At 43.2% G+C, this 237,539-nt stretch overlaps 7 protein-coding genes and 1 non-coding gene across 27 annotated transcripts; 4 read left to right on the top strand and 4 right to left on the bottom strand.

Moving 5' to 3' along the window:
• Positions 1-29,068: 29,068 nt before the first annotated feature.
• On the top strand, positions 29,069-63,547 carry EIF2AK1 (eukaryotic translation initiation factor 2 alpha kinase 1). 2 transcript variants are annotated; one of them, XM_069486592.1, is made up of 15 exons: positions 29,069-29,256; positions 35,550-35,708; positions 38,883-39,016; positions 40,483-40,520; positions 40,988-41,087; positions 41,634-41,714; positions 42,672-42,771; positions 43,788-43,845; positions 44,192-44,519; positions 46,731-46,842; positions 50,988-51,088; positions 56,869-56,983; positions 57,207-57,289; positions 59,047-59,280; positions 62,539-63,547. In XM_069486592.1, the coding sequence occupies exons 1-15, from the start codon at positions 29,139-29,141 to the stop codon at positions 62,668-62,670; spliced, it is 1,893 nt and encodes a 630-aa protein (XP_069342693.1). In that variant the 5' UTR covers positions 29,069-29,138; the 3' UTR covers positions 62,671-63,547. The 2 variants fall into 2 exon arrangements, with proteins under 2 accessions (XP_069342693.1, XP_069342692.1); XM_069486591.1 differs by having other exon boundaries at positions 43,785-43,845.
• Positions 51,640-55,864, bottom strand: ANKRD61 (ankyrin repeat domain 61). Its single transcript, XM_069486920.1, has 3 exons — positions 55,649-55,864; positions 54,606-54,703; positions 51,640-52,747 (listed from the first exon to the last, which is right to left on the bottom strand). Exons 1-3 carry the CDS (start codon positions 55,862-55,864, stop codon positions 51,802-51,804), a joined length of 1,260 nt encoding a protein of 419 aa, XP_069343021.1. The 3' UTR covers positions 51,640-51,801.
• Positions 63,548-63,549: 2 nt separating the features above from the next.
• AIMP2 (aminoacyl tRNA synthetase complex interacting multifunctional protein 2) lies at positions 63,550-85,776 on the bottom strand. Of its 5 annotated transcripts, XM_069486595.1 has the most exons (5): positions 85,676-85,776; positions 85,214-85,215; positions 69,832-70,038; positions 68,016-68,247; positions 63,550-64,130 (listed from the first exon to the last, which is right to left on the bottom strand). In XM_069486595.1, coding segments are annotated over exons 1-5 (831 nt in total). In that variant the 5' UTR covers positions 85,677-85,776; the 3' UTR covers positions 63,550-63,741. The 5 variants fall into 5 exon arrangements, with proteins under 5 accessions (XP_069342696.1, XP_069342694.1, XP_069342695.1 ...); XM_069486593.1 differs by lacking the exons at positions 85,214-85,215; positions 85,676-85,776 and adding an exon at positions 73,489-73,717; XM_069486594.1 differs by lacking the exons at positions 85,214-85,215; positions 85,676-85,776 and adding an exon at positions 73,609-73,716.
• PMS2 (PMS1 homolog 2, mismatch repair system component) lies at positions 73,808-97,569 on the top strand. Of its 15 annotated transcripts, none has more exons than XM_069486570.1 (15): positions 73,808-73,989; positions 75,758-75,892; positions 76,500-76,586; positions 76,766-76,868; positions 77,911-78,094; positions 79,612-79,779; positions 80,273-80,370; positions 81,401-81,500; positions 82,925-83,009; positions 84,053-84,208; positions 87,210-88,074; positions 90,044-90,211; positions 93,038-93,138; positions 93,353-93,522; positions 96,195-97,569. In XM_069486570.1, exons 1-15 carry the CDS (start codon positions 73,884-73,886, stop codon positions 96,336-96,338), a joined length of 2,670 nt encoding a protein of 889 aa, XP_069342671.1. In that variant the 5' UTR covers positions 73,808-73,883; the 3' UTR covers positions 96,339-97,569. The 15 variants fall into 15 exon arrangements, with proteins under 15 accessions (XP_069342671.1, XP_069342676.1, XP_069342675.1 ...); XM_069486575.1 differs by having other exon boundaries at positions 73,910-73,989; positions 75,753-75,892; positions 79,612-79,670; positions 80,272-80,370; XM_069486574.1 differs by having other exon boundaries at positions 73,910-73,989; positions 75,753-75,892.
• Positions 97,570-98,187: 618 nt separating this feature from the next.
• RSPH10B (radial spoke head 10 homolog B) lies at positions 98,188-144,146 on the top strand. The gene is made up of 20 exons (XM_069485855.1): positions 98,188-98,243; positions 99,164-99,510; positions 104,288-104,363; positions 109,060-109,128; positions 110,805-110,978; positions 112,388-112,473; positions 113,490-113,610; positions 114,917-115,093; positions 116,000-116,159; positions 116,386-116,507; positions 120,201-120,390; positions 121,361-121,475; positions 122,426-122,505; positions 122,594-122,742; positions 125,015-125,122; positions 125,358-125,501; positions 131,860-131,980; positions 133,137-133,232; positions 140,482-140,680; positions 143,922-144,146. The coding sequence occupies exons 2-20, from the start codon at positions 99,254-99,256 to the stop codon at positions 144,091-144,093; spliced, it is 2,616 nt and encodes an 871-aa protein (XP_069341956.1). The 5' UTR covers positions 98,188-98,243; positions 99,164-99,253; the 3' UTR covers positions 144,094-144,146.
• Positions 112,565-112,671, top strand: LOC138394904 (U6 spliceosomal RNA). Its single transcript, XR_011235422.1, has one exon. It is a non-coding gene; the product is annotated as a U6 spliceosomal RNA (small nuclear RNA).
• A 2,499-nt stretch (positions 144,147-146,645) lies between the features above and the next one.
• On the bottom strand, positions 146,646-176,120 carry CCZ1 (CCZ1 homolog, vacuolar protein trafficking and biogenesis associated). Its single transcript, XM_069485789.1, has 15 exons — positions 175,926-176,120; positions 174,899-174,996; positions 174,712-174,805; positions 174,345-174,422; positions 173,902-173,949; positions 171,415-171,498; positions 170,116-170,291; positions 164,568-164,649; positions 162,731-162,792; positions 162,321-162,432; positions 156,409-156,442; positions 155,621-155,738; positions 148,808-148,966; positions 148,394-148,521; positions 146,646-147,022 (listed from the first exon to the last, which is right to left on the bottom strand). Exons 1-15 carry the CDS (start codon positions 176,043-176,045, stop codon positions 146,967-146,969), a joined length of 1,449 nt encoding a protein of 482 aa, XP_069341890.1. The 5' UTR covers positions 176,046-176,120; the 3' UTR covers positions 146,646-146,966.
• Positions 176,121-182,143: 6,023 nt separating this feature from the next.
• On the bottom strand, positions 182,144-185,239 carry OCM2 (oncomodulin 2). Its single transcript, XM_069486607.1, has 4 exons — positions 185,129-185,239; positions 184,422-184,554; positions 183,864-183,973; positions 182,144-182,433 (listed from the first exon to the last, which is right to left on the bottom strand). The coding sequence occupies exons 1-4, from the start codon at positions 185,187-185,189 to the stop codon at positions 182,408-182,410; spliced, it is 330 nt and encodes a 109-aa protein (XP_069342708.1). The 5' UTR covers positions 185,190-185,239; the 3' UTR covers positions 182,144-182,407.
• Positions 185,240-237,539: the final 52,300 nt, after the last annotated feature.

Raw genomic sequence — 237,539 nt, 5'->3', positions numbered from 1 at the left:
GTCATACTTAGCAGTCGGTTCCTTGACTTGTAGACTAAGAGCTATCATCGCAGAGAAAGCCAAGTGGAAGCCCCTGAAATTGCACTCTCTGGCCAAGAAAGTAACTCCGCGGGGACGGGGGGCGGGGGGGGGGGGATGGCAGAGAATAGTGTGGAGGATGTAGGGCTAGTGGTCTCCGTCATAGCCCATTTAATTAACCAGTCTGGCCCCTGAAAAAACTGGATGGATCACGAAAGATGACAATGAACTGCTGCAAACTGAATCATCAAGGACTCATCTGGTACCAGCTTAATTCCACCACCACACACTCCATCCCTTGGAGTTCTCCTACACCCACAACAGAACAGAGTAGTATCTAGAAGCTGTTAGTCAATCCTCATTCTGAGCCCCTCAGAGCAAACATGAACCAAGCCCTTTACCTCTTATAGATTTTACTCATAATCACTATGAACAAACAACGAAGAAATAATATAAACACCAAAAAGTATATTAGTCACAAAATATGTTCAAAAGAAGTACTCACCATATTTTGGCACAAAAAAGAAAAGGAAGGAAGGAGGGGAGGGAGGAAGGGACAGAGAGAAGAGAAAGAGAAAGAGAAGGAAAGAATGAAGGGGAAAGAGAACGAATGCCTTACCTTCCTTTTACTGTTAGAGGGCTCAGATAACACTGTCAATACACTTGTCCCAGCAGCGGCAGCCCATGCAGAGACTCAGTTATCAGAGGGTGCTGTTTGGAAACAAACTGTAAATTCCAGCTCCAGCTTTTATGTATCACTTGAGTTCTCTGAGTCTTGCTTTGGACTCTTATGAAATGAGAGTCTGGTTTATTGTGTCAAAGCCAATTTTACCCTAGTAGATTAACACCTGTTCCCCCCAAACCAACATAAGTCATTAAAGTCCAAAACTTTTCAAGGAGGAATATATTTTGATCTTCAGAGGACTAGTGTTTCCTGTGAAGGAAATCTGAGACTGTAGCTGGTCCAATCTTAGACCTAGCTTGTTTTTAGATGGCAGATCTGAAGTCACTCCTTCCTGGAGTGACAAAATATTAATTTAGAACCCAGAATGGGTCATTGAAGATGCTGTGCCCACTTTCCAGAGACTATTTCATTTGGAATCCAGAGGTACGCATCATCAGTTACTCTGTTGTCGCAATGCCTCAACTGAGGAAGGTAATACTTAGGGGGTGTGGGCGGGTTTAACCCAGAAGTGGATGCCGTTTAGGAAAAGTTTTACAAAGGAGGTGACACTTGAAATGGGTCCTTGAGGATTAAGCAGAATTATTTCCTGGACCAATAACAGATAGAAAAATGATGCCAGCATTTTAGGAGCAAATGCCAACTGGAAGCAAATAAAACCTGTCCCTTTCTTAGAACTCCATTGCCCTTGGATGTTATGAAATGTGCAAAAATGAGGACTGATAATACAGTTGATAACAAGGAGAAGGTTCCAGAGGTAGTCTGATTCAGTAGACTTGGGGTTTCAAAGGAAAGGAGAAATAGGTATGAAACTCTAAGATGTATTTATCTAACTGGCTAATTGAGCCTATAAGGAAACATATCACTTCCTAGATTTAAATAAAGGAATCCATTCCTGTTTAATTCAGGAGCAAGAATGCATGCTATCCTAAGGGATTAAACATGGTTCTAGAAGTTTGTCTCCACCACCACCACTGAAACAAGGTATTTCTATCAGAATGGAGACAAACTTATCTTCATTTGCATAGTACATGTCTATTTGTGAAAAAGAGAAAACAAAAAGACCCATTTATTGAACACTTGAAAAATGTGGCTTGGTGTGCCTAAAGACGTAGATTTTTTTATTTTATTTAATTTTTTCAGGAAAGTGGCTGTTGAAAGCTGAATATTAAAAAGTCAATTGAGGCCGGGCGCGGTGGCTCACACCTGTAATCCTGGCACTTGGGAGGCCGAGGCGGGCAGATCCTTTGAGCTCAGGAGTTCGAGACCAGCCTGAGCAAGAGTGAGACCCCGTCTCTACTAAAAAAATAGAAAGAAATTATATGGACAACTAAAAATATATAGAAAAAATTAGCCAGGCATGGTGGCGCATGCCTGTAGTCCCAGCTACTCGGGAGGCTGAGGCAGAAGGATCGCTTGAGCCCAGGAGTTTGAGGTTGCTGTGAGCTAGGCTGATGCCACGGCATTCACTCTAGCCCGGGCAACAGAGCGAGACTCTGTTTCAAAAAAAAAAAAAAAAAAGTCAATTGAATGTAAATGTACTTAAAGCCACTGAACCATACACTTAAAATGGTTAAAATAATGAGCCATATAATTTTTACCACAATAAAAAATTTCAGCTGAAATCCATATACCAGTAGTATCTAATTAGAAAAATTACAAAAATAGTCTTAATCACAAGAGCTCAAAATACTAAGGAATAAATAATAAACTTGAAAAACATGCAGGACCTAAAACTCACAGCCAAGAGAACTAAACAAATACTTTCAGAATGAGAAGTTCTACTTCAGTTTGTAAAGAGTTAAAGTATAAGGTAATTGATCCCAAAGAGATTCTTTCTGGAACTTAATAAAATGCTTACAGTATGAAGATTAAAATTAATTTACAAATGCAATGCAGTTAGTCCTAAAAGGACTCCTTGTGGCACTTACTAAAATGTTCTGAATGTTCATCAGGGCAATAAAGGTATTTACTCATTCTTTTAACACTTAGCTATGTAGGGCTCCTTTCTCTTGAAACAGTTCACACTTGCATTCAATCAGCAAACATCCACCTAGCATCTCCTCCAGAAGTCACGGAGAGAAATGTGGCATTAGTCCCTCCCAAAGAGACTCCGCCCTCAGTGAGCTTTCAGGATATTTATATAAAACAGTTATATAGTTAATGACAATATACTGGGGGGAAGAGAGGGAGAAAATAACATAATGGTGGGGGGAAGTATAATTACCTGGGAGAGGGGTTCACAGTGGGTTTCCCTGCAAGAAGGAACGTCGAGATTAAACCCTGAGGATTGAGTTGCATGCAATGCGCTACGTGAACTGGCGAGTGGGACTACTTGGAGAGGAGAGACCCAGACAGATGAGTAGAGAAAATCAAGGGATGAAAGAGCACTTAATGTCTAATACACCTTAACAACTATGGGAAGGAAACTTTTTTTTTTTTAGTACAGATGGGGTATCACTCTTGCTCAGGCTGGTCTCGAACTCCTGACCTCAAGGGATCCTCCCACCTCAGCCTCCCAGAGTGCTAGAATTACAGGTGTGAGCCACCATGCCAGCCACGAGGAAACAACTGACACAACTTTATGTGGAACAATTTCTCAAACAGAACAAATTAAAGGATGCCAAAAGAAGGGCCTCTACCACCAGGCTCAGCATTTGTGTCACTGATCTGCAGAATGACGATCAGCATCTGATAGATGGACTCAAGTATCTCAGGAGCGAAGTGCAAAGTGAGAGAGTTGACAAAGGATAATATTAAAAATTAACAGTTATATAGAGGTTATGTGCTAGACGTTACTTGTAAAGATTTAAACATGTTAACTCATTTAATTCTTGCAACTGACCATGTGAGGTTGATATTATAAATAAGTATTTCCATTTCATAGATGAGTTAACTGAAGCCAGGGGAGGGTAAGTAGCTTGTTCAAGATCACACAAGCCAGTCAGTGGCAAAATCCGTGTTGTTAAAGCTGTAAGCCAGCACTGTCCAGTAGAACTTTCTGCAACAATGATGCAGGCCTGTGCTGTCTAACAGGGTAGCCACAGGCAAGTACAGCTATTGAGCACTTGAAATGTGGCTTCATGTGCCTGAGAAACTGAATTTTTAATTTTATTTAATTATAACTAATTTAGGCCAAGCTCAGTGGTTCACTCCTGTAATCCCAGCACTTTGGGAGGCTAAGGAAGGAGGGTCGCTTAAGGCCAGGAACTCAAGACAAGCCTGGGCAACATAGTGAGACCCCATCTCTAAAAATAATAATATTTTAAATGTCCAGATGTGGTTACTGTATTAATGGATCTTTAAGTTATTCTGATTAGAGTATGTTCACTGTAGCATTGTTTAATAATATTGAAATTTTAGAAATACCTTAAAGGGAGGAATGGCTAAATAAACTATGAAATATATACAGGTCCAATAAGGTGAGTGGAGAAAGCTGTTAAGAATTACAAAATTCTGGACATCAGGAAAGGGGGGCTGGGGCGAATAACACTGCAAACAATTCAAATCCACTCTTTCTAGGATCTCTGATTTTTTCTGGTCCCCAGCTGATTCTCGTGGCCCTGAATAAGCAGTCTATACCTTCGCCGTCCAATAGAAATACAATGTGAGCTACTTATGTAATTTAAATCCTAGCACTCTGGGAGACCAAGCCGGGAGGATCGCTCCAGGTCAGGAGTTCGAGACCAGCCTGAGCAAGAGTGAGACCCCCGTCTTTACTAAAAATAGAAAGAAATTAGCCTGACAACTAAAAATATATAGAAAATATTAGCTGGGCATGGTGGCGCATGCCTGTAGTCCCAGCTACTAGGGAGGCTGAGGCAGGAGGATTGCTTGAGCCCAGGAGTTTGAGGTTGCTGTGAGCTAGGCTGATGCCACGGCACTCACTCTAGCCTGGGCAACAAAGCGAGACTTTGCCTCAATAAATAAATAAAAATAAAAAATAAAACTACTTACGTAATTTAAACAATTGACAGTGAGATTAATCTTAGTAATATATTTCATTTAATCCAAAACACCAAAAATATAATCATTTAAACACATGGCACCAACCACATCTCAGATGCTCAATAGCCACAATTGGTGGGCAGCTACCGTATGGGATAGTGAAGATCTAAAGAATGCTAAACATCAATTAAAGAAAGAAACTTCTATATCTACTAAAGGTGAAAGTTTTGTAAGGCATATTATCAAGTGATAAAAAGCAAGCTAGACAACTATACATATATCATAAGAAACCCCAAAACTCTTTCAGAGTGATATCTTGAGTTTCTATTATATTTAATAACTTACATCAGAGAAATTCTTTAGAGATCCTTCCACTGAAGATTATCATTATTTTTATATTTATTAATATACATCTTTCATTTTTTTCTTTTTTTGTAGATATGGGGTCTCACTCTGTCACCCAGGCGGGAGGACAGTGGTGAGATCAGAGCTCACTGCAGCCTCGAACTCCTGAACTCAAGCAATCCTCCCGCCTCTGCCTCTCGAGTAGCTGAGACTACCGACATGTGCCACCGCACCCGGCTCAGGATTTTGATAGGGAGGCACTGACACAGTGGGGTGAGGAAGTGGGAAAGTGGTAAGAGCAGTATTAAGGGTTGAATTGTATCTGCAAAGAGAGATATGATGGTGTCCTAACCTTCAGGACCTCAGAATGTAACCTTAGGTGGAGACAGGATCCTTACAAGCTGATCAGGTTAAAGGATCTTAATCCAATGACTGGTGTCCATATCAAAAAAGAGAAATTTGGACACACACACAAACATATACACATGGGAAAACACCATGTGAAGATGAAGGCAGAGGTCAGGGTGATACATCCTCAACACCATCCACAGGACACCATAGATTGTCAGCAGCCACTAGAAGCTAGGGGAGAGGCCTGGAGCAGATTCTCCCTCAGAAGGAACCAACTCTGTCACCCCTTCATGTTGGTGTTCTGGCCTCCAGAGCTGTGAGACAATTCATTTCTACTGTATCAGCCACGCAGTGCATGGTGCTTTGCTATGGAAGCCCAGGGACACTAATACCAGGAGGCAGTTCAGGGTCCTTCCAACAAGCCACATTTCAATACAGACTTAAGGGATAAGAAACCGAAAGTCAGGGGAAGCAGGGGCCAGGGCATGGGAATGTTCTGGGCAGAGGGAACAGAATCTTCATGTATTGATCAGGTTTTTATTTTTTACTGTTATGTATTGTATGATGTACGGATATGTTACTAAGCTCCCTAGCCAGGGAGACACTCCCCTTCCCAGGGGTATCCAATGCTTCATGTTACCACAAGGCTCAACCAGGAGCATGTCTTTCATATATAAACCAATGAACCCCCCCAAGTGTAAACCCACAAATACTTCCCTCTCGAACTCTTACATAAGCAGCAATTTACCCTCCCCTAGATAAGCCATGGCCAGGTACCTGCAACTCCAGACACCCTACAAGCCAGTGGCCAACAGAATTATAAAAATTGGTCAATGCCCCCCCATTTCCTCTACCCAGCTTGGCTGTCCTTCAGAAACCCCACCAGAGGCCCTGGCTCAGGCTGTCCCCTGGCTCCTCACTTCTGCCACCTGACCAAAATCTAGAGCTTCCCCTGTGGCCCTGTATGGCATTTGGTGACCCTTCTGTCTACTCCTGTAAGGGCATGAATGTCTTTCTTCTGACCCTGGTTCTCTTCTTCTCCTGTGGCTGCAGGTTTCAAGGACAGGGACAAGGGCAGAAGAGGAGACAAGGGAAGCTCATGTCTAACTCACCTCGATTAGTTGGTGACGGTGGACAAACACAACAACTCAGATGAAATAATCTGCGTGGGCAGATTCTAATGGAGAAGGGGCAATGAAGACACTGCCACCCGGGTCAGAAGACCTGAGTGAGGTCGGGCCTGCCTTCCTAGGAGGAGCAAAAAGGAAGGATGGTCAAAAGAGCATAAATTACTACCAGTTAAATGTTGAGAGGTTGCTATGTCCCCATACCTGTCCAGATCATTTCGATATCTGAACTTGTTTACTATTCACAAGACAGTGAAGCAGGTACAAATGTTACTTGCATCTGACCCATGAGACTTTAAGTACCTTGCTCACCAGATTACCCATGGCCAGGTACCAGCAACTGGAGACCACCCCTACAATCAAAAGGCCACCAGAATTATTCCAATTGACCAATCCCCAGGTATTTCTTCTGCCCTGCTTGCCTGTCCCTCAGAAACCCCACTAAAGGCCCTGGCACAGGCTGTCCCCTGGCTCCTGACTTCTGCAGCCTGACCAAAATCTGGAGCTTCCCCTTTGGACCTGCATGGCATTTTGTGTCCCCCTCTGTCTGTACCTGTGAGCATACAAACATCTTTTTTCCAACCCTGGCTCTCGTGCCCTCCTGTGGCTGCAACAACTTAAGCAGGCCAAATACAACATGTGCATTCCCAGAACACTGCAGGTTTCAAGGACAGGGGCAAGGGCAAAAGAGGAGACAAGGGAACCTCAAGTCCAACTCACTTTGATTAGTTGGTGATGGTGGGCAAAAGCAACAACTCAGGTGAAACAACTCAGGTCTGGCTAAGCAGATTCTAATGGAGAAGGGGCAATGAAGACACTGCCACCGGGGTCAGAGTACCCGAGTGAGGTCGGGACTGCCTTCCTAGGAGGAGCAAAGCGGAACGACGGTCAAAACAGCAGACATTAATACCAGCTAACCGTTGAGAGGTTTCTATGTCCCCATACTTGTCCTAAATGATTTGGAGATATTAACTCTTTAGTATTCACAAGACAGTGAAGCAGGTACCATTAGTACTTGCATCTTCTGACCCATGAGATGTTAAGTGCCTTGCTCACTAGATCAGCCATGGCCAGGTACCAGGCAACTCGAGACCACTCCTACAACCCAAAGGGCATCAGCATTATTGCAATTTGCCAATTCCCAGCTATTTCTTCTGCTCTGCTTGTAGATCCCTCAGAAACCCCACTACAGGCTCAGGATGTCCCCTACCTCGTGAATTCTGTCGCCTGACCAAAATCTGGAGCTTCCCCTCTGGACCTGCATGACATATTGTGTCCCCCTCTGGCCACACCTGTGAGCACATAAACATCTTTATTCCAACCCTGGTTCTTCTCCCCTCCTGTGGCTGCAACTACTTACCCAGGCCAAGTGCAACATGTCCATTCCTAGAACACTGGAGTTTTGAAGGACAGGGGCAAGGGCAGAAGTGGAGACAGGGGAAGCTCATGTGTAACTCACCTCGATAGGTTGGTGACGGTGGACAAACACAACAAATCAGAAGATATAATCTGTGGAGGCAGATTCTAATGGAGAAGGGGCAATGAAGACACTGCCACCCAGGTCAGAGGACCCGAGTGAGGTCAAACTTGCCCTCCTAGGAGGAGAAAAGAGAAAGGACAGTCAAAAGAGCACACATTAACACCAGCTAAGCGTTAAGAGGTTGCCATGTCCCCATACCTGTCCTAAATGATTTAGAGATGTTAACTCATTTACTATTCACAACAAGACAGTGAAGCAGGTACCATTAGTACTTGCATCTTCTGACCCATGAGACTTTAAGTACATTGCTCACTAGATCAGCCACAGCCAGGTACCAGGCAACTAGAGACCACCCCTACAACCCAAAGGCCATCAGAATTATTCCAATTGGCCAATTCCCAGCTATTTCTTCTGCCCTGCTTGCCTGTCCCTCAGAAACCCCACCAAAGGCCCTGGCTGATGGTGTCCCCTGGCTCCTTCTGTTGCCTGACCAAAATCTCGAGCTTCCCGTATTGCCCTGAGTTGCATTTGGTGACCCGCTGTGTCTGCACCTGTGAGTGCATAAGTGTCTTCCTTCCCACCCTCGTTCTCTTCCCTTCCTGTGGCTGCAACAACTTACCCAGGCCAAGTGCAACATGTCCATTCCTAGAACACTGCAGGTTTCAAGGACAGGGGCAAGGGCAAAAGAGGAAACAAGGGAAGCTCATGTCTAACTCACCTCAATTAGTTGGTGACTGCCAACAAACACAACAAACTCAGATGAAATACTCTGCGTAGGCAGATTATAATGTAGAAGGGGCAATGAAGACACTGCCACCCAGGTCAGAAGACCTGAGTGAGGTCGGGCCTGCCTTCCTAGGAGAAAAGAGGAAGGACAGTCAAAAGAGCACACATTAACACCAGCTAACCATTGAGAGGTTGCTACGTACCATACCTGTCCTAAATCATTTGTATATGTCAACTCCTTTACTATTCACAACACATCAGTGAATCAGGTACAATTAGTACTTTCGTCTTACTGATGAGACCGTACATACATTGTTCACTAGATTAGCCATAGCCAGGTACTAGGCAACTGGAGACCATCCCTACAACCCAAAGGCCATCAGAATTATTCCAGTTACCAATTTCCAGCTATTTCTTCTGCCCTGCTTGCCTGTCCCTCAGAAACCCCACCAAAGCCCCTGGCTGATGGTGTCCCCTGGCTCCTTCTGTCGAACAAAATCTCGAGCTTCCTGCATTGCCCTGGGTTGCATTTGGTGACCCGCTGTGTCTGCACCTGTGAGTGCATAAATGTCTTCCTTCCCACCCTTGTTCTCTTCCCTTCCTGTGGCTGCAACAACTTAAGCAGGCCACGTGAAACATGTCCATTCCTAGAACACTATTGGTTTTAAGGACAGGGTAAGGGCACAAGAGGAGACAAGGGAAGCTCATGTCTAACTCACCTCGATTAGTTGGTGATGGTGGACAAACACAACAACTCAGATGTAATATGTGTGCCTAGGCAGATTATAATCAAGAAAGGGCTGAAGACACTGCCACTCGGTCAGAAGACCTGAGTGAGATCGGGCCTGCCTTCCTAGGAGGAGCAGAAAGGAGGGATTATCAAAAGAGTAGGCATTAATACCAGCTAAACGTTGAGAAGTTGCTATGTCCCCAAACCTGTCCTAAATCATTTGGATATGTAAACTTGGTTACTATTCACAACACGACCATGAAGTATGTACAGTTAGGTCTTCCATCTACAGATTTGAGGTTAATTACTTTGCTCACCATCTCAGGGTTAGTGTTCAAACACATGTTCTTCAATGGCCTTGGGCCTCGGGATTTACTACATATATGGGACAGCACATGCCAAGGCAGGTAAAATCTCATGGTGCAACTTTTTCATAGAGTTGCTGGGGAAATGTCATAACTCTCTGTAATTTTTGACTTCATATAAAAAATAAGAATTAAAGTTGTGTGGCTACCACCTTGGTGGTTTCCCTGATCTCCATGTTGTCATCCAGTGTCTGTGGTGGCAAGAGGTCTCTTGGAGAGAGTTCTTTATAGGGTATTAATTCAATAAGCACATCAGAGTCAAAAATAGAATATACTAATATTTGTTTGGGGCCATTATTATGTACTATGTTTCTCTTGTACATGATGTGTACAAATTATACATGTTAACTCATGGATGATTTTCAAGACTTCAAGGAAGGTTTAATTAGGTTTTCATTTTACTGGTTCCAACTTCTAAGAGGGAATGGATAAAATAGTAAGGCAAATGAAGGTATGAAACATCCAGCACGTACGCAAATGACGTGGGTGGGTCACTGGTATAAGAGGGTGCTGAAGGGGGAAAGAATATGGAATAGAGTATAATGGTCAAATGGAACTTGATTCTGAAACAAAATTTGTTAATTTTTCCCAGAACAGTTTACCTATTCCTTGCATAGTAATATTAATCATAATTTTTTTGCCAAAAATACTACCTCATTTTAGCTCTCATTCTATTCCTATGGACCAGCCTTTTGAAGGCATATGTTTGATTCGAGAAAAGAAATGTACTATTAAGGTAGTGGTGAGCATAATAAAGAAAATGCTTTGAGGTGATTTCAAAAGATGATTTACACAAAATGATTATAGTCATGCAAAATTTTATGGGTTGATTCTAGGTTTCCTGGGGAAGAAATTTGGTGTGTTAGGTCCCAGAGGGGCTACTTTATACAGCTACTGGGAGTAGTGAGATACTGAATAATAATGAAGTTCCTTTTCACAAATATGTCTTTACACTTTCATGTTAAGAATTTTTACTTATTGAATGGAGTGATTTCAGACTTATTAAAATGTTTTATGTGCTCATATGAGGAATAAACACATTTGTTCACTCATTTCACTGCAGGGTCTTCCTTAAAAGGCACTGTTCATGCCAGGGAGAGAAGTAGGATGCATCAGTTAGACTTAAAGAGTCCTTGCACTATCAGGTTAGGAGTGGAGGGGGTGTTAAGGAGCCATGAGAAACGTGAGCAGCAAAGAGCCAGGTGCATTGGGGAATGGGGTGGGTGTGGAACACAGATCCAACAACAAATGTAGTGGAGCAGGAGCTGGGAGAGGGCCAGGGAGTTGGGAGTGCCCAGTGGCTAACTCAGCCTAGAAAAATATAACCCTGAGTAAGGCTGGACAAAAGAGGAAGATCAAAGGAAAGACCCCGCCTTAGGCTCAGAGTGATGGCCTTTAGTGTCAGGCAGAATCAAGCACCCTTGGGACAAAGATGAAAACATCAGTGTTAGCAAGACAAAATACCAACAAGGACTAAAAGTTACTGGAAGCATACAATGGACCAAGGACCTCTGTCATGTGATTCATGTACCTTAACTCACTGATGACCTACTACCAGCTTGGGAGTTATATACAGTTAATAATCCCACTTTAAAGCTGGAAAAAAGAGGCAGTTGGTTAACTATGTTATGCATCCACAGAAATCCACCCTTGCTGGAGACCACAGAATATTTCTGACTGGTTTCTAACTTCTCCAACAGCTCTGAATACATGGATTCAGGGGAAATAACGAAGAGGAAGGTATGTGCCCTAAGGTAGACAGCTCTCAGAGAGCAAGAGAAAAAAGCAAGTCGCAGAACAACGCGTAAAACAACATACTGTAAGACAATAAAAACACAAACCCCAAGAGATAATATGTATTTTCTGTGGGGACATGTGCATATATATCTCAGTATGTTATATATTTACATACACTAGGGTGTTATATATATTTATTGGGATTTGTGCATGATAAGGATGTATTTATATGTATAGATGTATAAATATGTATAATATATACTTTATGCATATGTACATGTATATTTCATATATTACACATATGTATATGCATACATATATGTGTATATTTATATACACATGTCCCCACATTAAATACTTACTTGGAGTTTGTGTTTTTATTGTCTGAGGGTATGCTATTTTACGTATTTTTCTGCAATTTGCTTAGACAGTATACTGTATACTAATATACGTGAGTGTTAAGGAATATAAAAGTCAGGAGGACATTCAGCTGATAAACTGCTTCTGGGGAGGGGAGAAAGACCAAGACTGGGTGTGGCAGTCAACAGAGACTTCCTCGTGGACAGTCCAGAGGGGTGGCCGGGAGCGAGGCCGGGATCACCGTGATGCAGAAGCCACCACTCTGGGGAGCCACCCCCGCCCACCGTGCGCCGCGGGCCGGCACCTGAGGACGAGCTCAGCACGGCGCATGCGCTGAAGGTGTGTCCGCCACGACTCCCCCGCCTTCCCTCCAACGATGGGGGTGGAGCCTGCTACAGGCCACGCCCCATCCCGTGCCGCGCGCGGGGAGCGGCGGGGCTTCCGCTTGGCAAGGCACTGCTTCCGGATCCGGCGACGGTTGCTGCGGGTATGCGGTGCTATGGCGCCGGTTGGCCTGGCGGGCAGGGCTGCGGCCCGGGAGCGCGAAGCAGTGGACGACCGGGCGGGCGCTGTGGCCTTGCCGCCCACCATGGACTGCCCCGCTGAGCGCCCGGACCCCAAGTGTGACAGTGGGGGACCGGGCTGGGGAATCTGTGTAGCGGAACAGCTTTTGGATCAACAGAACGGTGTTGGGAGAATGTGTATCCGGCTCACCTCCGTTAGCTTTGAAAATAAAAGACACCACCAACCGACAGAAGAATCTCTCTCCGTAAAAGCGGGAGAAAAAGCGATGAAAAGGGAGCACTATCGCCAGGCTCAGAGTCACTCTGATGTGAAAGATAACATCACTGCAGGTCAGCTAGAATCAAGTCTTAAAAGGAACCAAGACTAAGGGATCAGAGCTAACCAAGGAAAGTTAACCGTATTAGGTAACAGTTACTAGAGCTTGCCGTTAATCCTGATCCTCAGTACAATCCTGTAAATTGGATTAGAATATCTTTTACAAATGAAGAACCGAGGCACAGGTTAAATTTCTTTTTTTGAGACTTGTCCAAGTTCATAAATAATTTCTTTGAAATCATAGCTAGTAGTGGCAGAATTACCTGTAAACGTTAAACTGAGGTACGTTTTTTTTTCGAGTTGTTTGAAATGTTGGAAACACCAAACTCCCATTCAGCTGAGGAAATAGTTACATTTATAATAGTGTATATACAATTGTGGAATACTATGCTATACTGACATGGAAAGTTCCCCCAAGACATTTTGGAGTGTATCAAAAAATTCAAGTTGCAAAAAATATGTAGTTATTCTTTTATACAAAAACAAACCTCTCAAAACAATACCTGGTTTTACTGTAGTATATACTTACGTAAATGATAGAAAAAAGAATGGATGTATGCAAATTAATACACAAAGAGCTAGAATAACACACTAAACTGACAGCAGTGAATAGGGGAGGGAAGGGAGTCATAGAGATTTATGAGTGTTAGGGTAAAATAGAACTTTTTAAATGACAGTTTCCTTGGGGGTGTGGTCAGGAAAAATGTATATATACTGTATGTTCTCTGTATAATAAAAATTATTTTAAAAACTTGACATGGCATTTTTATCTTTTGAGCACTCACCCTGCTATAAATGGCTTTAAATAATTCCAGGAACAAAATCTACCATTAAGGGGTGAAGATTTGAGGGTTATGAGGCTATGAACATAAAAATAAATCATATTCAGGGACTCCCAAAAGAGAAATTTAAAAGTAATTTCAAGCAGTGCAATATTTCATTGTTTAATTCCAGGAAGCTTTAAAAAAATAGATGTTACGTAAAACTCCTCCAGGTCTACATTACATAGTTCATATTTGATGGAAATTTAGAGGGACTAATATTAAGTACTTTTTCAAATATGGCTCTGGATGTTTTCAGTTGAAATATTTTAGAAGTTTATAAAATATTGATTATTACTCATAAAGTTTTTAGTTTTTAATAAATTATTAAAAGATTTGCCAAAATCTTATACCTGACAGCTTTGTGACCCTATATAAAAATTGTTAAAAACAAACAAGCAGACCAAAAACCCAGGGATTAAAATGGGAGCAACCCACTCTAATTGTCAGTTACCACTGGAAATTAGCATTTAAAATATGTCAGTTGACCTAAGGATTATCAAGAACCAAATTTGCTTGGAGGACCCCTTAGTCACCTTATTTGGGGAAGTAAAGAAGAAAGCATAAGTAGGTCTGCTCACCTGACAAGTACCTTCTCATCTGAGGCTTACCATTAGGTGGTTGGCAAGATCACAAAATGAAAGTTCTAATCCTGATGACATCACACCTGTTGCTTGGTAGCGAGCCAGATGGGCAGTTTTCACATAGCTTTGGCTTAGGCCATTGCTCACTCCATCAAGGTGCCTGAAATGTAGTTTAATGTGTATTAATTTTTGCTGTGTAACAAATCACCCCCAAATAAACATTTATTTTCCTCCAGTTTCTGAAGATTAGGAATCAGAGCAGAGTGGCTTGGTGGTTCTGGCTTAGTCTTTCTTGAGGTTGCAGTCAAACAGTGTCTAGGGCTGCAAATCATTTCAAGGTTCTTGAAATGGGGATTAAAAAACCCACTCCAAACTCACTTCTTTGTTGTAGGCCTCAGTTCCTCATGATGAGGGCCTCCCTATAGGGCTGCTCATGACATGGTAGCTTGCTTCCTCTAGAGTGAGAGATGAGAGAGGGAGGGAGAGCAAGATAGAAGCCACGATGTCTTTTGAGCTGATCTTGGAAGTCATACTATCAATTCTCTGTATGCTAATGGTCACACAGACCATACAGTACAATGTGAGTGGGATCTTGACAAGGGTGTGAAGACCAGGAAATGGAGATATAGAGATCGTTGGGGGCCATCTTGAAGGCTAGCTTCCCCTGCGTACCATTTCCCAAATGCTCCTTCTCATGGATAATTATCAATACTAGAGACCTACAGGTTACCTAGAGCTACTATAGAAATTAAGGTACTGTATAAACAAGATTGGGTCCCAGAACTACACATGTATAGTTTCCTTAACACCAGATGAATATGTACTTGGGGAAGATGATAAAATGTATACAACTATAGTTACATACCTAAACACATTAGTTACCCTTATATAATATGCTTAAGTGTCCGTTTATTGATTCATCCAATTGAGACAGTAACTTTTAACTCCCTGCTATTTTGGAAGTTAAACATTTTTGGCCAGGCAAGGTGGCTCATGCCTGTAATCCCAGCACTTTGGGAGGCTGAGATGGGAGGATTGCTTGAGACCAGGAGTTAGAGACCAACCTGGGCAACAAAGTGAGACCCCCATCTCTAAAAAAAAATTTAAAAATTAGCCGGATGCAGTGACACACACCTGTAATCCTGGCTACTCCAGAGCCTGAGGCAGGAGGATTGCTTGTGCTTAGAAGTTCAATATTACAATGAGCTGTGAGTGTGCCACTGTACTCCAGCCTGGGCAATGGAGTGAGACCCTGCATCTAAAAAAAAAAAAAATTTCTACTTCTTCCCATCTCATTACTTCCAAGCGTATATGTGTGGAACACTAATTTCATACTGTTAAGGTTTATAGTACTTATCTTCTATTGAGTAATTATAATTAAGTATTCATGAAATCAAGATGATTAAGAAAGGTAGCTAGTGGGGGTTTCTTTGATGTTACTGGCCTCTCCTCTAATTGGGAAAGCTGACTTTGAAGTTCATGTGGATGTTAATGGGAAAGCCTCACATTAGGGGGTTTGGTGATGGAGGTAGAGGAGATAGCGGGTAGGCAATTCGTGCACAAACACACACAGACACACACAGAGACAGGGAAATACACACACGTGTGGACACACACAGATATATGCAGACACAGGCCTACACTGCTTTAGAAAGTTCGTCTTTGCTTCACCGTGAGGGAAAAGCTATACTGTACATGTGACTGATAGAGGTGGAGAAGGTGGGTGGGGGCCATCTATGAAGCCAATGGCCACGAATTATTCAGTCAGTCTCCTAGATTTTTGTCCTACTTCTGGGCAACTCTCTATTCCTGCTCTAGAGGCTGTGACCTCAAGAACAAGTGGGGACTCTGCTCTGGCCCTCTCTCATGAATGCTTAAGTCATGAGTCTTACTCTTCTTTCTGTTCATTTCTCAGGGTGATCTCATAGACCAGCGTGCACGTGGCACAAGCAGAGACTGGCAAGAAAGGCAGAGGCAGCTCTCGAAAGGCCCCGGAGGCCATGGGGAAAGATTCTGTGTTTTGTTCTAAGTGCGGTGGAAAAGCTGACACACCACGAGGCCTAACTGGTCTTCCTGATTCCAGTCCTGCTTTTTTTCTTCTCTCCTGGCCTCTTTCTTTGAAACATACTAAGTTCATTCCTACCCCAGGGTCTTTACGCTTTCTTTCTAATTGAGACACCTTCCCCCAGGCCTTAGCATGGATGACGTCTTCTCATAATTCAAGTGACCACTCAAACAGGTTTTCTCTGGTCATGCAACCCGACGTGCCTCGTCACCCCCTCCCCTCCCCACTCCCTTTGTCAGTATCTCTCTGTGATGGTGAATTTTATGTGTCAACTTGGGTGGGCCCAAATACCCAGATATTTGGTCAAACATTATTCTGGATGTTTCTGGGAAGGTGTTTTTGGGTGAGATCAACATTTAAATTGGTGGACTTTGAGTAAAACAGATTGCCTCCCCAATGAGGGGAACCTCATCCCATCAGTTGAAGGTCCGAATAGAGTGAAAAGACTGAGCCCCTAAATTCTGAGGTGTCCTCTTTGCCAGTAGACGTAGCGTCTATGCCCCATCTGAGGAAATTAACCCTGCATTGCCTGCAGAGATGGGAACAGCCTCATCTGAGGCAGCTGCCTTGAAAGACCCTGCTGATTCTACTCAGGCCCCACCCCACCACCCACTTTGCTTCTAGACCTATAACTAGACTCAAGTCCCTGCAGTCCCCTATAGGTGAATCACAGTGCAGACCCTTAGAATTTTGGAGCCATCTTCTGTAGATAACTACTCTCATTTTGAAAAATGGCTTCTGGCTTGTGTATGGCCTTAATAGAAATTGGATGCTTAACTATGGGCCACGAAATTACCACTCGACCTGGGTTGCCCATGATAAACAGGGTGTTACCTGACTGCCCCCCAAGCCAGAAAGTTGGGCGTGTATAGCAGCACTCCATCAAATGCAAGTAGTATTTTTGAGATGGAGCCCAAGCAGGCCCTGAAGGTGCAAGTAGGTTGCATGAGGAAGTGGCCCAAAGATCGGTGACACTCACTCCTGCTACACTACATTCTCTCTCCCTGCCTGCACCCATGGCCACATTCGGAGTTCCCTGTGATAAGTTCACAGAAGAAGAGAAGACTCAGGCCTGTTTCACAGGTGGTTCTGCACAATATGCAGGCAACACCAAAAGGGGACAGCCACAGCACTACAGCTCCTCTCTGGGACATCCCTGACAGGTATGGAAGGAAATCCTCCCAGTGGGCAGAACTTTGAGCAGTGCACCTGCTTGCTTATTTTGTTTGGAAGGAGAATGGCCGGACCTGAGATTGGTTATATACCAAGTCATGGGATATGGCTGATGGTTTGGCTGGATGGTCAGAGACTTGGAAGGAATGTGATTGGAAAATTGGTAGCAAAGAAGTATGGGGAGGAGGTATGTGGATAGACCTCTCTGAATGGGCAAAAAATGTGAAGACATTTGTGTCCCATGTGAATGCTCACCAAAGGGGGACCTTAAAGGCAGAGGAGGATTTTAATAATCAAAGGAATAGGATGGGCCGGGCGCGGTGGCTCACGCCTGTAATCCTAGCACTCTGGGAGGCCGAGGTGGGCGGATCGTTTGAGCTCAGGAGTTCGAGACCAGCCTGAGCAAGAGCGAGACCCCACCTCTACTAAAAATAGAAAGAAATTATATGGACAGCTAAAAATATATATAGAAAAAATTAGCCGGGCATGGTGGCGCATGCCTGTAGTCCCAGCTACTCGGGAGGCTGAGACAGGAGGATCGCTTGAGCTCAGGAGTTTGAGGTTGCTGTGAGCTAGGCTGACGCCACGGCACTCACTCTAGCCTGGGCAACAGAGTGAGACTCTGTCTCAAAAAAAAAAAAAAAAAAACAAAGGAATAGGATGACCCATTCTGTAGATACCAGTCAGTCTCTTTCCCCAGCCGCCTCTGCTATTGCCCATTGGGTTCATGAACAAAGTAGCCTTGGTGTCAGGGGTGGACATTAATGCATGGGTTCAGCACCATGGACTTCCACTCACCATAGCTGACCCGGCTACAGCCACTGCTGAGTGCCCGATCTGCCAGCAGCAGGGACCAACACTGAGTCCCTGCTATGGCACCATTCTCTGGGGGGATCATCCAGCTAGTTGGTGGCCGGTTGATTATATGGGACCACGTCCATTATGGAAGAGGGAGTAGACACACTCTGGATGTGGATTTGCCTTCCCTGAATGCAATACTTCTGCAAAAATGACCATCCGTGGACTTATAGAATACCTTATCTACTATCATGACATTCCACATAGCATTGCTTCTGATCAAGGAACTTGCTTCACAGCAAAAAAAGCGTGGCTGCCCATGCTCATGGAATCTGTGGGCATTACATGTTCTTCACTGTCCTGAAGCAGCTGGCTTGCCTGAATGGTGGAATAGCCTCTTGAGGACTCAGCTACAGTGCCAGCTAGGTGTCATCAGTGTCCAGTATATGATGCTGTTTCTTTATAGCAAAGATTCATAGGTCCAGGAACCAAGTTGTGGAAATGGGAGTGGCACACCTTAGTATTACCCCTAGTGACCCAAATTTTTACTTCCTGTTCCCATGACCTTATGCTCTGCTAGCCTAGAGGTTTTAGTTTCAAAGGGAATAATGCTCTACCGGGAGATATGCTATGGTTTGAATATTTGTCCTCTGAAAAACTCATTTTGAAATTTACCCAGCTACTCAGAAGGCTGAGGCAGGAGGATTGCTTGAGTGCGGAGTCACCAACAGCTGTGATGATGCCACTGCACTCTAGCGCCAGAAAACAGAGCAAGACCCTGTCTCCCCAAGGTGGAAGTATTGAGAGGTGGGGCTTTTAAGAGGTGATTGGGGCATGAGAGCTCTGCCCTAATGAATGGATTAATCCACTCATGGATTGATGGAATATTAGGTTAATAGATTAATGGCTTACCATGGGAGTAGGATTGGTGGCTATAAATCTCTATAGATAAGAGGAAGAGGCCAGGCAAGGTGGCTCACACCTGTAATCCCAACACTTTGGGAGGCTGAGGTGGGAGGGTCACTTGAGGCCAGGAATTCAAGACCAGCCTGGGCAATACGGCAAGACCCTGTTTCTACAAACAAATTTTTAAAATTAGCTGGTCATGGTGGTGCATGCCTGTAGTCCCAGCCACCTGGGAGGCTGTGGTGGGAGGATTGTTTGAGACCAAGAGTTCGAGGTTACAGTGAGTTATGATCACACTACTGCACCCTAGTCTGGTAACAGTGAGACCTTGTCTCTAAAAAATAAAAAAATTTAAAAATAAGAGGAAGAGACACCTGAGCTAGCAAGCTCAGCCCCCTCACCAAGGGATACCCTGCACTACCTCAGGATTCTCAGAGGGTCCCCACCAGCAATAAGACCCTCACCAGATGCAGCCCCCTTGACCTTGGATGGACTTCTCAGCCTCTATAATGGTAAGAAATAAATTCTTTTTCTTTATAAATTACACAGTCTTTGTTATAAGCAACAGAGAAAACAGACTAAGACAGAAAATTGGTACCAAGAGTGGGGTGGTGCTGATAATACCTGAAAATGTGGAAGCAGCTTTGGAACTGGATAATGGACAGAGCCTGGAAGAATTTGGAGGAGAAGACTAGAAAAAGCCTAGATTCTGTTGAGGGCTTGGAAGCCAAGAAGACTAGGGAAAGTTTGGAACTGCTTAGAGGTTGGTTAAGTGGTCGTGACCAGAATGCTGATAGAAATGTGGACAGTAAAGGCCATTCAGATGAGGTTTCAGATGGAACTGAAGATGGAGGTCTTAGAAACTGGAGTCAAGGTCATCCTTGTTGTAATTGGCAAAGAACTTGGCCGCATTGTGTCTGTGCCCTGGGGCTTTATGGAATGCAGAATTTAAGAGCAATGAATTGGGCTATCTGGTGGAAGAAATGTCTGAGCAGCAAAGCATTCAGACTGCTGTATGGTTACTTTTCACTGCTTACATTAAGCTTTGAAAAAGAAAAACATGACTTAAAGACAAAATTTGTAATAAAAAGAGAAACATTTGGAAAACTCTCAGCCTGGCCATGTGAAGAGTGAGAAAGCACATTTGGGAAAGGAGACCAAAGGTGTAGCCCAGTAACAGTTTGCCATAGAGATTAGCACCAGTAGAAGGGAGCCACCAGGTTCTCCTCACAACAATGGAAGAAAGACCCTGAAGACATTTCAGAGATCTTTGAGGCTACCCCTCCCATCATGGGCCCAGAATGGTTTCCAGGAGGGAATGGGTCCAAAACACCCTTCACAGGCTCTCTGCCCAGGGCTGCCTTGGGACTCTGCTCCCTGAAATTCCAGCACAGAGCTTCTCAGCCACCCCAGCTGTGGCTCAAGGAGCCCTAGGTGTGGATCCACCCTTCACTCAAAAAGATACAAGTTGTAAGCCTTGGCAGCCTCCGTGTGGTTGTAGGCCACTTGTCATGGGACGCCCTACACCACGTGTTGCAGAGAGCAAGAGCTATGGGCAGCCTCCACCCAGATTTCAAAGGATGTTGCAGAAAGGCTGGGGGCCCAGGCAGAGACTTGTTGAATGGGCAGGACCACCACAGAGAGCAATGTCCAGCAGCAGTGTGGGGTCAGAACTGCCGCAGTGTCCCTGCCAGGGCAACGCCCAGTGGGGCCATGGGAGAGGGACTACCACCAGGACCCCAGAACTGGGAGTCACCAGGAGTGAGATGGAGCAGGGACCTCTCTTTGGGGCTTGCCAGGCCCCCTAAGCATGGAAATAAAGACAAAACCTTGTGTCCTTTCAAAAGAAATCCCAGGCATCTACCTGGCCTTGGAAAGTAAATGAGCAACCTGATAAAAAAGAAGATAGTAACAGTAGTCTCCCAAGCAAGCCAGAGTCCCTACAGAAACTAAAAGATAACATCTTAACATATATTCTTGAGATGTTCTGCAGAAACCCCCACAAATGGAAAATGCTGACAGCTGTTGTGTAACCTCAGATAAGGGGGAACTGAGGCCTGGACTCTGACCACCATTCTTTGTTCTAATTTTTTCCTGAGGGGCCTGGAAAGAGTCACACCCACAGGAACCAAAGAATCTCTGAATCTACCTATGACCCCATTCCCCTCACTTCGAGGTATCCCACCTTTTTGGGCCAAACCAACGTATTAATATAACCTCCAGTTATTGGCTTATGATTTTGCCTACATCGTCCACTTTCCTGAAATGTAGCTCTGTGTTTAAAAACCCTTGCTTATCTTATAAGCCATCAGGGAGTTCGGTTCTTAACTGTTAGCTGCCCATTCTCCTTGCTTGGCACCACGCAATAAATGCCCTTTTGTCCTACTGCAAATCTCAGGGTTAGTGTCTGGCTCTGCTGCATTCAGTTCAGTTCCGTAACAGCAGCATGCAACACCTGCCTGGGAAAGCTTCAGGCGCTGGACTCCAACCCCTACAGCAGCCACATGGGCTGCACCCTGCAAAGCCATAGGGGTGGGGCTACCTGAAGCCTTGGTGGCCCAACCCCCACCCTTGCATGTCCAGGAGGTGGCACATGGAGTCAAAAGAGATAATTCCCCAGCTTTAAGGTTTAATGCCTGCCCTGCTGGGTTTTGGAGTTGCTTGGGGCCAGTTACCCCTTTATTTTTGCCTAATTTTTTCTCTTGGAATGGGAATGTCTATTCTATGCCTGTGTTTCCATTGTGAGACAGTATAGGGACGGGACCTGGGCCTCACTTCTGACCAAGGGAGGCAACACGGGGCAGCATGACCCAGCCTAATTAACTGTAAAAGAACAAAAAACAAACCATCTCCTAGCTGCTGAAATTCATACAAAGTGGGGGCCACACTGTCTGTCTCTTGAGTGATGTTTTCCAGGACCACTGAAGCAAGATGCTGACACCAGCTGATAAGGAACCTGGCTTCAAAGAAACCAGACCTGTCTGGATCTAACTGCCTCCAGCCATAATAGACCCCCATACGGACCTTACCCTGATGTTTCCCTCATTATAATCTCATTTTAATGCTAAAAATCATGCCCAGGGGTGAAAATTTAAAATGCTAACGATACCTGGGATGCATGAAGAAGCATGACCACCAAGTGTGCTGGTGTCAACAGAACCCTGTCTCTACATGGATGACTTCAAAGCTGACACCTGCTTCCCTCTGTACAGCCCCATAAAAGTTCACCAGCCCTTTGGAGAGCCAGTCTGGTTGCTCCTTAATCAGGACTGCCTCCCTTTTGTTTGAGCAATACCCTGAATAAAGCTTCACCTGCCTAAATCTTTCTGGTCTTGTGCCAATTTCTATTGACTCAGGGACCAAGGACCTGAAGTCCGGTATCAATCGTGTCTTGGAAGTAGATAACTTGTTTTGATATCATAGCCCTCTGGACTTTGAACTTTTGAGTTGGTGCTCGAACAAGTTAAGACTTTAAGGCTACGGGGTTGGAATGAATATGTTTGTATGGGAAAAGGACATAAGTTTGGGGGAGTGGAGAGCTGGAATGCTATGGTTTGAATATTTGTCCCCTCCAAAACTCATGTTGAAATTTAATCCTCAGTGTGGCAGTATTGAGAGGTGGGGACTGAGTCATGAGGTCTCTTTTTTCATGAATAGATGAATCCATTCATGCATTAATAAATTAATAGTTTAATGAATTAATGGGTTATCACAGGAGTGGGACTGGTGACTATTTAAAGCAGAGGAGGAGAGACCTGAGCTAGCACGCTCAGCCCCCTCACCATGTGATGCACTACGCCACCTCAGGACTCTGCAAAGAGTCCCTGCCAGCAAGAAGGCCCTCACCAAATGCAGCCTCTTAACCTTGGACTTATTAGCATCCATAGCTGTAAGTGGTAAATTCCTTTTCTTTATAAATTACCCAGTTTCAGGTATTCTGTTATGAGCAACAGAAAATGGACTAAGACTAGACACAACAGTGATTTCATTGAACTGGAAGACTGTCACCTGGCCACATTCTTGTCTCTGAATCAATAGGCAAGGAAAGGAATTACCATCCTGGCTTGAGTGATTGATTAATCCTGAGTGGCAAAGAGAAACTGGACTGGTACTCAGAAGGTCAGAAAGAGTTTATCTGGAATACAGTAGCTCCCTAGGGCATCTCTCAGTATTGCCACGCCCTCTGATTAAAGTCCCTGGAAAACTGCAACAACCCATCCAGGAAGAACTACGAATGGCCCAGACCTTCCAGGAAAGAAGGTTTGGGCCACCCCACCAGGTGATCCATGGCCAGCTGAGGTGCTTGCTGAGGGCAAACTGAGTATGGAATGGGTAGTAGAAGGAGGTGGTTATAAATATTACCTACGTGCACATGACCAGCTGCAGAACTTAGGACTATAATGGATTTTGTTTTATAGTGGATATGTGTGTGTATCTCAAATGTCTTTGTTTTCTTCCCTCTATTATCCCCTTATCATGTAACAAAAGATATAGTGACCTTATAATATTAAAGTATTGTTAACTTAAATGATAGTATTTGAGTTAGGAGATATTAAAGAGAAGTGTAGACATCACCCAAGAACTTTACATCCTCTTCTGGGGAAGGGATTAGTGCATTTTTGGTTGTACACAGGATAGTTGTATCACGTTAGGTGGAAGAATGACCTTGTCATTGTCTTTGTTTGGAGATTAAGTGTGGTTTAAAGCGATGTGTATGGGTGCCACTGACAAGGGGTGGACTTGTGATTATTAATTTTATGTGTCAACTTGGATGGGCCACAGTGCACAGGTATTTGGTCAAATATTATTCTGGATGTTTCCAGGAAGGTGTTTTTGGACAAGATTAACATTTAAATTGGTGGATTTTGAGTAAAGCAGATTGCCCCCATAATGTGGTGGTGGTGGTGGGGTCTCATCCAATCAGTTGAAGGTCTGAATAGAGCCAAAAGACTGATCTCCCTTGAAGAAGAAGAAATTTTGCCTGCAGACGCCTTTGACTTAAAGTGCAACACTGGTTCTTCCATGGGTCTCCAGCCTGCCTGCCCCACCCTCTGCAGATTTTGGACTTGCCAGCCTCTGTGATCCTATGAGCCAATTCCTTAAAATAAATCTCTCTAGACATATACACATCCCATTGGTTCTCTTTCTCAGGAAATCCCTAATATGCCCACTTTCTTGAAAAAAGAAAAGAAAATGAAGTACTTTAAACACATAAAATGGCACAAGCCAGGTGTGATGGCACACACCTGTAGTCCCAGCTATGCCTGAAAGCTGAGAGGGCAGCATCGCTTACGCCCAGGAGTTCGGGGCTGCAGTGAGCTATGATCTTGGCACCACACTCCAGCCTGGACAACAGAGCCAGACCCTGTCTCTTAAAAAAAAAAAGGACAAAGAATAATATAAAGAAATACCAATGTTTCCACACCCAAGTTTAACAATCTCTGATGTTAAGCTATGTTTGAGAATTGTTTTTCTTAAGAAATAACATTTACAGATATGCCTACATCCCAATTATAACGCTTCCTGATCCCACTGTTCATTCTCCCTCTCTAGAGGTGATCACTCTCGTAAAGTCAGGTATCATTCCCATCTGTATTTTAACATTTTTACTACAAAGGTATTCGTCCACAAATAGTATACGTAAAATTTTTTTACACACGTGGCATCATTCTGTACTTTTTGAGTCTGAATTTAGAGCCAAAGTGCCTGGATTTAAATTCTGCCTGCCAGGGATATCTTTTCGAGGGGATGAAAGTGGCTAAAATTAGGTCGTGGTGATAGTTGCGCAATTCTCTGAATATGCTAAAAACCACTGAATTCTACACTTTAAAACAGTGAATTTTATGGTACATAAATTATATCTCAATAAAGCTATCATAGAAAATAAAGATAACAATGAAAGGTGATATGTGGGAAAAAATCCTGGCTGCACTGAGTCGTGTGACCTTGGGGAAGGTATTTAAAAAGCTTTCTTTGCCTCCATGTGCTTATCTATAAAATGAGATAATTACGTATCTAGCCAGTAAGTTTGCTATGAGGATTGAATAAGATAATACGTGTAAAAACACTTCCAACAGGGTGGAGAACTCAGGCTGACACAGTGCTCAGTAAACATTAGCAATCATTTTTATTATTGCCTTCTGTAATTTAGGGTTTTTACCATGTTGACTTCAATATCCCTAATGATATATGTGGAGTAGTTGATTTATCCTAACTGTTCCACAGCATTTGCTTGCATATAAGTTTATTTATTTCTGTATTGATGGATATTAGGGCATTTCCAAATTTATTATAAATAATTTTGCCATAAACATCCTTATGCACATATCCTTGGGCACATAGCGGTTGTCCAAAAGGAATCTAGGAGTTAATTACTGGATCTTGAGGATGCACATGTTAAAGAAAAAAGTATTCATGACACTTGTTAAAGATTTTTTTTTTTTTTTTTTTTTTGAGACAGAGTCTCACTCTATTGCCCAGGCTAGAGTGAGTGCCGTGGCATCAGCCTAGCTCACAGCAACCTCAAACTCCTGAGCTCAAGCCATCCTCCTGTCTCAGCCTCCCAAGTAGCTGGGACTACAGGCATGTGCCACCATGCCCGGCTAATTTTTTCTATATATATTTTTAGCTGTCCATATAATTTCTTTCTATTTTTAGTAGAGGTGGGGTCTCGCTCTTGCTCAGGCTGGTCTCGAACTCCTGAGCTCAAACGATCCGCCCACCTCGGCCTCCCAGATTGCTAGGATTACAGGCGTGAGCCACCGCGCCCGGCCAAGATGTTAAAGATGGTAGGGCTGACTTTATTCAAGGAGGATTACTACAAGCATGTTCTGTAGTAGGAGAGAAGGTTTGAATTCTGAATACAAGGAAAAGTGGGAATTTATAGCCAAGGAGAAGTGTGTGTATGTGTGTTTGGCAGGGGGGATGTCAGTGTATGGAAAATTACTACAAGGAAACATTAGGGGTAAGGGGGATTTCTGGCTAATCTGACCTAACAGGATTCTTGCCGAAGGCAGGCCAGGGGGATTGGACCATCACCTGGGGGATGTTAGGGAAGGAAGATTCCAAACAGTTATAGAGGGTGATCAGATATTGAGAACGGGGGATTCTGGCTAAAGTGACATACCAGGATTCTCGATAAAATTGGATGATGCAGAAATGAACATGGAAACTAAAAAATCAGGGCCTAGTTGAGAAAACAATTCAGAGGAACCAGACTAGAATTAGGTCAAGGAGAGAATCTTTGTCAACCATTTGACTTTATTCAATGTGGCTAAATTACTCTATAGCAAGGTGGGGTAGTTCCTCTTTTTCTCATATCCTCACCAACATTTGGCATGAGAAGCTTCAGTTTTCCAAATATGATATTTTGAAATATTTCATTGTTTAACTTGCATTTACTTGTAAGTAGTAAAATTTGTACAGCTTTTCCTATGTTTACTAGTCATTTGGGGTTCCTCTTAGGTTAACAGTGTGTTTAATATTGCATGTTTATATGCTGTATTATGTTTCCTTTTTTTTTTTAAAGACTAGTCAACTGCAGTAGTGAGAAGGGGGAAAGAGTAGAACAAGGAGTTTGATCTGTAACTAACTGTGAACCATCAATTGAGATAACTCACTAACTTCAGACCAGCCTATGTTTTTTTTTTTTTAATTGATTTTTGGGCAGCCTAGATATATTCCGGTTATGGAATAAAAGTTGACTCCCAGGTTTTAGGCTTGGACAGATGGGTTGATTGTGTGCCATTTACATGGATGAAGCGGGGTAATGGCAAATAAGTTTTAGGAGGAAGACCAAAAGTTCTTTCTTTTAGACATATTTGAGATGCTTTTGAGTCATCCAAGAGAACAAGTCTGTGCTATAGATATACATTTGGGGGTTGTCAGTTTATAGATGGCATTTAAAATGATAGCAATGCACACGGCTATCTCCTGAATTTAGAGAGCGATGACAAGAGCCCTACAGGATTTATACATTTGGAGAAGGATTCAGTAAGGGATACTGAAATGGAAGACGAGTAAAATAGAGAAAAACCAGAAGAGTGTGATATTATGGAAGCCCAGAGAGAAATGTGCTGCTTTTTCAATTTTTGTAATGGCTACATAAGGCTTCACGGTATGAATGTACCCTCACTACTCTTCTATTCGGAATTTGGATTTATTTTATTGCTTTTCTATTATAAACTATACTTTAATGAACATTCTTTACTTTCTGAACCTGTTTCATAAAAATAAATAAATAAATAAAAATGAACATTCTTATAGATTCATCTTTTTTTGCCACTCTGATTATTTCCTTTGGATAGAATTTTTTTTTGAGACAGGGTCTGGCTCTGTTGCCTTGAGACAGGGTCTGACACAGTGGTGTCACTACAGCTCACTGCAACCTCCTGGGCTCAAGCGATCCTCCTACCTCAGCCTCCTGAGTAGCTGGTACTACTGGTGCACGCCCACATCCGCCTAATTGTTCTATTTTTGTAGAGAGGGAGGTCTTGCTCTTGCTCAGGCTGATCTTGAACTGCTGACCTCAAGCGATCTCCTGCCTTGGCCTCCCAAAGTGCTAGGATTACAGGTGTCAGCCACTGCACCCAGCTGGATATGCTCTTATATGCAGGTCAAAGGTAACGCCTATTTCAAAACTTTTACTATAAGTTGCACATGGTCTTTTAGAAAGGTTGCTTCTATTTACCATATATACTCATCAGAATAAGTTGTCTTATTTTCTCCAAACCCTCAGTAATACTGGGCATTTCCAGTGATGGTGAGAACCAGATATTACATATCAGACATTTTTAATGCCTGTAAAGCATGCCATTGTATGGATGTTCCCAATTGATTTAGTCAATTATATTGCCTTCTTGTTTTAATGGGTAATCAGTGTTGCAATCAATAGTTTTTGTAACTATATTTTTGCTCATTCTTACCTTTTTCCTTAGGATAAATTCCTGAACGTGGAATTGCTGAGAAAAAAAATGAAGCCTTCGCATTTTTAAATTTTAAAGCTGTGAATGCATACAGATAAATCACTCCCCAGAAAGGCTGTGCTCTACCAGAACATCAACAAGGCACGGTTGGGACACTCCTAATCTTTGCAAGTCATCTGGAGAAGAGAACTACATCCTTAATTGCCTATGCCAGGCTGAATGCATATGGAAAATATGTTCAAATAAAATTCTTTAAAAATGCCACTTTTGCACATTGAAATCTGGTTGAGGTCCAAAATCTGAAAGATTTTTATTCCAGTGGCATTTAATCCGAGATCTCCTAGTGATAATTTTCACACAGCATTGTGTTGGCGATCAAGTCATCTGGGACACCTCCAGAGGGCAAAGAGGGTGGATTTTTGAACCTGAGGGTTTCAAACCATAGTCAATCCAGTGAGGCCAGAAGATTTCCTGGAAAAGGCTCTCAGATTTGAAAGCATTTCAATTGTGAATTCAGTCTCAAGCCAGCAGAATTTCGATTCACTTTGCACTTTGGAATCTAGTTGGCATTTACCGTTTGTGGTTTAACGCTTGACCAAAATAGGCTTAGGTCTCACTGACGCAGGTCTTGCAGATGCTTTTGATTTTTTTTTTGTTTTGTTTTTTTTGAAAATAAACGACAAAAAGTCACTGTTGTATCCACAAACGGTAAACATTTCGATTAGTCTTTGCAGACACCTGATTCTTAGACTGATACCCGAGTCTTCGCGTGAGATGTGAGCGTTATGACTTGTCTGCAGATATCCAGGACAGCTCGGAGGGGCGGCCCGGGTCCCCCCGGGCGCAGCAGCGACCCCAACTCACCGCCGCCGCCCTCGCCCCTAAAGCCCCGTAGACCGCCGCCCAAAGACGAGCCCATCAGGGAGCATGCGCCATGGTGCGCTCGCACCAGACCGGCCCGACCTTCCTTCTCGGACAGGGGAAGGAAGGCGGGGCCGGCGGCAGACCACGCCCTCTACGGCGGCGCGCGCGCGGCGGGGATGAGTCTTCCGCCTCTCCAAGGGTTACTTCCGGATTGAGAGGCGATCCCTGCGGGCGCTGAGTGTGGCCGCGCTGGGCGGGCAGGCGGGCTGGGCTGCGGCCCGCGCGCTGCGGGCGATGCTCGGAGGCAGCTCCGGGGCTCGGGAGCGCGAAGCAGAGGGCGACGGGGCGGGGGCTGTGGCTGCACCACCCGCCATCGACTTCCCCGCCGAGGGCCCTGACCTCAAGTATGATGGTGAGGGACCTAAATGCCGCGGCGCCGCTTCGCAGTCCCCTGTCCACATGCGTTTCCGGGCGGTCCGGGCTTTGCCTCATACCTGGGCAAATTCTGCTGACTCCGGGCTTGAACCCGGGGCCAGCCGTGCAGTGCGGGGGGCGGTAAATAGTTACTGAAACTAGCGTTTGCGACCCGCTCATTTGTTTACATTTCTGTTCCTTGGCTTCTTTTCTGCGGACTGAGGCCTTCGGACGAATAAGAACTTCCTTGAGGCTACTTTCCAGCTCCCGAGCCTTGTGATTTTTGTCAGTCGTTGAGAATGATCTTTGTACACTCCTAGAATGAGACTTTGCAGATTGTGTGCTGAACAGTGTGGGTTAAGAGTTTTAATTTGTAGCTATTCTTCTGCTTCACTGATAGGATATCTAAAGCATTCTCATAGGGAGGCTATGTGGAAATAAACCATCCTCTTCAGCTTAAAGGAAAAAAATTCTCAAGTTTTCTTAAGGTTTTCTTAGGAGATACGATATAGCTAAGTCAAGTTATTCAGCATAAAGTGTGAGATCCTTAAACATAGACTCTAACCGGGTCAAAGTGTCCAATATTTTAATGAAAGTGAAATAGTCTCTAGTTACTACTAGTTGTTTTGGCAATTTTAAAAGTTCAATTGCGCTGTCAAGAATGCGCACATTGATGGAGGTTTTAACTATACGGTAGTTCCAATAGAACGATTACAGAGAATACACATTCAAGTTGAAGCATGAAACAAATATTGTGTTGCAGTGGATTTAAAGGTGGAAACCAAGTTGCAAAGGTTTTGATTTATTCAAATGGAATAAATAAATGAAAAAGTACTTCCATTTCCATCCTTACACACTACCTATAATTCTTGACCATAATGGGAAACAAAAGCAGAGTGTGGTGGTAATTCAGGTAGGCTATTGCAGAGGAATATCGTATGATAACTATTTTTTAATGGACAAATGGATATTTTGTACATGTAAGATGGCATATTAGTAGCAGCTCAATAGTATGGAAAGTGGTATGTCATAGGAAAAGTCCCAGCTGTAAACATGCAAGTCTGTCGTTTCTGTGACATTTTGATAAGGGTTTCTGCAAACTACAGATTATTCTTGAAGGGAGTGATCTTAGATAATGCTTTTAACATTTTTCTTCTCTGGGTTACTTATGATACTGTTGTGCTTACATACCACCTTTTCTTCCAAAGAGGCCCAGAATGTCCAGACACAATTTATCGTTTTACATGAAAAATAAGGGCTGTGAAAAATGTAATTTTATTTTAAGTAGATGTAAAAACGGAATAGTTAAATGATTTCTCACAGATGGTCCCTCTGTATGATCTGAGATCATTCTGCCAGTTCGTGGTAGAGTCAGAAAATTCAAAACCTAGATGTGACTTTAACACCTGTGTAGGAATTCACCTAGCTGTGTAGGGATTCTCCTAGAGTCACCATCAGCCTTCGAGCACAGTTACTGCATACTTTCTTTCTGTGGAACACCATGCCTTAGAAGGAGAGCCAGCAGTAAGCCCATTGTCAGACTCATTAATTTTCTTCTTTCATCTCACAACAGTTTTTCAAAAATTTTACCTCATTAATTCCCCAGGCTACTCTTTCACTTAATAATGAACCATTTGGATTATACTTTTTCTGAAGAGATTGAATTAGGTTATCCCTTTCCTGTCTGTCTGCTCCCATCCTATTTGGTAGAAGTCTAGAACTCTAATTCAGGTAGGATCTATATTTACTTTCTTACTATTTTGTAAGAGAACTCGACCTCCTCTTTCTTTTTCACCACTTTCCTTTTACTCGTCTACTCTTGACCAGTTCTGTGTAATGGAAAGCTTTCAACTTCAGCCTTCATTTTCTTTACATTTTACTGTATTTGAGTAATCTGTCCATTGGTCTTTTAAAAGTTGTCATTTTCTTGATTTATTAAAGATTCAACTCATGCCTGTAATCCTAGCACTCTGGGAGGCTGAGGCGGGTGGATCATTTGAGCTCAGGAGTTCGAGACCAGCCTGAGCAAAAGCGAGACCCATCTCTACTAAAAAATAGAAAGAAATTAGCTGGACAACTAAAAGTATATAGAAAGAAAATTAGCCGGGCATGGTGGCGCATGCCTGTAGTCCCAGCTACTCGGGAGTCTGAGGCAGAAGGATTGCTTGAGCCCAGGAGTTTGAGGTTGCCGCGAGCTAGGCAGACGCCACGGCACTCTAGCTAGGGTGACAGAGCAGGACTCAGCCTCAAAAAAAAAAAAAAAAAGATTCATTTGACTCCACTGACCAACCATTCTGTTTTGTTTTTTCTTATTAAAAGGTAGAATTTTGCCATTGTAGAAACAGGAACCTGTTTAAGTATAAAGAAGCAGAAAAGCCTCCTAACCATAGTCTCACCACTGTTAACACTTCAGCATATGTATTTAAAATTTCACGTTACAGAATATGTTGAGAATCTAGAAAAGCATGAAGAAGATTTTTTTTTTTTTTTTTGAAAGTGGATCTCGCTTTGTTGCTCAGGCAGACACAGCGACCCAATCATAGCTCACTGCAGCCTCGAACTCCTGGGCTCAAGGGATCCTCTCGAGTAGCTGGGACTATAGGTGCTTGCCATCACACCTGGCTGTGATAAAGAAAACTATAATCTCATCACCCAGAGTTTATAGTTTACATTTTGGTGTAACTAGAGACAATTAATTTGATGATTTTGTGTTTAGAACTATTTGTCAAAGAAAGGTATAGTGAATGGATTAAAGATTTGATTTTTTTCAAGTACAATAAAAATATACAGGTATCATTCACAAAGATGTTTACAACAGTAAAAAGTGGAGGGAAGTCACCAATACTCACATACTAGAGGAAAACTCACTGTTAACAATTTGAAGTATTCATTTGCAAATATTTACTGAGAACTGCTGTATTCCAGGCACTGTCCTAGGTACTGAGGATAGAATAGGCATATATAATGTAATTCCATTTCTTTTACAAATTCTGTAGGTATATGATTGAGAATAGAGAGGGCAGAGGTTTACTTTTTTCCAGCTTTTAAAAAGTTTGTATATTTATGTAGCTATAAAATATATTTTAAAATTGTGATCATGGTAGTATGATAAAATAATCATTTTATATTCTGCTCTTTAAGTGACTGTGTTAGCATCTCATTTGTAATAAATTAGTCTTTTTTTTTTCTTTGAGACAGAGTCTCACTCTGTTGCCCAGGCTAGAGTGAGTGCCATGGAGTCAGCCTAGCTCACAGCAACCTCAAACTCCTGAGCTCAAGCGATCCTCCTGTCTCAGCCTCCCGAGTAGCTGGGACTACAGGCATGCGCCACCATGCCCGGCTAATTTTTTCTATATATATTTTTAGCTGTCCATATAATTTCCTTCTATTTTTGGTAGAGGTGGGGTCTCGCTCTTGCTCAGGCTGGTCTCGAACTCCTGAGCTCAAACGATCCGCCCACCTCGGCCTCCCAGAGTGCTAGGATTACAGGCGTGAGCCACCGCGCCCGGCCATAAATTAGTCTTAAAAACATTATTTTAAGACTGTATAATATTCCGTACCACCCTTTTTTTTTTTTTTTTTCTTTTTTTTAGAGACAGAGTCTCGCTCTTTTGCCCTGGCTAGAGTGCTGTGGCATCAGCCTAGTTCACAGCAACCTCAAACTCCTGAGCTTAAGCAATCCTTCTGCCTCTGCCTCCCGAGTAGCTGGGACTACAGGCATACGCCACCATGCCCGGCTAATTTTTTCTATATATTTTTAGTTGTCCAGATAATTTCTTTCTATTTTTTAGGAGACGGGGGTCTCACTCTTGCTCAGGCTGGTCTTGAACTCCTGACCTCGAGCGATCCTCCCACCTCGGCCTCCCTGAGTGCTAGGATTACAGGAATGAGCCACCACGCCTGGCCTGTGCTATCCTTTATTTAGTCTTTGCTCTATGGTTGAAAAATAGGTTTGAGTCTGTTTATCATTAGAAGTTATAATGGGTTGTACATCTATATACATAAATCTTATAAATCTTTGCCAATATCCCAGTATTTCTTTGGAATAAATCCATGGAAGTAGGATTGTGGGGTCAAAGAAATAAGTTTTTTTTCTTTTTTAAAGATTTTTGATAGATTGCTAAAATGATGACCAGAAAGGTTATTGGTTTACATTCCCACATATGAAACTATCTCACCTCACCTTTGTTAGTATTACTGGTTGTTTTTTTGTTGTTTTGTTTTTGAGACAGGGTCAGTCTCTGTTGTCCTGGCTAGAGTGCGATGACATCATCATAGCCCACTACAACCTTGAACCTGGGTTCAAGCCATCCTCCTGCCTCTGCCTATGGAGTAACTGGGACTACAGGCATGTGCTATGGTGTCCGGCTAATTTTTTAAATTTTTTATACAAATGAGGTCTCACTATTGCCCAGGCTGGTTGATCCTCCTGCCTCAGCCTCCCAAAGTGCTAAGATTATAAGTGTCAGCTACTGCACCTGGCCTAGTATTACTGTTTTATAGCCTGCTTCTTTGACTTGATGATAGACTTTATGATTATCTCTGTATACACTGTCATTTCTAACAGCTACGTAGTATTCTATTTTCTGTATATAAACAATTTTTCAGTATTCTAAACTGTTATGCTGAGCATTTTGTACATACTTATCTGTTGTACTTTAATTATTTCCTTGGTATATATTTCCAAAAGTGGAATTGCTGGGTCAAAGGTTTGCAGATTGTAAGTTCTACAATTTATTGCCAAAGGTTGCGAACACTTTTGTACCCCCTGTGTTTGAAAATGTCTGCTTTTCCAAACCCTTGACAGTACCAGGTATTCTAGGCTTTCAATCTGATGAGGAAACTCTGGTACTTTAGTTATTTTAATATAAATGTCGTTAATTACTAGTTATGTTAAACCTATTTGAATTTTAATTGTGCTTCCTTTTCTTACTAGCTTGTAAGAACTCCATATTTCATTTCCTTTTTTTTTTCTTGTCATGTATAGTACAGACATATGTACTATGTCTGAATTTGTGACTCATATTTTCACTTCTAATATGTTTTTACACAGAGAAGTTTTTACATGGCCACATTTCATTCTTTTTCTTTCCCATACTCAAACAATTAAGTATTTATTTAAAATGAATAGCTTATTTGCATACATGTAAATCTTTTTGTTTTTTCTTGGCCACCTGTAGGTCGGAGAGGAAATCGATGGATAAAGCCTGGATTTAAACTTTGGCTCTCAGGGACTTCAGTAGTTGATAAGGAAGAGTGGATTAGAATATTTGAAATGAGGCTGATTTTATTAAATAGAAGGTGTAAGATATACAGTTCCTGTATCTGCAGAATGTTTCTAATTGAATGGGTCAACAGCTCTTGAGATAATGTGTCTCATCTTACTGATTTGCACACTCATGAACACCTCCACCCTCCCATTCCTAGTGTTTTAAATCCTGGCCAGCCCATTTCTTTCTTAATGTATCTCCGGGATGTATTGTTTCCTCCACCTTTCTGTGACTTAGCTCCATTACTAAGCTCATCCTAACCTCTTCTGTTGACCTCATGCCTCTTTCCAGGTTACCTATGACATGTTTCCAGAATGGTTTTCCCAAACATTTTTCATTCTTTGTGTTTTTTTTTTTTAACCTGTTCAATAATGTCTTAAATAAACAGTGAGAATTTATGACCTTTGTCTTTAACTCTCTGTTTGGTCTTGCATAGTGGAAAGAGGACGGGCTTAGGAGTCAGTCTGATCTGCCTGATTGACTAGTTCTTTAACGTCTCTGAGATCAGTGTCCTGATTTGTACAATGGGAGTGGTAACACCTTATATTGTTTCAAGGTTAAAGGAGATTGTGTATATAAAACACCAAGTACACATGTATCACATGCTCATTGAGTAAAGTTTCTCCACCCTTCTTCCCTTTTCCTCTTCTCTGCCGAACTTCTTTCTTTATGTCTGCATCTTGACTATTTCTTCAAAGGAAACAGGAAGCCATACTCTTCCCACTTGCTTACCTGTTTGCTTGCATATTTATTTGTTTATTTATTTCTACCATTGCTACCAAAACTGTTTCTGCTCTGCCTTGTGGCATCTTTCTGCTGGTCCTCCAGCTTCTAGAATTCAACTCAAAACTCACTTCCAGAAAGCCTTTCCCGATTAAGCCATCTCAACATAACTACTCTTTCGTTTTTTATTTCCTTAAACGTTTAAATAGTTTGTATTTCATTACTTAGAATATACTCTTTTGTTGTTATGAGACAGGTTTACCATTAATTTAAATTTTTTTTCTTTTTTAATTTTTAGAGTCTGATGTTCCAGCAGAACTCCAGGTGTTAAAAGGACCCCTACAACAGCCAACTTTTCCTTTTGCAGTTGCAAACCAACTATTGCTTGTTTCTTTGCTGGAGCACTTGAGCCATGTGCATGAATCCAACCCAGTTCGTTCAAGACAGGTGTTTAAGTGTAAGTAATAATAAATTAATCTTGCTAAATAAAGCTTGTAGTGAGATTCTTGAATGCTCTGGGTCTGAGAAGCAGCTGGTATATAAAATAGGGTGTGAGCCTGGTGTAGAAGTTCAAAGCCTATAATCCCAGCTACTCAGGAGGCTGAGGCAGGAGGATCACTTAAGCTCAGGAGTTCAAGACCAGCCTGAGTAATGTAGCAAAACCCCGTCTCTAAAAAAATAAAAAAAAATAATTAGCCAGGCATGGTAGCATCTGCCTGTAGTCCTAGCTACTCAGGAGGCTGAGACAGGAAGATCCCTGAGCCCAAAAATAAGAGGCTGCAGTGAGCTGTGATTGGGCTTCTGCACTCCAGCCTGGGCAACAAAGTGAGACCTTGTCTCAGAGAAAAGTAAAAAAATTAAAAAAATAAAAATTGGATGTGAAAATGAATAATTTACATCCCTTAAGTTCACTTTTACATTTTCCTTTGAGTAATTTCTTATGAATATAATCACTGGGGACCCAAAAATTGTGTGAAATTTAAAAAATAAAAGATTAAAAAAGGAAAATCACATGGCTCATTCTGAACCAGTTCTTGGCCAGAGGGCTGGAACCAGCTGCATTTTATGTTGTTGAAAATGAAAAAGGCCAGGCGCGGTGGCTCACGCCTGTAATCCTGGCACTCTGGGAGGCCGAGGTGGGTGCATCGTTTGAGCTCAGGAGTTCGAGACCAGCCTGAGCAAGAGCGAGACCCCGTCTCTACTAAAAAAAAAAAAAAAATAGAAATTATCTGGACAACTAAAATTATATATAGAAAAAATTAGCCAGGCATGGTGGCACGTGCCTGTAGTCCCAGCTACTCAGGAGGCTGAGGCTGGATTGCTTAAGCCCAGGAGTTTGAGGTTGCTGTGAGCTAGGCTGACACCACGACACTCTAGTCAGGGCAACAGAATGAGACTCTGTCTCAAAAAAAAAAAAAAAGAAAATGAAAGTGTTTGTTTATTTTTTTGTAGACCAGGTCTTGCTTTGTTGCCCAGATATGAGGGTAGTGGCATGATCATAGCTCACTTCAACCTCAAACTCCTGGGCCCAAGTGATCATCCTTGTAGCTGGGACTCCAGGCATGTGCCATCATGCTGGGCTAATTTTTCTATTTTTTGTAGAAATGGGGTCTCGCTATGTTGCTCAGGTTAGTCTTGAACTCCTGACCTCAAATGATCCTCCCGCTTTGACCTCCCAAAGTGCTAGGACTATAGGCGGGAGTCATTGCGCTTGGCCAAAAATGTTTGTTTGTAATCCTGCCGTAAGATACTCGTATGAGAAATGTGAACACAAAAATGAGCAGAATTATAGCTTCTAATGTTTCTGGTTTAGCTTATTGACTGAGACCATTGTGGCCTCTATAATACCTCCAGCCACAGATTCTGAGAGCCTTTTCTCCCAAAAAAGTCTTTCTGGCTGTTTGGTGTTAGAAATCCTTGAACTTATAGATAGCTTTATGTGGTCTTAGAACTTAATGTGTTTTTACATGGTGGCCCATGCCTGTAATTCCAGCACTTTGGGAGGCCAAGGCAGGAGGATCACTGGAGCCCAAGAGTTTGAGGCTGCAGTGAGCTATGATCTTGCCACTGTACTCCAGCCTAGGTGACAGAGCAAGACCCTGTCTCTAATAAAAAAAAATAATAATAACGTGTTTTTAAAGATATATTATCATTTTGATAAACTTGGTGGAATAAGAAAAGTGGTAAAAATATTTGTACAGTGTACACTTATTTTCTTGAATAAAGCAAATATTAATACTCCACATTCTAAGCAGTAGCATATATGGTGGGGGAGGTGGGTTGTACAAAAGGGGGTGTTCCTTAGGTTCCAAAGCTTTGGTACCTGGGGATTGTTGTGTTAGGCTCATAGTAAAGAAAAGTAGATTATAATAATTTTAATACAGTAATCTTGTGCATAATTAAAACAAATATGTGACTCTTAGTGATTTTAGGATAATTTAAAATTTCTTGTATACATTTTAGATGGCTGGCCTTTAAAACAAAGTATATTTAAATAAATGTTTTGATGGTTTATTTAGTTAGTTGATAATCTAAATGTAGAGTTTTCAATGTGGAAAGAATGTCCTTTATGGTGTCCCTATTTCTTGGGTGAGTAAAAGCCAAGGCACCTCTGTAGAAGCTTCTTTTTCTGAGGAGCCTGTTGTCTGGGCTATACACACATCTAGTATGTGTTCTTCATATGTTGATTAAAGATATCCCATGATAGAAAAGAACAGTTAATATTCACATTTATTTTTGATTCTAATCATATGTTTCACTCCTGTCTTTATTCCTTTTTTTTTTTTTTTGAGAGACAAGAGTCTCGCTCTCTTGCCCAGGCTAGAGTGCCGTGGCGTCAGCCTAGCTGACAGCAACCTCAAACTCCTGGGCTCAAGCAATCCTTCTGCCTCAGCCTCCTGAGTAGCTGGGACTACAGGCATGTGCCACCATGCCCAGCTAATTTTTTCTATATATTTTTAGTTGTTCAGCTAATTCCTTTCTATTTTTAGTAGAGACAGGGTCTCGCTTTTGCTCAGGCTGGTCTCGAACTCCTGAGCTCAAACGATCTGCCCACCTCGGCCTCCCAGAGTGCTAGGATTACAGGCGTGAGCCACCGCGCCTGGCCCCTGTCTTTATTCTTACTCCTTGTTTGCAAAGTATAATGTGTGGAATACAGAAGACTATGTTTATACTTTTTTTGCCCTTATTAAAAATTTTCAAAATATTAAGGGGCTACAAATGTTTTTGTTACATGGATACATTTTATAATACTTAAGTTGGGGCTGTTAGTATGCCCATCACCCAGATAGCGTTCATTGTACCTGATAGGTAGGTTTTTACCCCTCCCCTCCACCTCCCCCACCCTTTTTTTAAACAGGGCTTAGTACTTTACTGACTAGGCGTGGTAAGCAAATGACTGTGTGGTATAAGATAAGTAATTATAGATGTGCTCCTAATCAGTGAATATACCAATTGCTCCTTCTCTTTAAGATCAAGCTACAAGTTTAATGTGTGTTATAAACATAAGTTTTTTTCTTCTAGAATTTTTTGTGTGTGTTGTAACTATTACTTTTTATTCTGTATGTACTCTTTAAAATTGCCATTTTATCGATGGTCTTTCTAATAGTAGTTTTCCATTTTGTTTTTATAGTACTTTGTCAGACCTTTATCAAAATGGGGCTTCTGTCTTCCTTCACCTGTAGTGATGAGTTTAGCTCATTGAGACTCCATCACAACAGAGCTATTACTCATTTAATGAGATCTGCTAAGGAGAGAGTTCGTCAGGTAAGCCCTAAAAAATGTGCTTTCTGTATGACAAAAATAGATTTTGATTTCAAGAGAGGTATATTTTAAAGCATTATGAAATCCTAATTATAAAACTTGTTTTTAAAAATATAATCTTTGTTGACCCAACAATATTTATTGACTGATTAATATGTGTCTGGCTCTTTTGTAGGTGCCTAGGTTAAAGCAGTTAACAAAATCGACAAAAATTTCTGCCCTTGTGGAGCTTATGTTCTGATGAGGGGACAATAAACAACAAAAAAAAATATATAGGGGGTGCTAGATGATGATGACATAAAGGGGAAACGTAAAGCAGTGAAGGGACTGAGACCATGTTGGGAGGGGCTGTGTGAATTTTGTACAGGGTAGCCAGGGCGGGCCTCACGGAGACAACGGTGACATCTGTGAGAAAAGCATTCTAGGCAGAGGAACAGTAAAGCTGACCTGGGAGAAACATGGGGTTAGGGGCACCAACCCCCACACAGTCAAAAATCTGTGTATAACTTTGACTCCCCCAAAACTTAACTGCTAATAGCCTACTGTTGACCAGAAGCCTTACCAACAACATAAACAGTTGGTTAACACATCATATGTATTATATACTGTATTCTTACAATAAAGTGAACTAGAGAAAAGAAAAGAAAATGTATTTAGTGAGTGGAAATGGATCATCATAAAGGTCTTCATCCTCCTGGTCTTTACATTGAGTAGGCTGAGGAGGAGGAGGAAGAGTAGGGTGGGAAGGCAGAGGTGGAGGAGGTGGAAGGGGAGGCAGGCACACTCTGAGTAACTTTTATTGAAAAAAAAAATCTGTGTATAAGTGAACTCTCAAAATTGAAATCTGTGTTGTTCAAGGGTCAACTGCAATGGCAAGGGCCCTGAGGTGGCCGTGTGCTGGCATGTTTGGGGAGCTGCAAGGCAGCTGTGTGGCTGGAGTGGAGTAAGCAAAAGAGGCTGGGGGTGGGGGTGGGAAGAGAGGGGACATTTGAAGCAGGATCTTGAAGCCATTTTATTGTCTTTGCTTTTTACTCAGAGTAAGATGGGAAGCAGATTTTGCAGGATTTTGAGCAGAATTGCAGGAGTTTGCAGGATTTTGTGCAGAGGAGTGACATAATCTGACTTGGATTTTAATGGGGTCGCTCCAGCTACCGTGTTGAGAGTGGACTGAGGGGCACAGGCCGAAGCAGGGAGACAGGTACATTATACAAGCAAGAGAAGGTGGGGCAGTTTCTGCATGTATATTGAAGGTGACGTCAACATTGTTTGCTCATGGAGCTCTTTGGTAAAGTCTCAGCTTTGAAATATTTTCAGTTGTAAACTCTTAAGTAGTATCAAAGAAGCTAGTGGTTTGTTTTTTAAATATTGTTTGTGCATTTGGGGCTGTTAACGTGACATTGAATTTTGATAGATTGCTTATTCCATGAAAGTTTTCAAAATATTTTTTCAAAATATGTTTTTGGTTTTAGGATCCTTGTGAGGATATTTCCCATATCCAGAAAATCAGGTATGTGTTGTACTTTTTTTTGATTATGCAAAGACTAACCTATTCAAAAGAAATCACAGCCTGGTGGGGTGGCTCGTGCCTGTGGTTCTAGCGTTTTGGGAGGCCGAGGTGGGAGGACTGCTTGAGGCCAGGAGTTTGGGACCAGCCTGGGCAATATAGTAAGACCCCATCTCTAACCAAAAGGAACAGAAATTTAAGTAAATTTATTACTGAGTTCAGCTAATTACTAGTAAAACACTGGAAATTAGCTTAATGACTTCCTTGCTATTTTTATTACACTGTTGATTTGCTTAGCCAGTGTTTTCTTCTTAGAGGGGAAACATTTCATTTTAGCTCATCCTTTCCACACTGTCACAGTTTAGTGGTACAGGAGGTTTGTCACATTAGTGATACAGTGAGTGTGAACTATCCTAGAACATTCTGATTCAATTTTTAATGTCAATTAATTGTTTTTACTTAACTTTTAGATCAAAGGAAGTAGCCTTTGAAGCACAGACTTCACGTTACTTAAATGAATTTGAAGAGCTTGCCATCTTAGGAAAAGGTGGATATGGAAGAGTGTACAAGGTTGTTTTCCACATACTTGTTTTGACCTTCTGCTCTGTAAATAAGTGTACTTTGAGAGGTTGTTTTCATTATTTTTATCTGAAGTGTTCAAAGGAAGATTCCTGGAAATCATGTATACTTACTTTTCATTAAGGTTTATCATTTACAGGGAAGTGGGCAGATTCTGATTTTTTCCCAACCACATTGATATTTTAGGTAGATTCTGGAAACTTTCAATTTTTGTTCTGTAGTTAATTTTTATTAAAAATATGTTACTAAAAAAGGTTGTACTACTGTGTTTTGAGCCTTGCATAGCCCTTTTGCTAACATCCCAGTCATTCAGCCCTGGGGTTTCTATTAATAGGGGTTGGACTGTCAATACGGTTTGACAAGCTTATAGTCTGGCTGACTAGGGCTGGCTTCTGTGGACATCGTAAGGAAACATGTCTTTAGCTTAATTTTATCTTTTTGGCTAGTTTGTATTATCTAAACTCAGATTAAAAGAACTTCTTTATTTATTTAGAATTTAATGACACAATTTGCTTTGTCTTGTCTTCTACTTTTTAGGTCAGGAATAAATTAGATGGTCAGTATTATGCAATTAAAAAAATCCTGATCAAGGGTGCAACTAAAACAGATTGCATGAAGGTATGATTTTTAAAAATTATTTATTTTGAACGATTGTGTATTTAGTTCCTTTTGGAAGAGTTGTATGTGTGTGTTTGTATGTTTGGCAAATGGACTGCCAGTTTACTAAGAATAGGGTTACAATAAAGTATAGTAAACATCAAAACTAAATTTTTATTTGATATAATTTTTTATAGGCTCTCCAGACTGACCACATTTCAGAGTCATGGCTGTGGAAATTAATTTTTAAAATAAATGATTAATATATAAGATAGTTGTGAAAAAACATGAGCCCAGTTCAAGTAACATTCTGCTCCCTGACATGCTATGTGGTCCTGGGCAAATTGCCTAGTCCTCTTGGCCGCTCTGTCTCCCGCCCTGAAGTAGTCGTGACAGCAGTGGTTTTACTTACCTTGGAAGACTGTGTGGGAATCGAATAAGAGAATGATGACAAGTGAGCTATAAAAAGTATAAAGTGCTATATAAGTGTAAATTATTTAGTTTCTTTAACAATTGCCATTTGTCTCTCACAAAGAATATTTCATTATTTTAACATAGTTTGGATTCCCTGTAAAGAGGGATTTTTATTATATATCTTCCTCATCTTATGATGGGGCTATGTTGAAAATATCATTATTTGAAGATGCATTTAACATACCTAACCTACTGAACACCGTAGCTTGCCCTAGCCTACTTTAAATGTGTTTAGAACTTACATTAGCCAACAGTTGGACAAAATCAACTAGCACAAAGTCTATTTTATAATAAAGTGTTGAGTATCTCATGTACTGCATATTGCAAGCCTGGGTAAAAAATCAAAATTCAAAGTACGTTGAAAATTCTGACAGTTTTGCACCATTGTTAAGTCATGGGTGGTCTGTGTTTTGCTCTGTAACAAGGAGTATTTGATTCCATGAGCATTTAACAAATTGTCAGCAAAAGCCAAATCTAATTATATTTCTTATATTTCTTTTTTAGGTACTAAGGGAAGTGAAGGTACTGGCAGGTCTTCAGCACCCTAACATCGTAGGCTATCACACTGCATGGATAGAACATGTTCATGTGGTCCAGCCACAAAGTAAGCAGTTTTTGATGATGTATGCAGTAGTTGAAGGGTTGGCAAACTTTACCCCGGGGACCAAATCTGGCCTACCCTTGTTTTTGTACATACTACAAGCTGAGAATGCTTTTTATATTTTTTAGTAGTTATAAGAAATAATAAGAAGAATATTTTGTGAAAATGATATGAAATCCACAATTTCAGTGTCAATAAAGTTTATTAGAACACAGGCTCATTCATTTATATATTGTCTGTGGCTGCTTTTATATTATAACAGAATTGAGTAGTCACAGCAGTCCCATAGGGCTCCCAAAACCTGAAATATTTGTAGTCAGGTCCTCTAGAGCTGCGGTCCCCAACCCAAGACTGGTCCATGGCCTCTTAGGAACCGGGCGGCACAGCAGGATGTGAGTGGTGGGCAAGTAAGCTAAGCTTCGTCTGTATTTACAGCCGCTCCCCATGCTCCCCATTGCTGGTATCACCGCATAAGCTCTGCCTCCTGTCAGATCAGTGCTGCATAAGATTCTCATAGGAACTCAAACTCTACTAAAAACTGTGCGTGTAAGGGACCAAGTTGTGCACTCCTTATGAGAATCTAATGCCTGATGATCTGAGGTGGAGCTGAAACAGTGATGCTAGTGCAGGGGAGCAGCTGCAAATACAGATTATCATTAGCAGGGAGGTTTGACTGCACAATAAATGTAATGTGCTTTAATCATCCTGAAACCACCCCTGCCCCTGCCATCCGTAGAAAAATTGTCTTCCACGAAATGGGTCCCTGGTGCCAAAAAGGTTGGGGACCACTGCTCTAGAGAAAGTTTGTTGACTCGTCTTATAGTTGAACAGCTCTGTTTTTATAGTTTCTAAAATGTGTCAGTCATTTGAATAAACTTGTATGTATTTTGTCAGAAAGTCATGATGTTTTTAGACATACAGTTTCATTTGTGCTATTTATATATTTTAACTCTGCCTTTTACTATAAATTGGAAAACTGGGCTGTTTGAAGATTTTTGGTTTTTGTTTTTACTCAGCAGACAGAGTTTCCATTCAGTTGCCATCTCTGGAAATGCTCTCCGACCAGGCAGAGGACAGGTATGTGGACTGGTGTGTACATCTACACACATTAGGACATTACCCATTGGCAACTGCATTGGGCTATCTTTGTCTTTGGCTACAAGGAGGAGTGTTTTAGATTTTCTTTTTGCATATTTTGATTACAAAATGTTAAATTATTTCCTCCTGTCAGATATTTCAATATTTTAAATAAATGTTGCTGCTAGACAGATTTGATGCCATTTTTTCCAGAAGCGTACCTGTAAGATGCGTACCTGTAAGATTCATACCTTGAAGAAACAGTTGAGTTACTTGTGATCTCTTTTTACACTGACTTTTTTTTTTTTTTTACATTGACTCTTGTCTTTATTGTTTTCTTCTCCAGAGATGAATATGGTGTTAAAAATGATGAAAGTAGTAGCTCATCCATTATCTTTGCTGAGTTTACCTCAGAAAAAGAAAAACCCTTCGGAGAATCTGATGTTGAAAATCAGAATAATAAATTGGTGAACTACACCACCAATTTAGTCGTAAGAGACAGCAGTGAATTTGAATCGTCCATTGAGCTCCAAAAAAATGGCCTGGCTGATTTGTCTACCAGATCGATCATTCAGCAGCCGCTGCCACTTAGGCATAACTCAAACCTAGAAGAGGATTTCACATCCACCGAGGAGTCTTCTGAAGAAAACTTCAACTTGTTGGGGCAGACAGAGGTAGATTACTTTCCGAGAACCTACCAAGTTGATGTTTACCCCTGTAATTATAAGAGGGGCTGTGATTATGTATGGCCTTCTGTCTTCCTCAGCGGACTTCCCGCCTCGTGCTCCCGCCTCGTGCCTCTCTCAGCTCCGGCTTTTCTGCCCTGTGTTCAGTCACTTGTACTTGCCGCATTCCCTTCCCAAACAGCCTTTGTATTTGGTTTTCCCTCCTTCACTTAGTTAACTCCTACTAATCCTTTCTGACCTCCCTGACTGGGTCATTTGCACCTCTAGATAGATATTCTTGTATATATACTGTGGAGTTGGAAACCTCATTCATGCTCTATTTCTATTGTATGTTAGCATCATGCTATAAAAATATATTTATGCAGAGAAGGCCGAGCTCTGCCACTCATGGCTGTAATCCTAGTACTTTAGGGAGGCCAAGGCAAGAGGAATCACTCGAGGCCAGGAGTTTGAGGCCAGGAGTTTGAGACCAGCCTGGGCAACATTACAAGACCCTATCTCTACAAAAAATTTAAAAAAATGAGCTGGGCGTGGTGGCATGCCCCTGTAGTTCCACCTACTTAGGAGGCTGAGGTGGGAATATCACTTGAGGCCAGGATTTCGAGGCTGCAGTGAGCTATGATTGCCTCACTACACTCTAGCCTAGGCAACAGAGTGAGACCCTGTCTTTGGGAAAAAAAAAAAAATTACACAAAATCATTTTTGAGCATGGCTTTTGGTGAGTCCCAGTAGGATTACCAGGTCAGTTTTCAGAATATTCTTTTTTATTTTTTTAATTAATTTTATAGTTTTAATTTTCAGGATACTCTTGTTGAGGTTATACTGATAGGCTGGTCAGACTCTCACAAACCAGTATTACTGAATATTAGTATTAAAAAACTTGAACATTAACAGGGTCTACACATAATCTATCTTGTTAGGATTCTAAAACTGTGTATACCATCTGTATGTACACAACGCAGAATTAATTCTTGTCAAGAAATAGATGTTTGAGGGTGGACGTAGTGGCTCACACCTGTAATCCTAGCACTTTGGGAGGCCTAGGCAGAAGTATTGCTTGAGGCCAGGAGTTTAAGACCAGCCTGAGCAAGAGAGAGACCCCTACAAAAAACAGAAAAATTATCCAGGCATGGTGGCATGTGCCTGTAGTCTCAGCTCCTTGGAAGGCTGAGGCAGGAGGATCGTTTGAGCCCAGGGATTTGAGGTTGCAGTGAGCTATTATGATGCCACTGTGCTGTAACCCAGGTGACAGAGTGAGACCCTATCTTAAAAAAAAATAAGAAAAAATATGTTTCTGTGCATACTTTTTTAATGAAAAGAACTTTGAACTGGTTCACCTGAGCCCAAAGGAGTTGAGTTTGAGGGATTTTTAATCAGAATCATTTTATTTCTCTGCATTAGATTTGGAAAAGTCTCTTGGATGCCTAAATAAGTGGCTATAGTGAACTTAATGTTTGCTTACCTTTTTCTTGAATAAGTTATTAGTTATGTACATTGTGAAGCCAGGCACAGTATATCTATGTTGGTGAATACATAGAGTAGAGTGCCATACAGCCATTCTTTGCTGCTTTATCTTAGCTTTTAAAACTTTATGTACTCTGGGAGGCCGAGGCGGGTGGATCGTTTGAGCTCAGGAGTTCGAGACCAACCTGAGCAAGAGTGAGACCCCGTCTCTACTAAAAATAGAAAGAAATTATATGGACAACTAAAAATACATACAGAAAAAATTAGCCGGGCATGGTGGCGCATGCCTGTAGTCCCAGCTACTCGGGAGGCTGAGGCAGAAGGATTGCTTGAGCCCAGGAGTTTGAGGTTGCTGTGAGCTAGGCTGACGCCACGGCACTCTACTACCCTGGACAGAGTGAGACTCTGTCTCAAAAAAAAAAAAAAAAAAAAAACCTTTATGTAGTGAGCAGAAGAGTTTCAGGACCGGTTGCTCTGTGTCACATTGGAGAGCTTCTGTCATTGGACCCCTGCCTGACTTCAGCCTGGGCTACTTCTTCCCCTTTGTATTATGACACTTTTAATTATCACTTTATTTATCTATTTCCTTCATTAGACTCTACACTTCTTGGGCAGGCCTGTGTCCTCAGCAGGTAGTCATGGCGCTTGGTCTAGAGTAGGCAGGTATTTGTTGGCTAAATGAATAATGTGAGTGAATCTTGCAAAGATGGAGACAGCAGTGTGTCCTCTTCCTAGGTGCAGTATCACCTGATGCTGCACATCCAGATGCAGCTTTGTGAGCTCTCCCTGTGGGATTGGATAGCTGAGAGGAACAAGCGGGGCCGAGAGTGCGTGGACGAATCTGCCTGTAAGTACCATCTGGGTCTGTACCTACTAGGGTGGGAAATAAAGACAAAATCAATTCTTCTCCATCAGATGTAGGGATTGCCTCCAGGTGCCTTAGATTAAAAACAAACAAAAAAAACCCCAGTGAACCCAAAGAAACAATTTTGCTTATTTCAACATTTTTCAAAAACAATTAGGTATTTGGGAATTGACTTTTCTCTGATAGAGACATAATTTGTTGATAATTAAGCAGTAATAGACTGGAATTTAGGTTAATGTTTATAGAGAGAAAATTTTTTTTTTTTTTTTTTTTTTTTGAGACAGAGTCTCACTCTGTTGCCCAGGCTAGAGTGAGTGCCGTGGCGTTAGCCTAGCTCACAGCAACCTCAAACTCCTGGGCTCAAGCGATCCTCCTGCCTCAGCCTCCCGAGTAGCTGGGACTACAGGCATGTGCCACCATGCCCGGCTAATTTTTTCTATATATAGTTAGCTGTCTATATAATTTCTTTCTATTTTTAGTAGAGATGGAGCAAGCCTCGCTCTTGCTCAGGCTGGTCTCAAACTCCTGAACTCAAACGATCCGCCCACCTCGGCCTCCCAGAGTGCTAGGATTACAGGCGTGAGCCACCGCGCCAGGCCGAGAGAGAAAATTTTTTTTAACACAATAGAAGTTTATTTCTTGTTCACTTAGGGGGTCCGAGGTCTCTTTTTAATTTTTTAAGAGACAAAATTAAATACTTGTTTTTATTTTTTTTAACCTGAAGGTGTGATACTGTTATAAAAAGAAATTCGTTATAGAGGGTATATGGTGAAAAGTTTGTTTCCCTTAAGATCCAGCCTCCCCCTCCCCACAGACCCCACAGTTATGTATCCTTCTCGGAGTACTCTGTTGGCTGATACTTTAAAATATTGTAACACTGGTTCTCAACTTCCGCTGCACATTAGAATCACTTGGGGGAACTTTTAAAAGATGTTGTCAATAAAAAAAGAGCAGCTTTGCAGTGGAGAACTATAACTTTATAGTGGAGAAACCTGACAGATGCCAGCTTAGCCATGGTCCAGGTGAGCATCAACTGTGACAAGTCACATGGGGAGTATATGCCCCTTGATGCGATGTAGTGAGAGGGACACTTTATCTCTGTGGTCCTCCTCTCCAAAATCCATAATCCTAGTCTAATCATGAGAAAAACATCAGACAAATCCCAGTTGAAGAACATTCTACAAAATACAGTATCTAACCAATACTCCTCAAAACTGTCAAGGTCATCAAAAGCAAGGAAAGTCTGAGATACTGTCACAGGCCACAGGTACCTGAACAGACATGACAACTCAGTGTAATGTGGTATATCTTGAATGGGGTCCTGGGACAGAAAAAGGAAACTGGTAAAAACTAAGGAAATCGGAATAAACTCCAGCCTTCAGTTAGTAATATAATGTATCAGTATCGGTCCATTGATTGTGACAAATGTACCGTACTAATGTAAGGTGTTGATAACAGGGGAAACAGGGTATGAGTTCTATGGGAAAACTGCAGTGTCTTCTCAGTTTCTCTATAAACCTAAGACTATTCTAAAAAATAAAATCAGTTTTTTAAAAAGCTGTTGTCTGGGACCACACCAGTTATTTTTATACAATTGGTTTGGGATAGGTCTTGGCTTTTGGTATTTTTTTGAAAATTCTCTTTTTGATTCTTATGTGTAGCTGAAGTTTAAAATGACTGTATTTTACACTGCAAGGTCAGACATAAGTGAAGAAAGAAAAAAAAAAATGACTATTAGATTATCGAAAAAGCAGATGAGAGTGACCTGATTTTGAGTAAAGACTCAACTAAATACCAGTCATTAATCATTTGGCATCCACTCCTTTATTTGGTCTAAAACATAGATCAGTTAACCTACTCAGAATCTTAGACTAGCTGCCAGTGGGAAGACAGAAATATAATGTCTTCCTCCAGCAGCTGCTGGACACACCCCAGTGCTGCTTCTATGTTTGCCATGTAACTAGAAGGACATGCCAGAACTTTGTCCTTTTCAGTCGTGGCAAGTATCGTGTTGGGTATTTTCATTTCCCTGTAAACCCGTATCCTTTGCTTGCTGTGTGAGCATTGTAGTTTATGTGCAAATGTCTTTATGAGCAGGAAAATGGTTTATTAAAGCCCTGTATGCAATTGTTGATCTTTAAACTTCCATTTGAAAAAAAGTAATGAGTACAGGATGAGAACCGTATACCATCCAGTACAGTAAAACTATCAAAACAACAAAGGCGAAATATGTTTGATGCTGCTAGCATGGTGTATATTTTTCTTTTAAAAATAGTTTAAAATAAAGAGTTTTAACTTTGTAGTAGTCTAGCACTGTGTTTATAGCTTTCCATCAATTCTATTTGTACATTTCACCATTTCCAACAATCCCATGAGCAACAGACCTGGGTTTGAATCCTGGTGCTTGTACTCACCAGCTGCAAGGTTTTGGGCAAGTCAGGTAACTGCTCTGGGTTTGTTTCCTCATCTGTAAAATGGGATTACCCCTATTTTATAGGGTTGTTGTGAGGGTCAAGGAACTGAGTGGGAAGGATTGCCAGGCATAGAGAAGGCACTGAGTCAGAGGAGACTGTGACCACTGGGTCAGGTCTGTGTATGGTTACTGAATCCTCTAACTGTTGCCTGCTGTTTGGATATGTAAGGTGGGTTACAATGACAACCATGTGTTTTAAAGACAGACCAAAGGAAGGAAGTTTTCTGAATAGTTGTAGAAGTCAAAAGCCTTCTTTGCACTTCTACCCAGATAGGAGGTATGGGTCACTTCACTGTGAGGTTGAGTCATAACAGGGTATTACAAGTTGAACCATTGGTTTTACACACAGTTTTCTGTCTTCTAAGATACTTGCCCAAGTATATGTTAGATACTGTAAAAGGGCACACTTGTTCTTTGTGTGGAATCGATATGAGTTATGAAACCAACTAGGCTCATTTAAGGAGATGGGAGCATGTAACGTTCTTGTTCTTGAGGGTAAACAATAGGTTTGTGATTTTTTTTTTTTTTTAATTGATATGAAGTCTCACTTTGTTGCCCAGGCTGGTCTTGAACTGCGAGCTCAAGCAATTCTCCCATTTCAGCCTCCTAAGTTTTATGATTTAAAATAACTGAGCTTGGCTGGGCGCGGCGGCTCACACCTGTAATCCTAGCACTGTGGGAGGCCGAGGCGGGTGGATCGCTCGAGGTCAGGAGTTCAAGACCAGCCTGAGCAAGAGCGAGACCCTGTCTCTACTAAAAATAGAAAGAAATTATATGGACAACTAAAATATATATGGAAAAAATTAGCCGGGCATGGTGGTGCATGCCTGTAGTCCCAGCTACTCGGGAGGCTGAGGCAGTAGGATCACTTAAGCCCAGGAGTTTGAGGTTGCTGTGAGCTAGGCTGACACCACGGCACTCACTCTAGCCAGGGCAACAAAGCGACACTCTGTCTCAAAAAAAAAAAATAAAATAAAATAACTGAGCTATTAAGCTTTTATTATAATATTATTAACTTGGTGGGAAAACTCCAGGATTTTATCAATTTTTGTTTGCTTTTGTCCTATAAAATCTTTCCACTCTCTAAATTCACTTATTATATCATCATATTAATAGATGAATTAATTCATTTACCTTTTTTTGCCATATGCTTTATATGTCAGTCATTTTTGGAAATGAGGCCTTCTGGATAATGGAAGCTTACCCCTTGAGCTTATATAATTTATCTTTTTTCTTATTCCATTATTTGTAATAATGTCTTTAATCCACTTGTGGGCTAGGACACTGGGTTTATTAGCATTAAACCCCAGGATGTCAAGGGTTGAAGGGACTTAATCTTCATCTAATCTAGTCACTTGATGCCTGAGAATTATTTAAAAGTAATACAGGGGCACTGAGTGAAATTAGAGGTATTCTCTTTTTGGTGGCAAAGTCTGTCGACTGTTGGGCGCTAGTTTGTGGTGGTTTCTTTGCTAGCTGAGGAGCTCTTTCTGCTTATTTCTAGGTTTTAGACCATTTTGGAGTGTTTACTGTTGAAAATCTGAATGTTGCTGAGTTAGATTTTAATGTATTCAGAACCACATCAATATTTAGATGTTAATATGATAAGTAAAAATAAAAAATAAGAGAAAACTTTTTTTTTTTCCATTTCAAGGTCCTTATGTTATGGCCAGTGTTGCAACGAAAATTTTTCAAGAATTGGTGGAAGGTGTGTTTTACATACATAACATGGGAATTGTACACAGAGATCTGAAGGTAAGTGGGGGTGACAAAGTCATTGAAATCAGTGCTAGCTTCTTATCAGGGGTGACTTGATGTTGGTTCATTGAATTAAATGAGATTATGTGCCCTAATCCATTTATGTAGGAGGTTATCATTACTGTTATATAAATCATCATTCCATAGGTCCAGACATGAAAACCTTACATTGAATTTAAAGCAATAATTTTTGGGCATTTGAAAATTCTCTGTGGAGTATGAGTACTGTTTTTCAGGTGGTGTGCCCTGAGTACTAATATAACGTACTTAGTGCTGACAGAAATGCTTGTATATTACTGCAGCCCTAGAGGTGAATTCTGTTTCTGTAATTATCCATCTTAAGGGAAAATGAACATGGGAAATTTTTTTTGCTTTTTAAGAAAAATCTGTAATGACTGTTCCAGTTTTTACCCATAGAAGACTGTTAAGAAAAGAGGAAATATGTTTATTTCTTTGGTGCTGAAGAGTTTTCAATTAATTTGTTTACTTTTCAGGCAAAAATTAAATCCTAGAAAAGGCATTTAAAAGAAAATTTAGGAATAAAAAGGTTACTATGCAAATCACTTTATTTTTTGAAAAAGGTTTAAGAACCAGAGTTTGTACATTTGGGATGTAAAAAGGTGATGGGTTAAGTATTTTCTGGTACATGTCTAGCCAGAAAATGCAATTTGAATTACTGAAATTCTCTGGCACTGTGAAACTTTGAGAGCTTATTTCAAGAGGTAAGCTACGTCATAATAACAGTATATAGAATTCCATATCTTCACTGGGAGAAGTTGCTTCAAGAGTTGTTTATATTTCTCACCATAAATATTTCTGATGCTTCTTTTACAGATATCCTCTAGGGATAAAGGGTTTTGAGATAGCTTTATTAGGGTTTCCCTTAAGAGGTGGAATTCTGGTAGCATGATTCCTGCAGGTAGAATCCCTTGCTTATTGGTCAGCCTCAAAGGATAAGTGTGATGAAGTAGCCTGGCAAGAAGTGTCCTATCTCTTATATTGGAACTGCGCTGAAGGTACATATAAATCGGAGATTCCCCATTTCTTGTTAAAATATTAACATTTGCTTCAAATTCGAGCAAGAGATTGATTATTGTCCCCCTGCCTCCAAAACAAGCCTCGTGGATAGCTGTTTGACCTTCGTGGTCCTGGGCATTGACTTTGGCTCCGTGCATTAGCAGCAGACGGATGCAGCTCATCCCCACTCCCAGCAGCCGGCCCGCTTTGCTTGATGCAGTGCACACCGCCAGCTTCAGGGCTGTGTTCCCTGTGGAAGAGATAGCACAGTTCACGTTTGCTCCACAGGCAATGAGCGTTTCCATCATCTCCCTGTTCAGGATGTCTGCAGCCATGTGAAGGGGTGTCATGCTGGATTCATTAACAGCATTGACATGGGCGCCATTCTGGGCCAAAATGGAGAGAACCGGATAGGTCCCATATGTTATGGCCAGGTGGAGTGGTGAATGATTGTTGCTGTTGTCTACTCGAGCGTTAACTTGAGCTCCGTGTTCACATAAGATGTGGAGACACATCACAGCATTATTCTGAATGTCTGTCAGGATCCTTTGGATTCTGTTGCCCGGTTTTGTCCAGGTGTTAGAAGTGATTGGCCAGTGCAGCAGCATCAAGTGGAGTGTGGTGAGGCCTCTCGTGTCCCTAGAACAGATATTGGTCACACATTACATTAAATTCGCAGTGGGAATGGCTCTATGTGAAGAATTAGTGCTTAAGAAGACAACGTTTATTTAAAGTAACACACTTTAATTTCTTTAAAGCAGTGTTTCAAAATCTGCATTGTTGAGTAATTTCTGAGGCTATCCCAGGGTTTTTTGGATACGTGGTGAGATGCATCACTGCATGGCGGGGCCCAGCTTCTTTGAGCAGCCTATTTCAACTTTGATGTTCCTGCTAGGACTGTGGCCCCTTTGAGGCTAGATCTTAGTTATTTCCTTGCACAGGGCTGAGCTGAGTTAGTAGGCATTCAGTGAAATTGCGTGGACTTGAGTGTGATCTGTTATTACCATAGAAGTGAGCCATGAAGGGCCAGAACTCCCGTTTACTGAGTTCTTAGCAGCTCTGTATCTGCCTGACATTTTCACTCGAGTGTGTAGGTCGTGGAATAGATGGTAAGAGTTGACCTGAAGACCTAGGGTCATTTTCAAATTAGTGAAGCCATTTCATCGTCCTTCCCTGCTCCAACCCAGCTGGATGAGCATATTATAACTTGGCCCTCATCTTTCAGGATTGCTTCCAAAATTCCTTTGTTTGGGCAGAGAAAAGGGAAGGTTTTTTATGAAAATCTGCTTCACAGAAATTAGAAAATGATTGTAGTTCACATATTTATTTATTGTGAAGCCCTAAGTTGGAGGTATGGTGAAACAGTAAGTGGTCCCTACCTCGGTAGGGCTGATAGTCTAGTATAGAACAGTATGGAAGACAGACATGAAACATAGTCAAACAACTAAATATTGGAAGTAGGCAAAGTTCCAGGGAGGTGTAGAGGCCTCACATACTGTACATGGTGTGAAAGGTAGGAAAGGGTGCCCTGAGGAAGATGGGGTGAGTCTGTGATGGTCTAGATTCTACATGTAGAAGGACTTTCAGAAACTTGTAGAGCTGGGGTGGGGTGTTTAGGGAGAGATTGAGAGCAAGACAGATCAGGTGGGTTCTTGTGGGGCATGACAAGGATTTGGGGCAAGAAGTTCTAATTTTTTTTGCAACAGAGTCTTGCTCTGTTGCCCAGGCTGGAGTGCAGTGGCGTCATCATAGCTAAGTGCAACCTCAAACTCCTGGGCTCAAGCGATTCTCCCACCTCAGCCTTGCAGGTAACTGGGCCTACAGGTGTGCACCACCATGCCAGGCTAGTCTTTTTTTTTTTTTTTTTTTGGTAGAAACAGGGTCTTGCTATGTTGCCTAGGCTGGTCTTGAACTCCTGGCCTTAAGCTATCCTCCTACCTCGGCCTTCCAAAGTGCTGGGATTACAGGTGTGAACCACCATGACCAACCTATTATTTTTATACTGTATAATTCTTTTATTCATTCAAATAGTATTTATTGGGTACTAAGCGTCAGGCCTTTGGTTTAGGTGGTGGACATAGAGTGGTGAGCAAGATAAACTTCTCTTTCACTAAGCTTACCTTCTAGTGGAGGATAATAAACAAGAAAATCCATTGTCTATTTTTATTTTCTAATTTTTCTTACCTAACTTAGGTTGTTAAACTTCTTGAGGGCCATGACCGGGACATAGTGCATTTTCTACAACACCACTGTTGAGTACTTAATACTCACTGTGCACTAATTTGGCCGACTGGCTTGTGTTATTGCATTATTTCCAACATTTCAGAGTATCTCCTCTAATTACTAAAGAAATTGGTTCATTCAAAAGAGGATAATTTGTAGTCCATAACCCATGAAGAATGAACAAGTCCAGACATAACTGGAAAATGTTATGAACTGAAAAAACTAAGTCAGGTATATCCTTATTTAGAAATGATTGCCTGCTGCGTTAACTTACCTTACTTCTGGGTCAGCACCGTGTTCTAACAAACAAAGCAAACTTTGTGCCTTGCGGTATTCGGCAGCCAGATGAATGGGGATGATAGATTGTGTCTGCTTCAGGGGGAAAGCAAAATATGTTACAATTAGCCCTGTGTAGTTAAAAATAGTATTTGTGTTAGCTTGCCATTTCAAAGGAAATACACATTTATTTAGGATCTCATGGGTTCGATATTTTTCTTGTATGTGCATTGAAATCTTCCTTTCTGTTGCCTGTTTTATATGCCAAAACTCAGTGAATTTCACATTAATAAAGTCTGTGTTTTACAGAAAGGCAAATTTACTGGGGAAACAGAAAAGACACTCAAAAGTCTGAAAGTTTTTAGAAGCTGATTCTTGTGAAGAGCCCTAGTATAATATTAATGGTAATTGCTATGAAGTCAGTTCTTAAATTAACCCATAGGGTGATTGACAAATAGGTGTTATATTTTTTAAGGCTTTGCCAAAGTCACATTATCAGCAGTAAAACCTGCATCTTCAGGGTTTTGAAAGATAATGCAGCATATGTTCTGTCTGTGATTAGCAGAGCTGTTTATGCCAGTTCTTAAAATATATACATATAAGTAGTGGTTCTATACTATGACTGCAAGGTAAGAGGAGAGGGTGGGATGAAGGGGAGGGTGACTTCCTTTTTGAAAAAAAATTTTAATTATAAAGGGAGTAATCATTGTATAAACATTTAGGAAATGAAGAATTATATATTAAAAAGGAAAAAATAATTCCATCATACCGACATAATCACTATGGGTATATTTGAGAGGATGACATTAATTTTCTTCCAACCAGGCAGGTTCTAGTCTTTCCTCGCTTCAGTTTATGTGTATTAAGTGGAAGGGAGGGGTTGCAGACTTCGGGGAGCACTGTTCTAAATGTGGAGTAAGCTGGAGATGTGCCGTCTATTATAAGGGCAGCGAAGAGTTTAGTGAGTTCGTGAGGATTAGATCATGCTCCTTCCTAAGCATCCTGTCTTTTCTAAAAATGCCTGACCAGAAAAGCGTGTACCTGGTTCAGCAATAATCTGTAACTGGTGGAGTTGGCCAGAATGGTCATGGGCTGGTTGACAGGGTGACTTCTTAGGAGTGCCTTGATCGTAGGGCAGTCTTCTCTCATTATGGCCTCATAGAGTTTCATGTGAAGTGCTACGGATGGGCCATCTTCCAGGGACTTGGCACTGTCTACAACTGGGTCTCTACTTTGTCTCTTGATTATATTTCCCATGAGAAAAACTTAACAGTGATGACTTAAGAGTTCAGAGGAAAATGTTACGGAGTTGGTCAGTTTCAGCCTCTTTGTGATGATTCTTTCAGTGCAGTTCTGGAACTGTTCTAGAATTGTTGAGAATTGTTTCTGTGAACACAATTGATTTTTATATTGGAGCCAGACTTTTTCAGACCTTGTTCCTTGATCATAGAGTGTCAAATGTCAGCACAGTTTTTAGGCTCTTCCACTCACTCACAAAAACATATCCAGACTATCATCTTACACCTTTATTTCTGTTTTTTCTTCCAGTTCAACCGTCGTTCAGACACTGACAAAGCTAAAATGGGAGAATTTATACATTAAAATAAAAAACTAAAATTATTACATAAAGTAAGAAAGTAACTTTAAACCTAAGTATTTTTTAATTTTTGGTAGAATCTTCCCCCCCCTGATTATGGGTGCAATTTTTCACTGGCGTGGGAATGCTTCTATTGGGGATGTTTTGGATCTGCAACAGCTGCTTCAGTAGAGCCATCGAGGGTGACCTAGTCATTCCCAACCCTGGCTAATATATGAATCATCTGGGAGCTTTTAAAAAATATCAAAGTTCTTTCATAAAAAATACCAATGTCTTTGACTTTGGAGAGGACAGTAGTTTTTAAAAGCATCTCAGGTGATGATGTACAGCCAGGGTCAAGAAGCCCTTGTATATTAAGTATGCTCTACATTAATGGTTCTCAAATTTGAAATCATCTTGAGACTTTTAAATAAAATGATGCTTCCATCCACCTCCAGGAGTTCTGATCTAGTTGGTCTGGGGAAAGGCTTGGATATTGAGATTTTTTTTTTTTTTTTAACTCTCCCCAGCAATTCTAATGTACAGCCGAATTTGAGAACCGTTGCTCAAATTTTTGACTTTTAAGGAGGCTGCTTGCTCCTGAGTTGGAAACTCTTAACATTCACAAGTTTTTACTATTTGTTTTAAGAAAGCCAATGAGTTGATTTGTTCTGTTTGTTTGTAGCCTAGAAATATTTTTCTTCATGGCCCCGATCAGCAAGTAAAAATAGGAGACTTTGGTCTGGCCTGCACGGACATCATACACAAGAACACAGACTGGACCAACGGAAATGGGAAGAGTAAGTTTTGTGGGTTTTTTTTTTTTTTTTTGCATTAAAAAAAGATATGGTTGAACATTTCAGTATTTAAAGAGAACCATAAAGATTTAATAGCAAAGGTAAGATGAAGACAAAGAGCAACCATTGTTCCCTTAGCAGCTAAAATGCCCTGCTCTAGTAAATGTTCTTTAGTGTTGACAGTGTTAACATGGCAATGTTTAACATGTGGATTTTGAAATTACAGGTATACCAATACATACTTCTAGAGTGGGTACTTGTCTGTATGCTTCACCTGAACAGTTGGAAGGATCTGAGTATGATGCCAAGGTAGTATTTGTTGCTTTTCCCTCTTTTATTTTGCAATTGTAAATAACAGACAGTACAATTAAATGGAGAAGTTCTATTGTAGAGATGTGTTTGGAGATAAGAGTACTGTAGGTTATCTATTGCATCAAACTGCCCAAAGGATGAGCCTCACTTTTCAATTGGATCTGACTGCTTTTTTTTTTTTTTTTTTTTTTTTTTTTGAGACAGAGTCTCATTCTGTTGCCCAGGCTAGAGTGAGTGCCGTGGCGTCAGCCTAGCTCACAGCAACCTCAAACTCCTGAGCTCAAGGGATCCTCCTGTCTCAGCCTCCCGAGTAGCTGGGACTACAGGCATGCACCACCATGCCCGGCTAATTTTTTCTATATATATTTTTAGCTGTCCATATAATTTCTTTCTATTTTTAGTAGAGATGGGGTCTCGCTCTTGCTCAGGCTGGTCTCGAACTCCTGAGCTCAAATGATCCGCCCACCTCGGCCTCCCAGAGTGCTAGGATTACAGGCGTGAGCCACCGCGCCCAGCCCTGACTGCATTTTTAAGGCAACTTTACTGTTTCTAAATCCATGGGTGTCACACATTGTTTTTGAAATGAGCTTTCCCTTTCAAATGTCTCCGTTCACCTCCTGGAGCTGGGATTCAGGAAACCTCTTTTCAGCCTTGCATTCTTCTGTTTTCAAGCTTAGGTAAATAAGTCTGCCACTTGACTCCCTTGAAATAGGATGAAGATATTTTGAAGTTTTAAACCCTATTGTTCCTTGAAGAAATGCCAAAGTAAATCCTTTCTTCACAATAACAGCCTAGTGAATTTTCTTCCTTTTCATGGATCATTTAGCTTTTTAGATTGGGAAAGAGCTGCCAGAAAAAACCATGGTTGCCCCTAAAATCCTATTTAGTAAAGACCTTCGTAAAAAAAACTATTTTTAGGAAAAGCAGCACAGATTTGATGCCAAGTTTGTTAAATGTTACTAAGAATGCTTAATTATGAGTGGGGGCCGAGGTGAGACTGGAGTACGACTTGGGACATTCTGTGGCATTCCTGTAGCTGGCACTAGCAGGAGTGAGCTCACAGCACTCTGTCTGGGTCAGGCCTGATGGTCAAGGCATAGTGAAGACAGTTGTGTGGTCGTAACTGCTGTGGGTGGTAGAGATTATCCCTGCCCTTCACCTGACCGTTGAGCCCACAGATGCCCCTGTTCGTGGTAAAGAGACAGGGTTGTGAAAGTCTCGGTCACCTTTTGCTCAGGGCAGACACCTGCCTCTGTGAGGGACGAACATCCTGCTCTGTTGCCTGCATTGTAGGTGACTATACATCCTCATTCTTAGAAATCCTCTCCCATTAGAGATGATGGTAGGTGGCTCACGCCTATAATCCTAGCACTCTGGGAGGCCGAAGCGGGAGGATCGTTTGAGCTCAGGAGTTCGAGACCAGCCTGAGCAAGAGCGAGACCCTGTCTCTACTAAAAAAACAAAATAGAAAGAAATTATATGGACAACTAAAAATATAGAGAAAAAATTAGCTGGGCATGATGGCACATGCCTGTAGTCCCAGCTACTTGGAAGGCTGAGGCAGGAGGATTGCTCGAGCCCAGGAGTTTGAGGTTACTGTGAGCTAGGCTGATGCCACAGTACTCTAGCCTAGGCAACAGAGTGAGACTCTGTCTCAAAAAAAAAAAAAAGAAGAGATGATGGTACATTACAATGGAAATGTTATCCTGACTTTATATTTTACTAGTGAATTCCCCTTATTGTTCTTTTTCCAGTCAGATATGTACAGCTTGGGTGTGATCCTGCTGGAACTCTTTCAGCCGTTTGGAACAGAGATGGAGCGAGCAGAAGTTTTAACTGGTTTGAGAACTGGTCAGATACCTGAATCCCTCAGTAAAAGGTGTCCGGTACAAGCCAAGTATATCCAGCTTTTAACTAGAAGGAACTCATCCCAGAGACCCTCTGCTATTCAGCTGCTGCAAAGTGAACTTTTCCAAAATTCTGGAAATGTATGTTTTGTTTTTTGGCCCTACGTGGTTTTTATTTCCTCTCTTGGGGAAGGAAGGGGAGGGGAGCTTCCCCAGGCACATCGACCTACGGAAGGGGTGAGTGTGCCCAGAGGGTAGGGCTGGAAGAGCCAGATGATCCTTCAGAAGGGCCTTGTCCTTGTCTACCTGCAGGGTGTGCTTGTGGGAGTCACTTCCCTTGGGGCAGCAGCTCTTGCATCAGCAGAGACACAAGGAGGTATCTGCTGGTGTTTACAAAGAGGAAGGGAGGCAGGTGCCCTGACTGAGGAAGTAGAGGGCAGGAGTGACTGACCCCACACCTGACACTTGCCCAGTATAACTTTCATAAGGCTTGGCAGGTGTGACTTGTCTCAGACAGTGCCAGAGGGACCCATAGGCAATGCTCCATCCTGTGACTGTTCCTTCAAATGTCTGTCTCAAACTCTGACTCTTCACCACCCACCCACTTATCTTCCGGGCCATGGTACAAGTGGCTCTGGCTGGCTTCTGTGTGTGTACAGAGGGGTCATCCCTGGCAGGGCTGGTGACCCTGGAGTAGTTGACAGGTCCCTAAGGGGTGTTTTGATCACAGGTGAGGTCTGACACTCCGTCAGGAATTTCCAGTCATAGATGATCCTGGTACCTGTGAGGGTAGTGCTGAAGAGTGTGCTGCTGGGGATGGTGCTCTAGTCCCTCGGCGGTAGCTGCATGCTGTCGCTGAGGACCACCAGGTGAGCAGCAGTGATGGCCTGGCTTGGGTCTGCAGCTGATGCCCGCAGATACAGTCTCTAAATTTTTTTTAATGCTGGGGAAAATAGGAAGCTTAAAATAAAATTTGTTTAAATTATGAATCCTGTTTCATGAAGAATAGTTGAGCTTAGACTAAGGTTTGTGGAAACTAGATATTTAAACCCATCCTTAGAGTTCCCCAACAGTGCATCAAGTACTAAGTTTAATGCCAACAGCACACCTGTATTCATAGTCCACGTAAGCAGTGATTCACAGCCAGCTTTCTACCCTAAAAATTAGGAGCTTCAGTTTCTAGCCTCATCTTGCTAAGTCAGTGAAAGGTTTTATTTTTCCTTTCCAAGTATGGTTATAATTTTTTATAAATTTTATACAAGTACCTACTTGTAAAGAGACACATACCAAAGGGTCAAGGATGGCAGAAATTCTAAGGGGGAGTTGGAACAACGATGGCAGAGACAGCCTTGGCCAGTGTAAGAGCTTTCCGCATTCAACTTCGTGATTGTGGTTTTCAGCCCTGTGATGCGGCATTGCCCCGGGGCGACCATTCCCTTCATCCTTCCTGTCATGTTGTTACAGTGCCAGGTATAGTCTCTAGTCTGCATATGCTGGAAATAATAGATGATTCATCCATTCTATTCCTCTAGAAACTTTTTAAGATTTAATAAAAGCTTAATTCAAAGATATATTCACAGATCCTCTAGTGCTTTGTGACTCAAAGTATGGTCCTCATACCAGCCACATCAGTATTACCCGGGAGCTGCACCCCTGACACCCTGAGTCAGAATCTGAGTTTTAAGCAGAAAGTGATTTACACACACAGTATTTGAGCAGCATTGCCTGAATGCAGTGGTTTGCAAAGTGTAGTCTCCAGATCAGCAGCATACATTGACCTGGGAACTTGATAGAATTCTCAGGCCTTCTCTGGTCCCCCAAGCTACTAAAAAGAGAATTTTGGGGAGGAGAAGGGGCAGCAGTCTGTATTCTAACAAACCTTTGAAGTGATTCTGACATACACTAGTTGGGAACCACTTGTAGTGACTGTTTAGAAGAATCAGATAGCTGACTTACTATTTAAGGCTTGTCAAGTGAAATAGTGAATTTTATTAGCCTAAATGGTAAACAGGTAGGTGTAGTACTTTTCTCTTTTTTGGAAGTGTTTGAAAATAACAGATGTGGTTCTTAAAACCAAGCATAAGCATTTATCTTCACATATGGAGGGGATTTTCTAACACTCAGTTAAGATAGCTGTTAGAGACCATAGTTATTTATGACAAGAATTTCTCCTATTTTATAAAATTTTATTATAAATAAAGTAACCTACATGCACCTACACAGATAAGGACTTGTATATACAGGCAGTCCTTGCTTTGCATGGTAGTGTGGTACTGTTAAAAAATGACCTAGCAAAGATAGCCAGGCATGGTGGTGCACACCTGTAGTCCCAGCTACTCGGGAGGTTGAGGCATGAGGATCACTTGAGCCAAGGAGTTTGAGGCTGCAGTGAGCTATGATCACACCTCTGCACTCCAGCCTGAATGACAGAGCTAGACCCCATCCCTAAAAAAATAAATAAATAAAAATAAAAAAAGCTTAAGCCATGCAAAGGGATCTTAATCAATAGGGAAAGTTATGATTGTTTTGTGACCTTTAAAATTTGGCAAAACATTAAACTCTCTTATTGTCAGTTATAAATGTATGTTGAGATGAAAAAATCATAATAATGTTGATTTAGTGTTTTGTATCTTAAAATGTTAGAAACATTGAAAAGTCAAGTGTCTCAGGAGCAGTTTGAACAGTGACTGCGTTCATCTTGTATATGACAGTGTGTACCTTTTCTTGCCTTGGCAAATTGTCATACTCCTGAAGTTTGGATCGGCTTCCAGCATTTTATCCTTTGTATACTTTCAGTGTTGTGAAACATCTCTGAGAATTCTTTTAATGTGAAGCTTTTTTGCTGGTGTCACTTTCTCTGGGACATCTTTATCCCTTTCCTCATTTGTGTTGAGAAGCTGCTCTCACTCAGTGCCTGTGGCTGCAACATGAGAATGTTGACTCTCTTGTAGAGGCAAAGTTCCTACTTCTGCCTGCTATTCTAGAACACCGTTTACGTTTGATCCTCATTTCAATTCCAGCATTGTCACTTTTCATTACTTCACTGCACTTTCATCTTTGTTGGCCAGTTCCCTTTTTATCCATTTAAAAAAAAATGTCATGTGGGCTCCTCACTGGAAGAAGAAGAGGCAACACAACTACACACTTTGCTGTGAACTAACAGATGTATAGTGACCAATCTCTGACAGACCTTGAAGGTGGTATGTTATTTAACATAGTGTTTGGGGAACCACTGACTGTGGTCACTGACACTTGAACCATGCCGTTGGGTGACTAGTGTTATTTAAGTTAACTGTGATAACAAACTCATGCATACTGGAACCATGCAAAGCATGGGCTTGCTGTATATTTAAAAGGGAAGTAGCCATTTTAATGGAGCTTAAAATTTTCTCTTTACAGGTTAATCTCACCCTACAGATGAAGATAATAGAGCAAGAAAAAGAAATTGAAGAACTAAAGAGGCAGCTAAACCTCCTTTCTCAGGACAAAGGGGTAAAGGATAGCATGAAAGACGGAGGTGTACCTATCTAGCCTTATTTAGGCTATGTCGGTAATATGCAAGTGAACTTAAAACTCTTAAAATTGTTAACTGGAGTGTAAATTTTCAATCTTTATTAGGGTATAAATGGTATAATTCTTAATTATATTTAGTAAGACTGTGCAAGACTTACTAACGATGTAAAAGTGTCCCAAACTGCTTTTTCCTTAGGTAGCTTTTTCATGACTCAGCATCTCAAACTTAAGACTGCTCTGAATTAAACCTGTTCTTTCCCTTTCCTATTGCACAAGCTCCTATTCCTGAATTTCCTACTTAAATATTACCATCCACCCAGTCCCTGAAACTAAAAAGACATCATCCTCAACTGTTCTTTCTCCTTTAAACTCTGCCCGTTGACCCTAGTCCCCCTTTAGAAGGTTCTGCAGAAATCCATGTGTGCTCCCCACCCTCACTGCCTGAGCCCAGGCCTGCACACTGACTGGGCTGTTCCAGTGTGGACAGCTGCCAGTCTTCCCGCCCTCTCACACTGCTGCTGAGGTTAATTACCAGAAAGACACCTGATCAGTTCATTTCTGGGCTCAAAACCTTTTGCTGGCTCTCTGCTGCCTCCAAGATAAAAGCTCAACTCCTTAGCAGTGTGCACCTCCAGCTTTTGTCTGTTCTGCCCACCGTCAGCTCAGCATCATTCCAAAGCCATACGCCTAGCAAAGCTTTGTACTCTTTGCCCCCAGTGATCTCAGAGCAGCTCAGACAGGCTCTTTCCTGCCTTTGCCCTGTTCCTGTGATCCTCTTTCCTTTAATACAGCACTCAACTCCCCCACCAATCTGTACATCCCTCATAGGTGGATGTACAATCTGATATATTCATTTTTGAATCCCAGAAAGTGCCTGCCACATAGTGGGCAGCTGTCATGGTATGTTGCATATGATTTTGCTGAATTTTAAATAAAATGAAAACCACAAATTACATGATGCTTTTATTGATACTTGACAACTGGCATAAATAAAAAGACTTTGATTCTAATACAAGTCTCTTTACTGACAACAGGCATGAAACAGCACCATTCTTAAAATCTAAACCCTTTAAAATCCATTGCTGAAATTCACTTAAGGAGCTTGAGGGCAGTGTTAAAAGGGGCCAGGTTTTCACAAGACCGCATCCACCTCTGCACATTGGCCGGCACCGTTGCACTGCAGCCTCCGGTCTGCTGGAGCACAGACCATAGCACGACGTCTGCCACGGTGAGTTCATTCCCAGCGAGCCAAGGGCTCTTCCCAAGAGCAGAGTTCATGGAACGGAAAACAGCGGCTTTTTCTTTACTGCTTCCCTCTTTTAACTGAAAAATAGCAATGTCTACCCAGCTATCTATGAGGGTTGCATTTACAGCATTATGCTTCTGGCCAAACAGAGAGAACAAGAAACGTGCGATGTTCCCTTCTCCTTCAATGGGGCACATCGTCTGGACACTGAATTTCATCTGAGTCTTTGGCACTGAAAAGAAAAAAAAAAATACTGTGTAGCATCAACAACAGCCCTGAAGGAAGTACTTGTACAATGTGGAAAGGGGAAGTCACTAAAAATCATGAACTAATGATAAGGGAAAGTATATTTTCAAGAACGTCACATCACATTTTTAGTTTGTCTCCAAAAGGTTTAATATTCAAAAGGGTTTGAGTGCAAACTATATGTTAAAAAAGTAACCAAGTAACCATTTCTGGTATTTGATCATGACAGTTCCAAGCTAGAAGGGACTGCAGACCGTCTACTCCAATCCCTGGCCTAAAGGATGTGGAGACACAGGTGTTCCAGAGAGGCTGGGAGCTCTCTGCCTTCATAATCACTTTTGTGGAGCTGAGAGCAGTTAAGGTATCCCTGATGAATGACATTAACTCACTTCCCTCTGTATCAGCTTAACCAGGACAGTACTCTGTCTTTTTATGGCCATATGAAAGGATAACTTCGGTGTCCCTGTAATGGTAAGTTTTAGAACGTGAAGGCAAGATGGCTGCAACAGCCATTGCTCCCGTGCTCAGACAGGACTCCCTTCCTCCAATGCTCACAACCCTCCTGCGCCTGACCTGTGTCTCACTCAGAGACCCCAACCTTCCCAGGGGAATGAGGGCATCTTTGCATCAAGAATCATTTCTGCTCCTCTTCTATAACTACCCCACAAGCTTTCCAGACTTTTAGATGATTTGACCTGAGAGCAAACAGCTGTATGCTGTGTATGCCATATAATATCCTATCTCGCTGCCTCTTATCAAAACCATGACGCATGTTTCATCATATAGTATAGCTGACCCTTGAAAATCACCGTGGTTAGCAGCCGCGGCCCCCTTCCCCTGTGCAGTCAAAAATCCACATATATAAGCTGGGCACAGTGGCTCATGCATATAATCTCAGCACTTCAGGAGGCTGAGGTGGGAGGGTCGACTGGGCAACATAGGACTGGGCAACATAGCGAGACCTTGTCTCTTAAAAAAAAAAAAAAACAACAACAAAAAAAACAAACCCACATGTAACTTTTGCCTCCCCCTAAAACTTAACAAGTAACAACCAGAAGCCTTACTGATGACATTAACAGTCAACACATTTTATGTGTCATATGTATTATATACTGTATTCTTACAATAAAGGAAGCTAGGGAGGCTGGGCATGGTTAACACATGCTTATAGTCCCAGCTACTTAGGAGGCTGAGGCAGGAGGATCACTTGAATCCAGGAGTTCGAGACTGTAGTACACTATGATCATGACTGTGAATAGCCACTGCATTCCAGCCTGGGCAATGTAGTGAGACCCTGTCTTAAAAAATAATAAGGAATAGGAAATATATTTACTATTCATTAAGTGAAAGTGGATCATCATAAAGGTCTTCATCCTCATCTTTATGCTGATCGGTGGAAGAGGAGAGGTTGCTGTTTTCAGGGGTGGCAGAGGTGGAAGACGTGGAGGAGGCGGAAGGGGAGGCAGGAGAGGCAGGTACACTCTATAACTTTATGGAAATATAATTTGTCTGACTTTTGCTTTTTCATTTCTCTAAAAATGTTCCTATACAGTTCCAATCCTTTTTCCACTGTGTGCTTTAGTTCCAGTGCCTGTATCATAGAAGTCTTCATGTCATAAAAAGAAATCAAAAGCAGTCTGGAATAATCGAACCCTTCTGTTAGACTGTCTAATGTCAATTTATTTTCTGGTGCGGCTTCCACATTTTCTTCAACATCTGCCACTGGTTCGGAAGGACTCATCTCCATCAAAGTCTTCTGTTAGTTCCTCTGATGTGGTGTTTATTAGCTCTTGAACTTCTCCAAGATCATTTTTACCCCCTTTTAGGAGACGGGGGTCTTGCTACATTGCCCAGGTGGGTCTTGAACTCCAGGGCTCAAGTGATCCTCCCACCTCAACCTCCTGAGTAGCTGGGACTACAGGCACATGCCTAAGCGCCTGGCTCCCAAGATCCATATTTTGAAACCCTTCACCCTCGCCACACCTTCTTTGCTGTATCCATAATCTCTTTATTTCATTGATTGGCCCTGTCATACATCCAGTGAAGTCACGCACAATATCTGGACACAGTTTTCTCCAGCAGGAATCTGTTTTGGGCTTGATGGCTTTCCCGGCTTTTTCTGTAACAATGATGGCATCTTCAATGGTGTAATTCTTCCAGGCTTCCATTATGTTCTATTGGGGTTCTCCTCCATGGTACTGACAATTCTTTCCATACAGTACTGTATGTAATGAGCCTAAAAGATCCTTATGACTTCCTGATATAGAGGCTGAATTAGAGACATCGTGTTTGGGAGCAAGCAGACCACTTGGACACCTTTGATGTTAACTCATAGGGTTCTGGCTGGCCAGGGGCACTATCCTGTATCAAAAGAACTTTAAAAGGCAGACCCTTACTGGTGAGGTACTTCCTGACTTCAGACAAAGCATCGATGGAACTAATCCAGAAAAAGGGTTCTCGTCCAGGCCTCCTTGTACAACCAAAAGACTAGCAGCTGTGTTTATCCTTTCTCCAAGGCTTAGGAGTTAGCAGCTTTACAGATAAGGGCAGGCCTGACCATAAACCTGATTGCATTTGCACAAAACAGCAGAGTTAGCTTAGCCATTCCTGCCTCAAATCCTGGTGCTTGCTTGTCTTCTTAATAAATGTTCTTTGTGGCATTTTTTCCTAGAATAGGGCACTTTTGTCTGCATTAAAAACCTATTCAGGCAGCAATTCTTTCTTCTCAATGATTTTCTTCATGGCGTCTGGGAACTTGCCTACTGTTTTTTGGTTGGCAGAAGCTGTTTTTCCTGTTACCTTGATATTTTTTAAGGCAAAACTCTCTAAAATTATCAAACCATCCTTTGCTGAGCTGGCATCAATGGTCCAGCTTTAGATCATTCACCTTCCTTTTGCTTTACATCGTCATATGACGACTTCACTTTTTCTCGAATCATGTTAGAATCTATAGGTATGCCTTTCTTACAGCAAGCCTACATCTACATAAAGAGTGCGTTTTTAATACAAGATAAAACAATTATTTCATTAAAAGTACAAAGTTTTTGTGCCTGCTGGCATAGCTGCAGCTACAGCTTCAAGAATTTCCTTTCCTTTTTTATTTTTTAACATGAGTCCTTAAGCTGGATTTATTTATCTTGAAACGGTGGGCAAGCACAGGGGCAGACCTCTATCTAAAGTACATATCAAGCAATTTAACTTTTTCTTGTAATATCATGATTTTGCTTCTTGAAAGCACTTCCAGCATCACTAGTGGCTCTCAGTCTGTGTCCCATGGTATTATCTGAGGTTTATATTATTGCACTAAACATGATGAAAAATACTCAAGGACCTCAAAAGATCACTTTTTACTGAGATACGCAATTTATCGGAGAGATGAACTGCTCATACGGAGATGATGAGCGTCACATGACGTCTTAAGCCAATACTTGCAACACTTGAACTCACCACAACAGCAACAGGAGGTGCTATTACAGTATGTACTACAGTTAATTTTATGCAGTTACGATTTAACACTGTATTTTTACATTTGTTTATATTTCTTTTGACTACAAATGGTGCCATGTATGGTAATTGTGTAAGTTTTGATAAATTTTACTTTTTATAATAGATTTGTGTATATTTTATGGAAGCAAATGATAAAACAGACTAGTATCTACATATATTTTATGTATTCATAACTTTTTAACTTTTTCGATATTTCTAGCCTATGCAGTTTTTCTGCAAGTTTTTTCCAATTGTTGCAAATCTCCAAAAATTTTTCCAATCTATTTATTTTTAAAAATCTGCACATAAGTGGACCCCTGCAGTTCAAACCCACATTGTTCAAGGATCAACTGTATATAAGTTCAACTCAGTTCTCTCTACTTACCATTCTTCCAAATTAGAGTAAAACCCAGCTGATATTCATGACGGGGCTGTTTTTTATTCTGTTCTCCAAAGCACTTCAGAAGGTTTTCAGGCACGCTCTTGACTGATGAATGCGTGTGCACAGTGGACAGGACCCTGTAGTGGTCACAGAGCAGCCTGTGCAGCACGAGCAGGGAAAGCGGAGGGGAGGCTGGGTTTGCATTGATCACGATGTCTTTCAGCGCCCCATAATCCTGGGGAAAGAGCAAAACAATGTAGCAAATAAAGGCAATCTGAGTGTGCATAACTGTACCAGGTCCTGCTAGTCTAAGAACTTAACCAGGGCTATTTAATTGAATCACCCACTCCCATGAAGAAGGCACTATGACATCTCTACAGCTGAGAAAAGTAATTCATCCAAAGGTCACTCAGCTCAGTAAGAAATGGAGCTGGGATGTGAGCTGACTCCGCCCCCTTAGCCCCCTACACTGCTGGCTTCCTACAAATAAAAAGTTGACTTTACTGTCAATAAAACAAGACATCAGGAATGACACTTCTATTTGTCTCTTTTATCTCTGAGATAAAACTATGTTCAAAAAAATCACACATGCAAGTATTCCAGCTACCAAATCTTTTTAAAACCTGACTACCTGACAGGATATAGGTTCTACATCAATTTGTGCTGTGGGGAAATTCTAAAACACAAAGTGTTAACTAAAGTGCCAAAACTGATAAGCTTTTTGGATGAAGACTTTATTTCTATACTATCAGTCTTAATAATAAATGCAACTTATGTAAACAATCGCAGCCAAATTCCTAGCCTTTCCAAGCCTGCCACTCCTGACTAATGTCCTACACATCAAGGTATGCAGAGTGCTCTGCAGTTTCCTGAACATATTGTATTACATGACTGTGCCTTCTGAAGCATCAAATATCATCTTGAGCACTATGTGCTCTGAGAAGCCTTCCCAGCACCCTGAGAAATCCCGTCACTGCTGTGTGCTCACCAACCCATCCAGTAGACTCTGGCTCCCCGGAGGCCTGCTAGGGTCTCCCCAGAGTCCTCAGTGCATGCAAACAAGTATTGAATGAATGTGTGAGCAGGAGAAGGAATACACAAATGTAGAGGTACAGAGGTTACCAAAAACTGACCCCTGAATGAGATACTGAAACATTGTTTCTACTTTTTAAGTCTTTGGGAACATTCTATCACCCATTCTTGAGGGAGGCGAGTAGGGATTCTTGCCACAAACCCTTTTGAACTCTCAAATAAGCCTATAAACTTCAATCATGACAGCTGGCTGATGCAACCTACTTTTAATACAGCAAACTGAATTTAAGCAAAATGCATTTGAAATATGAGACTGTGGCAGACGGTAGCAATATATTTTAAAAGGATTAGTGGGACTTCGGTGCTTGGGCAGCCAAGGTTCTGAAAGTTCGGCTATTCTCAAAAAGATGAAGGTTGCCTCTGCTGAAGAATCTGAGCAGCACTGAGCACACAAGCTGAGATCTGCTGCTCCAGGCTTGGGGGCTGCTGGAACCCCCAGAATGGCAGAGGCCGTAACTCTTCTTGACCCCTTTCTCTGCCTGCAGATCCTCCCTGTTCTCCACTTAGCCTGAGAAGTCAAGAGGAGGCTTTAGAGCTTGTTTTGGCTTCACTCACACCTCGTGAATCTGTTGTGTGCAAAGGCACAATCATTTAGAGAAAAAAAGAACATGCTCTTTGCTCTACCTCTGAAAAACGGAAAGCCAAGGCTTTAATCACACTAGCACAATTTTCTTGCACTAACAACCCAACACACACTGACATTTCTCAACTTTCAAAACAAACTTACCTTTCCAAGCACTGAATTCAAGTCCAGTGAATTGGTCATTAAAGCAGTGGGCTCATCTGCTTGAATTATGTTCGTTACATCCAAGTCTGCATCTGGTGTTTGAATCATCTTGGAGAGACCATCAACTGCAGCTTTCAACTCATATAAACGCTTTAAAATATCATCTTGGCGGGACTCAAGAGCTTGCAGAGATGGGTCAGATTCTTCCTAAAGAAACCAACATCCAAGTGTTCATTTCTTCTCACATCAAAGCAGTCAGTCTGTTTAAATTTGATCACTTGTCTTACTTGTTCCATGCACTGACCAAACCTCCCACCCTTTAAAAGAAGACATTAAAATAAAGTAGCAGAATCACCGTATTTTCCCCATAGTCCAATAGATCCCTGCAAATCCATCCACAAATGCTTTAAAACAAACAAACAAACAAACAAACAAACATTGTGACTAAAAGCCACTTTGAAATTGTATGATTCCTATTTCAGGTAATTTAGTCTCAGAAGAGGGAAGGGTAGAAAATGAACACAAATTATCCCTTATTCTTAATAACAAACTAATTCAAAATACTTTGCTTGAACAAGTAGTGAAGATGGGGGGATGAGGATGTAACTCAGTAATTTATACAAATAGAAGGGAAAAGGGAGCACAGAACTGAATCTGTGCATCCTTCTTGCCTAGTGTAGTGTCTGGTACACAGTAAAGAATCAACATTTGATGATGAATAAATCTCAAACTCCATAGATTTACTTTAAAAGGCAATAACAAGCCTAAAATGGCAATTCAAAGTATATGTGTGTGTGTGTGTGTGTGTGTGTATCAATAACAAGAAACTTCCCAATAAAGTCACATTGTACAACCAGATTCATGAGCTCACAGGAGAGAACAAAGAATACATTAAGCATGTGGAAAATGCTGATGACAATAGGCAGTGACCTCAACGAGTTTATTGTAAGTGTGCGCTCATGATATTCATGGGAGTGCAGAAGGGTTACTTGCTCACATTTGTGTGTGGCAAGTTCAATGTTCCCAGAACATCTGTTCCTCCACTATTCACTCAGTACACCTCCCTCTCTCACATATCCAATTTATCTTCAGGTAGTGTTTGTCAGTTTTACCTCCCAAATATATTTGGAGTCCACTGGCTTCTAAGTGTGCTTCCAACTGTCACTGCCCAAGGCCAAGCCACCGTTTTTCACATGGCCTATTTTCTAACTGGCCACCCTGCATACATTCTGGTCCACCCCTCCAATCTATCCCTTAAGATGGCAGCTACAGAGAGTTTAAAAAACAAACTCAGATCTGTGATCACCCCTTCCCCCCCAACCCCCGCCTTTGCTAACCTCTCAGGCTCTTAGCATATTAAGTTAAACCTTTAACATGGCTTAATATCTCATATGATTTGGCCCCTGGCTGCCTCACCTCACCTAATTCCCTCCCCTAGCTCTGCGCTCTAACCACACTGTATTGTGAATTCCTAAAAATAACCACACTCCCGCCTACCACAGGAACTTTACACATGCTATTCCTTCCCTCTGTCTGCAATACTCTTCCCACTTCTCATGTCTGGTTAACTCCTATTTACACTAGAGCGTAATCAACACTTTCTCAACTCTCCTAGTCTGCTGCTCTTGCTTAAGATCGAACAGCAAAGAATTGTTAAGTTCACTGACTTCTGAGTGGAACAAGGAAGAATAGAGTTCACTATGCCAATGAAATAATTAGGGGCCAAGTGGAAAGAAGTTGGAACGCAAGATGTGTGACGAGTGGGGCTACTATCTGTTTAATATCCTGTTATTCAATGACAGCCCTCCTGAGGAATATTTCCCATCTTTTAACCAACCTGTATTTGTGCATTCTTTGTGCACAATCTTGCTCATTTCTACAAATGGCAGTACGGTGCCTGCCCCACTAGGCCCAAAAAGGCACCTACTGGATTCAAAACTCAGTCAACACTGAACAATGTCTGAAGTACTGCATATGCAACGTGGCCTGTGATTTATGAGCCCTGAGTTTAGTCCCTTGTGATCTTCGTAACACCAACATGCTCAAGATCTGCTCTACCTCATCAGCCTGCTGTTTTCCTTGCTGAGACTAGATTGTGACTCGGTATATTGTGTTTATGCATTTGTTTTAATTTACATGTATTTAGAAACAGATTATTTGTGTTGCTGTCATATACTCTGGATATGCCTGATTTCTAATTGTCTATCCACATTATTCTTCTCTGCTAGAGAAACTGCTAGAGGAGTGGGATTGTGTGTCTTCTAAGTTAGAAGTTCACACATAAAAGCTCAAAGGAAGTGAGGCAACAGACTTATAACAAACAAAACAAACCCAAAACTAGATCTTAAATGAGAAGTGACAGTCTCCATTCTGGGTTTTCTTTTTGGTTCCATGGGACTGTGCAGTTGAAGAGGCATTGGGCCAAGTCTCCATGGCAGTCTGTAGTTGAAGGGACCATTGAACAATGACTGCTATTTTTGTCTTAGCTCTGTAGTGAGATAACAGCTGTCATTTGGTTTCAAACTAACCTTCCTTCCTTCCTTCCAATGTAGGCAGAAAGTCTAATGGCTTAATAGGCAAACTGAAGGATAACACACAGTGGGAAAACAGATCTCAAAAGTTATCTATCTATTCACTCATCTTCTGTCAGAATGGGCAGACCTTTCTACGGCTGGAAACCTAAGATGTATATTTGTAATTGATAAAAGAGCGAAAGACTTGAGTAGGTAAGCTACAAAACAGCAATCAAAATGGCCAGTAAATATGAAAAGGTCTTCAACTTACTGAAACTACATTAGGATACCACTTTACACACACCAGCTTTGGGAAGGGTGCAAGTATCAGGAATTCTTGTACACTGCTGGTGAGAGCACAAACCAGTATAACCACTTTGGAAAATAATTTATCTAGTAAAGTGGAAGACAGACCTGCCCATTGAGCCAGCAATCTCATTCCTTAGTATATACCCTATGCCTGCTCTAGTATAATACTCATTGCAGAATAATTCATAACAGCAGAAAAGGGCAAACAATCCGGTGTCTATGAGCATAGGATGGATAAGTAATGATGGCAGAGTCATGCAATGGAACAGTATATTACAGAGAAAATGAACATTGTTACTCTCAACAAAATGACTCTTAAAATCATGTCTTCAAAAAAGAAGCCAGACACAATAGAACACATATCGAATGCTTCCACTTATATCAAGACTATGTTGTTTTAGGGATGCATATGTAGTTGACAAAATAATTTAAAAAGCAGGACATAATTACCATAAAAGTCAGGACCTCTGGGGGAAAGTTATAAGCGAGAAGGGTAGGGCGGTGACAACATGTGTCAACCAACCTGGGTGGTGGTGATCCTGGGGTTCGTTCTGTAATTCCTCTAAGCGAGCATTTATGTGCTATTCGCTTTTCGGAGGGTAAAATTTTCTAATAAAAAAGTTTAAGCGGCCACATGCGAAAAAAAGAAAAGAGAAGAGATAGATATTTTAACTGACAAAAGTTAGCGTGACTTGTTAGCCGGCCGGCACAGAGGCCGGCGTGGGACTGGCGGCCAACCCCGAACCAGGTGAGATCCACTCGCCCCAGCCTCGCAGGACACGGCCACTGGCCCGCCGTCGCGCCTGCGCACTGGGCGGGGGCCGCGCGCTCCTACCTGCACATGGCCCGAGTCGGGCATGCCGCCGCCGGTTCTGCCGTGCACGTTGGGGAGCCGGTACATGCAGGTGGGAAGCTCTACACGGAGGGGCGCGCTGCCCCCGTGATAGGGCTTTACCTGGTACATCGGCATCGCGGAACCAAAGGAAAGAAGGTGGCGCCTGACGGACGCGAAAGCTCAGAAACCGTCCAAGGCCGCGACAGATTACAGCCACCTCCCTGCTGACCCTGCTGCGGACGTTTGGGAAATCGCAGTCCGTGTACTCTAATTGGCCATGGCTCTCTAAACGTCACGGACTCGACTTTTGACGGAGCCAATAAGCGAGACGGAGATATGGGAAGTATTTGCCGCCCCCGCACGGAAGAGGCGGGGCACAGTGTGGAAAGCAGCCAATGGACGGCCGGGAGGCGGGGCCCCTGTGGGAGCCGCAGGGGGAGCTCTCGGTAATCCCGAAGGCGGGTCGGGTTCTGCATCCATGGAGCGAGCTGAGGGCTCGAGGTGAGCGGGGCTTGCGGTCTATCCTGACGGTCGCCCTTTGTAAGGCTCACGGCGTTCCAGCCCCCTGGAAAGGAGGGGAAAGTGGCCGAGGCGCGTAGCGAGCCCGCGGCGTGGAGTCTCCGGAGCGGCGTGTGCAGCGCTCCTCTGACTCGGTGCCCTTTGGGTGCGCTTTGAGGCTAGGGTCGATCCCCTCTTCGCGTCCTGGGCTGGTGGCGGGATTCGGCCCGCTCCCGGGCAGCCCCTGCCTAGACGCCATCACGAGGCCGTGGACTTGAAGCCAGAACATGAAATACCCGTAGACTGAATTCATTTCCGTTTTACCTGGTGTCTCTCTCTCTCTTTTAAAAAACTGAGGTTATTTTGGGAAGGAGGGAGCTTCAAGGCCCATCCTAATTTGCATAGCTGAACGGTTTTTTTAAACTGCAGTGCTTATATATCTGCTCGAGTATGTGATTTTTGGCCGGCAAGCTACTGTCTTCGGGGTACTGAATCTTCGGCCCGCACTGTTGTGTTCAATGTCAGATTCGTAAACGCAGATTTGCTGCCTGTATTTAAAGGTTGTAGCATCCCCCTCCTCAAAATGAATATCAGAAGTGAACCTGTAGGCCACGGCATGTTGCCACATACACACATTTTTAGAGATACTTTCCATTTTATGTGCAGTTTCCCGTTGTAGAAAACAAGTGAGATTCATTGCAAGGTAGAATGGAGAGTAAAAATGGTTGCTCCTTTATTTCAGAAGGGTTGATGAAAGGTCTACTATGCCTTAGATGCTGTGGGAAATACCTAAAGATTTCTCTTCCAGGGAGGCTCTTGCATTCTATTATACCCAAGTTATCAATTAAACCGTTTACTAGAAATTGCTGGATTATTGAACATACGGAATTGGCCGGGCAGACGAGGAAGAAGGCAGTTTAGACAGGGACCTGCTTAGACACAGCTCAGTGTCTAAAAGAGCTTGTGATATTCAAGAAACAGTTGTTCACTGTGACTAAAATGTGGGGAACTTGGTGAAGGGAAAAGGATTAGAGGGAATGAGTAAATGGGTAGATTGGGGCCTGATTTTGACTAGATTTAAACTTCATATAGTAGGCAGTAGGGCACTAATAAATTTCTAAGCAGAAGAATCATTTAACCAGATTTGTGATTTCAAAAATAACTCTGGTGGTAGCATGGAGGATAAATTGGTGTAGGGAGAAAGTAGAGACAAAACAGTTGTAAAATTCTTAAAACTGGTACAGCAAGAACTTTGAGGGCCTTTATTAAGGCAGCAGCTGGCAGCTGGGATTTGGAGAGAGGTTTCCAAGGCAACCGTTAATATTAGTATGTATGGGAATAGTTATCGTACAGCTGGTACCCAGTTTCTGACATGGTTTTGACGTAAACACTATTTCCCAGAATACTCTCGGTTTTTCAAATTATGCAAGAAATGTTGCTTTCACTTTTCAAGAAAGAAGATCCTATTGTTGCAAAAGATTATGGTAGCTTGAGAGATACAATGTGTCTCCATGTAGGTGCCAGTATAACTAGATTTTAAATATCTGTTGAATTTGAAGTGTGTATTCAGAAGTATTTTTGACAGATATTTAAGGATTGTAAAACAATGTTTATATTTATGAATAATAAAGAAGTATGTTAATATAATAAATGAATAGATTAAACTCATAAGTTATTAACAGTGATGAGTCATTTCCCACATTCAAAATCAGGATGAAAACGCATAACTGAGTACTTGCTTTGTGTCTTGTAAACGATTTCTTTAGTACAGAACTTGCTAAGGCCATCAAACCTATCGATCGGAAGTCAGTCCATCAAATTTGTTCCGGGCAGGTGGTTCTCAGTCTAAGCACTGCTGTGAAGGAGTTGGTGGAAAATAGCGTGGATGCTGGTGCCACTAATATTGGTAAGTTTGGGAGAGTTTAACACCATAGGAACTAATCCATTATTTTATTCAAGAAACATTTGTTACTGTAATAAGACAATGAAGTGTTGATATACCAATAAGTTATTAAAGGTAGTGCCTATTATGTGCCTACTATTTAGGTAGTAATAATCATAATAGCAGCTAACTTCTATTGTGTTCTTACTTAGCAGGCATTGTGCTAAGAATTATACATGGAATATCTCATTTAATCTGCAGAATAACTTTATGAGATAGGAGTTATTATCTTCATTTTACAGATGAGGAAATTAAAGGACAGGGAATTTACTTTTCTTGAGGTTATAAAGCTAGTAAAATATGATCCAGAAAGTCTGATTCCAGAGCTTGTTCTTGTTAATGACTGTGTTAAAATTATTCCTTTCAAAAGAAAGAAAAAACAAAACTGTTTAATCTTGGCTAGTAAATATGCAAAAAGGACTTCAAAATATAAAAAATGACAATAGTACATTTAACTTGAAGTGTAGTTATGGCTCTTAGATTTGCATTATATGTTATAAATAATGTCAATATAAAAGCTTTTAGCATGGACCAGTCTTTGAGAAATACATAAATGTATTAAATTTTTTAGATCTAAGGCTTAAAGACTATGGGGTGGATCTCATTGAAGTTTCAGACAATGGATGCGGGGTAGAAGAAGAAAACTTTGAAGGCTTAAGTAAGTTGAATTTTTCTAATCTTATTATAAGATAGTTGGGCCAAATGTCTCAGTTTTGAGTAACATTATCTTAGGAAACAAAGACAGTTTTTTAAAACCAGTTACTTTGGTAGATATTGTGTGTATTCGTTGCTATGTCACTTGAGATATCTTGGGCTTTACTTTGCACTCTCTTTCAGCTCTGAAACATCACACTTCTAAGATTCAAGAGTTTGCTGACCTAACTCAGGTTGAAACTTTTGGCTTTCGGGGGGAAGCACTGAGCTCACTTTGTGCACTGAGGTGATACAATATTTTTATCCATTAACTTGACCCCTTATAAAAAAATTGAAAAGCATAACTAGAATCATTATTGTTTACACTTTCCTATCTCAATGTCTCAACTTCTGGCTTGTTTTATCTAACTACCAATCTAAGTGATAATACTTCTGAAATTTGAGCAATAAATGAATGAAATGAAGCAAATAGTATTGTAAAAAAATTGTTGCCCTTATTAAACCAGTAATTTCTGAATTATAATATAACATATAAATAATAAATTATAGGTACCATTTTTTTTTATTTTTTTTTTGAGACAGAGTCTTCTCTGTCGCCCTGGGTAGAGTGCAGTGGCATCATCACTGCAACCTCAAACTCCTGGGCTTAAGTGATCCTCCTGCCTCAGCCTTCCAAGTAGCTGGGACTACAGGCACAAGACATGATGCCCAGCTAATTTTTCTATTTTTAGTAGAGACAAGGTCTTGGTCTTGCTCAGGCTGGTCCTGAACTCCTGGCCTCAAGCTGTCCTCCCTCCGCAGCCTCCCAGAGTGTTAGGATTACAGGCGTGAGCCACTGTGCTTGGCCAATACCATTGGTTTTAATTTATTTTCAATTTTTTAGGAAAAAAATTTAACCAAAGCACTTATTTAATTTTAGCGCAGATTCTAATTTTTATAAATAATTACTTATACATTTGAATTATTATATCTTTTGGATTCTTTTAAAAATTTTGTTAGAATGATAGTAACAAAACTGATAAATAAATATTTTTGTGAATAAATAAATTTTAAGATTCTTTATTGTTTTGTAATTCAACCTAAAAAACTAAATCAAAACTTTTATCAAAACAAAGCATTTATAGAACTCTTTGTGTCACTGTCTTTTAGGTACAGGCCTTAGGTTTTATCATGACTCCTTACCCATTTAAATCTTCTTGATTACCTCAGTGAGATCATCATCTTTTTAAAGAAAATTTTGAGAGACGGGAAAGTGAGAAAAAGAGTATTTAGTGTACAGCATTTGTGTGTCTCTAACTGAACATACGACGCCTCGCATTTTCTTACAGTGATGTAAGTATTTCTACCTGCCACACGTCTGCAAAGGTTGGGACTCGACTGGTGTTTGATCACAATGGGAAAATCATCCAAAAAACCCCCTACCCACGACCCAAGGGGACGACAGTCAGCGTGCAGCAGCTCTTCTATACGCTACCTGTGCGCCATAAGGAATTTCAAAGGAATATTAAAAAGGTACAGGAAATTTATAATCCTAGTTTTTAAGGGTATTGATAATATACGTATGACTAAAAGATTTACTAAAAATGTATACTCTTCAGTTGATTCTTTTCTCTTAATTTTTTGAGAAATGCTTCTTCCCATCAAAGACTTAACTTTAGGATGATGTACGCTTTTCTATTCTCAAGAAGAGTATCAACTAGTATTTATTAGTATTATAATAGAGAAAATGGGTCCTTTAAGAAATAAAATTATTTTTGATTCTGTCTTTATTTTTTGATAAGATGATTTCTCTTGTTTCCCTGAGAAATGAATTGTTACAACTTTTATGGATTTGCGTGCAGGTGAAACAGCTAAATGTTGTATAATTGTGTTTAAAAAGCAGACCATAAAACTATCTATATTATATGATTATGGTTTTGTAAAACAAAACAGCTGGCCTAAATATGCATAGAAAAAGGCTGGAAGAGTAGATGCTTTAATGTCATCGGTGGTTTTCCTGGGATATGTGATCTCATGTGCTTTTTGCTGTCTTCCTTATGTTTTTGTATTTTGTACATATATTTTTTATATATGTACATAGATTTCTTATAATCCAAAATGTTACTTACACTTATGCAGCTAAAAACTTCTACTTGTAGAGCAATTTGTGATAATTTTAACATTATTAAACTTTACAAAAATAGAGAAGACTTATTTTTTTGCATCTTATGGTAGAAAATTAGTGTCTTAGAAAAACATAAGAATATAAAGTTTGCACTTTTCGGAGATGACCATTATTAACAGTTTGCATATCTTTTCAGGCCCCTTTTAATTTCATGTGTTTATAAGTATTGAAATAATTTTTAAGATAAATTCATAAGATAATGAAAGCAAGTAGTATAGAACATACAGCATTCAAGTCATACAGAATTGTGTATGATTGGAAGTTGAAATTGTCTCTGCCTACCCCCAAGTTTGGTTTATATCCTTTAGATTTTAAATGTGTATGGGTATAGGCAATCGTTACACATATGTTTATATATTTTTTAAACAACTAGGATCATATTATCCACACTGCTGTATAACTGACTTTTTGCTTAGCATATTATAATTATCCTCTTTGGTCCATGCCTACTACATTATTGTTTGTCATTCCACTATGATATGGACATATAATTAATTTAATTAACTCTGTGCTGATGGTTGCTTAGATTGTTTCAGTGAACATACTTTTATATATCTTTGTATGCTAGTGCCAGTCTTTCTACAAGGATACATTTCTAGGGGAGGGATTACAAGGTCAAAGGGAATGTACTTTTTGATTTTTATAGCAGTGGACGTAGAGCATCTGGAAGTGAGAGGAGTGTGGCTAGGAACCAAAGGGTTGGAGTTTTTCTTTATAGTATATAGGAAGATGCCTCTTCATAGGTTATTCTGTCAGTGATATTTGTGAGGTGGTATGAGAACCTTGAGTTGAATGTTATAACTTACCATGTAATTCCTGTAAGAGTAAAGTAATATTGAGTCTTGTGTTTGTGTTTTTTAAACAGGAGTATGCTAGAATGGTCCAGGTCTTACATGCATACTGTATCATTTCAGCAGGCATCCGTATAAGCTGCACCAATCAGCTTGGACAAGGAAAACGACAGCCTGTGGTATGCACAGGTGGAAGCTCCAGCATAAAGGAGAATATTGGATCTGTGTTTGGACAGAAGCAGGTAGTGATAACGGTTACTGAAATACATTTTATTGCTCTAGTGATTGTGGCAGGTTTCTATTGCCCTTCCCAACAGAACAGAGAACAAAATCCAAGAATTGAATTTTTAAGTACCTATCACAAAAATTGTTTGATAGCTGGCAGTTTTTTATTTTATTCTTCCAGAGAATGAAATGCTGCATTTTTAAACTCTCTGTCTGAAAAAATATAAATTATTGTGGGCAGTGTGTTGATTATGCTTTAGTTAGAGCTCAAGTGTTTCATCTTTCTAGTCTAAAATCCAAGTCATTATAACACTTTAAAGCATTTGTCAAGATTCTTTTAATTTCTTTGTGCTCTTAACATTGGATAGGTTGACTAGGAAAGAAAAGAAATAAAACCCCTCATTTTATCTTCTTTTCTTTTTTTTTCCTCCCCCACCCCATATCTTTTTTAAAATTAGGTTCCTTCTGTCTTCATTAGGAAATAACTGTGATTCTTGGTTTCTGTTTTAGTTGCAAAGCCTCATTCCTTTTGTTCAGCTGCCCCCTAGTGACTCCGTCTGTGAAGAGTATGGTCTGAGCTGTTCTGATGCTCTGCATAATCTGTTTTAGTAAGTAGATTGCTTCCAGGAAAACTACAGTCAGTCATTTTTTGCCTGAGGGTTTTATTTATTTATTTATTTTTTCTTTACTAAAAGTAGAAAAAACCTGAGGGTTTCTTTTTTTTTTTAAAGATAGTGATTTTAGGGCTTGCAGTTTTTTGTTCTTTATAAAAAACCTTCAGCAGTATTACTGCTGAGAGAGGATTTATACAAAGGACTCAGTTACTTAATTCAAACAGTATTCTGGGTAACCAATCATTTCAGGGAGTTTCCTGTTGAGTTAGTCTTTGTTAAGCCTCTGTTTAGTTAGAGTAACTTTTAAATTATGTTATGTATGATTGACTTTTTTTTTTAGATCTGATGAAGGCAGTTCAGAATCATTACTTGTAATGTAAGAAAATAGACACTTCTGTAAGCAGGATTGGCCCTGTAAAGAACCATATTGTTTGTTCTTCCTCCACTTGCTTTTGGCTTATGCCTGAAATTGCAAAGACGGAGATGCATTTCTTCATGTTAAGCTGTTCTGATGGAAATGCAAATATCCATGGGGTGGATCTCATGTAGAACAAACACTTTGCCAATGTGTTAGTAGATGTAAGTTTGCTAATTAGGAGCAGATTTTAAAACGGAAGGGAATGTGGGCAAAGGTCCTGAATATAAGGGTTAGACTCCGTTGACAAACTGATGGGGACAATACAAAGGTTCTGAGAACATGTTTGAAATGAGACCTACTGCCTACATGAAGGCCAAGGGCTCGGTAGGGAAGGTGAAAGGAAAGCTGAAACAAATCAGTTCTGAACCCACTGCATTAATGCCAGTGGTGGGTTTGCTGACTGTCGGGGCTTTGGAGCATTCTAGAAGGTCTGGGCTCTTTCATGATTTGTCAGGATGGAGCACAGATACAAATGAACTGGAATAGTGATACTTACCAGCATGTCACCAGGTGTTTTGTTTTTCATTTTAAGAATGTGCCATGTGATATGTGTTTCTAATCCTTTTCATTCTGGAATCCTGCCCTCACTGTGTTAACATTGAATAGTGTCTCAGGTTTCATTTCACAATGTGCTCACGGAGTTGGAAGGAGTTCAACCGACAGACAATTTTTCTTTATCAATCGGAGGCCTTGTGACCCAGCAAAGGTATTTAAAACTTTTTTGTATTAGTTTATTATTTATGCTTTTGACTTTTAATCTTCTTTAGTATTTAATAACTTTTTCTGATATCACAATTTATTTGGAACTTGAGACTTTGGCTTAGAAATATGGCTTTAAAATTATCTAATTTTAGGCATTTAAAAATGTCTACTACAGATGGTTCCTGACTTCTGATGGTTCAACTTAAGATTTTTCTACTTTGTGGTGGTGCAAAAGTGATATTCGTTCAGTAGAAACCATACTTCAAGTACCCATACCATCATTCTGTTTTTTACTTTCAGTACAGTATTCAATAAATTACATGAGATATTCAATACTTTATTATAAAATAGGCTTTATGTTTGATGATTTTGCCTAATGGGCGAATGTAAGTGTTCTGAGCATGTTTAAATTAGGCTAGGCTAAGTTATGATGTTTGGTAGGTTAGGTGCATTAAATGCATTTTTGACTTCCAGTACTTTCAACTTATGATGGATTTATCGGAAAGTAACCCCATCATAAGTCAAGGAGCATATGTGTACAGTTGTTTCAATCGTGTCCGTGTTTGTGTATATATACATATTATACAAGTGTGTGAGTATGTACACACATAAATCTATAAACACATATTAATTACCACTATATTTATCATAAAAACTATTACTATTTGAAGAAAGTAAACATTTCAAAACATTCACTGTCATCTTTCAGTATAGACTGACCACATGCATATGTTTTTTTATTTTCTGTCAATTTTCCAGAAAAATAAAGGTACAGATTACTTATGCCTCAAATTTAAACTTAACATCGTAATATGGCTACATGGGCTTTTAGTGCTTTTAGTGGTTCAGTTTTGACTTTGCATCACCAGCAACATTGTACCTTAGTGATATTTTCTGTTTTCTAGTGACACTTTAAACTTCACTTGTATCTACTAGATGTGGTTCAACTTCTAAATTTTCAACCTATATTGTAATTAATGTGAGTTTATGGTTTATCTCTAATGCCATTTGGTAATCTCATTATAATGTCATATAAATGTTTCTATGTACATTGGAATACTCTTTATGAACAGTTAAACTGCACCTGCATTTTATTAAAATTTCTTCGAGAGCATCTGTACATTGGCAAAAGATTCAGTTTTAGGAGTCTATGATTAGAAATATTCCTTTGGGGGGGCATGAGGAAACTTTTTGGGTGATGGATATGTTCATTATCTTGATTGTGGGGATAGTTTCACAGGTGTGTGTATATATGTAAAAACCTATGAAATCATATGCTTTAAATATGTGCAGTTTATTGCATGTCAATCATACCTCAATAAACCTATTAAAAAATATATTCCTTTGGTGGTTAGTTAGAATAGCATGTTGTCAGAACATTGAGGGAAGGGAACACTTATTCTTTTCTAATCTTTGTATTCTGTACAGGTCTCCAGGCTTGTGAATGAGGTCTATCACATGTATAATCGACATCAATATCCATTTGTCATTCTTAACATTTCTGTTGATTCAGGTAAGTTTCACTGAGATTTTAATAAAACTAGTGACTTACTCCTAAAAGAGTAAGATGAAATTATAAACCTCTGGTATGACTGGACAGAGATAACAGTTTATGGCAGTGTAATTTTGGTTTTTATACAGAAAAACTACTTTCTAGCTGAAACTATTATATTAATTGTATTAGGAAAATGTGACTTTTTAATGTCAACCATGGGGGAAAGTAGACTAAAATGTTCTCCCCAATTTTAAAAATAATTTATTTTATATAGATTTTTTTCTGATTATTAAAATTCTGTTTTATTATCATTCAGTATTTTTTCTACATATTTAGAAATACATATATGCATACCTTAAAAATATGTATATATACACACACACCCCCACCTGTATCTTTTGGGGTGAGAAAATAATTTTGTGTCCTACTCTGTGAACATTTTTCTTCATGTTATTAAAACTTAGAAACATGATTTTAATAGTTGTATTATAGTTCAATGCATGGTTATACTTTGATTTTTTAATTCTTTTATTTTTTTATTTGTTTTCAGCTTTTGGAAATTATAAGTACTATCCTTATAATTAAATCATTATCTACATCTTTAATTATTTCCTTAAGATAAATTCCTAGGAATAGAATTACTGAGTCAGTGAACATGATCATTTTAAGGCTTTTTCTATGTTGCATTCTAGACATGTTGTATCATGTCTACACATCTACCAGCAATGTAGTAGGTATTATAATTTTTAAATTAAATTTAATATAGGATAAAATATTTAAGTTTGCTTTTTTCTTTTGTTATACATTTTCATGTATTTATTTTCTCTTTTTCTTTTACAATTGACCCATTCAAATCCTTGTATATTTTGTATGTTTAAAAAGTTGTTCATTTTTTCCTTATTTACTTGAAAAAGCTAATTTTATAATTTATGAATATTAATCTAGACACTAATGTTTTCAGTAGTACTTTTGGTAGGTAAAAGTGAATGAAATAGTAGATGGGAAAATTTGTATTGTTAAAAGTGAATTTAAACATAAGTGTGTTTTCTTTTTTGCCTTAGAATGTGTTGATATCAATGTTACTCCAGACAAAAGGCAAATTTTACTACAAGAGGAGAAGCTTTTGTTGGCAGTTTTAAAGACCTCTTTGATAGGAATGTTTGATAATGATGTCAATAAACTTAATGTCAGTCAGCAGCCACTATTGGATATTGAAGGTAAGAAAAATACTGTGTATAAGCAGCTTCTAAAACTTTTAGCTGTTGTGATACTTTCCTTATTTTCTCCAAAGTAAAGTTTTTTGACATGAAACAAAATCTTTAGATAGAGAGGATGTGTCACACCAGAAAGTGTGTAGCTAATCTATTTAAAAAGAGGCATGCGTGGTCACACATAGGAGTATGCAGTGACGTCTTTCTTGGATTATAATAGTCTCTAGTTTTTCCAGATTGGAAACAGATGACATAATACAAGATACAAGATGAGACTTGGTGCAGTGGCTCATGCCTGTAATCCCAACACTTTGGGAGGCAAGAGGATCGCTAGAAGCCAGGAGTTCAAGACCAGCCTGAGCAACATAGTGAGACCCCCCCATCTCTACAAAAAATAGAAAAGTTAGCCAGATGTGGTGGTGCACACCTGTAGTCACTGCTACTGGAAAGGCTGAAGCAGGAGGATCATTTGAGCTCAGGAGTTTGAGGTTATGGAGAGCTATAGTGATGCCACTGCACTCTATCCTGGGCGACAGAGCAAGACCTTGTCTCAAAAAAAAAAAAAAAGATTTAAAATTCTTGTCTAAAGTACACCATATGGGCTTCTTCAGGGATAATTTCCACTGACTGCTTTTTTTCCTGTGTAGGGGCTACACTTTCTTGTTTCTTTGTATGTTTCATAATTTTTTTGTGTGTGGAAAACTGGACATTTTAAATAATAGAATGTGGCAACGCTGGAGATAAGATTCTTTCTCTCCCCAGGGTTATTTGTTATTGCTATTTGTTTACTGACTTTTCTGAAAAAATTCTGTTAAATCCTCTATTCTTTATCGTGTGTGGTCACTGAAGTTTCTGTTTCGTTAGCTTCTTGATAGCTAATGAGTGGACAGAGATAACCTTAAATGCCTGAACCCAGTGAGTCTCCCAGTCTTTGCTGAGGGGCTCTGTGTGCCTGTCGGGGCTCTGTGTGCCTGTCGGGGCACACCTCCTACACCCGAGCTGGCAGTTGACCACTCTGCTTTAAGAGTTGCTATTTCTTGATCTCAGTGCTGAATGTTTCCTGCTTTCATAGAGCCTCAAGGTCAGCCAGAAGTGAGAGCCGAGGGCCGTCTCAGGTCTTTCCTGGGGATGCAAGTGGCCTTCTAGGCTCCCAGGTTTAAGTTGGAGCTTTTCAAAGCCCCTATGGACATCTCATTCCCAAGCTTTTCCTTTTAAGCTTTTTCTTTTTCTTTCTTTCTTTTTTTTTTTTTTTTTGAGACAGAGTCTCACTCTGTTGCCCTGGCTAGAGTGCCATGGAGTCAGCCTAGCTTACAGCAACCTCAAACTCCTGGGCTCAAGCAATCCTCCTGCCTCAGCCTCCCTAGTAGCTGGGACTACAGGCATATGCCACCATGCCCGGCTAATTTTTTCTATATATGTATTTTTAGCTGTTCATATAATTTCTTTCTATTTTTAGTAGAGACGGGGTCTTACTCTTGCTCAGGCTGGTCTCAAACTCCTGAGCTCAAACGATCCGCCCACCTCGGCCTCCCAGAGTGCTAGGATTACAGGCGTGAGCCACCGCGCCCGGCCTGACACAGGCCCTTGAGGGGTTGGTTGGGGCTGCTGGGTTGGGGAAGAGGAGCACAGAAGCACCGATACTTGTGTGGCACAGCTACTGACTTATATGTGGAAAGGCCACACTCTCCTGGCTGTTCTCTGTGCGGCACGTGGTGAAGGACGGTGGGCAGCACACACGTCTGTGTGGAAGGGGCTAGTGGTGGCATCTCTGCACTTGCTCCAGGACACGTAGCTGGAGAGGCTGCCCCATAAAGAGAAACTGCTCAGAACATCTGTGCATCTTGAAGTATAGTTGAATCAATGCCTGTCTTTTAGCCATTTTATTGAAGTACAGCAATCACAGAGGAACAGACATGTCCTAAGGGGATGGCTAATAAGTGTATCAGCCCTGAGACCAGTAGCACCCACAGAACCACCCTTGTGTGCCTCTTCAGAACTAACCCCCAGTGGAACCACTTTCCTGACTTCTAACAGCATAGTTTAATCTGTTTTTACTTTGAAGTTTTTAATTTGAAGTTATTCAGTCTGTACTTTTTTGTGATATGCTTCTTTTTTCAGTATTTTGTTTGTGAGATTCATCCAAGTCATGTATGACCATTCATTCATTTATTTGCTGTATAGTCTTCCACTGTATATTCAAATATCACAATTTTGTTTGTGGGTATTTGGGTGTTTCTAGTTTGGGGCTGTAATGAAGAAAGCTGTCCGGAGCGCCCTGACGTGTATCTTTGGGCGAGCACAGGTAGGCACTGCTGGTAGGTGTGCATCCAATTAGATTTAGGAGGTGCTCCCAGAGAGTTTTACAAAGCAGTTGTACCAGTTTCACTACCAGCAGTATTTAAGCATTCCAAACTTGATCCTGATCTTTGTGAACATTTGTTTCTTTAATTTTACCCATTCTGGTGAGTATATTGCCACATCTTCTTGTGACTTTAATTGTATCTCCTTTATGATTAACATTCAACAGTGTTCCTGTGTCTAATTAGCTATTTGGATCTCCTCTTTTGTGAAGTACCTGTTCACGTAAAAATATCCTGTAATTAGGCCGGGCGCGGTGGCTTACACTGTAATCCTAGCACTCTGGGAAGCCGAGGCAGGAGGATCACTTGAGGTCAGGAGTTGGAGACAGCCTCAGCAAGAGCGGGATCCCATCTCTACTAAAAAAATAAAATAAAAAGGAAAATAAATTAGCCGGGCAACTAAAAATAGAAAAAAAATTAGCCCGGCATGGTGGCACATGCGTGTAGTCCCAGCTACTCGGGAGGCTGAGGCAGGAGGAGGATCGCTTGAGCCCAGGAGTTTGAGGTTGCTGTGAGCTAGGCTGATGCCACGGCACTCTAGCCTGGGCAACAGAGTGAGACTCTGTCTCAAAAAAGAAAAAAAAAAAAATCCTGTAATCCCATTTTAATACAGTCCATGATATTCTTCTCTGTTTGTATTTACTTAGGTAACTTAATAAAAATGCATGCAGCAGAAATGGAAAAGCCTCTGTCAGAGAAGCAGGAGAATTCCCTTTCATTAGGGACTCAAGGAGAAGAAAAAAGGGCGATATCCGTCTCCAGACTGAGAGAGGCCTTTTCTCTTCGTCACACAACGGAGAACAAGTCTCAGGACACGGAGATTCCTGAACCGAGACGGAGCTCTCCGAGGCAGAAGAGGAGTGTGCCATTTTCTAGGGCTTCGGATCCCGTCTCTGGCAGAGGCTGGCCGGGCCCTCCGGAAGAGGTGGTGAGTTCCGGCAAGGGCCCCGGTGACCACATGGACAGAGCAGAAGTGGAGAGGGACTCGGGGCACGGCAGCACTTCAGCTGGCTCAGAGGGAGGGTTCAGCACCCCAGACATGGACAGTCACTGCAGCAGTGACTGTGCAGCCAGCTCCCAAGAGGACAGGTTTTCACAGGAAAACGTGGAAGCCTGCGAGAAATTATCTGAAACTGACCATCATTTTTCCGACGTGGAAAGGCATTTAAACCAAGAAGATATTGGACGTAAACTGAGAGATTTGCCTCAGCCAACTAATCTCTCATCCTCAAATACAAAGCGTTTTAAAAAAGAAATTCCTTCACATTCCGACATTCCTGAAAAGTTAGTTAATACTCAGAACATGTCAGCATCTCAGGTTGATGTAGCTGTTAAAATTAATAAGAAAATAGTGCCCCTTGACTTTTCTCTGAGTTCTTTAGCTAAACGAATAAAGCAGTTACATCGCCAAGAACAGCAAAGTGCCAGTGAACAGAATTATAGGAAATTTAGGGCCAAGATTTGCCCTGGAGAAAATCAAGCAGCAGAAGATGAACTAAGAAAAGAGATAAGGTAAGGTTTTTTCTTACGGGTGTTTTTGTCATGTTAGTGATTGGTCATTTTGAGTGAACCATGGGCCAATCCTATAGAGTCAGCATCTGCTCCTCTGGGTGTCTTTTGCTGTCTTCATTCTCACTCTACTCTGACGGCATTGCTGCTTGAGGCTTGGGTGTGGCCCTGCCTTGGCACCAGGATCCGTGCCTGGTTCCCATTGCCTATCAAGACAGTCCTACCTGGGGGCTTCCCTGCACCAAACTCAATGCATCCCACATGGACTTGCCCTCCCTTCTCATTGCTGGGCTACTCTTGAACTCCTGGCCTCAAGGGATCCTCCCGCCTCAGCCTCGGGAGTAGCTGGGTTTGAGGCATGAGCCACCATGCCCAGCTCAGATGCTGTTTTTTATAATAGGAGATAGACCTGCCAAAGACCCTCAAGACTTGGGTCTTTAGGCCAGCACAGGCTCTTCCCAAAGGCAATCTGCCTGGGAAACCAGAGCATATTCACATAGTTCTGGGAGAGCCTGGAATCAGAGCCAGGGGAGGAGTATTGGTGCCAGTTACCAGTTTATTGACTGTCAACTCCAAATCCACCCTTCTTTGCCCAGCTTTGCCATCCTGGAGGCTGGACCATGTAAGCATTTCTCCTAGCGCACTGCTAGAATTTATCAGTAGAGGGCACTCAAGAGACACGGCAAGTCAAAGCAGAGGAGGCATCTCTCCTTGTTTCTAGGGTGCCCTTTTCTTTTTCCTCCTGGAGTCCCTGTGTTGCTCACTCAGGCAAATTCTCTCCATCCAGCAAGCTGCAGCCACTCCTGCTCCAGCAAGTTCTGAAGCTTAGCCTCAGCAGGTGGGGGCCACTTTTTGGGCACTCTCCCTCACCCCTAGAGGTGGCAGCTATTTCCTGTCCTCTTTGGGCACTTCCCCTCATCCCTAGAGGTAGTAGCATTTGCTGTTGCTGTATTTTTTAGTTTAGTAGTTAGCTACCTTTTACTAGTTCATAATATTGTATTATAAATTTTCCTTGTTCAAATGACTGGTGTGGTTTTTGTCTCTTGATTGGACTCTGACTGATAGGGAATTGGTACCAGGAATGGTCCCAGGAGACAGACCTGCAAAGATAGGATTGTGGGAATGGGTTGGTCATGACTTGGGCTTAAGCTCCGTGCTGAGCTCCTTGCCAGTAGGAAATAGGGGGGTTAATACTGTCACCTGTGGTTGATTGTGATGAAGCACCAACTGAAGCAAGTGCTTTGGGTGCCCCGGTGCTGCTGGAGTGACGGGTACCAGCACTGTGGTGTGGGGTGGATCTCCCGCAGGGCACTGGGGCACTTACCAAAAGAAATGACAGTCTCAGCTCAAGCCACCATCTGAGAACCAGGGCACTCTTATTCTTACACACTGTTGGTGAGAGTGTAACCTTTTACAGATTTCCTATTAAAATGAAAAACGTACATATGGAATTCTACTTCTAGGGATTTATCTCACAGAAATATGCCTACAAGTGAGTAGGTTTATGTACAGAAATGTTTGTTGCAGCTCTGTGTGCATTACTGAAATTGGAAACAACTGAAATGTCCTTCAGTAGAAAATTTATCAAATTGTGGTACATCCACTCAGTGGAGTCCTATATGGCCATTGAAAGGAATGAAGTAGATACATGTATGGACCTGAAAAAAATATCTCAGATGCATTAAGTGATGAAAGTAGAGCAATATGAAGAATTAAGATTCCATTTTTATATTTTAAAATTTTTTAAAAATTCGTATGTAGACAAAGGTCTAGAAGGATATATACCAAATTGTTAATAGTAGTAATGTCATTTCTGGAGAGTTGGATGAATGAATAATTAATGTTATCTTTAGAAAGTGGGATTGTTAGAGACTTTCTCTATTTTATGTTTTTGTAGTATTTGATTTTTTTATTATAGTGTTCTGTTATGCAAATCAGAAAAATGTCTTATAATTGACATTTTTATATGCAGTAAAACGATGTTTGCAGAAATGGAAATCATTGGTCAGTTTAACTTGGGATTTATAATAACCAAACTGAATGAGGATATCTTCATAGTGGACCAGCATGCTACCGATGAGAAATACAACTTCGAGATGCTGCAGCAGCACACTGTTCTCCAGGGTCAGCGGCTTATAGCGTAAGTTCATTTCAGTGTTCAGAATCTTCAGTGTTGATTCCCAAATCCCTCCCCCCCAAATTTAGGATCTAATGGCTTATGTATGTGTCTGTATAATGTGTGGGGTTTTTTGCCATAGGTATTCATACAGCAGATTTTTTAACTTTTTACATCATAATATTCATAGTTACCATTTATTATTGCTTCAACAGTGCCTGGTCTATTATGTGCCAGGCACTGTTGAAGCAATTTATGTATATTAATTCATTTAATCCTTGCAAACTGGCCAGGCGAGGTGGCTCATGCCTGTAATCCTAGCACTCTGGGAGTCCGAGGCAGGATGATTGCTCAAGGTTAGGAGTTTGAGACCAGCCTTAGCAAGAGCCAGACCCTGTCTCTGCTAAAAAATAGAAAGAAATTAGCTGGACAACTAAAAATATATAGGAAAAATTAGCCGGGCATGGTGGCCCATGCCTATAGTCCCAGCTCCTAGGGAGGCTGAGGCAGGAGGATCACTTGAGCCCAGGAGTTTGAAGTTGCTGTGAGTGAGGCTGGCGCCATAGCACTCTATCTAGCCCGGGCAAGAGTGAGACTCTGTCTCAAAAAAAAAAAAATTCTTGCAAACCTGTGAAGTAGTTAATCTTATCGTCACCATTTTACAGGTGATAAAACTGAGGCAAACACAGGTTAAATAACTTGTCCCAGGTCATAGAGCTAATGTGTATCAAACCTTTTTAGTCTTAAAAAATGTTGATCACTGATGGGCCAGAAAATCCTTTTGATAAAGGGTAATTTCTAGTATGTAGCATTTACGTAGAATTTATGTGTTCTGAAAGACAGCACAGCCCGTGTGTCAGTCTTTATCTATAGCAGAGCAATTTCAGTGGCTAGTCACTGCAGAATTTGGTATTACACTTTCCTTTGCCAAATTGCATGTTTCACACTGACAATTTGACAAGGTGGTATGATAATACGTCATGTAAACCAGAAGTATATTCTTAAGTAAAGTTATAAGAAGAGGTCATGGATTTTCATTTGGGAAATTAAACTACATGGAGAAGTAAACTCAGATCCCAACAGAAGTAGATTGGCACGGAGAAATGTACTGCCAAGCAATCATTCTATATGACTGTTATGAACAAAAATATATAAAAAATTTTATATAATGAAAACAAATATAAACACAAAATGTATTTTCCAGCTGGGAAAATATATCTGGCATACTAAGTACTCTATTTCCTGTAGAATGCATTAATTGTTTTTTTTTTTAATTTTCAGTAGGGGTAAATGGTAATAGTAGAGACAGTAGTAAGCTACTTTGTAACACTGAAATATTCCTGCTCCACTTACAGAGGTCTTTTATTTTTTAGCCATCTGGCGCAAGTAATGTCTCATCTGTGGCATTTCAAGTTGACCCAGGTAATCACAGGCCACTTTGGGTCCCAGATGGACCATACTTCAAGATTAAATGATAAAGATTCAAATTCCGTCCAGCTCTACCATGCCCTTCATAGTTTGATGCTGTTGACCTCTTTAGCTTTTCCTGACCTCTCTTTTTGTTCCCTGTACTTGAACCACTCGCAATCTTTCCCTCTTGGCAGGCCTGATGAATTTTGGTATGGCCATTAGGAAGAATGAAGTAGATCTTCATGTGTGTCCCTAGAAACATCATAGGTCCGTCACAGGGCTTGGCACAGATTGTTTGTCTGGAATACTTGTCCCACACCTACCTACTCCCCTCCAAGGACACTTCCTCAGAGGACCCTCCCTGATCCCAGGGTCAAGTCTCACTTGCCGTATACTCGTATGGCACTGGGTGTCTTTTCTTCCTGATTCTTGCTGTTGTTCATAGTCATAATTGATTTGCTTCACTGTGTGATCAATGTCTTTATTCCCCACTAATCTGTTAGTTCCAGGAGGGCAGAGACCGGGTCTGTGTTTGCTCACCGTGGTGTCTCCTACCTTTAGCAGTGTTTGTCTTACTAAGCACTTGGTAAATCCAGTAGGAGAGATGGATGGAGAAATAAAGCAGGTAGAGGAAGCAGAAGGAAAGCAAATAAATGCTGTCTGGTCATTCCATTCTGTTCATTTTCAAGTGCTGGTAATGACCTAATCCAGCTTTTCAAATTATCTTTATTGTGAGGAGGAAAAATAGCATCTTTTTTTTTTTTTTTTTTTTTTTTTTTTTTTGAGACAGAGTCTCACTTTGTTGCCCAGGCTAGAGTGAGTGCCGTGGCGTCAGCCTAGCTCACAGCAACCTCAAACTCCTGGGCTCAAGCGATCCTCCTGCCTCAGCCTCCCGAGTAGCTGGGACTACAGGCATGCGCCACTATGCCCGGCTAATTTTTCTATATATATATTTTTAGTTGTCCATATAATTTCTTTCTATTTTTAGTAGAGACGGGGTCTCGCTCTTGCTCAGGCTGGTCTCGAACTCCTGACCTTGAGCGATCCACCCACCTCGGCCTCCCAGAGTGCTAGGATTACAGGTGTGAGCCACCGCGCCCGACCAGCATCTTTTTAATATTGTCATCCTTCAGGAGAAGGTCCAAAAACAGACCAGGTTATTGGAGTAAGATGGAAGATGGAGGAAAAAGCAAACTACTTTTGTAGCTACTTTAACTTTTGAAAAGAACTTTAAGAAAAAGAAAATTGAAAGGATCTCTTCAGGAAGTTTTGTGACACTTAGCTGAATCGTGGAAAGGCACATAGCTGAATGGTGTTGGTTTTCACGTTTTTGTGAAATGAGTTCAGAGTATCACAGTATTCCTGTTTTGGTTTCATTTCTGCTTTATAGCTAAATGTTTGACTTCAAGATATGGTTTGAATTTCTTCTCTGTTTTTCAGACCTCAGACTCTCAACTTAACTGCTGTCAATGAAGCTATTCTAATAGAAAATCTGGAAATATTCAGAAAGAATGGCTTTGATTTTGTTATTGATGAAAGCGGTAAGTTTATTAATTAGGACTGTAGAATCATGTCTTTTTAGAGCTGAGAACAATCTTTGAGGTCATATAGATCAATTCTTTTGTAAGAGATAAAAAAGGTTCCCCCAAAAAGCATTCTGTGTCTGCCCTCTCTTTCAAATGTACGTTATAAGTAGCACTCAAATGAAATGCATTTCTCAAATAATGAGTTTTTCTCAAAATTTTATTCTTTTAGCTCCAGTGACTGAAAGGGCTAAATTGATTTCCTTGCCAACTAGTAAAAACTGGACCTTTGGACCCCAGGATATAGATGAACTGATCTTCATGCTAAGTGACAGCCCTGGGGTCATGTGCCGGCCTTCCCGAGTCAGGCAGATGTTTGCCTCCAGAGCCTGCCGAAAGTCTGTAAGTAAAGAAAGCTCATCTGCTCAAGCACATGGTCCGAGGAATTTCTTGATTTATCTCCTGATTCAGTCAAGGGTTGTTAAATGCCTTTATGATTGCTGTGGGTCATTTTACATAAAGAGCCACGTTGTTCTCTGTCAGCATCACATACCAGCTCAGCGTGTCTGTGTTATCTGGGGCCTCTAACTCATACCATTGCTCTTTCTCTGCTTCTGTTAAGCAGTGTTGTATCTTAGAGCTTTCGTTGATTCCCTGCACAGTTAGCTATTCGTGCACCTTGTTTCGTGACCCTGTGGGTAATAGCAACTTGCGTCGATAGAGCTTTGCTGCTGCTAGGCCTGGGTGACACTGTGCAGGATTCTGCAGAGTCATTGAGTTGGCGAGTGTCTCACAGGATGTGTGGTCACTCACTGCATGTTGTATCACTGCTGCCGCTGGGATTGGTGTTGGAAAGTGGTAGCAATGGGTGGGGATCAGCCTGATGTCCAAGGAAAGTAAGTGACTTTGTTTTGCCTACCATTAGCAAAGGGCGGGACGCCCTTCCTTTATTTATTCAGCAGATATTCCTTGAGCCCCTGCTGTGTGGCCTGCCCTGCTCCAAGTGCTAGAGACACAGAGGTTAACAAGGCAGCCGAGGTCCTTGCCCTTGTGGAGCATATAGTTTGGTGGGGAGAAATAGACAACAAACACAAATGACACCCTCAGATACCAGTAAGTGCAGTCAAGAAATTGAAACAGTATGTTGAGACAGGGAGTGACCACAGAAAAACAAGGTAACCAGGTGAGGTGGTTAGGGAAGAGCATCTGAGGAGGTGGCATCTGAGTTGCTACTTGAAAGGTAGGATCAAGTAAGAACTTGCCAAGTGGAGGAAATAGCAAATGTAAAGGCTCAAGGCGTTTGAGCCAAGCCAGGGCTGACCATGTGCCTGGAGAGGGGACTGCAGTGGGCAGAGCAGAGGACAGAGGACAGCCGTGTAGCATCTTGCATGTCATGGTCAAAACCTGGGAGTCTGTGCTGCATGTGGCGGGAGCTCCTGGGGAGGGAACAGACAGCAAGAGGTGCTGAGACTATAGGAGGGAGAGGGCAGCAGCAGGGTGACATTTGGGGATTGGCTGGACCAAGAGTGCTGTGTGGGACATGGTCTATTTGGGATCCCATTAGACTTTAAGTGGGGATCTCTGAAAACAGTCGTGTGAATGAGTCTAGAGTTCAGGGAAAATGTCAGGACTAGAGATAAAATTTTAGGTGTCATTTGCAGCCATGAAATTGGATAAAATTATGCCAGGGCAGAGCTTAATTAGAAGAGAGCCCAGAATCTGACTTCCAGCTGCCGATATTTCTTTGATAAAGACCTACTATTAACCTTCTAATCCTGAAGTCTGTGGAGCTGGCCTGGACTAGTAGCCGGGCATTTCGAAATTCTGGGTCCCAACATGATTCAGAGGCCTGTGCAGCCACAGGCTGCTCCTTCCTCCTGCCCTGGCAGATGCCAGGTGTCTCTTGTGCATCGCACCTTCCAGTTCCACAGTCGCTCTGGACCCTTCCCGCCTCTGCCCTGTCTGCTTGCCGTCCCCTCCGCTGGATTCACCACCTCTGCTCTGCACACACCTGGCTCTCCCGGCGTGCAGGCCTCCCCACACCAACTGAAGTAGCCTCTCCTGGGCCCTCCTGGGTGCCATGGTCTTCGTCCTCTGTTAATTTGTTTATTGTCTGTCTCCCTCCAAGCTGGCAGAGCCGTGCTCTTACCCTGCCCCTCAGCCTGTGACTGGCACATGGTGGGCACTCAGTGTGCTGCAGGAAGAAGCAGGGTGACAGATGGGTTCAGGCTTGTCTCCTCTCCCCATTGCTCCTTGTCTCTCAGGGTCTCAGATTCCCTGGCTCGCTGTGGAGTCTGTCCCTGTCCCTCTCCCTGCCAGAGAGGGATCCACGCCGTGGAGCCAGCAGGGCCAGGGCTGGAGAGGGAGAGGCAGGAGTGCTGTTGTGTGGAGGGCAGGCCAGAGCCTGAGGAGAGGGAAGTGACACAGTGACACATGTGCGCATCTAGGGAAAGAGGGTCCCAGGAGTGCTGTGGTCCTGAGGCAGGTGCTTGCTTGATGGACTTGTGCAAGAGGAGGGGGGTGGTAGTGCGGCTCAAGTGGGGGAGGGAGGGATGCATGCCTGGAGGTACAGGCAGGCCAGTGAGGGCGAAATCAGGTGACAGACAGGGGTCTTTTATTCAGGTGAGAGGGGAGAGCTGTGAAGAGGAGTGATGTGACCTGACAGACCTTCTAAAATAATCCTTGGCTGCTGAGCAGGGAGCAGCTTGTAGAGGGTGGGAGCAGCAGGGAGGCCTGTGAGGAGGCTGCTGCCGCTGCCCCGGGGAGAAGTCAGCGCAGCTGGGATGGAGGTCGTGGCGGAGCAGCTGAGAGTGGTTGGGTGTGGACAGGTGTAGTCAGTGTCTTGAATAGAGGTGGTGCCGCCATGAAGGAGCCAAGGGGGGCCTGGATGTCACATAAAGGTGGGGGGCTGAGGTACTAGATAGAAGGTAGGGTTCTTGGGGGAAGATTTTTCAGGGCATGTGGTTTTGAGTTGTAATCTTGTCCAGCCTTATTTTAGAGAGGGATGCCTCTGAAGAGTTGCTTTTCTAACCAAAAAACCAATAAAACTTTAAATTGTCGTGTCTCATACTCAGGTGATGATCGGAACTGCTCTTAACACAAGTGAGATGAAGAAACTCATTGCCCACATGGGTGAGATGGACCATCCCTGGAACTGTCCCCATGGAAGGCCAACCATGAGACACATTGCCAATCTGGATATCATTTCTCAAAACTGACATTTCTAACTGTATGGAATTATGTGTGTATATATATATTTTTGGGGTTTAACCTGCTGCTTAAAAATAATGTACCAGATCCATTTAAAAATGATCTTGAGAACCTTTTCAAACCATGTGGAGCATTGCTTGTAACACTTTTTGTTCTGCATTTGTGTGTGTGTGCATGTGTGTGTATAGGCAAGAACATGTTTTACAAAAATAAGAAGAGCACTTTGGAAGTTACCCAGGCCTCTGCTCTGGCTGAATATATTTTAGTCTGTGACTTTTAGCCCTTAATGATAATTAAATTCATGTGGGTTTAATTTCATAAATGTAAAATTATGGTCCTTTTGAGTTAGTGGTTCTCAACCCTAATACACATTAAATTTTAAGAAATAAATAATCCAAAAAACCCAAGGGGCATTCTCTGCCCAGCTTGAAGAAAATGACTGGATGGGGCTGAGGTCACTATTTTTAAATGTTCCTCTGTGCGGCCCAGGTGGCAAAGTGCTGTTCTAGGCAGGGAGAAAGAAAAGATTTTGTTTTTTTCTGTAATGTAATGCTGTGATCCGATTTCCCCGGTAACATTCTAGTTACCGACCCTGACCGGTACTGGAGATAAACAAATCTCTGTCCATCTTGTCAAATAGTGTTTCATGGACTCTTGTCCTATTTGAACTGTGCCAAAAAAATGGAAGTAAAGATGCCCCGCGTGGAGTACAAACGGAGGTTGGTGCACAGCGATGACAAGTGTGGGCCTCCCCACTGCCCTCTGGGGAGCGAGGGCTTCCTCGGATGGAAGCAGACGGTAAAGTAGTGACTATTGCCATGTGTTGTGTCGAGGGCCACGCTGGTGTGCGTCTGCAGGAGCTCATGTGAGAATCACGAGAACTGTGCAATTGGGAATTGGAGGCAGGATAATGGCTCCCAAAGACAGCTGTAGCTTAATCTCCAGAACCTGTGAATACATCACCTTACGCAGTTAAAGGGTCCCTGCAGATGTGACCGAGTTACTGGTCTTGGGATGGGGAGAGTATCTGGACTGTCTCATGAGTTCTTCGGAGTGGAGGACCTTTCCCAGCTGGCCGGAGAGATGACATTTGTTGGTTTTGAAGGTGGAGGGAGGCGCAGAGCCAAGGAACGCAGGCGGCCTCTGCAAGCAGAAGCGGAACCGGACTATCTCCTGGTGGCTCCAGGAGGAGCCAGCCCTGTCAGACTGACTGCCTGGCTGTAAGATAATAAATGTGTGTTGCTTCAAGCCACTAACTTCGTGGTACAATTTGTTTACGGCAGCAGTGGAAAACTAATGCCTGAGTAATTACAATTTTATGGAGAAGCAGTTAGCAGAGCTGGGAAAGGCCAGGCCGAGCGCCACAGGTGCCGCAAGAGCTGAGACCCGCCCCGTGGCCTCGCGGCGGTGGCGCGGCCGCCCCTTTAAGAGCGAGGGGCGGGGCGGGCGCGGTTGCCTAGACGGTCGGGACGCGCGCGGCCCTGCGCCCCCTGCGCCCCCTGCGCCCCCTGCGCCCCCTGCGCCCCCTGCGCCCCCTGCGCCCCCTGCGCCCCCTGCGCCCCCTGCGCCCCCTGCGCCCCCTGCGCCCCCTGCGCCCCCTGCGCCCGGCGGAGTCCGGGGCCCGGTGAGCGCTCGCCTAGGCCCGCTGTCCTGCGTGCAGGCGGCCTCCCTGGCGACCATCCCGCTCCTCGCTGGGCTGAACCGACGCGACCTCCCAGGACCCGGGTACCTGCGTGCTGCGCGGGGAGGACCGCGCTGGGCGTCCGACCAGAGCTGTGTACAGTAAATAGCCGGGCAGAGCTCGAAAGAAATTAGGAAACACGCAGTGGGAAGTGAAATCTGCTTTATTTGCAGTTCCTGTTTCACGGAGAGAGGACTAGGAAGCCTCTAGAAAGGCCCGTCTGAATTGAGAGGTGAGCACAGCTGGGGCTAGATTACCCTGCGATGGCTTCGCGGAGACGGTGGTGGGGGCCTGAGAGGAGCAACGGGGGTTTTCAAAGGAAGACGGAAGCCTGGAGGTGGGGTTGAGCTGGGAGTGGGGTGTCCCGGCAGAGGAGGGCGAGGGGCGCTCCCTGCACCCCTGGGGCACAAGAAGAGGGAACAGACCTTGCCTTGCGCCCCAGGACTGGGATGCTTTCAGTGGGGCCCAGTTTTGGAGAACGGTGAAAACTGTGGCCGTGGTGCCTCAGCTGTGGGGCATGGGACGATTTATTGACACATCCTTTCTTGTCTGTCCCATCAGAGGTAATCAATCAATAATAGTGCTACAGGGAGTAGCAGCCAATGATTTCAAGTTCGGAAACAGGAAAGGGACAAAATAATCACTCCACTTGTTGAGTTTGCTCTGTATCCTGTATCAGGGATTTCTCTGTGTGTCACCTCATTTAATCCTTAGGATGAGACAAAGTACTGGAACTCCTATTTGATATCCCAGGCAGAGGAGATTAAGCAACTTGCTTAAGAGCACAGAACTAACTGGTAATGGGCGGTGCTGAGCACTTTATGGCGGTGACATATCAAGGGAGGGGCTTTTAAAGTGTGACTTGGCAGCGTGGGAGACCTTAAAGGTTAAGTAGCCCTTTTTTGTGTATAGTGTTACCCTTCTTATGGCAACCCTATTTGAAAAGAAATAATATTGGACAGTGGTTCTAATTTAAAACGTTTTAGGAACAACCAATGGAATATTGAGATATTATTTTCATAAACCGATGATACTTGTAATTAATTTTTCAGGTTTAAGGAGGAAACTGATAATGGCACTGTGTTGTAAAGCTGAAATTCTAACCGCGAGTGAAACCCCCGAATATTTAGAGACATAATGTTTATTTTTCAGATAAAATTCATCAACGCTTTGAAACAAACAGCTCTCAACCAAAGGAGTCATTTGGTATTTCTAAAGTAAACTTTGGGTCTTCCAAAGACCATGGTGAAAGAAAAGAAAAAATCAGACAAAAAAGGAGATAAGTCTGCCCGCTCTCACTCGTCTTTCTCTGACTATCCAGAGTTTTCCAAACAAGATGGCAGCGCCATCAGGCAGGAAATGTCCCCAGGTGGTGTCCCACCATTGGAAATGCAGCACAACGAAACGGAACCCCAAAAAGAACCCGAAAACGTTCAGCAGGAGGAAGATGCCACTCAACAATATGAAGAGCCCATTCTAACCAAACTCATAGTGGAAAGGTGATTTTAAGGGAGTGCAATGGGATTTAACACTGAATCAGGCATTTTTGGAAAGTTTGCTTTGCTTCAAGCATATGAATCCTCATGCATTTTTCTCGTCATCACACAATTTCCCCACCTCAAAAGCCACCCCCCTTTTAAGCTGTGTCTTACGCTGGCACAAGGCCTGCAGCCCCAGGGCTTTCCCTGCTGAGGTCTCTGGGTGCTGCATCTTCCACGTTTCCCCCTCTCCCACTTTGTTCTCTCTCTCTCTCTCTCTCAGCAATCTCTTCTCGTATTGGATTATAGCTTTACCTACCATCTCCCTAGGTGACTGTAAAAATCTATTTTTTTTAAGCACTATTCTAGAATTTCAGATTCAAAATTTTAGCAGCGGTCCCCAACCTTTTTGGCACCAGGGACAGGTTTCATGAAAGACAATTTTTCCACGGAGTGGGGATGGAGGACGGGGTGTCACAGGTGGCAGGGGTGTGGTGCGGAGCTCAGGTGGTGATGTGTGGCCCGTTTCCTAACAGGACCAGTAATGGGCCACAGCCCGGGGGGTTGGGGACCTCAGCTCTACTGGACTCAAACTCCTTGTATCCAAAACTGGAGACTGCTGGCCTTGAAGTAAGGTCTGGATTTGTCTTAGCTCTATGACATTAACACCATCCCTGAAACTTTACGAGCTTCAGGTTCTTAATCAGGGGAAAACAAATGAGAGTATGCACCTGAGAAGGTTATTCTGAATGTTACTATTTCTCTCCTAGCTTATTAGCTTCTCCCTTGTTCCCTATTCCTGTACAACACCACCATCTTCTTACACATCAGGCCTTGAAACCTTAGAAGTATCCTGCTCCTTCCCCTTGCCTTTCATATTTCTCTTCCCTCTATGGTTCTCTCATCAGTACTTTTCTCTTCATTAGCTTTCGACAAGACTATTGGACTTGTCTCCTAACGATTTTGCTGCTTCCAGGCTGTCTCCTGAGGCCTCCTGTGTAGATTTACCTTCCTAATGCATGGCTCTGTCTACATCGCTGCCTGTATTAGTTGTCTATTGCTGTGTAGCACGTTACCCCCAAGCCCAGCAGTTGCAACATTAAATAGTATCTTGCACGGTTTCTGGGGTTCAGGACCCCCACAGCTTGGTGTGTGGGTCAGGCGCGCTCATGAGGTTGCAGTCAAGGTGTTGGCCCTGGCTGCTGTCATCTGCAGGCTTGACTGGCTGGTGCCAACCAAGGCTGTTGTCCAGAGGCCTCACCTCATGTCTTCATCACATGGACCTCTCTCAGGCTGCCTCGAGTCCATGCCGTGGTAGCTGCCTTTCCCCAGAATGAGCGATCTAAGGAGCAAGCAGGGGCAGAAGCCACGATGTCTTTTATCACATGTCCTGGGACCTCATCTCAGAAGTCACCCTTGCCCTTTCCACAATATCCTAGCGGTCACACAGGTCAGCCCTATTTCGTGGGAAGGGACTACACGGAGTATGAACACCAGGTGAGAATCACTGGGAACCATTCAGAGGCTGGCCACCACACTCCCTCTTTAATAACTTCCAGTTTCTTCACAGTGTCTACAGAATAAAACTTAGCTGGGGCTGGGTGCGGTGGCTCACACCTCTAATCTTAGCACTCTGGGAGGCCGAGGTGGGAGGATCACTTGAGCTCAGGAGGTCAAGACCAGCCTGAGCAACAGTGAGACCCATCTCTACCAAAGATAGAAAAATTAGCTGGGCACAGTGGCATGTACCTGTAGTCTCAGCTACTCTTGAGGCTGAATCAGGAGGATCACTTGCGCCCAGGAGTTTGAGGTTGCAGTGAGCTATGATGACACCACTGCACTCTACCCAGGGCAACAGAGTGAGACTGTCTCAAAAACAAACAAACAAACAAAAAAAACACCAAAAACCTCCCTCGCCGGACACTCTGACCCTCCCAAACACAAAAGCCCAGCGGGACTTCTTCCCGTGGACTCTGTTCGTTTCTGTCTTTGCTTACACAGACTGCCCTGCCTGGCGTGCTTTCCCCTTGTTTCTGTAGACCAAATCCCACCTGCTCTTTCAAGGTCAACCTTTTCCATTAATTCTTCCTAATAAGAGGACCTTTCCTAAGAACTCCTTTAAACTTTTTTTTTTTTTTTCCGATAGGGTCTTGCTCTGTCGCCCAGGCTAGAGTACAATGGTGCTAGCACAGCTCACCGCAGCCTCGAATTCCTGGCCTCAAACTTTAACTGAACACCTGGCCTTTAAACTTTAAAGCCTTTCAGTCATACTTACCATTTTCTGTTATGTACCACTATACTTATTACTTTCTATTACATACGTACGTATCATGTATGTATCACTGAAACTTGTTTATGAGTCTCAGCTTCTCTGCCTGGCTGAGAATTTCTCAATAGCAGAGATACGCCCAGAGCATCAATCACCAGACCTTAGACTGGTAAGGTGTCCAGTCGAGATTTATAGTTTGAATGATATCTGCAGCTAATTATTAATTATCTACTGTGTGCCAGCCCACAGCTCTAGCTGAGCACTGTAGGTGGATATTAAAAAGTATGAAATATGAAATATAGGCAGTGCGTAATTATGTTCTGTGTTGTGCTATATTTGGGAAACTCAGAGCATAGTGTCATCAGTCTGTGCCGAGTCAGTTTAGGGAAGGTGGGGCCTGCGATTACCTTGAGGCAGGAGCCCTAGGAATTGAATGTTGTGACAGAGCCGGGGAGGATGGAGGCCGAGAGCATCTGGAAACATACGTGTGTTTTTAGGCAGGTGGGGGAGGTATCATTGACACCATCATATGGAGCTATTATGAATTCTTTTAAAAATCCCATATGTTTCTTTATTCGTTGTTTTTAGTTACCGGAGTAATATATATGCATCGTGACAAATGAAATGATGCAAAGATGTCTTAAAGAAGAGCTAAGTACCCTTCCACCCCATTCTAATTTTACTCTCCCTGCCCCTCCCCAACTCTCATTAATTATAAAGTCTTTTGGGTTTTATAGGTAGATAATTACATAATCTTCAAATTGAAATAATTTCAGCTCTCTTTTCAATATTTGTGCCAACTGTTTAAATTTCTTGACTTCTGCATTAACTAGCGGCCTCTAGAACAATATCGAGTAATTGGCGGTAAAGGCAGGCATCCCACGCACGTTCCTGATTTTAATGGAATTGATTTCAGCATTTCACCCATAAAAATCAGGGTTGCTATTGTGTTTTCATATATAGTCTATTGTGTTTATGTAGTTTCCTCATATTAGAAATTAAGTTTATTTTTTTAGAAATGATTGCTGAACTTTATCAAATACTTTTCTGGCATTGTGATATACCTGTATGGTTTTTCTTCTTTAATTTGCTGATGTATGAATTATGTTTATAGATTTTTCTAATGTTTAATCATCTTTAGGTTCTTGGAATAAGCCCAGTTTGGTCACAGCTGCTACAGGTTCATTGGTTTGTCACCTCGCTTCCTTAGAGCCTAGAGAAGAGCCCTGTGGCAAATCCCATGTTAACCATTTGGTTCTGGACTGGAAATCTGGGCGCTGTTCTTGGCAGCTCTTTCCCCAAAGCTGACACATCACAGAGCCCTGTTGGATCTATGTCCAGCATATATCTTTTAAAAAAAAAAAAATTAAAACTTTTTATCATGGTAAAATAGACATAACATAAAATTTACTATTCTAACCATTTAAAGTATAAAATTCAGTGGCATTAAGTACATTCACATTGTTTTGCAACTGTCACCATTATCCATTTCCAGACCTTTCTCATCATCCCACACAGAAACTTTCCAGAATATACCGTTACTGTCCATCTCTCTCCCCGTCACTGCCCTCTCCTGGCAGTTGTCTGCCACTCTTAGCTCTCCAGACCATCTGGTCACACCCCAGCCACTGTGGTCTTTTTAAGATAGAAATCTGATCTTGTCCCTGTCTTGGTTCCTCCCAGAGCTCTGGATTTTATAGCAGGGCTTTATCCCAGCCCACCGAGCCAGCCTGCATGGCCTCTGCCTCCCTCTCACCTTCCTCCTGACCCGCTCCCTCCCTGGCTTCGTGTGCTCTCCTTTCCATTTGCTGCACTGCAGATGGCAAGCTCTTGCCTGCCTCAGGGCCTTTGCACTGCTGTTTTCACTCTTCCCTGGGTTCTTCTCATGGCTGTTTGTCTTACATCCTTCAGGCCTCAGTACAAATCTTGTGTCTTCAGAAAGGTCTTCATGCTGACTGACTGTATGCAGTAGCCTCTCCCTGATCATTGCTTTCACAAAAATTGAGCGTGATCTGGAATTATCTTGTTGGTTTGTTTCCTGTTTATTGTCTGTCTCGCCCGAGTGGACTGTAAGCTCCTGCGGTTAGGAACTTCCCAGTCTTGTCCACAGCTCTGTCCCTCAGACAGGCACTCAGAGACAGGCACTCAGGGGGAATGTTTATTGAGTGAATGAATGAGCATGAGATACTACATGCACCTCTTCATTGATGTTAATTTTATATATTTTTATCATGGTAAAATATATATGTTAATATAACAATGTTAGTGTACCATTTTAAGTGTACGATTCAGTGGCATTAAATACACCCACAGTGGTGTACATCTATCACCACTACCTATTGCCAGAACTTATTCATCATCCCAAACAGAAACTCTGTGCCTATTAAACAGTAGCCTCCCCCCCCCCCGACCTCTGCTCTCCCTTAAAACCCCTGGGAACCTCTATTCTACTCTCTAATTATATAATTTAACCCACTGTCACTTAGGTTTACCCGCATCATTCATTACTGTGGATTTATTTCTTTGCAGCTATGAAGGGGAAAAGGTTCGTGGGCTGTACGAGGGAGAAGGTTTCGCAGTCTTTCAGGGAGGCAGCACCTACCACGTGAGTTATGTGCTTGGGAACATGCAGGGCAGGGAGGAAAGTGCGGGGCGACGGTTTTCGATTTGCAAATCTTCAGTAAGGTCCACTGATGCTTCTAAAGAACTCGAAAGTACTTCATTGCTGATTGTGTTTTGAACCATGATTACATATTGAAGGTGAAAATATGGCTCAGCATAACTGAAGTAGTCATTTTAGATTTCTTTCCCTGGCTCTTGTTGCACAAATAACAGGTCACTAAAGTAAATAACGAAGAGTAAAATCCCAATGTCACCATCCTTGTGCCATAAATGTGTTCCATTGGCTACGTTCCTTTTATTTTAGATGGGCAAATTCATTTCGTAGATGACATTTTGAATCTGTCTCTGTTGCTGCATGGTTTTAATAATGATTTTTTAAAAAATTTTTTATTTCGGTAAATTATACATAACATTTACCATTTGTTTTAGACAGGGTCTCACTCTGTCACCCAGGCTGGAGTGCAGTGGTGCCATCATAGCTCACCACAACCTCAAACTCCTGGGCTCAAGTGATCCTTCTGCCTCAGTCTCCCAAGTAGCTAGGAAAACAGGTGTGCACCACCATGCCCAGCTAATTTTTAAAATTTTTATTATTTATTTATTTGAGACAGAGTCTCACTCTGTTGCCCGACCTAGAGTGCCGTGGCATCAGCCTAACTCACAGCAACCTCAAACTCCTGGGCTCAAGCGATCCTCCTGCCTCAGCCTCCCGAGTAGCTGGGACTACAGGCATGCGCCACCATGCCCAGCTAATTTTTTCTATATATTTTTAGTTGTCCAGCTAACTTCTTTCTATTTTTAGTAGAGATGGGATCTTGCTCTTGCTCAGGCTGGTCTCAAACTCCTGAGCTCAAACGATTCCCCCACCTCAGCCTCCCAGAATGCTAGGATTACAGGCGTGAGCCACCGCGCCAGGCCAAAATTTTTAAATTTTTTGTAGAGATGGGGTCTCACTATGTTGCCCAGGCTGGTCTCGAACTCCTGGCTTCAAGCAATACTCCTGCCTTGGCCTCCCAATGTGCTAGGATTTCAGGTGTGAGTCAGCATGCCTGGCTTCCGTTTTAATCATTTTAAAGTATACAGTTCAGTGGCATCAAGCACATTCACATTGTTCTGCAACCATCATGACCATCCATCTCCAGAACTTTTTCATTATCCCAAACTGAAACTCTGTCCCCATGAAACAATAACTCCCTATCCCACTCTCCATTAATTATTTTTGATGTTGCATTGTGTTCTAATTTGCTATTCATAACTGTTCCATAGTTGTTGTATACTTTTGGGGTGATTCATTTTTTGCCTTTATTACCAATGCCACCATGAAGACATTAATTTATACATTCATTCAGTTTATCAAAGAAAGATGTGCTTATTATGGGAGAATGAATTTTTGTAGCTGAGGTCACCAGCCATGAGTTTTAGTACCGATTTTTCCCTTGAGCATACAACGTGTTCTTTTTCCTGTGTCATAAAAACTCTTCAAAACACCATTCACTATTGCTGAATACTGGTCATTAAAATGACCGCCCCACCTGGCCTTTGCTCTGACCTCTGGCATGAAGGTGTCCCATTGATCCTGATCAGGGTCTCCTCTCAGCACTGAGCGCTTATACGCAGCACTGGCCTATGACCCATGAAAATGCCACCTGGGTTTGTTACTGCTTTTGCTCACCGCTCTCACATGGCACAAACTCTTCGCAGGCTGCTGAGGACCGCCCCAGAGGAGCTCACCTCGGCGCTCTCAGGTGTGCAGTTACCTGACTGCTCGAGCTGGGCCAGCCCATCCTGTTGAAGGCCAGGCGGCCCTGCCCTTCCCCGAAGTGGGTGAGGGTCACCTCCCTACCCACGGCCAGCTACTTGCTCTGTAAACTCCCCATATTTTCCTAAGACTCGAATGATTTTGATGAAAAACAATCATCAGTTGAATCTCTTTTAAATTGTTTTCTGGGTTTTTTAAAAAACAATTTAAGGGCCGGGCGCGGTGGCTCACACCTGTAATCCTAGCACTCTGGGAGGCCGAGGCGGGTGGATCGCTCAAGGTCAGGAGTTCGAGACCAGCCTGAGCAAGAGCGAGACCCCGTCTCTACTAAAAATAGAAAGAAATTATATGGACAACTAAAAATATATATATAGAAAAATTAGCCGGGCATAGTGGCGCATGCCTGTAGTCCCAGCTACTCGGGAGGCTGAGGCAGGAGGATCGCTTGAGCCCAGGAGTTTGAGGTTGCTGTGAGCTAGGCTGACGCCACGGCACTCACTCACTCTAGCCTGGGCAACAAAGTGAGACTCTGTCTCAAAAAAAAAAAAAAAAACAATTTAAGTTTCTGCTTAAGTCTTTGTGTTTGTTTTGGCTTAGGCCACACCCGAAACACCTCTGAGAGCAGGAGCAGTCATTTGCCCCCCTTGTGTTGCTGGACATTCGGTGACTGGTGTTGTCTGTGTTAATACAGATTTGCAGTTCCTAGAACACTGAGTGCCTGGGGGCCTCGGAGGGGACATCACCACGAGGCCATAGCACAGATGAGGAGGCAGGCCCGGCAGGATGAGTCGGGAGCCCCAAGCCCCAGGCAGGTCCAACCAGGGTTGGGCACAGTTTTTAGATCACAGTCCCCGGTATACACTCATGTGTTTAAAGACAGACGGTAAAAACAACACCCTTACTGTGTGGGTGCATGCTGGTATTTTCTTTTTTTTTTTTTTTTTTGTTGAGACAGAGTCTCACTTTGTTGCCCAGGCTAGAGTGAGTGCCGTGGCGTCAGCTTAGCTCACAGCAACCTCAAACTCCTGGGCTTAAGCGATCCTACTGCCTCAGCCTCCCGAGTAGCTGGGACTACAGGCATGCGCCACTATGCCCGGCTAATTTTTTCTATATAGATTTTTAGGTGTCCATATAATGTCTTTCTATTTTTAGTAGAGACGGGGTCTCGCTCAGGCTGGTCTCGAACTCCTGACCTTGAGCAATCCACCCGCCTCGGCCTCCCAGAGTGCTAGGATTACAGGCGTGAGCCACCGCGCCCGGCCTGGTATTTTCTATTCTAATGTTAAAATAACACAGTTTTCCTGAGTGCCAGCCCTGTCTGTCATGAGTCCACGCTAATCTGAATTGACTGTGTAATGTATCTTCTTGCTAGTGAGGTTAGGGCAGTGGTTCTCAAAGTGTGGTCCCTGGGACCAGGAGCATCTGCTGGGAATTTTTTAGAAATGCAGATTCCTCTCCATCACCCACTAGATGATTCTAAGGAAGAACTGGATGTAATTTTATCATTGTTTACTCTGATTGCATTTAGACATCCAGGTATGTTTTTTACGACTAGTTCCTATACATTAACAATAGACACTTTCAATGTAAATTAGCTACACTGACAACTGTATATCGTATACATGTTACCAAAAACTCGGCACTTGTCCTCAAGGCCGCATCAGAAGAATGAGAACAAGTGTTTTGGGGAGGAGGAAAGAGAATTTTTATTACTTTGCCGGCAAAGGAGGAAAAATGGTAGACCTCCTCTGCTCAAAATCCAAATTTCCCAAACATAGGCAGAAATACAGAGCTTTTAAAGGGAGGGCCCCTCAGTTCTAGGCTGTTGAACTAGGCCATAGTGGTTAACCATTCTAATCATCACATCTCTGCCAAAGACAAAGCCTGTGAACTCTGCCAGCCACCCACCTGGGGCCTGGCACCACCTGGATGGCTAAGTTATCTTTTAACAAAGGACTTAACCTGCCTCAGGGATGCAGGCCAGGCTGCAGGTCCCAAAAAGAGTGGGGGAAGTTTTAAAGAGACAGACAATCTTTTTTTTTCCCTTCGGGTCTTTCCCTCTGTTACATACATCTATGTGAATGTCAGTACACAGGCATGTACACACACACGTGTATGCATGCTCTGATGATTCCCAGTAAGGAAAAACAGACAGCATGATATTTACAAATATAATAATTTCTGATATTTTAATCAGGTCTATCTAGTTTGAACAATGTTTTTTGAAATCCTTAAGCTTTGAAATACAAAATCAAAAGTATTTGAATTCTTTTGAACTACAGAGTTCTCCAATAGCTTAATTAGGAAAAGAAAACTCAGATTGAATTTACAGCTAATTTTTAACAACTGCACAGGACTGTCTGGAGTAAGTTTTAGGGACGTGGATATTTTGGGACCCCTCCTTAGATCTTTTTGAGGGCAGGATGGACCCCAGTGCGGTGCCAGGTCACAGTAGGGCTCTACCGCTGCTGCCGCGCCCTCAGGCAGGTGTTTTCCTGCACATGGAGCTGGGATAAGGCTCCATCTGAAGAACTGAAGCCGTGGCCGGCAGTCGTGGTGTAGTCAATAGCTGTGCCGGGAGTGGTGGCTCATGCCTGCAGTCCCAGTGCTTTGGGAGGCCAATGTGGGAGGATCGCTTGAGGCCAGGAGTTGGAGACCAGCCTGGGCAACATAGCAAGACCCTGTCTCCACAAAAAATAGAAAAATTAGCTGGGCGTTGTGCTGTGCACCTGTAGTCCCAGCAACTTGGGAGGCTGAGGCAGGAGGATCGCTTGAGCCCAGGAGTGTGAGGCTACAATGAGCTATCATGATGCCACTGCACTCTACCCTGGACAGCAGAGCAAGACCCTTTCTCAAAAAAAAAAAAAGAAAAAAATCAGCAGCTGCACTATAAGAGTTTATGTTTTGTTTTGTTTTGAAGGGTATGTTTTCAGAAGGACTCATGCATGGACAAGGGACTTATATTTGGGCCAATGGATTAAAATATGAGGTAAAGCATATATAAGTTATAGTGGTAAGTTGTAACTATGAAATTGAAGGTCAGGTTCCCACAATTAAACAAATTATTATCATAAAAGTAACTCAGCACATGGATTTAAAAAAAATTCACAGAACCAAAGGATATAGTAACTCGTGATCGCGTGAGACCCGCTGGTAATTGTTGTTGCTGGTTTCATTTGTACGTTCTAGAGGTATTCTACATGTTCCAAGTGTACATAGCACCCGTACAGGTACTTAGCCCCTCCTGCTTTTCTACAAACACAAATAGTTAATGATACACTATCTTTGGTACCTTTATTTTTTAGAGATTGAACCATATCCATTCATCCAGATCTATTTCTACTGGCTGTGTGTATTCCATAATGTGGCTTGCACTTAACACATCTTGCTGGGTTGAGGGGAATGTGTATTTTTAAACTGATTGCTAGGATCAAATTGCTCCCAAGAGATTGTACCAGTTTCAAATCCCTCCCACAAAGTGTGTGAGGGCCTGAAATGCTATTCTAAAAATCTCGATTGCAGAGTTACTAACAGATGGTGTTTATAAAGGGTAATGAAGACATTTAAAACACACGCACGTAATGCACTTACTCAGATAACAGCCAGGCAGTGAGGGAAACAGGCAAGTTTGGGCCAGGAAGGCAGCTGACAGGAGCTGGACAGCGGGAGGTGTGTGGCAGAGGGGCAGGGAGAGCGAGGGAGGGGCTGGCCCTCACCGTGCGGGTGGCGGGGGAGGGGATAGAACCGCTAAGGTGCAGGGAGCCTGAGGAGGGGGTCCCAGCCGTTCTGGGGGAACTCCCTTCCTGCTCGACATCCCGCCTTCTAGCCGGTGGTCAAAATTCAAGGTTTCTGGTCCCTAAATGGCAATTTGCCAGGAGTCCTTTCTGCTCCGCTGTGTCTGGAAACTCTCAGAGAGGGTCATTTTTGCATGCACAGACCCCTGTACCAGCCCCGTCAGGAGGGTTTATGGGCAGGACTCTGGGGACTCCCCCAGAAGCATCACATGACCTGGCCAGCAGCCAAGCCAGGTGGCACTGTGTCCTGTCTCTCTCTGCTGACCGCTGCCTCCCAGAGTTCAGATTCCTGCAGAATCCGACAGCTCTGGGCCATGGTACACCGTATGGTGCGCGGCCCACTCGGTAGATGTCCTGAGCCGGCGCCGAGTGGGTTCTCTAGAAGGTGCCCACAGGGCGGGCTGTTGCCTGCCATGTCTGCAGACCATTTTGATGACCCCCAGGCGGGAAGAAGGGTTTCCCACGGTGATCACTAACCCTGGCTAATCGTCAGGATCTCCTGGAGGGTACCGCGAATTAGCCTTCTGGGAGGCGGGTTCCAAGAGCCTGAAGTTCCCAAGGTCAGGACTGGAAGCCACCACTTTACCGTGTCCCCTGCTTGCTTCTTGGAGCTTAGTCTACAGGCGACTTCAGATGTTTTATTCTTCCTGGGCTCCCCCCCAGTGGAGGGCTCAGGCAAGAGAGGAAGGGAGAGGCAGAGGAGGGGAGAGATGCAGAGGAGGGGACGGAGAGCGGGGAGCGAGGGGGGCTCTGCTGTTTCCTCAGAGGAGAGACAGGAATAGTGTCGGGGTCGTGAGGTGTGTCTCGAGCAGCCCCAGGATTAGGGCTCCCTCCACTGCCTTCTTTCTGTCACCCTCTGGCCATTCCCCAGGGGGAATTTGTGAAGAACATCCCCATGAACCACGGCATGTACACGTGGCCGGATGGCAGCATGTACGAAGGCGAAGTGATAAACGGCATGAGGAACGGCTTCGGCATGTTCAAGTGCAGCACCCAGCCTGTGTCCTACATCGGCCACTGGTGCCACGGCAAGAGACACGGGAAGGTAGGAAAGGCGGCCACGAGGCAGGGTCCCACCCGTGCATGGAGGAGCAGACACGGAGGGCAGGGAGCGGGGCGCTGTTGAGGGTGTATTGGCTGTTCATTGAGGCGAAATTTACATCAGACGGAATTTACCATTTTAAAGCATACAATTCAGTGGTCTTTAGTACATTCACGGTGTTGTGTGGCCATCACCGCTATCCCCCAAAATGTTCATCACTTCAAAATACAACCCCGTATCCATTAGGCAGTTACCCACATTCCCTGCAACCACGGGTCTGCTTTCTGTCTCTATGGGTTTACCTATTCTGGACATTTTATATAAATGGAATCATATAATATGTGATCTTTTGTGTCTGTGATCTTTCACTTCGAGGAGTATTTTAGAGGTTCATGCATGAAATCAAATGAAGTTGTCAGCACGTCCTTCCTTTATATGGCTGCATAACACTCCACTGTTACTATTGACCGTAGTTTATCCATTCATCTGTCGATGGACATTGGGGCTGTTCCCATCTATTGACTATTACGAATAGTGCTGGTGTGAATAGGTACGCAAGGATTTATTTGAGCACTTGTTTTCAGTTCTTTGGGGTGGATACCCAGAAGTGGGATTGCTGGGTCACGGGGCAACATTATGTTTTAACTCTTGGAGGAACCACTAAACTGTCTTCCATGGCAGCTGCACCATTTTACATCCCTGCCAGCAATGCAGGGTGTGTTCACTTTTAACCAAGGTGGCTATTTTTGGTAATTTCGTTTTGCTTTTGTATAGGATGATAAAATACTGTGGCAACTTTTGGAATTTTTAAAATATGTGGTTTTTAGAAAATGTCATGAGCAAAGTCTCCATTATGATCATCACTGGTTGAACATTCACAGGCTGGAACGTGTCACTTGGTGTTGTCACCAAGTCTGCTGCTGTTACCTCCAGGATGGCGCAGTATCACATATGGATTTTTAAACAACTGGGGACTCCTCTTTTCTATTTTTAAATAATTTGTGATTGCCTACTAAGATGAGATAAATGCCCTAGTTTATTTTCAAACCCACAAGAGTATTAATAAATGGGTGGCGTCCGATGCAGTGTTCAGAAGCTCCGCAGAAATCGGTGCCTCTAACTCAAGTAGTGCTTAGGAAGAAGCAACGGACAAGGAGAGACAGATCTGTGACCAACCCCGAGAAATCTCTGAGGTTCTGGCTCTGGAAGTCTTTTCATCTGAGCAGCACTGACAGTTCAATCCCAGCTCCTGTCTGCTGATCTAAAACATAATGGATTACATGCGTTGCCTAAGTGTGACATTGACTTCTGCACAGTCAATACTTATTAAATTCATATATTTTTATCTTTACAATTAACAAAGCATTTGTGTCGTGAGGCTTGATTTTTAAAAATAATATTATTTGTTTTAGGGCTCCATTTATTATAACCAAGAGGGCACCTCTTGGTACGAGGGAGACTGGGTTCTCAACATCAGAAGCGGCTGGGGAATAAGATGGTAGGTGTGAGCACTGCCGCCTTTGGGTCGGGTGAGAAAGTGTCGGTGCGCCCAAGTAATGTTCACTTCGGCTGTTTAAAGATACAGTGCAGTGCTCGCTTTGGCAGCACATGTACTAAAATTGGAATGATACAGAGAAGATCAGCATGGCCCCTGCACAAGGATGACACGCAAATTCATGAAGCGTTCCATATTTTAATAAAAAACAAAAAAAGGTACGGTGCAGAAATTGCAGAGAACACATTTTTTCTTGAAGCAGAGTAGAATATTTAAATTAATCCCAATATAATCTCCATAATGATTATATTCTATGGAACATTTAGAAAAACACCCTATTAAGTGATATCTAAGCATACTTTCAATTTATTTATTTTATTGTATTTATTATTTATTTATTTAGAGACAGAGTCTCGCTCTGTCACCCGGCTAGAGTGCAGTGGCATCGCCATAGCTCTCTGCAACTTTAAACTCCTGGCTTGAAGCCATCCTCCCACCTTGGCCTTGAAAAATGCTAGGATTACAGGCAAGAGCCACCGCACCTGGCCTGACTTTATTATGTGTAGAAGTCGCCTTTCTTTGTTATCTATATTAATCACAGATCCTCCAGTGTTGTATGCTTTCTGAAGAATGTTGACACATTTGCTTGATTTTTAGATTGAACTGATAGAGTCAAATATTTTAAGGACTAAGACATTTTGGCGCAAAATATTAACTCATCATCATATGATAGGGAATTATTTTTAAAAGATCTTAAAACCCCAGTCTTATCCACTTTGTCGCCTTACTAAATAATCAGAAGGTTTAATCAAGTGATTTATTCTGCTCCCTACGATGGTTATTTTTACCTACCACAGGACTACCCATTGAATTTAAATCCAGGGCAGAATGTATGGGTGCAAGGGTTGGATTTCTTCAAAGGTGGGGGCGGGGGGGGTGCAGAGTTTAAAAGAAAGTCTTGAAGGTAAATGTTGTATATGACGTAACCGATTGCTTTCCATTGCTTTATTTTGTCCTAGTTACAAATCTGGAAATATATACGAAGGCCAGTGGGAAGACAATGTACGCCATGGGGAAGGGAGGATGAGGTGGCTGACAACCAATGAGGAGTACACCGGCCAGTGGGAGAGGGGGCTCCAGGTGCGTGCCGGCCAGTTTCAGCTGCTCATACCCGGATGGGGATGCTCCGCTATCCTCAGCACATGTGTTACTGGGAATGATTCCGTACAGCAATCTGAAATCTATGCTCTGCTAAATTTAGAAACTGAAATTGCTATGCACTGGTCTCAACCGTACTGTTACATCATGGTCTTAGTCTTCTCTAATGGTCTCACACACAAGCTAGATCACTCATATAAGTGGAATCCTACAGTATTTATCCTTTTGTGACTGGCGTATTTCACTCAGCATGATGTCCTCAAGATCCATCTATGTTGTAGCACGTGTCAGGACTTCTTTCCATTTTAAGGCTGAATTATGCTCTATTGCATGGATATACCACATTTTGTGTATCCATTCATCTGCCCACGGACACCGTGGTTGCTGCTACCTTTTGGCTCTTGGGAATGATGCTATGAACATGGGGTACCGATACCTGTTTGAGCCCCTGCTTTCAATTCTTTTGGGAATAACATTCCAAGTTACAGATACTATCTTATTGTTGAAAAAACTGTATATGTATTTTTATATCCCTATAATGTTTATGTATTTATTTATTAGAGTAAGGTCTTGCCCTGTCCCCCAGAGTGGAGTGCAGTGGCATGATCATACCTCACCGTAACCTTGAACTCCTGGGCTCAAGTGATCCTCCCACCTCAGCCTCCTGCATAGCTGAGACTATAGGCACACATCATCACGCCCAGCTAATTTTTAAATTTTTTTGTAGAAATGGGGTCTCACTGCGTTGCTCAGGCTGGTCTTGAACTCCCAGCCTCAAGCAATGCTCCTGCCTCAGCCTCCCAAAGTGCTGGGATTACAAGCATAAGCCACCTTACCTAACCAACATGTTGATTTAATATGTACACTGTATGTGCTTAGGGAAAATACAGGTGAATTCTCAAACCTAATTCGTGGTTACCTCTGGAAAGTGGGATTGAGGAGGGAGGTACTTTTTATCAGTCTGTGTATTAAAAAATTAAAACTTAAAATAATCATTATCAAGTCAAGCAAGTTGTATATACTATCTTCAGTCTTTATATCCAAGCTTCAGAATAGGTGTTATTTCTGTTTTATAATTGAAGAATTTAGGGGGCTTAAGTAATCTGCCTTAGATTAAAAGACTGGTTAGTAAGTATCTGAGCTGAGATCGAAGCCAAGTCTGTGTGACTCCAAAATCTATGTTCTTTGCCTCTTCAAATGATCATCGTATTTGTACTAATTTTAGGTGGATTCAGGTAAAAAGAAGAAGTATTTTGAGCATTTCTGATGGCAATTTGCTTCTTTTCAGAATGGCTTTGGAACACACACATGGTTTCTAAAGAGAATCCCCAACTCCCAGTATCCTTTGAGAAATGAATACGTAGGAGAGTTTGTAAATGGCTATCGTCATGGACACGGAAGGTTTTACTATGCCAGTGGAGCCATGTACGAGGGAGAGTGGGTTTCCAATAAAAAACATGGCATGGTGAGTATAAACCTGTGAAGATTACATTTTAAAGATTATGTAAAGCAGTTGAAATATATCATTATCTAGTAAATTGCATTATCCACTGTGCATAGGCTAACTTACTGTCTTGTTTAGGTGATTACATGAATTTTAAAATATTTCCAACATATCACTGATTTCCTGTACATTTAGTGGTTATTTAATATGTTTTTGTTATGTGTATGTGTGAGGGTGGTTTTGGTTGCATGTAACAGACGATCTAACCTAATCTGCCATTTATAATAAAGAATAATGTGGGCTTCAGGATTGGTTTGATTCAGTGATGTCACGATTTCTCTTCCATCTACACAATATCTCCCACCATGTCAGTTTCACCCTTGTACTGCCCCTCCCTCATGACTGCAAAACGGCAGCTGTGGTTCCAGGTTTCACATCCACGTACCACACTAACTAGAAGAAGAGAAAAAACGCTTTGCCCCAGAAGCTCTCTACAAATGTCTTTTGTCTCGGAGCTGAATTGAGTCATTTGTCCACCTCTAAATCAGTAACTGACAATTGTCCTGGCTTTGACAAATATTAATAATACCAGGAGAGTCCCTATTGTGTGATGGGCACTCCACTGGTCACTATCAAAGTTTAATAGGACACATTCTATGATCTAGAGGTGCTTAAAGTTGAGGAGAGGTTGTGGGGCAGGTAGAGAGGAGATAGAGGAGGAGGAGGAGGAGGAGGAGGAGGAGCAGGAGGAGAGAGGATTTACACAGCAATGTGAGACTCTAGGTGCCTGAATATATGTGGCCTGTGTATCTGCAAAACAAACAAAAAGCTCCAAACCCTTGAAAAAGCTATTGATGTATATTTACCAATATTTTTCTATAATAAGAACACTTCTTAAACTGCAAAAAGTTATTTTTCTGTCTGCAGGGCCGATTAACTTTTAAGAACGGGCGTGTGTACGAAGGTCCATTTTCCAATGACCACATAGCAGAGTTTCCAGATCTCAAAGTTGAATTCATAAGTTACCTGGACCTGTGCTCGGAAGATTCCCAAAGGGGAAGGCCACACAGATCCTCCGCGAGTGCTGGTAGGGAGCGTTCCCCCGTCAGCTGAAAACAAGTTAGTCTGTTTTTACCTATGGAGTCCACGCATGAAAATACTTCTGAAAACAGAATGCTAATACTTCAGAAAATACAAGTTTCCTGTAAACAGTTGCTTTCTTGGCAGGTTTTTTGAATATTCTTATATCACACTTTGGTGGAAAACCATTTTGATAATAACATTAACAATTTTAACATTGTTTCATTTGCTAGAAATCATCAGGAAGCTCGATGGCAGTGAGAGCCATTCTGTGCTGGGCTCGAGCATCGAGCTGGATCTAAACCTGTTGCTGGACATGTACCCCAGGGCAGACCAACCAGAAGAAAAGAAGCAGGTAAAAACCTTTCCGTTGTTAACAATGTAGTCTTGGGAAAATACAGCCGGCGACGGCTACCACGTACTGAGTGTCTGTTATGTGCCTGATGGATGCTTTACATGTAGTATGCTGTTTACAAGCAAGCAGGCTTTATGAGAAAACAGAAGCCAGGGCAGAGGGACGCGGTGAACGATCCAGAGCCTCAGAGCCCACCCAGGTCCTGCCAGCCGCACACCCAGATGGGTCTGCGGGCCCAGGCTGTGGCCACCTCCTGTGGGACATTCGTTTTCCTTTGCATTATGTGGACTGCTAGGGTTCAAAAGAACTTCAGCCATGCCCTTAGAAATCATTAGAAATCTAGAAATTCTTACAGAAAATCACGTGTCCTTGAACTTCATTTGATTAGCATCTGGCAAATTACAACCACCAAACTACATTTTAGTACGATGGCTCCTGCTTTTCCCGGGGGTTGGAATGGTTCTTTGGTGAAACTGTTGCTGAAGGTGGTGGTTCCTGGAAGACAACCGTGGGGACCTGAAACTGCGAAGCATCCTTGCCCCCTTCTGCTCCTAGTCACTGCCTCGCCTGCGCCCAGGCTGGCCCCACTCTGTGGTCCTCAAGATGACCTTCTCCACCCCCATCCTCCTGTTTCCTGCCTCTGGGCCAATGCTGTAATTCCGGCTCTTACTATCCCTCACCTCTGCTGCAAGACTCTTGTTAAAAATAGGAATCTTTATTACTTTCTCTAATCAAAAAAGTAGTACATGATACTTGCAGAAAATACCGATAAGGAAAAGTAAAAGAGAATCTCCATCAGACAGAATCTTGTGATTGTCTTTCTAGATTTTTACTCTGCAGACGTATATAGAAGTGGGATCACGGTATTCATATAATCTCCATTTTCATGTAGGATTTAATGATAGCTATTCAGTGCTATTAAGTATTCTCCTACAACATAATTTTATTTATTTATTTATTTTGAGACAGAGTCTCACTCTCTTGCCCAGGCCAGAGTGCTGTGGCATCAGCCTAGCTCACAGCAACCTCAAACTCCTGGGCTCAAGCAATCCTCAGCCTCCCAAGTAGCTGGGACTACAGGCATGCGCCACCATGCCCGGCTAATTTTTTGTATATATATTTTTAGTTGTCCATATGATTTCTATTTTTTTTAGTAGAGACGGGGTCTCGCTCTTGCCTGGGCTGGTCTCGAACTCCTGAGCTCAAACAATCTGCCCGCCTCGGCCTCCCAGAGTGCTAGGATTACAGGCGTGAGCCACCGCGCCCAGCTTGCAATATAATTTTAGATGAATAAACTAACATACTCATTTACCAAAAAAGGAGGGAAGGAGGGCTCATGTTGTTTCTGTTATTTCCCTGCCATCCCCCTAAATTGTATGTATCATTCATTTTCTAGTTTGGAGTTCTTTCTGTCAAAGCATGTGGGTCTTATAAAAATTATGTATTTTAAAAATACATCTTGACTGTTTTATAATTACAAAAGTAACACATGCTCTTACAAAAAAAATCCAAACATTATAGAAGTATGTGACACAGAAAGTGAAAGAATTCTCTAATTCCACACTTTGCAAATACTTTTAAACATTTGAAATGACTGTACAATAGTTCATTATATGGACATATGGCAATTTAGTTAGCAAATATTCCGTAGTGATTTTTTTTTTACTTTTTGAGATGATTTCAGACTTACAAAAGGATGACAAAAATCATTGTTTCCATCTACCTTTCACCCAGCTTCCCCTAATGTTACCGTTGTATATAACCGTGGTACACTTATCAGACCCTAGCAGTTAACCTTGCTACACTAGTAACTAAACCACAGACTTTGCTTGAATTTGGCCATTTTTTCTCCTAATGCCCTTTTTGGTGCCAGGATCCCACTTTTGCATTTGGTGTCTGTCTCCTTAGCCTCCCTACGTCCGGAACAGCTTTTCCACCTTTCACTGCCTTTCATGACCGGAAACTTTTGAAGAGCACTGGTCAGCTATTTTGTAGAATGTCCCTCCATTTGGGTTTATTTGATGTTTTCTCATGATTATTTGTATTTATTATCTGTTGTTGGCATCGTTTTGACAAAACGTGGGTGTCTTTTTTTGAGCAGGGGCTCTGGACTATTCTAGTTTCAGCCACAACAAGCTCAAGCAAGCACACAGTGGTCCTCTAAGCCTCCGAGCTCTCCTTTCTCATTCACACCGTTGCCTCTGCTGTCAGTTCCATGTACCTCGTTGGTATTCAGGGCCTGCTGTGATCCAGCGCCAGCTCATCTTGCCAGCCTTCATCAGTTCTCTCCTCACCATGAGCTCACATGGTACCAACACGAACATGGTGACACTTTGCTCTGGGCATGGTTCCAGATGCCTTTAATTCACTGAATCCTTCCAGCAGCCTCTGGGGCAGGTGCTGTGGGTGTCCCACATTGCACATGAGGGACTGAGGCAGAGAGAGATGACAGCCTTGCTCCAGGACATGCAGCCCTACTACATTCTGGGAGCACCCACCCTGGCCGCCCCCAGCCCAGCCTCCCCTCGGTGCCTGCTCTCCACGGAGTCCTGCGCATTTTCCCACTCTCCCAGGCTCAGTTCAAGTGCAATGTCCTCCAGGAAGCTGCTGATTTAGAATCCATCTCTCCTTTCCTCCTGGCTCTGTCCTAGTGATGATACTTCCTTATTGTGCGTGTATATCTTGTCGTCTTTACTGTATCTTAAGCTCATGAAGACAACTTCCATGTTGTGCTCTTAGAACAGTGCTTTAGATAGGGAAGACTAAATGTTTGTACAATTGAATTTTAAAATGCAGGAATTAATACTGAGAGCATCATATGACTGATGCTGCTGCCTAGCTAGGGCTTTTCTGCCTCCCTGGGGACCCCATATACTGTTCTTTGCAGTCTCTGAATGTTTCATTTATGCGGGTGAGGCATGGGGTGAGACATTTTGGAGCCCAGGACACTATTCAGGCTGCAGGGCTGCATGTGTGGGGAATCTGGGGCAGCGTAAGGGCTCCAGGGTCCTGGAGAAAACACGAGAAAGTGAAAGGGACAGAGAGGGAAGTGAGAAAGCAATCAGTGTGAGTATCGAGTATTTCAGACTTTCAGCCTCAGGTATGATGTTAGCTGCGTGGTTTCTGTACATGCCATTGACCAGGGTAAGGAGCTTCTTTCGGTTCCTATTTGCTGAGGGTGTTAATCATGAATGGATGTTAAATTCTGTCAAATGTATCAATTGCTATGATCATGCAGTTCTCTTTTGGTTTATCAATATGGTGGATTACACTGATTGATTTTTCAAATGTCAAACCAGCTTTGCAATCCCAGGACAAACCGCACTTGGTGTTCACGTAGTATTCTTTTTATGTATTGCTGGATTCAGTTTATTTTGTCGAGGATTTTTGCATATATGTTTACGAGGGATATTGATCTGTAGGCAGCACAGTTTTATTGCGGCCCTCGAGACAGGCTGCCATCCCATGGCAGTATCAGAAGAATTCCATTTTCTTTCCAGATAACCACATATTTGTTTACTGTTGGTCAGAAATTGCATTTTATTGACCTGGCAGAAGGAAATATCTATTGAGCTCACAGGTAAGAGGTAAATGCCGTTACTTTACATGTGTTATTTAATTTCAAAAACAGGTGTTGTCTTACATTTGTGCTTATTAAGTAGGATTAAGATATGCATAATCACTTCTTTTCAGGCAGAGTATGCTGTCTTAAGAAATATTACAGAATTAAGAAGAATCTATAGCTTTTATAGCAGCCTAGGATGTGATAACTCTCTGGATAACACCTTTCTGATGACAAAGCTTCACTTCTGGAGATTTCTAAAAGATTGCAAATTTCATCACCACAAAATAACTCTTGCTGATATGGACAGGATATTAAATGGTGAGTATTCTAGGTCCTTCACCTCTTATGGCTTAAAGGACAGTATAACATCGTATGACCTGGAAACCAGTAAAGTAAGAGATGTTGAGGGACTGGGAAGGCCAATGTTGGGAGAAGTGTTCCGGAAATCAGCATATGGTCTTGTTCTCAAGGTGCTTGCGTTGTACGTAAAGAGACAATCTTGTAAAGTAACAGCAACAGTTCAAGACCGGGTATAGCAGGGGTCAGCAAGGTATGGCCTGTGGGCCAGGTCCAGCCCAGGTCAACCTGTTCTTGTAAACAGAGCTTTACTGGAACACACCACCATGCCTGTTTGTTATGTATCATCTGTGGCTGCTTTTGCCTCACGACACCAGCGCTGAGCATGGCGACAGAGACTGTCTGGACCGCCAAGCCTAATATAGTTAACAGCCGGCTCTTCACAGAAAAGTTTGCCTACCTCCTCCCACCGCTGTCTATAGCAAAAAAGCACTAAATTTTCAGGCCAGAAGCAGGGAGGATCAGCGAGGGCTTGGAATAGTCTAGAAAAGGCTCTAGGTAGTCTTAGGATCGGTGTTGATTTCAAGTTAGAAAGTTCATGTGATAAATGCAACAATTTTGAAGGTTTTACTCCTTTCAGCTGAATTCTGAGAGGTAGAACTGAAAGCCTTAAATTATCTACATGAAAAATAAAATATTAAGTGTTTGAAAAGTACATAAGATCCACTTAGAATCAGCAGCACGAATCAAATTGTGGCTCAGACTACTCTGGAAAACATTGGGACAAGGTATCTGACAAGTTTCTTGTATAGTAACCAGATAGAGATCTTTCACCTGGGACTTAATTTTTACCAGGATGTTTACATATGTTCGCATGTTCTCTGGGAAGTAAGTACTCTATCACATTCAGTTCTTTGAATTGTGTACCAGGAGCAAATCAAATAGAAGGCTCTAGAAAATACTAGGCCTCCTCCCCATTTTTTCATTTTAGCCAATAAGGACATACCAGCTGAGGACATTCATTCTCCATTTACAACCATACTTCTGAGAACGTTTCTGAACTATCTCCTGCAGTTGGCTTACCACATTCACCACAAAGAGTTCCAGTAAGTACCACCGTAAGGAAGGAGACGGGCAGAGTTAACCTGGAGTGTAGTTATCACGTTGTCCCCTTTTCTTCAGCAGTCATTGTTTTTTACATAGTCTTGAAATAAAGGAAGAAAAACAAAACTTTCCCACAAATATTAACCACCAACCTATGAGATACCAGATCAAAACTCTGAAAACCCTTCACATCTGAGTTGTTTCAATATTGCAAATACCTCTTGGGGTTTAATTCAGAAATAAGCCTACTCTTCCTTTTTAGGTCAGAATTTCCTGTTTGTCTTAGAGCAAAAGTAATATTATGTCTTTTTTTTTTTTTTTTTTTTAAAACAAAAAGCTTTTTGTTTTGAAGTAATTTTAGATTTATGGAAGTGTTGCCAAGTGAGTTAGTACCTTCACTCAAATCCCCCGAATGTTAACCTCTTACATAACCATGGAATGTTCATCAAAAGTGAAGAGGAGACACGGCTATAACTGCACTGACTAAATTACAGACGCTATTAGGGTCTCCCCAGGCTTTCGCTGATGTCCTGTTCCCAGATCCAGGGTGCTACACTTTGCTGTCACGTCCTCTCAGTCTCCTCCAATATGTGACACTTTCTCAGACTTCAAAAAATACTGGCCAGTTATTTTGTAAAATGTCCCCTTATCTTGGCTTGCTGATGTTTTCTCATGGCGACACTGAGGTTGTGGGTTTCGGGGAAGAATGCTGTGGAGGTGAGCTGGCCTTCTCATCATATCGTGTAGGGTGCCCGATGTCACTATGTCTTACTACTAGTGATGTTGACCTTGATCACTCAGCTAGAGTGGTGTCGGTCAGGTTTTTCTACTGTAAACATACTATTTTTATTTGTTAGAAGCAAATTATTAAGTGTAGCCCACACGCAAGGGGCGGGGTATTAAGACCCAACTCCTGGAGAGAGGGGTAATTATGATCTCTTTTTAATCACAGGAATAGAAGCCCATCGCTTTTTTTGTGTTTTACAAAACTGATGACTGAGAACATTCATCCAAATGCCTGCCACGTCAAAGGTAAATACCAAAACAATAGGATTCATATTTACCACCATTTTTTTCAAAATATAAATGTGTAATCATTTTTTGAATGTTGTATTTTTAGGCCGTTTATTCCGTGAGCAACAGCGGACGCTCTACTCGATGAATTACGTCGATAAATGCTGGGAGATCTATCTCGCTTACTGCAGACCACACACGGCTCCGCCCCACGAGCTAACAATGAAGACGAGACACTTCCTCTGGATGTTGAAAGTAATCACTTAAGTTTGATACTGGTTTTATATTTATAGGCATTTTGATTTTAAAGAAAGGCAAGATATTCCAGCTATGATATACAAATAATGAGGTGGAAATTTGGGGTGCATTTTCATGGGCATTGAATCTCTTTTGGCAGAAGAGAGTGACTCAAATGGTCTGCAATGGTGGAAGGAACAGAAATGGGTCACCTGGCTAATGTGCTCACACACAAGGGGAAGGGGACGGCCCGTTACCTACGGTATCGTTACTCCTGCACACTCGGGCATTTAAAGGAAGATGAGGGAACGTTTATTCTATTTTATGGAATGAAGTGTTTCCCAATCCTAAAATCACAGTAAAGCCCATTGAAATCTTTAAAAAAAAAAGATAAGGAAAGGAAGGAAGGAAGATGGAAGGCTGAATGTCATTTAAAAAAAATTATTCATTGAAAAAGTAATTTTTAAAAGTTATTCATTTGGAAAATAGTAACATTTTATTTTTACAGTGGTCTCATACCAATTATTGATAGTTTTTTGTTCCATGATACTTTTGATCAATGCTTGTAGGAATACAAATGATGAAACTAGAAGAAACGAATAGTAATGATAGAGTGCTTTAAAAAATTTAACACTGTTGTTACATATGAAAAAGTGACAAAAACCTAGTGTCTAACTATAGGAAAATAGTTGGTTAAAAGCATGCGATTGGGGCCGGGCGTGGTGGCTCACGCCTGTAATCCTAGCACTCTGGGAGGCCGAGGTGGGCGGATCGTTTGAGCTCAGGAGTTCGAGACCAGGCTGAGCAAGAGCGAGACCCCCGTCTCTACTAAAAATAGAAAGAAATTATATGGGCAGCTAAAAATATATATAGAAAAAATTAGCCAGGCATGGTGGTGCATGCCTGTAGTCCCAGCTACTCGGGAGGCTGAGGCAGTAGGATCGCTTAAGCCGAGGAGTCTGAGGTTGCTGTGAGCTAAGCTGACGCCACGGCACTCACTCTAGCCTGGGCAACAGAGTGAGACTCTGTCTCAAAAAAAAAAAAGGCATGCGATTGGGGTGATGGAATATTATACAGCTGTTTATTTGTTCACCTTCATGGTCATTTATCATGGAAGAAACTAGGGTCATCTGTCCCTTCAGGGTAGGTCAGGCACCTTGAGTTTGCTGACTGCATCCTCGTGGTGGTGTTTAACATGCTCTTCTTCCTCCCACATTTCCAGTGAGTGGTAGGTAGTCAGAGTTAGGGGCTTGACTAGAATCAAGTGTTTTGTTTCCGACGCAGCCACAGGTGGCGCTGTGTCCGTCTTACTTCCCTTTCCCTGATGCTGAGGCTGATCAGTGGGTTCGCATGGTGTCAGCATGATCCTCCCATTAGAATGGTTTCCATAAACCTTTGCCTGGTAGCTTTAGCAACCCCCAGAGGTCATTGCTAATGACCATTATTTCACTAGGAGTTGTACAATGGTAATTTTCTAATCCTGTTATTTCTTCTGCATTTATTCGCTGTGAATCTTAAAGATAGAACTTTACTTGTATTCATCAGATATTTGAGTACTCTGAAATACAGTCCATACAGGAGAGATAAATGTTTTGTTTCCATTTATTTTCAGAATAAGTTGATATCCTAGCAATTCAAAAGTGACTAATGAGCTTTAAAAAATATTATTAATGCCTGGATGTATATAATTTAATGTGTTTCAATCCATTACAGTCATTTTTATTATTTTTCTTTGAGACAAGGTCTCACTCTGTTGCCTGGGCTAGATACAGTACAGTGATGTCATCATAGCTCACTGTAACCTCAAACTCCTGGGCTCAAGTGAGCCTCCTAAAGAACTGGGACTGTAAGTGCATGCTATCACACCCAGCTAATTTTTCTAATTTTTGTAGGGTTGGGGGTCTCGCTGTGTTCCTCAGGCTGGTCTTGAACTCTTGGCCTCCCAGCCTATAGAGTTGTGTTAATATTTCACACCTGGATCAACTACTCCCCATTTTCTATGTCCTGTGCTTATGCCAAAAAAATGCTTTACTAATAGAGGGACTAGGTGACGGATAGAGGTAAATACCAATATAAATTCAGGATGCTTTTCAAAATTATCAGTTCTTAAGATATTAATTTCTGGTACATTTTCTTAAATTATTGTACTGATATAAATTGATGTTAAAATATAAAGGCTGGGTGTGGTGGCTCACACTTGTAACTGAGGTGGGAGGCTCGCTTGAGCCAGGTATATAGAGGTGTTTGTAATTATAGACAGTTATGGTTTGGTTGGTTCTTTCTTTTACAGGATTTTAAAATGATAAATAAAGAATTAACACCAACCAAATTTGTGGAGGTAATGGCAGAGGATAGTCCGTTCATGTCTGATGGCATTGACAGCAACTTTGAACTTGAGGTTTGTACAGAGTCCTCAAATGGTACAGATTCGATTTGCCAATGAAAATAATCTGAACTCAGATTCATAAAACTATATATTCTTGATTGCATTAGAAAGTAGAGGTTACTGTTAAAAAGAAGGATGTTTCAGATGTCAGGAAGTAATGATGAATAAGAAATGAACACCCCCATGACTCGTCCACCCCCAGGTGTGTCACGGTGAATGAGACCCTCTGTGTTTTCTTGTATTTCAGTTGGTTTTCCTGGAATTCTTTGAAGCCCTCTTAAGCTTCGCACTCATCTGTGTTACTGACCAAATGACCAAATCGTTTATGAATGTTCCAAATGATGATTTGTCTGGAAACAAATATTCGAATGTTTATACAGCAGCAAATCAGGTAACAAATATCTTAGAATTTACAGAGCAAGAAATGGTTTTATTCTTGAATGGTTATGATATCATCAAAACTATCTTGGGCTTTTGTAACCTTCCAGGAAGTAATTTAAAACTTAAGAAATAATTTGTCATTTCACATTTTGAAAGGGAATGTACTGGTGTTTTTTCAAGTTAGGGAAAATGTGTTTTGTGGCCATGGCCCAGGAAGTAGAGTCCTGGCCACAGCAGTAGAGATACCATGATGAAGGCAGGGGTCTAGGTGGACCACTACACCAGATTAGATAACCCGAGGTATTTTATTACGAAATGTTTTCTGTATCTAGCATTTGTGAGAGTGGAAAGCCTGTCCCAGAGCAAATTTCTCAAGGAACAGTTTTGGAATGCACACGAGATGCTAAACAAGTCCCCGAGGACAGGGCTTGCTCACAAGGATGGACGCTCCAGGCTTCACTGTGAGACCCTGGCAGAGCAGGGATGCTGTTGGCAATTTATGAAGGATCCAGCCACTGGGTCGAATTGAGACAAATCAACTTTTGGTGGGGGTTTCAGTTTGGTGGGCTCCAAGGATTTCTGGTTTTTGAGACGTGCACTTGGAGCCACAAGGGAGAGTCTTGGGGGCCTAGTGAGCCCCACTGCTGGGGACCTCTTCAAAGCTGTGCATGTGAGCAACTTTCTCACTGTTGTCCAAGGGGCATCTCTTACTGCAGATACCGTGGATATGCCTTGGATTCCCTGTGGGGAAGCCAGGGACTTCCTGTTCAGTCCCAGCACCTCACTGCCCACCCCACCAGCCTGATATGCCTCCTCTAGGTTGAGGAAATGACTGATGGCTTCTCCATGTCACCTGGGAGCCTGGCTATGGGCCACAGGCTGGGTCTGGGGCTCTGCTCTGAGGGAAATGAATCATCCGTGAGTTCATGGATGGCGTCACCGTGGGTTTCAATGACAGGAGTGTGAATGTGCTGGTCCCAGGAACATCCTCAGAAACTGTCCAGGTTTACTCTTGCTCTTTCACATGGCATTCTGGTGGCTTCTGTGTTCTTTTTGTAGCCTGTAATAGTAATTTGGTCCAAGGGTCAGTTCCTGTCATCTTGCGTTGGAAAATGGATGCTCATGTCATGCTCCAAGTGGACCACTGCTCCCTTCTGGCCAGTTTTTTTTTGGTGTAGTATTTAGAGTTCGCAGAGATGCTCAGCTCACAGCAATTTCACATATTCCAGTGATCCGGGGAAATAAAGGTGGAAGGATTTTTTCCAGAGAGGCAAGAGCTGGATGGAGGAGGAGAGCACCCGGGGACATGCAGAAGGGTCCTCGAGTTGTCAGCTGCATGCACTGACGTGTGCACGCTCGTGAGAGAACCACTGGAGGCAAGAAAAGACCCACCGGAAAGAAGTGGAATAATCCTTAGGACTCGCACAGGGCTGGGACTAGTTTACATTCCCAAGGGCCGGAATGGAGAATCCTTACAGTGAGTAACGGGCATCGGGGCGAGCACTGGCAGGGCACTGCTGCAGCACGCAGGTCCTAGGGCAAAGGCTGCTCTGGGTCCCCTGACAACGCTTAAAAAGCAAGACTCGAAAGGATCAAACTATTTCCAAGTAACTTAGAACAAAGCAAAAAAAAAAAAAAATATTTAAAGGAATGCTAAACATTTGCAGCACTCAACAATGTCAAATTCAAAATTACAGCATCTAATGATAACAGCAGGCATGTAAGGAAGCAGCAAGTCTGACCTGTAATGAGAAGACGGGGTCGGCAAAAGCACACCCAGAAGCGACACAAATACTAGAACTCTAGGACAAGTACGTTCAAGGACGCAGAGGAAAGCACGAACATGCTAGGGAGAGCCGTTACTGATGAAAATCACTCTGGATGGAATAAACAACAGATTAGACTCCACAAAGGAAAAGATGAAACTTTGAAGACACAGCAGTAGAAACTAAAGCACACAGGAAAAAAAACGCTGGGAAAAAATAATCAGTATCCGCAGGCTGTGACACTTTAAGCAGCCCTAATATATGTGTGTAATTCACATCCCAGAAGAGAGGAAACAAAATTATTTGAAGAAATAATGGCTGAAAAATTTCCAAAGTTGATGAAGACTATGGATCCACAGATCCCAGAAGCTCAACAAATCCCAACAGAAGCAATATGAAGAAGACTATATCGAGGAAATTAGAACCAAAATTGCTCTAAACTAGTCATAAGGAGAAGATCTTACAAGCAAGCAGCCAGAGGTAAAAGACACGTAATGCACAGAGGTACAGAGAGGCACAGAGACGGGAATGACAACAGACTTCTCGTTCTAGTGGAAGAACATCTTGAAAGTGCTCAAAGAAAAAAAAAAAAAATCCTGTCTGCCTAGAATTTTTGCCTTTCAAAAGTAAAGGTGAAGAGAGAGAATTCTGGAGGGATGGCAGCCTGAAGCACCAGGAGTCTGGCTCCCCACCTAGGCAACAGTCACACTGGCAGAATCTGTCTTGTGTAAGTCTTTGGAACTTTGGAGTTTGTTGGAGGCTTGTAACTTCCAGGGGGAAGCCTCAGAGGTCAATTGTGGTTAATTTTGGTCAACTTCAGCTCCTAGCAGCTACACACCCCACACCCTCAGCACTGTGTCGGGCAGCTGTGCACCTGTCCCTGGGGCAGCCTGCAGGCTGTTTGTGGGGGCCAGGATAGGCACCAGGGACCTTGCCCTCCAAATATTTGGACCTGTGTTCTGATTGCTGGTTTTCTGCTTCTGATCACAGAGCTGCAGACACAGAGCAGGCAGCCATCGTTGTACCCACTGTGTTTGCAAGCTCCTCTCCCCGACTCGAGTGACTTCCAGGGGATTTAAAGGGCCAGAATTCACCCCCCCCCTTCATTTTTTCATTTTTTTCCCCTTTGGGAGCCAGACATTGAAGTCTAAGACTTTCAAAAGCAACTACCCTTAGGGGGGAAGTTAGGAAGTCACTGTATGCCCAGAGAAAGGTGAGGCTTGTAAAAGACCTGAGAAGATCTTAAGTTTACACCTCAGGCTGATCCTTGGCATAGAGATAGCCTATGTTCACTCAATTAATTGTTATAAAAAAATCTGATTCCCAGAGTTACCACATTATTAGATTCATTTCGCCAAAAAGCAGAAGGCCTATAAAGAAACAGGGACATGTGCTCCATTCAAAGGAAAAGGTAAACCAACAGAAACTGTCCCTGAGAAAGACCAGACAGCAGACCTGTAGGACAAAGACTTTAAAACAACTGCTTTAAAGATGCACAAAGTTGGCCAGGCATGGTGGCTCACGCCTGTAATCCTAAAACTCTGGGAGGCCGAGGTGGGTGGATCGCTCGAGGTCAGGAGTTCGAGACCAGCCTGAGCAAGAGCGAGACCCCCATCTCTACTGAAAATAGAAAGAAATTATCTGGACAACTAAAGATATATACAGAAAAAATTAGCTGGGCATGGTGGCACATGCCTGTAGTCCCAGCAACTTGGGAGGCTGAGGCAGGAGGATTGCTTGAGCCCAGGAGTTTGAGGTTGCTGTCAGCTAGGCTGACGCCACGGCACTCTAGCCTGGGCAACAGACTGAGACTCTGTCTCAAAAAAAAAAAAAAAAAAAAAAAAAAAAATGCACAAAGTTCTAAAGAAAGGTGTAGAGAAAGTCAAGAAAATGATATATGAACAAAGTACAAATATCAACAAAGACATGGAATACCTATAAAGAAAAAAATTCTTGAGCTGGAAAGTATAACAATAAAGGAAAAATTCACTTGCAGGATTCAAAGGCAGACTTGAGCAGGCTGAGGAAGGAATTGGGGAACTTGAAGACAGGGCAATTGAAATTATTGAGTCTGAGGAACAGAAAGAAAAAAGACTGAAGAGTGAACAGAGCCTAAAGGATGCACCATCAAGTGGACCCACATAAGGATTGTGGGAGTTCCAGGGAAATACAAATAAAAACCACTTCACGCCCAGTAGGTTGACTGCTCTCAAAAGGATATGGAGAAATTGGAACCCTTGTGCACAGTTGGTGGAAATGTAAAATGGCACAACCACTGTGAAAAATGGCAATTCACTTCTGGGTATCTACCCAAAAGAACTGAAAGCTGGGTCTCGAAGGGGTGTTTGCACACCCGTGCTCCCAGCAGCACTACTCACAATGTCTACAGTGTGGAAGCAAGACAAATGTCCATCGACGGATGGATGGATAAGCAAAAATGTGGTTTATCCATACAATGGACTATTATTCAGCCTTAAAAAGGAAGGAATTCTGACATATCCTGCAAGATAGATGAGTCTAAGACATTACTCTAAGTGAAATAAGCCCGTCACAAAAGGGCAAACATTATAAGATTCTACTTATATGAGGTACCTAGTGTTGTCAACCTCAGAGACAGAAAATGTGGAATGATAGTTGCCAGGGGCTGAGGGGAGGTGGAAATGGGGAGTTATTATTTGATAGGTAGAGTTTCGGTTCCGCAAGACGAAAAGAGCTCTGCAGATGGACGGTGGTGATGGTTGCACAACAATACGAATGTGCTTAGTGCCACTCAACCGTGCACTTAAAAATGGTTTAGATGGTGATTTTTGTTATGTATATTTTACCATAATTAGAGAATTAAAAAAGTGAAGGGAAATAAAGACTCCTCAGACATACAAATGCTGAAAGAATTCATTACCAGAAGACCAGCCACTAAAGAAAGGTTAAAGTAAGTCCTTCAAGCAAAAGGAAAATGTTATCAGACAGAAATCTAGATCTATACAAAGGCAAAGACAACTGGAAATAGTAACTTTGTAAATAAATACAATTTTTTCTTTGTTTTGAAATCTCTCGAGAATTGTTTAAAGCGACGATAATAACAGTGTTTGTGAGGTTTATAACATAAGTACGACAACCATAGTGCAAAGACTAAGAGAGGAGAAATGGGCGTTTAGCATTTTAAGATTCTTATGCTAGATGTGATGTGGTATAATATCACCCGAAGGTAGACGGTGCTGAGTCAAAGAAGTATACTATACATGTCGGGAGTAGTGCTGCACGTACCTGTAGTCGAAGCTACTTGGGAGGCTGAGGTGTGAGGATCGCTTGAGCCCTGGAGTTCAAGGCTGCAGTGAGCTGTGATGCACCACTGCTCCAGCCTGGGTGACAGAGTGAGACTCGTCTCTTAAAAACAAAAAGTATACTATAAATCATTAAAATACTAATAAGGTATGATTAAAAACAAAGAGTTATAGTCAATAAGTCAGTAAAGGTGATAAAGTAGAATTATAAAAAATGCTAAATTAATCCAAAAGAAGGAAACAAATTGCAAGCAAACAGCAACACGGTAGATAATTGCTTTAAATGTAAATGACCTACACAACCCAAATAAAAAGCATAGATTGTCATATCAATTAAAAAGTCAAAATCTACACACTGTCTACAGTAAAACCATTTCAAGTATAAAGACACAAGAGGTAAAAGTATGGAAAACACACTATTCAGTGAAAGCTTAGGTGGCTACATCAATATCGAGCAAATTAGATTTCAGATTAAAGGGTATTACCAAGGACAGAGTGTCACGTCATAGTGACAAAGGGGTCAGGGAAGTAAAAGGACATAATAATCCCAAAGGGGTATGTATACTATAGCAGAGCTTCAAAGTACATGTGAAAACTGACAGAATAAAAAGAGAAAATAGACCAATCTACGATGATAGATTCAGCCCTGCTCTTAATAATCAGCAGCATATAGAAGCTTTGAATAACACTACTGACCAACTTGGTCTAAATGCCAACAGCAGCAGAACCCATGCTCTTTTCCAGTGTACATGAAACATTTACCAAGACACATTATACCCTGAGTCATAAAACAAGTCCAGTAGTCAAAGTCTGCAGACAGCCCACCGAGATAAGCAGATCATTATCATATCCATACAATGGAGTATGACTATACAAGACAATAACTCATGCTACCTGCAGCAACATGGATGAACCACAAAATAATTATGAAAGAATCCAGGCAGAAAGGGTATATAATGTACTATGTGATTCCATTTATATAAAATTCTAGAAAGTGCAAAGTAATCTGTAGTGATGGGAAGCAAATCGGTGTTTGCCTGGCAATAGGGGAGAAGGATGGATTTCGAGGGGTGCAAGGAAACTTGGGGGTGGTGGACAGGTTCACTGTCGTGACCAAAGGTGATGGTCTCACAGGTGTAGACGTGTCAGAACTCATCAAATAGTATCCTACATGTGTAGTTTATTATATATCAGTTATACCTCATTAAAATCATGTATGTGTATATATGTACACACACACACACACACACACACACACACACACACACATATATATCCTTATGGAAACCAGAAATCCTTTGATGTGTTTGTCTCTGCTTAGGGCACCCAGAACCGGAGTCCAAGTGCAGTTACAAGCCACGAATCTGATCGCGGTGGCAGTGCCAAGTCATCTTCCAGCAAGTTGGGACTCTTGCCTGATATTAACAAAAGAAAGAAATCAGAGGTTTGTATTTACAGCTAACCATGTGACAGTTGTGGTGTCGCCCACGACTGAGTGCCGACTATGTGGACCTGGCCAGGAACCAAAGGCCCATTCCCTTACCGATTTTTAGTGAAAAAGGGAGAGGACAGCAAGCAAATGATAGTAGCAGCTAACATTATGGGGTGTTTACCAGGTGCCAGGCAGTTCCTAGGTATTAGCTCATCGAACGCCCCCCAGCAACCTTCAGGTACGTTTGCTATCTCTAGGAGGGGAGTGAGACACAGAAAGGTTAAGAAACTTGCCCGTGGTCACAGAACCAGTAAGCAGTGGAGCTGGGGGTTTGTACCCAGGCAGTTTGACTCCAGAGTTTGCACCTGTTACCACAAGCTGCACTTCACACTTACGAGGTCTACGTGCTGGAAGGGCATCTGGCCGAGGTGGGGCCCTGGCTTTTACTTTGGGTGGGACAGGAGCTCTCTGAGCAGAGGCGTCAGTAGGCTCTCTGTGGTGTCGCTGTTGACAAACCAGTGAGGTAGCTCTTGGCACCATCCCGGCTGGAGGTGACGGTGTCTTGGACTAAGGTGGGCTCTGGTCCAAGGTGTTCTGAAGGGTGTGGGGTCTGCAAGGGAAAGAGAAGGCAAAGATGATTCTAAGGTTTTGGGCCTGAGCAATTAGAACAGAGCTGCCATTTATTATGGGAAGACTGGGACAGTTTTGGGGGCAAAACTAAGGAGTTGATCTTGGACATGTGAGGCTTAAGGTGCGTGATTAGAGCGGTGACAGTGAGTGGTGTGTGGCTGGAGACAAGACTGGAGACAAGAGTTCAAGGACAAACTCTGGCTGGAGGTAGAAGCGTGGGAGTTCAGGCACAAGCGTACGTGAATTTAAGCACAGTTAATTCTACACAATAAATCCTTTCCCAACAGACCCAGGGGATGTGTTTCAGGTCTTTGAGGTTTTGAGGGGAAGCCTTTCAGTACATGTAATAACTCTGTTATTAATTTAATAGTATAAATATTAGTATTTTATGTAAGTTAAAAAGCTAAATTAGCTCAAAGAGAATGTCCTCATGAATAATTTTCTAATTATTTACAATGTAAAAATTTAAACTAGTTTTAGTCCATAATGATGCAGAAGTAATATTTTACTTTCTGATTTTTTTTTTTTTAATGTAAAACCCAAGCTCAAGAAGTCTCTAAGTGAGGAGAAAGTTTCCAAAATGAGTTTTAAATCTGCAGCAAAAGGGCTAACCTTTTTCCTACTTCAAAACGGTGAGTATTTTAGCTATAAAACTTTAATATTTATAAACTGTTGCTTATAAATTATATAAAATCCATAAAAATTTACAACCATCTTTTTTTAATACAATGAGGCTCCTACAGCTGCTTCTAACTCTTCCCCTTGGCTTGACGGAGTTCACTGTCACAGCGGCACCGTACAGCGCCGAGGCTGGCCCAGGACAGCTGGACCTGCCCCCGGCCCTGCACGCCCCTCCCTCAGAGTCTGAGGACGCCCGGTACATATTTTCTTTACAGTCGACTTTTCTCTCTTAAGAGTCTCATTCTCTTTGGTTTTTAAAGGTGCTCAAATGAAAAACAACAACAAACAAACCTTTGTTCAATCCCTCATCCTCCTCTTGTTATCCTTTCTCCTTGTTCCTAGGAGAGTGTCTCTAGCGCTCTCTGCCTGCTGGCGGCACGTCCCCCCTCCCGGGTGATGCCCCACTGTGCGCCTGGCCTCCCGCCCTCACGCAGTGGGAGCCTTCCTCCACCTCGCTGACCCTCCCAGCGGCACCTGGCCTCGCTTCTGTGCCACAGCGGGCTCCTGGTGTTCCTGCTTTTCTCATTGCGCCTCTCTGTGGTGGGCCACCCACTGGCTGGTGGGTCCCTGTGGGCTGTGTGTCCTGGGCCCTCGTCCTGCCTCGCCCCTGCATCCGCCCCATGGTGACTGTCGTTTCCCATGACCTCCTCCCTCTCTAATGGGTCATCCCCACCCGCGTGCACATGTGCACACACCCACCCCCTTACTGGACGCTCCAGTGTGTCCAATAAGGAAAATCGTCCTTTCATCTCACATGCCCCCTAGCGTCCTTTCTCTCTCTGTTCCCTTCGCTGACCGGCGCCTGGAAAAGCCACACATGCACGTCTTCTCCAGCTGCTCTCCCGTTTGTCCCTCGGCTTGCTCCGCCTGGCGCTTGTCCTCACTGCACCACCGACTGTCCTTCCTCATCGGCAGTGACCTCCGTGACGTCACATGAACTGACCTCTCAGTAGGAATGAAAACTCTCAGCTTCTCGAAATACTCTTCTCACTCGGCTCCTGTGCCCCCTCACTGTCCTGGTTTCTTCTCCCTCTCGTACGAATCTGCAAGGCTGTGTCACTTTGCTCCTGTGTTCAGCGTCCTAGCAGAGAACCACATTTCCTGAGCACTTTCCCAAAGTGCCATAATCAAGACATACAGTTTCTATAACAGAGAATTAAAAATGGAACCCCAATTAATATACTTTACTGTTGATATTATTGGCTGATATTCCCCGTTCTAGCTATACCTTGATTTTGCCTGGATCTTGCTGGTCACTCCTTTACCCCTGGCTGAGTGCCACCTGTGGCTGGTTCCCTTGGCCCATGTGGCATCTTCTCTCAAAGTCCCACTTCATCTGATTACTACGTGCCGTGGCTGTGGCTGTGACTTACCGTCCTCCGGCTGGCAGGTGTCTCATTGAGAGTTCATTGATGAACATAGTAGGAAGTAATCGTTCTTCATATTTGGTCTTGCTCTGACCTTAATTAGAGTCCTGGATTGTATATATTTCAATTCTCTGAATTTTAAAATCTGCCAAGTGACTAGAAGATCAGAATTACGGAAAGGAGGGGAAAAAATGATGGTAGTTTGAAAGAGTTAGAGATTACTTAGCCTAGACAAGAAGATAAAGAGGGCTAATCACTGGGAAATTATTTTTGTGACAGTAACCAGCTGTCTAGCTCTCTAGGAGAGAGGATCCACTCAGCACCTAGCTATCCTTGTTTTAAAAGCATTTCAGACTTTTATTTATTCAAAGACAGATATTGTCAAATATTTTGTCCCAGAGATCTGAACAGTTTAGTTGTGGCCCTGTGAAGGATGGCACAAAGAAGTCTCTCCTACGATTCTTGTCATTTCTCTGTCTACCCTGCCTGTAGCAATCCCATTCACCTCAGTGAAGGCTGCAAGGAGCTGTCTTTTAGGTTTTCTGATAACTTCTTTTTTTTTTTTTTTTTTTTGTTGTTGAGACAGAGTCTCACTTTGTTGCCCAGGCTAGAGTGAGTGCCGTGGCATCAGCTTAGCTCACAGCAACCTCAGACTCCTCGGCTTAAGCGATCCTCCTGTCTCAGCCTCCCGAGTAGCTGGGACTACAGGCATGCGCCACTATGCCCGGCTAATTTTTTCTATATAGATTTTTAGTTGTCCATATAATGTCTTTCCATTTTTAGTAGAGACGGGGTCTCGCTCAGGCTGGTCTCGAACTCCTGACCTTGAGCAATCCACCCGCCTCGGCCTCCCAGAGTGCTAGGATTACAGGCGTGAGCCACCGCGCCCGGCCTCTGATAACTTCTTATATATTTAACACACCTAAGGACATCATAAAATGATCAACAAAGCTAATTTGGAAGGCCTTAATTTCAAAATGAGTAATATGAAAAATGATTTATTTTGGCAAAAGAATATATTAAGTGATTCTTAAACCACAAAGTAATTCCATAAACAAAAAATTTATTAATGTGTAGCCCGAGGTGTGACAAATGATGCAAACTCAGGGCCTGGAACAAATGTGGAAACAGTATCAAAATTTGAAGCCAAAGACAATAGCGGATTACAACACATCGATAAAGAAGACAACGACACTCCAGGTATGTTGATTTTAAAATATCATCCAGGCACTTGGGAATTAAAAGCAAAAACAAAACAAGCAAAACCAAAAAGTCTCACCAAACATGAAGTCCTCTATTCTTCTAAATACTTAGAGAAGATCAAATTGCATTTCTAAGAATACTTAGAAGGTTGAAATAGCTTAAACATTACCTATAAGATATGGTCCAAACTATAACCAGAGAAAATTCATAGTATTGTTTTCATTATTAAACAAGAAAATAAAATAACCTAGACATTCAGCCCCAAAAGGTAGAAAGGAGGAATAACAAAACACAAGGAAAGCAGAAGGAAGGCATTAATAAAATCAGCTCACAAGGTTTCCATCAAAGGCCAGAAGTGGCAGCTCACACCTGTAACCAGGAGTTTGAAACAAGCCTGGGCAACAAGCCTGTCTCTACAAAAAAAAAAAAAAAAATAGAAAAATCAGTCAGGCATGGTGGTGCATGCCCGTAGTCTCAGCTACTCAAGAGGCTGAGGCAGAAAGATCACTTGAGCCCAAGAGTTTGAGGCTGCAGTGAGCTATGATGATACCACTGCACTCTAGCCTGGGAAACAGAGTCAGTCTCCCTCTCAAAGAAACAAAAATAAAGTATCTATCAGAAAACAAGAATTGTAAGACTGTCACTCCAAAAGCTGGTTCATTAAGAAAAATAGACATTCTTGATCTCTCTCTTCCCCCCCTTGCCTCCTCCTAAAAAAAAAGAAAAGAAAGAAAAAGACATCCTTAACAATAGATGTAATCTGAATAAAAGTGGTAAAACACATATGCCAAGTAGGAAGGAAAAAGTCGATATCCCCAGGTAAGATTTTTAAAATTATAGCAAGAGAATGCTATACACAACCCTAAGCTAATAAATTTGGAATTCTGTGATTTTCTAGGAAGATATTAATAACAAAACCAGACTCAAGAAAATGTTGAAAACCTAAATAATCATGGAGAAAAAATGGTCGAAATTTATCCCCCAAATTTAATTTTTATGAGCCAGTATTTTCAAAATTTTAAGAAAGCAGTAATATAAGAATTATAAAATCAAAAGCCATTCAGTTCATTTAACAAAGTTAGCATAACCGAGATATGAAAACTTAAGATAAAAAACAAAAATAATAGGCCACTGTTCTCAACTATTGTAGGAAAGAGAGGGTGACATGGAAACCACCTAGAGCGGGGATCCTGGGAAGATGGGAGTGGCATTTGTATAGTTTTTTCATCTCTCTAGATCCCCACACGAAGACAGCACAATTAGAATAGCAAAACCAAGAAACCCTAAGCTGCATACGGTTGTATATACAACCATATTTTGTGACAAGGTATCACCACAAAAGCCAACATACGAGTAGACAGTGACAAATCACTAACTACAAAACCTGCATGGCACGAGAATGTAAACAGAATGCAAGAGAAAGTAACAGATATAAAAGAGAGAAGCAATTAGGGTATCTGCTGGGCAAGCACAGCAGGCCGAGCTGAGAAAGAGCCCCTGACACAGGGAAGGGTGGAGCACAGGGCAGAGTGAGGTCTGAAGGGGGGAGGCAGCTGGGCCCTGGGGACTCTCGCAACTCAAAAACCAAAGCCCCTTCCAGGAAAAGCCAATGCTGAGGAGAAAGTGTGAGGAGCAGAACTCACACTGCGAAGGCTGGGGCGGTGGGGCAGAGGAGGTCCAGGTGGAAAGGGACAGGCCGGGGCGGTGGGGCAAAGGAGGTCCGGGTGGAAAGGGACAGGCTGGGGCGGTGGGGCAGAGGAGGTGCGGGTGGAAAGGGACAGGCTGGGGCGGTGGGGCAGAGGAGGTCCGGGTGGAAAGGGATGGGGAAGTAGCTGCAAAAGGTCTGCAAGCACGGGGCCCCCTTTTTCCTTTTGTGAAAAGAACAGGAGTTCTAGAACCATGAGGTAGAAAAAATTGTCATGATTCACTCACCCATACTCTAAAAATTCAAGAAAACCACTTTTCTGTAAAAACAAATAGGTTTGTGGTCAAATCCGAAACAAAATTATAACATTATAAGAAAAAATAAGAAGAAGAATGGATGGTGAAAGCATAAAAACAAGAAAGGCCCATAAAACAGATGAAAACTGTCACCTGATTCAGTATCCCCTTAATCTGAAATGTTTTGGATTTCAAATTTTTTTGGACTTTGAAATATTTGTATTATACATTCTGGTTGAGCATCTCTAATCCAAAAAATGTGAAATCTGAAATGATCCAATGAGCATCATGTCAGCACTTAAAACTTCAGATTTTGGAGCATTTTGGGTTTCAGATTTTCAGATTAGGGATGCTCAACATGTGTTGCAAAATGAGCTAAAAGAAATGGAGAATGTGGTAGAAGAGATGACAGGACAACATAAATCAAAATTAGACAACCTCAGCTGAGAGCATAGAACTCAGGAAAAAATTAGAAATCAAAAAAAAGCTTCAAAAATAAAGACCAAACTAGAAGAAGAAAAAGTGAATAAATAAAAAGGGACTGCCTTAAGAGAAACAGAAAATGAAAAGGAGAATTCAAAAGTCAAAAAGACATGAAGTGATAAAAAGGATTCAAGAGGAAATAACAGATATACAAGATTCCTAACACAATAGGAGTCCCCTTAAAAGAACACTAAAGCGGTGGAACAGAACAAACACTAAAATCTATACTTCAATGACATTTTCCTAGGATAAAAAGACTTAGGAAAGATTTCAAAGGACATCTGTAAACCTGAGGAAACTGACCCAGAACTACCAACACCAAGACAAATCCTAATAAAACTGCCAGGGAATGAGAGAGGGAAGGAGGGAGGGGAAACGGTAGGGTGTCCAGGCAAAAAGACCAAGTCAGTCATAAAGGAAATAAAATCAGGTTGTCATCAGACATTTTTTTCTTTGACAACAATGCTTTAAGCCAGAAAACAGCAGAGTTTAAGTTCCTCAAAGAGAGAAAGTATGAGCTAGAGTTTTTATATTTAGCCTTCAGACAGGAAGGCTATAGATGAACTATTAAGGCCATTCATGAACCCAAGGAGTATTGGCCTTTCAGACAGCACAACCAAGTGACCGTAATAAATTTGGCTATGGGGATTGTGGCGAGCATTTGATACATTCCCTCTCACCTCATGAAAGAGGTCTTCCCTGACCATCCTGTGACAGTAGCACTCTACCCTGCCATCTGCCCCCTTACCCTGCCCTTGGTTTTGTTCTTTGCAGTGTCACTACCTGAAACCTTTGGACCTCCCCCATCCTGGGATAGAAGTGTCCCGAGAGCAGAGACTCGGTTCTAATCACTGCTATTTACTATATCCCTGGAGCCTAAGCAATGCTAAGCATCATTCTAGGGACTCAATAAATATTCTTCGAGTGACAGGATTAACAAATGAAGGGTCTCATTATCTACCTAGAAAAATGTAAGAGTATTAACTGAAAAGCCATTAGAAATCAGAGTTAAATGAGATAGCTTGTTTACAAAATAGAAGTATTAATCAAAAAACCCTAATATACTAGCTTTCCCATATACTTATAAATAGTTAGAAAATATGGAGAGAGTAGAGAAAATATTAAGAGGAAAGAAGTTCCAAGTTGGTGATAACAAAGTATATAGGAATAAAAAGGAAAAGAATTTGTGGGATTTACGAAGTAACAAAATAAGTAACAAAAACAAAAATAGACAAATGGGATTCTATCAAACAATATAAAGCTGCACAGCAAAGGAGACAACTGAGTGAAGAGGCAGCCGGGCGCGGTGGCTCACGCCTGTAATCCCAGCACTCTGGGAGCCAGAGGTGGGAGGATCACTTGAGCTCAGGAGTTCAAGACCAGCCTTGAGCAAGAGGGAGATCCCGTCTCTACCAAAAATAGAAAAATTAGCCCAGTGCAGTGGCTGTGCAAGACCCTTGACAGGCCGGGGCCAGCAATCCCAGTGGTTTCATGACTCCCCACCTCACACCTCCACGCACAACACCCACCCAAGCCTCAGGCCTGCCACAGGCTATCCTGATGTTCTGGAATCTGAGAGTTCATTGTAGGACACACACACACACACACACACACACACACACGAAGGTTTCCTTTAGCCTCTGTAAAATCTGGCAGTGGCATCAAGGTCCTGGAATGGGAGGTGAGGCTAGAGGGGTGGGTTGTTCACAAAATCCCACCTTTCCACAGTATTTGTCCCAATGCCTCTCCCCGCACCTCCTCCATACGGCAGCATAGCCCAAGCTAAAGACAGTGTCTACTTACCTTCTTATTCAATTCAGAGTTTAAATTTATTATTTCTAAAATAAGAACTGCCTTTAAAAACAGTGTAAGAGGGTTTTTTTTCTTCCCCTGAAACATGGAAAATTAAAATTTCAGAAAACCAAAATACTTAAGCTATTTAGGACAAAACAGTTACCAGGAGACTCACAGGGAATGTTGACAGTCCTAGCCACGGTCTACAGAGCACCTGCCTTGTTACAGGTTGTCCCTGAAGCAGTTTCCTAACCCTCCCGACCCTGGGAAGCCTGCATCACCCTCACCCCACCTCGCAGGGGAACAGGACCCTCAGCTCACCGCAGGGAGGGGCAGAACCAGAACACGCACACAGACTCCAAATTTATGGCAGGATTGTGTGAATGCTCATCTTGATTAAATTTTCTTCCAGAGAAATGTGAAAAACCCAGGGATGAGCAAAAGGAAAAACTCAATATGTGGGTCAATAACATGTATGTCTTTTTCGTGAACACACTCTTTAACGCCCATAAGCATGAAGAGACTCTGAAGGAGAAAATAAAGGAAAACAGGCTGCGTAATGCGGCAATGGCTCAGCAGAAGAAAATTGAAAACGATGAGCTGGAAGCAAGGTACCTTCATACAATCCCTCCGCTCTGTCTCTCCTTCAAGGGCTGTCGTCTTTCTTGTCTTCTGTAGCTACCCAAGGCTTCAGGACCAAACGCTTTTGTAGGGGCCCACGGAAAACTTCTTTGCCCTCTGAAGGTTCGCTGAAAAATCAACTCACAAAAGGCAGACTAATGACAGACAAGGCAAACAAATGTATTAACATGTACGTGGGGAGAACCCGAGTGGTGACCCAACCCCCAGCGGGGTACAGAGCTGATAAACCAGCTGGAGGTCACAGAAAGAACGGGGCAGACAGACCAGGTTGTAGTGGCATGACCAGTTACGGGAGGGAGACAGGAGGCCTGGCTAGAAAACGCGTCTTGTTATGTAGATGAAACCTCACAGGCAGCTGGTCTCCGAGGACAGGGGTCAGCGTTGATCTCGGATTTCTAAGGTGTCAGACCCTCCTGTCCTCCCTCAATCTAGACAAGGCCCCGCTCGTGCAGATTCTCTGCAGATGCCAATTTCCCCCACACAGACAGCTTCACAGGGCTACTGCTGTTTGTTTTCTTCACAGCCATCTCAAAATATGTCAAATAAATATAATTTGGGGTAAAATATTTTGATTTCGGCCGGGCATGGTGGCTCACGCCTGTAATCATAGCACTCTGGGAGGCCGAGGCGGGTGGATTGTTTGAGCTCAGGAGTTTGAGACCAGCCTGAACAAGTGCGAGACCCTGTCTCTACTAAAAAAACAAAATAGAAAGAAATTAGCTGGCCAACTAAAAATATATACAGAAAAAAATTAGCCGGGCATGGTGGCACATGCCTGTAGTCCCAGCTACTCGGGAGGCTGAGGCAAGAGGATCACTTGAGCCCAGGAGTTTGAGGTTGCTGTCAGCTAGGCTGACGCCACGGCACTCTAGCCAGGGCAACAGAGTGAGACTTTGTTTAAACAAACAAACAAACAAACAAAACATCTGATTTCTTTTACTTTCATTCAAAGTATATAACTTCCTAAGGATGTCTTTGACATAATAAAAAATACATATTTGGTCTCTGCTCCTGGTTCCTGGCAGAGCTTCTAGAGGCTTTGTAACTTCCCGAGTGACTGGGGCGACAGGAGTGTCTTTTGTTCTAAGATTTTGTCTTAGTTCCTGGTGCCTGACACAAGAGCTTCTAAGGCCCCTGGGATCCCTGGAGTGGTAAGACTGTCCTTTAGCATTTGAACCAGATGCCTGGTGGCCAGGCAGGGGCCCTAGATAGCTTCCGACTGGGGCTGGTGGCCAGAGGAACCAACCACGTGATTGGAGGGTTGGAACTTTCACATCCGCCCCTCAGCACCAGGGGAGGGGAGAAGGGCTGGAGGTTGAGCTCAGTCACTAATGGCCAGTGATCTGATCAATCGTGCCGCACAATGGAGCTTCCATAAAACCCTATCAATGGGGTCTGGAGAGTTTCCGGTTGGTTGGTGAACACATCTACACGTGGGAGGGTGGGGCCAGCCCAAACTCCACAGGGACAGAAGCTCCTTGGGACCCTTCCGGACCTTGCCCTGTGTACTTCGTCATCTGGCTGCTCATTTTTATCCTTTATAATAAATTGGTAAATGGAAGTAAAGTGTTTCCTTGAGTTCTGTGAGCCATTCCAGCAACTTACTGAACCTGAGGAGGGGTTGGTGAGCACCCCCAATTTGCAGCTGGTTGGTCAGAGCACAGGATTTGGGACTGGTGTCTGAAATGGGGGTGTCTTATGGGACTGAGACCTTAACTTGTGAAGTCTGTGCAGACTCCAGGTAGACACTGTCAGAATTCAACTGAATTTTAGGGCATCCAGCTGGTGTTCGAGTTGGTTGGTGTGGGGAAAAAAACCTTCACATTCAGCATCAGAAATGTGAGTAGAGGAAGCGTTGTTCCTTTTAGTGTCACACTCCTCACCCAGTGCAGAGGACTTGTGGCTAACTGTGGGTCCGCCTGGCTCCCTAAGTTGGTGATGACAACTGTACCCCAAGGCTCACATGAAAAGGGAATGGGAAGTAGTGGCTGAGAGCACAGGCCACAGATCTAGATGGCCTGGGTTCAAATCCCAGCCCTACCACTTGACACTTGGGTGGCCTTGGGCAGGGTCCCCATCTGTGAGGTGGAGATAATACCTTGATGAGGCTCGGAAAACAGTACCAAAATGAAGGCCTCAGAAACAAAAGTTCTTCTCTGACCCTCCCTTGTCCTCCTGCCTCAGTCCCATTCTTCCCTGGGCCTAGCCACAGAAACCAGAACCCCTCTTCCCCAAGGCGGGTCATAAAAGCTAGAACCCCTTTTCCTGAAAGCCAGCCATAAAGCCCAAAATTATTCTATGTAAAAACCGGCCATAATGTAATTATCTGATCTACCCTGTTTGACTGTAAAATCTCCTATTCCAGAAAGGGCCCTGCCCTGTACCCAGAAGGAAGGATGCTGCTCAGAGAGGCCAAGCAGAATCTAGACAGGCCTTGCTGGTTCCCCACTCGGTCTGTTATTAACAGCACTAGGTCACACCCTATTTGCCCAATCACATTTCTACATGGCTGCCCATACTTTGTTGAACCTAAGCATAAAGATGGACAATTTCCCCTGTGTCTTTGAGTTTTCGTTCTGAAGACTCCCATGTATCTATTTTAAAATAAATTTGCATCCTTTTCCTCCTATTAATCAATCTGCCTCATGTCAGTGATTTTTCAGCAAACCTTTAGGGGGCCAGGGGCCTTTGATCCCTACCTAGGACTGCTGTGAGGATGAAATAAGCTAAAGTTGGCAAAGCGTCTAGGACACGTGGCCTGGGACATGGTGAGCACCAGTACGTGCTGCACACTCACCTTCTGAGGGTCACGGCTGAGGCTCAGTCCTGCAGGGTCACGGCAGTCCAAGTGCAGACACCCGCCCTCCGTAAGGTACCTTTCAGCCTACTGAAGAAAGTGAAAGAATACATGAGGTATTTTAAAAGGCCACTTACTTCTTAGGGCTGATAGCTGAGAAAAATAAAAAATAAAAAAATAAAAGGCCACTTACTAGCTACTAAGTTGGTTCACAAATCACTTTGGACATATGAAAAGTTTATTTTGGACTGTCTAGATAAGGCATCACTTATTTCAGGCAAAGCGAAGACCATGCAGTTCTGTTCACAAACACGACTGATAACACAGATATGGGCTACCGTACGCGATACGCAGCACAAAAACCAGTCTTGCAATTTCAAAGGAAAAAAGTTCCCTTCTGTGTTTGCTTTTAGGCTGAATATCTTAAGAGAGGAAGAGGCCAAAAGACAAGACTTCGAGGTGGACATCACTGTGATCAAGGAGCCAGTGGACGCCCCATCCTCTAGTATCACACTGAGCCCCCCTAAAGAGGACACAGCCATGTCCCCCGGCAAATCCGTCACGAGCAAGAAAAAGAAAAAGTAAAGGGCTGCTAGTGCCATGAATGAGCCACGAGAACATGCACGTGTAAAGGAGCTCAGAACTGCAGGGATTGTAACATTTCCTGAACAATAAAATTGTTTGCATTTTACTTATTATCTTAGTGTTTTGAAATATTCCTGCCTTGGCCCACTGCATCTCAGCTTCCCTATATGGCTGGATCCCTGAAATGCCTGCATTTTAAAAAAAGGAGTTCAATGAAAATACATGTATATACATATTAAATGAATATATATTAAATATGTGTCTTAAAAAAATAGAGTACTGGCTGGGCATGTTGGCTCATGCCTGTAATCCCAGCACTTTCAGAGGCCAAGGCAGGAGGATCCCTCGAGCTCAGGAGTTCAAGACTAGCCTGGGTAACGTGGTGAGACCTTGTTTCCACAAAAAATTAAAAAAAAAAAACTAGCTGGATTTGGTGGCACCTGTAGTCCCAGCTACTCAGGAGGCTGAGGCAGGAGGATCCCTGCACCCAGGAGTTGGAGGCTCCAGCGAGTCATCTGTGATTGTGCCACTGTACTCCAGCCTGGGTGACAGAGCAAGACCCTGTCTCTAAAAAATAAAAAAAAAAAAATTAAAAAATAGAGTAGTGGTAATTAAGAATCTGACAAAACATCAGAAGTGGGGAGTGGATAAAGTTATTGACACATTTCTTCAGACCGCCTCCACCCCAGCTGGTGCCTTCTTTGCCCTCGTAATGACCCTGTGTCCCCCGCATGTCACCTCTGTCCCGGTCCTTCTCCGCAAACACCCACAGCACTCTCCTTCGCATGTGCGAAGTGCCAGACAGTAACTCTAGGCGACAGCAAGGTGAGGAGCAGGCCCTCGGTGGGTACTGGAAGGAGCACGTTTAGTCTTTGTGAGAAAATTTTATGGTTAGTAATTTGAGTTAAAACTTAAGGGTAACCACCAAAAGAATAAAAATACAATCTGAAGCTTCCAAACTAGTAGAAAGAAGACAGGAAACCATCGATACAACATAAAGCTGAGGAAAAGGAAAACAACAAAGATGATAAACAGGACACACAAACGGTGGCAGGAAAGAGTACAAATCTACCCACAACCAGCAGTGTAAACAGATTAAACTCACTCGTCCATCCCTCTCCCCCAAAAAACCCCCAAACCCAGAGATTAGATTGGATTAAAAAAAATAAAAAATTCACCTCAGTGTTACCCTTTGCAAAGGAAATATCTTCAAACAAAATAACATGGAAAGGATGAAAATAAAGATACGCAAAAAGATGTCGCAGGCAAATCTAATCAAGATGACTGGAGTAGAAAGCAGGATTAAAGCCAAAACAGAATGTAAGTCAAACAGTCACATCATAAAGGTAAAAATAAAGATCACGGTAAAATGACCAACAACTGAAAACAAGCATTACTTATATACACCTTCCTGTCAGCCTTGCAAAAACTGACAGAATTCCAAGGAAGAAAATTACAATCGTGATGGACGAAACAGCAGGAAGACAAAAAATTAGCAAAGGTATAATTTAAGCAATTAAACTACAAAGTTTGAACTATACATATAGCTAGTAACTAGAATGCGACGGAGAATAAATACTGACAAAAACACTGACCACATTTTAGGTGTAAAAGTACAACTTCAAATGATACACTATAGACTATGATCTATTATCATTACAACAAAATCAGTAAGTCAGCAACGAACGCACACAATAAACAAAGCCTAATGTGATGGGAAACTGAAAACTGCAATGTTAACTAAAGCATGGGTTAAAGAGGAAATCATAATGGAAGTTGTGAAGTATTTAAGGATGAGTGAAAATGAAAATACAGCTGTCCCTCTGTCCCTTGGTCCCGGTATTAGAGTGGGACTGGTTCCAGGACCTCCTGCAGGTACCAAAATCTGAGGATAGGCAAGTCCTGCAGTTGGCCCCGCAGAACCAAGGGTGCGAAAAATTGTTAGCACCCTCTGGATCCATGGGTCCCACATCCCATGATACTGTACTGTCCACCGACAACGGTTGAATCCTCAGATGCAGAAGTTGCGGATACGGAGTGCTGACTACAACGACGCAGCCATCTCCTCTCCTCCCTAACATAACAGGCTCGCGCAGGGTAAGTGGAGGGGACTATGGAGAGTCACTTTTAGGGCTGGGGAAATAAAGTTTGTTCCAGACCAGTAGTTAGCTAGTTCCTACCCAGACCCTGGGATGTCCAGACCACCAAAAATGACGTAAAGTAAAATTCAGCCAGACTTCATGTCCACTGTGAAGACGCACGCACAGCGGTGCCTCCTGGGAGCTCTCCGTGCCAGATGGAGAACGCTTTCTGTTTAGATCACACTGGGGCACTTTCATTAAGTCCTTTGTGTTAGATGTGGTCTAAAAATCATGGGAGTACTAGAGATAAAAACCGAATCTAGCAATCACTTTGGGCCAATGCTTAATTACTCCCCACCCAGGTCTCAAGACTGGGGAAGGAACCCCAACCCTGAGAAGCTCTAGCAGCTGGGGTATCCACCACGAGTTTTAAAATGTCCAGAGCATGAGCCAGGGACCCACTGGCCAGAACAACAGGAGACAGACTCAATGCAAAAGCAGAATTTTAAAAACTTTAACAATTTATTAGTCTTATTTTCCAGTAAAATATTCACATAATGTCAAAAGAATGGAATGATAGAGATATAGCCAACTACCTTTAATTAATTCCACATAAATATTTAAAATCTAAAAACCTCAGGAGATCATCAGACCAAGTAGAAATTTGATTCTTCAAAGCAAGTATTGCTTTACTATTGTCATTAATCCAGTCAACAATATGACCAATAACTTGCAATGGTAAACATGTTTGCTAAGTTGTTTCCAAAGATGTTTTCGGCAAGCCATTGTCAGTCAATCCAAGAAGAATATGTTATTGAACTGCGTTGCACAAAGTTTCTTTACTTCTTCTGTAAACAGAACAGAAAACAGTGAGTAAGGAATAGAGGTTCTTACTCATAACATTATATGATATATATTAGTACCTTTAAATCTTTTAGAATAAAATTGGGAATAAATAGATGTCTGCATTAATTTTGACCTTAAATCCCAGAAGATGTTAATAAATTGAGAGAAAGGGGAAAAGACACCTAACAAACCCACAAGACCCTCAATATTTGTTACAGTGAAATGCTGCTTCTCTGGGCCTGAGAAAGTGCTCAAAAGGTACTCGAGACACCCACAGGTTAGGGAGCTAGGAGCGCCACACTGAAGACGTAGTCAATCTTGAGAAATCTGATGGGATGACGCAAAAATTCTAGCTGCAACTTTGAATCGTAGATCCAGTGCTCCACAGAGCCATCATTACCTTGATTTTACTAAATTCCCAATTTAAAGCAGGCATGTATTAACTGGTATTTCCAATGCATACAACTACTAATACAAGTATTAGTATAAAGAGAAAAATTTAATATGCCCTAGAAGAGCGGTATCCAACCTTTTTGGCACCAGGACTGTTTTCATGGAAGACAATTTTTCCACAGACCAGAGGGAAGGGGGGATGGTTTCGGGGTGATTCAAGCACATTACATTTATTGTGTACTTTATTTCTATTATTATTACATTGTAATATATAATGAAATAATTATACAACTCACCATAGGTTGGGGACCCCTGCCCTAGAACATATATGAGGGAAAGAAAGGCTCACACCTAACTTTCCTTACAGTTTTCAGGTGGGGTACATCTCCCCCAACCTGTACCCCTTTGCTCCAGGCGCAACAGCAAAAGGGCCCAACTCGGTGAAGGTGACACCACCAGGGCAACGGACATGTCAGGATCTGACAAAGCGGCTACTGGGTCACACTGTGCAGAGGACCAGACCAACCGCTCTGCCTGCAAGGCGGGAAAGAACGCCTACACTATCATTTCGCTAAGGTACAGACAGACAGTTGTAAACCACCACGTGGACCTGGCAGCCCTCCCTACGAAAGATGTGTTTTTATCACAGGTTATAAAGAAGGACATTTTTATACACAGTATGTAAAGCCACCGCTTTTTTTTTTTTCTTTTAGCATCGTAGAAAATAATTTTCTTCTGGCCACTATCAAGTTTCCGGTGCTACAAGGGAGTTTGTCACATAGCTTTTCAAGGAATTATAACATAGATTAAAAAAATAAAATGGATCAAATGTTGTTTTTTTAAAACCAGCATTAGGGTCACCTGCTTAGAATCTCAGCGGTCTTGATTTGTCTATTTACCACGTTTCTTAATACACTGAAAAGATAGTTTTTAAATATCAATAGCATTAAAATTCTGCTCAGATACCAAATCCTATTTACCGTTTACTTCAATCAGGTTTGCGTTTTTTTGATTCAAAATAACATACAGCTCCCGCTGATCCGACTTTTTCCCAACAACCCAGTAATCACTCATGGCTTTCACGATGATTTCTTCATCTTCATCTACTCTGTAAGACAAGAGTTTCAAAATACACCAGTTTATTATGCAGAGAGCTAGACTGTAAAAACAAACATTCCAAAATAAGAACAGGAGACTACACAGGCATGTTAAAAGTTCGCGAGTCACATGCGAGTGAACCAGTGACTCCCGGGCTTACGAATCTATTTAGAGGTCGTGCCGGTGAGCGCAGCTTGAGCCCCTCTGGGAGGGCGCTGGGTCGCTTGGATTCGAAGTGACCTTTAAAGTCTCTTATTAGAAAAGGGACACCTAATTTGAGAAGCTGCAAGAATTACCTAGTAAAATCACTGTTGATGTCACCTAGAATCTTCATTAAATCTGGATGAACAGACGTAAGTGATACGCTCGGTGTTTTCCTCATGTGAATTGTACTTTTCTCTGCTAAATTCATATGGTTGAAGTAGATAAATTTAAACTGGGGTTCCTTTTCAGACCTGTGGAAACATGTCATTAAGATGGTAACATTCTGAAAGAGTAATTATGCAAACTATACAACTACATTCTTAAAATTTTAAAACCATATGACATAGGCCTTATATTTCCACTGGCTGGGCCTTCAAATCAAGAATCTCAGTTAACATGTAACAGGTTCTTCATTCAATAGTAATTTATTTGCTATCCATATGGAAGAGAAGTATTCAATATGATAGAATTTTCCAGAGAGCTTATTTTTTAAATACCAAAAATATTTTAACCATTATGTGATGATTTCCTCTGTAAAAGTATAGTGTTGTTTTTTTTTTTTTTTTTTTTTTGAGACAGAGTCTCACTCTGTTGCCCGGGCTAGAGTGAGTGCCATGGTGTCAGCCTAGCTCACAGCAACCTCAAACTCCTGAGCTCAAGCGATCCTCCTGTCTCAGCCTCCCGAGTAGCTGGGACTACAGGCATGCGCCACCATGCCTGGCTAATTTTTTCTATATATATATTTTAGTTGGCCATATAATTTCTTTCTATTTTTAGTAGAGACGGGGTCTCGCTCTTGCTCAGGCTGGTCTCGAACTCCTGACCTCGAGCTATCCACCCGCCTCGGCCTCCCAGAGTGCTAGGATTACAGGCGTGAGCCACCGCGCCCGGCCAAAGTATAGTGTTTTATAAACTGCATTCACTTGGTTATTTGCCTACTTTAAAAAAACATGTAAACAAAATCAATATAGGCCATTTATTTGCTGGTGGAGGGGTTGGCAAACTATGACCCTGGGGCCAAATCTGGCCCTGTTTTTCAAATAAAGTTTTACTGGAACATTGCCACACCTATAGACATGTTGCCTATGGCTGTTTTCATGCTAAAATGATAGTTGAGTAGTTGTAACATACGTAACTCATAATGTCTAAAATAGTTACTATTTGGCCTTATATAGAAAAAGTTTGCCAACCCTTGATTTTGGACAGTAACATCTCATTCATCCTACAGTGCTAGAGAATGAAAGAGGTATCCATGGAAATTCACCTGCTATGTGACTGAAACTTACTACAAGTAACAAAGCTTTTCATCATCCCCAATGGAAATAATTCTAAGATGTATTGGCCTTTTCTGCTGTAGTATAATGAACATTTTAATTGGGATATACCTTTTTATTTCTTAAATGGAACGGGCAATGCTGCGACACTGCCTCCCAGGTCAGAGTCTGTGAACTACACAGCTACACAGCTCCGAGGGCGCCTCCCTCCCCTCACCTCTCACTGTGCCCTTAATTCACACACTGGGGCCTGGGGAGCCTGAGCACAGCCCTGCACTGGGGGCTCAGAAGCCTCCTCTGCTTACTTCAGGGTTAGCAGCCACGTTCTGGAGGGCTGAGGGTGCCGGAAATCCGGCCTCCGGATAAGTGGGCTACTACTGTAATACTTTACATCTAGGCAAAGAAAGAACGTGGAGGATTTAGTTTCCAGGAAAATGAAAATAAAATCCTTATAAAATCAGATTTTGTTTTTAGTAGGTCCCTAAGACTAAGGAAAGTAAGTAGAATTTTAAGAAAAGCTGTTTGGAAAGATGAAAATTTTAAAAGATGTTCAGGAAGAGTTGCAAATCTAGTTGTTTGGGTGGACAAGTAACTTAAATTGGGCTTAAAGTTCTGGTTGTTTTGTCTAAAACAAACACTCTCTGTGGCTTCCCCTCTTTCCCTCATTTACAATACATAAAATATTCTTCCTTTGTACCCTCATATTGGAAATCAGAAATGTTACTGAGGGAGTTAAGATGCAGTCAATACACGTGGACTCTTTCTACTCCACCCTCCACAAAGTACAATATTTTAAAAACAGATGTGGAAAACTGGCTATTTGCAAAGGACTGTTAGTAAAAGAGACCTGTTCACATTCAAAATAGCAAGGATAATTTTCATCCTAAACCTTGTTAGTTATCAAAATTAAAATCTAACAATGTGTTAGTTTTGAATTAGCAACAGTCACATTTTACTTGGTATTTTTCCTAAAGAACCAAACTTACTCCTTTTAAACCCCAAAGCATTTTTTTCAGCTACAAAAGCAAACAAATTTCTTGTCTTCTTAAAAAAAAAAAAAGATATTAAACATAGTTAACTATGTCAATAAAGGACACACCGAGTATAGGAAAACAGTAGAGAATTTTCCGTGATTCTTATGAAGTTTGGTATATAAAATATTACAGTACAATCATATCCCAAAAAACATGGAAAAGTGGAATCTGTCTTAAGTGGTTGTATTCTATGCTTTTTCTACTAGTTTGTGTGTCCACTAATTTTTAAAAAAAGATTTCCTGCTTTCTGAGTTGCCTGTCATTTTTGCTGTGATGAGACCTCTTGGTCAACCTCATCTACATATTCCTGCGCCCCTTTCTCCTACCACAGGCTGAAAACCCAAGTAACCATGATTAGCAGGTGCCCAGAGAGACCACAAGGAGCCCTCCCACGAGTAAACAGCACCAATTTCACCACAGTGCCAGAGATAAAAACGTCTAAGGGCCAGATATATGAAAACCTTCCCGAACTTCAGAAGCCTGCCAGGAAAGGTTACCGTGAGCTCTGGCGCGATGGGGGAAAGCAGCAGATGTTCAGAGAGCACCTGGTGGCGTATGAAGTCCCCGCGGACTTCCATGGCTGCCTGGGAGCACAGAGGCAGTCTGACTGCTTTGATTTGTTCTGGGCTGTGTTCCAGAGAGATAAGGTTGCCAGAATCATGATTTCTAGGTGAATATAGCTATGGGCCATTCCTCATTTATCAGACCTAACTAAAATTCTGAAATGATAAATATGGATATTGTGAAAAGGAAAAATGGCCTTAATCACGAGTCACACATTACAGTTCTTTCTCCTTCGCTTCTCTAGAGTGATGAGAGAGCAGAGAACCCTGGGAATGTGCCTGCTAACTCCTCCCTGGAAGGAAACCACCTCTGCCCAAAAACCCCCAAAGTGCCATCGTGTCGTAGCTGGGGCTGACTTCTCTCCTCTCGCTTTCCCCCCCTTCCATGTCCGTGTCTGCTCACGACCAACCCTGACTGGTAATGGCTGGACTCTTCACTACCTGTGTGAATCCGAGCATGGCCAACCTCCTAAGCAACTGGGGTGTTTTACAAATTTATTCAATTTTTTTTTTTTATCAGTAAGAAGGAATTATTTAAAAAAATTGCTCCAGGAAAGAGCTCCCTTTTCTAACAATCTTCTACTTTGTCCTCCCCATACCTTTTCAAATTTAGTGTCAGAACCAGCTAACGGATATGGATAAGTGAAAGAAATAGAAACTAAAATCACAGGTTCACAAAACTCGATTTGGGAAAAATTTTTTAAGTTAGAATCTTTCCTCAAGTCCTTAAAAATTCCAGGTGAATTAAAAATTTAAACACACAAAAATAAAAACCACAAAAGTACCAGAGATAAACACGGGACTGTATTTTTATAATACTGGGGTGGAGAGCCCTAAATATGACACAAAAAAGATGGAAAACCAAAAGGAATGATTAATAAAACTGACTACATATAAACCCCAAGCCTGTATAGTATTAAAAAATGGTAAAATCAAAGTTACTGGAAAAAAAAAATGTGCTATGACTAAAGGGTATTACATTAAGGGTACTGACGTAGAAGAAGAAAAAGATAAAAAATTTTAACGGAAAAAGCCAAAGGAAGCAATTCATAGAAGACACAGAAATGCCAGTCACCACGCAAAGAGGTGCCCGCCTCTCTGCATCACCCCCAGACTGTGAAACACACGGACGGATGGCGCTGGCGGGAGGTGACCTGGCAATGTGCACTCACCACACTGTAAATGTGCATTCCCTTCCTCCTCAACTCAGTTCTAGGGATTCATCCTCAGGAGATAATTTTTTGTTTTTAAGAGACATGGTCCTGCTCTGTTGCCCAGTCTGGAGTGTAGTGGCGTAACCATAGCTCACTGCTACCTTGAACTCTGGAGCTCAAGTAAGTGATCCTCCCACCTCAGCCTCCTGAGTAGCTGGGACCACAGGCGCACAACACCATGCCTGGCTAATTTTTTAACTTTTTTGTAGAGACAGGGTCTTGCTATGTTGTCCAGGCTGCTCCCAAACTCCTGGGCTCAAGTGATCCTTCCACCTTGGCCTCCCAAAGTGCTGGGAATACAGGCATAGGCCACTGCATCTGGCCCCTCAGGGAATAATTTGATGTACCAGATAGTTCAATACAGAACTGTTAAAATACTAAGAACAGCCACACCCAGACTGCCCATTAAATGGGAGAATGATTAACAAACTAGAACACATCTATCCAATTAAATACCAGGAAGACATTAAGAAACAAGGCAGATCCATATTTATCGATTTAAAATGTTCATGCCATATTTTTTAAATGCTCCAGATTTGTATCATAATACAGATTTAACAACCCATGTGTAAAAAACACTGTGTATGTCACTATGTTTACATATGTGTACAAGTCTAGAAAGACAGAAGCCAAATTAGGTAAGATTTCCATTATTTATATTTCTGAATTGTTTAAAAATTAAGGACATAACTTACCCTCAAAAAAGAGCAAAGGCTTTAAAAACTGAATTACAAATCCTTAGGTAGGAAAAAAAAAATCAAGGTGTCAACAATTAATAAAAACCGAAGGTAAAACAAACCTGCTTCATGCTATTCTTTAAAGGGTTGACCTCAGCTTCCTAAAAAACATCGGAAAAGCTGCAGTTTATGAATATAGATTCAATGGCTCAGTATTATGCCCTTTTGGGCACTTTCTAGTGAGGGCTGAAGCTGACAGAACAGGCTGGGAACTGAGGTTGTCTAACAGGGCTCTGACACCAGGACAGCTCCCTGATCCAGTTTTGCCAACCCAGCCCTCCTCAACAGTGCCCCCGAGACGCTGCTGCGGGGCCGTCTTTCTTTTTTCAGGGCTGCCCCTTGCCCATGCCAACCTAATTACTCTGGGATATGAGTTTTGGAGAAAGGGGAGCTCCCAGGACCAGTGTGCAAAACGGTTTGAATTGCATCAGAAGGATTAAAAGAAGAAAAGTACATTGTCTTTTGTATCCAAAAGCTTTTTCCTTTAGCCGGTTATTTACTGGTTGGCAAGCTCCTTGTACGTAAAATCTCAGATGCATCAAGAACTATCTTAAGGTCAACTTTCAAAGATACGACTGACAACGTTCCCAGAATTCCTGCTCTCGAGCATGCACCTAAACTGCGCCACATTCATCTCACTGTCAGATTTCCCAGGGATCCTGTCTTTCAGGGGAGCAGTGATATTGTACACTGGTTCTCTTAATGGTCAGAAAAATTCGTCCTCTAGGATACATGTGTGATGAAACACATACAGCAAAAATGTCAACTGTAGAATCTATGTGGGGAATATATATGTGTCCACTGTACAATCTTCGTAATAAAATGTTGGAGAGAGAACTGCTGACAGTAGGATAACTATTATAATATCCAAGGCCCTCTCCTTCCGTATATTCTCAAGGACAACTGGCCTTATTTGCAAACTAGAAGGTACTCAGTAAGTCTGACCTCTGGATATTTATGGATGAGTTACTTGAGATGCATGGCATCTAAGGGAACAGTTAACATGTGCAGTGACCTCCCAGGGTTCTGGGGATGGAGGTCACTACATTTCATCCCTCTCTATTAACTCATAACTAACAGGCGTGTAATAAAACTCACTCACGCCTCCTTCCAAAATGAAAACCTAGCAGTTTCATGGTCACAAAACCAAACAACTAAGCAGCACTGTCCAGATGTAAGTTGGTCAGGCATTTTCATTTCTTGGTCTTATCTTTTTCTAACACTAAGTGAGCTGTCAACAGCAACAATCCATACACACTCATACAAAATCCAAAAGCACTTTCACCCTGAGTTTGTTTCTGAACTCTCTAGAGGCTGATGCTTAGACAAAACCATATACAAATAACATATGAACATCAAAAACACAAGCTTATATAGAAATTCACAGCATTTTCATAACTTCTCAGATGTAGAGAGAGCCCATATAAAAGCAGGACTTTTGTTGTATTTCCCAAAATGCTTTCCATCTGCTTACATTATCTTTATAATAATTCTATTTTATATTGAGAAAAGAGTCAGAAAGAAGTTTAATGACTTTTCAGTGTTCTAGAGAACAAGATGAGTTAAACCCTACATTGCCTGATCCTCACCCTACAGCCTTCAAGCTGCCACTCAGTACCAATGCCCAGCGCCCTAACGGCTTACATCACAGCCGACCGTGCCCCATACATTTCCTCACTAGGACAGGCAAAGTGCTTTCAGCCTATGCAAAGTAAAACCATGCTGATTACTACCGCCAATGTGAATGTAACAATCTGGGCTGGTGAAGTGGGATGTTAAGCGGTGCTCACAAGGCCAAGTCCGCAGACATATATAGCACACCTAACCCCACAGCTCATGCCTCCAACCAGGGAAGAGCTGAAAGAAAGTAATAGAAGACCCAGCCCCAACCACCACTATGAGGCAGACAAACTCAGGCACAGTTCCCTGGGAACCTCTCGGACAGGACTGAACAGCACATATTACTGTTCTCTCTAGATTCCGAGAAAACACAGGAAAGTTAATACCGTTCATAAGTAAAAACCACACCCAGTCTTCTAAACCAGTTAAATGTTTGAAAGCGAACAGGAAGCAAAGTACAAACCCAGACATCCTTTTGTTGATGTTGAATTGCTCACAAATGTCGGAAGCCAGTACTGTGAGCTGGGGCCCAACAATGCTGTCCAGTCTCCGGCAAAAATCCAATGTCAGCTGGATAGAGGCTAACAAATAATTAAAGAAATACCAGTAAGCCTTACAATACTTTATGTCAAAAAGGTCAATATTCATTTTACCATCCCATGCTTAACAACAGTATTCAAATGAAAAACTCTACTGATCTGGGAACTAGAATAAGTAAATGATCAGATCCCCTCCCTCTTCCAAGTACAAGAGAAACAGAAGATATAAATTGGTTGTATTAAGGTGAAAAAGAGTCAAAGACCCATCTCACTGTGAGAAGTTAACTGAAGAACACGCCATGGAGTGGTAAATTGGTTGCCTACCCCAGGAAGACCCAACAAGGTCAAATATTTATTTAACTAACATTACACAGCACTCATAGGCTGGGTGCTGCTTGGTGCTTCACAAATATGACCTCATTTAATCCTCAAAACCCCTCTGAGATGGGTGCTACTGTTGTCCCCACTTCACAGTCCTGGGGGGCATAGAAAGGTGCCCAGGTCCTACTGCTGACAGGTAGGAAAACCAGCACTTTAAAAATATTAGCAATGGCTAGTTAAGATGGCAGAGGCCCCAGGAAGGGAACAGCACTTAATGTGCCTTTATGTGCCTCTATGTTGCTTAAGACAACGTATCTATTAAGAACAGAGCACAGCAAACTGCAAACGGCTTATCTGATCAGGCTGAAATCAGACACAGGTGTGCACCTACCATCAATCATAAAGCACACGGCCGCACTCATGGCCTGGGAAGAGGAAACAAACCAAAGATTATAAAATGGTACAAAAAAGGAGACTTAAATATAATAACCACATGAAGTGACCTCGTTTAAGTCTTGATTTGCACAAACCAACTGTAAAAAGACACTTTTTAGTCAATTGGAGCAACCTGGATACAGACTGGAAATTGGATGACATTGGGGACGTGCTGCTTGTCAGGTGTGATAATGGCCTGGCGACTATGTTATGACAGATGTCCTCATGAGTCAGATGCAAATGGAAGTATTCATGAGTGAAATGACGATGATTTAAAATGCACTGGTAAATAAAACACACCCCAACAGGTAGAGGGACAGATGAAAGATTAGCATCTTATTAAGCTGTGTGATGGGTACTTGGGGGTTCATTATTTCAGACTCTTGTGTATATTTCACAATTTTTATTAACACAAGCTTAAAAAGAAGCAAACTGATGTCATCTTGTCTCACTTTATTATAACATATAATTGCAGTTACAACATTAGCAAGTGGTGGTAACCTAATGCAACCAAGACCACAAATAAAATAACCAAAAATGTTTAAAGTTAAAATTTATCAAAGTAACGTATAGCATTAAAAAAGGTCAAATAGAACATAAAGCCTTGCGAGGAAAAGCAACAGAATTGCTTCTTTGCGCCCTGCTCCCACTTTTAGACAACAGAGTCACGCCACTGTCTCACTTATCACCTTCAGACAATGTACTGACTTTCTGCGGTTCCACAATGGCTGGGACCCCGCATCTGCCCTCCCCATCCTCCCCTGCCCTTTACAGCCATTTTACTTCCTCCACTGGTCACTTCACACGCCAAACGGCTCGTTCCTCCTTCCACCAGGCACAGGTGCAAAACTTACATCCAGTATGTGTTTTGTGTGTAAAATAATTTTGATTTAGTTGCCAATTAGTTTTATACCAAAATTTCAATTTCCAGCCTCTCCTGTAATCTCAGGCGATCTGGGACCACCGGAGCTATTCCCACAGGCACTACCCACTGCAGGTGCACTGCGTGGTGGCTGCCTCTGGGTGACAGAGTCTGCACCGGTCACTCCTGAAGCCGGACCCAGCCTCAGGTCTAATCTCTGCAGATTTCCATGGGCATTTGAGTGTGTGACCCTCTTAGGGTACAGGTTGATCTTTTTAATGTACCTTTTAAGTCTCTATTTAAAAACTGAAGGAATTTCAAATATATTAAAAAAGTATCTAGAAATAGTATAATGAACCCCAGGGACTATCTCATTCTCAACTGTCAACTCATGGACAATCCTGCTCTATCCACATATTAATCTCAAACATCCTATAATTTAATCCATACACATTTCAGAAAGTATCCATAAAGGATAAGGACTTTTGGAAGCTCCACAGACCCTCTCCCCAGGGAAACAATCATAATTGAAGAAAATTATTAAAAAGCACCATTTAAATTTCCAGAGGAAAGCTGTCCCTTAGGGCAGACAGCAAATGAGAAATATTTACTCAAGAAAATCTACTAAATCTCAGTATGAACAGCAACAGACTTTATGGTTGTGAACACATATATTAAAAAGGAGAAAGATCTCAAATCAGTAACCTAACCTTTCATCTTAGAATTCTGCAAAAAAGGAAGAGCAAACTAAACCTAAAGCAAAAAGAAGGAAGGAAATAATAAAGATTAGAACAGAAATAAATTAAATAGGGAACAACAATAGAGGAAATAAAAGAAACCACAAGTTGGTTCTCTGAAAATAGCAACAAAATTGAAAAACCTTTATCTGCACTATAGACCAAGAAAAACAGAGAGAAGACTCAAATTACTAAAATCAGGAATGAAAGAGGAGACATCAATACTGACTTTATGGGGTGGGGGGATGATTATAAGGCTATATAACACTATCCCAACAAACTAAATAACTTAAATGAAACTGACACAAACTACTGAAACTAACTCAAGAAGAAACAGAAACTGGAATAGACATGTAACAAGAGATTCATAATTTAAAAACTTCCCACAAAAAGCCCAGGTGCAGATGGCTTTACTGTGAATTCTACCAAACATTTAAAGAAAAATTAACACCAATCCCCTCATAAAGTCTTCCAAGAAACAGGAGCAGAGGGAACAGAGAACACTTCCCAACTCATTCTATGAGGACATCATTATCCTGATACCAAAACCAGATAAAGACATCACAAGAAAAGAAAACTACAGGCCAACAGCCCTTACAGACCCCCATACCCATATATCAGCTCGACCTCTGGAGGGCTGGACACTGAGGCCAGCCACGTGGGTGGTCAGCTGTCTCCATGGCCAGTCTCCAATAAACACTCTGGCTATGGAGGCTCAGATGAGCTGCCCTGCATGGCAACACCCCATACACACCCTCACACATCCCTGCTTTCCACACCACTCGACTGCAAGAGGACAACCGGAAGCTCACGCCTGGTAACTCTGGGACCTGCCCCATGTACCTCTTCCCTGGGCTAATTTTCATCCATGGTCTTTAGCTACAATAAACTGCAACTGGGAGTACAGTAGCCCCCCCCACATCCCCCGACCTGTGGTTCCGCTTTCCACAGTTTCAGTTACCTGAGATTCAGTACAATAAGATATTAAGAGAGATCACATTCATATAACTTCTATTACAGTATATTGTTATAATTGCTCTATTTTATTGTTACCAATCTCTTACTGTGTCTAATTGATAAATAAAACCTTTTCATAGGTATGTATGTATAGGAACAAACACAGTATGTATAGGATAGTTCCTCAGCTTTGGGGGTTTTGGTTAAGGGTGGACTACTGTATAAAGCCCTTTCTGAGTCCTATAATCCTTCTAGTGAACTACCGAGTGGTCTGGGGGACCCCCAAACTAGTAGTTGGTGTCAGAAGTGAGGGTGGTCTTCAGGACTCCTGACCTTTGCCACTAGAAACCATTCAATTGTACACTTTAAATGGACAAGCTGTATGGTATGTGCATTATATCTCAATAAAGCTGTTACAGAAAGATAAGGACCCTTCCACATAACCATAATCCCCATCATCACACCTAAAATTACATCTCTCCATTGACTCTAAAACTGGAAATCTAACAAGCAACATGTTGCACTGGGCTCATTGAGAGTTCAGTCACTACCCCGAGTCATTCCAAGGAGAACATTTTCAGCTTGGTAGACAAATTGCATGTTTCCACTATTCCAGTTGCTGCTCTGAATTATACCTCATTTTAGTTTGCTCATTTCTGGACCCTGTCTTTCCATGTTTTCTCCCTGGAATCCCCCTCCCTGCCACTCTCTCCCTCCTCCTCTGTTCCATCACAGCGGTGAGGCTCTTGACATCTTGAAACTTCCCCTTTACCGTTCCTCGTGGCTTAGAATCCACTCTTCTGGATTCCAAGGTGTCCTCTTTCGTGGTTTACTCACTCCACTGAGGGACAACTTTGTGTACCATCCTGAGCAAGGATGCACGGGGGAACCTTTTTGAGACTTTTCAAGTTTAATGCTTCTTTTGTCTCACCTGTGATTGACAGCTTGGCTTGGCAAAGAAGTCTACGCTGAAAATCATTTTCTGTCAGAACTGTGAAAGTGTCCCTTTTGTTGTCACCTAATGTGTGGCACTGCCTATGAAACTGCTAATGCCAGTTTTAGTTTTGTTCTTTTACAGGTGACATGATTTTCCTTCTGAAAGCATTTAAGATCTTCTCTTCATATTTCTGAAATTGCCCAATATAGGGTGTACGTGTGGCTCTTTTTTATTCATTGTGCTAGACGTTCAGAGGGTCTTTTGAATTTATGTCAAATACTATATGGGAGAGGATGAGGAGCTATTGCTTAAAGGGTACAGAGTTTTTGTTTGTGGTGATGAAAGGTTTTGAAAATAAGACGGTGGTCATGGTTGCACAACATTGTGAGTATACTTCATGCCACTGAAATGTACACTGACACGTATAGTTCAAAGGGTTAAAATGGCAAATTTTATGGTATATATGTTTCACCACAATAAAAAATATTTTAAGCCAGCCACAGTGGCTCACACTGGTAATAACAGCACTTTGGGAGGCTGGGGTTGGAGGATTACTTTTGGCCAGGAGTTCAAGATCGGCCTGAACAACATAATGAGACCCCATCTCTACAAAAAAAGAGAAAAATCAGCTGGGCATGGTGGTCCACAACTGTAGTCCCAACTACTCGAGAGGCTGAGGCAAGAGGATTGCTGGAGCCCAGGAGTTGGAGGTTGCAGTGAGCTATGATGATGCCACTGCACTCTATCCCGGGCAACAGAGTGAGACTCTGTCTCCAAAAAAAAGAAAAAAAATTCAAAAAACTTCAAATGGTATTTTCAATTAATCTGACTTCAAGTTTAACAACCTGGACTCCTGCATATCATCCTGGATACTTCTCTAATTACTGGATACTAATTTTTCAAAGTTCCTGTTCCCAGGATCATTTTCATTTCAGGACCTACGGTTTTGTTTTTCCAATCATATTTAAGAACGAGGGACGGCAAGTCTGACCAGGGATGGAGGCCCTCACTGAGTGTAGGATGCGGGTTGTAGTTACGCTGGACAGACAGAAAGGCCACAGTGAGAAGGCCCTTATTTTCTGGGGCAGGTACCCCTGGCGAGCTACTCCAGGTCTCTCCAGATTGTTTACTTTCTTTCTTTCTTTTTCCTTTCCACAAAGGTTGGATATTTTCTTTAAACAGAGGCTCAGTTTTCACCTGGGGACAGGTGCTCAGCCGTGGGCCTGTCTGTCAAGGATGGGGCCAGCGGTGGCTGACTGGTTTCATACAGCACTTCCCTCGCTCCCTGTTCGTGCAAGCCCACAGCCACTCCTGACTCCTCAGGCGACCACCTCCAAGTCAGGAGCTTTTCTGGGCTTCCACTCGTACTCTAGGCCAGCACCTCCTCCACTCTCCTCTATCAGATGCCGCTCTCACCACCCTTTCCATTTCCCACACAGCTGCAGTAGTCCCTCATCCTCCGATGTCCACCTCCTTCCTGTTCTAAGCCTTTTTTTTTTTTTGAGACAGAGTCTCACTCTGTTGCCCAGGCTAGAGTGCCACAGGGTTAGCCTAGCTCACAGCAACCTCAAACTCCTGGGCTTAATCGATCCTCCTGCCTCAGCCTCCCGAGTAGCTGGGACTACAGGCATGCACCACCATGCCCGGCTAATTTTTCTATATATATTTTTAGCTGTTCAAATCATTTCTTTTTATTTTTAAGAGAGACAGGGGGCTCACTCTCGCTCAGGCTGGTCTCGAACTCCTGACCTCAAGCAATCCACCCGCCTCAGCCTCCCAGAGTGCTAAGATTACAGGCGTGAGCCACCGCGCCCGGCCTACTCCTAAGCTTTTATGAATTAAAACTTCATTGCAGTCTCAGACAGGAAAGAAGACAAACACATGCTCAGTCTTCTTTCTTGAAACAAAAACTGCCTTTAATTAAAAGACTCAACCTCCCATAAGAACATAACCTTACAGGATAATATCCTGACAGAAACCAAACACTATCCTTATAGAATTAGCAAGTCCATAGCTTTAAAATCAGAGCAAAAGCAGAATTCACTGACATGCGGTCACGGCCCACATCCAGGAGGCATTTCACAGGCAGCATCAACCTCTGACAGCCTTTGATCTGTGAGCATGCAGGACTTCAAATGTGTGTGACTCACAGCCTTAGATAGTTGTCCTTTCACTAATAGCAAAATTGTATAAAAGGAGAGGAAAATACACTCACTACTCCAGAAGAGCACCCATTTTGAGTTTTACAATAATTAGAACTTCCAACATCTTTTTCAAGAAACATTTAAGAGGTTTGCATACGTACTCATGTACACATGCAAGAAAGATCTACTTCAGTATTAATCTGTAACACTGGAGGGAAAAACAGTTGTTACCTTATAAACAATTAAATGGAGCTCTTCATAAGTGTCATCTGTATTTACAAAAATTTTGGGGAATCTGCATTTTGCTTCTGGATCATTAAGGTTCAAAGGTCCAGTAAGAAATCTTAAAAGTAAGCACAGACATGACTCGATTCAATTAGGTAAATTATAAACAGGAATTTATAAACAGAATACATTCCTAGTTAATATACATGAATTTCTTTGATGCTTCAGATGCTATGTGGAAAACACCAAAGCAGAATATGATAAAGTAAGTTTTAATTCACTGGAAACAACAGAATTTCCTCTGTGAATTACTGCCAATAAAACAGCACAAAGGTAATTCAATGTTCACAATAAAATATCTTTACCAAAAAAGAAAATAAAGCCCAATATCTGAAATCAAACAACAAAAGTCCTACCTTCCGTAGTGTTGAAGATTTCCTGGCATTTCTGCCCTTATCGGAGAATCCCTTCCTGCCAACTGCAAATAGATTTAATGGTGAGAACAACTTATTAGACTGTTTACTTTCAAAGCTTTGACAAGCAATATTCATATCTACTGGTTGCTTCCATACCATTTTTCTGAATCAATTTCCCATATTCCTCCCCGCCAAAAAAAAGAAAGTGGATTAGAGGAATACATAAAGAACTTACTGATTTTATCCGTAACTGTCATAACATAACTCCATCCTACCCTACATTTCATAGAGTGATTTAGTTTCTTTTACAACAATAACTGAAATTTCCCATGTGGTTCTAACACGCTAGACAATGGCATAAATAACTTAATTTCATCTCATATCACCCCTGGGAGGAACGTACTCTTTCCATTTTCTAGATGCAGAAAGTGAAGTTCACAGAAGTTCACCAATGCATACAGCTCCTACACAGCAGGCCAGTCTGACGTCAAAGTCCCTGCCTTCCGCCAGGATACCACACCTCCTCAAAGATTTATAATACATTTCCAGTTTATTTTGCTGAAAATATACTATTTCAACAAGCATAGGAAATGAAAAAAATCCAAATCCAATAGCCAGGTTAGCTAAAACTTGTTATTCTTCTAAAATTGTTTGATACTGTTCTGGTTTATATAAAGTTTTAGCATGAAACCTCAAAAGATTCAAAAAACATAGCAAATCCAGTGGTAAAAGTGTACAGCCCAACTCTCAGATACGCAGTCTGCACTGCAAGAGACTTCGTGCATCCCTGTTTACATTGCCATGCTATATATGTGGCGTCCTATTTTATAAACCCAGCTCTTTGCATACAATAAAGTATAAATAGAATTTTCATTTGTGGCACCAGCACAGGTTGAAAAGCCCCCTGAAGTGACCCCTAAGGGCATGAATACATAAGCAGGTGCTTCAGTGTTGAGCAGACCCCGAGATCAAATCCAGGCTCTGCCACTTCCTAGCTGGGTGACCCTGGGGAAGGCACTGAAGCCCCCCAACCCTCCATCTGTAGAAGGCGATAGAGGACCCAACTCTTAGGGTTGCTGTCAGATGTCAAGGGGTAACACGTGTAGGCTGGGCACTGCGTACGGTGTTGGGTACGTCAGCCACTGAATTCAAACTGCCCAGAAAAGAACTAAGTACAGGACTAGGTCCTTCACAAAACCTCTCTCCAGTTTCTTATCAGAGATTTTTCCTGTTGTTTTAAATCATGGCCTTTAAAAACAGAGAGGAGGGAGGGAGAGAGAGCGCAGGTGAAGAGAGCGAGCACACGTGTGCACTTGAGCCAAGACGATTTTTACAGACTATGAACACTTTTCACTTCCAACCTAACTAAAGCTACAAAAGGACACTTTGGGGGGAACACTGCAGCATTATTTAAAGTTCTCTGCAGAAAACTGGGAAGTTAAATATGAGTGCAAAATCTGGTCGGGCAATATATTAATAACATCTACTCAAAATTAGGTTTCATGTTTGTAGCTGAAAACACTATATAGGATTAACCATTATTTTGTCAAAGACCCTGGCATTTTCGAAGTTCCCAGAACCCTACCTAAAAACCAGTTTTTCTTCTACTCAATGAATCACTCCTCTAGAAAGCGTATCTTTGCTACCACATTTGAACTCAACAAATTGGGAGAGCTGACATGTGGTTTTCCGTGCTACTAAATGGTACGCAATTAAACAAATATCAAACTACTAACGAAAATATAGATCAGAAATGCCCCGTGTACCACCATCTTATTCCACCCTCTTCCCTGTGTCCCCAAATGTGTGAGTGTGTGTATCTAGTACCCAATCATACCTCAGGTTCGATGTGCCTTGGAAAAAGAGAGGTGGTGAGGTATTTGTATAAAATTCTCATATCATCTTGTTCTAATCCACTCCTGAAACATCAGAAAAGCACTGTGTCAAAAGGTTGGAATTGGTCTCCTGTCTTTCCATTGCTCTATGATGGAGCTCATCTGTTTTTCTTTTACATTGTATCAAGACCACTCTTTGGGAAATTCAAGAAGGCAGTGAGTTAAATTTGAGTTTGGGTATCATGACTTGTAAAACGCTACTATCGTGCAGTCTTGTGTTTTATATGCCATTTTAAATAAAAAGTCACAACGGATTTGATTTTCTGGTTGAATTCCATGTAGGATTATCTGGGGGCCTTAATATAATAACCACACTGCTCCATTTCAGGAGCAGATGTCTCTTCTCTTCCTGGCTTATACAGCAATGCTGCATTCTCTCCCCAGCTCTCTGGAAAAATACTGGTATGCTGCAGACAGGCAGTGCAATCCTAGGTCTTAGAAATGTATGTGGATTTTAATTCTCTGGATCTCAGCGTAGACAAAAGAGGAGGAAGAGAAAGAAGCAAGCTTTCAGACAAACCATCTAAACCTGAAATAAGGCAGGAATATGGAACATGTGGAAAAGGCACCGAGAAATTAGCAGGCATTAGACTCTGAAATCAGTTTTTTAGGAAAGTAAATAAACAGTGAGGCTATATCTTGGGTTTCTCTATTCAAAATAAATTAAAACATCCTGGAAGAAAATCTAACTTTATATAAACCAGGCCTTTATACTAAATTCCAGAGTCTCCCTCTTCCTTTCCCAGTAAGGTCACGTCAGAAAAACTTACAAATGCTGCCCACTTCCCCAGGCTCTTCCACTTTCATGTTTTACCTTTTCCTCTTCCAACACTCTCTCTCTTCTTTTGAGGTTTGATTTTCATGAGTCTTGTCCACAACTAAAACTACATGGGAGCCCTACACTCTTCTAAAGCAGGAAAGCAAGTGTGTTTTATTTTCTGCCAAGTAGACAGAGAAGTCCCAGGTGCAAAGAAAGGTAAGGTCAAATGAGAAGAAGGGGCTCAAAACCATTAATACTTGTCTTACACCAACAGCAACTCCGAAATATCATGCAGCCAACTAGGCAGACAGAATTTCTGAATCACCCATATGGAAACTGACCAAATTCTTTCTTTCGTACAAATAACTGAGATAAAGGAAAAAGGGAAAATCAAAACCAAAACCGGTTCTAAATGTTTTCTTTTTAAGACATAAACAAGAAGTCCCGGGGAGCGGGGGTTGGGGGTGGGGAGGGACAACAGGAAGGGGACGGCATATAAAGAACTGATGTCCCAGCCTGAACAACAGCGAGACCCCGTCTCTACTAAAAATAGAAAGAAATTATATGGACATCTAAAAAAAAAAATATATATATATATATATATAAAAAATTAGCCGGGCATGGTGGCGCATGCCTGTAGTCCCAGCTACTTGGGAGGCTGAGGCAGAAGGATCACTTGAGCCCAGGAGTTTGAGGTTGCTGTGAGCTAGGCTGATGCCACGGCACTCTAGGCACTCTAGCCCGGGTGACAGAGTGAGACTGTGTCCAAAAAAAAAAAAAAGAACTGATGTGCTGGGCCACTCCTCTTCCGGAGCTGCACTTCTAATACCAGCAACTACTAGGCACATCTGGCCATTGAGCACATGAAATGTGACTAGTCAAATGAATGTAAAATACACACTGGATTTTAAAGATTTAGCACAAAAAGAAGAGCTCATTAATTTTTAAATATTGTTTACATGTTCACATATTTTAGATATATTGGGTTAAATAATAAATATTATTAAAATTAATCTCACTGGTCTCTAGAGTGGCTACTAGAAAATTTAAAATGATACACATGGCTTGCATTATGTTCAGGGCTGTTCTAGATCAGAGGACATGAATAGGAAACAACCTACAGAAGAAAATGGAAGACAATATTTATGAACTGCTTGCTGTGTGCACTGTGCTTAGGGCTTTCTATTATTTCATTTAAGATTGCTAGACATTAATACTTTGGTGCTGGTTTCAGGAAATTAAAAGAGAAAAAAAAAACTGAGTGAATTTGCAGCTGGCTGTTCGGAGCACAGAACACCAAGTTGGCACGTTCTCACTGTGCGTGTGGGAATGTCTCATTGTAACGTCTCCATTAGTTCTGACCATGGCAGGTTTCTCTCCAGGATGTCGCCCCCATTCCTGGGCCCTCTCATTACAAAAATAAATAAAGAAGTATCATTATAGTTATGCAACATGTTACCACTGAGAAAAATTTCTTATTACTGCACGTGAATTGTCAATGATCTCAAGATAAAAAGTTAAAAAAAAAAAAAAAAAGAGCTTTTTCCATATCACAAATAAACAAACACACAAGGCAAACAAAGCCCTGCACGGACAGGCCCAGAAAATTCAGGATTCCATCAGTGGCTCGTATCAAATAGGAAATAGTGGGAAATAGCGCACTCATGCTCAGAAGTACAGACTGTTCTCCAAGTCTCTCAAATACAGTTATTTGATATGACTTTTTTCTCTTAAAAAAACCCCAAAACTTTTATTGAGCTTAAATCTCAGCCAATTCTTTTGTGTGCATAAGATGGTACTACTCTGTCAACCCGATTTTTCTTTTTGCTTTGTGTATAACTTTGTGCCCCGTTTTGACCTCAACGCTAAACGGACTTTCATCTATCACCCCAACTCTGTTTCTGGTGGAGACAGAGTTATTTGAGAACTTCTTTTAGCAGAAGCACCACCAAGAATAAGGTGGCTATCATTCATTGCACAATCCTTCATACTAGGATTAGTTTAGTCTAAAATACAGACTGTTACCATCAAGATACTGAATGTAAAATAATCTAGCAAGAGCAACGAATATGGTCAACTTTGAGTAATTTAAGAAACATCTAAGACATTTATTCATAAAAGTATTAATTCCTAAAAAGTAAATCAATACACTAAAAAGAAAAATTTCTAGCCAGGCACATTGGCATGTGTCCATGGACCTAGCCACTCAGGAGCCAAGGTGGAAGGATCCCTTGAGCCCAAGAGTTCAAGACCAGCCTGGGCAACATAAGACGACCCCCATCTCAGTTTAAAAAAAAATAAAATAAAATAAAGAAAGAAAAATTTCTTTTAAACATGCCAAAAACTCCAGACAAGAAAGCCAATTGACACCCCACCACCACCAAAAGTAGTAAATATCTAACCCTAGCATAGGCCAACACAAAATCCAAATCTATCCATTAAATGCTTAGTCCAAACAGAACTAAATAATATTTTCTACCAATCATTTGCCTTGAGCCAACTATCAACATTTACTGGGCACCTACCACGTGCTAGGTCCCAGTGACATGTTGGCACAGATGTTTCTACTCTCAATCAGATAATTTCAAAACAGTATAGTATGTAATATTTATTTATTTATTTTTTTTTTTTATTTTTTTTTTTTGAGACAGAGTCTCACTTTGTTGCCCAGGCTAGAGTGAGTGCCGTGGCGTCAGCTTAGCTCACAGCAACCTCAGACTCCTGGGCTTAAGCGATCCTCCTGTCTCAGCCTCCCGAGTAGCTGGGACTACAGGCATGTGCCACCATGCCCGGCTAATTTTTCTATATATATTTTTAGTTGTCCATATAATTGCTTTCTATTTTTAGTAGAGACGGGGTCTCGCTCTTGCTCAGGCTGGTCTCGAACTCCTGACCTTGAGCGATCCACCCGCCTCGGCCTCCCAGAGTGCTAGGATTACAGGCGTGAGCCACCACGCCCGGCCAAAAAACAGTATAGTATGTAATAAATACACACTCTGGTCATAAAATATAAAATTCTTTTTCATTAAACAAAAAATTTGGAACAAGCAATTGTTTGTCAAAATGTGCCATTTTCCTGAAGATCCTTCTTCTTGCTACTTCCTGGGACCAACCTTTCCCCATCAGTAGAGTAGACGGGACAACAGAGCAGCTGTGTGCAGCCGCCAGGGCTGCGTACTGCTCAACTCCAGAGGATGCCATTCCCAAAAATGATGATGGCAACAGGATCCCCCAGAGCTGGGCAACAGGGAATCGAGTCCAGGCTTCCAGGGCCCAACCCTGCTGGTCACTCTGGCTCCAGCATCTCCCAGCACAAGCTGATCTCCAAGGCTACTTTCTAGCTCTGGGCCTTTACCCTTCCTCACTGAGGAGGAAGGGTTCACACCCATATCAGGGCTTGTGCTGTGTCCCAGAGATCAGACTCTGACACTGGGGATGAGGCCACAGGCCACTGCTGCTGGATTCTGGCCCATCAAGTTTTCGCTCCCTATGGCTGTGGGTGGGTGTAAACTTGCAAGCGCCCCCTGTAACTTTCACCTCCAGAGGGACTGCTCCCTCCACAGACCTGACGCTGCAGAAGCACAACTGTCCTTCCCCCTCCCCACTTTCACATCAGCATGTCACTTTTCAGTTTCATTTTGTTAACAACAGCGTGAATATCACACAAAACAATTAGAGCAGGGTCAGTTAATACAGCATAAAGTTGCCTAATAATTTGCTAAATTAAAAAGTAGATGGGTTCTCATCTGAAATTTGTTATGTTGTCTTCCCAGGAGATAACGAAGTTCACATGGAAATCCACCAAGCTGTTTACTAAATGGATTCAAATTTCTTTAAGACGACAGTATTCTCTTTCTCTTCCTAAAATGGAGCTACAAGATTTTGGCAGGGGAGGGAATGGGTTTCAGTGGAACTAGTTTTGCCTTTTCTATTAGCTGAACTCAGTTTTTAGTACTAAAATATGGCTACACCCCCATTTTAAGAAAGTGAGCTACAGTGAACACAACCATAAAACTTGAGGGCCCTGGAATAGCTGCTGGAGGGCGTCCAGCCAGCTGTTTCCTGCCACCTGCTGCTCCTCAGCGGCTCATCCCAGCCCACTCCAGGCCACCAGAGAACAGCCTGGGTTGCCACAGAACTCTGAGCTCACGTCCATTCAACAGTCTTATGCTCACTCACATGGTTTCTCCAGAGTTTAGTCTTAAGTAGTTGACAGCAGTCAGTAATAGTTTCTTTCCTTCTAAAGCAACATTCTCTTCAAAGAAATAATTTTTCTTCCTACTACAGGACACAAACACACTTTGATGACAGTGCGTAATTTCTTGATTTATATAACACTCTGGAATTCTTAGATATTTTTAAAAATCTAGCTTCTTTAAAAGAAAGTATAAAACATCATGCTTTCCACATTTACTTTATCATTTCTTTGAAGATGTTTTTGGAAAAACACCAAAATAAAAAGAGGATTCCTAAACTTTACCTGATGGGAAGATTTTCTCCACCTTTCATGGATCCAATTTTAAACACCCCTGCTTGGTAATTTTAAATGAAATTACCCTAGTTCTGGTTTAAATAATCCGTTTTATTTTGACAATATCTACAAAGATGCTTCCTACCCATCTTTCCTGCTATTAGTTCCTGTTTGACAACCCGCTATCAGTCCAGTCACTGCTGTTTTTATTATCTTAAGACTTTCTTCTTTCACATGCCACACCTCAGGGTGTACCTACCAGATGAGTTGATCATTATAGAGAAATGCAGTGTATTTGACTATATTCAGGCTTTCCTCCATTCTATTAATAAAGGATTGGATTTTCAAATAAGTCATTTTATCCAATGGGAAGAAGCTGATTCCACCAAAAATGTCAAGTAGGTCGCATGACTGCAAATGCAACGTTTGCAAATACTGTAGGAAAAAAATAAGGCACAAAATTTACTAACAGTACATTGAATATAGTACTCTTTGACAAATGAAAATAATTACTCTTATGTCAGGTCAGACTAATACTCATGGTAGAAGTACACAATGGCAAACAGCATAATGAGAAGACCATGGGTGAACCATGGGTAACTGGGTTTGAAATCAGTACCCACTTCAACATATAAAGTTCAAACATACCTAGTTAATGTTTATTCAATATCATGCTTTATCTCTTTAAAGCATTTAATTCCTTATATTAATGCTCCTCACATCAGATTAACCCCATGAGGGATCCAGGCAATAATACCCTAAACAGACAGTGCTATCTTATACTAAAATCATGTCTAAAGGATATGTAGTCAGGACAACAGTTGTAGCCACTAGTGATGGGTAGAAGAATAAGGAGGACAAGAAGAGAAATCAGGAGACAGTATGAGAGTGAATAATTATGGTCATTAAATTGAAGAAACCAACAAGAAAGAAAAGAAATTCATTAAAAAAATTCAAAAATAGCTATCAAAGGTGTTTTAGATAGAAAAGTTGAATTCATAAATGGAATCTGACAGACGCAGGGTGAGTATGCAAAATTCAATTACAATAAAAGAACAATAACTATTTAGGGACATTATCACTCGGGACAAATCACACTAATATGATCAAGTCTGTGTCATAATCAAAAACTTTTGAGTCAATATAGATTATGGCTGTTTAACAAACAGAACCAATTCCTAAGAATGTACAACTCCAATAATAGTTGAAATTTTGCTGATCAACTAATCTACCACACAAAGATCACTTTTGAGTAAGCACATACAGACAGATGCAGGTAGAACAAGGATGGGGACAAAAGATGGCTCTGAGATGCCCTAAGGAGCCCCGGGCAAATGCAGGATGCTCTGCTCCTACACAAAAGGTTGAAAGAGCTTCAAGCGTGCAAACCTAATGAGTTTCCTCACTGCTCTGGCTTTGCCTCAGTCCACCTCAAGTCCTTTACCAGCTTCAAGTTCTGGGCTTTTTGTACATAAGAGACAAACTTGTCTGCATCTGTATTTCTCTAAACATCTGTTTGAAATCTACTAAAGTCAAAAATAAAACTCAAAATACTTACCCGATGGAAGAATTTCTCTAATCTTTCTTTTAGAAGCTTGACACCTCCATCTTCCATGGCTTTCGAAAACGTACCATTAAAAAGCTAATGGTGTTAAAGATTGCAGGAAAAAAAAAAAAAAAAATCAATTTCTCGACACAAGTTCTTTTTCCTTTCAGATTAATTAATTCAGCTCATTAAATCCCCCATTCCTTTTTTTTTTTTTTTTTTTTGAGACAGAGTCTCACTCTGTTGCCCAGGCTAGAGTGAGTGCCATGGCGTTAGCCTAGCTCACAGCAACCTCAAACTCCTGAGCTCAAGCGATCCTCCTGTCTCAGCCTCCCGAGTAGCTGGGACTACAGGCATGCACCACCATGCCCGGCTAATTTTTTCTATATATATTTTTAGCTGTCCATATAATTTCTTTTTTTTTTTTTTTTTTTTTTTTTTTTTGTTGAGACAGAGTCTCACTTTGTTGCCCAGGCTAGAGTGAGTGCCGTGGCGTCAGCTTAGCTCACAGCAACCTCAAACTCCTGGGCTCAAGCGATCCTACTGCCTCAGCCTCCCGAGTAGCTGGGACTACAGGCATGCGCCACTATGCCCGGCTAATTTTTTCTATATAGATTTTTAGGTGTCCATATAATGTGTTTCTATTTTTAGTAGAGACGGGGTCTCGCTCAGGCTGGTCTCGAACTCCTGACCTTGAGCAATCCACCCGCCTCGGCCTCCCAGAGTGCTAGGATTACAGGCGTGAGCCACCGCGCCCGGCCCATATAATTTCTTTCTATTTTTAGTAGAGATGGGGTCTCGCTCTTGCTCCGGCTGGTCTCGAACTCCTGAGCTCAAACGATCCGCCCACCTCGGCCTCCCAGAGTGCTAGGATTACAGGCGTGAGCCACCGCGCCCGGCCCCCCCATTCCTTTTAAACGTAGAAAACATTTACGTGAGAAAGCTTGAGTTATAAGCTACAAAGAAATTAATACACTATTAAATGATGCTGTCCTTTTTATGAAACCACCTAATTGTTTTAGACATTTTTTTAAAAAATTTCAACTCACATCTAAGTTTCACTTTTACATAAATATCACCAAATTTTTTTTTTGTTTGTTTGTTTTTCAGCTCATTAAGGGGGTACAAAAGATCAGGCTATATACATTGCCCATGCCTCCCCATGCCCCCGAGTCTGAGCTTCAGTTGCGTCCATTCCCTAGACACTGCACATCACATTCATCATGTAGGTGTGCACTCCTCCCCTCCCCCCACCCCATCCCCCCCAGTCAGAACTTCAATCGTGTCCATTCCCCAGGCAGTGCGCATGGCACTCATCAGGTAGGTATACACCCATCCCTTCCACCCAGCCCCGACCTCTGTTCGATACCCAATTGGTGTTAATCCCAAATGTGCACTCAGGGAAACCAGTTTGCTGGTGAGTACATGTGGTGCTTGTTTTTCCATTCTTGGGATACTTCACTTAATAGAATGGGTTCCAGCTCTCTCCAGGAGAACCGATCGCCATTATTTCTAATAGCTGAGTAATATTCCATGGTATACATATGCCACATTTTGCTAATCCATTCATGAATCGATGGGCATTTGGGTTGTTTCCACATCTTTGAGATTGTGAATTGTGCTGCTATAAACATTCGGGTGCAGGTGTCTTTTTTATAGAATGACTTTTGTTCTTCTGGGTAGATGCCCAGTAATGGGATTGCTGGATCGAATGGTAGGTCTACTTGAATCTGTTTAAGGTATCTCCACATTGCTTTCCACAGGGGTTGCACTAGTTTACAGTCCCACCAGCAGTGTATGAGTGTAGCTATCTCTCCACACCCACGCCAACATGTATAGTTTTGGGACTTTTTGATAAAGGCCATTCTCACTGGAGTTAAGTGATATCTCATTGTGGTTTTGATTTGCATTAAAACATTTTGTCAATATTCATCACCACACTTTTTAAATCATAAAGATATCTGCAGTCTGTATGTTCCCTAAAAACGTGGACTCACTTGTTCACCAACGGGGATATAAGGCTGAGAACAGAGATGGGGGTTCAACTGAATAAATGTATGCATACGGCTGGGTATTCTGGGAGGCCGAGGTGTGGGGCTCACTTGAGCTCAGGAGTTCCAGACCAGCCTGAGCAATAGCAAGACCCCCATCTCTACTAAAAATAGAAAAAAAATAAGCCAGGTGTGGTGGCACACAGCTGTAGTCCCAGCTACTTGGGAGGCTGAGGCAGGAGGATCGCTTGAGCCCAGAAGTTTGAGGTTGCTGTGAGCAAAACTGATGCCATGGCACTTTAGCCCAGACAACAGAGCGAGACTCTGTCTCAGGCAAAAAAAAAAAAAGTATGTTAAAACCTCATTACCTATTTCAAAGGTCCCATTATTTTCTCTCCTAAAACAGATACATACTCAACTTTGCAGTCTTTTAAAGAATTATTTTTAAATAGGTTGTAAATAGGAGTAACTGGTTAGACTCTCAGTCCAAAAAGAATGTCATGCTTACCTTGTACATGCTGTAGCACTGTTGTAGTACTGAACTATAAACCTTGTCCTGCAAACAACATGAAAACATAGCACAGATCTTAACTCATGGGGAAAAGAATGTCAACTGCATATACCAAAGGTACATTAATTCATAGCAAAGCAATATAATGCTTATAAATTTGGTCCCCCAATAGCTGGGTGCTGAAAATAGGTATTTAAATTCAAATTTACGAACCATTAAGCCTAATTTTAGGAGGGCTTTAAACACACATCATCAGAAGGTGTCAGTGAGGGTGCACATACATTTTTAAAAGACTATGCTTATATAAATGATAAACATAAAACTCTGTAACGTACCCTAAAAAACTGCTACAAAGCCACCTAGTTTAAATCTAAGTCACTCAACATACTCAGTAATACATTCTCTTTCTAAAAATACGAAGTAAAAACTTGACACATTACCAACAACTCCTCCTCTTGGTATTCAACGATTGGTTTTCCATCTTTACTTTGCTTTTCGATTATAGGATTCCGCACAACCTACAAAGTTTGATAGACTGAAATTACATAATGAATTCATTATGATACGTTTTTAATTTTGCCTTAATTTTAAAAATCTGAACATGCTACAACACCAGAAACACTTCTTAAAACGGCCCCAAGAACAAATACACAACCAAATAGGAATTTTATTTTAAAATTGCAACCAACTTTATTGTAATTTTTACTTTCACGCAACAGCCAGGGGACTTTCCTAAATTCCTAACAGTAAAGATCACCCATAACTTTATCACACAACTTCAGAAAGATATACTCTGTATGTAAATACCATGACCATCCAGAAATTTTCTTCTGGTTCATTGAAGAACTGTCTATTCTTCTGTGTATGTAAAGATTTTGCAGGTTTTGATGGGCTAAAGGTCCTAAAAAGGTTAAAAAAATATGTTTATGACAACTCTCTAGTGTAAGTTTTAAGAATTCACCGAGCTCTACAAAGGCATATTTAAAGGCATTACCTGGTAAACTGTACAATAGCTTCACATAATCCGACATTTCTAATTTTTTCATTCTTTTCTACTTCATTTGGATGATAAAACAAAATTTTATTTTCCTCCTAAAGTATGAAGAAACAGAAGCACATTAATGCAAACATTTCTTCACCTTAGCTGTTGAAAAAGCTAAGTTGAATGTCGACCTCTTGTGTCAAACACACTGACGACAAATCAAAAGCAAAACTGTTTTTAGAAAAACAGGAATTATCTTATCATTGTGTGAATACCGCCTACCAGTCTGAAAAGCAATTTCACATAAGGCAAAGTCGAAATTCATCTGCGGCAACACCGGATAATTTTTATGAAAACTCAGAACTCTTGATTTCTTTTCTCCTGCTAATTTGTAATACACCAACGCTTGTAAGAAATAAGGGTGTGCGCACGTGCACAGACCCACAGCTGCCCGCAAATTAAATCCAGCTGGTTCACAGACATTTGGACTGACAGTCTAAAACGACTGTGATTTGCCGGCAACAAAACATAGCACCGGACGTCCTTTGAGAAAGTCACCGTCCCCACCTTAGAAAAACAAAACAAAACCAACAAAACCTCTTGGAATTTATTTATTCCTTAATACGGAAAACTTTCCGACGGTCCTCCAAACTTGCATTATTTTAGGGCTACAGTCCACCGCTTTGGTGCCACGCTTCTAGTGGGGAACTTCCGATAACAAAGCCAAGTTTAATTTTAATTCCCTAGAAGTGACGCGAAGCGCACAGAGACTCGACCTGCGTGCAGTCATTAACCTGACAAAGCTTTATTCAATAGACAGGCATCGATCCAGGACCTGAAACAGACCCTGCCTGCGTTGCCAGGTCCCGCCGCACCCCCTGGTCCGGACGCACACCTGGCACAAAACAGGCTCGGTAAAAGCCACTCGAGGAGGGCAGAATGACAGGGCCGTTTCCCTCGCCGGCGCACCCGGCGGCTCCCGGGACAGACGCCGGCCGGCCGCGCCCCCGCCCCCGGGCCCTCGGCCCCCTCCGCGTACCTCTCCCTCCCGCGGCCCGAAGCGCGGGTTGTAGATGAAGAAGCTCAGCAACGCCGGCGGGAACTGCTTCTCCTGGGCCGCCCAAGCCCCGGCCCCTGCCCCGGCCGCCGCTGCAGCCATCCCGGCCCGGCCCCCTACGTCGGGAGCCTCCCTCTGCCCGCCCAGAGACAGCAGCGGCAAGGAGACCGCACTTCCGCCTCGGTCACCGCTGCCCCGGAAGCGCTCGCCGCCGGCCCGGAAGGAATGACTGCAGCGCAGTGTACCGTTCTGGGACGCCCGGGTGGGCGCCTTGCCGTCTGTGTCCTGAGCTGCGGTGTTGCTTATACAGGGGAGATTAGGTGCAGGTGTAATGTGTTTTGTTGGCTCTCGCATTTCTGACTTGGCTGCGATTTCCTAGAAAAACGGAACGGGCACAGTTCTTTTGTAGAAGGGAGTGTGTGAAGGCGCAAACGAAGTCTGGAAAGAAACACGTTTAGGGCGGACGTGCATTCACCTGGGCGATTGGCCCATTTACCTCATCTACAAAGTCCCTGTTCTAGAGACCTCTGGTGTCCGCTGGATCAACCACAGCGACGGAGATTGCACTTGAGCCCATTCCCCCTGCGCAGTGCTGGAGGCGTGTGGGGCGGAGGGATGCGGGACCATACCTGGCCTCCCTATAGGGCCCCCTCCTGGGCTGGGGTTACCTTGCCTTTGAGTCGTGTTGCCACAGACCGCTTGGCCAAACTCAAGAAGGCCTTGGTTTAGGTTGCCTTGTCTGTCACAGATTTAAGTTTAGAAACAGAACCATCTCTCTTATCCAACGTGTCTGAATAGACCTTCACATTTAGGGAGGCGATGCATTGGAATTTGGACGTGAGATCTGGGCACATATCCTAGCTCTGCTACCCACGAAGTGTGAGATGTTGGACCAATCACCTAGCCTCTCACCAGTCTCTTATTTGTAAAAATACCAATTATAAATTCCTGCTTAGTGGGAATTTCACTTTAAAAAGTAAATGAGACTATGAATGTACATCCAGTGCTGGCACTTAATCATTATTCAACAAGTGATTGCTATCATTCCTTGCTCCAGGCATTCCTAACTAGCTCACGCTACTGCATGAAATTCTTCCATTAGAAATACATGTTTTGGCATTAAAGCAATAATTTTCAAAAGTTAAGTTAGCAGAACTTCCTCCACCCCAACACGTATCCTTTTTTCCCCAAAAGTTTTATAGGGACTTACATAAAACAAACACAAAACTAGCATGGTCGAATGAGGGCCCTAGTGGTAGACTAAGGCATAAGAGTACCTTCCTCTAGACTTTTCCAGAAGCTACCTACCATCCCCATGTCTTTTGGGGACCCAAATCACAGACACAGAACTCTGGGACTCCAGGGAACATGGTTTGAAAATTTCAGGTCAAAGAATTCTTTCCTCTGTCTCAGAGCAAATGCTTTTGGAAGAGTATAGAGCCCAAGGCTTAGGTCAGAAAACCTGCATTTGAGTTTTGCTTTTGCTGTTTACCAGTTATGTGGCCTTTGGCCAATCACTTAACTTCATTTAATCTCAATTTCCTTCTTTATAAAATGAGATCAATATGGGCCTCAAAAGTTGTTACAAATACTACAGTAGATGATACAAACGAGAGTCCTTTGTAAAGTACAAAGTACTAGATAAATATGTGAGATTAACATTGTATAGTATTAGTTTCTCCCAGGGCACCTCTATGTCCTTGTACACTTTGCCTTCCCCCAATACGACAATTAGTTGCATTAGTCGTTAGAGAGATGATACAAAAACAAAACAAAACATCCAGAAACCCAAGAAAATGCTTTTAAGTTTCCAAAGCCAAGGAAGCCCCTACTTGGTGCAGGAAGCAGCACAATGATTTACTTGTGCACAGTAGTAATTTAGAGAAAGCCAGAACTGAGAGGCTTCAAGGTCAAAACGAGGAGGAGGTAGCTGTGGCCCTCGAGACTAGGAGACTAGAGAAATAAGGATGACTCGGGTCACTGTATGGACTGAGCATACTCCTTTCCCATCCAGGGCCTTGGCATGCTAGCTCCCTCCTCCCAAACTAGGGAATGAAAGCAGAAGAGGAGGCTGAATTGCAGAGTGCAATAATGCACAGTGGGAATTCAAATAAAGTTCAACTATGGAAATAAAATTTAGATTTCTTTTTTTGCACAAAGAGTTTGTGAACTCAAAATTCCAAGGAATTGAGCTGTGGGAAAGGCATGTTTTTGTGGTGACAAGGGAGCACAGTTCCAAGTAGAAAGTCACAATTCTAGGGTGGGTGGTTCTGGACAAGTTGTCGTGTACATCTCTCTCCTCAACAAGAAAAGTGAGCTGCTTAATGGTAGGACTCTGTTTTAGTCATCTTCTCATTTGCATCGTCTAACACAGCGCCTGCCTCAAAGGACACAATCAGTGTGTAGAATGAATGAAGAAGGCAGGAAATGGAGGGTGGAGAAACAGATATCGGAGACAGACTTTTCTCCTTCAGAGTTTTGGCTGCTGCGTATACTACAGAGTTCAGGCCACAGTCTGATCCAATATTCTAGTGAGTTCTGTACTCAGCTCAGTACTGAGCTCCAAGAAGAAGGTGCTAGGTAGAGGTTTGAGTTTGGTAATACATCTCTAAGACCATCTATACAAGGGTGTCACGGTTTTACTTGGAGAGGCAGGACCACTAGAAAAAATATTTTTATATATGTATATTATATGTAATAATATAATTTTTAGATGTTCATTGCAGGTATGCAATTATGTAGCCATGTAATATATGTAAAGACTCGCAGGTATGATCCACTTGTGAGAGCCGGGTAAACAGCCTCAGGAAGGCTGTTGCCTTCATATCCGATTCTGAAAGACATCTGCAGAGCAGGAAATCAGCAAGAGGTGGATGTATAGTCGGGGAGAGTGGGGACAAACGGTACCTGTTGAGGACAGACGGGAACCCATGTTGGTCTCTCACTGCCTCCAACTCTGATAATGAGGGGATCCTCCGGGAAAAGCTGGTGTCCTCTGTCACAGAGAAAAACACACACCTGGATTTGGAGAGGATCCCACAGCAAGGAGGTGATCCAGCAGGTAGTGGCCACCCCAATGGACCTCCCAACAGTAAAATACTGCGACTGCCACTTCCTGCCACCCTCCAAATCTCAGGCAAAATGTTCTGTGGCCCACCCTACCTGGATACCTGCAACCTAAGTGAGTTGACATACTTTGAAACCACCACACAAGGAATGCCAAGATTTGTTAAAGCCAGGCGGCGGGTACACAGGTGTTTGTTATATTGCTCTGTAGTCCCATCTGTATGTTTGAAATACTTTCTGATTTAAAAATAATTTAAGGTGTGAATCCATTTACCGTCATTGTAGAATCCCCAGGAAAAAGATGTCAAAACCCACCCCCACTACCAAAAAAAAAAAGTTAACTTTTTGAAACCAGTGAAGACAATATGTAAATGTAGTCCTTCCAGTGAATAAATTAACAGGCCAGGTGGAAGCTAACCTGGTGATTCCAATTTCATCTGTCTTCTTAAGTGTTTGCAAAGTAATACCATACCTTAAAGTTAACAGGACAGATATAAGATAGGTTTTTGCTTGAAATTGGATTCCTGAGTACTCATTACACAAAGTTAAGCTGCGGTCGTCACAGAGAATTAGCCACAGGCTTGTAAACCTGTGTAAATAGACAACTTTTACCCATCTTTACTGTCTTGCTACATATACTTTGCTTATGAACTGGAAAGAACTACTTTGAAAACCTATATATTTAAAAAATCTTATCAATACTTCTTCACGTGATGAAGCAGAATACTATGTAATGTTTAAAGTATTTTAATAATTCTTATTAGTCTCAACCATTAAGCACATTCACAAAGCTGGCTTTAAGATCACATCCCATTAAATTATGAACTACTCTACCAAACTATAAGCCAACATTGGAATTAAGTATAAATAGTCAAAATGAAAGCCACTGTTGCAGCCTTATTTTATAAGCAATGAGGAAAAATAACAGGACACTGGTTTTTCAGCTCTGTAACCCATGTTGCAATCTAGACCTTCATTTCAAAGCTAAAGTACGTCATTCCAGCACTGAGGACAAGCTCTCTTGAGGTAGGTAAAAATAAAGAAGGCAAGCATTAAAATAAAATTGTTGGACATGCTTGCCAATCCCTTTTCCGGATTGTTAATCATTTTCTTTAGAGTTTTTCCAGTGTTGATTTGATTCTGGGTATGTTATATTTAAAGTTTTTCTTCAGTCTGTAAAAATACATACAAATGAGTCAAAAAATGAGTAGAAATTTCAGGAAAAGAATATAGACAGGGCTTTCATCAATTTGAGTGTGGGACACAATCTTGGCACGAAAATTTCTTAAAATCAGAGTTTGTTGCTACTTTGGCTTAGGGACAATAATTGGGTAAATGCTACATCTCTGTTCTTCATTTTCCCTGGTTACCATGCTTCACTTTTTTTTTTTTCTTTTTAAGAGACAGGCTCTCACTATGCCGTCCAGGCTGGCTTCAAACTCCTGGGCTCAAAGGATCCTACCTCAGCCTCCAGAGTAGCTGGGACTAAAGGGTGTGTGCCACGACACTTGGCTAATTTTTCATAGAGACAGGGTCTCACTTTTGAACTCCTGGCCTCAAGCGATCCTCCCGCCTCAGCGTCCCATAATGCTAGGATTACAGGTGTGAGCCACTGCACCAAGTATGTGCTTTACCTTTTAAAAAGACTCTAATCTCTCACTGTTCTGTAATCCTCCCAGCTAGAGACAACTACTGTTAAAATTTTGCTATATATCCTTTCATTCTTTTTTCCATGAGATATATATTGAATAGGATATTTGTGACTAACCTCAGGTACTTTTTAAAAACATTTTTGTTTTCAAATTGTACTTACTATCAAAGACTTCGAAATGCTAATATTTTTACAAAGTAAAAACTGAGAAAAATAACAAATTAGACAGTTTCATTCTTTGACCCTCCCCAAAGAGCTCTTCAATTTAAGGCTGTATTCCCCAATTTTGACTCATTTGAAAACTGCCTTTATAGTTTTTGTCAACCCAGGTACCATCTCTAATATTATTTGTCTTATTTAATATCTTATTCTTAATATTCTTCTAATTGATACACTTTCAAAAACCTGATACTTCCTTTATCTTTGTTCTGAGTAGTGATACTAAAGTATAGTAACACGTTTATATTTTATTTTTTCTAATGCACATTAAAATAAATACATAGCTATTAAAATTAAAAATGTTGATCCCTGTCCTCGGAAAGTCATCTTGGGGCCTCCTAGTATGTGTCCTATACTTTGAAAAACTGCTTTTACCAGGACCCTCCAAAAAAACAGAGGTTCAAAAATCACTCAGCTATTTAGCATGCTTGCAGGGAAGCAACAGGGAAGAGCCCCAGGGCACTTCGACCTTGATGGGTAGATAAAAAGTGTGAGCTTTTCAGCAAGCTCCCAGGAAAATGCCCCGATTACTCCCAGGAGTCCTCAAATCTCAAGGGTCAGCCAGAAAGAACAGCTTTAATGTGCCACCTGGAAACCAGCCTAATGAGAATTTCCTGGCTTGAGACTGCCCAACCCCAATGACAGCCCTGTAACAGAACCCCCGAGGCCAGCCTCAAATGTTAAGGCAATTCTAGGTGTATTCAGCTCAGGTGGTATCTTGTAAGAGCCAGGAAAACAGCAGCTGAGGAAAAGGGGGAGGTGGTAGGAGGCTAGGTGAGAACAGGTGTGTTTCTCTGATCACTTGTTTTTTCTAAGGGGGAAAAAAAATGCTTGAAAACAGGTCTGTTGGTGCTAAGTTAGAATAGCAAGTCTCCTTAGCTTTGTAGACCGCTAGAGCCGCACACTTTGTTCTGTCTTGTACTGTTTGCTTTTACTTAAATCTCTCTTGCGGCAATCTAACACATGGCAGGAAACACATCAGTAAGCATAATTTTATGCAAGCTAAAAATCTCTTCATATTAATTTCAGAGTCGGATGATTTGCTGAGAAAAATTCTAGCACGACAATGCCATTTGTGACTTAAGAAAAACCCAAAAACCTGGTTTCCCTGTTTACTCAACACCAGTGTGGCTTGCTCAGCACTTAATGGAACTAAAAATCTTGCAAAAAAAATCCTTTGGTCCCCAGCTGGCTTTAGTCTCTCTACCTTGCTGAGGAAAAAAACAACAACAACAACAAAAAAACACACCCACACATCAGCAGATGATGAGAAACTTGTCTTTATTGGGTAATTTTTAGAGGCATTGTCTGTGGAGGGCCGTACAGAAGTCATCAGGACATACCCACCACCCCCAAAATCCCGAATGACTGTCTTATTACCTCGCTAAAATAATGAGCAAATTGCAGAAGCTTTTCAGGGGAGATTATAAATAAGATCGGGGCAGGACGTGGGGTTCTCCATTCCCAGGGCTTTGGAGGCCTTCCAACTGATTATCCCTTTCTCTCTTTTCTCCAAAGACTGGGGCCTTTAAGAATGCACCATTTCCTGGAATTCTAGAACAAAAGAGATGAGAACAGGGTCAGTGAAGATGGCTCAGTACTTTACAGACCTGCTGTGGCTAATGAGAATTCTGAAGAGGGAGGGAAATAGGAAGCAAATTGTCAGATGATGGGCGTGGGCCCCCTCGGAGGCCACAAAAGGAAGAAGAATGTGGGTGTCAATGACTGCAAGTCAAGGGAGTCTACAGTGTTCCATCCCTCCGCATAATCTTATTTGACAAACATCTTCAGCTTTGCAACGGAGGCCCTTGTATTAGAACTTGTCAACCCAATTCTTTCCCTTGGATGGTGGATGAACTCAGTATAATTGCTTATCACAATCTGTGAACAATTAACTTTTTGTCCGGTCAGTTTAAGACAAAAATGGGAGGTTTTCTTCTATTCCATAGCTGGGTATTGAATTTTTAGAAAACATTTAATAGGGTGGGACTTTGGACTAGCTCTCCTCTGTTGAACCCTAACCCTGCCCCCAAAAGTTCCTATTACTAAGAGAAGGATAATAATAATGACGTGTGAATGCTACAGATTGAAATTGAGAACTGGGGATTTACTTTATATTTATTGGTGAGCTTTGCCTGTTGGGAAGTCTTTCATGGTTATGTTTAAATAAGCCAATCCTCCCTTACCTAATCTATTTTTCTGAGCTATCCATAGAAGCTGTATTAACTCCAGTGTAGTAAGCGATAGTGGTATCATTTTGAATAGATTTTAAAAATAAGGACCTAATGTAGCAGTTTTTAATTTCAAATTAGCTCTACCAGAAGGAATTACCATACGTTCTCCTGAGTTGGCAGGCACAAAGTAGCTAAAAAGCATGCTAGCAACACGACAAAAATCAAGTGAAAATAGTTCTACAGCTGTGCTAGTATGCTAACGTTTGAATCTAGGGCTCTGCACACAGACGATTCCATAAATGATGATGTAGTTATTTGTTGTGTTTAATTATCCACTTGGTGGGCTAATGTCCAGTAAATTGTATTTGTTTAAACCTTTGAAAGCTAGGAGGACTTCCTACATAGGCCAATAGACTCTTTGGTCTGAGACACACTTGAGAATGTCATTCCTTCCCTTAGAGGGGCTCAGATCGGCTGGTGGAAATTCCTTGCATTATGTTCAAGGTGCATTAGGGCATCTTGCAAATAATTGGCCAGGTGGCTAGCCAGTCTTCTAGCCAGGTAAAGGATATTTTCCAGCTATCGACAATGACCAGGGGGACCAGCTTTTATGGCATATCCCAGGCATCAAGCCAGAGTTTTTATACTTATTTGCATGCTCACTTTAATCCCATTTTATACTAATTAGATTGAAGCTCAGCAAGGGTAAGAAAGGGGGATAGTAACCCACATCTGTCCGATCCCATGGCCCAACCCCCACAGACGCTCCCTGGTCTAAGGTGTGTTATGCCAGGTAAGGTGTGGACATACCCTCAGCCCCAATCTTTCCATCACCATCATTATCTGCAGCAGCCATCAAGGACTTGGTTTCTGACTCGGTCAGTTCTCTAGCACCACTCTCAAACTTCTGGAGGAAAAACCTACAGGATAACAAAGATGGTTGAAAGACTATGCATCTCTGTGTTTAGACTTTCTTTCTTTTGTCTTTAAGTAAATCATCTCTTTCCACCAGGTGCAATCATCATTCAAGGTCTTAGCAAGCAAAGGTTTCCTTAAGCTATGGAAACCAATGGTGGGTGTTTTATTTTTTTTAAAGCATTTTTAGAGAGTTTTGTTAAGTCTATTTGCCAAACGAAATCCCTTAAGCTGAAGAATCTTTGCACCAAGAGGCTTAAGTACCCATGTTTAGTGCTTTGTGTGGATAGATGTGTGGCCAACTGACTCATGTTCTTGCTTTAATGAGGCTTGGCTGAATGACGAACACCAAGGCTGGCCATTGAAGCAATACTGAGCAAACTGGCCCCCACAGCACCCCAGCCCCACCCAACAATGTCAGGGGGTGCCAGACAGTCTCAGGACAAAACTTACTTAAGCTCTTCTTCATCCAGGTATCCACTCTGGTCATTGTCTATGAACCGGAAAACGTCTTTCACCTGACTGGCCGACATCTTGGAGAGGCCTGACGTCTGGAAGAATTTTTGGGGTTCAAAAGTATCTGGGTCTGAAGAACAGAGAACGGGTTATTCTGACACTCATTGCATCACATTCTGTATTTGGGCCAAGGTGCCGAAAACACAGGTTATTTAAAAAACTTCCACAATATCCCTGAGCTACAGAGATGCTCAACTGGTCCAAGATTTCGAGTTGGCCAACACTGGATGTCCCTGGGATAGCATCCCCTTGTCCCCTCTTCCCCGGCTTTCCTGCTCCACTTGATTTTGTCCATCTCCCCTTCTCTCTCCTCCTCTGCCCCTCACCCGGTTTACAGACTGTGTGTCCAAGTCTCCAACATCACTGTTCTAATTGGTGGGAACAGATGCAATCACTGGATTCAAATAGGCTAAATGGCATTTGCTGATTTCTTTTTATTTCACTTTTAGTAAATTTCTTTCGTCTTATAGAAATGCAATCACATGCTCAGATCCCAAATCTCTATAATTTTAGTTATCTAAATAATAGCAGTTTAATTCCCTGATTCCATGAATTTTCCAGCCACATTCACATTTTGATTTTTTGTTGCTTCGCCAGAGGTGTGACGATGTGAGGAAAACCCACACCTGCTCCCACCCCTTTACCTTGGCATTCCTGCAGGGCTGCTGCAATGTCATCTGCACTAAGCACGTCGGTGATGCTCATTTTCCACCTGGTCACACAGAATAAATGAGGTGTGGTAAATGACAAGCAGGGGGTACTATATCCTCCTAGGCTCAATGAAACTGTATGTGTGTCTGGAATTTTTTAATGTGATAAGCACAGTGTGGTACTAAGGGATGGAACCGAATATCCAAACACAAACCAGATACTGAAAAGGTCCCAGCACCCTTCGTCCCAGTGCCTTCTCCTGAATCTACTCCAAACGTGAAATAAATACCACATATAAAACTATTCGATTTGGTTTTCTTATAAAAAATCATATTTACATAATCGATCACTTAGGCAACTACAAACCATGTTACAAATGTAATAGCACTTTCATACAGCAGCCAGAGAAATACAATGTTGCAAATTCCACATGAGAAAGGATACAGCTTGGGCTGCTTGCAGATGCAGACCTGTGGAAAACATGCTATCTGTCCTAAAGAGTGGGAATCAGATGAATGAAAAGACCATCTACGAGAGATCAAAATCCTACTGGGTGTCAAAGCGATGGGGGAAAAGAGAAATTTGAGCATATCAGGCACAAGCCTAATATGAATGCATGTAGGGAAGAAGAGCCTGGGGTCTGGTAGGTCCACCAGCTACTCACCGTTTTGGATTTTCCCCTAAAGAAGAATCAGGAAAAAGAGTTGAAGGAGCAAAAAAAAAACAGGGGTGCTTTTGCTACCTTACTGACCTGCCTTATATAGAATTGAAAAAGTGATAGTTACAACCTCTTAGATTTCCTTTTCAAGGATCGAGTGAATGTAGCTCAAATGTCTTGCGTTACTAATTAAACCTCTTCTTTTTTCTATTTATATCTCAGGGGAATGTGGGTGGGAACAGCCAATTTTAAAAAACAAACCTCAACAACCCTTAACTAAGGTTTCAATTCTGCAAACGAACCCCTTGGCGAAGTGTGGAGAAGATACTAGAAGCCCAGTAAGGAGGAGGCAGTGGCTGAAATAGGATCAACACATATGGGGGTGCTCTGTAAACTGAAAAGGCTCCCCAGATGGGAGTGGCCACCATTTGGGGAAGGTCTGTTTTCAGCTTCTGAAACTGTGGGTGTGCAAGGCTGACCCCCAGCCAGGGCTGACACGCTCAAAGTCAGCGTCACTAAGTGGACACACAGGAATTGTCAGAGAAGGAGATGGGACTGATTAGGTGATTTTCCCACAAAAGTCTTGACTTTGACATTTCCCAGCTGTAACTTAAATTACACATACTCAAAAGGCAAAAAGGTGGAAAGGAAACAAACAGTCCCAACCCCAAAACTAACATTTGTGGGGGAAAGATATTATGAGGCCAAGAGTTGAGACAAAGGGTTTTTTTTGTCTTTTGTGTTTGTGTTTTTTGTTTTGGGGTTTTTTTGTTTTTGTTTTTGTTTTGCTTTCACCAAACATTTATTGAGCCCGTATGTGGCCAGTGCTGAGCTAGACTTTTTTCTATTGTAGTGAAAAGCACATAACATAAAATGTACCACCTTAACCATTTTTAAGCGTGCACAGAGTATAATAGTGTTAATGATGTGCACATCATTGCACAACAGATCTGTATAACTTAATCATTTGGAAAAACTGAAACTCTACATCCACTGAACCACGGTTCCCCTTTGCTCTGTCCCCCAGCACCTGGCGCGCACCATTCTACTTTCTGTTTCTAAGAGTTTGACTACTCTAGGTAGCTCCTGTAAGTGGAATCAGGGCAATATTTATCTCTTGGTGACTGGCTTATTTCACTTAGCATCGTGTCCTCAAGGTTCATCCGTGGTGTAGCCTGTGACAAGATTTCCTTCTTTACTAAGCTGGATTTAAGTGTTTTCAAAAGTGCAAAAATAGATCCCATGTTGCAATCAGAAACATAGGATGGCTGAGAAGCAGACAATTCAGAAACTCCAGACCGGGGCCCAAGACTCTGTCCTGGGTAATGTAGCCTGGATGGTCATCTTCAGTTTGACCCCAGATATATTCCCCAGATATATTGCCAATCCTCCGGCAGGCGCCGTATCTGTCTTGCTTACATTTTATACCCCAATGCCTAGCACAGGACTGATCTAGGGTTAGGCGCTCAGTAGTTGTTATTTGATGAATAAATAAATAAAAACAACAAAAAGAACTTGTAAACACTCTTCCCAACCAGCATCAACGTGCCCAGCCCTTAAAAACGTTCCTAAAAATAAGTCTCAAGAGTTTTGAATTCGGTTTCTGGCATTCAGTTGCTATAGAAACCAGCTGAGCCCTTTCTTTCTGTGGAAGTGTTTACGATCGCCCAGAGAGATGAAAACTTTTTTAAAAATCTGCCCATTTAAATGAAAATAGCATATGGGTTAAACCAAGATACTTTAGACGTTCATGCTGTTTTTCTGATGGAAAGTAAAGAAAACCAGGGACCCAGTAAGCATGTTGTATGAATCAAAGAGCCACCCAAGAGCATGATTTGAATTCCATCTTGTACAATCTGGGGTTCAAAATGTTGATTCACACAAAAGGACAAATACTGTGTGATTCCCTAAAGGATCAATTGCAGATCTGCACACATTCGGAGAGGTCTCAGAGCCTCTGTCGAGTCAAGATGGTTAAAAAGGTTAAGATGATTTTTTTTTTTGAGACAGGATCTCACTCTGTCACCCCGGGTACAGTGCAGTGGCACCAACATAGCTCACTGCAACCTCAAACTCCTGGGCTCAAGCAATCCTCTTGCCTCAGCCTCCCGAGTAGCTGGAACTACAGGTGCACACCACAACACCTGGCTAATTGTGCTATTTTTAGTAGAGACAGGGTCTTGCTCTTGCTCAGGCTGGTCTCAAACTCCTGAGCTCAAGCCTCCAGCCTTGCTCTTCCAGAGTGCTAGGATTACAGGCGTGAGCCACTATGCCCGGCCCAAGATGGTAAATTTTATGTTTTGTGTATATATGTATATTTTATGTTGTATATTATGTATATTTGTGTTATGTAATGTACATGTGTGTTATGCATATATCAACGATTTAAAAGTATTAATTCAGTAATCTTCATCATTTTGGCCACCCAGGAAAGAGCAGGAGGAAGATTTGGAAGTGGGAGACCAGCTCTGTCCATTTGCAGCTGTGTGGCGCTGGGCCTCAGTTCCTCTTGTAGGAAGTGGGAATAACATAATCGCCTGCTCTGTCACCTTCCCAGGAGGGTTCTTTTGAAGATCATAGGATCAAGTGCAGATCTGCAAACATTTGGAGAGGTCTCAGAGCCCCTGTTGAGCTCCACCCTTGTCCAGGGATTGCAAGAGGATTTTGTCTGGTGTATCCATTCCACTTGATTGGTAGGGGCTTCCTGGCATAGGAGGAATAGATGTTGGGATCGACTAGCAATGTCTGCAGGGAGGACGCGAGGCAGCCTGGAAGCTGGGGAACTTGGCTATCTTGTCCTGACCTGGCTGGGCTGTGTATTTGGACTTTGCTACTGGCGATGGCCCTGGTCTTTTAGACCACCGGGCTGTTGCAGATGTTTGGTGCTGTCCCAATTAATCAGCTATTCCAAATCCCCACTGTGCCTCTGAATTCCTCAGACTCCCTCTACTTGGAGCCCACACACTGATCACCTGCTCATTGTGTGGTTCTGTGACATCTCTCCAGCCACACTGCCTGGCCCAGGTGTCATCACTGCCTCTGCCCAACCCTGGCTGCCTTACTGGGGACAAAACTCTTGAATGAATCTCAGACCCTCTTTCTAACATGTATCACATGCTAGTGAACAGCACAGCTGGTCCACTTCCATATTCTCTCAATAGATGTCACTTCCTGAATATCTCCCAACTTCATCTTTTCTTCACGCTCCACTGTCACTACCCTAGCCCAAGCCAACAGCGTCTCTTTTGGGAACAACTACTTGGCCAACCCTCATCCACTTGGGCTTACATCCAACCTAGCCAGGTGGATCTTTTAAAAACTCACATGTGTGCGTTTCCTTGGGGCTATCATAACAAAGTCCCACAAACTGGGTGGCTTAACACAACAGAAATTTATCATCTCACAGTTCTGGAGACCAGAAGTCCAAAATCAAGGTGTTGGCAGGGCCACGCTCCCTCCGGAGGCTCTAGGCAAGGCTGCTTCTTTGCCTCTTGTAGCTGTGGTGTTTGCTGGCCATCCTGGGTGCTCCTGGCTCACAGCTGTATCACTCCAACCTCTGTCTTTGTTGTCACATGGCTGTTCCCTTTATGTCTTCTTCTTATAAAGGCATCAGTTAGATTAGATTAGGGACCCACCGCACTCCAGCATAACCTCATCTGAACTAATTACATCTGCAATGACCCTACTTCCAAATAGGTGCTAGGCATTAGGACTTCAACCTATCTTTTGGGGGGACACAGCTCCACTTGTGACACCAAGCATGTAACTCCCCTCTCTTCCCACTCCCAACCCCAGAGTCTGTTATCGGCTTCTACTTGTTCTTAGAATAAAGACAAATGTCCTTCCTGTGGCCTTGAAGGCCCTGCAGTGATCTGCCTCCTCCAGATTTCTCTGGCCTTTTCGCACACCATCCTGCCACCTGGAGTCCCTCTAGTCCCTTGAATTTGTCACCCTCTCTCTGGCCATGGCCATGGAATGTACTGTTTTCTCTGCCTGGAATGCTCTTCTTCCTCCCTGCATAGACATCTCATACACATCCTTTATCTCTGTTCAGGCGCCACTTCCTCCAGGGAGCCTTCCCTGACTCTCCAGACTGCCCTGAACCCTGGTGCCTTCTCCCTTACAGCAAAATCACAGTGGCATGTGTCCACTTGTGGTGACTGCCTGAATAGTGTCTCTGCCTACTTGACAGGAAGACCCGGGAGGGCAAGTTCAAACTCTGTTCCTATTCCTCCTGACATCCCCAGCACTAGAAGTGGGGTGTCTTATGTGATTGGTTGCTGGGGGAGATTTGGCCTTTTCTGCTTGGGAGGGGGGACAAAAATCAGGGAAGCTGTTGCTATTACCATCCAACTGGGTTCTTCGCCCGCTGCACGGAAGGGAGCCAATGCACTGAGCCAACAGGTGTTGTAGCAGAGAGGAGTTTAATAACACAGGACACCTGGCTTGGTGATATCATCAGTTATTAATCGCATCCTGGCCATCTGGGGCTGATTGGTACAGAAGTTATTGTTTGGCTTCCTGGACTATTTGCTGGAAGTGGTGGTCTGACTTCCTACAGGTCCGACTTAGAGACAGCAGGCTCGCTTCCTGGGCTGGTTACTGTAGATGATGGGTGGGTCTCCTGGCTGGTTGCTGCAGATCATGGGTCAGAGCTCTATTTTCCTAGATGGTCTGGCCATTCATTGTCCATTTTTATGCTCAGCCTCTCATGAGCACCTTCCTTGTCAGGTTGTAAATATTCAGTAAACACATTTGTGGAAGGAACGAGCTGGTGTTCTGTGGGAACTTAAGCAAGTCTTGCACCCTGAGCCTCAACTTCCCCTTTTCAAAGGGGAGATGAGAACACAACCGACTTCTCTAGGGATAGTGACAAGCAGTCGTGTGGAGCACCTGGTGCTGTGTCAGGCACTCAGAGAGGGGACAGCAAGGAATGGTGGCCTTTGTTGAGGTCACTGTTTTGGTCTTATAACCTTTTAAAAACAATGATATTCCAGGTAAAACATCTACCCTGCTGGAAGGGCTTAGCAGTTCCCCTCGAGGGGATGCAGGGTGGTGCCAGGGGCTGGGGGGGCCCTGGGGTGCTGATAATGTTTTTTCTCTTGATCTGGGTGCTGGTTACATAGATGTGTTCACTGTATGGAGATTTATCAGGCATTTTATGTGTTTTATGTCAATAGAAAGTTTTTTTTAAAAAAACATTGTTATACCCAAAGGTTGAGCAGAGAAGGGTGGAGGGTCCTGCCCGGTAACCATGGTCTTGGGGTGTCGAGCAGTGGCTGGCTGCAGCCTCTCTCTGTCCTCTGGGCTGAATCTTCGTGGGGCTTTGAGGGCTTGCACCAGGCGAGACCCAGCCACTCAGCTCTAATATTTCCCGAGTTCATAGCAAGGCTGTGAACAGAGATGCTTGACTGTGACCATTAGGTGGCTGTGCCTTGTGACAGAAGGAGGTTCCCTTGCAGCTCAGAAAGAGACTATCCTTCTGGCCCTACCATAGGGAGGCCTCCCTGTCTGCCCCACCAATCTCAGCACTCTCTGTTTTCACTCCAAAGCACTTACCACGGTCTGAAATGATCTGGTTTACTTCCTTGTTTGCTGTTTCTTGTCCATCTCCTCCCCCACATGGAAGCTTCTGGAAGGTAGGGACTGACTGTGTGCTATTCACCCTCAATGCCCAGCACCTGGCATTAGTTAGCGCTGGAGGCTCTAGCCACAGGGATGAGAGAACCTGGCCCCACCAGGGAGATGGTGACCAGTGGCCAGGTGGACCTGGTGGGCATCTGTAGTCTCATTTAAACAAAGGCCAGGATGGTTAAAACAGCCCCGGCACTTTCGGTTCCCCATGCATTCTAAGAGTCCATGCTTTGCGTGAGACTTCTGAATCAGACAACTTCTTGACACCGACCAAAAGTAGGGGGACATTGTGTTACAAGGACAAGAGAGGCTGCCACAGAGGACAAATTCCAAACTCCAAAGGAAACTCTCCGACACCTTACAGGGCCACGGCAGGTCACTCGACAACACTAGAGGCCGAGATTATTAAAGTTGGTGATGAGCTAGCTAGGCCCACAGGAAAACAAGTGCTGACTGACAAGTTAGAAAAGTTCAAAAATTCTGAATTTCAGTATCTGACTGATGTGTCTGAAGGGTGACATGGAGGGGAGGCAAGATCTAGAGTTACAGGAGTGTGTTTATTTATAAATGAAATACTTCTCTAAAAGCAGATTTCCTTTCTCTGTCAAAGAGACTCAGCAAGAATTTGTTAAATAAGTTTATGGGTGGGGGCTTAGGACAAGCTGCTTAGTGAAGCAAAGTCACTGTTGTTTGTGAACAAAGACTGTAAAATGTCTTAGGGCCAATTGAAAAGGGCAGCTTGTGTGTTTCTCAACTCAATGAATGAGGATACCCAAAGCACACAGCCCACATCTTTGGGGGCTGACCTGCCCTGGGCAAACAGTTTTTATTACCCTTGGGACAGGATGCATCCCTCGTGACCTACTCTGGGTACAGCAATGACACAAGGCTCACAACTGCCACCGGCTACATAATCTGTGGAGCCCAAGACAAAATGAAAATGCAGGTCCTCTTGTTTGAAGGTTATTAAAATGAATTTCAATACAATGGCTGCAGAGCATTAAATCAGGTATGGGGACCTTCTAAGTGCAGGGCCCTGGAGACTGTACGGGTTGTGCACCCCCGAAGCCAGCCCTGCTCACAACTTATGTCTGTTCAACATTGCCCAATTTACCAATATGATGTCACTGTATAATTTAATCACTGCGACAACTCTTTGAAATATCGTTATTGCCATGAGGAAAAGGGAGGTTAAGAGAACCCCCAGGTCAAACAGCTATTGAAGTGGTAGAGCCTGAGCTCATTCTTGGAATTTTCCTTGGTGCCAACTAAAAAATTCCCAAGGCTTTCAGGCTTTTTGATTTCCACAGCCCCTTCTTCACCTTAGAAAGCTAAAAGAGGTACACGTTTGCCTTGAAGCCACTGGAACAAAAAATATCAGACTCTCCAAGCTAGGTGAGTCATTGCCATAATCCACTTTCTCCCTGCCTGTGACTTGGGAGGGAGTCATGAAATGTGGTCCTGAATCATCGTTTCAAGCTGTGACACTGGCAGTTGTTTGGGAAGTTGTGGGGAGTGGAGCAGGTGCCCACCTGTTCTCTTCGATAATTCACTCTAGATCCAGGGTCATGTGTGTGCTGGGCCTGTTTTCTTGGGGAGGATTTCTAAGGGCAAGATGGGATATCATAGTTTAACATAAGGTAGAATGAAACATTAGGATAGCTTGATGCAAGCGTAACATGTATCTGAAGTACCATGCACATGCCCTAAGATGATACCTAACCTCAGCTGCAGAACACGCAGCAAGTGAATAAATAAGCCACAAGCCTGAATTTTACACAGTATCTCTCTCTCTTTTCCTTTTTTTTTTTTAGAGATGGTGTCTTGCTATGTTGTCCAGCCTGGTCTCAAACTCCTGACTTCTGCCTCAAGTAATCCTCCCACCTCAGCCTCTCAAGTAGCTGGGATTATAGGTGTGAGTCACAATGCCTGCCTCCTCACTCTTTTTCTGTGTGTGTGTGTGTGTGTGTGTGTGTATGAAGGTTTTATTTTTTAAAGCATACTACCTGCTCATTGTAAAAATACAAATAACCAAAAAAGGGAAAAGAAAAAAAAAAAGAAAAAGAAAGAGAAGACAGAAGACAGAGGAGGAGAAATATCAAGTGTAACCCTCCACTAGAGATGACAGATGCTAACATTCTGGTGTCTATCCTTTGAGATATATTTATTTTAAAAACTATTTTAGGCACTGGAATGGGGTCATAATCTTGGTAATTTGCTTTTCATTTTCTCCCCTCAATAAGTATAAATCCATGTACTGTGATTTTTAATGACTATGTATAATTCTCTCATATGAAGGGGGCCATAATTCATGTCATCAATCCCCTATTATTGGACATCTAGGTTATTTTCATATTTTTACCATTACAAAGAGCGCTAGGTTGAACATCCCTGTAGCTAAATCTTTGGGCCTGTCTTTACTTGTTATTCCTTAGGGTACATTCCCAGAAGGGTCTTGTCATATTTGTCCCTTCAACTGATATTTACCGAGTGCCAGACATTGTGCTAGATGCTGGGTTTGAAACAAGGAGCGATTGAGCAATTGTGTGGTTAGTTTCGTCTGATATCACATTCCGTGGTTTGTGTGGTTGGCAGAATTTCTAGGAATGTCTCTCAATATCCCACACCGTAATGCCCAGGCCTGTGATTGTATATTTAAAAAGAAGAAAAGCAAAAATATAATCACACTCATCACTAATGAATGCATATTTACAAAATGAGAAATTATTTGTAGGACCTTGTTGGCTATGAGAAGGATTTGAGTCTTAACCGTAAGAGCAAAAGTGATCCATTGAAAGGTTCTAAGGTGGGGAGTGACTCAATCAGATTTGCATTTTCAAACCTAATCTCGGCTGGAGGACGTGCAGCTTCATGGAGAAAGACTGGCACAGGCCAGAACAGATGCTGGGAGACCAGTGAGACAGTGACCATTGTTGTCCAAAGATGGGGAGAGGTGAAAGGTCGGCTGGGAGTTAGCAGCAGAGATGAAGAGGAGTGGGGGGATTTGAGGCAGTTCAGGAGGTTAAATGGACTGAATGTGGTCACACCTCAGAGCAGCAAGGGATGGAGGACAGCTCCAGGAGGGCTGGCGATGCCTTTCACAGGGACTGGGCGCACAGAAGGGCAGCCCAGTGTGTGGGGTGGGCCCAGTTTGGTTAGGAGCGAGCTGGGTTTGCAGTGAAACCTCCACGTGGAGCTGTCTGGCAGGGCAGTTGGGTATGTGCGTCTGGAGCTCAGAGGGGATGCAGAGGCGGCACAGGCACGATTGGAGCCATTCTTGACCAGCTGGCCACTGAAGCCACAGGTACAGCTCAGCCTGCCTGGGGACAGGGAACAGAGTGAACAGGATGGTGACGCCTGAATTTTGAGGCCCTCGAGCCTGAACAAAAGCCAAAGAAGTGGCTGGGTGAGGTGGCTCAAGCCTGTAATCCTAGCACTCTGGGAGGCCGAGGCGGGAGGATTGCTCGAGGTCAGGAGTTCAAGACCAGCCTCAGCAAAAGCAAGACCCCGTCTCTACTAAAAAATAGAAAGAAATTATCTGGACAACTAAAAATATGTAGAAAAAATTAGCCGGGCATGGTGGTGCATGCCCATAGTCCCAGCTACTCGGGAGGCCAAGGCAGAAGGATCGCTTGAACCCAGGAGTTTGAGGTTGCTGTGAGCTAGGCTGACACCATGGCACCCTAGCCCAGGCAACAGAGCGAGACTCTGTCTCAAAAAAAAAAACAAAAACAAAAAAACGCCAAAGAAGTGCCATCAGAGAGGAGAAAGAAAAGTAGGAGAATGCTTTATCTGAGGAGCCCAGGGGTACGGGCTAAACTGTGTCCCCCTAAATTCCTCTGTTGAAGTCCTACCCCCCTCAGAATGTGACTGCACTTGAGACAAGGCCTTTAAAAGGGTGACTAAGTTAAAACGAGGCCATTAGGATATGCCCTAATCCAGTCTGACTGGTGTCTTCATAAAAGGAGGAGATGAGGACACAGGAAGGGCCCCCAGGGATGTGTGTGCACAGAGGAAAGGCCGTGTGAGGACACAGGGAGAAGGTGGCCGTCTGCAAGCCCAGGAGAGAGGCCTCAGGAGAAACCAGCACTGTCGACACCTTGATCTTGAACTTCTAGCCTCCAGAACTGTGAGAAAATGAATTTCTGCTGTTTAAGCCACCCAGTGTGTGGCATTTTGTTATGGCAGCCCCAGGAAACTGACACACCCAGAGAGCAGCTCACCCTTAGGACAGGCGGGGAGGTGTGCCCAGCACCATGCGCTAGAGGTGCCCACACACCACACGCACAAACAGAGAGGTATCAAAGAACACGTGGGCCTCTGTCACCTGAGACCCAGTGCACCCTGTGACTAACTCTGCTCAGACCCCGGGAAAAGGCTTCTTCACATCTCTCACTCTGTGTCCTCAAAACAAAAGGGGATCCTGTCTTAATGCTGGTGGGATTTGTAGGTGACACCATTCCTGATCTCAGAGGCAGCCATGGAATGTGGGGGAGGATTGGAGTGGTTGAAATCTTAAGAGAAAAAAGACAGATGAATTAAGTTGTCAAATCCTTTCTCTCAGATATTACGTGGAATGTGATAGATTCTTCTAGAAGGCAATATTGTTTTCCAGTAGTGCTGAGTGTTCATTTTTTTTTCTTTTCTTGGCATTTTAATTTGTGGTTCCAGAGGTACTCACGCATTAGCATGGTATTAATATTTATAAGAATTGCGTGTGGTGGCTGTGATGGTTAATGTCATATGTCGACTTAAGTGGGCCAGGGGGTGCCCAGATTAAACGTGGTTAAACCTCTGTACTTAGGCTAACAAATGCTAAGCCCCCTACTTATAACGTGTTACGTGCTTGTGTGCTCAGCATAGCAGCAAGCACTTTACACAAGATATCTCACTGCTCAGAACATTCCTGAAGGCAGGCATTGGTGCTCCCATTTCACAGACGAGGATAAACTAAATTTCAGAGATTACATAGCCAGAATGTACCAGCTCTGAGATTCACACTGAAATCTCTCTGGCTCCCTGCTCTTCCTACACTGCCTGGACCAAGTGCTTTATTTTGTAAGACACAGGGCACAGAGTCCCGGTGAGATGACATCATCATTCCTAATGGCTTGTCCTCGCCCTGGTCCGTGGAGAGGCTGCTATGAGAATGCACAAGGAATTTTGCAAATGTCAGCCCACTCCTTGGCCTGAAATATGAAATAACAGAAAACAAAGCAAAGATGTCATAGCTCTGGTTTTGTTGCTATGAGAATAGTCTTGTCAAGGTTGGAGGATGACACAAATGCACCGTATTTAACAGCTTGTCAGCTTCACTTATAATTCACACATATGGCGCGTGGGCCTCTGTGCTGTCGCCCTGGGCCCACCGACATCAGGGCCGGGAGCAAGGGCAACAGTACTTTGAGAAGGAGGGATGGGTTGAGCAGTGGCGGATGCTCCCGAGAGGTTAGAATGAAGCCTGAGAATGTCCATCAGGCAGAGCGTTGGGGATGTGTAGGGTTGGGGAGCTGTTTCCAGGTGACGCAGAAGAAGCTGTTTTGGGGTAACGCAGGTGGGAGCAGGTGAGTGGGGCATGCAGGTGGGAAGGAGATCATAGTGGGTACCAGGAGGGGATGCGGAGCTCTGGGAAATCTTTTTAGATGCCAGCTGCCAATGGCTTTGCAGAAAGTGCAGCTTCACAGGCAGGCCCAGAAAGACCTAGCAGCCCACTTGTGGAGGATATTAATGCTTCCTGGGTTTTAGCTTCTCTTCTGTAGCATAAGCTGCATCATTTCTAATGCAGATATTTCAGAGGAAAACACCTTTCCTTCTAATGCCTTAAAATCATCCGAGAGACTATGGGATTTATATGTCTTTTATTTATTTTTTTCTCTTAGAGACTTGCTCTACATTGCTCAGTGGCATTGGAGACACAAGCGCTGTAGTTCATAAGTACATGAACCCTTGGCTGGCTGTGCCTTCATGGGCTTCGCAGAGCATTGTAGGGGGAAGAAAAAGAAAGAAAGAAAGAAAGAAGGATGAGAGTGAAGCTAGAAATGAAAAATACACCAGATGAGATTAGCAGATTAGACACTGAAGAAATGGTCATTTGATGGGCCACGAAAAATAAAAGCATAATCTACAAGTCTATTTAATGATCTGGAACAATATCTACCGTATATTGTAAAGTGGAAAAAGTACTATGCAAAATATATTTTGTAAATTAGAAAATAGATATTTATATACATGGTATGGCAGTTATAGGGATTTGACCTTACACAATTGTGGAAGCTGGTATCATGGTAACCACATGCCAACCTGCATCCTCCACAAAAGCCCATTGTTGCCCAAATAAGTTGGAACAGTGCAGGGAAGAGAATTCTGGGAGACGGCAGTGCCATTTAGCTAAACTAACACAATACAAACCCAACACATGTAGGTAAAAGGCTACAGGGAAATTCCCCTAAATTATTTTAGTGGTTGTCACTGAGAGTTTAGTGAGTTTATAATCTCAGTACACAAATGCAGATGTGCAAGAAACAACACATTTAGTTTTGGGGGGTTTTTGGTTTGTATTTTTTTTGAGACAGGGTCTCACTCTGTCACCCAGGCTAGAATGCAGTGGCGCAATCATAGCTCACTGCAGCCTCGAACTCCTGGGCTCAAGAGATCCTCCTACTTCAGCCTCCCCAAGTAGCTGGGACTATAGGTGTATACCACCACATTGGCTACTTTTTTAATTTTTAATTTTTATTTTGTAGAGATAGGATCTCGATATGTTGCCCAGGCTGGTCTTAAACTCCTGGCCTCAGCCTGGCGTGGTGGCTCATGCCTGTAATCCTAGCACTCTGGGAGGCCGAGGCAGGAGGATCACTTGAGCCCAGGAGTTTGAGGTTACCGTGAGCTAGGATGATGCCACGGCACTCTAGCCAGGGCATCAGAGCAAGACTCTGTCTCAAAAAAAATAAATAAATAAAAAATAAAATAAAATCTCCTGACCTCAAGTGATCATCCTACCTCAGCCTCCCAAAGTGCTGGGATTACAAGGGTGAGACATTGCGTTCCACCCTGAACATATGCATATTCTATGATCCTATAATTCCATTCCTTTGTATATACCTAACAGAAATGTGAACATATATGCAACAAAAGATACGTATAAGATATTAACAGCAGCACTATTTGTTATAGCCCCAACCAGAAACAACCTAAATAACCATAAACAATTGGATGAATAAAAGTATCGTGGACTACCAGAACAATGACGAAAATAAATGAACTGCTGCTACATATAACAACATGGGTAAATCTCACATGCCGAATGTGAGGAACCACAGGCAAAAATGCACTCGCACACAAAACACATCCTAGAGATTCCATTTACATCAAGTTCAAAAAGGACCTAGGATGTTAGATTTCAGGACAGCGACTATCTTTGGGAGGAGGGAGGAAGTAGTGACCAGGAGAGGAGTTGGGAACTTTTGGTTTGCTGGTAATGTTACAAAGATGTAACATTATATGTGATATTATCACAATAACACTTTGTGACTATTTCATTAAGTTGTACACATGATCTGTGTACTTCATGTATGTCTAGATATTATATTTGAATTTGAAATTGTACATAAAAATAAAATAAACATAGTGCTGAGTATAAAAATAACTTTAAAGGCATAAAAATTCTTTAAAGTCTTCAGAGGTAGATTAAAGGCCACAAATTCTTTGGAGCTATTTCATCAGTGGTGGAGTCTGGATTAGCCTCCTGACTTGCTTTCACCCTTAGAATGCAACGAACATGATGCTGCATGAGTTCCAAGTGCAGGCCTCAAGAGGTCTTATATTAATCATTTCTTTCTCATCTTCTTGGAATTCCGAGACCACCAGGCTATAAGAATTCCAGCTTAGCCTCCTTAATAATGAAACCCATTTGGGGAGAAAGGTCTAGCCATTCTAGCTGTCTTAGTAGTCCTGGCTGAGCCCTCTCCCACCTCTCAATATATGAGTGTGCTTAGTTGACACCACTTGTAACATTGATGAGCCATCCCAGCTGAGCCCAGCCCAAATTGCAGACCCACAGGATTGTTAGCAAATAAAATAGTTGTTGTGGAAGCCACTAAGTTCTGAAGCCACTAAGTTTAAAATAGCATTAGAAAACTGACCCAACCTTCCATTGCACTTAAGATAAGGTACACTTCAGGGTCTTCACACATCTTGTTCCTTCTGTCCTGACCACTCCCCTAACGTCCACAATATCCCAACACTCTTTCACTCAACACCTGTGCCTGGCTAATCCCCCACACACCTTTCAGATCTCAGGTTAAAAGTCACCTCTTCAATGAAGCCATTTCTAAACATCAACTGTTATTTCTATCCTTTTCCTTTGCATACTTGTTATACTTATTCATATATTTAGTGTTAAATATTTGTCTTCCTGATCAGCCATTAAGCTCCATGAAGGTAAGGTCTTTGTCTTGTTTCCCATTGCATCCCTACCAGTGGGCAAAAAGTGCTTGGCACTTAGCTGGTGCTCAACAATTACTTTTTTTTCTTTTTTCTTTTTTACACACAAAGCCCCTCAGTAAAAACAATTACTTTTGAATGAGTGAATGTTAAGTATCTTGAGGAAGAGTCTCTATTGTGAAAATGTTTGGGGTTGCCATTTGTCCTGTTAATCAAGTGGGATAACTTGACTTTTGTCTTGACGTTGGTTTTGGTTTGTCAGAAACTACTAAAACATGAGGTCAGAGAAACAGGAAATTTATGAAAATTTAATTTTAGTTCAGAAAGTATAACCTGCTTATTTCTATGTTCAGTTTAGATGAGGATCTCATAGATTGTTTTTAAAGTTTATTTCATAAATTTCCAAACACACAAATGTACAGAGAATACTATAACTGCTGTGCATTCATCAGCCATAACGATTTTTTTTAGCAATGTTTCAACTGTTCCCATCCCCTCTTTTCTTGCTGGATACTAAAGCAAATCCTAGACAGAATGTCATTTCACTTGTAAATGCTTCAGTATGCAGACAATGTGTTCTTTTAATAATACCCGACAGCCTTAGAAATTCTTGAATGCAAATTAGGAAAGCCTAACATTGCAAGAAAATCCTGGAATTTTGTACAAATACCTACACTATGCATGAATAGTCTTTAAATTGCCCTGCAATTATGAGATGGAAATGATTAAGATCTTTATCCAAATGGAGAACAAGAAATAGACAACTATATCATTATTAAGAGAGTGGCATATTTACCTCACATCTAGATGTGTATATGCATCTTGTTTTTAAAAATTGAATAAAAGAACAAGCAATTTCAGCATTATCATCATCTTAAATGTACAGTTAAACTCACTTTAAAAAAATTGCACAAGGTATGTGTTGCCCGAGTGCAGAACAGTTCTTTTGGGCTTGTAGGTCACAGCTGAGCATGTTTCATTTCCTGAATTTAATTTTCTTCCATGGCTAGAGGTGATTTATGTTTATTTAGAAAAATCGCCTCAGCCTGAAAAGCTAGGGCAGGGGTCCCCAACCTGTGGTGAGTTGTATAACTATTTCATTATATACTATAATGTAAAAATAATAGAAATAAAGTGCACAATAAATGTAATGCACTTGAATCACCCTGAAACCATCCCCCCTCCCACCCCAACCCCGTTCTGTGGAAAAATTGTCTTCCATGAAAACAGTCCCTGGTGCCAAAAAGGTTGGGGACCACTGAGCAAAGAGAATGGCGTGGCCACTGCAAACTACCTTCATGATGCTGTTCTCCCTTTGCCTAACTGGTCAGGGTTCTCTCTTCTCCTCCATATTCCATGACATTAATGCCACTAGGCATCATTTTGGGGAGCAATTGTGAATCATCAGTAAAAGCTCAACTCCTTTAACGAGCAAAACCAGCAAGAAAATTCACCATGTCCTGGTTTTCTAGACAGCATCCTCCAAGATCACACCTAGGTGCTTAATAATTTAGCCTTTTGGGCAAAGTTCTCATTAGAATAGATCAAAAACATGAATAATTCAGGCATTTGAGAATCATACTACTCAGTTGTGCTGACACTGGCCAAAAAACACCTTGAGCACTTACAAAGAGGCTCAGGGTGACTAGATCGGGTGACTGGGTCATGATGACACCAAATTTAGTTAATAGGAATCCAGGTCATATCTGACAGTATCAAACTCCAGCCCCCGCCTAGTATATTTTGCAGGTCTTTTAAGTCAAATGTCTCAGGCAAGTCAAGATTCCTGCCAGGAAATCAGACTCTACATCCCTAGTTCTTTCTCTCTCTGGTTTCCCAGATCACTCTTTTATTCCTGTCCTCCTTCCTCAAACCCCAACACTTCCACGTTCTTGGCAGATGACCTTGCTTCCTCCTTAACTGAGAAGACAAGAACAATTAGAGGGGCGCTTCCCCCAGCTCCCCAGCCTACATCTGCCCACCACCAGCATCTACACCTGCTTACTCTGCCTTCCTGCCTTTTCTGTAGGATGAACTTTCCCCACCCTATCTAAAGCCAGCTCCTCTGTGTCTACACTGCATCCCAACCCCTCTCCCTCTCTCAAGCACATCACTCCACTTACTCTCCACTCCCTATCCCACATCATCAATTTTTCATTCCCTACTAGATCTTTCTCCTCAGCATACAAACACGCTGGAATTGATCCTATCTTTAAAAGTAATTCTCAATATGGATGGCAGATGAGCACATGAAAAGATGCTTAACATCATTACTCATTAGGGAAACACAGGTGAAAACCACAATTAGGGTGGAATGGTGCACGCCTGTAGTCCTGGCTACTCCAGAGGCTGAGGTGGGAGGATCGCTTGAGCCCAGGAGCTCAATGCTGTAGTGTGCTGTGATCGTGCCTGTGAATACCCACTGTGCTCCAGCCTGGGCAACGTAGAAAGATCCTGTCTCTAAAAAAAATATTTTTTAAAAGTTAGGAAAAAACCCACTATGAGATGCCACTACACACCAGTGAAAATGACCAGGATGAGAAAGACTGACCTGGGGCAGGTGTCGGTGAGGGCATGGAGGAACTGGAGCTCTTTTGCGCTGCTAACCTCACTTCCTCTGCGTGGACAAGAAACGTGCTACCCGGGCGATAAGCAATTCTTTTGGCTCTCCTTGTACTCTGCAACGTATTTTCCTTCCTGAGTTTAAATTTCCTTTGGAATACAGGTTGGAAGTGTCTTAAAACATTGACGATACAACTATCACATAACCCAGCCATTCCATTCCTCCTTAAGAACTGGGATTCCTAAGTCAGATCTTCCTCCCATCCTGGTAAAAAACAGCCACAACAACTACAACCACCACCACCTGGTGCACCACGATTGCTGTCAGCACGTGAGCTACCTCCAGGTGAGCCACCTCTAGGCTCCCGCATTCCGGGACCTCTTACCAAGTTCTTGAGCAGTTTTCACTAAAAAAACCTGTCCTTGGAGTTTTTGCCATATGACCAACTCTGGGGTTTCTGATCAATTTATGCATATTTGAACAAGGGCAAAAAAAATATTGGGAGAGCCCAAAACTGCTCAGGCACGTATGAAATGCTATAGGACAAAAGAAACAAAATGCTGTAGGAGGCTGATTTTTTCATGAACGAGAAATGTGAGCGGCTGTCTCAACTTACAGATGGACTGGAGGCAGCATTTTAAGTGAGTTAATTAAGGAGAAATCGCACCTAAACCCAACATAATGAGAGGGGCTGTACCTCCTCCCCCAGGGCCTTATGTTTTTATCTGTCTGCTCTTGTCCCTGATGGAGGTGCTCTGGGGGGCTCCTTGTATTGGGCAGACATGCCCCTGAGGTCCAGTAAGACAAACTTCAAGGAAACGGCATTGTCATCCAAAAGTTCCGGGGACCTGGGACAGATGTCAGGGTCAAATCCAGTGGATTGTTCTTAAGCCTCAGAGACTCTCCAGGTCTTATCTAGACATGGCCTTGAATGAATGGAAGGTGGGGAGACAGGGGATCCCATCCTGGTTCTGCCTTTTCCAACAGTCTGACCTTGGGAAATTCACTTCGTCTTTTAGAACCTCAGTTTTCTTATTCATTTGTCCATAAATTTTTATGGAGTGCCTATCATGTGCCTGGCACTAGAAAGAAAAGTTATTCATTAATTGGCTAATTCAGTCACTCAATAAATATTACTGATGTAGAAATAATAAATATAAAAAGAGTGTTTAGAGGACTGTGTTAAGGAAGAACACGCGGCCTCATGAAAAGTTCAGTTAGGTTTTTTGTGTATCTTTAATGCTTCCTCTTAAAATGCTAATATTTTCATTTACCTTCCTGAAGGGACCAAATACAGTTGTAGTAATAATTTTAACATTTTTATCTATTAACTCTGTGTCATTTCACTTGGTGGACTCTAGCTTCTTTGCATGCCTGGTAATATTTGTTTTCTTTTTTTGGTAGTTAATTACAATCAATCAGAACAGCTGTCATAAGAACAAGTCCATTTAATAAACAGTATTGCCTCCTATCTTAGTTTCTTTATTTTTTTTTAAATTTCAATAGATTTAGGGGGTACAAATGTTTTTGTTACAAGGGCTTTCAGGGTACTGGTCCCTGGTAATATTTGAATGGATGCCAGATATTGTGAATTTTACCTTGTTTGGTCCTGAATATTCTTCTATTTTAAAAAAATATTCTTGGGCTGGGTGCCATGTGCCTCATGCCTGTAATCCCAGCACTGTGGGAGGCCGAGGCAGGAGGTTGGCTTGAGGCCAGGAGTTCAGACCAGCCTGGCCAACATAGTGAGATCCCGTCTCTAAAAAAAAAATAAAAAATAATTAGTGGGGTGTGGTGGTGGCACCTGTAGTCCCAGCTATTTGGAGGCTGAGGCGGGAGGATCGCTTGAGCCCAGGAGTTTGAGGCTGCAGTGAGCTATGCTGACGCCACTGCACTCCAGCCTGGGCAACATAGCAATACCTGCCTCTACAAAAAATAAAAACAAAGGAATAAAAAATTGTAAGTTCCTGAAAGGAGAATTTTGGGTTAAAGGCTGTATAAAGTATTAAGGCTTTTGATAATAAGGAAATACGAAGTTTCTTTTAAAAATGTGTGTGTGTGTGTGTGTGTGTGTGTGTACACCAGAATACTGTATTTACTTCTAGAGGAATCCTGATTTCTCCAGAGTCCTTGGTCCTTTCTTCGTGGTCATAAATTTTGCAGCTGCCTATAGATGTCACCAGAGGAAGGCAAGTCAGAGGGGATAAGAATCCTGGAGTGAAAACCACGGCTCCACGTACAGGGCTAGAGAATGAGGCCGGGAGCGGTGGCTCACGCCTGTAATCCTAGCACTCTGGCAGGCCGAGGCGGGTGGATCGCTCAAGGTCAGGAGTTCGAGACCAGCCTGAGCGAGACCCCCCGTCTCTACTAAAAATAAAAAGACATTATATGGACAACTAAAAATCTATATAGAAAAAATTAGCCGGGCATAGTGGCACATGCTTGTAGTCCCAGCTACTCGGGAGGCTGAGGCAGTAGGATCGCTTAAGCCGAGGAGTCTGAGGTTGCTGTGAGCTAAGCTGACGCCACGGCACTCACTCTAGCCTGGGCAACAAAGTGAGACTCTGTCTCAACAAAAAAAAAAAAAAAAAAGAAAAAGAAAGAGAATGAATGGAAAGTTCCATGGCAAGTGCAGAAGAGAGTTTTGTTTTAAATCAAGACTTTCAGCCCATGGAACCAAAATCTGCCCCCAGGATAAAATGAAACCCTTATTCAAACAAATATTGTCATAAGCAGCCCAAGGAAACACTGTCCAGGTTAAGAGTGAATGAGGAAAGATTTGGTTATGTTCAGGGATTCTGAATTGAGGTCGAATTTTTTCAAATTCTTCCTTTCAAAAGCTGGCTCTTTCACTGGCGCTTAAGCACCTGTTCCTCATCAAGGCTCTCTGAGGGTCTGCCCTGGTGGGTGGGATGTCCTTAATCCAACAAAACGTCATGATTCAAGATGCTGAGTAGATGGTGTTGACCAGCAAACAAGATCCTCCCTCTGGTGAAGGTGGAAGATCAGTGGAGGGAGACAGTGAACCAACAAATAAACAAGGAACACAAATAAACCAATAATCAAGGAACGCTGACGTGGCATCGGAGCAGTGTGACGCCAGGGCTCCCTGTTGCCACTCATAAGCTAATGTCCTCGAGTCACCATATGTCTCTTCTAGAGAAGTAGTTTGGAGATTTCATAATAAATGTGTCTGAGTCTCTTTTTGGCAAAGCAGCGGGGGACGCCACCGCGTGCACGTGTGTGTCAGGGACTGCTCGGTCGTGCAGGGCCAGCTCCAGCCTCACCCCTCCTTGCTGTGAGGTAGGCAGGTTTGCGTTTGTAGGCGGTGCCCTGTGCACCACAGGAGACCTGAGGTCAGGTCCCAGCTCAGCTGTGTCACAAGCTGTGTGGCCTCTCAAGCTCCGTTATCTCTCTAAGCCCAGGTTTTGCCACCGTATCAATAACGGTCAGACTTCGCCTGAGTCCAGCACGGGAAGAATGACAACACAGACGCGAGCCCGTTTGGGGCATCGTGTGGTTCTCCGCGCTTATCTCCGTGTACGGGTAACTGCTGATGTGCTTTCCTGCCCTCTCCAAACCTCAGTTTTCCCATCTTTAAAAGGGAGAGCACCACGTGAGAAGCACCACAGAGAAACATGATCTATGGTGTCCGGCTGTGGTTGAGCCCCACCCCCCACCCCCGGCAAGTCCCTCCTGGTCCCCAAGCCCCTTTTTGCCTGGCCGCAACAGGCAGATTGCTGACCCCCGTGGCTGCTCCCTGCCACCCCCTCAGTGGCTCCTGCTGCCCCCAGCCCCAGCCTCCTCTTCCTGTCGCCGCCTCCTGGGACCACCGGACCAGGAAGGCTGTGCAGCCACAGCTCAGCAAGTGTCGCCTCTCCCCAGGCCAGAAGCCAGAGCGCTGTCCTTGCGAGCGGCGTAGAACTAACCTCCCCCAAAGAGAGGTCTGCCCTTGGCCTTGGCCCTGGGCTTCTGGGAGGTGGTCTCCAGGCTCTTGGAAGGTCCTGCCTGACAGCAGTACCTTTCCTTGCTGGGGGGCTTTGGCCACGAGACAGTCTGACAATGTGATTTATGGAGGGGCTGTCAAAGAGAAATGGAGTCTGGCACTTGCTAAAGGCAGGGAGACAGATGTTAGTCAGACTACTGCAGCAGGGGAGAGACTGCTGCATAAACTGAGCTCAGCTCCGCTCTGCACAGAGGTGACTGGGCGTTTTAAAGGGAGAACTAAGGAGGAGGAGTGAGCAGGGACTCGAGCAGCATCAGGGAAATAGAAAATTACAAAAAGCAGGAAGGGGGGCTGTTTTCCAAGGACTGTAGGCCAGGAAGGTCTTGGGCCAGCGCATCTCAAGCAGCAAGTTCTTCCTGCAGCCTGCAGCTTACTCACCACGTCAGGAACTGAAGCGGGGTGGGGTTTGCTGGTCATCCCAGGGACACATGTGGCCCTGAGCTGTTAGAACCCAGGCTGTTTGTTCAGCTGTCTTAGTGTGGGGGGTGCGAATGAAATTGTTTGTGCTGGAAGTTTGCAGTCCTCATTGGCCAAGGTCGATGGCTCGGGGGATCCCGACTCTAGTTTGGTCAAGAGGAGTCTTTGCTGGGCCTTTGGATCACATGGCATCAGCTCTGATCTCTGGACAGGAAAGGCCACATGGGCAGCATGTGACTGAACCCAATAAATCTCTAGACATAGAATCTTGGGGATGCCCCTGGCCACAGTGCTCTGTGAGTGTTGTTACACATCGAGGCAGGGAGGAGGTGACACCATCCATAACTCTACGGGGAGAGGACAACGACACTCCGCATTTGGAGCCCTCCTGGACTCTGCCCCACACGTCACATGTCTCTTCCCCAGGCTGATTTTCGTTGGTGTCCTTGCCCTGTAAGTCACCATGACCGCCAGGGTAACAGGGAGTTCTGTGAGTCTTTGAGCAAATTATCCAACCTCAGGGTGGTTTTTGGGAATCTTGCAAACTTGCATTTGGTGTCAGAAGTGCGGGCCAATGTCTTTTGGGTACAGTCCCCTCTAACTCTGCAGCTGGCATGATCTCCTCACCCCTCCCTCAGCAGACCGGCACCCCATCTTCGTGGGTGCCGGGGCATGTGGCAGGCAGAGGCACGTGTGAGGATGGGAGGACACCCTGGCAGGGCATGGGGTGGGAACACCATGGAGGTGGGAGGCCCTTTTAGGCTTGGGCCTGGTGACTGCCTGACCACTCTGGCAGCAGATGATAATGACCTTTAAGGACCACCTTTCAAGACTCAAGGCACACTTGGCAGCCACAAGCAATGATTGGTGTCTGCTGCCACTTTCTGGGAGTCTTGCAGAAGGGACTTTGGGGACATCCCTCCTCCTGGTCTCCATCTTACTCCCGCCCACCTCTCTCAAGGTGCCCACAGAGAAGGTTCCAGATGCCTTGAGCCAGGGCCACCCTGGGGAGGGGGAGGCTTTGCTGGGCACATGGGGCTGCTTGGCTTCTAGCTCCTGCTGGCTTGGCAGCCTCCTGCCCCTCCCCCATAATTCTCCAACATTTTGTAATTCTCCATTTTATTGACTTTTACCAATCTGTTAACTTCTATCTATAGTTCTATTTCCAGTGGATAGATCTGAACTGAAACTCCAGTTTGGGGCTAAATGTCATGTTTTTGGGAACCAAGTCCATGCTAAAAAGAGGTTCATGGATTGAGGTGAAGGGTATCCCAATCATCTGATTTGATCATTATCCCTTATATACATGTATCAAAATATCACAGGTACCCCAAAATATGGTCAACTGTGACATATCAATAAAAAATATTAAAAAAAAGAGGTTCATATAAATTGTGAGACTAAATGTAATGAATATACATGAAATTTAAAAAAACGTGAGATAAGGCTGGGCGTGGTGGCTCACGCCTGTAATCCTAGCACTCTGGGAGGCCAAGGCAGGTGGATCGCTGGAGGTCACGAGTTCGAGACCAGCCTGAGCAAGAGCGAGACCCTGTCTCTACTAAAAATAGAAAGAAATTATCTGGCCAACTAAAATATATATAGACACAAATTAGCCGGGCATGGTGGCGCATGCCTATAGTCCCAGCTACTCGGGAGGCTGAGGCAGAAGGATTGCTTAAGCCTAGGTGTTTGAGGTTGCTGTGAGCTAGGCTGATGCCACGGCACTCATTCTAGCCCAGGCAACAAAGCGAGACTCTGTCTCAAAAAAAAAAAAACACGAGATAAACTTTCCCTCATATGATGCCTTTTGTCCAGGGCGTCCGTGAAGTCTGATCACACAGAAAAGTATCCACACTGCCATCAAGAACATCAATCTTTTAAAAAACAAAGTAATATTATTTGTATTTCCAGATTTTATGGACACTACATTTTCTTTTTTTCCTCTCCTCTTTAAAAATTAACTCTACAAGGAGAGTAAGGTGTTTGCCTTCCTTACTTGGAGTAGCCATTGGATGAATGTGCAGGTGTCTCAGAGCCATTTGGAAAAGGACAGAAGGACTCCTCTGAGTGAAGTACACACTTTTGGACTACTGGCCACTCCATGTATGATGTAGTTACATTTATTATCTCCATTGTTTTGCAGATGGGGAAACTGAGGCTCAAACAATTTACCCAAAGTCAGTAAGTGGTGGGGCTGGGACTTGAACCAATATGACTCTAGCACCTGGATCTTAACCCCCTGGGGACAAGGAGCTCAGAACCCAGAGGCCTGGCTGCCTGTGGGACTGAGGAATGGGAAAAAAACAAAGCGTGGCTCACTTTTGTCTCCAGTGGCAAGGACAAGACAAAAATTGATATTTCAATAAGACATTATTAATTGTAAAGTGCACGTAGTTGCTCTTTGCATATGGTTCTCAGTTGACAAGAGCATGCGTGTGTGTGTGTGTGTGTGTGTGTGTCTCTGTGTGTGTGTGTGTGTGTGTGTGTTTCTTACCAGAAAAATTTTCTCGTGGAGAAAAGAGCCTTGGCTGCTTTGCATTTTAAAGTTGCCAGTTTGTTAAAAATCAGGCTGGGAAGCTGCTCGTTAAGGCAAAAATGTGAAAGACTGTAGTTGCAGCAAGTATGACCAAGGATGTAATTTTTTAGACTTTGCAGAGAATTCTTGGATCAAACCATGGATGCAGTGGCTGATTTTAGCAGGCACTGTGAAGAGTCTAATCCCTTTAGTCATAAATGCATTTGGGGCCAGGGCCCAATTCCCTGCCGTGCGGGGGAACTTTTAAATCATTTGTTCTCGAAGCTCAGAGTACACCTCCAAGCCCAGGTCCATGCTGACCGACGCTTGGGGCTGGAAGGGCCTGAGAGAGCCAGGGTGGAAGAGAAGGTGGTGATCACGGAGAAGTCACTTGATTGACAGTGGCAACGGTCACAGGTTGGCCATCCAGCCAGGCAAGAGGCCCTTATGCCTGAGCGTCCCTGAGCCTGAGCCTGGAAGGACGGTGGGGAGGATTCCTGCTCCGGGGAACAGGGTAGGCAACTCCTTCACCCACCCAGCCTTGCCTAGAACATGAGCTTCTACTTGGGCCCAGCAGCAAAAGTCTTTCCCATCATGTGTGTCATGGGACAAGGAGGGTTGAGGGGAGAGAGAGGAGACAGAGAGGCTGGGCGTCTGAGAATTGTTCAGTCAAGTGAACAGAAAGTGAATGTTTCCCAGACTGGGAAGCCAACATCACAGGAAACGAGGAAGGCAGAATGTCATGGCAGGTCCAGGGAGCCAGCGCTAAGGAGGGGAAGATGACATGGTCACAATCCTGGTCAGTGGCTGTCCGTGTATGACCAGAGATGAGGCTGAGGCAGGGTGTGTGTAAATGCTGAAAATTTCAGAAAGAGAAGTGGGTACAGAGTGGGCTGGTGCCACGCTCTCTCCTGGGGGACAACCACCTTCCTCCACGGTGGAGCTGGGGCAGGGACAGAGGCCTGACAGAGACTAGATCCTTCTTTTTTTAAAATTGTGGTAAAATATGTATAACATAAAATTTGCCACTTTGGCCATTTTTAAGTTACAATTTAGTGGCATTCATCACATTCGTAATATTGTGCAACCATCCCCAACATCCATCTTCAGAACTTTTTCATCTTCCCAAACTGAAACTCTTACCTACTGGGAACCCTAAAAGAGCCAGACCTTCTAGATGGATCCTGAGCAGCTAACTGGGCCTACATTCAAAATAGAGCCAAGCAGCCATCTGCCGACTAGAGGTCGCACACCTGGTCTGCATTCCTGGAAAACCCACGTGCTCGCTTAACTTTGGGACTTTCATAGCTGTCTGTGCCTGTTTAGGCTGCGGGGAGAATCCCATTTTGCCTCCTGGACCTAACCAATAGCCGGTGACCTGAGTCCACCAACTGGAACTGAACGCATTTGTATTCCTCATTTGCACAGCAGACCAGCATGGGAACCGGGGTGGCAACTTCCTCTATAAAAGACAACCCCTCTCTTTGTTCTCTTAGAACACACCTTTATTTTCAGCAGAAGGCTGTGGAATAAAGTCTCTCTCTCTTTTTAAAAACGGAAATCTTTTTCAGTGTATTTGTTGATATCATTAAACACCAGCTTCCCATTCCCCCTCCCCCAGCCCCTGGCACCCACCGTCCTACTTTCTGTCTCCATGAATCTGACTCCTCTCAGATCCTGGGATACGTGGAATCATACAGTGTTTGCCTTTTTGTGACGGGCTTATTCCACTGAGCGTGATGTCCTCAGGCTTCATCCCTGTTGCAGCAGGTGTCAGGATGTCCTTCCTTTTTAAGGCTGAATAATAGTCTCTCGCATGCATGAACCACGTTTGTTTATCCACTCACTGGTGGGTGGACGTCGGGTTGCTTCCGGCTCTGGGCTGTTGTGGATAACGCTGCTAGGAACGCGAGTGTGCAAAGCGAGTGTGCAAATATCTGTTCAAATGCCTGGACCTGCTTTTGTCTTTGACGTGGGTCCAGGCTGGTCTGGGAGCCAGGCTGGTGCAGCTCACCCGCAGCACAGCTCACCGCCACGCACAGCCCTGGGATGTGACGACATCACTTTGGTTCTCAGAACCCAGGTCTCCTCTACTGTGACAAGGGATAATGATAATAGTAGTAGCAATCACAGGGCTGCTGTAAAGGGTACTTAAAACTTTGTAAAAAATACGCATTGTGTGCATTGGATGGTGCCAGGTCCCCACCCAGCTTTCGCCGTAAAATCCACCAGGGGGCGCCGCTGTCTGCGCCCGGGCTGGGCCGCGGGCCTCTCCCCACCGCCTGTCACGCCCACGATCCCGCCCCTCCAGCTCCTGCACGGGCATCCAGCTCCGTCCTCTCGCCCACTCACTCCATTCCTCCTCTGCCACTACTTTCACCCAGGAGCAAAAATTCCCCAAATTATTCAGGCCAGATCACCTTGTCCGCCGATCTGTGCCCCCGTCCCTTCCGCGGGAATGTCAGCCCATGGTGTTGACACATTTATCAGGCCCAAAAGATCTCCTGCTGCAGGTGATGACCGCGTCCCTCTGGAGGGCTTTTCTGAGGGTCAGGCGAGGTCATGTGTGGGAACGTCCCCCATAAACACAACCCGGTGTTGGGACAGCCGTGGGATTCTCAGGCCGGGCCCTAGGAGTCCCTCCTGGTCAGAACAGGCTTGGGGAACCGCCCTTCACCGGCAGGGATGGCACATTTAAGTGTCCACAGGGCCTGAGCCGCTGTGGCCCTGGGAGAAGAGCCCGTGGTTGGGCGCCGCTGCCAGCTCCAAGGGGGCAGGCGCTCCTGCAGCTCAGCTCGTGGGCACCTGCCGTGCCTGAATGTGGGAGCCGTGTGGCCAGATGTTCTGGTTTTGCAAGAGAATCTGAAAGTGCAGATTTTTTCACAGGAAATCTCCAAATGTGTCAGCGTTGGCAGTTAGTTACAATTTTTTCAGACTCTGGTGGGCCAATCAGAACAGTCTACAGGCTGGTCTCGGCCTGTGGGCACCACTGTGCGGCCTCTGATGAAGTCTTGCTGAGGACACTGGTCAGTGGCTGAAGGGAAATACCATGTGACACTGACCTTGCAGTCGACCTGACTTCTGAGCTGCCAGGTGCTCGTTGGTCCTTACCCCATGAAGGATGAACAGGGACCCCTGGTCTCCCATGGGAAGGAGGGAGGCAGGGAATCCTTTGGCCGGATCCCCCAGGACCCAAGCTGAACTAGCCACCTGGAGATGGGAAAAGCCTGTTTATATCCTGTTTCTATGAGCTGTCGGCTTCACTCCTTCTTCTGGGGGACTTTCTGCCCAAGCGTTGAGAGACATTCAATAACCCCAATTGCAGCATCGGTGCTGGGCTCCCCTCTGTCGCCAGGGTGGCATTTCTGGGTGCACATAAGAAATGTCAACTGCTAATTATGCACTGATGGTTCAACTATCCCAGGAAAGGTCATCGACCTCACACTGAGCAAGGATGGTGCGACAGGCCTTCTGGATGGGGGAGGGGAGCTTGTCCTCAAAGCGCCGTGGATGGGAAGCTGGGGCTGGGAAGAAAGACCCCGTGGGGTTGAGTTGGAAAGTCCTGAACGCTCTGCTCTTCACACCCACACGGTGAGAGTGATCGCAGCTGCAGGACCTAAAATAGACATGCTTGGCAGAGGGCCCCTGAAGGTGTGGAAGTGGCACTTCACATGCCCAGCTGACGTCTGTGTGCAGTAAGAAGCCAGACATGCGTATGCAGGGGACGGGACTTCTTGGGGAGGTCCCAGTTTGTCTTTGCTTCTGACCCCAAGCAGGCAGCTGGCTTAGCGGCAGTCCTGAGCAGGGGACTCATATCCCTAATTTGGGAGTGTGAAACCCTGAATGTCACCATCCCAGGCACATGACCGCATTTACACAGCCCCCTCCCCAAGCCTAAATCCCATGGAATGAATTAAGTCAGATTCTAACAAGGATGAAAATGGGGCAAAATAATTCTGGTTCCCTCTCTTTGTAGCCCCCCAAAGAGCTGACTCTACACACACACACACACACACACACGCACACACAAACACACACTCTTCTCATTTTTCATGATTTGGCAATTTAATATCCAATCAAGAGAAAACCACTCCCTTTGCCAATTCCAGAAAATAAAACTGAGCACAGCTTGCCGGCCCACTGCATATCCATGACCTCGTCCCTTTGTGGGAAGCGGCCTCTGTCTCCCAGATTTGGGACTTCACTAAATGTCAGCATCATAATTCCAGCTGGCCTCACACGTCCTAACCAACGACCAGTCCCTGTACCTGCCTCACACCAGCGCCGTCCGGAAGAGCCGTCCGCCGTGGAGAAGTTGTCTTCTGCCCTGTCCAGCGCAGTAGTCTGTCACCAGCCACCTGTGGCTGTGTGGCCAGTGCCACTGAAGAACTGAAGTTTTCATTTAAATACTTTTACATTTAAATAGCCACAGGGAGCTAGTGGCTGTGGTACTGGCCAGCGCAGACTTAGATCCTCATAATAAGTCTGTAACGATTCCTCCCATTTTACAGATAAAGAAACCAAGTCTGAGGGACAAAGTTACCCGTCCAGGGCCACAGAACTAGCTCAACCGTGGTCCCAAGGCTCTGTGTTTGGGGGGAACATTGCTTTGGAAACCCTCATTCCCCCTCCTATTTTCCCCCTAAAAAGACAAATAATTATCCATAATTCCTTCAACTAGATAAAACCCACTATAAATATTTGCCTATTCCCTTACAGTGTTGTTCCGTATGTATACTTATACTCAAAGACTAAAAATATACATTTTTAAAAACTTTAGACATTTATTACATTTGCCCAGTAGTTTTTTAGAAAGTTTATACTGATTTATACTCTAACAGAGTATAAATGAATGTTTTCTTCCTGCACCTTCTTCAAATATCCTATTTTCTTTTGTTAAATTATCCGTATATTTCACTAGTGCGATGTCCCTTTCCTAGCATTAAGTGGCCATTCCTTGATACTTTGTTTTTAAAAAAATGGGGATGTCACTATGTTGCCCAAGCTGGCCTCGAACTCCTGGACTCAAGCGATCCTCCCACCCCAGCCTCCTAAGTAGCTGGGACGACAGGTGCGCACCACTGCGCCCGGCTCCCTCATGCTTTTTGCTGCCTTCTTGTCCCAGCATTCCAGTCTGGCAGGATCAAAATCCCCACTGGATCCCATGGACAAAGACACCCTGTCGTGGGAAGCTGGACAGTCATGAGGGTCAGCACGGGGGTGGAAAAAAGAAACACATCTCCTTGTGGTCTGCTTTTTACTTTATTTTATTTTTCTGCCAAAAATACTACATTGTGAGTTGCCACAGTCACTTGCCTTTAGCTGTCCCTGTGGCACCCAAAATGCCTACTTGGCAAACAGTCCGGATTGTGTGGTTAGCAGCAACTAATTCATGTAGTTAATTATGTGGCTAATGCCACGCAACGACAGAAAAGGCTGCAGAGATGAGTCCAGAGGCGTGAAGAGGCCTTTGCGTCAAACGCTGAGTTCCGTCCTAATGAGAGCTCGGATCGGAGCTGCCTCATCCTTCCCCGGGGACTGCAGTTCTGGCGAGAGAAGAGGAAGGAGCCGCATGTTAAAGCTGCTGCAGGGGAAAGCCCACCAGACCAAGTCACGACTGTGCGGCACAACCGGACCCCAGAGTAGATTTGGGGGTACGATTGCCGGGATCCGGAGAACACAGCCCCGAGCTTGCTGTGCCGGGAGGGCTTCGCTCAGACTGGGACTCAGACGCAGCTTCCAGCCGAGCCGAGCTGCCACGCTGTCACTGTTCACAGCCTCCCGAGGCCTGTGAGCACTTTCCTGCCTTCATAAGCCGGTTGTCCTCTCTGCTGAGAACTGCCACATGGGCAGCTGGAGTGGCTTTGTGTGGTGTAAACATCACGGAGCCTCAAACTGGGGTGCCATGGGGCTTTATTCCAGAAGGCTCTCCCAAGTAACCGAGGCCACAAGAAATGGGGACAAGATCAAGGCCGTTTTGTCTTTGGGTCCTGAGTGGCCTCTGCTGTGCCTGTGACTCCAGCAGGTGATACGAGGGGGGAGGAGGACAGAGCTGTTGACGGTCTACAGAATTCGATGTCTGATTTGGGTCTCTGGGTTAGAGGCTTAGAGCTGCCACTTGAGCACCTCCTCTGCCTGCCTGTCCCCATCCACGAAAACTCCTGCTAAGACAAGAATGTTCACCAGCCCCGAACACCTGCCTGGCCAGGTGGGGCCAGCCCAGGGCTCACAGCTTATCCTATACACATGCAGGGGGACTTCCGCCAAAAGGGTCGGGAACTTTCCCAGCAAACCATGGCTAACCTCTGAGTCTTCTCTGTCCCAGGATGAGGTGGGGGCAGGGGCATCACCTGTGGGATGCCCACCTCTCAATGTCTCCATTTCTCCACCTGCCCACTCAAACCCCCGGGTTCTATTTTATGTGGACACGACGTTCAAGTTCTAGAGGAAAAAAACCAGTGTGCATAAATATAAGCATAATCTTCTCCAGGGAGCGAGGCCACAGGTGGGAAATAAATGATCATGGTCTCTCCAGCCAGGATACAGTCCATGGCTAGTTCTAGTCCAGGGGAATAAATTAATGTCCAGGTCACCGGAGAGAGAAAAGCACCGCAGACCTCATCCATCAGCGTGTCGGGCAGCCCTGAATCTCACCCTGAGCTGCACATGAAAGCTTTCTCATAAAAACTTGCCGTGCATTGCGTCACGGGATCCTCAAAACCACCTTTTGAGAGAGGCGCTACCATTATGCCCACTTTACAGATAGGTACACTGAGTCAGGCTCCGACACTGAAGGAGCCGTGCAAAGTGACAACGGTTGTAAAAGGCAGAACCAGGATGGGAACCCAGCATGTCAGACCCCAAGTCCCAGACTCTGTTCTGCAAGTGCATCAGTATCTGTGATATATCGATAGATCTCTATATATCGAACTGGAATCTGTGGTGTTTTGGTCCAAGGGCACATCTGGGCGCCTCAGCCTCCGACACACAGGTATGCACGGTCTCGTAGAAACAAATAGTTCTGAGACTTCTCTCTCACTTTGCAGAAGACACCTTGATAAGTCCGAGTGGGGCAGGTCGTGGGGAGGGGAAAGAGGCGAGAGAAGAGAAGGACCCAGAACGCACTCCCGCCCCTAAGTGTGGCCAGGTGAGTCACAGGTGCTAACTCATCTCTTGCCCCACCCGCAGTTTTTCCAACTACAGCCTGATAGCTCCAGGAGGATTTTTTAAATTTTGTGTTTTAATTTTTGTAACCTTTTTTTTTTTGCTGATATAAAATGTCATGTTTTAATTTTGGAATCATCCATTGATGCTGTGCTAGAAAAGGTGAGACTGTCTCCTTTGCATCTTCCCACCTCCCACTCCCTTCTCTCGGATTTTTTTACTTGATAAAGTTCCTTCCATTTACATCCCATTCTGCTACCACAATTTCCCTGGTCATTTGCTTGTTTCTCATTGAGGTCCATACGTTTTGATGAATTTTTTTTTCCTACAGATATTACCCAGATCAAGATACAGAACATTTCCTTCACCCCAGAAAGTTCCCTTGGGCCCCTTGGCAGTCTCTGAAACGATTCTTTCAGCAGTTTAAATGCCCAACCTTTATTCTAATGATACTTTGCAGTCGACAGATTTTCACTGAGTGAGAGTTTCGATTCTGAAGTTACTGCTTCTTAAAGTGGGGTCTGCAGAGCCTTAAGAATCTGCAAGTACCCTCTGGGAGGCCGAGGCGGGAGGACTGCTTGAGCTCAGGAGTTCGAGACCAGCCTGAGCAAGAGCAAGACCCCGCCTCTACTAACAAAAAAAAAAAAAAGGAAAGAGTCTGCAGGTATATTTTCAGGGGTCTCAGACAAGACTTTTCCTTTAAAAGGGTCCAAATGTTACTCAAGATTGGGGAACTGGGGCTGGGGTTTTCTCTCCCGACACACACAAGGACCTGCCTTTGTGCAGGGCTTCCCAGCCACGGTGCTGTTGCCATTTTGGACAGGACCATTCTTGGTTGTGGGGGCATCCCAGGCATCGCGGGATGGTTAACAGCATCCCCAGCCTCCACCCAGAAGGTGCCTAGCACACTCCTTCCCTCCGGTTGTGACAGCTGAAAATGTCTTCAAATGGGGGGAAATCACCCCTGGTTAAGAACCCCGGCTCTAGTTAGACAGGCTTAGGTCTGGAGAAATATGAAGATCCCTCAAATAAATCGGACTGTAACTTCTATAATGATGAAACATAACAATAACTAAAGAGGTGCTGGATTTGGCAGGGAGCCAGGAGAGCTGGGGCAGGCGGGTGGGAGGCACCTGGGGGCAGGTGAGCCCCAGGAGGTGGGAGGGGGGGTTCCCCAGCTACTCACGCCCACTCCTGCCTGCCATCCCCATCAGTCTCCTGCCTCCAGGAAGGTCTCTGTCCCCTTGTCGGTGAGTCTCCTGTTCTGTAGGACAAGCCAGAAGGAACAGGGCACAGTTAGGAGGCCTGGCCAGGGTTGCCAGGAGCCCCAGAGTCGCAGTTGCTCAGATCACTGGTGGCCTCTGGGGTTTCCTGTAGGGCAGGGACAGTGCAAGGGTGGCGGGGAAAAGCAAGTCGCCTGACTGAGAGGCTGGGACTCAAGGAGCTGTCCTCAGATCCCTGTAGGGGCCACAACCCCCAGGGACCTTTAACTCTGGGTTTACCCACTTTTTTTTTTTTTTGCCCCAATCAGAGATGATTTACTTAAGCTCTTCTGTTTCAATGAAGCTGCTCTTGTCCTGTTCCTGATGGAGTCATTGTTCTCGTTGGCTAAACCTATCTGCGAGAAGAAGGCTTTGTGGCTGAAGCTGCCAAGATCTGAGAGACAGAGAGCCCTTAAGGGCTATTTTTTCCTTTGTTTTTAACTTGAGATGTGGCCCAACCTAAATCAGTACCTTTAGGGCTGACCTGTCATCTCCATGAAAATTCCTTGAACAGTAGATGGGTTAGGAGTGTGTGTGTGTCTTGGAATAGACTGGAACTGCTGCATCATATGGTCATTCTATTTTTTACTTTTTTGAGAAATTGCCAAACTGTTTTCCATAGCAGTGGTACCATTTTACATTCCCACTAGCAACTCACAAGGGTTCCAATTTCTCCACATCCTTGACAACACTTGTTATTTTCCAATTTAAAAAAATGTATAGCCACCCTAGTGGGTGTGAAGGGACTTGGGGTGATTATAGGATGTTTGTCACATATTCATTAAGGAGGCAATCATATCAAATATCCTCTTCCAGAGAAGTCAAAGTATCCACTTCTAGCAGTAGTTGTCACAAATAGGCTTTTTCATTAATATTTACACACTATCTCTGGGCATCATTGGATGCCAATGGCAAAGCGAAGCAACCCTTCAGATTTGCAGACCTGGCCACAGATAGCAAAGGAATGCTCTCATTTTCTTCCCCAGCATATAAACTTGCTGTAATTCACAAAGAGACCTCAGTGAAAGATGTCAAAGTTAATAACAATAATATCTAGAATTTATTGAGTGCATAAGTACATGTCAGATACTGGGTATCTATTGTATGAAACAGCTTCTATTTTTATTTCTGTTTTACACATGGACTCTCCGAAGCTAAATAGCTATGAAATGGGAGTTAAATGGCTGTTGGATGTCCCAGGGTTGGTAAGTGGCTGAGCAGAGGCTGACCCTGGGCAGTCTGATCCCAGAGCCTGTGCACTCGGCCACACGCCATGCTGTCTCTCAATGACTCCCTCACATTCTGTGGTCTCCGCCCCAGTGGGCAGGACCTGGGTGTCCAGAGGTTTACCCAGCTGCGGCCCTGGGTAAACCCACCCTTTTCTGAGCCTCAGCACTCTCATCTGAAAGCAAGAGGGTTGGACAGAGGGACCCGGGGGCACATCCACACTGACACCCCTGGACCCTCCACATTTTGGGAAGAGAGCAGACCCCTCACCTTTGCAGCCAGCCAGAGCAGCCTTGATGTCCTTTGGGGAAACAATAGCGGTCATCACCATGGCTGGGCTAAGAATTAAGAAGCAAGAGTGGGTCTCTGCCCTGGCGCCCCCAGTCTGCCTCTGATGACACTTAAAACCCAAGCCAAGCTGGAGAGTGTAGGGTCTGCCGATGAGGGAGGCGTCCTCAGAAACAGGCGAGGGCAGGATAGGAGGAAAGCCCTGTGCTGGCTGGGTGTCCCCACACACACTATCCGGGACAGGAAATGCAGTCTTGGCCGTCATCCCAGGTGCTGACTTGCACAGGTCCGGGGGCCCCCCACAGCCTGAATCCAGCCCAACTACGAGTCTGAAATTGTAACTTCTGGAGGGCAAATGCATTCTCTGTTTAATTAAGAAAAGCGGATCCCTGGCCACCACCTCCCTGAGCGAATGCTTTAGAAATAGGGGTTCGGTTCACGGCTGGCGGTGGAGGACGGTGAGGAAAAGCTTTTCTGCTTCGTCACTGTGACTCTTTGCAAATGAAGCCCGAGACGACCACCCTGTGAAGGAACCTGCCTGGGAAGGGGAGGGTCCCCACTCGCCCCACACGGAGAGCAGGTCTCAGAGTAAACGGGGCCTTTCTGCAGAATTCGAAAGAACGTATCTAATGCGCAGGGCAGAGAACGAACAACTCTCTTTGTGTCTGGCCAGGGAAACTCCTCTGCGGTGACCCAGCACACGTCCCTGGGGCGCAGGCAGGGCTGGGCAGAGGGTGGGGTCCTGGCTCCAAGTCCAGGGGCCTGGCTGCTCCTGGGGGAGCCTCATTCCCTCCCTGGAACTGCTTCAGAGAACCCTGCTCTGTGATGTTTCACATTTTCCTATGGAAAAGGTATTATGAGTAACACGTGTATTACTTGCATAACTAAGATTTAATTTTTAAAAGGCTGCTTACTTGGAAACCACCATGATGTCACTCTTCCAGTTCAGAGACTTCCTGATCTGCATGTTATTGTGTTCTCAAGTTAATTAAGATCTTCCCTCTCTCTATTTTGTTCTCTTCATAGGAGTTGTGAAATCATCTTAGGTATTGGTTTCCTTTGGGGGTGTCTGTCTTCACTCATTAGAATGTAACAATAACAACGTGTATTAATAGAACTTCCTCCACTCCAGGCACTGGTCTAAGGGCTTTGTCTATAAATTAATTCATTCATTAATTAATATGCCCATTCATATGTCCATCTTATAGATGAGGACACTGATGCCAGAGAGATGAAGTGATCTGCCCAAGGTCACAGGGCCAGGAATTAAACTCCATCGTGAATCCTGGAATCTGGGTCCTAACCACCAGCCACATTGTCGCTGGTCCATCCTAAGGCAGCACCTGGTGCTTAGCGATATTTCAAGGTATGTTTGTGGCCTGCCATGAGGCTCATGGTACCAGGGAGAGAAGGGGAGCAGTCGCATCTCCTCCCTGCACGAGTGCTGTTCCCATCAGCTCAGCGCCAGGCTCTGGCCTGAAAGACAGTCCTGAACCCACCAGGAAAGGGCCCCCGAAGGTGCTGGGGCCCACTCCTGGCTGCAGTGCTCCGGTTGGTCCCCATACTCTCAGGGACCGTACATCAGAAAGCACTGCCCCTCCCCCACCCCATGTATCTGGCAACATATACTTGGGCTCCAGGCTTCCCCTTGAGATATGCAGTTGGACCCCCAGGCCTACCTTTGGGAGCCAGGTGGGACCTTGAGGGTGGCCGGGAAGTAGATGCTGCCTCCTGTGGGATGTGCCCACACCTAAGCTTAGCCCACATACAGACCTCATGCTCAGCCTCTGGTTGGAGCCAGAGTCAGATGAACCCTCAAAATAACCCCTTCCTGCTATTTTTATCTCAAGAGAATACACAGGATATTTGCAAATGAAACAAGGTTAGTGGCTAAATCTGGCCAGTGCTTGGCCAGATCGAATTTCTTATGATTTAAGCAGAGCATTTAAATTTCTCCTCAAGCCCAGGGCCAAGGACAAAATCGCTGGGCCCTGCCCCACGATGTAGGATGAGCCACACGGACACGCGGGCAGTGCTGGGGAGCAGAGAGCCACTTACAGGTGCTAACTCGTCTCTGCTGTGTGCAGAGAGCACCTGCGGACCAGGCTTGTCCTGCCAGTGCCTGGGCAGGAAATTAACCCACAGTTTGTGGCTCGTGTTTTGGCAAATGAACAGGAACAGTGAGTTGTGTCAGGGATCCCCAGAGAAACAGATCCAATAGGATACAGAGACATAGATATGGATGATGCAGAAATACGAGACGGGTTTACTGTGAGAATTAGCTCAGGAGACTATGGAGGCAGAGGAGTCCCACCGTTCGCTGTCTGCAAGCTGGGCACCGGGAAGTCGGTAGCATGGCTCAGCCAAGTGCAAAGGCCGGAGAACTTGGAGTTCTGGTGTCCAAGGAGAGTGTCCCAACCCCAGGAGAGAGGCAGAGAATTTGCCTTGCCTCTGTCTTTTTATTCTTCCCAGACCCTCAGCCGACTGCATGGTGCCTGCCCAGCCTGGGCGAGGACAGATCGCCCTTCCTCGATGTGCCAATTCAAACGCCAGTCTCTTCCGGGATCACACCACAGACCCAGAGATCATACTTTGCCAGCCCTGAACCCAGTCGAGCTGACACCTAAAATTAACCATCACAAATAGCGTTCACTCTGGCGTCCGAAAGAGGAAAATTTTTCTGGTTTGTTTCCTCCTCGTGAGCGGAGGGGGCCTGTCTCCCAGGCAGTCAGCTATGACTGGTGGATGTCTGTCTCTGAAGCTGCACACTCACCCTGGGCTTGGCAGATTTCTAGATTTCCCCTGAATTTACGAGAGGGGATCTTGTGCTTTTTTTTTTTTTTTTTTTCTTTTTAGTTCAATAGTTATTTAAGGCTGGGCGCGGTGGCTCACACCTGTAATCCTAGCACTCTGGGAGGCCGAGGCGGGTGGATCGCTCGAGGTCAGGAGTTCGAGACCAGCCTGAGCAAGAGCGAGACCCCGTCTCTACTAAAAATAGAAAGAAATTATATGGACAGCTAAAAAAATATATATAGAAAAAATTAGCCGGGCTTGGTGGTGCATACCTGTAGTCCCAGTTACTCGGGAGGCTGAGGCAGGAGGATCACTTGAGCCCAGGAGTTTGAGATTGCTGTGAGCTAGGCTGACGCCATGGCACTCACTCTAGCTTAGGCAACACAGTGAGACTCTATATCAAAAAAAAAATATATAGTTATTTAAAATTTTTTTTTTAAATTGCAATAAAATATATATAAGATTTATGATCTTAACCATTTTGAAGTGCACAGTTCAGTGACATTAAGCACATATTGTTGTGTAACCATCACCACTGTCCACCTCCAGAACATTTTTCATCTTCCCAAACTAAAACTCAGTCCCCATTAATCACTGACTTCCTAACCTTCCTCCTCCAGCCCCTGGGACCTGCCATTCCACCTTCTGTCTCCATGAATCTTGAATCTGGCTACCCCAGATCTCATATAAGTGGAATCATACAGCATTTGCCCTTTTGTGACTGGTGTATTTCACTTAGCATGAAATCCTCAAGGCTCATTCATGTTGTAACACGTGTCAGGATTTCTTTCCTTTTGAAGGCTGAATAATACTCCATGGCGTGGATAGACCACAGTTTGTTTATTCATTCATCCATCACGGGCACTTGGGTTGCTTCCCCCTTTTGGCTTCTGCGAGTAATGCTGCAAGGCACTTGGGTATACAAATACCTGTTTGAGTCCTTGCTTTCCATTCTTTCGTGTATATAACCAAGGGTAGAACTACTGGATCATCAAATCACATTTTTAAATTTTTGAGGAACTGTCACACTGTCTTGCACAACGGCTGCACTATTTTACATTCCCACCAGCAGTGCACAGAGTTCCAACTTCCCCACGTCCTCACCAGCACTCATATTCTGGTCTTTTTTTTTTTTTTTCTGATAGTTGCCATCCTAAAGGGCGTGAGGTGCTATCTCGCTGTGGTTTAGATTTGCATTTCCGTAATGATTAGTGGCGCGGAGCATCTTTTCATGTGCCTGTTGGCCATTCGCACATCTTCTTTGGAGACATGTCTCCTCAAGCCCTTTGCCTATTTTTATCAGGGTTTTATTTTTATTGCTGAGTTGTAGGAGTTCTTGATATATAATCTCAATATTAATCCTTTATCAGATGTATGACTTGCAAATATTTTCTCCCATTCTGTGAGTTGCCTGTTTGCTCTACTGATCGTGTCCTTTGAGGCACAAAAGTTTTAATTTCAATGTAGACCGATTTATCTATTTTTTCCTCTGTTGCCTGTGGTTGTGTTTCATTTGTAAAAAGCTGTTTACTTGGAAACCACCGTGGCTTTTCTCCTGTAGTCCTGATTTGCGGACAATTGTGTTCTAGTAAGCTCTTTCTTCCAAGTGACTGCCGGGGGTTCTGCCTTCAGTTCACCCTGGGGAGATGAGTTCTCCACTGAGGGGGCAGTTCGCCTGCACCCCCCAGGGGCCAGTACCCGTGCTGCCATCCCCCAGTGAGTGCTGCAGACCGAATGCTTGTGTGTTCCCTAGAGGGGCTTGAAAATGGCTCATTTTGGTCAGTCTTCCCCCTTCTGGCACTAAGTCATTTTCTGCCATAGACAGAATCTATTTTGAACAGCCTTTTTTTGTCTCCTGCTTCATACGTGTGGGTCTCCTGTGGGTTTCACATCTGAGATGCCTCATTCCCTCGCAGACTCTCAGAAATAGAGCCAGCCAAGTGGGAGAGCTGTTCCCAGGCACAGATGGCACCCGTGGGGGAGAGGAGACTACGCCGGTTCTCTTCCACCCAGGCCTGAGGAACGAGGCCAACACTTCTTGGCCACCCTTTGAAATCAGAAAGAGCTGACCGCAAAGTTCCTTTTAAAGCCAGTTGCCAGAAGCCCTGGATCCTGTAAATAGGTTGCACAGTCGCTTTCTGTTCCCTGGGCTGAGATTGTGGTGGTTTGCAGACTGACGGCTCTAGAATGTCAGACTTCTACAGGTGCATGTTCTCTGCTTAATTGGCATCACTTAGTGATGCTGGTAAATGGCCAATTGATGGGGGGGAGGAGTGGATTTCAGGAGAAAAGTAATTTGCTGTGTCTAGAATGAGGATTTGGGGGAAGGGATGGGGCCAGGAGAGCTCTAGAGTCACAAGACTTGGGGGTTCTGCTGTAAGTTGGCCCTGGCCATCCTCAAGGGGCCACCACACTCTGCAATAACTATTTGAAACTCCCCATTCTCTCCCTGAGCCTCTGATCTCAGTCCTTTCCCTTCCCCCTCGCCCAGCCGGTGGCCTCACCACTTACTTGTAGGGTCCTGGAAGACTTCAGGCAGAAACCCGACTCCCCTCTTCCAAACACACAGACCTGCCCTTATTCCTCCCTTCTTCTGCCCAAGCCTGTTCCCACCCACGACTTGGACCCCTCCCTGCATCCCTCCTACCACCTCTCCTGGTCCACAATCCACCAGGCCCTCCCCATCTGCCTTTCAACAGGCTTTAGCCCCTTTTATTAGAAACAGAAGAAAACACTCAAAACCCTCTCTCAGGACCCTTCCCCCCTCCAGCCATTCTCTTCTTTCTGCTTTTGCAACCAAACTCCCCCAAAGATGCCTTTGGCCTCACTGCCTCCCATCTACCTCTCTCTGTTGAGCCCTCTCTCTTTTCCCACCCCTCCACTCCGGTCACAATCACAGATCCAGGGGGCACGCCAGTCCTCTTCTCACCTGTCCTCTTGGCGAGAGGTGCTGGAAAGTTCTCTTCGTTTGGTTGGTGCAGTTGCTGCCACCTCGCTTGAGCTGCCTTCTCTGTTTCCTTTCCAGGCTCCTCTTCCTGCACCAGGCTGGGCGCTGCCCCCTCCCTCCAGCCCCACCCCCACCGCCCACTCCCATGACTCCATGCATCTTCTCTGATCTCTGACATTCTCGTCAGTTTCACTCCATTCCCTATTCACCGTCATTATGTTCTATAATCTCAGCACAGACACCAAATTATCGAATACTGGACCATGGCTCCTGGGGGAAACATGGGGTTAAGTTTCCTCGAGCCTCTCCGAGCACATTTTCATCCACTGATCAACATGTGACCTTGTTTTATGTGTGTTTCTGCGTAAAGACACATTATTTAATATATATTGTTGATTCATTAACGTTGAACTTGTGTCCAAAAGCACTATTACTCATGCCTGAATGACATCTAACACATGTATTTTCAATATTCTAGATATATGATTATTCTATATGCAAATAATTATAACTATAAACACTTATTTCTTTCCCTTATTTATTTGCCTTAGTTAATACTTCCTGAGCAAGATGAAATAAGTTGAGGCAAGTGGACATTCTTGTCTTTATTCCTTTTTTCTTTTTTTTTTTTTTTAGACAGAGTCTCACTCTGTTGCCCGGGCTAGAGTACCATGGAGTCAGCCTTGCTCACAGCAACCTCAAACTCCTGGGTTCAAGCAATCCTGCCTCAGCCTCCCAAGTAGCTGGCACTACAGGCATGCACTACCATGCCTGGCTAATTTTTTCTACATATTTTTAGTTGTCCAGGTAATTTCTTTCTATTTTTTTAGTAGAGATGGGGGTCTCGCTCTTGCTCAGGCTGGTCTCAAACTCCTGAATTCAAATGATCTGCCCGTCTCGGCCTCCCAGAGTGCTAGGATTATAGGCGTGAGCCACTGCACCCGGCCTATTCCTACTTTTAAAATAATAATATGGCAGGGTCTGGTGGCTCACTCAAGCCTGTAATCTTAGCACTCTGGGAGGCTGAGGCAGGAGGATCGCTTGAGCTCAGGAGTTTGAGACCAGACTGAGCAAGAGTGAGACCCGTCTCTACTAAAAAAAATAAAAATAAAAAAAAAATAATAGAAAAAATTAGCCATTCTTGGTGGTGTGCACCTGTAGTCCCAGCTACTCGGGAGGCTGAGGCAGAAGGATCACTTGAGCCCAGGAGTTTGAGGTTGCTGTGAGCTAGGCTGATGCCACGGCACTCTAGCCTAGGCAATAAAGCGAGACTCTGTCTCAAAATAATAATAATAATAATCATGCTTCCAATGTTTTCCCTTTAAACGTGATGCTACACACACATGTACACAGTTATATTAGGGAAGAATCCATCTCATTCTAGTTTGCTAGGAGTTTTTATTAAGAGTAGAGGTTGAACTTTGACATCTGTTCAGAGGATTAATAGGTCTCTTTTTGATCTTTCGAACTGATGCACTCTCTTAATGCTTTTTCAGACACTGAGCCAACCTTGCGTTCTGGGAATGTACCTTTTTAATGGAATGCTAAATTCTTAAAAATTTTATTTTAAAATTTTGCATTGGTCTTTAAAAGTGAGATTGCTCTCTAGACCTCTGTCTTGGAAGCTGTTTGCATTAGGTTTTAGTATCGGCATTAGGCTGTCATTATACAAAGAATTTGGCAAATTTTCCTTCTTTTTAATTTTGTAATTTGTGATGGAATCAGTTGGAGTGGAACTTGTCTCACAGGTGGTTTCTATGATTACATTCTCATTGTCATCCACTGTTGCTAGACAGCCGCTCTCACGCAGGCAGAGAGAGGAGGGGCTGCTGAATCAATGAATAAGCTCAGCCCAGCTTGAGTGTCTTTGGGAGACAAAATTGGACTGAAGCAGTCTATACACCTGCAGATGCTGCCCCCCGGAGCACCAGCGCTCAGAAGGCCCCATTTCCCCTTCTCCACGTGCCAGTGAAGCTCTGAGCCCTCTGAGGAGGGTGCTGTTGTTTGAGGGTGTATTCGTGTCCTGGAGCTGCTGTGATAAGTGACCACAAACTGGGTGGCTTAAAACAACAGAAATTCATTCTCTCTCAATTCTTCAGGCTGGAAGTTTGAAACCAAGGTGTCATCAGGGCCACACTCCTTCTGAAGGCTCTACAGAAGAAGCTTCCTCGCCTCTTCCTCACTCTGGTGGCTCCCAGCAAGTCTTGGCTTGTAGCCGCATCACTCCAACCTCCACCTTCATTTTCACAAGATCATCTTCTCTTTGTATGTGTCTGTCTCTTTTCTCTTTGTAAGGACATCAGTCATTGGATTGGTGGCCCAACCTAATCCAGTATGACTTCATTGTAACTTGCATCTTAATTATAGCTACGAAGACCCTACTTCCAAATAAGGTCACACTCACAGGTACAGGGGTTAGGACGTCGGCATCTCTCCTTGGGAGACACAATTCAACCCATAGCGGATGGGAAGCATCCGTCTCCCTTAAGACATTCCCCACTGGTTCAAACCCGTCCCTAGGAGAGATGCCAAACCATCCTGTGACCACACCCTTGTCATCTCTACAGGTCAGGGATGTGCCCCTGAGCACAGTCAGGACAACAGCCCATTCATGAGGACCTATTGTGTGCCAGACACTGGCTCCAGGTACAGCGATCTGCCCAAACACGAGCCTTTGTCAGTATTGGATGGTTGAGGAAACCGAGCGAGTCACCGGTGAAGGGAGGTGCCTTGCCCAAGGCTACCTGGCCACTGAGAGGCAGGGCTGCGGGCCGCAGAGCCATCCTTCCCCTGTCCCATGCGTCTGCTTGTTGGGCAGCAGGGGAGCAGAGACAGAGGGCAAGTGGGAGTGAGTGTGTTGCTGTGGAGGGGACTCCTTGCTTGGCCGAAGGCAGACCCAGGGTGGGTGGCTTCTGCCGCCCAGTTCCTTGAGTCCACCCCCAGACTCAAACTCCAGGGTCCCCCCAAGGAAAGGAGGAAGGTGGGAAGAAGCAGGGCTGCCTGACCGATGGTGTCTTGGGAAGACTCACCTGTTCCCAGATTAACCACACTCCCAAGGAGGGTGGCCCAGTCCCAGCCATAGGAACAACACGAGGGGCCCCCAGACCCCTTCAGGAGTAAAGGACCGACTCCCCCTCACTGCTGGGCGTGCTGCCAGCAGATGGTCCTCCGCCATGGATCCTCTGTAGATGTTGACGTGGCTGAAGAGAGACCTCAGGTTGCACAAAGCCATGCTCTCTTCCCAGGACAGCTGCATTCATTGACTGACTGACAAAGGGGTGTGAAGACCCAGCCCCCTGCTTCAACTCAAGCCAGCTGTGAAGGGCCCTGGACGTTCCGGCACTCCCTGTGGAGGCGGCTGAGGCTTTCATGGAGACTGCACAGCAGCTCAGCTTTCCCCGCAGTCAATCCTGCCTCCTTCCCAGCCTACCTTCCTCGGGGGATGACCCCAGGGGCAACCCCCCCATCAGTGTTCTGCCAGCTCATCTCCATCTGCCACACAACCTTGACTGGAATGATCCCGCAGACCACCTTCTCCCGGGGGGGTGAAGTCAACATCTTCCGGGTGCACACTTGGAAGGAGTCTATGTTTCCACTCTGCACCCCTCGCTTTGGGTGCTGTTAACATGCCAACCCCACGTAAAGTGATGGCTTTTAATTAATATTTGTCCTCATTTACCTTTTTGTGCTTCTGCAGAGCGTCCTCTAGGGCAGCAGCCTAGTTGCGGGGGGTTGAAATCTGGTTAGTAAGACCCTGCTCACCGCCTCATCACCCTTTTGACCATTCCCCCAGGGACTTTGAGCCAGATCCACCTGGCGGATCCACCTTTCACACCACTCTTTCAGGTACCCCCTAAGGCATCCTCCCTGATTCTGAGGAGTGCCCAGCCTCAGCTAATTAAAGAGCCAAAGTACCAAGTTACCCTAGGCAAGGATCTATTTTTAAATTTATTTTCACTGAAATACATGCATAGCTAAGCTTACCATGGCCTAGATGCCAGTCTAAGGGCTTTAAAAATGTTAACTCATTTAATCTGCACATCAACCCCGTGAAGCAGGCAGTAGTCTTATCTACATGTTATTAGAGACGAGGAAATTGAGGAAGAGAGAAACTGAGGAACTTGCCCACGGACACACAGCTAGTGAAGACAGAGCTGGACTTGAACCTGGCCAGGAAGGCTCCAGACTCCGCGGCCTCCTGGATATCGCAGTAATTTCCTAACCGGATGGTCTCCGTGCTGCTTCCATCTCAGCAGGCTCTGGCATGTAGCAGCCAGATGTCCTTTTACAAATGGAAGCCTTGGAATGAAGTTCTGACTCATGCTGCACGTGGATGAAAACGTTATGCTCAGTGAAACAAGCCAGGCACAAAAGCACAAATGCTGTGTGATTTCCACTTATACGAAACATCTGGAACAGGTGAATTCACAGAGAAGGAGAGTAGATTAGAGGTTACCAGGGGCTGGGGCAGAGACAGGTTATTGCTTAATGGGTACAGAATTTCTGTTTGGGGTGATGAAAAAAGTTTTGGAAATAAACAGTGACGATGGTTGCACAATACTGTGAAGGTGATGGATGCCACTGCATTGTGCACTTAAAAATGCCTAAAGTAGCAGATTTTATGTTATGTATGGTTTGCCACAATTTAAAAAATTACAAAAATGTAATATACCAGAAACCATTGAATTGTATACTTTACATGGGTAGATTACATGGTATGTGAATTACATCTCAATAAAATTATTTTTTTTGTTTTTTTGTTTTTTTTTTAATGGAAGGCTTACATCAGGTCGATGTTCTCCGGTGGTGAGATGCTAAGCTGACTCAGCCCTTGGAGGTCTTCCACCCCCAATCCCTCTCTGACCTCCTCTCTCTCCTCCCCACTCACTTCTCAAACCACTTGGACCACTTTGCTGTTCCTCCAATACACCAAGGATACCCCCACCTCAGAGCTTTTGCACATGCTGTTCCCCTGCCTGGAACTCCTCCCAGATCCCAGAATGCTAGGATTACAGGCATGAGCCATGTGCCTGGCCCCAGATGCCTGCATGGCTCACTCCCTCACTCCCCTAGGCTCTCCCGCTAGATGTCATCTGAGACACCTTCCTTGGCCCATACAATAGCACACACACAACCCCAATGCTTTCTGTCCCCTACTCATTTGATTTTTTTCTTTTTAGTACATTTCACCACTTGACTATTACAAACATTTAGAACATTTTTGTCTTTTCCAACCAGAATCTTGGCACTGTGAGAGAAGGAACTTTGTTTAAGTCTCCAACCCCTACAACAATGCTTGGTGACAGGGCATGCTTAAGTAATATTTGTTGAGAAAGTGAAGAATTGCATAGAATTCCAGTTTATGGGCGCCACATAATGTATTTAACCAGCCTTCCCCACTATTAACAATGTTGCAGTATATTTAGGTCTTTGAGTCCAAGTTAGAGTGTGCCTAGGGCATAAATTCTCAGAAATGGAACCGACGTGTCAAAGGTCATGTGCATTTTGGGGACGGAAAGAAGTTCCCAAATTGTCCTCCAAACACGGCATCAACCCTGCTGTGGCTGACTGTCCTATCAAGGACTCAGGCTTTCCCCACATCCTAGGAGACAATGTGCTACATTTTATCTTTGCCATCTGAGAAGTAAAAAAATACTCTTTCCTTCTAGTTTCAATTTATAGTTCTCATTTTGAATAAGTTTGATCATGTCTTAAAGCCATTTGATCTGTAGCTTCAAAACAATCCTGATCAATGATTTATACAACAAACCCTTATCAATGAACATGTCTGTTGTTTCCATGATTTCAATATTTTAAATAAAAGTTCAGTGCATAGATCACATGGCTTTGCATACTTGTCTGGTGATCACCTTCATGAAAAGTATAATAGAAACACTGTTTCAAAGGATACACCCCTTTATATTTAGGGTGGTTAAGTTAGTCTTCCAAATAGTCTTCCAAAGTCTGTTCCAGTTATTTCCACCAATAAAGTATGAGAACATCAATCTGCCTCCTGGAAAGATCTGTAATCACTTACACTCCCAAAACAGAGCTTGAGAAGACCTGTTTCCTTGTACCCTCATTACTCTGGGTTTTGTTATTTATTGTGCCATAAGGAATTTTATCTTCCCCAAAGAGAGGTCTTGCCTTTGCCCCCCAGCTCCTTGCACTGGGAATGTCCTCCTGATAAGGGTGTCTTCATTTGTTTGGAAACCTTAGGCCAGGCCAGATAGTCTAAGAATGTGATTTAGGGTAGGAGCTTTGAGTCATGTGGCATCAGCTCGACCTCTGGAGGGGCAGGAGACTAAGGTCTGCCCCGTGGGTGGTCAACCATATCTACGTGGCTGAGCTCCAATGAAAGAAAACCTAGACACGCAGTCTGGGGTGAGTGTCCCTGGTTGTCAATACGTCACATGTGGGCATTGTCATACATCGCTGCCGGGAGATGTTAGTGCTGCTCACGGATCCACAGGGAGGGGAAAAATGGAACCCTCCTCGACTCTGCCCCATGCTGAATCCCCTGGCTGAGTTTAATCCGTGTCCTTTCCCTGTAATAAACCATAACTGTGAGTCTAATGGCTTTGCTGAATTCTCTGGGTCCTTCTTGGAAGTTATTGAACCTGAGGCTGGTCTTAGAGCCACTCAAACTTGCACTTATCCATGCAAAAAATCTGGCAGCATCCTGCGCGGCCCATGTATGCACTGATGTGGAAGCAACAGAAGCATCTACTTCCTTCCACCTGCCTTTTGGGGAGCCCTAATGGTTCCCGTTTTTCCCCAACTTTAGCTATTTGAGCTTTTGCTCTAGCTCATGGGGTTCTTCTCGGAGAGCTCTGGGGACACGGCCAGGGTACACCCTCCCATGCTGGTTTGAGACTTGAGGACAAAACCTTGATGAATCAAGCACTCCGCTGGCCAGGCCACTACCTGTGAAAGATGTGAAAGACTAAAAATAGCCCACACGTCCCCAAGTGGGAGAATGGCAAAATGAATCATGGTACCTCTCCCAGGTGGAATGTTACGCAGCTGTTCAAAATAACCACATACACACAAAATAATAACCAGGAAGACTGCAGCAACACATAAAAAATGTCCATGATATAGTTTTAAGCAAAACAAGCAGAATCCAAAATTGTATCTGTGCTGACTCAAGCTGTGTAAAAATACATTTGCAAGTGAACAGAGATGGGACAGGACATAGAAAAGTGCAGAGATTGGTATGGACGATTTTTCTTTGTTTTGTCCTTTGTTGTTGATGAGGCAATCGATATGGACTGAGAGAGGAGGGAGACAGGGAGTACATCTCACACCTCTGCGTGGAAGGGTTGTCGGGGAAAATGTATTGGTCTTTTCTGCAGTGCTTTGTACAAGGGGGGCGCTGGGCTCTTTGTATGGGGGTCACAGGTCCACAGACACTCAGGGCGGCCATGTGGACCTGCATTTCCCAATGTGAAACATGTCCCACCTGATTTCAAGACAAGTGGGTTTTTGTTCTTGTTGTTTATTGATTTCTGACTTCTAGCTTCCAGAACTGTGAGACAATACATTTCTGTTGTTTTAAGCCCCCCAGTTTGTGGTACTTTGTTACAGCAGCTGCAGTGTTATGGACTGAACTTTGTCCCCCTCATCCCCCCAAACTCATATGTTGAAGCCTTAACCCCCCAATACCACAGAATGGGACTGTTTTCAGAGATAGAGCCTTTAAAAGAATAATTAAGTTAAAATGAGGTCATTAGGGTGGGCCATAATCCAATCTGACTGGTGTCCTCAAAAGAAGAGGACATTAGGACACAGGAGGGACCCTGGGCATGTGTGTGCACAGAGGAAAGGCCATGTGAGGACACAGGGAGAGGGCAGCCGTCTGCAAGCCCAGAAGAGAGGCCTCGGGAAAAACCGACCCTGTGGACACCTTGATCTGGGATTTCCAGCCTCCAGAACTGTGAGAAAATACATTTCTGTTGTGTAAGCCACCCAGTCTATGGTATTTTGTTATGGCAGCCCTAGCAGACTAACATACCCAGGAAACGAATACAGGAGGAATCTTTTGTTACCAGTGACAGAAAACATCCTCTGATTTCCACAGAAAGGAAATGTACTACAGGAAGGAAATTTAGAGTAACTCGCTTTTCAAACTTAAATATATTTATTTTAAAAATAAACCGTCTGCCACTCCCATAAATAGAAAACAGCAATCATATCCGTGAAATCCTGAGAACACACAGGAGTCATTTTGGCTTCAGGTGGGGCTTGCTAAAGCATCCACACAGCTTCACCAGGATCCACGCCGCAGCTCTGCATCCCGGGGTTGGTGCCAGAAAGGTTTCCCCTCTGCGATCACAAGGCAAATGCAGCAGCTCCCGAAAATACCAGTTCCCAAAGCTACACTCAGTTCTGGGCTTACAGCCAGTAGGAAGGAGAACGCCCTTACCCACCAGCCTGGTCCTGGGCTTTGCTCTGATTGGACCATCTGAGGGCACAGGCCCATCTCCGAACCAATCGCTGTCTCCAGGGAATGTGATCTACCAATGAGCTTGGGCCTCAGTCACGTGCTCCTCCCCTATGAGGGGTTGAGGGTGAGAAGTGGGAGGTTGCTTTCCTGAAATACTTTGGGCTGGTACCTTTGGGTGGATATCTTAAGGGAGGTTGGGGTGCTGTTAAGAGGAAGGGTGAAAAGATATGAGGTGGTCAAAAACAGCAACTGCTATTGCAACTGCCCCAAATTTCATCCTCATAGTGATGCAGGGAGGCAGGAGCTATCACTGTCCGTGTGTCTATATGAGAAAGTCGAGCCTCTGGGAGAGGAAGGGAGTTTCCAGAACTGGCAAGTGGGAGAGTTTGGATGCAAACTTTAGTCTCTCAGTCTGTCCCCAAAGGCTGTCTCTTTCCCTCACATGCACATTCTTCCCCTCTATACCAACACAGAATCTCTGCCCGATTCCTGTCTTACGTGTTATCTACTTGAAATCAGCTACGGTGAGAGTAACTTACACCATGGAAATTGGCCACTGCTACATATCAGGGCTTTTCCTCCAAAGAGCCAGTGAACCTTGATAAATACCCACTATCCTTGTTCTTCCTACTGGTGTCCACCTTTTGGAGCCTCCATCTCTGATCTCACAAGTGGATCCCTAAGGTTTTAAATTGGTCTGAAGAGACATAAGAGTAGAGTGAGATAGAGAGTCTTATGCAAGGGTGAGAAAAGCCCATGGGTGCAGCAGAGTAAGTGTGAAAACAGCGGCCTCTTTGTATCAGCAAGAAAGAGCAATTTGGGCGCCTCTCAGCAGCTGAGGCTTCTGGCAACCTGCGTTCCTGCACAGTCAGTCACTAGGCAGGCACTGACAGGGCTTTCCCCTCCTAGTTGAGCTAGGGCTGTCCTAGCCCGCCCATTCCCATCCTGGGCAGACCACCTGTTTGCTGGGTTTCCCTGGGATTCCCCCCTCAGCATCCTGAACTCACAAGGCTGGGGGATCAGGCAGGGTGGATGGAGTACTGAGCTGCACTTAGATTTGGGGAGCAGCTAAGGATCAAATCTATTCCTAGATACATATTCTAGGCTTAGGGTCCAGTAACACTGTCCCCACCGTGATAGGAATGTTCTATATTGACTTTGTCCAATTTGTTGGCATTGGCTACATATGGCTATTGAGCACTTGAAATGTGGTTAGTGAGACCGAGGAACTGAATTTTTAATCTTATTTAAATGTACTTGATTTAAATAGCCACATGTGGCTCATGGCTACCATATTGGACAGTGAAGGCCAAGAGAAATACTCTTTCCTGGACACATGTACATGTTCATTGTTCTACTGTTTAAAATAGAGGAAAACTGGAAACTACAAGAATGTCTATCAGTAGAATGGATTGATTAAGGCTAATGCCCCAGAGCTATGCAGCATGGCTGGGTAGCACTGCCATGGTGCTAGGGGACATAGAGTGTAGATCTGAGTGCAGCCCCAGAAATCTCACTTGCTCCTGCAGAAGTTGGCTGGCCCTCTGACAAGGACTCCAAATCCAAGAGGTCCCTGGGCACACTGGCAGTGCCCTGTGCAGTGTTCCTTCTTGTGGTTCACTCCCCTGGCATTTCTTGGGCAAAGCTCCTCAAAATCAGGCCCAGGCCCCTTGAGTCCCATCCAGTGACTTTGTACCCAAGCCCTTTCCCTGTCAAACACCCTTCACCACTTCTATCCTCTCCCCCAACCAATGCCCAATCCTCCTTTGATAGTAGACCTTGATGGCCCATCCCCACCCTAGTAGATTGGATCAATAATAAAACCAAAACTGGCCAAGAGACAAACCAGTTACATTTCCACAGTAAAATGGCTTGAGTGCTTGTATCCTGATCCCTGAGTCCTTTTGTAAGAAAGTGCCAAACTGTCTTCCAAAGTGACTGTACCATTTTGCATTCCCACCAGCAGTGAGTGAGAGTTCCTGTAGCTCCACATCCTCGCCAGCATCTGGCGTTGTCAGTGTTGTGCATTTGGGCCATTCTAATATGCATGTAGTGGTATCTCACTGTTGTTTTCATTTGCAGTTCCCTAATGACATGTGATGTTGAGCATCTTTTCATGTGCTTCTTTGCCATCTGTATGTCTTCTTTGGTGACATGTCTGTTCAGGTCTCTTGCCCATTTTTAAATTGGGCCGTGTTTGTCTTATTATTGAGTTTTACGAGTTCTTTGTGGATTTGGGATACAAATCCTTTATCTGGTATGTGTCTTACAAATATTTTCTCCGGGTCTGTGGCTTCTGTTTTCATTCTCTTAACTCTGAGTCATTTCAAAAGCTCAGAGTAAAGATAGTTGGGGTACATCAAGGTGAAGGGAGGCTAAACCAGGGGCCAGGGAACAGTGCAGAGTGGGATGGACTGGCCAAGGGAACTGGCCTCCCAACATGCCTTGCCCTTCATCGCATGTGGAAGTATTGGGGCTTCTTTCCAGTTTCCAAAAGTCTTCTGGGTTTTTAGGGGTGAGAACTCTGCTACAGGGCCAGCTACAGAATTTGTGGAGCTGACTGCAAAATGGAAATGTGGATCCCTTGTTCAAAAGACAGGGGAAAAAGTGTGTTAAAGACACTAAAATATCAAGTTTTTTCCTTTCTTCTGCAGTCTGTCTCCTGACTTGTCATGGTGTTTTTAAAAAGTTTTTTTTTAAGTTTTATTTATTTATTTAGAGACAGAGTCTTGCTCTGTTGCCCGGGCTAGAGTGCAGTGGTGCCATCATAGTTCACTGCAACCTCAAACTCCTGGGCTTAAGCGATCTTCCTGCCTCAGTCTCCCGAGTAGCTGGGACTGCAGGCATGTGCCACTCCCCCTCATCCCCACCTGGCTAATTTTTCTACCTTTAGTAGAGACGGAGTCTCACTCTTGCTCAGGCTGGTCTCAAATTCCTCAAGCGATCCTCCCACCCTGGCCTCCCAGAGTGCTAGGATTGCAGGTGTGAGCCACCACGCCCAGCCTGCAATGCCAGTTTTAAATACTAACATAGAAGCATTTAACTTGCCTGAGGAATCACCAAAACTACACAATTCATATTTTGTAGCTGATATGTGCATATGTATTTCCTTCTTACCACAACAGTGGGAATACTGCACCAAAATAACTCAACTCCTTTTATTTAGCTTCCTGACATGGACACATTCCACTAACACTCTGTACTTTTGGTGTACTGATGAACAAGGAAGAGCTGACAGGAAAGGAACTCTGCCCTATCTCACACTTTCCTTGCATGTCATCATTTCCAGCATAAGTCGTTGGCTCCTACAGGGAAGAAACACAGTAAGAAAGGACAGGCTGGGTTCTGTGGTGGTTCATATTTCTTAGGATGCCATTATATTCTTTTTGCATTTGAAGCAAGTTCTGGTTCAAATGGAAAACCTGGCCTCTCTGGGCTGTCAGCACCCACTCACCTCGTACTAGCTTTGAACCTCACTGAACTCCCACGCATGGCAAGTCTACGGGGCAACAGGAATGTTATGTGGAAATGGGGCAGCAAGCAACAGTGACACACCACAAACCTATCACTGCTGCTCATGCTCATGCTTCGTGACCCATCAGACCACTCAGAAAACACAAGTTCAAAGATGGGTATTAAGAATTTCAAGAAGGCAGCAGCAGAGGCTTAAACCAGATAGGTGACTCTTCTGAGCGCCAGGCCCTGTCTGACCGCACAACTGCTCACCCATGAAGCCTGCCCTGCTCTGCTGATGCTGCTGGGAGTGAGGAGATGAAGGAACACAGTGAGGGAAGAGACTGGGGTTGGGAGGGAGGAGACAAGGCAGAGGTGACAAAGGAGTGTGGTTCGGGCATGCATTCTGATGACCAGCACTGTGGGCACTTAGAGAAAACCCATGGCCCTGGGCACAGGAGACTGGCCTGTTCCACCCAGGCCTATGCAAAAGGAGAAGTTGGAAAACATGGTTATAAATGTCCACTGGGGATTCAATGCAAAGATCAGCCACCATTAGCAATGATCTCTTACTTTCCTGAGG

The sequence above is a fragment of the Eulemur rufifrons genome, chromosome 14 (genome assembly GCF_041146395.1).
Source record: "Eulemur rufifrons isolate Redbay chromosome 14, OSU_ERuf_1, whole genome shotgun sequence".
Lineage (NCBI taxonomy): Eukaryota > Metazoa > Chordata > Mammalia > Primates > Lemuridae > Eulemur > Eulemur rufifrons.
This window is presented reverse-complemented; position numbering and strand designations above follow the sequence as displayed.

Bases quoted from the DNA above. Each gene is read 5' to 3' on its own strand.
- AIMP2 (XM_069486593.1), bottom strand. From the start codon at position 73,623: ATGCCGATGTACCAGGTAAAGCCCTATCACGGGGGCAGCGCGCCCCTC. The intron at 70,039-73,488 runs GTAGGAGCGCGC...TGGTTTCTTTAG, and splicing joins CCGACTCGGGCCATGTGCAG to GAAGAATCTGACCCATCTCT. The intron at 68,248-69,831 runs GTAAGTTTGTTT...CTCTTTCCCCAG, and splicing joins TGAATTCAGTGCTTGGAAAG to GATTATGGGGCGCTGAAAGA.
- OCM2 (XM_069486607.1), bottom strand. From the start codon at position 185,189: ATGAGCATCACCGACGTGCTTAGTGCAGATGACATTGCAGCAGCCCTG. The intron at 183,974-184,421 runs GTAAGTTTTGTC...GTTATCCTGTAG, and splicing joins CTGGATGAAGAAGAGCTTAA to GTTTTTCCTCCAGAAGTTTG. The intron at 182,434-183,863 runs GTATGTCCACAC...CTTTTGTTCTAG, and splicing joins TGGAAAGATTGGGGCTGAGG to AATTCCAGGAAATGGTGCAT.
- ANKRD61 (XM_069486920.1), bottom strand. From the start codon at position 55,864: ATGGGAAATATAATCAAGAGACAAAGTAGAGACCCAGTTGTAGACAGT. The intron at 54,704-55,648 runs GTACACGCTTTT...TTCCCCCTGAAG, and splicing joins ACAGATTATTGCTGAACCAG to CAGACACAATCTATCATCCC. The intron at 52,748-54,605 runs GTAAGTTAACGC...TATCTGTTCTAG, and splicing joins GGTGCTGACCCAGAAGTAAG to GGACACGAGAGGCCTCACCA.
- PMS2 (XM_069486570.1), top strand. From the start codon at position 73,884: ATGGACGGCCGGGAGGCGGGGCCCCTGTGGGAGCCGCAGGGGGAGCTC. The intron at 78,095-79,611 runs GTACAGGAAATT...TTTTTTAAACAG, and splicing joins TTCAAAGGAATATTAAAAAG to GAGTATGCTAGAATGGTCCA. The intron at 81,501-82,924 runs GTATTTAAAACT...TATTCTGTACAG, and splicing joins GGCCTTGTGACCCAGCAAAG to GTCTCCAGGCTTGTGAATGA.
- EIF2AK1 (XM_069486591.1), top strand. From the start codon at position 29,139: ATGCTCGGAGGCAGCTCCGGGGCTCGGGAGCGCGAAGCAGAGGGCGAC. The intron at 41,715-42,671 runs GTATGATTTTTA...TTTCTTTTTTAG, and splicing joins CTAAAACAGATTGCATGAAG to GTACTAAGGGAAGTGAAGGT. The intron at 51,089-56,868 runs GTAAGTGGGGGT...GTTTGTTTGTAG, and splicing joins TTGTACACAGAGATCTGAAG to CCTAGAAATATTTTTCTTCA.
- RSPH10B (XM_069485855.1), top strand. From the start codon at position 99,254: ATGGTGAAAGAAAAGAAAAAATCAGACAAAAAAGGAGATAAGTCTGCC. The intron at 99,511-104,287 runs GTGATTTTAAGG...ATTTCTTTGCAG, and splicing joins ACCAAACTCATAGTGGAAAG to CTATGAAGGGGAAAAGGTTC. The intron at 140,681-143,921 runs GTACCTTCATAC...GTTTGCTTTTAG, and splicing joins AACGATGAGCTGGAAGCAAG to GCTGAATATCTTAAGAGAGG.
- CCZ1 (XM_069485789.1), bottom strand. From the start codon at position 176,045: ATGGCTGCAGCGGCGGCCGGGGCAGGGGCCGGGGCTTGGGCGGCCCAG. The intron at 174,997-175,925 runs GTACGCGGAGGG...TTCATACTTTAG, and splicing joins TCGGGCCGCGGGAGGGAGAG to GAGGAAAATAAAATTTTGTT. The intron at 148,522-148,807 runs GTAATTCTTGCA...CTTGTCTTACAG, and splicing joins ATCAACAGTGATTTTACTAG to AGTAGATGAAGATGAAGAAA.